The sequence below is a fragment of the Staurois parvus genome, unplaced genomic scaffold, assembly GCF_062004578.1.
Source record: "Staurois parvus isolate SC_StPar_1 unplaced genomic scaffold, SC_StPar_1.0 ptg000757l, whole genome shotgun sequence".
In the NCBI taxonomy this organism is placed as follows: domain Eukaryota; kingdom Metazoa; phylum Chordata; class Amphibia; order Anura; family Ranidae; genus Staurois; species Staurois parvus.
The window spans coordinates 6,233-294,590 of NW_028318553.1; the positions used below are offsets into that span (position 1 = coordinate 6,233).

The 288,358-nt window shown below is 44.7% G+C and overlaps 3 protein-coding genes across 3 annotated transcripts in view; 1 reads left to right on the forward strand and 2 right to left on the reverse strand.

Moving 5' to 3' along the window:
- The first annotated feature begins 1,185 nt into the window (after positions 1–1,185).
- CAMK1 (calcium/calmodulin dependent protein kinase I) lies at positions 1,186–155,655 on the forward strand. Its single transcript, XM_089654332.1, has 11 exons — positions 1,186–1,320; positions 96,055–96,186; positions 110,575–110,649; positions 115,108–115,246; positions 118,569–118,695; positions 120,651–120,726; positions 123,779–123,891; positions 129,026–129,104; positions 130,260–130,347; positions 134,824–134,956; positions 146,953–155,655. The coding sequence occupies exons 1-11, from the start codon at positions 1,235–1,237 to the stop codon at positions 147,054–147,056; spliced, it is 1,152 nt and encodes a 383-aa protein (XP_089510458.1). The 5' UTR covers positions 1,186–1,234; the 3' UTR covers positions 147,057–155,655.
- Positions 155,656–178,570: 22,915 nt separating this feature from the next.
- LOC149444976 (coiled-coil domain-containing protein 3-like) lies at positions 178,571–223,001 on the reverse strand. The gene is made up of 3 exons (XM_089654333.1): positions 221,973–223,001; positions 190,142–190,316; positions 178,571–185,839 (listed from the first exon to the last, which is right to left on the reverse strand). Exons 1-3 carry the CDS (start codon positions 222,323–222,325, stop codon positions 185,552–185,554), a joined length of 816 nt encoding a protein of 271 aa, XP_089510459.1. The 5' UTR covers positions 222,326–223,001; the 3' UTR covers positions 178,571–185,551.
- A 41,634-nt stretch (positions 223,002–264,635) lies between these two features.
- Positions 264,636–288,358, reverse strand: part of OGG1 (8-oxoguanine DNA glycosylase) — a 32,949-nt gene continuing 9,226 nt past the window's right edge. The window contains exons 2-8 of the mRNA XM_089654334.1: positions 287,071–287,194; positions 282,887–283,257; positions 277,501–277,680; positions 274,792–274,970; positions 269,324–269,471; positions 268,177–268,226; positions 264,636–264,798 (exon numbers count right to left, since the gene is read on the reverse strand). Coding sequence (XP_089510460.1) covers positions 264,694–264,798; positions 268,177–268,226; positions 269,324–269,471; positions 274,792–274,970; positions 277,501–277,680; positions 282,887–283,257; positions 287,071–287,180 — 1,143 coding nt within the window. The 5' untranslated portion in view covers positions 287,181–287,194 and the 3' untranslated portion in view covers positions 264,636–264,693. The remainder of the gene's footprint in view (positions 264,799–268,176; positions 268,227–269,323; positions 269,472–274,791; positions 274,971–277,500; positions 277,681–282,886; positions 283,258–287,070; positions 287,195–288,358) is intronic.

Sequence of the window (288,358 nt, forward strand, 5' to 3'; positions counted from 1 at the left end):
TAATGCAGGAAGTACTGTAGTTAAAGCAAACTGAAGCTTTGACTGAAGTTGGATAATGCTCTTGCTATTGGTGTAGGCCTTCTACATACCCTTCGAAGCCTGGCTGAAGAGTTCCCAGAGAAGACCTTTTACCCCCCCCTGCCTGGCCTTGTTGCTAAGGCACTCTTGGCTGTTACTGCTCACCTCCACCACCATAGGACCTCCATTGAAGCATCACTGACTTTAGAGCTACTGCAGTAGTAGGGGGTTTGAATTAGCTGGGAATGTCTTAGCAACTTCCTAGCAACAAGGATTGACGATGCCATCTCTGGGTATTTTTTTTTTTTTTTTTTTGACCAGTTTTCAAGTGGTACATGAATGGCCTGCAACTATAGTGAGTGTGTTATCCAACTTTGTTCAAAGCTGTACAGTTTTTCAACTTCAGACATTGGTCTTTATATTTACCTGCATAGGCAGTTTTTTTGATGATGGTGAGCTAACTCTTTAAAGAAGACTGAGAGAAGATGGAAGGCATGGTGATGGGGCAATGAAGGGTAGCGTGGACATTGCATCCTTGACCTTGTAAGCTAAGTGTACCATAATGTGCAAATATACTATGCAAACCTTTTCATTATGGAAGAAGATCCTAGGAAGCCAAAATGATTGAATTTCTCTTTGATGAACCTTCAACATCAAGTGATATTTTCTGCTGTGGGCAACTCAATTTCTTTTTCAGCCAGCGTACCTAATGAATATTTTGTTGTGTGCTTAAACAATTTGTGGTGGTGTTGTGTGTTTTTTTTTTTTTTTTTTTTTTTTTTTTTTTTTTTTTTTTTTTAATTTGCCATTACTCGCAATTTAAGACAAGACAAAGCATGATGTGTTTTTGGTTATTTTTACCTATCTGAAATGTTGGGGGTGTGACTAGCATTTTTTTAAAATGACAAATGCATTTACTGTGAAGTATTCAAACTGGACTTTTTGCTCTCCGGTATTTTTAGAAACTGCTGTCTAAATTTGGTGAAATACTTTTTTCTTGATTTTCACAGACCGGTATAATCCAAGAGGGTTGTCAAGTTGAGAATATGATATAAATAGGTCACTCAGTTCATTGTAGACCCAAAAGAAAGTTTTGATAACTGTTTTGTAAAGTTTTCTCTTCATTCTGTTAGATGACTGATACGAGCCTCTCTTCTCTTGCAGACTTGGCAGGCACTTGCGTTAGTCACCAAGGGGTTAAGGAATCTATTTCAGGATGCCACTGGAAGAGGACGGGCCGAGCTGGAAGAAAAGGACTGAAGACATTAGGGATATCTATGAATTCCGGGATGTGCTGGGAACGTGAGTATCTACTGGGTTTTATTGATATGGTACCAAGTTACTACAATGGAAAAAAACATTTTTTTTTTCTGGTGTACTAATGTGGTAACTGAATTATTGATACTTGAGATGTTTTTGAGAGAAATACATAAATTATTTGTATGCTGACTTTTGGCAAGGTAAAATCATCATTCCTGAAACTCATAAACTCATTAGTGTCCATAGCTATCCATAGTAATGGCCCATAAAACCACAAGCAATGTTTGGTGCATGGTTGAAGCAATTATTTTTTCTGTGTAATTTACTTTACTTTGTATTTTTGGTGATACTTTGCAGTGAAAAAGCCAAAAGTTGCTTTATCCAGTTAAAAAAAAAAAAAAAAAAAAAAATGTTCACTCTTAATTAAACCAACCAAAATTTGGTATAGAAGATTTCAGAACAGAGATAGTGGATTTGGGACTATTTCAGCACTGATAGGGTAGCTTGTACCACCACTTGAGCCTCCTGTTGGTCAATGAGGCCATATTTTATGTTAAAGGACTTAATAGGCTCAGGACATTGATGAGACCCAACCAACTTACAAAAGTTGATTTGCACGTGACTTGAGCTGCCTATTTTGCTTGGAGCTTCTAATTTTGTTAACAATCCATTTTCCCTGAAGATAACCTCTACTTATGGTTCCCTATCTTTTTAGTCTGAGTTGCTCAGCTTTGTGGCAGGTTTGATGTGGGGTCGATTGATTTAAATCAAATCCACCCTGATTTAATCTAAACTGATTTAAATCACTAGTCAGTAAGGCTTGATTTAAATCCTGCATACAAGGGAGAGGTGCAGCGCTAACTAAATGAATAAATATACTTATATACTTGATAAATATAAATATAAATCAGTAAAAAGTGTTATTAAAGTGCAAAACGGTGACTAAATGATGGATCTAGTCCATATCGTGCTCAGAATCCAAGAGAGTCCTTTAAGAGCTCCAATCCCTGGATTCGTGGATGAGGTGATAAAAGTAAAAATTGCGCACTCACCAAATGCGCAATTCAAATGCGCCTTCAAAGCTGATATTCCAAGGTCCTCATATGGATCTGGTCAGATCTGGTCATGGAAAGCCCTCTGTCACCTGGTAGTGTATTCCACACATAGAAGAAAAGGCCGCTCTGCAGATGTAAAGGACTCCCACTGAGAACACTCAACAGCACGCCCACGTGCTAACGCACCTCCTCAGGTAGATTACTCCGCCTCGGCAGTAACACGGTTCACAGATCACTCCGCGCTCTCGGCCGCGTAGAAGGTAATGTGGCGCATGTGGTGTAGTGGCGGCTATCCGGCGCTGGGGGGCAGTCTGCCCCCCAGCGCCGGATAGCCGCCACTACACCACATGCGCCACATTACCTTCTACGCGGCCGAGAGCGCGGAGTGATCTGTGAACCGTGTTACTGCCGAGGCGGAGTAATCTACCTGAGGAGGTGCGTTAGCACGTGGGCGTGCTGTTGAGTGTTCTCAGTGGGAGTCCTTTACATCTGCAGAGCGGCCTTTTCTTCTATGTGTGGAATACACTACCAGGTGACAGAGGGCTTTCCATGACCAGATCTGACCAGATCCATATGAGGACCTTGGAATATCAGCTTTGAAGGCGCATTTGAATTGCGCATTTGGTGAGTGCGCAATTTTTACTTTTATCACCTCATCCACGAATCCAGGGATTGGAGCTCTTAAAGGACTCTCTTGGATTCTGAGCACGATATGGACTAGATCCATCATTTAGTCACCGTTTTGCACTTTAATAGCACTTTTTACTGATTTATATTTATATTTATCAAGTATATAAGTATATTTATTCATTTAGTTAGCGCTGCACCTCTCCCTTGTATGCATTTTTATTGAGAAGGTTCATATGGTACCTCTTTGGTGTTCAGCTGCTGTTTTCTTCTTCTTTTATTTTAATTTTTGTGATTTTATACTAGTTGTTTTAAGCGCTCACTTATTTTGAAAATTACTGTTGATTTAAATCCTAGTTTTCTACATAAAGACTAATTCTTCCTGGTATAACTTTAATATGCAAGTAGATGAAGATTTTTAGAACAACAACTTTTCATATTAGTTTTTTTTATCCCCAGTTTATTAGGTTAATCATTCATATTTGGACAACTTTTCTGTTGTACTTAGGAAGGAGAAAAATAATCATTACCTTAATAATAACAATTTAAATAGATTTATTCAACTGAAACAATAACATTCCAGCATATGTGATTTGCTTAAACATCCATGTTTGTTAACTAATTTGGCTAAACAAAATCTATATATTTGAAGAAACTTAGACTGTCAGCCCCTTCCTCCTCACACTTAGTTTCACTTTCTTCTGGTGCAGATCTATTCCACTCCAAACAATCAGAAAAATATTGTTTCTATTCTATTCACTGAACTTCTTGAAACTTAGCAGTGAAGGGGTTGATTCTGTATTCATAGGTTTGTAGAAGTTAGGATGAAGGTCTTTTTCTTAACTCTGTTCATGTTATAACATTTTTGCTGTGAAGAAGAGGCATGTGATCTCCGCTGAGTCAAATTCAGTTTTGAGAACTGCAAAAGTAAACCAATCATCTGTGATAATATCTTGTAGGCAGAGAAACTGCCCAATAATCATACAGAAACCTCTGGAAGAGCATGACATTGTGAATGGATTCATGGAATTTATTTACCACCAAAAAAATTAAACATATACAGCCTTATTCTACATAATTAAAAAACTAATCTTTATTTCATGATGGAATAACCTTTGGATGGTAATATATTTTCCTCAAAAAGCATTTTATTTAAAAAAATCCGATTTAAATGAAAAAAATCAGATTTTTTTGATTTTTTTTAAAAAAAATCATTGATTTTTATCCACCCTGGATTAAATCACTAGGTCAACACTAAAAATAAGTAGGAGTTTACCTATTTTTTTTTTTCTTATTTATTGCTCAATATGTAGGAAGGACTCTAAGGTTTTTTTTTTTTTTCTTTTCTCAACCTTCATGATGTTCGCAATTATGGCAATCAATCAGTATAGATATCTGTGTAGTGTGCATTTTAGTTGAAAATTTTCATCAGAATTTTTATGCGGTATTTTGAGTTGTATAAAAGCTAAACGCCAGTCAAGGAGCTAAATACAAAACTAAGATGCAGGTAGGGGGTGTTTATACTTGTCCACAATTTGTAATACTGTTCAGCCAATGCTCATATGTACATAGCCCTACCAGAAAACAGAGCCAAGCTGGTGACCTAATTTTTCTCTTCTTCACTTAAACAATACGGCTCTTCATATCCAACCCTGTCTGTGATTGGACAGTTTAAAGAACATCAGCAGATTGATGAGCCAACATAAAGCTGCCAGTCTCAATACCATTACTACTGGTGCAACCCCCCCTCCCCTTATTCCTATAATACACTACAGTAAAAAAAATAAAATCCGTGCATTGCTAAGATATTTGCCAAAAATGAAAAATCAAAAAAACACTAAATATATACCATCAATGGTGCTAAATGTCAACAGAACTCATTGAAAAGTCTCTTTTAATATCTTTCATTCCATGTGGCTAAGTGGTTAGCACTTCTGTCTAGCGGCACTAGGGTCGTCAGTTCGAATCCCAGCCACGGCACTACCTGTGCAGAGTTTGCGTGTTCTCCCTGTGCCTGCATGGGTTTCTACCAGGTATTATGTTTTCCTCCCACATGCCAAAGACCATGCTGGTAGGACCAATTTAGACAGGAGCCAATTCACCTAATATGTGTCGCATGAATGTGAGTTAGGGACTGATGTGAACTTACAATATATGTAAAGCTCTGCATAAATTGATGGTGCTATGCAAGTACCTGGTAATAAATATGAACTTCCACCAACTTAATTGTGCCACCTACACTCTTATGCAAAGTCATCAGCTGTGCTCTAACCTTGTCAATATGGCGGAAAAGTTTTATATTCGGTTATATATGGCATTTTCCCTTTTTAAAATGTGGTCTCAATAAATGCCTTTTGGTCGTCCTCCTCCCTCCTCCTTCCAATTTATTAAAAATAAATCCAGCCAAAGTACTCACATTTGTGCTCATGAAAGCAAAACATATATACAGGGACATTCACGGTTCATAGGCTCAGTACAGCACCTGTGCGGCATACACAATGACATCGCCTAAAAGCTCCATGACATCGCCTAAAAGCTCCATCCCAACGAGTTTCGTCACTGAATTACGCAACTTCCTCAGGGGGATCCCAGTTTGAAGAGCATTGGCTGACCAATGAGCTGATCCCTTATCTCACTCTGCTGTTCTCTATCAGCAGGTTCCAAGCACACTGCAGCATGCCTGATAAGGGCCCTAGTGCTGGCATGCCCTCTCCCAGTCAATACTGATTTACGGGGGGTTACAGGAGGCTCATTCTAAGTCAAATAAAGTGCTTATACTTTTTTTTTTTATATTTTTGTTAGGTGTTAGGTGGCAAGGCCCTTAAGATGTGTTTTACTTTCCACCCTAGTACTGGCATTATTAGCTTCCACATTACTACCATTCACTCAATCAAACTTTGCATAGACGTGGGGTCTTCCATGCCCCTAAGCAGCCAAGTACATTTTTTTTTTTTTGTCTCTACAGCATGTACTGCACAAACCATCCAAGATAATTATCCTCTCTGACAATTTCATAAATGTGACCCGATTGTCTTTTAAAAAAGATGAAGTCAAGCCTTAGCCAGAGGGTAGATGACCCCAGAGACCGGGTCCTGGATCCAGAATCTCACTAATTCGCACTTCCTCTCTCTGCTGGGATCGCAGCTGTTTGCAGAATGTGGAAACTTGGAATGAAAACACTTTCTTCCAGACCGCTTCCTTCATCTTGATAGACAGCTTTGGTTCCTCTCTATAAACATGAAGGAAAACTCTAGAGGGAGATGGACGTAGCCGCAGGGAGATGCAAACAGTTTACATGCAACACCAGCACTTTTGCTTTTCGATGAGCTGCAGTTTACAGCATGTATTCTGATCTTGTACAAGGAGCCTCTACAGACATGTCGCTGCTTGATACCTTATCCTTGTTCACTTGGAAAACCTGTCCCTGCTATAGCTGTCATTGTCCTTTTAACTCTTGACAGTCTTGGCATGTCTAGGATTACGGCTAGCTTGGGGGCTGTCTTTATGGCCAAAAACAACTTTTGATGACTTGTTTGGAAATTAAGAACATATATTATGCGTTAGGAACCTATACGCATAATATATGTTCCATATTTTCCGGCGTATAAGACGACTTTTTACCCCTTGAAAATCTTCTCAAAAGTCGGGGGTCGTCTTATACGCCGGTAACGGGAACAGAAGGGAAACTAAGTACGGGGTGGGCAGGGGCTGCTGTCTCTTACCTGGCTCCGGTCCCACGACGATCCGGTCCAGGAAGCGCGGCTGCTCGTTCCTTCGGTTCGTCCACTGGATGTTCGCGCGGCTGCTCGGCTCTGCCTCCTCACCGGTGATTGGCCGCCAGAACTGTAGCTCAGGAAAGGCACACAGGCGGCCAATCACCGGCGAGGAGGCGGAGCTGAGCGGCCCCGCGAAAATGGAGTGGAGATGCAGGTAAGTGTGCCGTGCTTAGGTGCTGCTGCAACCACATATGCTGGCTGCAGCAGCACCATACTGGAACAGGGGTCAGCAAGTGTCAGTGGGAGGAATAGTGCCCCATCGTTGGTGTCACTGATACCATTGATGGGGCATTATTCCTCCCACTGACACCAACGATGGGGCATCTTTCCTCCCCCCCACTGACACCAATGATTGGGCACTATTCCCCCCCCCCCCCCACTGACACCAATGATGGGCACTATTCCACCCCCCACTGACACCAATGATGGGCACTATTCCACCCCCCACTGACACCAATGATGGGATACTATTCCCCCCCCCCACTGACACCAATGATGGGATACTATTCCCCCCCCCCCCCACTGACACCAACGATGGGACACTATTCCCCCCCCCCCCCACTGACACCAACGATGGGACACTATTTCCCCCCCCCCCCCCCCCACTGACACCAATGATGGGATACTATTCCTCCCACTGACACCAAAGATGGGGCACTATTCCACTGACACCAATGATGGGGTGCTATTCCCCCCAATGATACTAATGATGGGGCGCTATTCCTCCCACTGATACCAATGATGGAGCGCTATTCCTTCCACTGATACCAATGATGGGACACTATTCCTTCCACTGACACCAATGATGGGGCACTATTCCTCCCACTGATACCAATGATGGGGTGCTATTCCTCCCACTGACACCAATGATGGGGCACTATTCCTCCCACTGACACCAATGATGGGGCACTATTCCTCCCACTGACACCAATGATGGGGCACTATTCCTCCCACTGACACCAATGATGGGGCACTATTCCTCCCACTGACACCAATGATGGGGCACTATTCCTCCCACTGACACCAATGATGGGGCACTATTCCTCCCACTGACACCAATGATGGGGCACTATTCCTCCCACTGACACCAATGATGGGGCACTATTCCTCCCACTGACACCAATGATGGGGCACTATTCCTCCCACTGACACCAATGATGGGGCACTATTCCTCCCACTGACACCAATGATGGGGCACTATTCCTCCCACTGACACCAATGATGGGGCACTATTCCTCCCACTGACACCAATGATGGGGCACTATTCCTCCCACTGACACCAATGATGGGGCACTATTCCTCCCACTGACACCAATGATGGGGCACTATTCCTCCCACTGACACCAATGATGGGGCACTATTCCTCCCACTGACACCAATGATGGGGCACTATTCCTCCCACTGACACCAATGATGGGGCACTATTCCTCCCACTGACACCAATGATGGGGCACTATTCCTCCCACTGATACCAATGATGGGGCACTATTCCTCCCACTGACACCAATGATGGGGCACGATTCTTCCCACTGGTGTGCACTGGAAGAGGGGTAGTCTTATACGGCGAGTATAGCCCAAACACTACATTTTAAACAGGAAAAGTAGGGGGTCGTCTTATACGCCGGAAAATACGGTATATATATATATATAATATATATATTAAAAAAAAAAATAATATATATATATATATATATATATATATATATATATATATATATTTTTTTTTTACGAATCCATAATAATTCTGGACCATTAGAATTAGGACAAACATGTTATCAGCCGCACTCCACAACTTTTTGCGTCTCTTGCCCTATTTATTAGTAATTCTCAAAATGACTGCATACAGCAGGGGTGTCAAACTCCTTTTTCTTCACGGGCTGAAACAGCATTACGGTTGCCCTCAAAGGGCCAGTTGTATCTGTAAAGACTATATAAATGTATCTTCTCTTTTTATAATATTAAATAATTGCGTGTGCATTCAGTTGTTACTGGTTTTAGTGATAACTTAAGACTTACACTGTGAAGGGAAGATACAGACCGGCACAGAGCCGACTCATACTTCTGTAGCGGATAATGCAGGTCTGAAAAGGAGGGTTGCACACCGCTGGCATCATCCACCAAAAACATTATTTGAGACTGTTCAGACAGAACATGATTCTGCCATGTGTTCTGTCTGAGCAGTCTCCAGTAAAGTTTCTTGTGAGGTGGGCGACCTTCCTTTTTAGCTGACATAAAATGCTATTATTCTCATAATAATAAGCCAATGTCAAGAGGGCCCCCCCATCCTCCCTTTTAAAATTGCTGTGCACCCCCTAACCTTGTGCTGCTGCTGGGAAGAAGCTGGGAAGCAGAAAATGCAGGGTCTGGAGGAAGACCAGAGGAGGGCTGGAATGAGCTGCTGGGGTCTGGCGGAAGACCAGAGGAGGGCTGGAATGAGCTGCTGGGGTCTGGAGGAAGACCAGAGGAGGGCTGGAATGAGCTGCTGGGGTCTGGAGGAAGACCAGAGGAGGGCTGGAATGAGCTGCTGGGGTCTGGAGGAAGACCAGAGGAGGGCTGGAATCAGCTGGTGGGGTCTGGCGGAAGACCAGAGGAGGGCTGGAATCAGCTGCTGGGGTCTGGCGGAAGACCAGAGGAGGGCTGGAATGAGCTGGTGGGGTCTGGCGGAAGACCAGAGGAGGGCTGGAATGAGCTGCTGGGGTCTGGCGGAAGACCAGAGGAGGGCTGGAATGAGCTGCTGGGGTCTGGCGGAAGACCAGAGGAGGGCTGGAATGAGCTGCTGGGGTCTGGCGGAAGACCAGAGGAGGGCTGGAATGAGCTGCTAGAGACTGCTGAGACCAGGGGAGGTGGAGAAGAGGGGGTGCTGCGACTGCAGAGAGGTGCGCAGGATCTGTAGGAGGCGTTTTGTCGTCGTCCTCTGTTGTCAAGTACTGAGAAGGGGGGGGGGGGGTGAGACTAGCCTGTCTGCACTTGCTCGGGGAAGTGCAAGATCTGTTGGAGGAGTTCTGTCCTCTCTGCTGCCAACTGTTGCAGTAAGGTGGGGGCAGTGATGAGGGGGGTGCCACAATTGCAAAAGAGGTGTGAGGCCACATGTGGCATACACAAATGTCTCCACCCAGGAAACAACCTTCCTTGACACCTTTCACCACTCCTGGCTTGCTCATAATGATAGGGGAAGGTTGGTTGGGTTGCAGGGGGCACGCCCTGCCCAGCTTAATGCTGGGAGCGGAGTGTAATCTGAGACCTGAGTGAAGGGAAAGGACCAAAAACAAGTCTCATAGGGAAACATGCACAGCTAAAGCTGTCAATCACATTCTGTGTGCTGGAGGAGGAAGGGGGGCTCCTCTTGAGTTTGTGATATCGGCATTACCTGTCAGGCATGACTAATGAAGATAGCAGAGGGTAGAGACAGAAATCACACTAGGAGCTTTTGATTGAGGCAAGTACATACTATAGAGGGATATGATCTGTTCATTTTTCATTTCAAGGTTTATAACCACTTTATATTGCTGCAGTTGCTGACTACTTTGTTGCTCGGCTTTCATGATGATCTAGTGGCTTCTGTCAATGACCTGAACACAAGTATGCATCTGATTTATACAGTCGGAGGTAACTTACATCAGCTACATTTGAAAAAAATTATGCAATTACTTTGGAACAGGGTGGATAAAAATCAATGATTTTTTTTATTTAAATCGTATTTTTTTTATTTAAATCGGAGTTTTTTTTAAATAAAATGCTTTTTGAGGAAAATATATTACCATCCAAAGGTTATTCCGTCACGAAATAAAGATTAGTTTTTTAATTATGTAGAATAAGGCTGTATATGTTTTAATTTTTTTGGTAAATAAATTCCATGAATCCATTCACAATGTCATGCTCTTCCAGAGGTTTTTGTAAGATTATTGGGCAGTTTCTCTGCCTACAAGATATTATCACAGATGTTGGTTTACTTTTGCAGTTCTCAAAACTGAATTTGACTCAGCGGAGATCACATGCCTCTTCTTCACAGCAAAAATGTTATAACATGAACAGAGTTAAGAAAAAGACCTTCATCCTAACTTCTACAAACCTATGAATACAGAATCAACCCCTTCAGTGCTAAGTTTCAAGAAGTTCAGTGAATAGAATAGAAACAATATTTTTCTGATTGTTTGGAGTGGAATAGATCTGCACAAGAAGAAAGTGAAACTGAGTGTGAGGAGGAAGGGGCTGACAGTCTAAGTTTCTTAAAATATATAGATTTTGTTTAGCCAAATTAGTTAACAAACATGGATGTTTAAGCAAATCGCATATGCTGGAATGTTATTGTTTCAGTTGAATAAATCTATTTAAATTGTTATTATTAAGGTAATGATTATTTTTCTCCTTCCTAAGTACAACAGAAAAGTTGTCCAAATATGAATGATTAACCTATTAAACTGGGGATAAAAAAACTAATATGAAAAGTTGTTGTTCTAAAAATCTTCATCTACTTGCATATTAAAGTTATACCAGCAAGAATTAGTCTTTATGTAGAAAACTAGGATTTAAATCAAGCCTTACTGACTAGTGATTTAAATCAGTTTGATTTAAATCAAATCCACCCTGCTTTGGAACCAACTTTTTTTTCTTTTTTTCTTAAATAGCTGATTGTTAACCTACGCAAGAATGTTGTCACGGGGCAAACGCACCGCCTTAGACGGCTGACTTTGGCTACACCCTGGATGCTCTGCATTTCTCTGTCGCCTTGTAGCTGTTTTACAGTTCCAGCGCTGCTGTTATCAGCTCGTGTTTCTTTAAATTCCCCCTGAGAATCTCCAACTCTGACAAGAGCGCCTGACCCCGTGTTCTATTGCTTCTATTCCTGAAATCTGCTTCCTTCCTGCACTCTAACCTTAAAGCTGTGAAATGATCTACATCCAGACCAGCTCTTCTCTGTGATAGAAGCTTGAGGCTTGTGCAGCACGAAAAAACTAAATATTCATATTTCCTACTGAAAAGTCGCTGTATGGGCTGTTCCCATCACCCCTTAATTTCCCAGCTTTTATCTTTAGGGCTTACTCACACTAGTGATTAAGGGATGGTAAAACCCTGTGTTTGAGTCGTGTTTTTTACCGCACCCCCATTAGCTCCACAGGCATGTACACATGCTGCAGATGCAAAATTTTGCTCGTGGCCATGGCAGCTTTCGGTGACCTTTTGCTCCTACCAAGTGAAACCCATTCAAATGAATGAGGCAGTTCTGCAAGTGCCCCTGCAACCTTGTGCAATGCACATGGGTGTGGTGCGCTAGTGCGAGGCTCAGGGGGCTAATGCAGGCACTGAAGAGGTGATATAATGCCTCCTCACTGCCTGTCAATTGCTCCCTAAGGGCCAGTTCACACCAAAGAAATGAAGTCCACATGCTTTCTAGATATGTTTTCTGCATGCATATTTTTGATGGCTTTTGGTGTATTTTTTTCCCCTCTTCATCATTCTAAATAAGGACATGTGCATTGCAGTGCTTTTTTGATGTATTTTACTGCGTTCCAGTACAGTTTAATACAGAAAAAATGCAGCTTGTTCGTCTTTTTTTTTTTTCCTGTAACTGGAGCATCCTGAAACTGATCGCACTGGTGTGAACTGTGCCATTGGAAACCTTATAACCTACTATCCATGTGTTTTTGATGCAGAAAAAAAATACCGTGGACTGCATGTGGTATGAGCTGGCCCTGAAGGTAGATCGCTGTTCAGAGACCACACCAAGTGTGAACATACCAGTAAAGGGTCAATAGTGGACAGTTTTTATCTGGACTATATTGGTGAAAGTTCTGTGCTGACATCTCGGGTCTATGTACTTGGTGTGCCTAGTATGAAGGATTCTCAGCATCCATGTTGGATTTTTTAAATTCATTTATATCATGGAGAATATAACTGTAGAAGCTGAGAGATACAAAGGTGGGTGAGAACACCCAAAACGCTTGGGTGGAAAGGGAATTATGGCAGGGAGATCGTGCTGTTGGGAATATCTAAGACATATGGCAGATTATTTATTTTTTTTTTTTTGTTACCTGAGTTAAAAGTAATAAAATTGCTTATATTCCTTTTATAGCAGGCTGCGTACTATGAGCAATTTTGAAGGTCATAGAGACCGTGTTTTCTGGTAGCCAACCTCCCCTGCAGGCTATACTCTCCCTTCCACACTCCCTCATTAGCTCCATGCTGCAGGAATCCACCCCTGATGAGGTCCGGTGTCTGTGTTTTTACATAGATGGGTGATGAGCATGTGAGTGAATAGAAACTCTTGCAGACTCCAGATGGTTGAACAATGATCACTTTTTTATTTTTTACTGTATAACATAAAACATGGCCAAGACGTTTAGAAGGATTGGGGCCCACCCTTCTTCAGGACTTTGGTGCTTTTAGATCTGTTGGTCGTTGGCACTGCAATTTCTGTCTGAATATGATAACGATGTTCCAGAGGGTCTGCTGTGCCTGCATTGGCAAGACTTTCTTGTCATGCATGGTGCTCCTCACCAACCACCTCAATCTTTACATTCTTAAGGGGACCCACTCTGAGGACTCTCCAATGAATCTAGCTGCCACATACCTACTCTCTACCAGCAAGGTCTAGTTCTACCTCACTTGCACAACCAAGAATGGGTGAATGATGTCATTGCTGCCCCATGAGTCAGTGTTGGGGCCTGGTAAATGACCACTCAGGCCCAACATGGGGAGGTCACATGCTCTCCCATACTCAGTTGTCCCGTTCTGATAGAGCATTGAAGCAAGGACTTTGAAAGAGTTTGGAAGTTGGTGATGGAGATTGGATGGGGGGGGGGGTGAGCATATTTTGCTGAGGGGTGTTCTATCAGCAGACAGTCATTTTCCCCAAATGGGTAAGATAACAGGGCCTCTTTAACAATCAAACCAGGTATGCTGTACTATGCAAATACAGACTTCCGTTGCTGAAGATAAAGCTTTAGGCAGGCCATAGACGGGCTGTTAATCGGCCAATAAACGAAAAATTGGTCGGCCCCGTTGCCAATGCTGCCACCAATGTCCGGCATGACCGATTAAAAATAAATGAGGATCCGCGAAAAACAGCTGATGGGCTGGCCCCAATAACTGCGTGATTATTGGCCGATTTTTCGTGCTGATGAAAATTCGGCCGATAAACGACCCGTCTATGGCCTGCATTAGCCCACTCCCTTCCACCTCGTTGACATGGTGGTGTTGTCTGTTACCTAGCTCACTAGAGACCTCTGCCTACATAATTTTCAGCTTGGCTCCAGCGCATTTCCTTTCTGACCACCTAGGAGCACTGGAGAAAGTAAAGAGCTGGCTGGGCTGAGATCACAATCTCTGCAAGAGTCTTTTGTCAAAGTTCCTGATTCATAGATTGGCTCCTGTCTACGAAGTGTTAGAAATTGTTTACTAATTTGCATGCTGATACAGAAAAATTATTTGAATCATGTGTACTAGTAAGTTTTTTGTCTTTGGATTGTTAATACAGTTTGAAGACAGGAGAAAAATCAGGTTTGCTACACTTTCATGGAATGCCATCAGGGCAGGGGCACAGGGTACTAGTTCTGTGTTGGGAATGGGTACATTGTGCCTTGAACTTTGGCTGAAATCTTGTTTGATGATGTGGAATTTGCTGGCTTTGTTATGCAAGTGTCCTGTACTCTGTCCAGGAGCTTCCCACCACTCGGCAGAGACACTGGAAATATTGCAGTCCTAAATCCAGCATGACTCAGATCTGTGTATTATATGCGCTGGTAGGTAGTGGGTGGACATTAACCCTCTCCTACCCGATCACAGCTGAAAAAAGCTGTGGATAGAGGACCAGTTAGACAATAGGCCACGTTGAATGAATAGCATTTTTCCATTTATTTCCTAACCTGGACTAGAATCTGATAAATGAGGTCTGACCGATGACTGTGTGCAGCATGAATTTCTTTCTTTATTCCACTGTTCATAAATCGGCCCCATGATCTGGCAGCCTTTGGGCTGTAACCATTTTTAGGTCCTCTAGCTGTCAACAGTGTGCGTCACTTATAGGGTGAGTTCGTCTAATATTGCTAATAATGCTAACCAGCATGTGTACGGTCATTTTCATGAAAATTACTTGCATTGAAAAATGTGCTGTGGAGCAGTTTTTTTTTTTTTTTTCTGCAGTCTACATGTGAGCTGGCGCTGTAGTTCAGTGCCTGGTGATGGTGGCCCCAACTGTGTGCCTGGACAGGATACTTCACCCTCCATTCTCCTATGTATCTAGGTGGGCAGGCTGAGAGTGGATGCCCACATAGAGAAAGGAGAGGGCGTGCATTGCATGCCCTTGCGACTTCAAACACATGAGGTCATCAAGTCACAAGTCTGCATGATCTCCTCAATGTGCCATCCGTCCAAGATTCTATCCAGGATACAGCCTGCACACAATGAGTTTTATGGCGTAAAACCATGGGTGGCCTACAGGTATTTTATGTCGAGTACATTTTTTAGCACTGCACAAATATATTCCCTTGAACGCACTGAAACTAATCCTTTAGGTCAGTGGTCTCTAAACTGCGGCTCTTTGCTTTCTTTTATCTGGCCCTCTGGGTACTATTCCTTCCACTTATACAAAGCACTATGCCATTTCTCCCACTCACGCCTCCGAGGGGTCACTACTTCTCCCACTGCCTCCGAGGGGTCACTACTTCTCCCACTGCCTCCGAGGGGTCACTACTTCTCCCACTGACTCAAAAGAGGGGCCACTGCTTCTCCCGCTGGCGCCGACGAGGGGCCACTGCTTCTCCCGCTGGCGCCGACGAGGGGCCACTGCTTCCCCCGCTGGCGCCCAAGCCTCGGGCATTGTTTACTTTGACGTACTCTGGAGCATTTTCTACTCCCTCTGGCCCTCCTAAAGTCTGAAAGAAAATAATCTGGTCCTTTTTTTGTTTGGAAAATTTGGAGACCTCTGCTTTAGTTAAACTAACCCTTTAATTAATCTTACACGAAAACAAAATGTAATATATTGCAACCTACCTATCCTTAGATGTGGTAGCTGCATTCGTTTTCTTTAAATTTTTTTGTTATTTTCACATTACAGGATTTATATAGCGCCAACAGTTTTTGCTCAGCGCTTTACAATATCAAGGGAGAGAATACAGCAACAATAGAGTTCCTAACAAGAGTTAGGAGGGTCCTGCTCCTTGGAGCTTACAATCTAAGAGGGAGGGGCTGGTGGTACAAAAGGTAATTACTGTGGGGGATGGACTGGTAGGAGGAATAGAAGATTCGGTTATTGGCTAAGGGCAGGATAGGCTTCCCTGGAGAGATTTTCACTTTGCAATTCTGCCAGTAAAAATCTGCCTTGCAGCAATGGGGACCCCAGTTCCATTTCTGGGCAGGACCTGATCTGCATGGAGTTTGCATGTTCTCCCTAGCTTTTGTGGGTTTCCTCTGTGTAATCCATTTTCCTACCCCACTCCGAGTAAGCTTAATTGTCTCCTGTCTAAATTGGCCCTAGTATGTGCATGTATGTATCCTTTTGAGACAGGGACCTTAAACTGTGAGCTCCTTGGGGGCAGGGACTAATGTAAATGTACAATATATAAAACGCTGCATAAATTACCAGTTTCATATAATTGTCTGAAATTGATAATAAATAAAAGCATTTCTAGTTCTAGGATGACAGTGCTTCAACAGAAACAAGGTAGGACTACGCAACTCCACCCCTCTCCTATTGTCCATAATGTAGAAGGACATTGTTCTGTAGTCCTCAAAGCTAAGAACAATGTAACTGATCATAGTTAGCATAGACTGGGAGAGCACAAGAAGTTGTAGACTCATAAGATTCTTGCAAGATTAACAGATTTTTTTTGACTGGTCAAACCGAAATTGACAAGAGCCTTTCAACTGTATATTTAAAAGAAGAAAGGCGACCAAACGAGGGGCTCCTTGTTGGGTTTAATTACCCTTAGGGAAACTCCTCCAGGTTTGCCAGATCTCTCAATACAGATTATGTTTATTAAGTAACTCAGAAGGTGGATAGTTTGGGTCTTAGAATGTTTTCTTATAGGTTACCGAATTGAGTTTTCCCTGCAGTCATCCATAAGATTTCCCCACAACTGGTCAGCTGCAAATCCGCATGCACAGGCCACAAGCGTGTGGTAACCCAAACTTCGCTGTTTGGGGGCACAGAGGTTCCATAGATCATGCTAGCCTGGAGGGGTTTTTTTTCCAGCAAAAAAAAAAAGATCCAAAAGGTGCTGGAACTTTGATGTGCGTTTTTAGTGGTGAAAGGGCAAAAACATTGGAAGAACTCCCTGGCTAGGTTAGGCTGCTCACAACAGACAAGCGTACCCTTCAACACGTTACCAGAAATAAATAGCTCATGAAAACGTGTATCCATTTATCGTATACCAACCTTTCACAAGCTTTTCAGCACAGGGGAACCCTTGAAATAAGTTTCTGGTCTCCGGGAAACCCTGCTAAAAATTACTATATCTATAACTCATGATACACTAGCGTGATAGTCAGTGGGAAGAATTCTCCTTACACTTGTGGTCTTTGGGGAAAATTCCCCCCTTACAGATATCTAAAAAGATCAATGGTGTCAGTGGGAACTTATCTGAGAGGCAGAAATTGTTCATTGCTCAAGGAACCCTAGCAACCTCTGGAGGAACCCTGGTTGAGACGGCCTTGTGTATGATTAATGATGCTCTTCTTGACAACTTTTTTTTTTTTTTTTTTTTTTTTTAATTCTTTATTCATTTTTCACAGTAGAAGCAAGCTTATCTTGCATAGTTCACAGAACCTCCCAAAATAATTTTTGATTATTTCATGATAAATCATGGAAAAACATTCCACAAACTATTAACAAATGACAACTGAATATTCCACCTTTTCAATGTACAATTGACTAGTGTAAATCTGAGTCATCCTTATGTACTGTTGTCTTTCGACCTCTACTGTAGAATTTGTATTTTTAGTTTTACAAAAGCAGCCAGTAGCTAGAGAAGAGAAGAAAATAAAAACAAAATAGAAAAAAAGGAGTAAGAGAGGGGGATTCAGGTTGGATGGAAATGGATTTGAAGTAAAGTTCAAGAAGCTTTGGGTTGGATGGTGAAACTCATAATGCATTTTCCAAGAGTTCTCAAAGTGTTTGCGAATATATTAAGTCATGACAATTAAACCATATCTTACGTAATTGTTCCTCTTTGTTATGTAGGAAGGGTAGAAGTTCTTCCATAGTCTTGAGTTAATTTATTTTGGTACACCAAAGTCTCATGGTGGGTGGGTTGGTCTGTTTTCAACATAATGGAATGCAGACTTGTGCTGTGTTTAACAGATGGATAAACAATGTTCTTCTATATCAGTGCTGGGGTATGGGATCTGAGTAAAGGAGAATTGCAGCTGGGTTGTTGCCCAAGTTTACTTTGGTTAATTTGTGAATTTTCATTTGCCCTTTCCAAGAACCTACAAACCACCAAGCACTCTCAAAATATGTGCAGTGTTTCCTCAGCTAAGTTGTATCTCCAGTACCTGGAGGGGAATAATATTTGTAAGGGGCCATGGGAACCCTGTACCACCTGGATACAATTTCAAAATCTGATTTGTGAATCTTGTTTGAAATGGATGCTTATGTGCAAAATATAGGATGTGGTCTTTTTGATCAGGTCTATGTTTAATTTTGAAAGTCCTTTTTTCACATTTTCTCATAAATTGGGGAACGTACATTTCTGAAGGAGTGTTTAAAAACATTTGTTGCATCCAATGGGTGTAAGCAAGGAAATGGCACAATAGTTGGTATCCAATGAATCCGAAGATATATATGATGAATCCCTATGCCCATATTAAAAGAAAGTTGGCTTTAATGTTAGCCAGCCTAAGTTCAATAGCCTTGGATTTTTTTCATACATTTATATTGAAGCTCAACAGGCCACTGAATGTTTTATCTGTGCTAATAGATTGCAGAGGGAGAGTATTGAAGAAAAGCAAATCATTCGCATATGCTGCCACATTGTGTTAGTAGATATCCCCTGTTAAACCCTTTAATGTTGTGTTGGAATGGGTATGCCCTAAAAGACATTCTAGGGTTGACTTGAATTTAAGTTGGGAAAGTGGGCAATTCTGCCTTGTTCCATCATGTAGCAAGAAATAAGGTAACTTCATTTATTTTAACATCAGCTATTGGTTGGGAAAAAATTGTCAGTCCAAGTCCACATACTTATTTCCAGACCTCTGTGTTTAAGGGGGCAGGAAAAACCAATCCACTCATCCCAAGGCGGATGTTGTTAAGGGCTTTTGTGGTGTTTTCCTTGTACTTATGTACTTACAATTAGGGATGAATCTTATGAAGTATGCTTAGTATCCCAAGTATATAAATACAAATAAACCCCCCTAGTGCAAAATAATGACAATCAAATACAGTGTACCCTTCCCTTATTAACAAACTTCCCCAAAACGCATATAGATGGAGACTGATGTGGAGAGGAGTATAATACTGCGGCTGTGAAGATCCCTCTGGAGGAACTTATTATTATATATCAGTACCCTGCCTGAAGGATTACTAAGCTTGCGTTTATAATTTTTTGGTAAGGGTATTTAATTTGCACACTCTAGAAGTGGACACGGTTTTCACAGTTTTTTATCACTAGATTTGTTTCACGGGCACGTGTTTACACCGCTATTCACCTTACCATATAGTGATTACGAGTGTTTTTGTGTGAATCACATGCGTTATGGAATGAATAATTCACGTTGTAAAGGATAATACACTGTGCGTTTTTTCCTTTTCTTTTTTTTGAGTTTTTTTTGGTTTCAGAAATCACTTTGGAGGCTGTCTTCACCTGGAGGTTGATTGTGAGATTTTGAATGACTTTTTTATTATTTTGGGACTTGTGTGGTTTTTGTTTTTGTTCAGAGCACTTATTATATTTGCAGCTATACTTGGGATACTAAGCATACTTCATAAGCTTATCACCCTTTTTGGGGTTTAAATCTATATGCGTTTTGGGGTGGTTTGTTAATAAGGGAATGGTACACTGTATTTGATTGTCATTATTTTGCACTAGGGGGGTTTATTTGTATTTATATACTTGGGATACTAAGCATACCTCATAAGATTATCACACTTTTTGGGGTTTAAAGTGTTTATATGCATTTTGGGGAAGTTTCTGAATAAGGGAAGGGAACACCATATTTAATTGCAATTAGGGATGAATGCCACTTGATCCAGATGAACAAGTTTTGGAATATGGGAAAGAAATATATTTGCCAATATTTTAGAAAATAAAACTTTTTTCATCAGTAGAGATGAGTCCAAAATTTGAGCCTTGTGAGGGGTTTTTTTTCCCCCTTCTTTGGCAACACAGTGATGTGTCCTTTTTTAAAGAGTCTTCCAGAAATTGATGACCCTTCAACAGAGAATTGTACGCCTCCAGCAGTGGATGTTGTGTTGGTAGTACATCTTGGTACTGTCTGTAATTTTTGAAGAAAAAAGGCATCTGGAGCCTTATATACTTTAAATCGAATCGTGTAATTTCAAGCATTGTACTAACATTTGAGTTTTTTTGCCATATTTCTGTGTCACGTACATATTGTCACCAAACCAAAAACAGAGGGGAGCAGTTAATAACTGATCCTTAGGACTCCTTTTGATTAAGAAAAAAAAAAGGCCCCTGGAGACGCTCTTCAGACAGACGTCATCACTCTTACATACTTGCCATGCTCAAAATATTCCTGTATTGAATCTGTAGAGCGTGGTTGGAGATAATCGTTATCCAGCACTGTGTGCTTTTGCTGGTCATGTGATGAGTGTGAGGGATCCTCTTGACCCCTACAAAGGTCTGACTGACCTACTAGATGAGCTAGATTGGATTGTGCTAGTTGTTCAACCATCTCAAGAATTGCCTAAAATCGTATCCTACCCATGTCTGGATCACTGCCTAATTTTGAGCAGCATAATGGTATAGAGTAGTCTCTTTCTTGGTCTACACTGTGCCATCATTTCAGTGAGATACGTTGCTCCCAGCTAGTGGTTGGGGTACTCTCTACATCGCAGTGTTCATTACTCAGTATAGCTGGGCTTTTTCAAATTGTATATGCTGGTTTTCTGTGTGTGGTTTTTTTATACTTTTTTTTTCTCGAATATCATTTGTACATGATCTATATGATATCTTTTGTATTTAGTATTTTGCTAAATATTACTGCTGTTGTTGTCTAGAACCTGTTTATTGGAAACTCGATTTTTAAAAACCGACCTTAATTAAAGCCAAAATGGTTTTTTGTTTTGGACAGAGCAGGAAAAGTTTACAGGTTTTAGGTTTTTACTGCTTTCTGTGTCCTTGTTGGGGGATTTGCCCTAACTTCTTGTTGGGACAGAAAGTGAATGGAAGTCTCCTTTTAGGGCCTATCCACTGTGTTGCTTTCGTAACGGGCATTGCGTTGCTCGTTAAGATACTTTAGGTTGGGGCAACCCATTCATTGGAATGGGCTGCCCAACGCATCACATCAGCTCAAAAATTACAGCATTTTTGGCAGTAAACCACAACCCACTTTAGTCTGTTCTGCACTGTAACACAATCTGTTGGGAAGCCATGAATGATCCCATATCACACCAATGCACTTAACGGGATTGTGTGAATCTGCCCTTAGAAACTACATAAAGATACAACCCTCATGGGTATTTGTCTGTTCTCTATGTCTACTTCACAGCCACAGCCCCCATTTCTTGTACAGTTGTCACCAGGACAGGAAATGAGGGATAATCACCTCAGTGTGGTATGTATGTATACTTGCCAGCCACTTTATTAGGTACAGCTTGCTATTACCAGGTTGAACCCCCTTTTGCCTTCAGAACTGCCTTAATTCTTCATGGCACAGATTCAACAAGGTGTTGGAAACATTCTTCAGAGATTTTGATCCATATTGACATACCATCACGCAGTTGCTGCAGATTTGTTGGCTGCAAATCCATGAAGCGAATCTCCCGTTCTGCCACATCCCAAAGGTGCTCTATTGGTTTGAGATCTGGGGACTGGAGTCCATTGGAGTACAGTGAACTGATTGTCCTGTTCGAGAAACCGGCTTGAGATGATTTGAGCTTTGTGACACGGTGCATTATCCTGCTGGAAGTAGCCATCAGAAGATGGAGATACTGTAGTCATAAAGGGATGGACATGATCAGCAACAATACTCAAGTAGGCAATGGCATATAAACAATGCTCAGTTGGTAAAAATATCCCCCACACCATTACACCACCACCAGTATGAATCATTGATACAAGGCAGGATGGATCCATTCTTTTGTGTTTACGCCAAATTCTGACCCTACCATCTGAATGTTGCAGCAGAAATCGAGACTTATCAGACCGGCATACTTTTTCCAGTCTTCTATTGTCCAATTTTGGTGAGCCTTTGCGGATTCTAGCCTCCGTTTCCAGTTCTTAGCAGACAGGAGTTGCACCCAGTGTGGTCTTCGAGCCTTGAAGCAGATGGGCTACAGCAACAGAAGTGTTGTGTATTCAGTGATTGTATTCTGCATACCTTGATTGTAACGAATGGTTCATTGAGTTACTGTTGCCTCTTCTATCATCTTGAACTAGGCTGCCTAGTCTCCTCTGACATCAACAAGACATTTTCCTCCACACAACTGGCGCTCACTGAATATTTTCTCCATTTCGGACCATTCTCTGTAAACCGTAGAGATGGTTTACTGAAAATCCCAGTAGATCAGCAATTTTTGATATATTCAGACCAGCCCGTATGGCACCAACAACCAAGTCACTTAAATGCCCTTTCTTCCCCATTCTGATTCACGGTTTGGACTTCAGCAAGTCCTCTTTATCACGTCTTGATACCTCAATGCCTTGAGATGCTACCATGTGATTTGCTGATTAGCAGTTTGTGTTACCAAGCAATTGAACAGATGTACCTAATAAAGTGGCTGGTGAGTGTATGTATCCATTAAGATGTATCTGTCTCTGATATTATGGGCCAGCTCTCTGGACACCATGTCTGACACGCTTGAAAGTGATTCCATAGAAGTTTCTTGCCCAATTTTGTAAATTTGGTTGCAAGGTCTTTCCTAAACCCTCCCCAATTCTTAAGCTTGGGACCAGCAAGTAGAATTTTATAACACTTGTGCACAGCCAATTTTGTACTCGCGAACCAGGGCTGGATTGCAACTTTGATGTAACTTTGGATGGGTGTGACTTGGTTGCGACAATGGCTGTTGCATTGATGACATTAAGATGTGACTTTGAAAAGTTTTTACATTGCAGTCTATGGCATTCAAATCGCATCAGTGTAGCGCAGAAACCTTTTTTTTTTTTTTTTTTTTGAGTTGCATAGATTTGAATGGCTTCCATTAAAATACATGGGCTGCGACGTGTCATGTGACTGTGTCCAAAGTTGCATGGCAAGTCAAACAAATGTGAATGGAGATGCAAAAAATGTAGGGGAAATTGGTGAAAATAGTATGTTTTTTAAAAAAAAAAGTCTTCTCAAACTCCATGTCATTCAGTTATGGTTTACATCCACTTTAATTTTAGAAGCTTGTTTTTAAAAACCGAGTTCCACCTTTTCTTGATTAGCATTTTTTTTTTTTGGAGAGTTTCCTACACAGGAAGCGGGGACATGATGGAGATTTCCCTTTAAGTGTTAGATGAATGTTTGCTTTTCCAGAGAATTTCAGTTTTGCATTTATCAGAAGGAGATGAGTTTCAGCAGAAGTGTGACTTTGCAGCTGCACCTTGCCTTCAGGTGTGGAATCACCCACATACAGAGAGAGGGGGGAGGAGGTGTTGAGAATCTCTTTAGCATTTCTTCAACTATTTAGGCCATCTTCCTAGCACAGCTTTGTGGGAATCTGAGAAAGGAATTTAAAAAAAAAAAAAAAAAATTCTAACCGATCACGTATTTCAGTTGATTTGTTAGTGTTACTAAACCATGGACCCTACGTTCACTCTCTCTGGTCTCCCCGGGCCCTGCGTTCACGCTCTCTGGTCTCCCCGGGCCCTGCGTTCACGCTCTCTGGTCTCCCCGGGCCCTGCGTTCACGCTCTCTGGTCTCCCCGGGCCCTGCGTTCACGCTCTCTGGTCTCCCCGGGCCCTGCGTTCACGCTCTCTGGTCTCCCCGGGCCCTGCGTTCACGCTCTCTGGTCTCCCCGGGCCCTGCGTTCACGCTCTCTGGTCTCCCCGGGCCCTGCGTTCACGCTCTCTGGTCTCCCCGGGCCCTGCGTTCACGCTCTCTGGTCTCCCCGGGCCCTGCGTTCACGCTCTCTGGTCTCCCCGGGCCCTGCGTTCACGCTCTCTGGTCTCCTACAGTACACACAACATGGAAATGCAATTATTTAAATATAAACTGCTAAATACCATTTCTCATCAGCATTTAGAGCAGTCTTGTGACTTCTACCAGTATCCAGCAGAGCACTGGTTAAAGCTTGAAGGAGGAGTTTTCATTCTGCTGTAGGAGAATGCCGAACCCCTGACCTCTGTCTGGACAGCGCTGATTGACCCTGTGCTGATCACATGCACTCTCCCAAGAAAAACCTCTCTAGCAGTGCACACCAAACTGAGCATGTACAGAGTGTCTCCACACAATGTCTTATCAGGAGATAAGAGGGGGACACTGGAAGAAGGGGAGGATCAGAGAAGACAGGATCAAACAGCCTTTTTACACACTGCAGAGGATTAACCCCTCAGGTTCCAGAGTGAGTGTAACAAACATGTTTTACCGCATATACAGACTGATTTTACTCTTGTGGGTTTAGTAATACTTTTAAGTGTAACACCAGTCAAAACTTAATTCATTTTTATTTTCTCTTTGGATAGAAATGGAAAGGGTCAGAACATAAATTAAGGCTAATTTCCCTTTTATGTCTTGTCTGTTTGACCACACAGGAAGTGATGGTAAATCTGCCCAATGGGGACACACTACTATACCAACTATTTGAGAAGATCTAACAATTTCCTCTTCTGGAAGATTTAAAGCCCATCTCTGGTTTACAAAAAAAAAAAACCCTTCCCATGCAGTGGGGCTTTGCCTGTACTGTACGGGTTAACTGCTTGGTTTTTCTCTAGGGGTGAGGAGAGCAGAGATATACTTGCCTATTAATCATCTACCCAGCACAGTTTGCCACCCCTGCGGTCTTGAGTTGTGGACGGTTACTGATGTCATCAAGCCCAGAGCAGGAACAGTCCACTATTTGACCATGGGGGAGTGCTGTTTCTGGAGCAACAAAGGATCGGGTGAGTAAAAGTTTCTTCTCACTTCTAGACAAAACTAGCAGCTGACATGTGCAGTGCAGGCACAGCCTTACTGCATGGGAAAATTGTTTCCCTCCCAGAGTTGGGCTTTAACCAAACTTCTGTCTGGGTAACTGTTAAGCTGGATTCCCCCATCTACAAATTCAAGGTGGATGAAGGAACTCTCCCCGCTGTGCTATTGTAGTCTGACAGTGGGGACTTCTTTCCTCCCAGAATACAGTGATCACAAATGTTTCCAGCATTCCAGTTCAAGAGTCCTTGATCACTAGGTAGACTCCTCTCAAACTGGAACAGTCATAGATGGATCAAAGTTCAGGCAGTCCCTGCTGAACCGGACAAATTTCGATCCATCGAAAAAGCTTAGGCTGCTTTCACACAGAGCTGCTTTTTTACGCCAAAGCAGAAGACATATGGAAGAAAAATGCTTGACCGTGTATTCCTATTGAACTTTTCACATTGATCCCTTGAGGATCTGGTGCATTTCTCAAAGTCCTGTTTGCTAGATGCGTTTTTTGTGTTTTTTTTTTTTTTTTGCAGTGAAAAAATAACTCACCAAAAATGCACCTCCCTATTGAAGTCAATGGAAAATATGGCAAAAACGCACGCGTGGTGCGCTTTTGGTGTGGTTTTTGAGTTGCATGTCATGTTAAAAAATGCACTGCAAATGCAGTAAAAATGTATGTGTTTTTGCCACGAATCAGTGTGAAAGTAGCTCTGGGAACAATAAAACCTAAAGCTGGTCATACACTAGTAGATTTGTGAACGAAAATTCATATGAATATTCATATGAAAATGCTCATTAGTACATTTGATGACCTAATAAAGGTTGTTGACGTACTTTAAAAAAAAAGTTGACTTTTAACATTTTTGGAGCGAATGGACTTTTCCGAACGGACTTTTCCAAACAAAAACCACATTGACTGTTAGAAAATTTTTCACTAATAGAAATTTCTATCCTGTTCCTTGGCATTTTCTCATCAGTGCGGTTGAATACACCCATCAATTTGACCCCACTAATAAATTAAAAATTGTGTATGTTCTTAAACTAAAAAAAATTTGACTAGTGTATGGCCAGCTTTACACAGGATCTATGGTTGGCCATCAATTGAACAAAAAAAATAAATTATAATCTTGGTTTCAAGTACTGTTTGATTATTGGGACCTTTCTGTACTGCTAAAGGGTGATGAAAAGCAGGCAATCAGGTGTTCTTATTATTGCTAAAGTATACTTAGAACAATTTTATTTCTAGTTTTATATAGATTGGGGAATGGTTAAAACCCCTGTCAATGTTTTGTGTGTATTCGAGAAATTTCACTTCCTTGCCCTTAGAAAGAACAGGAAGTGAGAGTAAATCTTTTCAATTGTCTTCCCATGTGTTCTCTATTCCTCTTCTGGTGACCACTCACAATTTTGACTTTTCACCTTCACAAGACATTGGTCACCGGGACAAATGGGGTGAATCTCCATAGTGCGGACACAGCAGTGAAAACCTCACAGGGGCTCTAACCCACAAACACTGTATCCGAAACAAAAGTTGTTAATCTGCATACACTTCTTAAAAAGCACTGCCAGCATTGGCCATTAGGATTGCAACAGTTCCTTACCCTGATTTGAGTTATATGAAGTAGGGCTTCTGCCCGGGGGGTCACTGAGACAGGTAGTGAGAGGGAAATTGTTTTTGTTGGCTTCCAATGAACTTTTGGGATGAAAAATGATCAGATTAGTGCAGGCTCATTTATATTGCCATTGCATTGAAGGATTGCACAAAACCTCTTTTTTTTTTTTTTTTTTTTTTTTTTTTTTTTTTTTTTTTTATTCGTTGAACTAGATCCGTCCATCAATCAGATGAATAATGTACCTGCACAGGGCCAGCATAAAACCGCTTCAAAGCAACAGGCCAACCTTCCCTCCCCAAAAATTGATCTATTAATTCACTGAGCTGATCCATGGATCAATATAGCCAATTTATAGATAGCACAATCTTGTTAAAATAAGTGCCACATACCAAAAATTGAATAGAAACGAGTAGCAAGGATCTGGTATTTTTTACGGCAGCCGCAATAAAAATCAAAGGTAAAATTACAAAATTTACTGTTCTACATTTGAAAACACAAAAAAGTGCATATAAAAACATGGTCACAAAGAGCTCCTTGGTGAGATTCACAACCACACAGGGGTGGACTGACAACTCATGGGGCCCCCAGGCAATAGGGGATCACGGGGCCCCCGTGTTCTCGCCCACACCCAAAAAAGCCTATAAAAAGGTACCAGGGGCATCTCATGGGGCCCCCTACTGACCCCGGGCAGTGCCCGAGTGCTCAAATGGTCAGTCCGCCCCTGCAACCACAGTGTAACACATGAACATGAGTAATACATATATAAATCCCAACGCATTTCAGTTCTTGACACAAATCTTCATCAGGGAGAATGTATCACATTGGTTAAATAGGACAATAATATGCCAAATCGTCACATTTCAAAGTGGGGAACCCCCCCTTCCCCCTGCAAGGTCTAAAATATATAGAACACAAAGGTCATCCCCGAGTATCTCACTGATGTACAAAGGAGTCCAACAACAACAACATTATATTGAAGCCACTCAAGGTAGGTGCAAAAATATTTGTTGAGGCAAGTGTTCAGCTACATCAAAGAAAACAAGAAATTGGCTATCAAAAACACAAATGTACAAAAAGGGGAGATTTACTCACCAATAAGCAGAAAATATGGGCAACACAGGTACTTGTGCATACAGATCAATATAGCCATTTTCACCATTTTCTGTTGAGCAGTACTTTGGCGTTCTGATGATTAAACAACCTTACGTAATGTATGCTGATCAGCCATAACATCATGACAACCCACTGTAGCCTGTCAAAGCATGGATTGCACTAGACCTCTGACGGTATGCTCTGGTATCTGGCACCAAGCCTTCAGTAGCAGATCCTTTAAATCCTGTAAGTTGTAAGGTGGGGCCTCCATGGATTGGACTTGTTTTTCCAGTACGTACTACAGATGCAGGATTGGATTGAGATCTGGAGAATTTAGAGGTTAAGTCAACACCTCAAACTTGTTGTGTTCCTCGAATTATTCTTGAATTCACCAGACCAGGCCAGCTACTTCTATTGCTCTGTGGTCCAGTTCTGATGCTCATTGTAGGCATTTTGGGCCATTGACACCGGTCACCACGGGCACCCTGACCGATCTGCGGCTGCTCAGCCCCATACACAACAAATTGCGATGCACTGTGTTTTGACACCATTCTAGCAGTACCAGCCAGGGGCGGACTGACAACTCATGGGGCCCCAGGGCAATAGGGGATCAAGGGGCCCCTGTGTCCTTGCCCACACTCAAAGCACACCCAAAAAAGCCTATAAAAGTTACCAGGGGTATTTTATGGGGCCCCCTACTGACTCCGGGCCCTCGGGCAGTGCCCGAATGCTCGAATGGTCAGTCCGCCCCTGGTCCCAACATTAACTTTTTCAGCTATTTTAGCTACAGTAGCCCTTCTATTGGATCAGACTACACAGACCAACCTTCGCTCCCCATGTGCAACAGTGAGCCTTGGCCACCCATGACCCTGTTCCTGACTTTCCTTCCTTGGACCACATTTGGTCAGTCCTGACCACTGCAGACTGGGAACATCCCATAAGAGCTGCAGTTTTGGAGTTGCTCTAACCTAGTCCTCTAGCCATTAAAATTTGGACCTTGTCATAGTCACTAATATTCAACACTTTCACTTTCTACTTAATATATTCTACCCACTATCAGGTGCCATTATAATGAGATCATTGTATTTACTTTACCTGTTTAGTGGTCATAATGTTATGGTTGATCGGTGTACACTCACCGGCCGCTTTATTAGGTACACCTGTTCAATTGCTTGGTAACACAAATTGCTAGTCAGCCAATCACATGGCAGCAACTCAATGCATTTAGGCATCTAGAAGTGGTGAAGACAACTTGCTGAAATTCAAACCGAGCATCAGAATGGGGAAGAAAAGGGGGTTAAGTGACTTTGAACATGGCATGGTTGTTGGTGCCAGACGGGCTGGTCTGAGTATTTCAGAAACTGCTAATCAACTGCGATTTGTGTGTTTTTTTTTTTTTTCTGTTTTGTTTTTTTTCATGCACAACCCTCTCTAGGGAAATTGAGACTCCTCAGACCAGGCAACAGTTTTCCAATCTTTTACTGTCCAATTCTGGTGAGCCTGTGTATACAGTAGTCTCCACTTTCTGTTCTTCGCTAACAGGAGTGGCACCCGGTGTGGTCTGCTGCTGCTGTAGCCCATCTGCTTCAAGGTTCGATGTTTCATGCGTTCGGAGATTGTATTCTGCATACCTTGGTTGTAACAAGTGGTTATTTGAGTTACTGTTGCCTTTTTATCATCTCAAACCGGTCTTCCTATTCTCCTCTGACCTCTGGCATCAACAAGGCATTTTCCTCCACACAACTGCCGCTCACTGGATATTTTCTCTTTTTCAAACTTCTCTTTAAACCGTAGAGATGGTTGTGTGTGGAAATCCCAGTAGACAAGCAGTTTTTGAAATACTCAGACCAGCCAGTCTGGCACCTACAACCATGCCACGTTCAAAGTCACTTAAATGCCCTTTCTTCCGCAATCTGATGCTCTGTTTGAACTTCAAGTTGTCTTCACCACGTCTAGATGCCTAAATGCATTGAGTTGCCATGTGATTGGCTGATTAGCAATTTGTGTTACCAAGCAATTGAACAGGTGTACCTAATAGAGCCCGGCGAGTGTATATGCCTGTCCTGTATGTAGAAGCATCGTTTCGCTACTGTCTTGTGTGCGTTTCGCAAACATCCCGTTTTCTGTGTAGAGGAAGTGGTTTGTGTTTATTAAACATTCCTTCATGTGAAACTGCGTGCAGTGGAGGAATTGGCCACCGGCCTGGTTAGCACCATGGTCTTCTAGGTATAGCTAATCTTTCCGTGTGTGGGGTTTTTTTTTTTTTTTTCTTCACTGACGAGGAAGGAAGAATGCTGGATTTGTGCTCCTGAGTGCTATTAAAGTGAGACTAGAACAGCATGCAATAAACATTTAAAATGTTAAGTAAATGTTTATGTGCTCTCTTGTGTAACATTCCATTGCATCTGCACAGGCCTGCTGAGGAAGCCATTGAAATTTAATTTAACACGACCCATCACCTGTTCACGCTTCTAGATTACCACTCTGCAATAATACACTGTGCTGCACTGATCAAAGAGTACCTGTTGCTGATCTAGACAGAAAGCGGCTCATCTACATCCGGCCATAGATGGGTTTAATCTCAGCCGGTTCAGCGGGGACCCATCCATGGGCTTGCTAAGGTGGGCTGTTCATTAGGAACTAGTGACATGAGAAAAGTGGACTCCTCTTGCCTCCCTAGTTAGACCACACCGCTGGAGTTTGTAATAAATAAATATGTTCCAGTTGGATTAAAGAAAATTAGATGGTTTAAGAGTTGCTTCGCCAAGCGTGCAGTTTAACGACTTCAGCTCCAGAAGGCTTCACTCCCTTTATGGCAAGGCCATTTTTTGCTATTTGGCACTGCACTACTTTAACTAGTAATTGCGCAATTATGCAATGTTGTACCCAAATGAAACTTGTAGCATTTTTTATTTCTTACAAATAGTTTTCTTTTTTGTTGTATTTGATAACACTGGGGTTTTTATTTCTTAAGATCGAAACAAAAAACTGAACATTTTGAAAAAACAAACTTTTTTTTACTTTCTGCTAAAAAACAAACATTAAACAAATTCATTTATTTATCAATCGTAATTTTTGGCCAAAATGTATTCTGCTACTTTTTTTTTTTTTTTTTTTAAATCAAAGGCATCTCAGTAAGTGTATATTGATCGGCGAAAGTTATAGTACCTACAAACGCTGGTATGTATGTGTGTATATAGATGTATATGTGCATTTATATTTACACACACTAGAAATTTTTTACTACTTGTTGCAGTGATCAGCGACTTGTAACGGGGATTGCGATTAGTACAGCGGGCATTTTGACACTGACGCTGGGGGCGGAACTGTCTGCCACTGAGATCACCAGTGACATTAATACAGTGATACTATTCACTGTATTAATGACACTGGCTGGGAAGGTGTTAACATCTAGGGCAATCAAGGGGTTAAATGTGTGCCTAGCAATGTGTAAAAGTGTGAGAAACTGACAGATCACTCCTCTGTACATTGCTCTGTGTAGTTTACCAGCCCACAGCCGATCAACAGGTCCTAGGCAGGACTTGCGGACAGGCCCCACGGTGTTTAGTCACAGCAGGTGCCGGTCAGGGCACGCGCATGACCGAAATCTGTAGGTAAGCAGCAACGTACAGGTACGTCGTCTTTCCTACAGCATCTGCCTGTCCGCAGTACATTGCAGGCGGGTGTTTTTTTTTTTTTTTTTTTTAATGTGAACTCTAGGATATGCAAATGTTGTCTATGAGAGGCATATGTCATTGAATCTTGGTGTGCTTTGTGGATTTCTTCCAGATCTGTGTAGTACTCCAGTGTGAAGCTTTACGTCTGTGCAGGAGCTTCTGGTAATAAAGACCAGTCACTGTTGTCCTCTCTTCTTGTGCAGGGTAACTGGTCTTGTCTCCGCCCCCTCCTGTTTTTTTTTTATTTTTCAGGTAGCCTGTAGTGGGTGTAGTCTGCTGCGTCTCTCCCACCGCTCTGCTCTCTGGACAGGGTATGTACAGTGCAGCGATGATGGAAACTCTACATTTACAAACGGAATGTCTGGATTTGCAAATACATTTGATGGGCACAGAGTTTGATTTTTTTTTTTCTCTTTTTTGTCAAGAAAAAAAAATTCTAAACCTTCTGGTGTCATTACTATTCCCACCAAACCCCACCTTTTCCAAATGTAGAGGATCACATGACAAGCCCCCTTCCTTTAAAGCAGCACCTGAGACATTAAAGTGTTCCTAAACCAAGGACCCGGCATTCACTATATCTGGTCTCCCCGGACCCCGAATTCACTATATCTGGTCTCCCCGGACCCCGAATTCACTATATCTGGTCTCCCCGGACCCCGAATTCACTATATCTGGTCTCCCCGGACCCGGCATCCACTATATCTGGTCTCCCCGGACCCGGCATCCACTATATCTGGTCTCCCCAGACCCGACATCCACTATATCTGGTCTCCCCGGACCCGGCACCCACTATATCTGGTCTCCCCGGACCCGGCACCCACTATATCTGGTCTCCCCGGACCCGGCACCCACTATATCTGGTCTCCCCGGACCCGGCACCCACTATATCTGGTCTCCCCGGACCCGGCACCCACTATATCTGGTCTCCCCGGACCCGGCACCCACTATATCTGGTCTCCCCGGACCCGGCACCCACTATATCTGGTCTCCCCGGACCCGGCACCCACTATATCTGGTCTCCCCGGACCCGGCACCCACTATATCTGGTCTCCCCGGACCCGGCACCCACTATATCTGGTCTCCCCGGACCCGGCACCCACTATATCTGGTCTCCCCGGACCCGGCACCCACTATATCTGGTCTCCCCGGACCCGGCACCCACTATATCTGGTCTCCCCGGACCCGGCACCCACTATATCTGGTCTCTCCGGACCCGGCATTCACTATATCTGGTCTCCCACAGTACACAGAACATGGAAATGCAATTATTTTAGCAAATATAAACTGCTAAATACCTTTTCTCATCAGCAGTATATAGCAGTCTTGTGACTTCTATCGGTGTCTGGCCGAGCACTGGTTAAAGCTTGTAGGAGGCGTTTTCATTCTCCTCTGACGGTCCTATGAGGCTGCATAACCCATTACCTTCTGTCTGGACAGGGCTGATTGGCCCTGTGCTGATCACATGCACCCACTCAAAGAAAAGAAAACTCTCCTAGCAGTACATGCTACACTGAGCATGTTTAGAGTGACTCCTAGAGCTCTGTACTATCAGCAGATGGATTGGGGACAATAGAAGAAGAGGAGAATCAAAGATTGTATCAAACAGCCTTTTTACACAGTGTGGAAGATTAACCTTTTCGGTTCTCCAGTGAGTATAACGAGCATATTTTACTGCATATACAGACTGATTTTTACTGTTGTGGGTTTAGTAACACTTTAATGGCAGATTGCTGGGCCCTGTCATTTTTCACTGTGGTCTCTTCTGACCAGTTCTAGAGCTGGGGAGATTTTAACAATGATAGGCAGATTTTTCATGACCCAGCCATGGGGAAAAATCAGAAATAGCTGTATAAGCGCTCAAAGCATGAGCCTACATCCTCCTTACAACCTAATCTTTTGCCCTGACCTTTTGTTAGCAGAGCAGATAGCTGGCCATACATTGGCATAGAAGGTCTTGGATGGGTAGCACAAGTAGCATTCTAAAATGTTTCTCCTTTATATCTACTAGCTGTGCTGTATGGCCAAATGTTTTTAGGCTCCTGACCATACTCGCACAAGCTTGTTGGACACCCTGATCCAAAACCATGGGCAATAATATGAAGCTGGCACTCCTTTGTGGCTATACCAGCCCCCATTCTTCTGAGAAGGTTTTCCACAAACATTTGGAGTGATTTGTGAGATTTTCCTCATTTTAGCTAAAAGGGCATTTGTGAAATCAGGTACGTATGTTGGCCAAGAAGACCTGGCTCCAGATTGGCATTCAAATTCATCCTAAATAGAGTTGAGGTCAGGACTCTGTGGAGGCCACTCCAGTTTCTCCAATTCGGACTCGTCAAGCCATGTCTTTATGGAGCTGGCTTTGTTTACAGAGGCACAGTAATCTTGGAACAGAAAAAGCCTTCCCCAACTGATAACACAACGTTGGAATCAGACAGTTAAATTGGTCAACCAGGGTTCCATGGAACATTTTAAGATTCATCTAGTCTCCTGGGGTCTAGTCTTTGGGGTCTCCAAACTTTATGAACAAAGGACCGGTTTATTGTCCTTTACGACTTTAGGAGGGACGAACTGTGGCCATTGAGAGTAGAAAAGGTCCTGATAGTGGGGAAAAAACAATGCTCCAGCATTGGTGTCATTGGAAGGAATTGTGCCCCATCATTGGTGTCAGTGGGAGGAATTGTACCCGGTCATTGGGAGGAATTGTGCCCCTTCATTAGTGTTCGTAGAGGGAATTATGCCATAGTGATGGTACCAGTGGATAAAATAGTTTCCCAAGGGCCAGATAAAAGGGTTGCAGTTTGGAGACCACTGCTCTAGAGCTTGCTAGGGGTTCCTTGAGCTATGGCTAATTGATCTTCCAATTTGCCAAAGCCAGTAAGATGACACCAATTATCTTTTTTTCAGCTGTCTCTAAGGCCACTTTCACACAGGGTGGCTTCCATTTCAATCCGCAAGGGATCTGTGACATTTGCCCCTGCTGGTTGGATCAGAGCGGGCAGATGACACATCCTTGTCTACTCAGCTTCTGCAGAGCACACAGACCGAGCCCGCTCTGCTCTATGGATGGCTGGCAGTAAACCAACTCTGCTGTCTATTTATACATGGCTTCCTCCGATCTGCTCTGCCTAGACATAGAGGATGGAGTCCTCTTCAATTTTATTTATTTTTTAGCAGCCCTGGTCCGACCCGAAGGTAGTCGTGTGTAAACTGGTCCATTTACACCTATTTGTCCATAGGGTTGCATGGACCTTCCAATCAGGTCAACCTGAAAAAAAGACAGACGGACCTGATCAGAATGCCTATCTGAAAAGTGGCTAAGTGTTGGATTGTTCCTACATGCCACCAACGTAAGGTGCACTTTTGCCATTGACCCTGATGAATTTGGTTTTCGTAAGGGTTCCTCGAAACCTGAAAGTTCTTTTCCTCTGGGGTAAAAAGTTTGGGAAAGGCTGGTCTAAAATATCTTCTGTATGCTGTACTATTATCAGTATCCTTCACTGCAAACACCTCCGGCAGCTCAATTGCCATTAGATATTAACAGATGTATAGCCAAAACACTAGTGATGTCACAAAAGCCAGTTTTTCTGCTTTCTGTTGTCCTTCAAACAACATCAGTCAGTGACATCGATGTTTATTTTATTTGGAGTCTTCTAAATCTTTTGTTCTTGCATGAACCAGAATTTTATGTCCAGAAAAGTTATTTTCATTCATCTCCACCCTTAAGATTTAGTGTTGGGTCTTTCTCTTTTGCTGGCTTAATTTCTTCGAACAGTAGGCAGACTGTTTTTCGGGATAATCGTTTAACGCTTTTCACGTCACCTTAATGTCTTGGGCACTTTGTCAGTGAAAGTAATTCTCTCCTCCTTTTAACAGCTCAGTGCCAGAGACACGGTAAGGCTCTTAGGATGGATTATTGTGTTAATTAAAGATCACGGATCAGTCTGTGGTATTTAGCCAAAACCCAAACAGTATCAAATGCTTCCAAGCTGCCTCCTTGTATCATTTGAGGTCTTTTTCTTTTTTTTTCTGCCATTGTGATAAGCCTAGTAGCTCTTGTATCACTATATTCATGTGTTACTATGGAAACCAGACAAAAACAGGAGCAGACAGAACTGTTATCAAGAGTTGACGTTGAAAAAATTCCAAGTTTGTGTTTCTTAGGTGCATGTTGATCCTCAGCCAAACTCTATTTGGAAGTAACAGATCGGAGTATCTTCTGTCACAAGTCATGTTTTCCTGGCTGCGCTGAAGAACAGAACGGGCTTGGAGACTGAGAATAATGCGCCCATCGCTGGAACGTGGAGATCGCCTTATGATACAGAATAGGTCTGGTTCATAAAAATGGGAATAAAACTGGAGCAGTTGCCCAGAGCAACTGGATCTCGCTGTCAACCGTTGCTATGGGCATATAGCCATTGCTAAAGTGACCATATTGTAATGCTGAGGATATTTTCACTCTCCCAAGAGTTGGTGTAGACGGCCACTTAAAGCGACTACATCACTATAATACAGTGGTCTCCAAACTGCAGCACGTGGGCCGGATGCGGCCTATTGCTAGCCTTTATCCGGACCTTGGAAAACTATTCCTCTTAATGACACCAACAGAGGGGCATAAATCCTGCCAATTACAGCAATATTATAATACAGGATTTATATGGCGTCAACAGTTTTCTCAGCGCTTTACAATATAACGGGAGACAATACAGCAACAATACAGTTCAATACAAGAGGGATAGGAGGGCCCTGCTCCTGGGAGCTTACTATCTAAGAGAATATAAACTGCTAAGTCCTTTTTCTCATCAGCAGACTTGTGACTTCTATCAGTGTCCAGCAGAGCACTGGTTAAAGCTTGTAGGAGGAGTTTTCATTTTGCTCTAGGACAGTGGTCTCCAAACTGTGGCCTGAGGGCCAGATACGGCCCTTTATCTGGCTCTTGGGGCACTGTTCCTCCCTCTCATAAGAGTCAAGATTCCAACTGCCAAGACCAGTGATGGGGCACTATTCCTTCCCCTGACACCAATGATGGGGCACTATTCCTTTCCCTGACACCAATGATGGGGCACTATTCCTTCCCCTGACACCAATGATGGGGCATTATTTCTTCTCCTACAATTCCATAGGTGCTATGCAATTTTTTTACTCCCACTGACCACCAACCCTGGGGTATCACTCTCAAAGATGATGGGGCATTTTCGATTTCCACTGGTCACAGTGCAGCCTCCTTAAGCCCTGAAGGACAGTAAACTGGCCCTTTGTTTAGAAAGTTTGGAGACCCCTGCTCTAGGAGGATGCAGAACCCCTGACCTCTGTCTGGACAGTGTTGATTGGCTCTGTGCTGATCACATGCACTCTCCCAAGAAAGAAAAAACCCAAACCTCTGCGCATGCTCCTTGGTGCTTGTAATCTAGGAAATTACAATATTCCTCCAACTGACACCAATGATGGGGTACTATTCCACCCACTGACACCAATGATGGGGTACTATTCCACCCACTGACACCAATGACGGGGCACTATTCCTCCCACTGATACCAATGATGGGGTACTATTCCACCCACTGACACCAATGATGGGGTACTATTCCACCCACTGACACCAATGATGGGGTACTATTCCACCCACTGACACCAATGATGGGGCACTATTCCACCCACTGACACCAATGATGGGGCACTATTCCACCCACTGACACCAATGATGGGGCACTATTCCACCCACTGACACCAATGATGGGGCACTATTCCACCCACTGACACCAATGATGGGGCACTATTCCACCCACTGACACCAATGATGGGGCACTATTCCACCCACTGACACCAATGATGGGGCACTATTCCACCCACTGACACCAATGATGGGGCACTATTCCTTCCACTGACACCAATGATGGGGTACTATTCCTCCTCCTACTGACCACAGGTGCCTTGTATTTTTTTTATTTTACCATTGACCAACAAACCTGAAACATTGTCTATTTCCACAGACACTGGGGCATTTTCTGCTCCCACTGGATAATCCACCCCCCTAAAATCTGAAGCACAGTAAACTGGCCCTTTTTGTTTAGAAAGTTTGGAGACCCCTGCTATGATGAAACAATTCAAAAAGCATCCTGAAAAAGTAAGGTATTAAACCATTTTAAGCAGTTCTGGCATTTAAACAATTGCCTTGAAATCGCATAAAAATAAAATCGATACAAAAATCAATTTTTTTTTTTCATGTGGTTTGTTGTTTTTTTTTGTCCCATGACTTGGATGGTGTATGGACATAAATGAACCCTTTTATTTTCCCTATAGAGGGAAGGGAATGCTTAACATGATGGAAAATATCATCTGCATGTGATAACCTGTGTTTGTCTTTCGCTAGATGATTTTTTCTTGGGAATTCACACATAAACAGCCTCTGGGCTGGTAAATATTGGGTGTCGTTTTGCCCTCTCTATGTTCCCAGTATTGCGAACATCAGCGCTTTGAATCAGGTTGGTTTGGAAGTTTTGTCATGGGATTCATTAAAACTTTTCATTATTCCCCAATGTTTTCCAGCTTCCAGAGAAGCAAGCATTAACTGGAGATAAAATCAGTTGTGCAGCATCAAGCAGTTCTTAGCAACCCTGTGTGCATGTGTGTGTATAATTCATCCAGACCTCTCTAGGCAGAACCAACAGTGCCAGGCAGGGGCGGACTGACAACTCATGGGGCCCCCGGGCAATAGGGGATCATGGGGCCCCTGTGTCCTTGCTCAAACTCAAAAAAGCCTATGAAAAAGGTACCAGGGGCATCTCATGGGGCCCCTTACTGACCCCGGGCCCTCGGGCAGTGCCCAAGTTGCCAAATGGTCAGTCCACCCCTGGTGTCAGGTAAGTGTGAAGGCCTGGCAAGGAATCCTGAATGTAATTTGGCCCAAAAGTGCAACTCCAGCCAGAACCGTTTTTATTTAGCGCCCTTTCACACCATAGGCATTGTGCTGCCTTAACCAATGCATTCCCAACGCATAAACAAGGCGGGTGACCTATTATTATTATTATACAGTATTTATATAGCGCCAAAGGGTATGCTCAGCGCTGTACAGTAGCAAGGGGGACAGAACATGAGACAAAACAGTATCAATACACTACACGAGGGGTTCGAGGACCCTGCTCTTTCGAGCTTACAATCTAGGAGTTCATTTCACGCCACTGTGCTGCGATGGTGTGCTGAAAAAAAGGAGGCATGCTACATTTGTATGCCACGAAGCATGTTTAAATGCTGTACAATGCATTGCAACACGCCACAGTGCATAAAGATGAATAAAATTTAATTTTGTGACATTTCAGAAAAGTTATAAAAAAAAAAGTGTTTGGTATTGTTGGGATGGGACAGACCCGATTTTTATATTTATAAAATCTTTTTATCTTTTTTTTTTTTCTTTTTTTTTTTTCATTTTTTTATTTTACTGGTCTAGTATCTTGAATTACAAAACTAACATATTTCATGATACTTTCACAGTTGCAGATTGATCTAGGCTTTATGATAATGAATAAATAAAAGCAGTAGCTGCTTACTTTGTGACTTGACTGTCTGCACTGAAGCTTCTTGTGGAGCCATTAGTGATCGAAAGTTCAGGTGTGTCTATCCTCTTATACAGATGTGCATTCTGGTTAGAACAGGGGTCTCCAAACCTCTGTGTGAGGGCCAGAAATGTTTCTGGGCTGAAAAAAATCTCCATGACTCCCCCCCCCCCCCCCCCCCCTTACATCAGGGTCCCTATTAGACTCCCTATCCCTATTAATGTCCCTGTTACATCAGATTTCCCATCACAGCAACCCAAACATCATGTCCCCATCAGTCCTCCTTGCATCAAAGCCCCCCTTACATCAGAGTCTCCATTAAAATCCCCCATTACATTGGGAGGAGGACCTTAAAGTTTATGTAAACCCTTCCTATTAGATTTCCCATCCGTATCAAAGTCCCTGTTACATCCGAGTTCCCATCACTGCAACTCTAACATCAGGTCCCTATCAGTCCTCTATACATTAAAGCCCCCCCTTCCCCATTAAAATCCCCAATCTCATTGAGAAGAGGACCTTTAAAGTATATGGGTAAAACAACCCATTCAGTTTTAAAATAGAAATGAAAGGCAGAACATTTTTTTACAAACCCTTTTTTTCACCTTTTTTTATTTTATAAGTGATTACATACCCTCTGTTTTCAGCTGCATAAGAGCTGGGAAGGAGAAACAGCAGTGCTCTGGTCTTCCCAGTGAATGGCTCTGGGGAGAGCGGGAGGTTCAGGACAAGTCTGATCATTGGAGGAGAGCAGGCGGAGTTCCCAACACAGCTACAGAACTAACCATGGTGTGTTCTCCTGCTTAGTGTGGTCAGTTTTTAATAGAAACACCAGGGATTTCACATGAAGGAAGCAATACAAAGAGAACTGGAGACTTTCATACAAATACATGGTACAGCAGGCACATATCAGGAATATGAAATGTTGGGTTTACATATTCTTTAAACCTCAATGTGTGTACATTAGGGAAACTCCACTGATCCTCTGGTACTGGGCCAGATGTGGCTCAGGGGCCATACTTTGGAGACCCCTTGTCTAGAAGATCAGATTACAGCTATTCACAGCATAGTTGTAAAATAGCTAAGCAAAAGTGGTAGATAACTCAGTAGCACCCCTACTGGATAGAAGTGGTCAATATAAAATATTAATGTGTATTGTTTAATGTTTATAAACAAAAGTTATATAATTTTTAATCCTAAATATAAATATCCACATGCCAGTCTGTAGACAGACAGAGCCCTGACAATGGACCGTCAGTAAAAACTAACAGCAGCTAGCCTTGCCATTGATTTAGTTGCTTCCATCGTACAGTGAGGATGCTGCTTGTTTTTCATGCACATGGCCACTAGGAGGAGCAACTGTAGATCTAATATGAAAGATGATGATAAAAATATGGCACAGCAAAATGTATTTTATAGCAGTATGAGTGAGAATTGACAGTATCTCACTGTAAAGGGGGTTTGTTGGATAAGAAGCCCCCTGGTTAATTAGAGGTTGATGTGCAGCATGTGCTTCTATGACAACATGCGAGCGGTCCTGTGCGCTGGAGTTAGTGAGGGGAATGTACACTTGTGTATATATCCGACCCTTGCAGCTGGTTATGGGATGGACACGGCACAGCTGGTGTTCCTGCCGGAGCACGCCCTTTAACAACCGCTGTGCCATCAGCTGCTTCCTGGAGAACTCTGGGCCACACGCAAACCAAATGACAGTTCTATACAGTATGAAACCCCCATGTAGTCTTCTTTATTTACAAGACTGCAGTCTGTGATGCCTCTGTTGGCTTAACAAAGTAGCCATAACACACATTGCAGTTCAATATGACCGTAATATTGCTGCCTCCTAAATGCCTATTTATTTTTTCTGATCCCATGGGGGATTTTACATTGAAATATCGCTACGCAACCTTGTGCCAAGCCCTTGCCACCTGATTGTGGCACAGTTCCAGTGCCTGGAATGGGAGAATTGGACAAGAGGCATCACTTGCCAAAATCAACATGCGGCACAGCAAAGTGAACAGGTCCAAGTGACTACTATGGCACCCAGGCAGCTGCCCATGTGAGCTTTGTGTTTCAGTGCACTTAGAATAGCGCTAAGCGGTATTGGAATTAGCGCACCAGCAGTACAGTGTACCGCAATGCACATAACAAGCGTTGGGGGGCGCTGCGCTACCAAAAATGCTTCAGGTGTGTTGTTTCTTGTGTTGAGGTGCACTGCCAGGCTATTCAAAATTAATGCGTTGCCTAAATACAAAGTACTGCGTGTTGAAGTATATGGAGAGGCAAGACATTTGTTTCAGATATAATGCTAGACCCTCTGTCGGGTTTTTATTGCTTTCATGCGCTCGCTCTCGCTTTCATGCTCGCACTCATGCGCGCTCTCATGCGCTCGCTCTCGCTTTCATGCTCGCACTCATGCGCGCTCTCATGCGCTTGCTCTCGCTTGCTCTCGCTTTCATGCTCGCTTTTATGCTCTCGCTTTCATGCTCGCTTTCATGCTCTCGCTTTCATGCTCGCTTTCATGCTCTCGCTTGCTCTCGCTTTCATGCTCGCTTTCATGCTCTCGCTTGCTCTCGCTTTCATGCTCTCGCTTGCTCTCGCTTTCATGCTCTCGCTTGCTCTCGCTTTCATGCTCGCTCTCATGCTCTCGCTTGCTCTCGCTTTCAAGCTCGCTCTCATGCTCTCGCTTTCATGCTCGCTCTCATGCGCTTGCTCTCGCTTTCATGCTCGCTCTCATGCGCTTGCTCTCGCTTTCATGCTCTCATGCGCTTGCTCTCGCTTTCATGCTCTCATGCGCTTGCTCTCGCTTTCATGCTCGCTCTCATGCTCTTTCTTTCATGCTCGCTCTCATGCTCTCGCTTTCATGCTCGCTCTCATGCGCATGCTCTCGCTTTCATGCTCGCTCTCATGCGCTCGCTCTCGCTTTCATGCTCGCTCTCATGCGCTCGCTCTCGCTTTCATGCTCGCTCTCATGCTCCCACGCTCGCTCTCATGCTCGCTCTCTCTCGCTCTCATGCGCTCGCTCTCGCTTTCATGCTCGCTTTCATGCTCTCGCTTTCATGCTCTCGCTTGCTCTCGCTTTCATGCTCTCGCTTTCATGCTCTCGCTTGCTCTCGCTTTCATGCTCTCGCTTGCTCTCGCTTTCATGCTCTCGCTTGCTCTCGCTTTCATGCTCTCGCTTGCTCTCGCTTTCATGCTCTCGCTTGCTCTCGCTTTCATGCTCTCGCTTGCTCTCGCTTTCATGCTCTCGCTTGCTCTCGCTTGCTCTCGCTCTCATGCTCGCTCGCTTGCTCTCGCTTTCATGCTCGCTCTCATGCTCTCGCTTGCTCTCGCTTTCAAGCTCGCTCTCATGCTCTCGCTTTCATGCTCGCTCTCATGCGCTTGCTCTCGCTTTCATGCTCTCATGCGCTTGCTCTCGCTTTCATGCTCGCTCTCATGCTCTCGCTTTCATGCTCGCTCTCATGCTCTCGCTTTCATGCTCGCTCTCATGCGCATGCTCTCGCTTTCATGCTCGCTTTCATGCTCGCTCTCATGCGCTCGCTCTCGCTTTCATGCTCGCTCTCATGCGCTCGCTCTCGCTTTCATGCTCGCTCTCATGCGCTCGCTCTCGCTTTCATGCTCGCTCTCATGCTCCCACGCTCGCTCTCATGCTCGCTCTCTCTCGCTCTCATGCGCTCGCTCTCGCTTTCATGCTCACTCTGGCTATACAAACAGTTTCCCCCATGGATAAGTGTAAAAAGCTCCTAAAAGTTTTGGGTAACTGGTTTTCCAGGGCTTTTTAAACCCATTTGTGCATTTTTCATGCATTGTTTTTGTGGGTTATTTGTTGTTTCTTTTCAAAAATCACATTTTAAGAAATTGTCAAGGTGTGAAGAGTACCTTCAACTGTAATGGCGTCCATCTGATATGACTTGAAATGTGCTAGAATTGCGCTTTAGTGCACACGGCCTCAAAAAAATTAGAGCCCAGGCAGCATGGACAACACGGACAGCTGGTGTTCAGACCCTTCCAGTATGCTTGAACAGGCTGAAGGCAAGATAGCGTGTATTGATTGACTGCGCTGTCCTCCAGCTACTGGTGCCCTGCGACTGGCTGCGGAAATTGGTTATTGAAATTAGGCCTCTGGAGATCCATTATAAAGACCTGGCGCTTGTTAACTATTTCCGTTCTGGTATATTGACAGCGCTGCTTCCCCTTATAATTTACAGCCGCCTCATGGCAAGTCCAGGCCTGGTCTATGTAAGTGTAGTAACAGGAAAATGCAGCGCACAGCTTTCCCCAATAGTCACAGCTAGGCTAATGCAAAAATCGTCTTCAATCGTGGGAATTGTGTAGCTCGGCTGTGAAAAAATTGTATTCATCACTTTTGTTTGAGCACCACTCTGGAGCCGAAAATCAGAGCTGAGAGTTTGGGAACTTCACTTCATCTCAGATGAAGCGATTCACACTCGGGGGTCCCCTTCCGCTGACAGACCCCTAAGTGTGAATCGCTTCACACGAGTCCACGGATGAGCCTGATGACCCCTAGACCAGACCTGGATGACACCACATATATGATATGCATATAATGCTCTCATTATACAGTGGGGCAAAAAAGTATTTAGTCAGCCACCAATTGTGCAAGTTCTCCCACTTAAAAAGATGAGAGAGGCCTGTAATTGGCATCATAGGTAGACCTCAACTATGAGAGACAAAATGAGAAAACAAATCCAGACAATCACATTGGCTGATTTGGAAAGAATTTATTTGCAAATTATGGTGGAAAATAAGTATTTGGTCACCTACAAACAAGCAAGATTTCTGGTCCTCACAGACCTGTACCTTCTTCTTTAAGAGGCTCCTCTGTCCTGCACTCATTACCTGTATCGATGGTACCTGTTTGAACTTGTTATCAGTATAAGACACCTGTCCACAACCTCAAACAGTCGCACTCCAAACTCCACTATGGTGAAGACCATAGAGCTGTCGAAGGACACCAGAAACAAAATTGTAGACCTGCACCAGGCTGGAAAGACTGAATCTGCAATAGGCAAGCAGCTTGGTGTGAACAAATCAACTGTGGGAGCAATAATTAGAAAATGGAAGACATACAAGACCACTGATAATCTCCCTCGATCTGGGGCTCCACGCAAGATCTCACCCCGAAAATGATCACAAGAACGGTGAGCAAAAATCCCAGGACCACACGGGGGGACCTAGTGAATGACCTGCAGAGAGCTGGGACCAATGTAACAAAGGCTACCATCAGTAACACACTACGCCGCCAAGGACTCAGATCCTGCAGTGCCAGACGTGTCCCCCTGCTTAAGCCAGTACATGTCTGGGCCCGTCTGAAGTTTGCTAGAGAGCATTTGGATGATCCAGAAGAGGATTGGGAGAATGTCATATGGTCAGATGAAACCAAAATAGAACTGTTTGGTAGAAACACAACTCGTCGTGTTTGGAGGAGAGAGAATGCTGAGTTGCATCCAAAGAACACCATACCTACTGTGAAGCATGGGGGTGGTAACATCATGCTTTGGGGCTGTTTCTCCGCAAAGGGACCAAGACGACTGATCCATGTACAGGACAGAATGAATGGGGCCATGTATCGTGAGATTTTGAGTGCAAACCTCCTTCCATCAGCAAGGGCATTGAAGATGAAACGTGGCTGGGTCTTCCAACATAACAATGATCCCAAACATACCGCCCAGGCAACGAAGGAGTGGCTTCGTAAGAAGCATTTCAAGGTCCTGGAGTGGCCTAGCCAGTCTCCAGATCTCAATCCCATAGAAAACCTTTGGAGGGAGTTGAAAGTCCGTGTTGCCCAGCGACAGCCTCAAAACATCACTGCTCTAGAGGAGATCTGCATGGAGGATGGGCCAACATACCAGCAACAGTGTGTGCCAACCTTGTGAAGACTTCCAGGAAACGTTTGACCTCTGTCATTGCCAACAAAGGATATATAACAAAGTATTGAGATGAACTTTTCATATTGACCAAATACTTATTTTCCACCATAATTTGCAAATAAATTCTTTCCAAATCAGCCAATGTGATTGTCGGGATTTTTTTTCCTCATTTTGTCTCTCATAGTTGAGGTCTACCTATGATGCCAATTACAGGCCTCTCTCCTCTTTTTTAAGTGGGAGAACTTGCACAATTGGTGGCTGACTAAATACTTTTTTGCCCCACTGTATGTACTTCTGGTAAGTGCATTATTGTACCGGATTTTCACGTCAGCAATCAAAAGGCACGGAACACAGGAGCACTATTTTTTGATGAATTTTACCACCCTGTGATTGGACTCACCACCATCACTCCATCATTTGGTTTATTATAGACTCCAAACGTCGCCATTAGACGTGATCACCACTGCACTACTCCTGCACTATCATTTAGTGCCCATTTCTCCTTTTCCTTTCCTTTCTATATCAACATTTTGAATTCATTATTTCTTAACGCTGCATATCTATATATCTGTTACTTTTAAGGTGTTGAGGTTTACCTTTCTAAGAGCATTCTGAAAACCTTGCTGAATCTTCCTGCAACTGCCATGAAATTCTTGCTTTGTTCACAACAGGCTTACACTTCTGTCTGGTCTGATCCCCAACCCAATTTTCTACATAAATCGTTTTAATGGCTGAGTGATATACAAATGTATGTAAAAGACCCAATCGCATTTGCAAGTTATATGCAAACTTTTTTTCCTTTTTACCATCACGCTGTTTAATATTTAACGAGTATTTTAAATGGTTGAATTGGCCTTTCCCGGAATAGGTGGCCTTATCAAATACAACCTGGTTCTTCCGAAAGACAATAAAAACGCATTGCTTTGGGGTGTCAAACTGACAGCCCTGCAGCTGTTGTGGAACTACAAGTCCCATGATGCCTCTGCCTATGGGAGTCATGCCATTTTTTTTTTTTTTTTGTTCCAAGTAGCTTATCTATACGCTGATCCTCTAATTTATCAAAGATCACATGGCCTGAGCATCAGTGACTTGAAGGGAGCATGGCTTCATTGTGTTTCTTGGCTTTAATACTTGCCATGGATTGTATAATAGACCAGGGGCAGACTGACAACTCATGGGGCCCCCGGGCAATAGGGGATCATGGGGCCCCTGTGTCCTTGCCCAAACTCAAAAAAGCCTATGAAAAAGGTACCGGGGCAAATCATGGGGCCCCCTACTGACCCCGGGCCCTTGGGCAGTGCCCGAGTTTCCAAATGGTCAGTCCACCCCTGTAACAGACTCTCCGCCAGCCTTCTCGTAAACTGCAAATGGGACTTCTTATGGCTTTCCTCCAACAATGGCTTTTTTCTCGTCACTCTTCCATAAAGACCAGATTTGTGGAGTGCACGACTAATCGTTGTCCTGTGGACAGATTTTCCCACCTGAGCTGTGGATCTCTGTAGCTCCTGCAGAGTTCCCATGGGCCTCTTGGCTGCTTCTGATTATTACTCTCCTTGCCCGACCTGTCAGTTTATATGGACGGCCATGTCTTGGTAGTTTTGCAGTTGTGCCTTACTCTTTCTATTTTCAGATGATGGATTGAACAGTGCTTCATGAGATGTTCAAAGCTTGGGATATTTTTTTTTTGTAACCTAACCCGGCTTTAAACTTCTCCACAACTTTATCCCTGACCTGACTGGTGTGTTTCTTGGCCTTCATGATGCTGTTTGTTCACTAATGTTCTCTAACAAACCTCTGAGGGCTTCACAGAACAGCTGTATTTATACTGAGATTAAATTACACACAGGTGGACTCTATTTACTAATTAGGTGACTTCTGAAGGTAATTGGTTCCACTAGATTTTAGTTATTGGTATCACTTTTCAGATATTTTATTTTGTAAAAAAATTTTGAAAACAATTGATCATTTTTCCTCCACTTCAGTTAGACCAACACAAAGTGGCACCTATTACATAAAATCCCAATAAAATACATTTACGTCTTTGGTTGTAACATGACAAAATGTGGAAAATTTCAAGGGGTATGAATACTTTTTCAAGTCACTGTATAGGCTACTCATAGGCTTAAAGTGATTCTAAAGGTTGTAATTTTTTTGTCATACTTGCCCGCTTGTGCAATGGTTGGCTCAGAGCAGTCCCGATCCTCTTCTTTTTGGGTCCCGCAACAGTGGTCCTGGCTCCTCCCCCCTGCCAAGCGCCCTCATTAGCAAGCCTCTTGCTATGAGTGCACTTGAGCAGGCTCACTCCCAAGCAGCGCTCCTGTGAATGGACAATGGATGCACCAGCACCCGATAGCCAATTGAAGATTCGGCTTGGGTGAGACCACTGGATGCCTAGGCATGTATGTGCCCTAAAATTTAAAGTCAGCAGCTACAGTATTTGTAGCCACTGTGTTTAATTTTTTTTTTTTTTTTTTTTGGTGAATGGAACTTTTCTTCAAAGTGTCACTAAACCCAGGACCCTGCATTCACTATATCCGGTCTCCCCGGACCCTGCATTCACTATAGCCGCTCTCCCCGAACCCTGCATTCACTATATCTGGTCTCCCCGGACCCTGCATTCACTATATCTGGTCTCCCCGGACCCTGCATTCACTATATCTGGTCTCCCCGGACCCTGCAGTCGCTATATCTGGTCTCCCCGGACCCTGCAGTCACTATATCTGGTCTCCCCGGACCCTGCAGTCACTATATCTTGTCTCCCCGGACCCTGCAGTCACTATATCTGGTCTCCCCGGACCCTGCAGTCACTATATCTGGTCTCCCCGGACCCTGCAGTCACTATATCTGGTCTCCCCGGACCCTGCAGTCACTATATCTGGTCTCCCCGGACCCTGCAGTCACTATATCTGGTCTCCCCGGACCCTGCAGTCACTATATCCGGTCTCCCCGGACCCTGCAGTCACTATATCCGGTCTCCCCGGACCCTGCAGTCACTATATCCGGTCTCCCCGGACCCTGCAGTCACTATATCCGGTCTCCCCGGACCCTGCAGTCACTATATCCGGTCTCCCCGGACCCTGCAGTCACTATATCCGGTCTCCCCGGACCCTGCAGTCACTATATCCGGTCTCCCCGGACCCTGCAGTCACTATATCCGGTCTCCCCGGACCCTGCAGTCACTATATCCGGTCTCCCCGGACCCTGCAGTCACTATATCCGGTCTCCCCGGACCCTGCAGTCACTATATCCGGTCTCCCCGGACCCTGCAGTCACTATATCCGGTCTCCCCGGACCCTGCAGTCACTATATCCGGTCTCCCCGGACCCTGCAGTCACTATATCCGGTCTCCCCGGACCCTGCAGTCACTATATCCGGTCTCCCCGGACCCTGCAGTCACTATATCCGGTCTCCCCGGACCCTGCAGTCACTAGATCCGGTCTCCCCGGACCCTGCAGTCACTAGATCCGGTCTCCCCGGACCCTGCAGTCACTAGATCTGGTCTTCCACAGTACACACAACAGGGAAATGCAGTTATTGTAGTAAATCTAAACTGTTAAGACCTTTTTTCTCATCAGCAGTTAGAGCGGTCTTGTGACTTCTATCAATGTCCAGCAGAGCGCTTGTTAAAGCTTTTAGAAGTTTTTTTTTTTTTTTTCTGCTCTAGGAGGATACAGAACCCCTGACCTCTGTCTGGCCAGTGCCGATTTGGCTCTGTGCTGATCACATGCACTCTCTCAGGAAAGAATAAAAACCTCTCTAGCAATACACACCAAACTGAGCATTTGCAGAGTGTCTCCACATATGCCTTATCAGGAGATAAGAGGGGGACACTGGAAGAAGAGGAGGATCAGAGAAGACAGGATCAAACGGCCTTTTTACACAATGCAGAGGATTAACCCCTTAGGTTTCACAGTGAGTATAACCAGCATGCTTTACTGCATCTACAGACTGATTGTACTGTTGTGGGGTTAGTAACACTTAAAGGGAATGTAAACATGATTTCCAATGACTGTCCTGTCAAATCAAGCACATGGGGGATACCAGGTGGAAGGTCATTATGCTGCCTTTTGTAGCTTTCTTGGTTATGTTTTTATTTTCATGTGGAATGTAACTAGGGGCGGACTGACAACTCATGGGGCCCCCGGGCAATAGGGGATCATGGGGCCCCTGTGTCCTCGCCCACACTCAAACCACACCCAAAAAAGCCTATGAAAGGTACCAGGGACATATCATGGGGCCCCCTACTGACCCCGGGCCCTCGGGCAGTGCCCGAGATCCCTCCTGAATGCAACACATTCCTATGTCGGCACAGTGGTTAAATGGTTATCACTTCCGCCTGGCAGTACTGGGGTCGCTGATTTGAATCTCAGCCACGGCACCACCTGCCTGGAGTTTGCATTTTCTCCCTGTGCCTGCGTGGGTTTCCTCCAGGCAGTCTGGTTTCCTCCCACACTCCAAAGACCTGCTGGTAGGTTAATTGGATCCTGTCTAAATTGTCCCTAGTATGTGTATGTATGAATGTGAGTTAGGGACCTTAGATTGTACGCCCCTTGAAGGTTAGGGACCTTAGATTGTACACCCCTTGAGGGTTAGGGACCTTAGATTGTACGCCCCTTGAGGGCTAGGGACCTTAGATTGTACGCCCCTTGAGGGCTAGGGACCTTAGATTGTATGCCCCTTGAGGGCTAGGGACCTTAGATTGTACAACCCTTGAGGGCTAGGGACCTTAGATTGTACGCCCCTTGAGGGCTAGGGACCTTAGATTGTACGCCCCTTGAGGGTTAGGGACTGATGTGAATGTACAATATATATGCAAAGTGCTGCGTAAATTGATGGCGCTATATAGGTACCTGAAATAAATGACTTTGCACCGAGAAATTCCCAGTGGGCCAGTTCATTGTGTGTATGGGGGGGTTGCGGTGACAAATTTGTGCTGGGCTCTCACCTTGGTAGCTGCGCCAATGACACCTTCAGTAGTCTGAGCTTGTGCAGAACTCTGGCTCAGTCTGTCAGCGCAGCGCGGCGGCCTCCAGTCACCACGGGGAGAGTTTCCAGATTCTGTTTAACTTTAAGATGTGCGGAGGATTAATATTTTTATTACCCTCATTAAAGCTTTTTATCTCTGTCTACAGAAGACATAAAAGTCTCCAAGATATAAAACATCTTCCGCAGCAGCTGCTTTATGGCCTGTAGTTTTTTACTACTTGCTTGCTTAAGATATTATCTTGCATTTAATACCTATCTGACGATTATTTCAGGCGCTTAAAATAAAAAGTCTTAAAAAAAAGAACTCCGATCTAATGGAGAACGAATATTGTCTTCATCAAAGGAGCTGATGATACTGCTAAATGCAAGCATTTAAAAGTCAAATCCTGACACACAGCATTTCAATTAAGTATATTTCTCTATAGCCAGAACAGGATATAAATCCACTTTACGAGCAACAAATGTCTTTGCAAACCCAGATTATATGTTGTAAAAGTATCAGAGATATCATCCTTGTGCTGTATATAACCTGTGCAGAGAGCAGATCTGTGGGAGGGGTCAGGCAGGCCCCACCCACTACAGGCTTCCTGCAGAAAATGACAGGAGGGGGTGGAGTCCTGACCAGTCTCCCTGCACATGGAGAGAGAGCAGCAGTGAGCGGTCTTTATTACAGGCAGTGTCTCACTGGATTACTGCACAGATCTGGAAGAAATACACAAAGCACCCCGAGATTCCAGGAAGAATACACATAGATATTGTATTTAGACATTTATTGTGGAGTTCAGCTTTTATTCTTTTGCCATATTTTTCTTGTAGTAGGAGTGTTCAGAATACCCAACATAGTCACTAATTCTCTTGAAAGTTGTGTCAGTGCCTGTCCAAAAAATATCATGGCGATTGACAACTAATCCGAGCAAAGTGTTCAATGGGAAACGTTCACCGTCCAGGACCAAGCTGCATTTTCACTTGGCTACCACCCTTCCCAATAGCATATGTCTTCCCCTCCCCCACTCAGTCTTCAGGAGTGAAGAGAAACACCTGATACGTGCAGGTATGAAGGAGCGCACAACTCGCTCCTCCTTGCCCCAGATGACAAGCCGACTGTAGCATTGTTTCCATGTTGAAGACCCTGTTGATTTTCCCATTCAGTGAGAAGTGATGGGTTTCTCCTGGACGGCCATTTCCTGCCACTTTTTCTATTGCTGCCCCTACAAACTTCCAAGCACTGGAGCTTACACAGGGCCGTGATGTCATCCTCCTTCCATCATGTGACCGTGTTAGGACCTAGCTATTGGCCACTAAACTCGAACATTCAACCCTTTGAGGACCATAAGATTACGGAACGCCAAAAGAATCAATTTTTTGTATTTAAAGTTCGTACACTTCAGTTGCTGTAACTAAGCCATTTCATGAAATAATTGGCAAAAATCTAGATCCATTAGTTAAGAACTAATATTTTGACTCAAACCAAAAAAAAAAAAGTATTTTAAGTTCTTAATCAGATGATACAGGCAATTAAAAACATGGGACAAATACGTCCCTTGGTCCTCAAAGGGTTAATCGCAGGAGAGGCCACGTGCCCCACTACACTTGGAAGCCTCCGGTATCTTTTGTGGGCAGTGATGGAGGATGCTATAATGTGAGCATAGGTGGGTCAGGGGTGGGTTTAAAAGGGATCTGTCACATTACCCTGAGTGCAAGGTGACAGGGTCTCTTAAAGGTGTTACTAAACCCACCACAGTACAATCAGTCTGTATATGCAGTAAAGCATGCTTGTTATACTCACTGTGGAACCTAAGGGGTTTATCCTCCGCACTGTGTAAAAAGCATGTTTGATCCTGACTTCTCTGGTCCTTCCCTTCTACTGTTCCCAATCCATCTGCCGATAGTACAGAGCTTTGCGGGCACTCTGCACATGCTCAGTTTGGTGTGTTGCTATTTTTTTTTTTTTTTATCTTTGGGAAAGGGCAATTGATCAGCACTGTCCAGACAGAGGTCAGGGGTCCTGCATCCTCCTAGAGCAAAATTAAAACTCCTCCTACAAGCTTTAACCAGTTCTCAGTTAGACACTTGATGGAAGGCACAAGACTTCTCTAACTGCTGATGAGAAAAGGTATTTAGCAGTTTATATTAAAATAATTGCATTTCCATGTTCTGTGTACTGTGGGAGACAGGATATAGTGAATGCCGGGTCCTGGGTTTAGTAACACTAATCCCAATCCGCCACCACCTGCCTGGAGTTGCATGTTCTCCCTGTGTCTGCGTGGGTTTCCTCCGGGTACTCTGGTTTCCTCCCATACTCCAAAGACATGCTGGTAGGTTAATTGGCTCCTGTCTAAATTGTCCCTAGTATGTGTATGTATGAATGTGAGTTAGGGACCTTAGATTGTACACCCCTTGAGGGTTAGGGACTGATGTGAATGTACAATATATATGTGAAGCGCTGTGTAAATTGATGGTGCTATACAAGTACCTGAAATAAATACACTTTAAACATGGTGAATGGAAAGTCTGCACATGCTCAGTTTGGTGTGTATTGCTAGATTATTATTTTTTTGGGGGGAGGGGGGGGGACAAGAGTGCATGTGATCAGCACAGGGCCAATCAGCACTGTCCAGACAGAGGTTTAGGGGTTTTGCAGCCTCATAGGACTATCTGGGAAGAATGAAAACTCGGTCACAAAATCACGAGACTGCTTTATACTGTTGAAAATAAGAGAAAAAGGTATTTAGCAGTTAATATTTTACTAAAATAATTGCATTTTCGTGTACTGTGGGAGACCAGATATAGTGAATGCAGGGTCCTGGGTTTAGTAGCTTTAACCACTTCGCCTCCCACCCCTATTCACTCCATAGACCAGGCGATTTTTTTTTTTTTTTAACATTTCTGCTATAAACCTGATTACTCTGCATTATCTTTGTCATTACTTAAGTTAACAATGTAATACATAGATCAGTGGTTCTCAACCTTCCTAATTCCGTGACCCTTTAATACAGTTCCTCATGTTATGGTGACCCCCAACCATAAAATTATTTACCCAGTAATTATAATTCATGAGTGTCGTTTTACCTCCAATACTGCTGCTTTCAACACAGTAGCTGCTTTTAACAGAGTAGCTGCTTTCAACACAGCAGCTGCTTTCTACACAGTAGCTGCTCTTTACACATCGGAAATATGTGTTTTCTGATGGTCTTAGGGGACCCCTGTGAAAGGGTTGTTCGACCCCCAAAGGGGTCGCGACCCACAGGTTGAGAACCACTGACATAGATTGTGTTATGTGTTTTTTTTTTTTTTTTTTTTTTTTTTTTTCCTTCATAATAGTGTTTTGCAACAATGGTTTTATTTTCGACATTCCTTAGACAATGAGATGCAACAAAACTAAACAAAATGCAGGTTTACGAATACAGAGCATCCAGCTTTAATTATTCAAATCCAACAATTGCTCTATACTGGGGGAGGGGGATCACAGCAGCAGGGCAGAGAGACTGGATGTGCTACACCTGTCCTGTGCACCGCCATGATGTTTTTGGGGCGTGTGTAGCACACCCGAAGTCTGGAACTTATTAAGGTCAGTGAGGAATACATAATCTGTTCCATTTTTTTTTTCTCTCTCAAGAACCCTTTAAAGTGACACCAAACCATATCCTTCTCTAGAAATAATCCATACACATGCACTACTTAAAGCAGAGCTCCACCCAAAAGGGAAAGTTCTGCTTTAGGGCCTCCTTCCCCACTCCTGTTTAGGAAATTGAGCTTTTGGGGGGGGGGGGTCTTTTTGACAGGTTCCCACTTCTGCTTCGACCACAGGTGTCAAACTGGTGGCCCTCCAGCTGTTGCCAAACTACAAGTCCCATGAAGCTTTGCAAGATTGGAAGTTACAAGTATGACTCCCAAACCCAGGGGCATGATGGGACTTGTAGTTTTGCAACAGCTGGATGGCCGCCAGTTTCAAGTTGTACTTCTTGCCGTGGATGGAGTCTGCATCTGGGTGGATCTGTTTGCGTTGGTGTTAATATTCCAGACTGCGAAGTAGCGAAAAATAAAATTTTCTTCTATCGTGTATTTCAGCAGAATGAGTAGATCCGGCCATAGACTGATCGAAATTCATCCAGTACAACCAGCCTGCCTTTTTTTTTTTTGTGATGGCGGGGAAACCTTCCTCTGTACCCAGAGGGAAGGATTCCCCATCAACATTGACTGTATTGATGGGGGAATCCATTGATTTTCTTTTGAAGGAAAGAAAATTGCGTATTCGAAGACTAAAGTGGTTGAAAGAGCTGGAAAGTCCCGTGACGGTTCAGTACCGGCGTTCCTAAGAAATATTGGGAGCAGGCATGTGCATCCGCCTGTCTGTATCTACATGGAGCGACCGTTTCGGATATGTGGATTTGACCTTCCCTCTAACACGATTATAGTGTCATCCTCCATCTAAGCACAGTATAAATGGGGATGGGGAACCGGTAATGAGGCGGTTATTTCTCTTCTGTCGCATTACGATTGTATGTTTACTGCCTTGCGTGATCTATAGAAATTGCTCATGTCCTGGATAGAAGATCATCCGCCGTCTTTACAAACATGTCAGGATTAATGGATGCGTGCTGTTCTCCTGTCTCCTGTTTACAGAACCAGCATGCTTTAATGAAGTTGTACTTCTTGCTGTGGATGGAGTCTGCGTCGGGGCGGATCTGTTTGCGTTGGTGTTAATATCCCAGACTTCCTCTTGGAATACTGTAAAGGATAACCGTCCAGATGAGCTTCTGTAATCTATCCATGAAGGCCAACATTTAGTCCCCTTACCTCCCCTTTTTTTTTTCCTGGGCTTTTGAAGCCATTGTCATCACAGGTACTCAGGCCAGGGTAAGTATTTTGTTTACATGCTGCCTGTCTGCAGTCTGCACAGTAAGGGCTCGTTCACACTTGACTGTTTTACCAACGCTTGCCAAACGCCCTTATAGCGTTTGGCAAGCGTTGGTCCGGCGTTTGCGGAGCATTTTTACCGCTCGGCAAACGCCGCATGCGCGGTTTAGCGGCGGTTGCTAGGTGTTTGCCGAACGTTAAAAACGCCCCACACACGCCTATAATGAAGTTTGAATAGTGTTACCACTCTGCAAACGCCCCGCAACCGCACCGCAAACGCCGGCCGGGCATTTGCGGAGCAGCACCATAGACTAGAATAGGAGGCTTCAACGCCTCCTGTCTCGACCAGAGGCATCCATTTTGCTGCGATGCTAACGCTCCCGTTTGAACAGCACCATGTGCTGCAATGTGCAGAATTGTCCGAGGCGTTTGGGAAGCGGTAAAAACGCTTCCCAAATGCCTCTCTGCCACCTGCACACAACGCTAGTGTGAACGTAGCCTAAGGCTGGCCATATATTATACAATTTTCTTGAGATTTTTGGTTTAGATTTACCAAAAACCATATAATAGGATGTCAAACCTAACAACGCTTTTCAGTTGTATCCAATTAGACAGGCCCTTGCACTACATAGTTGAAGGTAAATCTAAAGGAAATTGGACAGAAAATTGTATAGTGGATGGCCAGCCTTTGGCTCCATGCACACGGGGCTTTTTAATAACGTTGGTAATGTTCGTTGTGTAAAGTCACGTTAGAAACTTGAGTGTTTCAGTGTTTAGCAGCGTTTTGCCACGTCTTTTTGCATTTGTGTTTTTTGTTTTTTTTTTTGTTTGTTTTTTTACCCCAAACATTTTTTATATCTTTTTTTCAGTCAAAAAAAGTCCAAAAACACTGGTTTGACACAATTTACCAAGTTTTGCTGCATTTTTCAGCGTTAGAGCATTTGTTTTTTTGTTTTTTTTTCAGCCAAAAAACGTCCCAGCCAAAAAAAATTGATTCCAGTCTGTGTGTATGGACACATAGGATAACATGCTGGGGGAGTTTACTGGCTGTAGAAAAAAACGTCAAAAGCCAAAAACAGCCGCTGTAAAAACGTCCATTGTGCATGAGGACTAACTGCAAACAAGGATTAATCCAACACAACAAACACTTTACTCCTGCGCTAGGAAAGGACTCAGTAGACCCAATAGGAATGTTCTGGAATTTTCTGGAATATGCACTGCTTGCTGCCCTCAGCAGACCGGGGTGGTCCGAATACACTGGATACAAATGGAGAAACAGAAAAAGGACGCACCGACCTAGTGCATTATCGTTTAAAATAATTTATTAAAGAAACAAAAATAGGTATCATACTCACAATGGACATAACACAGGCATGTCAAACTGAACAAGACGTATGATCCAAACAACATCTGAGTCCATACGATGGAACCCTGGATGACCAACTGGCTAACTCGTTTCGAGGACATAACCTCTTCCTCAGAGCCAGGATTAATGCAGGCCATAAACGGGTCGTTTATCGGCCGAATTTTTGTCCGCACGAAAAATCGGCCGATAATCACGCTGCTAGTGGGGCCGTTGGCCGTTTTTCGCGGATCTCATTTATTTTTATCGGTCATGCTGGAAAATCCGTGCAAAACAGCCATTGTTCGTGGACATGGGTGGCAGCATCGGCAACGGGCTGACCAATTTTTAGTTTATCAGCCGAATAATTTGTCTGATAAAGGGCCCATCTTTGGCCTGCCTAAGGCTCCGTTCACACCTCTGCAGTTTGCTTTTTGTCTGTTTTGCAGTGCTTCTCGCAATTCATTTTGCGTTTTTTATACACGTGGTTTTGATGCGGTTTTTGTGTTTTTGGTTTTTTGGTTTTTTTTTTGTTAGTGTCATTTTTTATTTTTTTGTTGCTGGCCAGAATAAAAATGCAAAAAACACACTACCATGCAATTCAGTAGATTCTCTATTGAAATCTATTGTAGCAAAAACACTGCCTTTTACTTTTAAAAAAAGTCCCTGACCCTTTATAAAAATGCAGCAGCTCAAAAAAGCCTCGATGTGCAAATGTTCCATAGGTGACCATGTTAATTCCTCATGCACACGGGACATATTTACAGCAGCTGTGTTTGGCTTTTGACATTTTTTGTTTTTTTGTCTACAGCTAGTTAACCCCCCAGCATGTTATCCTATGTGTCCATGCACACAGACTGTAATCAATGTTTTTTTTTTGGGGGGGGGGGGGGGGGGATTTCTTGTCCAGGGGAAAAAACCCAGAACTAGTGGGTTTCTAGAGGACTTTTTTTAGCTGTAAAAATGCTCTAACGCTGAAAAAACGTGGTAAGATTGACAGGTTGAAGAATCTCTGTACAGAGAGGTGGTGACCGATCGCAAAACTTTCAGCAAGTGTGCGCAGCGTTCACCCAGCACCATGACATGGCGGCTCGATGATACTGCAGATTCCTCATGGCCTGGCACCCTTAGGTAGACATTTGTCTTCTTATGGCCGGCCTAAAGCTAGTGAATGTCGTATTGCCTGTTTTGTAACCACAAACCTGACATTTCCTCTGTCAGCTATGAAAAGCAGAAGTGGAACTTGTTATAATCCGATGTTGCAGTCCCACTTTTGTTGAGAAAAAAAAAACATTCCCCTCTCTATGTACATTGTGAGGATTTTAACACTTTGTTGCAGATTCTCACCTTTTGTGATTTTAAAGAAATAACTGTTCGTTTCTCTGTGTCCATGTGCTGAGTGGGAGTATGTTTATAATTCTCAATCAGCTGCTGCACCTGCAGGGCTCGAAATGAGGAAAGTGGTAGGGTCTGCATCCCTTTTTTAGATGTGAATTTCTTTTGGGAGTATCTCACCAAAAAATGACGTTGCAGGGGATGCCAAAAATCTGACTTGTTTCTTAGTGCAGACTTCTGGGAAAATCAGTGAGCCAATCGCGCAAGCGGGAAATTACATTTTCAAATTTTCAGGGGGCATTCTGTGCACCATCTGTGTACAGAGCACCTCCAGGTTGCCATATCGCATTTTACAGAAAATTACAGTTCTACAGGTTGAAAAGAAAAGTTCATTTTGAATAATATTCAATTACACTATTGCAATTGTATTTTTATATATATATATATATATATATATATATATATATATATATGAGAGAGAGAGAGAGATTTTATATATTTTATATTTTTTTTTCATTTGCGATTTTTTTGTTTGTTTTTATTCCCCCCCCCCCCTTACGAAAGTGGAGTTGCCATTTAGGAACACATTACATGGGGCCTAATCCATCAGACTGTCTGTGTTGCCTGTTACAGGTAGTCACCAGCTGCAGGATTTGGCTAAAGATACTACAAAATGGTAAGGAGCTGCTGAATCTTCCACTCTTTTCATTGACAGTGCAAAGCGGGTATCCCAGCAACTGAGATGTCCATATTGCATTGTTGAAGGCGAAGGGGGCGTGTGTTGCCTTGACTTTATAAAAGTCAGAGTTTGCATAGGACTCTATCATCTATCTTCATTTTCTGGTCCAGGAGACACAACAGGTTGTAAGAAAAGTTCTCTCCAAAGTAAAGCTGGCCCTGCATGCTTAGATTTCCCTTGTTCAGCCTAGATTCTCCCACCTATGCTAAACAGTACCAAAGGACAGATCTTCCCTGCTGGCGCTTGATTCAAGGTCACAGTGTGGGTCCATTTGCTGGCCATACGTGCCTGTCTCACATGGGCTTCAACTTGTATAAGCATAGTGTGAACAGCAAGCTTTGCCAAAGCATCTGCAGAATTTTCAGCAAGCTTTGTTTGAAGCTTTTTACCATTCAGCTCCAGTTTGTAAATCTCAAACAGAAATCCTAATTGGAGTGCTGCTTGCCACTTTACGAAAGCTGCTAGCAGGCTTCGGCACTTCTTGATTGTTGATAGCCTGTTGATAGCCTGCTAGCAGCCTTCTTAAAGTGGCAATCAGCACTCCCGTTAGGACTTGTTTTCAACATTTACAAACTTGCTCTGAATGGTAAAAAGCTTCAACAAAGCTTGCTGAAAGCTCTGCAAGTGTTTTGTCAGAGCTTGCTGTTCCACTGCTTTTTTTACTAGAAGTTCATGTTAAACAGGCCATAAATTTAGATTTGTTTCATTCAGCTTCAACCTCTTTCCATGCAAGACTTTTGTTAATGGATAAATCTCCGCTGTTGGCTTGTTGTATTCTTACAGCCAGCACCAGTGGCTTTCTGAATACCTGAACAGCGGCTGCATATAACTGGATGCAGATGCTGTTCAGCTGACAATTTTTCACTTGGCTTTTTCAACAAAAGTTGATTGAGCAGTTGACTTTTATCAAGTCAAGTGTTGTTGACAAGGCCAGTCATGGCTCCCATTTCTAAATTTAAGCAGTATATGGTAGCCTTAAGAATCCCTGTCAACAAGAGGTGTCTCCGTTAGATTTCTCCTCTGTTCCTGTTATGGTGACAACTGTAAAGTTTTTTTGCTTCCTGTCTCTGTGACAGCAGAATGTTGATAGGCTCAAATTTCAGCCAAATTTACTGCTGAAGCAACCAAAAAATTCAAGCAATGGTGGCCCTGTCAGCGTTACCCAGCCTGAAAAACTTTGAACAATTTAAGAAGCTGGGCTCATTTTAGGCTGGGTGATGCTGACCAGGCCACCCATTGCTTAAATATTTTGGTTGCACACCAATACACACCAAACTGAGCATGTGCAGAGTGTCCGAAAAGCTCTGTACTATCAGCAGATGGATTGGGGACAGTAGAAGGGGAGGATCAGAGAAGACCGGATCAAACGACCCCTTTTTAAACAATGCGGAGGATTAACCCCTTAGGTTCCACAGCGGGTATAACGAGCATGCTTTACTGCATCTACAGACTGATTTTACTGTTTAGTAACACTTTAATGTCCCCTGTTGGTTCTTGGTACAGGTACACTTTAACGTAGTATTTGTTGTAGCCCTTTGGAACAAAACAGGTTAACACGGTCGTTATGGTGTTTACCTGTGTAATTGTGGAAAAATGAAGAAAAAATAAATGTGCCAGCGATAGCCGGATTGTCAGCTCTGTGAATAATGACCGTGTTCCCAACGCAGATTCAATGAAAACAAAAGCCTTCCTGTGAAAGCGTGACCTCCCACGGTAATGATAGCGCGCAGTCTGGGAGGCCGTTGGCATTTACTGTGCTCTGTAAATAAGCCGGGGTTTCCGAGCCGTCATCCATCAATATGCCACAATGACAGTCCCTGCGTTGGATGGTGGGATTACACCGCCACAAACCAGGCATGCTCCATGGTAAGAAAAACGATAAATAAATAAGTGTTTGGCTCACAATTGTGGGGCAGCCCCATTCACTTTCATGACAAGTGGCGCCCCCTGGCAAACTCTGCATATATTGTTAAAATTGCCACCCTAATTGTAGGTGGGCAGTAAAAACGTGGATCAACAGCCCCTGGCCACCCATGTTCGAGAAGAATGCCTGCACAGCAGTTCCAGTGCATACTTGAGGGATCCAGTAAGGGCCCTTTAAATGTTAACTCCATACATACAGCATAATGAAATAATATATAAAGTCAGGGGCGGACTGACAACTCATGGGGCCCCTGGGCATTAGGGGATCATGGGCCCCTGTGTCCTTGCCCAAACTCAAAAAAGCCTATGAAAAAGGTACCAGGGGCATCTCATGGGGCCCCTACTGACCCCGGGACCTCAGGCAGTGCCAGAGTTTCCAAATGGTCAGTCCGCCCCTGTACAGTATAGGGCTGTGCTACCTGTCAGTGGATTTCTATCCATGAGATTTACACATCTGGCAACAGAACTGATCATTAAAGGTCTTCGCCCCACCCCGAAGCCTGTGATTGGACAGTGAAAGGAGAAGCAGCACTCTGATGAGCTCATCTCACTGTCACTTTGCTCTTTCCTCCTAAGGGCATGCTGTGTGTACTGCAGCCAGGGCCGTGGATAAAGGGGTAAAACCAGTCCTTTTTGTACGGGGCCCAGGCCACCAGAGGGGGTGTGGATAAAGGGGTAACACCAGTCTTTTTGTACGGGGCCCAGGCCACCAGAGGGGGCATGGATAAAGGGGTAACACCAGTCCTTTTGTACGGGGCCCAGGCCAGCGGAGGGGGCCCAGGGAGCTGGGTGAATTGGATGTGGGCAGGGAGGGTGATTGGCACGACAGAGGAATCCCCCATATGGCTGCCCCTGCAGCAGCTGAAAGCTGGCTTCTCCTCCTCTCCCTCCTGGCTTCCAGCTGCTGCATAGAGAGCCACACGGGATAGGTTCCACTAATTACACCCCCCAACCCCCCCCCCCCCCCCTGGTGCACCTATCGCCCTCCCTGTGCATCATATGTTTCCCCCTGCTGCCCATGCTCCCCTGTGTGTACCCTCCCCTACAGTACTGCCGGCTTCCCTCCTCTCCTTTCTTTTTTTGTTTCTTTTTTAGGAGGGGGGTTCTGTCAGGTTGGCTATATGGGGCCCCGTGGTTTTTAACAGCAGCCCTGACTGCAGCACACCTAGTGCAGCTTCCCCCTCAAGCTCTGAGTTCTGCTGCACAGCAGACCTGCAGGAAGCTGATCCAAGTCACCGCCAAGTACATACATACACAGCTTGCTTTAAAATGAATGCGTTTAATGATGTAATAATGATTACAGAGCTGAATGTGTCTTTTCTATCTGTCTGGAGCTCACTTTAGCACTTATGGGTAAGCAGTAAAGTGTATTCAGTGTGTTGGTGATTGCTACAAAATTGTTAGTTTAATGTGGCCCTTGGGCAAAGTGAGGGAACATTTCAGCCTTGTTCATATGAGCTTCAGCTTGTATACAGCATTTGCAGAGCTTTCATCAAGCTTTATTGAAGCCTTTAAAGTGCCATTCAGCTCTGGTGTTCCCTGGGTAGAAGCAATGGTCTCTCTGCAGAGGTTCAGCATCAAGAAGTATCAGCTTTTGCTGATAGGAAAGCCCTAGCTCTGACTCAGCACGCTGAAGCGCAGGGGGTTGATTTTTACTAAAACTCGAGCGTGCAAAGTCTAGTGCAGCTCTGCATGGTCACCAATCCGCTTCTAACTTCAGCTTGTTCAATTAAAGTGTTACTAAACCCACAACGGTAAAATCAGTCTGTATATGCAGTAAAGCATACTGGTCATACTTACTGTGGAACCTAAGGGGTTAATCCTCCGCACTGTGTAAAAAGGATGTTTGATCCTGTCTTCTCTGATCCTCCCCTTCTGTCTCCAATCCATCTGCTGACGGAACAGAGCCTTGGGTGCAAGCTGCACATGCTCAGTTTGGTGTGTATTGCTAGAGTTGTGGGGGTTTTTTTTTTTGGGAGAGTGCATGTGATCAGACCAGGCCAATCAGCACTGTCTAGACAGAGGTTCAGGGGTCATGCAGCCTCATAGGACAGTCCTAGGAGAATGAAAACGCCTCCTACAAGATTAACCAGTGCTCGGTCTGACACTAATAGAAGTCACAAGACTGCTATATACTGCTGATGAGGAAAGGTGTTTGGCAGTTTATATTTACTAAAATAATTGCTTTTCCATGTTGTGTACTGTGGGAGACCAGATATAGTGACTGCTGGGTCCAAGGAGAGCGGATATAGTGACTGCTGGGTCCAAGGAGAGCGGATATAGTGACTGCTGGATCCGGGGGGGGGGGCAGATATAGTGAATTCTGGGGACCAGATATAGCAATGGCAGGTCCGGGGGGGGGACCAGATATAGCTGTGACGATTGCGCCTCAGACCCCTGACCTTCTCACCAAACTCGTGACCGAAGGACTACCCAATCTGAAACCGCGATGTCACATGCGTAACAATGCCACGCCCAGCTGCACCCTGCACACTGATTTTTTTTTTTTTTTTCTAGCTAATTGGACCACAATCGACTCACCTACATCCTGAGAGCAATTTGTTACTGGGTCAGGTTACTTACGCAATTAACCCTTCACACTGCCACCACCTCCCCTTTTTTTTTTTTTTTTTTTTAACAGAGAAAGAGGCAACTCAGCAATACACTATGATGATTGGTTAATCGTCGGTATACCGCTATCTCCACAGACAGGTTATACAGATGGTTAAACACTCATAGTAGCGCTCTTCAGTGTCAGGGATCGTAAGTTACATTAAAGAGCTATAGAAACAGTTCAACACTTTCAGAAAGTAAGATTTATCACTAAAAGGTCAAAAGGGTGCTGTAGAAATATTTACAGAAAAAAGATGAGATACCGTATATACTCGAGTATAAGCCGACCCGAATATAAGCCGAGGTACCTAATTTTACCACAAAAAACTGGGAAAAACTATTGACTCGAGTATAAGCCGAGGGTATCAGTGGGAAGAATAGTGCCCCATCATTGGTGTCAGTGGGAGGAATAGTGCCCCATCATTGGTATCAGTGGGAGGAATAGTGCCCCATCATTGGTGTCAGTGGGAGGAATAGTGCCCCATCATTGGTGTCAGTGGGAGGAATAGTGCCCCATCATTGGTGTCAGTGAGAGGAATAGTGCCCCATCATTGGTATCACTGGGAGGAATAGTGCCCCATCGTTGGTGTCAGTGGGAGGAATAATGCCCCATCATTCGTATTAGTGGGAGCAATAGTGCCCCATCGTTGATATCAGTGGGAGGAATAATGCCCCATCATTAGTATCAGTGACACCAATGATGCGGCACTATTCCTCCCACTGACACCAATGACACTTGCTGACCCCTGTTGCAGTATGGTGCTGCTGCAGCCAGCATATGTAGTTGCAGCAGCACCTCTGCACTGCACACTTACCGGCTTTTCCCTCACTCGATTTTCGCGGGTCCGCTCGGCTCCGCCTCCTCGCCCGTGATTGGCCGCCTGTGTACCTTTCCTGAGCTACAGTTCTGGCGGCCAATCACCGGTGAGGAGGCGGAGCCGAGCGGCAGGAGTGAGGGAGTGTCCGGAGTGATGGAAGGAGCAGCGCTTCCTGGATGGATCATCGTGGGAGCCATGTAAGAGACAGCAGCCCTCTGCCCACTCCTGTGCGCGCGCCCCTTGACGGAGCCTCGCGCCCCCCCCCCCCCCCGCTAGACATCTGCAGACGTTGACTCGAGTATAAGCCGAGGGGGCCGTTTTTCAGGACAAAAAATGTGCTGAAAAACTCGGCTTATACTCGAGTATATACGGTATATAACACACAGATAACAGAAGTTTAGGTAAATAAGTACTTGCCAAAACGCCTTGGGTTAAGCAGTTTCAAGTCTGATGAGCTTAAAAGGGATTTCTGGTCTCGCACTCAGTTTCGATGTTACAGCGAGATTCTCCTTTCTCTCTGTCTGCTAGATGTTTAAAACGCAGAAGGTCCTCACTTCTCTATCTACACACAAAGCATAACCGCTTATTTCTACCCAAAGTCAACGGGGTGTCTCTTACAACCGAACCCAATCTTCTTATTTGGTAAAAGGATTGTATAAAGGCAGGGAACTAGCAAGGTACACTGAATGCATTCCTGAGGGAGGGGGGAAATCGGAGGAGGGAGACTGATTTTGAATTTAAGAGAAATACCAACATGCAGAAGTTTGGAGCAAAATGGAGAATTGCGCCTCTCCCTGTGTGCATGATTGTTACAATAGCGAATGCCGGGTCCAGGGGGACCAGATATAGCAAATGCCGGGTTCGGGGGGACCAGATATAGCGAATGCCGGGTCCATGGTTTAGTAACCCTTTTAAGGTTTGACAAACCTGGAAGCTGTTGGTTTCTATGCTGAACTGCACCAGATTTTGCGCTCTCCAGTTTTAGTAAATCAACCCCCATGTGTCTGACCTTTGCAGAGAGACCACTGCTTCCACCAAGACAGCAAAGGTCCTTTTCTGCAGCTTGCTGTCAGGGGACAGGCTTTTCTGCTCTGGCTGTGGCTGCTTTTTAAAGAAGACAAGCTGTAAGTCATTGCACACCTTTTTGTTATGCTGCATCTGGAATGTATAGAAATATGTTAGACTGAAAGTTTTTAGTTGGAACCGCTCAATACATTCATACTTTGTGTTCAGTAAATCAGCAGTGTGCATTCTGGTAGAGGCACCGAGCAAATTACAGAAGCAAAGGGATGAGGAAATCTAACTGAAGATGGTTGCCATGGTTGCAGGAAAGAGACTTCACTTTCTGACAGGTATAGTTATGGCCGGTCGCAGATTCTAATGGAACGTTCAATTTTTTAATGCCTTTTTACATTTTGAAATCCTTGTGAAACAATGATATATGTTCTATAAATATTTCATTAAAAATGGAGTTCTCCTTTAAGTCGTTCTCTGGTTTCTCAGCGGCATTGAGTAGAAAATCGCAGTTCAGTTCTGAGCCCGCAGTGCAGATGCTACTGTGAGACGTGCAGCGGCTGCCTCCTCCGACATACAATGTGCTCCCGGAACGTGTGTTTGGGTGGGAAGCCTTAATGAGGTGTTAAGCGATCTATTTATTCATAGGGTGCACAGTGTGTTCGTGCCACATTTTTGGCAAGCTGAATCCCAGGCAACATATAAATATTTTAAATCACTTTCTCAGTGTATTCTAAAGTATTTCCCGTCGTTGGCACCGAGCATGTGGCACGCCAGGCGAAATCTGCCGGTGAAGCAGGAGGAGAAAGTTTGCCCGTGGCCTTGTGTGACTCCGCTGTACCTCTGACGGGAAGAAATGGTGAAAATGTATTTTATGTTGTCTGTGCGGATTTTAGTTTTCTGTGATTGATTGATGTCCCTTTTGTAGGGACCATTCCGTGAATAGAGCTCCTGTGTGCTGCTCTTCTAAAGCAAGGTGTACCCATGAGAAATGTCCACACCTTAGGCCAGCCATACATTATTATTATACAATATATAGAGCTAAAAGGTTTGCTCAGCGCTGTACATTATAGTGGGGGACAGTACATGAGACAATACAGTAACAAAACAAAACACGAGGGGGTACAGGGCCCTGCTCTTTTGAGCTTACAATCTAGGAAGGAGGGGATAGTGGTACAGGAGGAAGTGGCTGTGGGGGGAGGAGTGGAGGAGATCGGCTGTTAGGTGAGGGCGGGGTAGACTTCCCTGAAGAGATGGGTTTTCAGGGTGCGCCTAAAGGTGAGGCGGGTAGGTGAGTCTGATGGATTGGGGTAGTGAGTTCCAGAGGATGGGGGAAGTCCTGGAGAAGTCCTGCAGTCGGGCGTGGGAGGTGGAGACCAGGGAGATAGAAAGTAGGAGGTCTTATGAGGAGCGAAGATTACGGGTTGGGTGGTATTTGGGTATCAGGTCAGTGAGGTAGTTTGGGGCAGCATTGTGAATGGCTTTCTTTGTCTGTTAGTAGTTTGAATTTAATGTGTTGGGCAATCGGGAGCCAGTGGAGGGAATGACAGAGGGGGGTGGCAGAAGAGGAGCGGTTGGTAAGGTAGATGAGTCTGGCCACTGAGTTCAGGATAGACTGAAGCGGGGATAGCCTGTGTTGAGGTAGGCCGGTGAGAAGGGAGTTGCAGTAGTCCAGACGTGAGATAATAAGGGAGTGAGCGAGTTGTTTAGTAGTGTCTGGGGTTAGGAACGAACGTATTTTGGAGATGTTGCGGAGGTGGAGCCTGCATGAGTTTGCCAACGATTGGACATGGGGTTGGAAGGACAGGTTTGAGTCTAGAGTGACACCTAGGACTTTGGCTTGCGGGGTGGGACTGATGGTGGCGTTGTCGGTCGTGATGGAGAGGGTGGAGGGGGGGGGGGCATGCGGGCTGGGGGGAAAATCAGGAGCTCGGTTTTGGAAAGGTTCAATTTGAGGAAATGGAGCGACATCCAGTCTGTTGTTCAGTAGGTGGGTGATACGGGTGGAGACTGAAGGGGTGAGGTGAAGGGTGGAGAGGTAAATTTGCGTGTCATCGGCGTAGAGGTGATAGTTGAAGCCATGGGAGTGTATCAGTTTGCAGAGGGAGGAGGTGTAGATGGAGAAGAGAAGGGGCCTGAGGACAGAGCCTTGGGGGACCCCAACAGAGAGGGGAAGAGAGGAGGAGGTGGTAGCGGTATAGGTAACGCTGAAGGAGCGTTGGGATAGATAGGAGGAGAGCCAGGAGAGAGCGGAATCTCTAATGCTGAGGGAATGTAGTTTATTAAGGAGGGGGTGATCAACTATGTCGGAGGCATTATGCAATTTTCTTTCCTTCAACTACGCCAAGTGCCAGCGCTGTCACATGGAGTGAGTCCCAAGCTCCTCCACAAGTACCTGGCAGCTAAATGGAGTAGCTGGAAAGGGTAAAAATGCTGAGTATGTGATGAGGGTGTTGGAGGGTGTTGAAGGGTGTAGGAGCAGAGGGATCTTTCTGTAATGATCCGCTTTAATTCGTCTATTAAATTTTTATTGCTTTGTTTGATGCTCTACCACCTGCTTTATTTTATTGTGGATTACAGCGGTGTGCTAGATGAGCTTGTTATAAAAGTATTTAAGGCATGATCATGCTATCTTGGCCATAGTATGGCTCTGGGGATGGTGTCACCTGACCTATGGTGGAATAAGTGAGGGTCATCTGCTATATTTCACAACTTCAGCACAGAGACAATGCTTGACAGCTGGTCCTTTATCTCCTACACACATGACAAGCCCAAGGTGTAGCAGATAAGCGGGTTCACAGGAGCAAAGTCTTACAAGAGAGTGGTGTGTTATTTTTAGATCCATCTTTTCTCATAAAGTCCTGCAATATTATGTGGTGCTTTTAGAAGCACCATACAATTATGGTGGCATTTAAGTAGAAATCTTTGGTTCTTACTTTTGGTTTTGGTACCTACTGTGTTTTGTATGGTTTACTGAAAAATTAATTTTGGTTTGTGTGTTGATTTAAGGTCATGGACATGAAGTGCCTGTCTGATAACCCAACCACCGATAATGCCACTACTTTCTTAGACATAAGGTGGTTTTCAGAAGACCCAACCAGAGATAAGGCCACTACTTCTGTAGACACAAGGTGGCTATCAGAAGATCCAGCCACCAATAAGGCTGCGTTACTTCCATATACATTACATGGCTGTCAGAAGACCCAACTATAGATAAGCCATATTACTTCCATAGAGACATGGTTTTCAGAAGACCCAACCAGAAATAAGGCCACTACTTCTATAGACACAAGGTGGCTATCAGAAGATCTAACCACCAATAAGGCTACGTTCCTTCCATAGACATGAGGTGGCTGTCAGAAGACCAAATCTTCGATAAGCCATGTTACTTCATAAATAGGTATAAGATGGTTGTCAGAGGACCCATACATCCATAAGCCATGTTACATCATACACGCAAGGTCGCTGTCAGGAGACCCAACCATCAGTAAGCCATGTTACTTCATAGACACAAGGTGGCTCTCAGACCCAACCATCAATAAGCCATGTTACTTCATAGATGCATGATGGCTGATGTAACATGGCTTTTTGATGGTTGGGTCTTCTGACAGCCACATTGTGTCTGTGAAATTCCATGACTTATCGATGGTTGATGATTGGGTCTTCTGACAACCACTTTTTGTCTATAAAGTACCATGGCTTATCGATGGTTGGGTCCTCTGACATAGACACAATGTGGCTGTCAGGCGACCCAAATCTAAAAAAGCCATGTTACTTCATAGACATGGTGGATGTCAGAAGACCCAACTACCGATAAAGTATTCCTTCCAAAGATATACATAATTGTTTAGGCCAAACATACATGTTTGCACACTGAGCAGACACCACTGTGCTGATTTTGTTTTGGGGAGAAATCACAATTTTCTCTTCCCAGTCCATGATGAGTTAAGTTACCGCATGTCCATTAGAGGATAATTCTTTTTATCTTGTTGGTATTGGATAGATCAAACTTTGATCATCTCACTTCTGTAAGTACCCAATATGGCTTGCCAGGGGTTGCGTAGGAGAATCTATAGAGCATTGTGAACTGCCATTGTTGGCTAGTCTTTAAAGCTCCAAATCTCAGTCCTTCATCTGATCTGCATTGGACCTGTTCGAGCGGGTTTTGCATTCTACTAAATTAATATTGGGATGCAGATCCTGCTTAAAACAAACAAAAGACCATAAACACTGGCCCTTAAAATGTAAGTGAAAGGGATAAACTTAAAACTCAACTCTTGGCACCATCCTTTTTGAATGTTTAAGAGTGCTTAGTATGTGTTTACCTTGGCCCAGTATTCATTATTGTGGGTGTTATCTTCAAGCAGGGTAAACAGGTTCTTTATATTTTCCCCAGATAGTATGGCACCTGCTGTACTTCCTCCACCTCCTGCAAACATCAGCACTGCAGGTAGGAGGAAAAAAACAGTAATGGGGTCGTCTGTCGTCTCAAGTCTATGCTTGGCTGTTGACCTATTGGTCCGTTTTGGAACAGAACCTGGAGCTTCCAAACACTACATTTAAGCTGTAGGCTACTGGCGTTCCCATGTGGTGGTAACTAAACCCATGACTCTGGTGCTCCATGCTAATTTTGTAACGGCCATGCCGCCCGTATAACATTTTAATTGAGGCTTTGCAGCTTCTTTGAGACTCTCCTCTACAGTGCAGGAGCTAGGCTTATCAATTTCCATCTTGGTAATAAGGCGTGGTGTTTAATGTCTCTGGTGTTCTCTTTAATAGGAACTGACAACTGTACAGGCAGCGGAGTTGGCTACACTCACATTTCCTGTTTTTATAGTTGGCTCAGGTGGCAAAAAGTGTATACGTTTCCCGAAAAAGCAAAATACGGACAACTTTCCAGAACATTTGTAGGACTTTTTTTTGTTTTTTAATGTGAGGCACTTCCTGATTATATTCAACTGCCAGTTAATCTGCAATCCATAGAAAAAAAAAAGTGTATATGGCATTAGTTGAATGTAAGTACTGTCAGCAAAGTACTAAAGCCTAAAGAGAACCTGTCACATGACCATTAATTTCAACAGCAATATTCCCATGAGAATATATGTGCTTTTAATGTATTCTAGAGATGTTTTTTCACTGTCAAAGCCTCCCTTGTGTAGACATCCAGAAGTCCTGAGGGTGCTGCCATCTTGGATGTGATGTCCGCATCCCCAGCAGATTCACAGCTGTCACACTCGGCAATTGCATAAAATATGTAAAAATGTGAGGGGAGGGGCAGAGGTGCTGGACCAGCACAGACCGTAATTAGACATTTCCAGAGCTTTTTTTTAGAATTTTTACCTTTTATTTGTACTTTATGATCCTGGAAGTGACATGCTTTCTGTCCTAGGGTGGCAACGCTTATTCAATGTATCCATAAACGAGCAGCATTCGCATCCTAGTACAGAACTACAGAACTCTTCCCCCTCCTTTTTCTCTTTTAAAGTGGTCGTAAACCCTTACATATACCCGATGAAGTTACTGCCCTAGGGGGTGATACAGAGATGAAATCCTCCTACATAAGTTGTACATGTTTATCTGCTGCCATCTGTCCCCTACACCCATTCAAAGTGCAGAATTTACACAGGATATCTCGGCTCTGAAAACCAGGGGGCGGGGAGCTGAAGTTACATCAGTGAGGAGAGCGTTGATTGGAGGGAAGAGACCCCCCCCCCAATACACAGCACATAGGAACTGTGCTGAAGCTGTCAATGACAGGCTGCGCTCTCCTGTCACCATTTTTCTCTTGGTATCAGGAAAACTCATCAGAAGTGACTCTTCCTTATAGAAGGGAAATGAGGCAGCAGACGGAAGTGACATTTAGTAATCCGGATTGAGACAAGCACACACTTTAGAGGGATATGTGTTAGAAATTCTGTATATAACCCTACAGAACAGACAGTGCACAGTCTACGTGTGTTGATCTTCTGCTTCACTGCAACCAGGAAACGGGAAACTTTATTATAGCGAAAAGACCGTTTAACCATAGATACAGCTACAAACTTGTAAACGCTGCCATCTACTGGTGGAAGAATATATCTCTACTGATCACTGATCATGTATTTTTGTGCGCAACAACTATGTATTCAAACTAATGTTTTGTTCATATTTCATGTCTGAGGTTTACAACCACTTTAACATTTGAGTTCCCTAATCGACCGATGTAACCAAAAGGTTAAAGTGTTACAGTAAAATCAGTCTGTGTATGCAGTAAAGCATGCTTGTAATACTCATTGTGGAATCTAAGGGGTTAATCCACCTGCAATGTGTAAAAGGGATGTTTAATGTGGTCTTCTCTGATCCTCCCCTTCTGCGGTCTTCAATCCATCTGCTGATAGAACAGAGGCACTCTGCACATGCTCATTTTGGTGTGTATTTCATTTTTTTGTTTCTTGAATGAGTGCACAGGACCAATCAGCGCTGTCCAGACAGAAGGTCAGGGGTTATATAGCCCCATAGGACAATCGGGGAAGAATGAAAACTCCTCCTACAAACTTTAACCAGAGCTCTGCTGGACACTGATAGAAGTCACAAGACTGCTGATGAGAAAAGGTATTTAGTAGTTTATATGTACTAAAATATTTGCACTTCCATGTTGTGTACTGTGGGAGACCAGATATAGTGAATGCAGGGTCTGGGGAGACCAGATATAGTGAATGCAGGGTCCGGGGAGACCAGATATAGTGAATGCAGGGTCCGGGAGACCAGATATAGTGAATGCAGGGTCCAGGGAGACCGGATATAGTGAATGCAGGGTCCGGGGAGACCGGATATAGTGAAGGCAGGGTCCGGGGAGACCGGATATAGTGAAGGCAGGGTCCGAGGAGACCGGATATAGTGAAGGCAGGGTCCGGGGAGACCGGATATAGTGAAGGCAGGGTCCGGGGAGACCGGATATAGTGAAGGCAGGGTCCGGGGAGACCGGATATAGTGAAGGCAGGGTCCGGGGAGACCGGATATAGTGAAGGCAGGGTCCGGGGAGACCGGATATAGTGAAGGCAGGGTCCGGGGAGACCGGATATAGTGAAGGCAGGGTCCGGGGAGACCGGATATAGTGAAGGCAGGGTCCGGGGAGACCGGATATAGTGAAGGCAGGGTCCGGGGGAGACCGGATATAGTGAATTCAGGGTCCGGAGTTTAGTAACACTTTAAGTGGAAGGCCCTGCTGGCTCCACTCCATTTGACAAAACTCAATCAGTCTTTCCACTTCTGCTGCAAAAATTTTTGGGCGCACAACGGTTGCATCCAATCACAAGCTGTGCTATTGCAGGTTAAAGGACTTTTGCTCAGGATTGCTTTTTTGGCGCAACCTATTTGAATAGGGTTGTGCGTGTTTAAATGAAACTAGTATTATAAGAAAAATATCCTATTTGGGTCACTTGAAGGCCTAATCACTCTTTTTGATAAGGATTATCTGTGGCCGGTTCATTCGTTGGCGCGTGTGACTTGAAGCAGATTGATTGCGGTTTTGTCACTTGATGTGATGAGGGCAGATAGTGGAGATGTGAAGCTGAATTTGTGTTCTGTGACCGTTGTGGCTCTATGACAATATTGCACGAGTAAGCAGAAGATTAGCTTACTGAAAAATCTCAGAATAAGTCGTTATGGTGTTCTAAGAAAACGTACTCGTCCCCTTTCCTTGTGCTAATAATTGCCACGGGTGCATTAAGGATGGTTTAAAGCAGAACTCCAAACTACTAAATACACAGGAAATACATATGAGAGCTCTTTTACCTGCCAAAAGAATTCTATACGTGTCCATCCAATCCTGAGGTTTACACAGCTCTGCTATACAGCACAACCCTGGCTGACAGGGCAGGACACTTGATTTTTCTCTGCTGCAGTTAGTGTTACTAAACCCCAAACCCTGCATGCACTATATCCGCTCTCTCCCCGTACCCTGCATTCACTATATCCGGTCTCCCCGGACCCTGCATTCACTATATCCGGTCTCCCCGGACCCTGCATTCACTATATCCGGTCTCCCCGGACCCTGCGTTCACTATATCCGCTCTCCCCGGACCCTGCGTTCACTATATCCGCTCTCCCCGGACCCTGCAGTCACTATATCCGGTCTCTCCCCGGACCCTGCAGTCACTATATCCGGTCTCTCCCCGGACCCTGCAGTCACTATATCCGGTCTCTCCCCGGACCCTGCATTCACTATATCCGGTCTCTCCCCGGACCCCGCAGTCACTAGATCCGGTCTCTCCCCGGACCCCGCAGTCACTAGATCCGGTCTCTCCCCGGACCCCGCAGTCACTAGATCCGGTCTCTCCCCGGACCCCGCAGTCACTAGATCCGGTCTCTCCCCGGACCCCGCATTCACTAGATCCGGTCTCTCCCCGGACCCCGCATTCACTAGATCCGGTCTCTCCCCGGACCCCGCATTCACTAGATCCGGTCTCTCCCCGGACCCCGCATTCACTAGATCCGGTCTCTCCCCGGACCCCGCATTCACTAGATCCGGTCTCTCCCCGGACCCCGCATTCACTAGATCCGGTCTCTCCCCGGACCCCGCATTCACTAGATCCGGTCTCTCCCCGGACCCCGCCATTCTCCCACAGTACACAGAACATGGAAATGCAATTATTATATTATTATTATACAGGATTTATATAGCGCCAACAGTTTGCTCAGCGCTGTACAATATAAGGGAGACAATACAGTTCAATACAAGAGGGATAGGAGGGCCCTGATCCTGGGAGCTTACAGTGTAAGAGAATATAAACTGCTAAATCCTTTTTCTCATCTGCAGACTTGTGACTATCAGTGTCCAGCAGAGCACTGATTAAAGCTTGTAGGAGGAGTTTTCATTTTGCTCTAGGACAGTGGTCTTTGAACTGTGGCCCGAGGGCCAGATGCGGCCCTTTATCTGGCTCTTGGGGCACACTTCCTCCCTCTCATAAGAGGCAAGATTCCAACTGTCAAGACCAGTGATGGGGCACTATTCTTTCCCCTGACACCAATGATGGGGCACTATTCCTTCCCCTGACACCAATGATGGGGCACTATTCCTTCCCCTGACACCAATGATGGGGCACTATTCCTTCCCCTGACACCAATGATGGGGCACTATTCCTTTTCCTGACACCAATGATGGGGCACTATTCCTTCCCCCTGACACCAATGATGGGGCACTATTCCTTCCCACTGACACCAATGATGGGGCACTATTCCTTCCCACTGACACCAATGATGGGGCACTATTCCTTCCCACTGACACCAATGATGGGGCACTATTCCTTCCCCTGACACCAATGATGGGGCACTATTCCTCCTACAATTCCATAGGTGCTATGCAATTTTTTTACTCCCACTGACCACCAACCCTGGGGTATCACTTACACTCAAAGATGATGGGGCATTTTCTATTTCCACTGGTCACAGTGCAGCCTCCTTAAGCCCTGAAGGACAGTAAACTAGCCCTTTAGAAAGTTTGGAGACCGCTGCTCTAGGAGGATGCAGAACCCCTGACCTCTGTCTGGACAGTGTTGATTGGCTCTGTGCTGATCACATGCACTCTCCCAAGAAAAAAAAACCAAACCTCTGCACATGCTCAGTTTGGTGTGTATTGTGTATTTTTCCCCTGTTTTTCTTTAAATAGGGACATGTACGTTCCAGTCTGGTTTTTTTTTTTTTTTTTCAATGCGCATTCCAGTACAGTTCTGTGCAGAAAAAAAATGCAGCCTGTTCTACTTCTTTTTTTTTTTTTCTGCATCCAAACACACTGGAACTGCAAGCACTGATGTGAACTATGACATTGACAACCATATAACCTACTTTCTGTGCGTTTTTTGGATGCAGAAATTAAAGCAACTGAAACATATGAAGTGTGAACTAGCCCTCAAATCAAGTCTACATGTGATATTCATTAGAGAGACTTTACAAAAAGTGTTTTTATTTATTTAAAAAAAAAATGTATTCAAAGTTAACCCCCTTATTAAACCTTACTTAACCCTAATTAACTCCTTCCTCACCTTCTTGCCTTAGCTGCTTTTATTCTGCTTTAGTGTTTTATTTATATTTTTTAAAACTATTTATTAATATATTTTTTTCATTCTCATTCATTTTTAGTTTTCATTGCTGCATAACAAAATTTTTTTAAAAGTGCCTTTTTTCACATTTGTTACTAGCTTTGCATGGTTTATCCCAGAAACATAATTTTGGTGTAATTTTAAAAGGGTAGAATTTTAGACTATAAAATGTATACTTTCCGTACAATAAAACCAATTTTTTTAACTCCTCGCCTACCGGGCACTTATACCCCCTTCCTGCCTAGGTCAATTTCCAACTTTCAGCGCCGTTGCACTTTGAATGACAATTGCGCGGTCATGCAACACTGTACCCATATGAAATTTTTATCATTTTTTTGTGACAGCTTTATTTTGGTGGCATTTAATCACCTCTGGGTTTTTTATTTTCTCTTAAACCAAAAACCACTGAAAATTTTGAAAAGTTTTTTTCTTAGTTTTTGTTATAAAATTTTATAAATAAGTGATTTTTCTCCTTCACTGATGTGCGCCTATGAGGCTGCAGTGATGGGTACTGATAGGCTACACTGATAGGTGGCGCTGATGAGGCACTGGTAGAGATGGCACTGATGGGCATTGACAGGGATCACTGATGGGCACTGACTGGCACTGTTAGGTGGCACTGATGGGTGACACTGAAAAGCAGTTCAGATGGGCACTGGTATGTGGCACTGGTATGTGGCACTGGCACGTGGCACTGATGGGCATTGGCACGTGGCACTGATGGGCATTGGCACGTGGCACTGATGGGCACTGACAGGTGGCACTGCTGATCAGTGTACATGTCCCCTCCGAGGAATGCCGATTACCGGCTCTCCTCTCCTCTGTCAGAGTGACAGCTCGAGAGGAGAGAAATGCCGATAACCGGCATTTCCCTGTTTTACATGTGATCAGCTGTGATTGGACACAGGTGATCACATGACCGAGCTGACATCTTCGGCTCTTTCCGTGTATCGGTGATCTGCTGTGTCTGAGGGACAGTGCGCTCCGCCGATTGCCGCACTCTGGGAGCCGCGCATGCGCGGTTAGAATGGGAGGACGTCATATGAAGTCCTCACAGACTGAGAGAACCACCTTGCGTCCGTCATATTTTTATATGGTGGGTGGGAGGTGGTTAAACGAACATTGGTCTAAAAACTTTTTTTTTTTTTTCATAATTTTAATGTCTTTTTTCTATAAATTACATGGAAAGTAAAATAATTTCTGCAAGATAATATTGCCAAAGAAGAGCCTAGACCCCCAAGAAAAGACAATGAATGTATTCCTTTATCCTATGTAATGACAGTTATCCTCGAATATTCAGGCCCATTGTGAAAATGGGGGGAAAAAGGTGCTCTGGTCAATGGTGGTCTGGTATGCGAGAGCTGAAGTGATTAAAGTATATAAAGGAGAAGTTTGGGGCTGCATATAAAACAAACTTACATATTCCCCTCTATGCTGCAGCATTGCTGTGATGCTACAGATGGCCCATGCCAAATCTAAACCTGAAAACTGAGCGATCACATCACTGCTGATTACTCAATTTTCAGCCCTCTGTGGACAGAGAGCAGTAACTGTCAGTTATTGCTCTCCGCTCTGCCCTTCCAGTGCTCACTGGGGCGCCAGGCTGTGGAGAGAGTGGTAGAAACTTGCTCAGTCTCTCAGCAGAGCGCTGAGAGGCTGAACCAGGTACCGATCAGGCATTTGGGTGGATCCCTACAATATTGTCAGGATCCTATCAGAGCCTGACCATCTCAGTGACTGTCACTTGACAGCTGGATTTAGCCCGCTGTTGCCTGAGTCTAGGTCACTGGAGAGCAAAAGTAAGTGTATTCCTGTGACCCACAAGAGATATGTGACCCAAAAAGCTTTGGCCCTACCTCCTTTTTAAAGTCAATTTTTTATTTTTTTTTTGAACACCCATGCGATCTGATTCTAGTGCAGACAAAAAAGGGTCCTGCCCCTTTCTGGTGCAGATGCGGTGTGATTTTGAGCCATACTAAATGTATGGCTCAAATCACACCACACAGAATTCGCATGTGATTTGTGCAAGTATGCGGTCTAGTTCCTGTACAAATCACATGCGATATGCTGCACTACACAGGTGTGAACCCAGGCTCAAACATGCTGTATTGCGAAAAGTATTGGGACACCCCTCTAAATATTTGAATTCAGGTGTTCCAATCCCCTCCATGGACACAGGTGTATACAATCAAGCCCCTAGACATGCAGACTGCTTCTACAAACATTTTTGAAGGAATGGGTCGCTCTCAGGAGCTCAGTGACTCCAAGCGTGGTCCTGTGATTGGTTGTCACCTGTGCAATAAGTCCATCCGTGACATTTCCTGGCTACTAAATATTCCACGGTCAACTGTTAGTGGGATTATAACAAAGTGGAAGCAACTGGGAACAACAGGAACTCAGCCACCAAGTGGTAGGCCACGTATCATGACAGAGCGGGGTCAGCGCATGCTGAAGCGCACAGTGCGCAGAAGTCGCCAACTGACTGCAGAGTCAATAGCTAAAGATCTCCAAACTTCATGTGGCCTTCAGATTAGCACAACAACAGTGCATGAAGAGCTTCATGGAATGGGTTTCCATGGCCGAGCAGCTGCATCCAAGCCTTATATCACCAAGTGCAATATAAAGCATGGGGTGCAGTGGTGTAAAGCACGCCGCCACTGGACTCTAGCGCACTGGAGACGTGTTCTCTGGAGTGACCAATCATGCTTCTCTGCCTGCCAATCCGATGGATGTGTCTGGGTTTGGCGGTTGCCAGGAGAACAGTACTTGCCTGACTGCATTGTGCCAAGTGTAATGTTTGGCGGAGGGGGGGATTATGCTGGGATTGTTTTTCAGAGGTTGGGCTTGGCCCCCTAGTTCCAGTGAAGGGAAAGCGTCAGCATACCAAGACATTTTTGACAATTTCATGCACCCAACTTTGTGGGAAGAGTTTGGGGATGGCCCCTTCCTGTTCCAACATGACTGCACACCAGTGTACAAAGCAAGGTCCATAAAGACATGGAGGAGCCAGTTTGGGGTGGAGGAACTTGACTGGCCTGCACAGAGTCCTGACCTCAACCCCATAGAACACCTTTGGGATGAATTAGAGCGGAGACTGCAAGCCAGGCCTCCTCCCCCGACATCAGTGCCTGACCTCACAAATGTGCTTCTAGAAGAATGGTCCAACCTTCCCATAGACACCCTCCTAAACCTTGTGGACGGCCTTCCCAGAAGAGTTGAAGCTGTTATAGCTGCAAAGGGCGGGGCCAACTCAATATTGAACCCTACGGACTAAGACTGGGGGGCCATTGAAGTTCATGTGCGTGGAAAGGCCGGCCAATACTTTGGCAATATAGTGTAGCTGATAAATCTGGCTTTGTTTTATTTTTAATTTTTTTTCCCCCAACCCCTTGATCCTGCTCCTCTGCAGGTCGCCTATCATCCAATGAGACCACACTGTCTGCACAACGCTGCCGTTTCCTAGCAACCGCTTTTAGCCGCGGCTTATAACAGCCAGGTAGCGGGGAAGAAAATTCCTCAGCACATTGCAATAATTAGATTCTTTTCTCTGCGACTCCCTCTCTCCACACCCTCTCGTTTACCGTATTAACCCTTCGCTTTTACTGAGGATTGCCTGTGACCTGAAACCCCCCCCCCCCCTTTTTTTCGATCAGAATATTTCTTTTAATGATCACTTCCAACCTACGTTACGGCACATCTAAACCCCAACTGGTTCATATTTCAGTTTCCTAAAACGCTGTGTGCCCTAAAAACATTGCAGTTATTTTTTGTCCATTAAAATACTGTTCACTTGTTTTTCATCCTTAATTGTATCTCAGTGCTGCTGATCTCCTGCAGCCTATTTGGAGCCAATTCATGTCTACACTCCAGGGATGACTGAATGGCATTTCTCAGGATGGGGTTCCTGATGGGGACAACATTGGACACATGCAATGGGTGCTAACTAGGCCACGTGTAGTCTCCACCAGGATGAGTGACAGGATAATGCAGTAACACAATTGGGACCCAGTAGAGTGATGTCACCCCATAAAAAGGAAAAGCCTGAACAAGGACATTCATGGCAGGATCACCAGGTAATATTGAAATGCAAGTGAAAGGCTAAAAAATGGTGAACATGACTTTTGATCTATTAACATGTTGAAGGTTATAGTTTACCAGATCTCCTTAAAAATTCTAAATAAATCCATTAAAATTCATGATTTTTAATCAAAACCGCACTTTCAACCCATATTGTCTATAATTGTAGTACGGCTAATATCTACTAACTGAGCCTTTCACGAACGTTTCCACATCTCAGATTGGGGCAGAGCTCGGATTTTGCAGCCTCTGTTGGTAGACCACCAGGTTACCGCAGGTAGTACGGATGGATGAAGTCCTTTCAATCTTGTTAATCCTTGTTCTTCTTTATACAGGAACTAGCATGCACATCTTACACCGATCAGCCATAACATTCTGATAATCCACCTGACGTGGGAGTAGGTCCACCTGACGTGGGAGTAGGTCCACCTGACGTGGGAGTAGGTCCACCTGACGTGGGAGTAGGTCCACCTGACGTGGGAGTAGGTCCACCTGACGTGGGAGTAGGTCCACCTGACGTGGGAGTAGGTCCACCTGACGTGGGAGTAGGTCCACCTGACGTGGGAGTAGGTCCACCTGACGTGGGAGTAGGTCCACCTGACGTGGGAGTAGGTCCACCTGACGTGGGAGTAGGTCCACCTGACGTGGGAGTAGGTCCACCTGACGTGGGAGTAGGTCCACCTGACGTGGGAGTAGGTCCACCTGACGTGGGAGTAGGTCCACCTGACGTGGGAGTAGGTCCACCTGACGTGGGAGTAGGTCCACCTGGCGTGGGAGTAGGTCCACCTGGCGTGGGAGTAGGTCCACCTGGCGTGGGAGTAGGTCCACCTGGCGTGGGAGTAGGTCCACCTGGCGTGGGAGTAGGTCCACCTGGCGTGGGAGTAGGTCCACCTGGCGTGGGAGTAGGTCCACCTGGCGTGGGAGTAGGTCCACCTGGCGTGGGAGTAGGTCCACCTGGCGTGGGAGTAGGTCCACCTGGCGTGGGAGTAGGTCCACCTGGCGTGGGAGTAGGTCCACCTGGCGTGGGAGTAGGTCCACCTGGCGTGGGAGTAGGTCCACCTGGCGTGGGAGTAGGTCCACCTGGCGTGGGAGTAGGTCCACCTGGCGTGGGAGTAGGTCCTCCTGGCGTGGGAGTAGGTCCTCCTGGCGTGGGAGTAGGTCCTCCTGACGTGGGAGTAGGTCCTCCTGACGTGGGAGTAGGTCCTCCTGACGTGGGAGTAGGTCCTCCTGACGTGGGAGTAGGTCCTCCTGACGTGGGAGTAGGTCCTCCTGACGTGGGAGTAGGTCCTCCTGACGTGGGAGTAGGTCCTCCTTTTTTGTCCACCAATAGCTCTGACCTGTCAAGGCATGGACACCACTAGACCTCTGAAGCTGTGGGATCTGGCACCAAGCCATCAGTAGCAGATCTTTTAAGTCCTGTAAGTTGTGAGGTGGGAACTCCATGGATTGGACTTGTCTTTCCAGCACTTCCCACAGTTGCTTGATGGATTGAGATCTGGAGAATTTAAAAACCAAGCCAACACCTAAAATTTGCTGTTCTGTTCCTCAAACCATTCTTAAACCATTTTTTCGGTCTGGCAGGGCGCATTATCCTGCTGAAAGAGGCCACCTCTATCGAGAATACAATTCCCTGAAGGAGTGTACTTGGTGACCAACAATGTTTAAGTAGGTGGTACATATCCAGCAACATCCACATCAATGGCAGGACCCAAGCTTTCCCAGCAGAACATTACCCAAAGCACACTGCCCCAGCTTGTCTTCTTCCCATACTGCATCCTGGTGTCATCTCTTCCCCAGGTAAGTGACAGCCAAGCACCTGGCCATCCACATGACAAGAAAACGTGATTCATCAGACCAGACTACCTTCTTCCTTTGCTCTGTGGTTCAGTTCTGATACTTGTGTGCCCATTGCTGGTGCTTTTGGCTGCGGACATGGGATGGCATGGGCATTCTGACCAATCTGCGACTACGCAGCCCCATATACCGCAAACTGCAATGTCAGTTTTTAGTGCTTGCAACACATCAACTTCAGAGACCACATGTTCACTTGCTGCTTAATATATCCCACTGCCATTGTAACAAGATAATCAATGTTACTCACTTTACCTGTCAGTGACCCTAATGTTTTGGCCAGGGGCGGACTGACAACTCATGGGGCCCCCGGGCAATAGGGGAGCATGGGGCCCCTGTGTCCTTGCCCAAACTCAAAAAAGCCTATGAAAAAGGTACCGGGGCATCTAATGGGGCTCCCTACTGACCCCGGGCCCTCGGGCAGTGCCCGAGTTTCCAAATGGCCAATCCGCCCCTGGTTTTGGCTGATTTGGCGTATAAGTAGATATGCCCTATAGATTTCTAAGATGATGCTGTTGTGCTAAAATGTTTTGAACCAGCAAAGATCTGCAGGAGGCCTGAATTTTCGCTCAGAAAATCCAACAATTGTTGGTTATGTGTTAGAGAAGACACTGGTAGCTTGTGATGAGGCAGAACACTGTTTTACTTGTGTGGCTTAAGTTGCAAACATACAGAACACATTTCAGCAGACTTTAACAGCAGACATCTTGGTTTTGAAGAGATGGAAAAGAGAAGAATAGGAAGAGAGAGAACCAACATGATTTACACATATGCACAACTGGTAACCTTAGTGTACAGTGCCATCTACTGGTCAAGTGATATTAACACACAATACTATATAGTACATGCTGTTGTATCTCCAACAACAATCACAGTAGTTGGTGTATGAGTCTGAGAGTAGTCCCTGTTTAGAGGGAAGAGGGAGTTCTATCAATTCTGATATCTCCAGCATCCATGAGTTCTTTTCCATTAGTATAGATGTTACAAGAAAAATTAGGATTTAAGGTATCAAGGTAATTATCAATAAAAACAAACATAATTCCCATTTAAGTCTTAAAATCTCATAACACAACAAAATGTATTTTTGTTTAGTTGTTTAGTACAGCAGTCATAGCAAGATCCCAAATTTCGACCTCCGTATATTACCTTCCACTATTCAGCTAACTATTGCACTGATACAGAATTATGGTTTTCACTTGTACCCTTCCATTATGGCACAATTTAATTCCATTAAAGTGGTTGTAAACCCTTCCATATACCCAGTGAGGTGACTGGCCTCAGGTGATACACAGGGATGAAACAAACCCTCCTACATAAGGTGTACCTGTTTAGCTGAAGTTTTTTCTTCTCTACAGGCATTCAAAGTGCTGAATGTTAAAGTTACTTAACCCAGGACCCTACATTCCCCAAATCTGGTCTCCCACAGTACACAGAACATGGAAATGCATTTGTTTTAGTAAATATAAACTGCTAAATCTTTCTAATTAGCAGTATATAGTAGTCTTGTGACTTCTATCAGTGTTTGACTGAGCTCTGGTTAAAGCTTGTAGGAGGAGTTTTCATTCTCTGACTGTCCTATGAGGCTCTGTGACCCCTGAACCTCTGTCTGCACAGTAAGGATTGGTCCTGTGCTTATCACATGCACCCTCTCAAAGAAAAAAATAACTGTAGCAATACACACCAAACTGAGCATGTGCAGATTGACTCCTAGAGCTCTGTACTATCGGCAGATCGATTGGGGACAGGGGAAGGGGAGGATCGGAGAAGACAGGATCAAACGGCCTCTTTACACAATGTTGACAATTAACCCCTTAGGTTCCACAGAGTATAACAAGCATGCTTTACTGCATCTACAAGATGATTTTACTGTTGTGGGTTTAGTAACACTTTAAAGATTGTCAGAGTTCAGAAAGAAGGGACAGAGAGTTCAGGTTTCACTCTGCAGAGCTCAGTGAGGAGATCTCTGAGAGCTGATTGGAGGGAAGGAAAACACCCCCTCCACACAGGACTAGAACTGAGGCTGTCAATCTGCTGGAGGTCCCTCCCATCACTAGTTTTCTCTTGGTGTCAGGAAAGCTTGTCAGAAGTGATTCATGCTGATAGCAGAAGAACAAGGCAGCAGACAGAAATTCCACTTAGTGCTCTTGATTGAGACACACCGCGTACACACTATAGAGGGATATGCTTTGTTCATATTTCATGTCTGAGGTTCACAACCACTTTAATTTAGCGCTGATTCTTGGAGTGGTGTGGTGGGATGAGGGGCGCTTCAATGCATTTCGCAGACTCAAACAATCTGATTCATTGGCAGATAAAGTATACATCATGAGAAATATGTGAAGGACCAGTCATGCCATACATCTAGAACAGACCTCCCACAGGTGACTGCAGGGGTCGTATGAGGGGTTCCGGGTCACCAAGGTTTCTAGGGGTAAATAATTAGGGCAGTTGTGATCTATCAGATTCCAGATTAATATGTGCATTAAGGCAGCTATTCCAATTCCCAGAGGGCAGAGCTCACCAATGTGTCCCAATGGAGAATCCCCATAGACGTATGGGAGGATATCACCCCAAGGGGCACACTGTTTCCATTGGTGCTATACTCTATAGCTGGTATGGCAGCCTGCACACGTCAGTGGAGATGCAGGGGAAGCCTGATTTCATAGGACTTGGTACTGGAAACTTTGCTGTGATTTGAGAAAATGCATTGTTCTGTGGCACCCTTGCTTAGTGGGCAACCTCCTGTGTTCAGTAAGCAGTAGGGCAGCCACTTGGCAAGGGACCTGGAAGCCATCTGCAATCAAAGTAGTAGTGGTGCCATCTACAGTGACTTCCAACTTCACAGGGAGCCCACATTTATGTTCCATACATACATACATACATACATACATACATACATACATACATACATACATACATACATTGCTCCAAGCTACATAAATTTTATTTCAGGTACTTATATAGAGCCGTCAATTTACGCAGCACTTTACATATATATTGTACATTCACATCAGTCCCTAACCCTCAAGGGGCGTACAATCTAAGGTCCCTAACTCACATTCATACATACACATACTAGGGCCAATTTAGACAGGAGCCAGTTAACCTACCAGCATGTCTTTGGAGTGTGGGAGGAAACCCACGCAGGCACAGCGAGAACATGCAAACTCCAGGCAGGTGATGCTGTGGTTGGGAATCGAACCAGCAACCCTAGTACTGCCAGGCGGAAGTGCGAACCATTTAGCCACTGTGCTGCCCACAAAATTAAATTAATGCACAAAATGTAAGTACCAGCATTTGACTTGGTATCCGACTCTTGCAGTGCCTGTACAGCAGAGCTCAGACTGGGAGATGGATAAGCAGCACAATGAACCAGTCAGTTCAGTTCATGGACAAGGAGCTTGCTGATAGGAGAAGAAAGCAGAGAGATAAGCTTGTCACTGTGTGCTTCTTCTTCACTGTTAGGTCACAAGCTGGGGGCATGGGACCCCGGAGCTAGTGGCAATCACTGTAGTAGTGGTCAATGCCTATTACAAGGAATTCCAGCTTCAAAGGGATCCCACAGGTATGGCATATACATACTTACATTGCCCATTCTATATAAATGCATGGCATGTACATACCGGCATTTGACTTGCTATCACCCTCTCGCAGTCCCTGTACAGCAGAGCTTAGACTTGGGAGTTGGAGCAGCAGCACAATGAACCAGTCAGTTTAGTTCATGGACAAGAAACTTGCTGATAGGAGGAGAAAGCAAAGAGATGAGCTCTTTGCTTCAGTTCATGGACAAGGAACTTGCTGATAGTAAAGAAGAAGCACACAGTGACGAGCTCATCTCTTTGCTTTCTCCTCCTATCAGCAAGTTTCTTGTCCATGAACTGAAGCAAAGAGCTCATCTCTTTGCTTTCTCCTCCTGTTAGGTCACAAGCTGGGGGCATGGGACCCCGGAACTAGTGGCAATCACAGTAGTAGTGGTCAATGCCTATTACAAGGAATTCCAGCTTCAAAGGGATCCCACAGGTATGGCGTATACATACTTACATTGCCCAATCTATATAAATGCATGGCATGTAAATACCGGCATTTGAATTGGTATCACCCTCTCACAGTCCCTGTACAGCAGAGCTCAGACTTGGGAGTTGGAGCAGCAGCACAATGAATCGGTCAGTTCAGTTCATGGACAAGGAGCTTGCTGATAGGAGGAGAAAGCAGAGAGATGAGCTTGTCACTGTGCTTCAAGAGACTGCCCCAAATTGAAGGAGTACATACTGCAACACAACAAAATCCTTTTATTTCTGGTTTTTTCTTGTACTAGGCTATTCATATTTTTTTTATACCGGAGTTCTGCTTTGAACCACTTTATTTGTTGTTCTGCTGTAATAGACGTAACATCTAAGCCTTCGTTATGTAATTTTTTCCTTGGCTTCGTAACGAACACCTCGACGCCTTTGGCATTTCCCATGGAATGTGTCTCTTCGCCTCGCGGCGCTGGCATGGTTAAGACACTCATTAGAGCAGCCCGTCAGATTGTGTGACGCATGTGTAACTAGGGCCTTCCAGGCCATCGCTGCTACGCCGTGCCTTCAGATGCATTGGAATCACTGCAATGCTTTTTCCTAAAAATAAATGAGAATCCTACTCTTGTTTCCATGGAGGCAGATGGCTTTGTCAGCCCTCCAATCCAGCAGATCTCGGAGGAGAGAGAGGGAGCAGAAATAACAGAGTAAACAGCAGCTACGGGAGAGGGACAACAAGGCGCAGAGAACGCCGGGCGTTTAACCCCACCAAGCCAAGAGGTGGAGAAAGTCTCCTCTGACAGATGGCCATGCTGCCTCCATGGGCTGTATTTACTTACATAAGTGGGATGGCTGTGTGGACCGCATGTAGAGTTCAGGCATGAATCTGGAAGCGGAGGTGAATTTGATCATTAGGATCAATTAAGGCGTTATGAACCACAAACACAAAATTGAAAAAATTCAGTTCACAATTTGTTAGTTTTTGCACATAGTTCTGCTCAGGGCTGGGACAAGGGGTGAGCAGGAGGGACAGCTGCCCTGGGCGCAACGGTTTACTGTAGGGATGGAGGCGCCTTCTTCCTGTTACACGGCTGACAGGAGTAGTGACGGCGGCAGTGATTTTGACAAGCGATTGACTGCTGGGCATAGGATCCCTTTAAAGTGTTACTAAACCCACAACAGTACAATCAGTCTGTATATGCAGTAAAGCATGCTTGTTATACTCACTGTGGAACCTAAGGGGTTAACCCTCTGCATTGTGTAAAAAGGCTGCTTGATCCTGTCTTCTCCACAGTTCCCAATCCATCTGCTGATAGTGCAAAGCCATAGGAGGCATTCTGCACATGCTCAACAAAAAAAAAAAACCGCTCTAGCAATACACACCAAAGTGTGTTTTGATAGAGCGTTATTTTTGTTTTTTTTTTGGGGGGGGGGGGGTGCATGTGATCAGCAGTCTGTTGCATGAGGCTGCTTAACCCCTGACCCTCTGTCCAATCAGAAGAATGAAAACTCATCCTACAAGATTAACCAGTGCTTGAGTGGTTATAGTGAATTGAGTGTCCGGGGGAGAGCGGATATAGTAAATGCCGGGTCCGGGGGAGACAGGATATAGTGAATGCAGGGTCCGGGGAGACCAGATATAGTGAATGCAGGGTCCATGGAGACCAGATATAGTGACTGCAGGGTCCGGGGAGACCAGATATAGTGACTGCAGGGTCCGGGGAGACCAGATATAGTGACTGCAGGGTCCGGGGAGACCAGATATAGTGACTGCAGGGTCCGGGGAGACCAGATATAGTGACTGCAGGGTCCGGGGAGACCAGATATAGTGACTGCAGGGTCCGGGGAGACCAGATATAGTGACTGCAGGGTCCGGGGAGACCAGATATAGTGACTGCAGGGTCCGGGGAGACCAGATATAGTGACTGCAGGGTCCGGGGAGACCAGATATAGTGACTGCAGGGTCCGGGGAGACCAGATATAGTGACTGCAGGGTCCGGGGAGACCAGATATAGTGACTGCAGGGTCCGGGGAGACCAGATATAGTGACTGCAGGGTCCGGGGAGACCGGATATAGTGAATGCAGGGTCCGGGGAGAGCAGATAAAATCATCACCTAGGCATGCAGACTGTTCTACAAACATTTGTGAAAGAATGAGTCGCTCTCAGGAGCTCAGTGACTCAAAGCGTGGTCCCGTGATAGGTTGTCACCTGTGCAATAAGTCCATCTGTGACATTTTCTTGTTACTAAATATTCCACAGTCAACTGTTAGTGGTATTATAACAAAGTGAAAGCAACTGGGAACAACAGCAACTCAGCCACCAAGTGGTAGGCCGTGTAAAATGACAGAGTGGGGTCAAAGCATGCTGATGCGCACAGTGCGCAGAAGTCGCTGTCTGCAGAGTCCATAGCTAAAGACCTCCAAACTTGGTGTGGCCTTCAGATTAGCACAACAGTGCGTAGAGCGCTTCATGGAATGGGTTTCCATGGCCGAGCAGCTGCATCCAAGCCTTATATCACCAAGGGCAATGCAACTTGTCGGATGCAGTGGTGTAAAGCACGCTGCCACTGGATTCTAGAGCAGTGGAGACGTGTTCTCTGGAGTGACGAATCACGCTTCTGTCTGGCAGTCCGATGGACATGTCTACATTTGGCACAGTCAGGCAAGCGCCAAACCCAAAGTTTGGTGGAGGGGGATTATGGTGTGGGGTTGTTTTTCAGGGGTTGGGCTTGGCCCCCTAGTTCCAGTGAAGAGAACTCTTAAGGCGTCAGCATACCAAGACATTTTGGACAATTTCATGCTCCCAACTTTGTGGGAAGAGTTTGGGGATGGCCCCTTCCTGTTCCAACATGACTGCGCACCAGTGCACAAAGCAAGGTCCATAAAGACATGGAGGAGCCAGTTTGGGGTGGAGGAACTTGACTGACCTGCAGAGTCTCCTGACCTCAACCCCATAGATCACCTTTGGGATGAATTAGAGTGGAGACTGTGAGCCAGGCCTCCTCCCCCGACATCAGTGCCTGACCTGACAAATGTGCTTCTGGAAGAATGGTCCAACCTTCCCATAGACACCCTCCTAAACCTTGTGGACGGCCTTCCCAGAAGAGTTGAAGCTGTTATAGCTGCAAAGGGCGGGACCAACTCAATATTGAACCCTACGGACTAAGACTGGGGGGCCATTAAAGTTCATGTGCGTGGAAAGGCAGGAAGCCCCATACTTTTGGCAATATAGTGTATGTCAGCTCCTCACTGCCTTTTCGAACTCTTTGATTGTCTCACTACCTCGCGCAACCTCATGCAGTCGCTGGGCAGTTGCGGCATGGCCCTATTCACTTCGATCACTACCGCCAACCAAATGCGTCATGAGTTATATTACCTGCTTTGCTCCTGTGTACAGCTCCTGCCTTTTTGGAGGGATAGCGGGAGTGGTTTGGGGGGACGGTGTAAAAGCTGTGAAGATAAACAAGCCCTAGGTTCAGCTTTCAGGTAGTTCCTGTTATAGGGTGACAACGCTCTCTCCCAGTTGTTCTCCTGTGTTGTCTCCCTGTCACATGTATTCACAATGGAGAGCACAAGTGGCCATGCCAACATATATCACGTTGTTTTCCATGTGCCCTTGCTTGAGCCTGCGTTCACCTACACAGTGTGAATGAGCCCTCATAGGGAACAATTGCTGCTACTAACAAAGTTTGCAATGCTATGTAAAGGTCAGCATGGCGTTGCAAGTCCCTGTGCAGTAGAGGCAGTGCCAATCCAAGATTCTTAGATCTCTGAGCTTACGCATGTTGAACCCTCGTGTTGTGGAAAAAGATATTTGTGGATGTCAGGCAATGAATATTTGTTGTTTTGTTAAGTACAGTAACAAGGCCTGTACCGTCGGGATGTTGTATCGTGGCGATGGGTTTATGTGTTGTGGCTTCGTTTATATTGAGCTCGCACCCTGGGGTATTGCGCTATATATTTCAGCTCGCTTGTTTTTACGCGATAGCACAAAGCAACAGTCCCAGTCTGCTGTGTGGAAGTGCCTGAAATGAGAACTGTCTGTTTCCTATAACAGCCAGATCTCTTCTGTAAACCTGAATGGGGGCATATGATTGGCTGTGCTGGGCAATGTGCACAGTCCCCTTACAGCCATGAATATTTAGGCCTCATGCACGTTGGTCATTATAGAGTTAGCTGTAGAATGCCACATTAATAACGCCAGTTTTGTGGTCTTTTTTTGGGGGGGGGGGTTTGTCTTTTTTTTTTTTTTTTTTTTTTTTTTTGTCTTTTTTGTTTTTTGTCTTTTTTTTTGTTTTTTGTCTTTTTTTGTTTGTCTTTTTTGTGTTTTTGTCTTTTTTGTGTTTGTCTTTTTTTGTGTTTTTTGTCTTTTTTTGTTTTTGTGTGGTTTTTGGGTTGTGTGGTCGTGTGTGTGTGTATGTGTTTTTTTGTTTTTGTTTTTTTTTTTTGTTTTTTTTTGTTTGTTTTTTTGGGTGTTTTTGTTTGTTTTTGTTGTTTGCCTCCTTGATGTGCCAGTGAAATCACCTTTCTGCCTTTCCTCTACTGACTGGGGTACTCGAAATCCCCCAAGAATTTGCACCTGCACTGTGTTAGCCTGGTTGCCTCCTGTAGCATTATTAATAATATTCTAATACAGGATTTATGTATCGCCAGCAGATACCTATAGCTGAAATATTACAGGTAGACCGACCCTTTAGCGCATACTTTTCAGCTGACGCCATGGCAAAGACATTAACAGAGTATATATTTTTTTATTTGCTCAGTCTCTCCAGAGCAGAAGACGCATTTAGAGCAGAGACTGCATATCAATTTCCTTCTCCTGTGTAATCTGGCACATTTTTTTAATGTATCTACAAGGCTAACTTCTATACCGTCGGCCATTTTTTGTGTTCTGAACACAATGGCAGGTGGACCTCCTTTTTACATTTTAATAGTTTCCATTATACATAATGGATATTTTCAAAGGCCTGTCAAGACACAGCGGAACAAAACCTTTAACAAATGCTAATTCTATATTATATTTCTTAGCTTGGTCCTGTTGACTTCCACCATCAATAAAAACCGAAACAAAAAGAGTGCAAAGCTGCCCGAGTGTAACAGTTTTATTGTAAATTTTTTTTCAATAAACTTCATCCAATGCAATCACATGGAATAAATGGGCAAATCAAGTTATTCCCAGCTGCCCTTCTTGGATTGCCACAGTCAACCATCCAAGATGATGATCCCTGAGGCGTTGGAAGACGGCCTCAGTAACCCTGTCTGTGGAGCCGCCTCCACTCCACACAGTTTGCGAAACCTACTGCATATGCTCCCGGTCCAGCTTGGAGGAGGCTGGAGACACCGGCAAGGGGGAAGAGGGGAAAGAACCTGCTAACGGGTTGCTATGATGATGCGTTTTGAAGGTGCGGCCTTCTTTTAAGTCTCCTGGTGGGGCCTCCGAAACGCGTCGTCATAGCATCCTGCCGGCTTTGTGCTCTTTTGCGGTTTTAATATGATGGGATCCTGCCACCTGGTAGATTCTTAGGGATCTGTAGAGACCAGTGTTCCATCCAACGGTTAGGCAATATTGAATATCATATACCAGTCAGTATTAAGCTATGAAGACCAGTGCGCCTGCTAGTATCTTTTTTGTGTGGTATTCTTGACTTCCATCATGAACCTCTGTCTCAAGTACCACCAGTAAAAATTTGGCTCTTAAAACTTCTGGCTCTGGTGCCACCTTTGTGGGCAGTCAGAATGCAAAGCTTAAATGGAGTGTTGCAGTAAGCTCCAGGGGTAGCAGTCTCTCTAGTTCCCCAAGTATTGTGACCATCACATGCAGGTGATGTTGACCATTAAAAAAATGTCCCACCTCTAGATTGGCCAGGTTGGAGTTATAAACTTCGTAGAAGCCTAATTTTCAGTCTTAACCTTAGAGTTGTTGAAACCCATACATATACCTACTGAAGCGATTAGCCTCAGTAATACACAAACATGAAACAAATCCTCCTACGTAAGTTGTTTTGGTTTATCTTCAGTTTCTCTTCTCTACAGCCATTCCAACTCCAGAATTTAAACCGTATTTCTCAGCTCCAGAAACGAGGGGAGATCTGATGTCACAAACTGCAAAACATTAAGGCAGGGAACTGAGTGTAATCTGATACCTGAGTGCAGGGAATGGACATGCCCCCTCTACACAGCTTCGTAGGGAACCATTAACAGCCGAGGCTGTCGATTTATTTGCTGTGCGCTGAACGCGGGTTGGGGGCCATCTCCCAGGATTGTCTGGTGTCGGCATAGACCAGGTGTGTCAAACTCCATTTCATCATGAGCCTCAACATCATTATGGTTGCCTTCAAAGGGCTGGTTGTATCTGTAAAACTAGATGTCCAGAGCACCCCACCCGCTTTATATCAGATGTCAAGTGTCTCTCATCCTTCCTTACATCACAGTGCACCCCCATACCTTGTGCTTCTACTTGGAAGAAGTTGGGGGTGGAGCTGGGATGCTGAAGGTGCAGGGTCTGGAGGAGGACCAGAGGAGGGCTAAAGTCTGCTGAATGCTGAGACCAGGTAGAGCTGTGGCTGCAAACAGAGGTGCAGGATCTGTAGGAGAAGTTATATTCTCCTTTCTGCTGCTGACTGCTGAGATGGTGGTGGTGGGGTGGCAGAGATGAGGGGTGCCATAACTGCAGGAGAGGTGTGAGGGTCACATGAAATGGCCTGGAAGGCCAGTTTCAGCCCACAGGCTGTTTTGTGACACGTGGCATAGACTGTCAGAAGTGACTCCTGCAGATAGCGGAAAGAGAAAACGGGATTCATACCGGAAGTGCTTTGGAGAGTGGCAGGTACACACTGTAGAAGAATATTATATGTTCCTTTTTTCACTTTGGAGGTTTTCAACCACTTTAAAGCCCAACTCATGGCCATTTTAATTTTCTTTAATTGGTGCCCCAGCAGTTGTGAAGATGTTAATAAAAAAAAAAAAGCTCACCTCTGCTCTGGCGCTGTCCTCCCAGTAATTCTGTTTGACACTAAACCTCCTTAGTCTTGAAAGAAGCTGGGCATCCTTCAACCAGCAAGACTGAGGACATCGATGTATGCAGGGCATCATAGATCAGCTCCTTGAAAGGATATCGGCAACGTGCCTTCAGTGTAATGATGCAGAGACTGGCGATTGCCGAGGAACTCTCCGTGCCAGGGAAGCGCCGAAGGGAACCCCCTTCTTAACATGACTGGCCTAAAGACACCTGCAAAGTAATAAAAATATATATATTTCATACAATAAATGTGTGGGGAGGGGGTATTTCATCAACCTGGAGTTGGGCATTCAAGCATGTGACTTTCACATTTTTACAACCTTCCTCTTCCTTTTTTTAATCATTTAATTAAATTTGTAGATTGTAGGCTAGCAACAAGAAGCCAGGTAAATTAATAAAGTAACGGCATAACAGCTGTTAAGATATCAGCCACTCAGGGAGTGCATTGTTTTCAGTGAGTCAGCCAATTCATAGACTTGTGTTGTAAATCTGGCCATAGATATATTGATTGAATCATGGCCAGTTCAACAGCGACCGTCTGGGATTCAGTCTATCTCTGTGTAGGCTGGTTGTATTGAAGTCGATCAATAGATCAGATTTTTTGCATGCGATTACTGTTGGCGGCTATAGCCTCCAGCAGTTTGTATTGTTCTGCTGGCTAGGAAGGCTTCCCCACTGGCAGAACACAACGCTGTGGGAGGGATTCCTCCATCAATGCTGAATGTATTGATGGGGAAATCAAGCGATTTTTAATTTTTTTTCCCCTTTCCTGCAGCCAAAACCTTTTGTCTGTAGCTTACTTGAGAAGAAGTAAAGCGCAACCATTGTGCATTTCTGGAAGGCATAACCTGCTTGCGTGATAAACAAACATGGCTGCCCCCATGCATATTGGCAATTGCTAATTATTCATAGGAACAAGGTGGTTTTTTTTTTTTTATTTAAACAAATTATCACACACTAATAAGGTTATTTACATCAAGGGTCGCTACTACATGTACATGTGAACATTTTTTAGAAATGACCATATGTTGACTTTGACCAGCAAAAAAAAATATGGCACCATCTACTTTTATCGGTCTTTCATCTTATGCTTATGTTCTGTGGATCTCTCCGTATTGTATACCTTTTGCTTTTCCTTAGCACAGGGTTCCTCTTGGCTGTCTATAAATAATAGCTGCATGTTATTATTGCTGAGCATATGGATCAGTAGTCAGAGCTGCCTACTCCTGTTATAGAGATGTCTGCTGCTCAGCCAGGGAGATGGGAAAGCCCAGGAGAGCACCGCAGTAGAGACATCAAGGGAGAGATGAGGCTTACACGCACACATCAGGAATGCGCTGCCCCCGCTGGCTGGTTATCGAGCCGATGCCTCCTCTGGGGCCCTCTCGGCAGAAATGGTCCAGGGGATTCAGAACTTGGTTTCAGCCAATCTGCTCAAGAGTCTCCCGGGGCTCAATGACCAGAGCCATGCTCAGCGGAAAGATAGGTTAGCAAAGAACAACCTGTGGAGGAAATTTATGAATAACAGCGTTGTGGAGCTATGTTTGGATTTGTGTCAGTGATAGCAGTTTGAGATGCTTCTGAGGTCATTTAGAATTCATTGACCGTAGCATATGACCTGCCGTTGACCTCCTTCTGAAGCCATGCTTTTAATGGGTTTTGCATTCTTGTACGGGAATGCAAAATCCACATGAAGCCCATTGATACAGGCCTCTAAACCCCCAGACAAACGTTTTGGATAGCATAGGGAAGATTTAGAACCTTTTGAGTTTTACTGTTGTCCATGTCCTTTTTTTTTTTTTTTTTTTTTTTTTTTTTTTTTTTTTTTTTTTTTTTTTTTTTTTTTATAGGGAGATTTCCCTCACTTGTCTTAGTCAACAAGGGGTCCAAGAAACCAAAACAGGTGGGAATGTCTCTCCAGATGGGGAAAAGAGACAACCTGGAATTCTTCCTTGGGGACTGATTAGAATAGGGGTGTCCAACCTTTTTGACCTTCTTGGGCCACGTTGGAAGAAGAGGAATTGTCTTGGGCCGCACATAAAATACACGAACAATAAGGATAGCTGATGAGCAGAAAAGGTTGGCCAGATCACAAGTTAACAATCCCTGATATAGATAATTGTCAGTGATAGCAGTTTGAGATGCTTCTGAGGTCATTAAGAATTCATTGACCGTAGCATATGACTTTTTTTTTATTCTAAAAGTGGGCAACACAAAACTAGTCTGATATTTGACCCTATTTTTGATAAACATATCTGGTTGGTTGGATGGATGTAGCAATTCTCAATGAATTTTCAAGGTGCTCATCAGATATTTTGGTTCTAGTTATGCCCTTTTGTGTGCTTCATCCTTGATAATAGTTGCTCACAAATATAAGTGCTGCCGAAAACTGATGACCTGAAAAAGGCGTGATTATGAAGAGTTTATCTTTGGGAAGATAAGCCTTATAAAAGTCCAGTAATGAGACATTGTCAATGTTTTCCTCAACTGCATGTGTTCAAGTGTAAATGCACCTTTACAAAAACTTCCCCAAAAAATCTATGATTTTTTTTGTTCGTCCACATTCATAGCCATCTTTGGTGGGCCTTGGACACCCCTGGGTTAGAGCCTTTTAATAGGCTTGTATAGCTTTTTGTTCCTATGTGATCTAATAAGCCTCTTTCCCTTAAAGTTGTTTCTTGTTCTTGCGACCCAGGAATAAGAACTGAGGTTAAATTTCCCCAAAAGGAAAGACCGACAGTAATAACTCAATGGAGGTCCTAACCCTTTTCCACACTATCCAAAACCAGGAAAAAGTTCTGGCGGAGCCTGGCCTTCAAACAGGGAATAAACCCTTTGTGTTTCGTAATTGTGATGGAAATAACATGTAAATACATCCCCTCTTGAGAAGACATATCTCTGGCTCCAATGTGATTGCACATCCGAATCACTCATATGAACAAGCCCTTGGGGACAACCCTGACAAGCCCTTCTCTTGGATCATTAACCCTATTTACAGTATGTCACAGGTCGCCGTAGCTGGAAAGGTTTTCATTCAACCATGCTAAGATTGTCCTACAGTCACTGCCAGCCTGAGGACGTCATAATTCACCAATGCTTCAAAGACAGTACGCTGTATAGTCAAGGGCAGGCTATAGCGGACCAAACTTTCAGGAAGGGCTACTTTTAATGGAAACCTGTCAGACATCAATCTGCTAAAGAAAGGTAAAGCTCTATACCAAGGACGAATATGTACTTTTGTAGCCTATGTTTTACAGTGTCCAGGTTCACTAGATCGTCCTTAAAAAAACAAAAACAAAAAAAAAACGGTACTTCTGGGTATAGAGATCATGTGTACACTTCTTCCTGCCTTCCTCAATGTAGTAATTGTGGTCGGTCCCCAGGTGTGAGCTTCGTCATATGGAGGGGCATGCTTTAGTCATCTGAAAATACCAACTTTTAGAAAGTTTGCATAGGATTTCAGGAGGCTGCAAATGCAGATCAGGATAGTAGGTGATGCTGAAAAATTGGAAGCAGACGTCTGGTATACAGCATGACTCTTACTTTGGCTGTTTGATCTCTAGTATTGACTTGCTTAAGGTAGAACGCAAGTTAAAATAAAAAATTTAAAAATATAAGCCTAATAAAAGCAGAAATAATAAAACGGACAGCTTTTGTTCCAATACTTATCTCCATTCTAGAAATTTAATTTTGATCTAAGACACATGGCAAAGTCAAGATGAAGCCCCACCCCATAATTTCATTGTAAAGGTTTGTAGCCTCTGCTGCCCACTGACATTCTGGCATTTAACAGCTGAACGGCAGTAGTCTGGGCCTAACGCCAGGAAGGGGGAAGTGTGTACTTTTAGTTTAGCCCCAATAGAGCTAGTTTTTGGCCTAAATGAATGCAGAAATTAAACTTTTTTTAGGGGGTTAACTAAAAAAAAATTTAAAACCCATTGAGAATCAAATGCCACCAAAAGAAATCTCTATTTGTACCTAAATTAAATTTATATAATTTTCTTTTCACACAAACACACACAGGGCTCTGTACACATATCGGCGATCTATAAAATAAGTATGCAGCGCTTATATATGTATAATCAAGTGATGGAAAAAATGAATAATTAAATAATGCACAATAACATATGTTAAATATGTTAGATAACTCAGTCCTTATAATAAAGTGATTAAGTGCAGGTGTTCCAACAGTCCATGATCAAGAAAACCGTGACTCTTGTGTTGTTGTGAATGTACAAACAATGCACTAACCAGATAGCACATAAATTGCGCATGGTGTACCTCCCAGTGCGGGGCTGTTGGCACCAGATTGCCTGCCACACTATCGCAGTCCCACTATAGGTTGTGTGAAAAGAAATCTATATAAATTTCATTTAGGTATAGCGTTGCATGACCACACAATTGCGAGTTTAAAGTATTGCAGTGCTGAGTAGCAAAAAATGCTTTGGACATGAAGGGGGTAAACCTTCCAGAGTTCCAGTGGTTCAGACCATAATTAAATGGTAGCTTTGGCACTCTTGTATTACTACTGTAGATGCCCGTGTGGTATAAGTGGATGTCTTGCTTTAATTTTTATCTATAGTCATGTGTTTTCATCTTCTCTTTTATTTACAGAGGGGCTTTTTCTGAAGTGGTCCTTGCGGAGGAGAAGAAAACTCAGAAGCTGGTAGCCATAAAATGTATCCCAAAGAAAGCTCTAGAAGGGAAGGAAACCAGCATCGAGAACGAGATTGCGGTGTTGAGGAAGTAAGTGCGCGCTCCTTTTCTTTTCTCTTGTCTCGGCTTTGAACTTTAGCTGTTATTTCACTGCAAGATAAACCGGCTCCTGTCAGAACATCTGGGGTCACTATGGGTGAGCAGGCTATTAGATCTTAGCATGCCAAGATCCGTAGTCTGAATCCTACATATAGCTCACAGGTCCCTGCAAGGCTTCTGATGTCTCCTAATCATACCCTGCAGTGCTTCTGGTGGATGGACAAGACAGCTGCTCTTTGTTCCTTCTTTAAAGGGAAACTATAGTCTCTGTGCTTTTAATACACACACTGGGGGGGTTATTTACTAAAACTGCATGGTACACGGCGTTCTGCATCGAAACCAATCGGCTTCCAGGTCTTATTGTCAAAGCTTAATTTGGAAGCTGATTGGCTACCATGTATAGCTGCACCAGATTCTTGAGTGCCCCAGTTTTAGTAAATATCCCCCAATAAGTTCAGCTTATTGTAAATAATCTTATCAATTTAAAGGATAAGTTCATTTTTTGGACAAAAATAATAAATGTACATTTATTATTTTGGTCCAAAGGAACCTGGAAAGCATTACACCCGCGATCAGTAAATTGCTGATGCCATGCAGGTCTCCTGCAGACCTGTCAGAATATCTGCTTGCCATGCGGGATGTACAGCCAAGTAGATATTCTAACAAGAAGCTTCAATGAACTACCGGTGCCCCGCAGTGCCGTGGTAGTTCATTGAAAACTACTAGCTGACAGCCGCTAAGACTGCTGTGATTTGTAGGCTCTCATTCACAGAACTCTGTGAATGAGTTACGCAGCCGTGTGGGTGGAGCCCCTCACAGCCACGCTGTTTTCAAATCTGAGAGTATGGGGAGAGGTTTCCCCATACTATCTGTCAAAGGGAGGGGGGGCGGCTGCTGCTGCTAATATGGGAAAATGTTACACCATAAAAGCGGGTGGAACATGTTCCCAAAGGTCAACTTATCCTTTTTAATGTGGTTGTAGACTTGTTTCTGTGTAATTATATACACTCCCCGACCACTTTATTAGGTACACCTGTTCAATTGCTTGGTAACACAAATTGCTAATCAACCAATCACATTGCAATAACTCAATGCATTTAGGCATCTAGATGTGGTGAAGACGACATGCTGAAGTTCAAACCAAGCATCAGAATGGGGAAGAAAGGGGATTTAGGTGACTGAACATGGCATGGTTGTTTGTTCCAGACAAGCTGGTCTGAGTATCTAAAAAAAAACAAAAAAAAAACTGCTGATCTGGGATTTTCACACACAACCATCTATAGGGTTTACAGAGAATGGTCTGAAAAAGAGAAAATATCCAGTGAGTGGCAGTTGTGTGGATGAAAATTCCTGGTTGATGTCAGAGGTCACAGGAGAATGGGCAGACTGGTTGCTGCGACATTCAGATGGTAGGGTCAGAATTTGGTGTAAATAACATGAAAGCATGGATCCATCCTGCCTTGTATCAATGGTTCAGGCTGGTGGTGGTGATGGAGGAATGGCGTGGGGATATTTTCTTGGCACTAGCAAGGTGTACCTAATAAAAGTGGCCAGTGAGTGTATGTACATGGGACAGCCATATTTGCTCATTACATAAACCGAGATATGGAATAATCATTCTTTCTGCTCCCTCTGAGCATGTGTCGGCAGACTTAAGCCAGCCATCGTGGATCGAAATAAGGCCGGTTCAGCAGGGAACAGCCAAATTTTGATCCTTGTATGGGCAGGCTAGTTGTATACTTGTAGCTCAACTTGTGTACAACCAGCCTGTCATTTTTTCCCGATTGACCCCTAACTATAGTTTACAACACCAACCATTGTATTGTGACTCTGGGGATTTGTAGAGCATCATTGGTTGTTATGGTGCTGGCGACCAGCCTGCCTGCACCATGGCAACTTATGACACTGATCCAGGGCAAACTTAATCCTGTGTTCGAGGCACCCCAGGAGAACTCAGATGGTACCTTGGTTGAGAAATACTGTTAACGTCTTCCCTGTGAGTACACATGTATGCGACCTCTTGGCGGGTGGGCCTTGGCGCTAGAAGGCTGCATATATATGTACCAAAATGTAATCAAACCTGTGCCCGGCACAGTTACCGGCGCCTAGCGGAAAACACATGAACGCTACTTCCAATCGGGAGCTTTTTGATCATGTGAATGGATCTTAAACCCCTCCCCTCCTTCCAGTATCAGAAACCCCTTAAAAGTCTGGGAGGCACTGGCATTAAGGGATTAAGTATCAACAGTTAAAACAAAGGTCCCCACTGACATGTGTTTTTTTTTTTTTTAATGCATGCTGGACTTTCAAATGAGCAAGCCCAGCACTACTTTTCTAATTGTTATCATGTAAGCCGAATCTGACAGAGCTTGAATGGCCAAAAATGTCTCTCCCTAGATGTGCAAAGCTGGTAGAGACATCCCCAAAAAGACTTGCAGCTGTAATTGCAGTGATAGGTGGTCCTACAAAGTATTGACTTCGGGGGGCTGAATACAAATGCATGCTGCACTTTTCACAGATTTTTTTGTAAAAAAAGTGTTAAAAACCATTTGTTTTCCTTCCACTTCACAATTATGTGCCACTTTGTGTTGGTCTATCACATCAAATCCCAATAATATACAATTGTTTTTGGCTGTAACATGACAAAATGTGGAAAATTTCAAGGGGTATGAATACTTTATGGTGTGTGTGTGTGTGTGTGTGTGTGTATATATATATATATATATATATATATATATATATATATATATATATATATATATATATATATATATATATATATATATATATATATATATATATATAATATATAGATGCCACAAAACAACTTATCCACGCCTTGGTTATATCCCGCCTTGATTACTGCAACTCCCTCCTCACTGGTCTACCGTTACACAGGCTATCCCCTCTTCAGTCTATTATGAATGCTGCTGCTAGACTCATACACCTTACCAACTGATCAGCGACTGCTGCCCCTCTCTGCCAATCCCTCCACTGGCCTCCACTCAGTATCCTCCACCCCTCTCTGCCAATCCCTCCACTGGCCTCCACTCAGTGTCCTCCACCCCTCTCGGCCAATCCCTTCATTGGCTTCCATTAACCCAACGTATAAAATTCAAAATACTAACCACAGCTTACAAAGCCACCCACAACACTGCCCCTAGCTACATCGCCAACCTCATCCACAGATACCACCCAAATCACCCACTCCGCTCCTCCCATGATATCTTCCTCTCTAGCTCCCTCATCACCTCCTCCCACGCTCGCCTCCAGGACTTCCCCAGAGCCTCTCCCATCCTCTAGAACTCCCTACCACAGCAAGTCCGGTCAGCCCCCACCCTGTCTGCCTTTAGGCGATCTTTGGAAGCTCACTTCTTCAGGGAAGCCTACCCCACCTCCACCTAAGAACAGTACTTGAATCGCCTCCGCCAGATCATCCCCCGCAGTTATCACCTTTTATACAGAGTGCAGCGCTAAACATTTAACGAAAATCATAAATAATACAAAAAGTCCTCCTGCAAAAAGATGTAAGAGAATGGGTGCTCAGGTGATCAGGTGACTTGATCCTGATATTCGTGCACGTATGTGATAAAGCAATGCGCACTCACCAGGCCCGCATAAAACATGCGCCTTAGTATACAGTTGCAAGAAAAAGTATGTGAACCCCTTGGGATTACGTGGAGTTTTGCATGAATTGGGCATAAAATGTGCTCTGAACGTCATCGAAGTCACAACAATAGAAGAACACAGTCTGCTGAACATAATACTACACAAACATTAGATGTTGCCATGGTTTAAATGCACATAACATGTAAACATTCACAGTGCAGGGAGGAAAAAGTATGTGAGGCCGTAGCTTAATGACTTCTCCCAGAGCTAATTGGAGCCAGGAGTGAGCCAACCTTGACTCCAATCAGTGTGATGATATTGGATGTGTTGCTGACAGCTGTCCTACCCTTAGAAAACACACACCTGTTTTGGGTTTACTGGTTTCAAGAAGCACTGTGATGTGAACCATGCCTTGCAGAAAAGAGCTCTCAGAAGACCTACGATCAAGAATTGTTGATTTGCATGAAGTTGGAAAGGGTTACAAAAGTATCTCCAAAAGCCTTGATGTTCATGTGTCCACGGTAAGACAGACTGTCTACAAATGGAGAAAGTTTAGCACTGTTCCTACTCTCCCTATGCGTTGTCATCCTGTAAAAATGACTGCAAGAGCACAGCGAAGAATGCTGCATGAGGTAAAGAAGAATCCCAGAGTGTCAGCTAAAGACCTACAGAAATCTCTGGCACATGCTAACATTTTTGTTGACACATCTACAATAAGGAAAACATTAAACAAGAATGGAGTACATGGGAGGACACCACGGAGGAAGCCATTGGTGTCCAAAAAGAATATTGCAGCACGTTTGAAGTTTGCAAAAGAGCACCTGGATGTTCCACAGCACTACTGGCAAAATATACTGTGGACAGATGAAACCAAGATTGAGTTGTTTGGGAAGAACACACAACACTATGTGTGGAGAAAAAACGGCACAGCACACCAACATCAAAACCTCATCCCCACTGTGAAACATGGTGGAGGGAGCATCATGGTTTGGGGCTGCTTTGCTGCCTCAGGGCCTGGACGGATTGTTGTCATTGATGGGAAAATGAATTCCAGAGTTTATCAAGACATTTTGCAGGAAAACGTACGACCATCTGTCCGCCAACTGAAGCTCCGCAGAGGATGGGTGATGCAACAGGATAATGACCCAAAGCATACAAGTAATTCAACAAAACAATGGCTGCAACAGCACAGAATACGCCTTCTGGAGTGGCCCAGTCAGAGTCCTGACCTCAACCCGATTGAAATGCTGTGGCATGACCTTAAAAGAGCGATTTACACCAGACATCCCAAGAATATTGCTACACTGAAACAGTTTTGTGAAGAGGAGTGGTCCAAAATTACTCCAGATCGTTGTGCAGGTCTGATCTGCAACTACAGGAAACGTTTGGTTGAGGTTATTGCTGCCAAAGGAGGGTCAACCAGTTATTAAGTCCAAAGGTTCACATACTTTTTCCTCCCTGCACTGTGAATATTTACATGTTATGTGCAATTAAACCATGGCAACATCTAATGTTTGTGTAGTATTATGTTCAGCAGACTGTGTTCTTCTATTGTTGTGACTTAGATGACGTTCAGAGCACATTTTATGCCCAATTCATGCAAAACTCCACGTAATCCCAAGGGGTTCACATACTTTTTCTTGCAACTGTATATATGGTCCAGATGTCATCCGGTAATGGGTGATCCTCCCTCAGCTGAATGTAAGGCTGGTGGTCCACTCCCCCTTAGGGATCCCCCTAGTGTGAGGTATGGTCCGGATCCAGGTCCCTCCGGTATATCCAGGAGTAGGTCTGCAAATTAAAGTGCTCCCCCAGGGGGTAACAAAGATACTCCCATAGTGTAGTAGTTGGTAATAAAGCAAGGTTTATTGAAGACAAGGCATAAAATCGTTGCAGACAGTTATTGATCAACAACTAACCGTCTGAGTAGTTAAGATGGCCGCCAGAGCTCCGCGTTGCTCTGACGGCGTGACTTCACGGCGTGTTATGGCTCCTCCTTACGCGTGTCGTGCTCCAGCACGTCTTCAGAGGGGGGTTGCCAAACACGCCATGCCGTTCGTCACTTGTACTTATGCGGAAGTACGCACATGCGCAATAAGGTGTAGCCTGACTGGGGACGTGCAGAACAAACTGCGCAGGCGCGGATAGACGTGCGCCATTTTCCCTTGGTCTCCCCGGGTGAATAAACAATACAGACATAATGTCTGTGTATTTACTGCTAGAATGTACTAAAAATGTACAAAGCAAGGGATATAACAACAGTATTACGGAGCAAAAGAAGGATAAGGACATTACCGCTATGATAATAAGCATAGCATGCTCCGTAATACTGTTGTTATATCCCTTGCTTTGTACATTTTTAGTACATTCTAGCAGTAAATACACAGACATTATGTCTGTATTGTTTATTCACCCGGGGAGACCAAGGGAAAATGGCGCACGTCTATCCGCGCCTGCGCAGTTCGTTCTGCACGTCCCCAGTCAGGCTACACCTTATTGCGCATGTGCGTACTTCCGCATAAGTACAAGTGACGAACGGCATGGCGTGTTTGGCAACCCCCCTCTGAAGACGTGCTGGAGCACGACACGCGTAAGGAGGAGCCATAACACGCCGTGAAGTCACGCCGTCAGAGCAACGCGGAGCTCTGGCGGCCATCTTAACTACTCAGACGGTTAGTTGTTGATCAATAACTGTCTGCAACGTTTTTATGCCTTGTCTTCAATAAACCTTGATTTATTACCAACTACTACACTATGGGAGTATCTTTGTTACCCCCTGGGGGAGCACTTTAATTTGCAGACCTACTCCTGGATATACCGGAGGGACCTGGATCCGGACCATACCTCACACTAGGGGGATCCCTAAGGGGGAGTGGACCACCAGCCTTACATTCAGCTGAGGGAGGATCACCCATTATCGGATGACATCTGGACCATATATATACTAAGGCGCATGTTTTATGCGGGTCTGGTGAGTGCGCATTGCTTTATCACATACGTGCACGAATACCAGGATCAAGTCACCTGATCACCTGAGCACCCATTCTCTTACATCTTTTTGCAGGAGGACTTTTTGTATTATTTATGATTTTCGTTAAATGTTTAGCGCTGCACTCTATATATTTTTATCATGGACTTTTAGGGGTTATTGGTACCTCATTTGTGCGTAGCAGCTTTACAGTTTAAAGTACTAAGGCGCTTCTCCCCACCACTTGCACAGTTATCTCCTTTTGTATCACCTTCCCCTTCCTTTAGATTGTAAGCTCCATGAGCCGGGCCCTCCTTTTCCTTCTGTACTGAAATGTATTGTAATTGTACTGTCTCCCTTATATTGTACAGCGCTGAGCAAACTGTTGGCGCTATATAAATCCTGTATAATAATAATAATTAATGCCGTTCTCTTTGCCAGCAGTCCAAATAGCAGGCAAAGGTGGGGGAGCAGCACAGTGTCTGCAGTATTGCACACTCTTTCACATGTAGCACAGCAAGGGTGTTTGTATACAATGGCACATCTTTCTGCAGGCACAACAGTCTGTGTATTTGTCTCGATTGTGTATATAGCTATTGGGTGGCAGATGCTCGCTTGGTCTGTACTTTATGGACAATGCATAAAAGCGCGGGGTAAAATAATGAAACAAATCCTTCTTCTACACAGTCAGGTTTCCATAGCAATCCTGTGAACCTTGTATGATCTGCACTGCCATTGGGTATAACAGGTCACTTCGGGTTGTACAGCTCCATTCCTTCATTGCAGGCCAGTAAACAAACAGCCTTCCCCCCTCCCAAGTGCCCCAATAGATTGCGTCCAATCGTGATCGGATCTTTCTGTTATTTGTGTGCTTGATAGAAAAATGACAGCTATAATGGGCATTGGGGGCAACACTGGCAAGGCATGATGGGGGTTTTTTCAGCAGCTGGACAGTTGCCTGTTTGCCTTTGGCTGCAGCTTGTTGAAGTCTATCTGGATGAATTGTAAATGTAAACCCTTACTGGGTGACATTCTAAACAATTGCATTTTGTTTTTCTCATAAAATTTGTTTTCACCTTCTCACAACTTCCTGACTCGATTAATTTGCTCCAGCCAGCAGCGGCACATCATAGCTTCTGATCGTGACAATGGTGGACCATGCAATGGGTGTCAGCACAACCACTTGCAGGATGCATACGACCGGGTCACAACACAGGAGCAAGAATGAGAGACCGTTGTCACTCAAAAACAGGATGTGCCAAAGGACCATCATGGCAGGATCGCCAGATGCTTTTTTTTTTTTTTTTTCTGCAGACCTAAAAAAAATTGAAATGACATGAAGTTGTTTAATTCTTTTTAAGAGATTTAGAAACATAGAAAAGTCACAGCAGAAAAAATACCAAGTTGTCCCAAGTCTTCCCCATTTTGTATTTTAATTTATAAGTTTTGGGATTTTTTTCCTTTCCTGTCTGAGTATAGATCTAGGTTTGTCCCAAGCATGTTTGATTCCATCCACTGTTGACTGACTCACTACCTCTGCTGGAAGTCTAGTCCAAGCATCAGCTACCCTTTCAGTAAAATACTCTCCAAGATTCGTTTTGAGTTTTCACCTGCCAGTTTGAGGTCATTTCCCCCGTGTTCTTGACCTTGGCTTCCTATTGAAAACCCTGCCCCCCTGAACCTTATTCACCCCCTTCATGTATTTAAACATTTCAATTATGTCTCCCCTTTCCCTTCTTTTTGTGGTTGGGTTTACTACTACCTTTAAATGCTACCTCTATATGAACTTGCTGGACATCCCTTTCCCAAGCAAGCTGTGGTCATTAATATTGAGTTGGCATTGCAACTATAACAGCCCCCCCCCCTTTCATATGAGAAGACTTTCCACAAGATTTTGGAGGGTCTGTTGGAATTTGTGCACTTTCAGCCAAAAGCTCATTTGTGAAGTCTGTTACTGATATTAGATGAGGTTACCACGTGGCTCACGGATGGCGTTCAAATTTATCCCAAAGGGGTTCAGTAGCATTAAAGCAAACCTTCTCCCTCCAGAGCCACTTTAGCTCCCTAAATTCCCTCTCCCCATCTGCAGTGTTTTTTTTTTTATTTTTTTTTAATGCTCATTTTACTGCACCCCCAACACCGTTCTTACCTGGGCAAGAATGACCTGTCCCTACTTCTGCAGTCTCCTGGAATTATTACCCCATCACACATCCCAGGAAGTTGCAGGAACCAATGATATACAGTGCCTAGTGATGTGTGGAGCCACCACACATCATGAGGGACTGGCTGCTTGAACCCAAAGGAGGCAACTGGCTTCTAATGACTGAGAAGGACTATGGGTTCATTCAGATGGGTGCTGAGACCCATCCTCCAAGCTGAGCTGCTGTCTTTTCCTTGTGAATTCACCTAGGAGCTGCATGCAGGCAGCTCATGGAAGTGGAAGTAGGCGTAACGGATGCACAGACATATTCGTGTGTAAAAAATTTGACATGCATGCTGAAGCGGGTGCACAGATCTGAACGTACAGTGTTCATGTTTGCTACCCTCTCAGGACTTGTGCACTACAAAAACACAAGAAAGAGGGCGAATTGTCCTAACGCATTATCCCAGTAAATTATTTATTGAAGTGAGTTTCACCATCCAAGTTGCTTGATCCACTATGTGTGCTGCTAGGCTTGGAAGGACACCACCTCTTCTTCACCCTCTTTTTCAGAGCCAAACCGGTTTCAAGGGTGGTACCCTCTTCCTCGGTGCCAAATGCATTTCTAACGTGGTTCCCTCTTCCTCGGTGCCAAACGCGTTTCTAGGGTGGTTCCCTCTTCCTCGGTGCCAAACGCGTTTCTAGGGTGGTACCCTCTTCCTCGGTGCCAAACGCATTTCTAGGGTGGTACCCTCTTCCTCGGTGCCAAACGCGTTTCTAGGGTGGTACCCTCTTCCTTGGTGCCAAACGCGTTTCTATGGTGGTACCCTCTTCCTCGGTGCCAAATGCGTTTCTAGGGTGGTACCCTCTTCCTCAGAGCCAGTTTGGTACTACCCTCAAAGTTCCTCTTTAAGCTCAGGGTTCCACTTCCTGCACACTAAATCCACCAAGCCATGTCTTTATGGAGCTGCAAGGGAGGAAGTGTACAATTGTCTAAAATGTGTGAAATTTGGAGGGCTACACATATACTTTTGGCCATATAGTACAGGTGTGATGTTTGGATGTCCACAAACTTTCAACCATATAGTGTTATATTATTTTATGTATATATTATATCATATGAAGCTGCACACTGTTATGTTAAATTTAGATTATTATGCAGAAGTGCCCCCTGGGGAACATGTATCACTGGTTGAGATCCTAAGACGTAAGATGTAGGATATATATATAATTTTCAGGTCACCAGGCAGTCATCGTATTATCCAGGGCCAACGCAAAAAAATACCCAGAGAAACCCAGAATTGTCAGATCCACTATGCTAAGAATAGCAGCGACATCTGTGCAACATCTTTTCGTAAGGCAGCCTGTAATCTCCTCTCCCCTCCGCTCCCCTCCCTTGCCAGACCCCATCCATCCCGTTATCCGCTCCGGAATCTCTACATTTCTCTTGTCTAAACCTGAGCAGAGCGTGATTAAGAAATCCCTCATTTGCCAAAGCAGCGGTAATGGCCCAAACGAGTCTCTGATTCCCTCTAATGCACTGATCTACGTAGTCTTTGGGGATTTAGAGGGATTGGCCTTTCCCTACCTCTTAGCTGGTCGTCTGCCATTGTCATCTCATGTGTGCTGTCCTAGTGCCCAAGATGAAATGCATTTTTATTTATTTTTATTTTTTTGCACAGCTGAAACACATTTTTTACTTACATCTATACAGCTTTCTTTGGAGATGAAAAAAAAAAATCAGCTTCAGTAGAGCACTCCTTACTGTAAATGCCAAAATAAAGACAGATGTGACAAATATGATTTTGTGAGTTTTTTACTGCTCCTCCTCCGGATTTCATAGTTGAGGACTGAACCTGGAAAAAGTCCTCGGGATGCATTAGGAGCAGTTACATGGTTTGCTGATTATACGCTGTGCCATCAATTAGTATCATAGACAGGGGTCTTCAAACGTTCTGTACAAAGGGCCAGCTTACTGGCCTTCAGATTTTGAGGGGTCCAGACTGTGGACAGTTGAAGTAGATAATGCCCCAATGTCAGTTGGTATTAGTGGGAAGAATAGTGCCCCATCATTGGTATTAGTGGGAAGAATAGTGCCCTGTCATTGGTATTAATGGGAAGAATCGTGCCCCATCATTGGTATTAATGGGGAGAATAGTGCCCTAACATTGATCTTAGTGGGAAGAATAGTGCCCCATCATTGGTTTTAGCGGGAAGAATAGTGCCCCACCATTGGTGTCAGTGGGGAGGAATAGTGCCCCACCATTGGTGTCAGTGGGGAGGAATAATGTGCCAAGGGCCAGTTAAAGGCAAGCAAAGGGCCACTTCTGGCCTGTGGGCCACAGTTTTTAGACCACTGATATAGGAAAATGTGTTTCTAATCTATACACCAGAATGCCAAACATATGTGGACACTTGCCAAAATTGCAGAGTTCAGGTGCACCCTTCACCCTTGTGGTAACAGTTTGGTGAGGACCCTTTTCTGTTACAGCATGACTGTGCCCCTGTGGACAATGACAACTCCATAAAGACATGGTTGGCTGAATTTGGTGTGAAAGAACTTAAGTGGTCTGTACAGCACCAGATGAGCCAGGTCTTCTCCTCCATCCATACTGGATCTAAAAAAATTCTCATTTACCAGAATGTGCACAAATCCCACTGACGTCCTCCAAAACCTTGTGGAAAGCCCTACCAAAAGGATGGAGGTCACTGAAGCCACAAAGGGTGGCTATCTCTTATTAATGGGTTTGGAATGGGATGTCAAACAAACCCATATTGGTGTGATGGTCCAGCCAGTTTAAAAAAAAAAAATTGCTGGTGGTGGTCTGTACATGTGATTACAGAGAGGGATATTCTTATCCGGTTGTCGCCAAGAGCACTCATATATGCAGCCTCTCGGTGTGTGGGCCTTGACACTGAAAGGCTGCATAATTGAGTACCCAAATGTAAAGTGAGTGCGTGCCCTGCTTGCTCCCAACACAGTTACCAGTGTCTAATGGAAGGCTCCTGATTGCTTCTTGCAATTGGGAGCTTTCCAATCATGTGACAGCCAGTCATGGTGGTCACATGATCAGAAACCCCGCCTCCTGGCATCAGAAACCACTTAAAGGGCCAGGCGACATGGCATTAAGGGTTTTTTTATCCATTTTGGGATAGAGTAAGGGAGGGTTATAACCCCTGTTCTATTTTTTGTCATCTGTGTCACATTGGATATGAGACAGCAAGTGAAGGGAAATCTCCCCAAACAGGAAGTGAGGAAATCTCTACAAATTAAGGGAATTCCTTGGGGCCCCCCAGGTCACCAGAACTAGTGTCCCCATTGGAAGATTTCCCCTCTTACTGTTCTCTAAAGGAATATGTTTGCTCAGTACGTATACAGGCTCGGCCAGGGGCGGACTGACCATTTGGAAACTCGGGCACTGTCCGAGGGCCCGGGGTCAGTAGGGGGCCCCATGAGATGGCCCTGGTACCTTTTTCATAGGCTTTTTTGAGTTTGGTCAAGGACACAGGGGCCCCATGATCTTCTATTGCCCGGGGGCCCCATGAGTTGTCAGTCCGCCCCTAGGCTCGGCATCTTTGTTGTACTTTGCTAACTTCCTCTAATCTCAATGCTAGGAAGGGTCTGTTCTAGTATACTCCATGGATATGAAACAACCACAATGCTCATCACAGCCAGACACAGGATGGACCAGCACAGTAAAGCATGCTTTACTGCATATACAGACTGATTTTAATATTGTGGGTTTACTAACACTTTAAGGTTAAAAAAAAAAATCTGAGGCGCTGTCCTCCATAGTAATTAATTTTCACCACTAGATGTCGTCCAAGTTCAAAGCCAGCCAGCGTTACTTACTCCACCTCCTCTGAGCCCAGGGTGTCATGGACCCGCCCCCTAGGGATGTGTCGTCCTGGCAGCCTGTGCACACTGTATTACTGCAGTGAACAGTGAAGCATAGAAAAGTGTCGGCAGAAAAAAAAGAGTGGTTCATCAAGTCCGCCCATTTTTTTTAAACTTCTTTTGTGTTTTTTTTTTTTTTCTTTTTTTTCTAGGGGATTATTTGAGTTCGCTTTTTTTGAGTATAGACGTATGCTTGTCCCAAGCATGTTTTATGCTGTTTACTGCCTCTCCTTGAAGCCGTTGTGTCTTTGAGCCAAACGTCTGCTGAAATAAGGGCCAGTTCACACGACGTACATTTCAGTTGCTTTTTTTTTTCTGCATCCAAAACGCACAGAAAGTAGGTGATATGGTTGTCAATGTCATAGTTCACATCAGTGCTTGCAGTTCCAGTGTGTTCCGGTTGAAAAAAAAAAGTAGAACAGGCAGCATTTTTCCTGCATGGAACTGTACTGGAATGCGCCAAAAACGCTCTGGAACACGCCAAAAACGCACTGGAACGCACCTGTCCCTAATTTAAATTGAAAAAAGAAAAACTGAAAAAGGGGGGAAATTAACTGGACCGCGTCAAAAACGCTCATGCAGAACGCATCAGGACTGCGCTTCTATAGTGTGAACCGGCCCTAAAGGTATGAATGCTTTTATTTATTTTAATTCGCTGCAGTGGGGGAAGACGGGCAGGTTTTTTCTATATAAACATAGAGTTCTGTAAATCTTTAAGAACATAAAATAGATGTTCATCGTACTTTCCTCTTTAAACAATAAACCAATACCATCATCCCAGCACAGTCTTTACCTTTCCTAACCCCCTCCCTCGCAGTTGCTAACCTCCAGGTACACTTTTTGTATGTTCACAGTGGAGCTATTGTCGTGGGAGGGAGGGAATACACAACCCATTGTATAGGTAGAAGAATGGGGCAGAATTCCATAGTTGTGTTAAAAAAAAAAAAAAATTCAGTACGCCCCCACAGCTGGGAACTTGCTGCAGCTGCCTGTACTGTCCTCCCCCTAGCCGGGACCCTGCTGCCTATGTAGCTGTAACCCTGACTATTTAGTCTTTGCAGCTCACCCACTGATAGTTTTATTTTTTTTTTGTTGTGTTTTTTTTTTTTTTTGTCTTTATCTGTTTTTTCTTGAAGCCTTACAGAAGCTCCAAAAAAAAAATAATATATATATATATAATTTATTTATTCCCCCCCCCCCCAACTTTCACGTGCGTGGGCTGCAGAGAGAAAGAAGAGAAAAGCTCTGGTGTAGCTGCATGACTCAGACATGCAGGGGCTTTTGTTAGGAAAACTGCGGCATTGCACAAGAGTGCCTTTCTTTGTTGAGACATTTGCGGAGAACAGTCACTTATCTGTTGATCATGGCTCTTCTCCCAGAATCCTCGGCTTCTTTCACAGTCCTCTTCAAGCAGCAAGTCTTTTGCACCTGGCTTACCTGTTGATGACCATCTACCACAAAAAGTGCTCTGTATGGCCACCATCGCCCTCGGCTGCACAAAGCCCACCTGGATATTTAGTTTAAAGTGTTCCTAAACCCACAACAGTATAATCAGTCTGTATATGCAGGAAAGCGTTCTTGCTATCCTCACTGTGGAACCTAAGGGGTTAATCTTTTGCATTGTGTAATGCATTGTGTGATCCTGACTTCTCTGATCCTCCCCTTCAATTGTTCCCCTCTAATCTCTTCTGGTAAGTTTGTTGCTGTAAACATGTGTGACCTGTTGAATTACTGAATAACAATTTTTTTTTTTTTCTCTTAAAGGATCAAACATGCAAATATTGTGTCGCTGGAGGACATCTATGAAAGCCGCAGTCACCTTTACCTCATAATGCAACTGTAAGTATGCAGGAGCAGTGACAAAAACCATTGTGCTGTAACTCAGGACAGCCAATCAGGATGGGAAACCCGCATGCTAGGGGTTACTTCACTTTTCTGAGCTGGTGCTCTTTGCACTACACCAGTGGTCTCCAAACTGTGGGACAGATGCGGCCCTTTGCTTGCTTTTATCCGGCCCTTTGGCCATTATTCCCCCCCACCATCAGCAACAGTGGGGCATAGTTCTCACCGCTGACACCAATGATGGGGCATTATTCCTCCCACTGACACCAATGATGGGGCATTGTTCCTCCCACTGACACCAATGATGGAGCACTATTCCTCCCACTGACCCTAATGATGGGGCACTATTCCTCCCACTGACACCAATGATGGGGCACTATTCCTCCCACTGACACCAATGATGGGGCACTGTTCCTCCCACTGACACCAATGATGGGGCATTGTTCCTCCCACTGACACCAATGATGGGGCATTGTTCCTCCCACTGACACCAATGATGGGGCATTGTTCCTCCCACTGACACCAATGATGGGGCATTGTTCCTCCCACTGACACCAATGATGGGGCATTGTTCCTCCCACTGACACCAATGATGGGGCATTGTTCCTCCCACTGACACCAATGATGGAGCACTATTCCTCCCACTGACACCAATAATGGGGCATTATTCCTCCCACTGACACCAATAATGGGGCATTATTCCTCCCACTGACACCAATGATGGGGCATTGTTCCTCCCACTGACCCTAATGATGGGGCACTATTCCTCCCACTGACCCTAATGATGGGGCACTATTCCTTCCACTGACACCAATGATGGGGCATTATTCCTCCCACTGAAACCAGTGACGGGCACTATTCCTCCTACTGACACCAATGATGGGGCACTATTCCTCCTACTGACACCAATGATGGGGCACTATTCCTCCTACTGACACCAATGATGGGGCACTATTTCTCCTACTGACACCAATGATGGGGCACTATTCCTCCTACTGACACCAATGATGGGACACTATTCCTCCTACTGACACCAATGATGGGACACTATTCCTCCTACTGACACCAATGATGGGACACTATTCCTCCTACTGACACCAATGATGGGACACTATTCCTCCTACTGACACCAATGATGGGACACTATTCCTCCTACTGACACCAATGATGGGACACTATTCCTCCTACTGACACCAATGATGGGACACTATTCCTCCTACTGACACCAATGATGGGACACTATTCCTCCTACTGACACCAATGACGGGCACTATTCCTCCTACTGACACCAATGATGGGACACTATTCCTCCCATTGATACCAGTGATGGGGAACTATATTGTGCGTTAATACAAATGATGATACATTGTTTACTCCCACTGATGCCGGGACATTTTCTTCTCCCACTGGCCACAGTCTGGCCCCCCTAAAATCTGAAGGACAATAAACTGGCCCTTTGTTTATAAAGTTTGGAGATCCCTGCACTATACTATAAAAATTTGTTTTTATGTGTATTTGTAGTGCACCAGTGCCCCCTGTTGGCAGTCAGTGGTTATCATCAAAAAAAGCATTTCAATTTAATTTAAAGCATAAATGTTAGTGTGTATATATATATATATATATATATATATATAAAAGCCTCCGCCCCCATTAAACATGATTATGTACTCAAAATATAAAAGCTGAACTCCAGACAGGTATAAATGACAGAAATGAATACAGTTCTATTTCCATTATTACATGTATTTTATTATGCTAGGAGTGTAAGTACCTGAATCTGGCTTGGTGTCAGTCTTTTGCAAATCCCTGTACAGCAAAGCTCAGAATGGTGGAGGAAGAAGCAACACAAGGAGTGACTTAGATGTGCTGTAGTGTTAATGTGCTAACCAGGGACATGCTGACAGGAGAGCAGAGAGATGAGCTCAGTAGTCTGCTGCAGTTCACTATCACTTTTAGGTCTTGTCCCTCCTCCTCCCTGTGACTGGACAGTGAAAGGAGAAGCAGCAGAGAAAAATAAAGTCTAACCTGCTAGACACAGCTGTACCCTGTGGCAAAGCTGTGTAAATCTCTGGACTGCATGCATAGATCCTTTTGGCAGTTAAAAAATCTCACGTATATTTCATCTGTGTATTTAGCTATTTGCCTGGAGTTCAGCTTTTTCCCTTTAATGTCTGACCAACCTAGATTGTAGTGCTACAGCCTGATGCTTTGATTGGATAGTCCATGCAGTCAAACTGGTTGTTCTTCTGTATTTAGTGAATGTCAATATCATTGTATGTGGACTAGATAGAGATACAGTGTGCGTATATGTACAGTTGGGTCCATATATATATTTGGACACGGGCACAATTTTAGATTGTTTTCAGGTATTTACCAAAACATAGTCAAGCTATAGTTTTATATAATGGATATGGGCTGAATGTGCACACTCTCAGGTTTAATTTGAGGGTATGTACATCCATATTGGAGAAAGGCTTTAGAAATTACAGCTCTTAATAGCCATCCCCCCTTTTTCAAGGGACCAAAAGTGTTTGGACAATTGAATCAAAAGCTGTTTCATGGCCAGGAGAGCTACTCCTTCATTATTTCTTCATCAATTAGGCAGGTAAAAGGTCTGGAGTTGATTCTAAGTGTGGTATTTGCATTTGGAATCTCTTGCTGTAAACCTACATCATGCATTCAAAGGAGCTGTCCATGCAAGTGAAACCGGCCATTGTAGGGCTTCAAAAATGAAACAAATCCATCAGAGCGATAGCAGCAACATTAGGAGAGGCCAAATCAACAGTTTGGTACATTCTGAGGAAAGAAGAACACACTGGTGAGCTCAGCAACATAAAAAGGCATGGATGTCCACGGAAGACAACAGTGGTGGATGATCGCAGGATCCTCTCTATGGTAAAGAAAAACCCATTCACAACATCCAGACAAGTGGAGGACACTCTCCAGGAGGTGGGCGTATCACTGTCAAAGTTTACAATCAAGAGAAGGCTTCACAAGAGCAAATACAGAGGGTTCACCACAAGGTACAAACCATTCATAAGCCTGAAGAATAGAAAAGCCAGATTAGACTTTGCGTAAAAAGCATCTAAAAAAGCCAGAGCAGTTCTAGAAAAGCATTCTTTGGACGGATGAAACGAAGATTAATCTGTACCAGAATGACGGGAAGAAAAAAGTGTGGAGACGGCTTGGAGCAGCTCATGATCCAAACCACACAACGTCCTCTGTAAAACATGGTGGAGGCAGTGTGATGGCATGGGCATGCATGGCTTCCAGTGGGACTGGGTCATTGGTGTTTATTGATAAGACAGAAGCAGCCAGATTAATCCTGCAGTGTTTAGTGATATACGGTCAGCCCAGATTCAGCCAAATGCAGCAAAGTTGATTGGATGGTGCTTCCCAGTACAGATGGACCATGATGCAAAACACACTGCAAAAGCAACCCAGGAGATTTTGAAGGAAAAGTGGAAGATTCTGCAATGGCCAAGTCACTCAACTGATCTCAACCCAATTGAGTATGCATTTCACTTGCTGAAGGCAGGAAGACCCACAAAGAACTGGAGACCGCTTCAGTTAGAGCCTGGCAAAGCATCAGAAAGGAGGAAACCCAGTCTTTGGTAATGTCCATGGGTTCCAGACATCAGGCAACTGAAGACATAGTGGACAGAGATCTAGGTCTTCGGTTGTTCTATCACTGGGTCAAGGGGCACCTACTGGGTTAGCCAACCATCAAGAACAGGCCAATAACCAATGGTGACTCATGGTTGGCTTTTCTACCCAGGGTTTGGCACCTTCTTTGTACTGTAAAAGTGACCAGGGGGCTGTACAGCCATTGAAATCACTTTTACGTGACAGCCGACCTTCAGCTAAAACAGAAAAAAAAAATACCAAACTTGTGGCTGCTGCAGTCATTTTTGACCCCTTGAATACCAAGATATTTATAAACGTACCATGGCAGACAAGGGGCTAAATGGCCATTCTTGAGCACCAGTGACTTTTCCTAGGCTGAGAATTGTCATCCCTTTGCTGCAGACAGGAGGAAGCATTTCCTCAGTCTTCTCTCTCCAAGTGATTAGTCTTTAACATTGTACGTTTTTAGCAAGTCGCAAGGTGAGAGACTGCAGCAGGGGCTAATTTTTGTCAGACATTTAAGACCACAGCTAAGAACTGCACAAGCACTCCTTTTTAAGCCATCATCTCGGCCCAGGAAGTAGATGATAACCTTTGATGATGCCTGAATAAAAATGGCTCTGTCCTTCTGGACAGAAAAAAATCAGCTGAAGGCACTGTCAGGGGGGAGTATTGCGAGAGGTTATTATTAATACCGGAAAGTGTTATTCATGCATTACTTAGCATGCATGAACCTATCTATTATGAGAAATATATCTGATAGGTCCACTTATAGCATATATCACTGTTCTAGAATGCTATAAATGACCTGGTATTACCTTGTTGCAGGGTGTCTGGTGGGGAACTGTTTGACAGGATTGTAGAAAAAGGCTTCTACACGGAAAAAGACGCCAGTCAGCTTATTAAACAGATCCTGGATGCTGTGAAGTATCTGCACGACATGGGGATTGTACACCGGGATCTGAAGGTGAGATGAGTCTTTTTTTTTTTTTTTTTATTAAAGTTGTACTCCAGGCAAGCAGCTCACTACAGAATTGAAATGCATGAAACTGATCTGTCCTGCCTGTGTAAAGAGTTGTAATTCTGTGCAGCTAGTCTCGTGATCCAGACAGCACAGCCAGGTATATGATGCCTGTGACGGAAGGTAGGCAGGACAGAACACACAGAGTAGATGGCAAACGCACAAAGCTTTATTGAGAAAAAAACAGATGACAGTCACTGAATAGGGGAGTTCACAGGGAGAGGGAATACGCCAGTACAGGGTGACAAGGAGGGACCAACACAGTTAAAGTCCAACACCAAGATCCAAGGAAGAGTCTCTGTAGCAATTGTAATCCAACAGGGGGGTTGGTGTGAGGTCAGCACAGGAACAGTTCAAGTGAAGCAGGGAGAGAGCATGTAGTCATGGATCCCCGGTGTCTAGCAGACAGTCTTCCCCAGCTCTGGGGGGGGGGGGGGGGGGGTCCTAGGCAGCCTTGGGTCTCTGCTGAGCCTGGCCACGAAAGGTCCCAGCCGCAGCTCGGGCTTCTTCCGTCAGCTGCACCTCCGGAGCCCTGGCATCAGCTTCTTAAAACTGATGTCGGACCCCCTAGTCACCTAGGCAATCGGGGGGGGCAGAGCTGGCATGGCTCCAGCTTGTCTTAGGAATGCCTTTCATCTTTGCAGGAGGGGAGAGGGGCCCATTCAAAAAGCCGGGAGAGCAGGGACAGAGCAAGGGGGCTGAGAGGGGAAAGCAGCTGCAACAATGCCCCTATTTCCTGGGTCCTCTTTGGAGCTTCTGCAGTCATCTTTCTCTGTCCAGCCAGCATTATAAGCTCTAGCCAATGACTTTGAGAATGATTTTCTTATTAATCTACACTCAGTACCCCATAATGACAAAGTGAACACAGAATTTTAGAAATGTCTGTGAATTCATTACACATAAAAACTGAAATATCACATTGGCATAAGGATTCAGACCCTTTGCAACAACACTTGAAATTCAGCTCAGGTTCCCTTCCATTTCTCTTGATCATTGCTGAGATGTTTCTACACCTTGATTGGAGTCCACCTGTGGTAAATTACATTGATTGGATGTGATTTGGAAAGGCACACACCTGGCTCGGTTGACACTGTGCGTTTTGGTTGCGGGAATCACATCGGATTCCACAACCACCCGCAGCGCATTTGCTGGTGCAGGAACCTCAGGGAAATCGTATGGTCAAAAGGACCATGCAATCTCCCTCCCTGCATTTTTGAAAGTGTATGTGTGTGTATATAATGTATGTGTGTGTGTATATAATGTATGTGTGTGTGTATATAGTATGTGTGTGTGTATGTATATAATGTGTGTATATGTATGTGTATATATATATAGTGTGTGTGTGTATATGTGTGTGTATGTGTGTGTGTATGTATATATATATATATATATATGTATATGTGTATATATATATATATATATATATATATATATATATATATATATATATATATATATGATGTGTGTATGTATGTGTGTGTGTATATGTATAGATAGATATAGATTTTTCAGCAGAAGAGTAAATGAAACAGAGATGTCACTCAGTCATTCAATCTCTTGGATCCTAGAGGCATTAATATAGACAGCTCGGCTGTGACAGACTAGTTAATCTCATGAGCTTTGTCTGTGACAGGAGATCCCAGCTCCCAGCACTGTTCCAATTAATGCGTGCCAGAGCAAAATTTAGTATCCATGCCTTGTATCGCTGCAGAGGAAAAGCTGCCAAGGACTCCTCCAGATCCAACACCGCAGGGAAGACTTGTGTTGTAAACTACATGTGTAAGGACACCAGAAAGCAAAATTAGATGAACTAAAAGCCCTTTCTACCTTCTGATGACTCAAATCCGTTGGATAATCATGTTCTCTCAGATTTTACAAAATACACTTCCTTTCATTTGTAGTGTTTTTTATTTTGTTTTTTTTGTGGTTCGTTGGTTTCCTTTGCCCTTGTGCTGCCTGTATAAAATGTTATTGGATATACACCATATGGCCAAAGTATTGGGACATCCCCCAAATTATTAAAGTTATAGAAAAGGTTCATTTTTGGGTTTTTCTTTTTTTTCCCCCTTGTTGACAAGTTTAGTTATTTGTGTCTATAAACACCCAATGCAACTCAACTCCATTTCCTATAGTGAAAAATGAGCATGTCCTCTGTTTAATGATGTGCAAGCTTGACCCACCTCATACACGTGAATTGTACGTTTATGTGAATACGCTGTATCCCCTGTATGGGTGTTTTTTTTGTGTGTTTAAAGCCTTAAAATTCAATAAAAGATGTTGAAACAGAAAAAAAGGAAAGCATGTACAAAGCAAGTGATACATAAAACTCTACTTTGCCTCAGTACTTCTAAAATGAAGGGACACTTACAAATCCCACACCTTCCACCAATGCAGTGCTTATGCAGGCCATATATGGGTCAAATTCTGAACGAATTTTCTTTAGAAAATCAGGTTTTGTGCGCTTTTTAATGCAATGTTGCCACCATTGATTTCAAAATTTGATCAAGCCTTCAATTTCACATAGAAATTTCTAAAGAAAAGAATTTTCATGGCTGGGAATCTTCTTTTCTTTCCAGGTGACAGCTCCATTCTTTTTTGATTATATTTATCGCACGATTCTCACATCATTGGTTAGAAATTACTTTTTTTCAAAAAATTTCCAACATGCACGATCACTCAAATTTGATGGCTGCACAAAAATTGGCCGATGCTGTGACCCACTAATGGTGCAAAATTCAAACGAAAATTCTTAGTTACGATTTTCGAAAACAAATTACATCAGAATTCAACCCATGTATGGCCTGCATTAGTGTCTGAATAGCTATACCTGGGGGACAGAGGATTTAGGGCATACACCTCCCACCCTGTCTAAATTTTGACTGGCTCTAGAGGTACACAGGTGCATCCAACAGTCTGGTACTAGATCAGGAAGAACAGAGTGGAAACAATTAGTCTATGTTTATGGTTCCATCTTTAAAGTTGACCAGTTACTTGTCTGGTATTTTCAAGGTACAAGTTCACTTTAAAAGGACGCTATTGTGTGACATTTATCTGAAAGTTATATTGTAACCATTTTTGGTGTAATTTTACCTATTTACATTTCCATATTTTGATCCTTTGTATCTCATTTGCAAATGTTCCCACACTGTATCTGGGAATATGATTTACATTAGCAGTTCAATGATTTACTCATTGGATTGCTCATAATACTGTGTAAGCTGAATTGATTAATGGTTTGTCCCACTCTATTGTCCTTTCCGCCCTACAGCCAGAGAATTTGTTGTACTACAGTCTGGATGAAGATTCCAAAATCATGATCAGCGATTTTGGCCTCTCCAAGATAGAGGGATCTGGAAGTGTCATGTCCACGGCCTGTGGGACACCTGGATATGTAGGTCAGTGTGCTCAGTATGGTGGTCCTAGAGTGGTGTGCTAGGTGTACCACCATTGGCTTCTCTTCTCAGGTAGTTGATACAGATAGATGTTCTCCGGTAGTGGTTTTCCCAGCTGGTTGGCCTTGGCCAGAAAACACGTGACCTCACAGCTGCAGTCTTTACACCCGAAGTCAATGTCATTTCACTGTGACTGACAACATTCCACCATTTACTTTTGAATGAACAGAAGGAATGCAACAGCCAGCCTTTCCTGATGTCCAATAAAGCTCTCGTGGTGACCGTAATAAGGACAATCTGGGGCTTCAACCCTAAAACCAATTTACCGTAATACCTTTCTGTAGATATGCAGCAGATAGATGATTAGAATCTATGGAAATAAAAAAAAAAATAGGTAATTGTTTGACTTTGTATCCATTTTAACTGCAAAGAGTCAGAGACCTTAAGGCAGTATTATAGGTTCATGTTTTTTTTTTTTCTTAAAATGACAAACCTGTGAGTCTTACCTGCTCTGTGCAATGCTTTGCACCGAGCAGCCCAGATCCTCTTCTCTAGAGTCCCCCGCTGGTGCTCTGGGCTCCTCCCCCACCTTTGAGTACCCCATCCCCCAGCAAACCGTTTTCTGGGGGGGATACTCATGCGGGCTTGCTCCCAAGCCACACTGTGTGCGCCTATTGACTCATAGTGTGGGAGGGCCCTGCCCCCCCTCGTTTCCTCATCACTGGATTTGATTGACAGCAGTAGGAGCCTCCTACAAGATTAACCAGTGCTCGGATGGACACTGATAGCAGCAGTATATAGTAGTTTTGTGACTGCTAAGAAAGTATTTAGCAGTTTATATTTACTAAAATAATTGCATTTCCATGTTGTGTGTACTGTGGGAGACCAGATATAGTGAATGCGGGGTCCGGGGAGACCGGATATAGTGAATGCGGGGTCCAGGGAGACCAGATATAGTGACTGCAGGGTCCGGGGAGACCGGATATAGTGAATGCGGGGTCCGGGGGAGACCGGATATAGTGAATGCGGGGTCCGGGGGAGACCGGATATAGTGAATGCGGGGTCCGGGGGAGACCGGATATAGTGAATGCGGGGTCCGGGGGAGACCGGATATAGTGAATGCGGGGTCCGGGGGAGACCGGATATAGTGAATGCGGGGTCCGGGGGAGACCGGATATAGTGAATGCGGGGTCCGGGGGAGACCGGATATAGTGAATGCGGGGTCCGGGGTTTAGTAACACTTTAAGGGCAAATTCACACTGCAGAGCGGTCGGAGCGATCCACCACCTACCTCAATAAAATTCAGTTCAAAAATGGACTTCGCTGGGTGGAAAATTATCGGCCAGTGACAGAATCCTATCAGATACTGGCACTATTCTGATATTCACAAGTGCCAATTGCCTTAATGCCACACATACAATGCAATGAGAGCACCAAAAAACATTAAGGAGTTGAATGTGATTTTAATACTAAAACTGATTTATAGCAAAATACAGCCAACGTGTTCCTGGGGCCAAATACACTCCCCCCCATCATTAGGGCCAGAAATGGAATCCACGTCATCAAGCATCAACTGATGCCGATGAAGGGGGAGAGGTGTGATTGTCCCTTTTCTGCATTAGTCAAGTTGGACTAATTGGACTCTTGGACATTGTTTGGAACTCTCATTGGATTGTATGTGTGTCCATTCTCAACTTTGGGTCCCTTCCACAGGCTGGCTCCAGTTTTCTGCAGTATTGCCAAACCAGAGTCCGTGTGCCCAGTGACCTTTTCGGTGACCCTTCAAAAATCCAAATACGGTGCTCTGTTTTTTTTTTTCTTGTGTTTAAATGCAAATGTCGGCAGTGGAGATTTCTCTATCCATGCTATCAGTGTAGATTGGGCTTAACCAGAGAAAATCAAGGCATGTATGGCCAACTTTATAAATCTGTTTTAAACACGTGCAATTTTTCTTTCAGCTCCCGAGGTTTTAGCTCAGAAGCCGTACAGTAAAGCGGTGGATTGCTGGTCGATTGGCGTCATAGCATACATCCTGTAAGTAATACGTTTATTTAACCCAAATCATTTGCTTATGTCCGGAAAAGCCATACAACCCAGAGATATGACACACTATTCTCAAGATTGTTTGAGGGCCAGTCTACTCCCCATATAGCTGATCCCAGCCACAGTTTTTGGCTGCATGGCACATCCCAGGATTTTGTCAGGTCAGGCCAGAGCTATTACATACTATTCTCAAGATTGTTTGAAGGCCGGTCTACTTCCCATATAGTTGATCCCAGCCACAGTTTTTGGCTGCATGGCAAATCCCAGGATTTTGCCAGGTCAGGCCAGAGATATGATATACTATTCTCAAGATTGTTTGTGGCTGGGATCAGCTATATGGGAAGTAGACCAGCCTTCAGTTTTTGGCTGCATGGCACATCCTAGGATATTGTCAGGTCAGAGCTATGCCCGACTATTTTCAAGATTGTTTGAGGGCCGGTCTACTTCCCACATAGCTGATCCCAGGCACAGTTTTTGGTTTCATGGCACCTCCCAGGCCTTTGTCAGGTCAGAGAGTCACATGTGTTAAAGCCAATTGTGCTTTAACATGGAGCTTTTGAATCCAGATACACCATTAGAATTAAGCATGGCTGAACATTACTTTTTACGAACTGAAATTAGTTTGCTACCCTATCAAGAAAAATTATTAATGTAGAATAACAAGCTAAGAAAGAGCCTGCTTGTGTTTTTTTTCTGACATCTCCTGGCTGAAACATTAAGCTGGCCACACACTGATTGAAATTTGGCCAGTAAAGCATAGACCAGCCAAATTGCAAGCAATCTGTGACATCACCGCTTTACAGAAGTCAATTATTTGGTCAACTTCTGCTGAAGAGACAAGTTAGAAAATGTTTCTTGATCAGCCACTGCAGCCAATCTGCTGTGGCCGATGGTCATCGTATTCTGACAGTGGTGGGGTCCTGCTGTCAGAGTACAATGTCCCAAGGGGGGATTCCTCTATCCACCTTGTTTTATGCAACCTTTTGTTTTTATTTTGTTTTATTTTTTTTATTGTGTTTTGGGTAGAGCAAGTTAACCTTTTGAAAAAAAAACAAAAAAACCTAATGCACATTTTTGCAGATAAAAAAAAAAAAATTGTCCATTTATTTATTTTTTTTCTAAGGAGCCTGCAGAGCGCTCAACCCTGCAATCTCCAGCTCTCACCATAGCTAACAGTGAGCTATGTGCTGTTCTGCCTACAGTCTTTTCCACACAGGTCCTTGAATTTTCAGATTGAAGTATGTCAGGTATGAGGCTGCTGACAGGGTAACCCACAGGTTGTATTTCGCCCGATTAATCAGGCTAGCCGTCCCATAACTGCTCATTCACACCAGCCCATAGTATTTTACTGAGTCGGCTGGTGTCTGTGTACCAGCAGGGGGCAGTATGATGCACTGTTGAAACATCACGCTGTTTACATTTTTTTTTTTTTATACTTTTATCGATGTGTCAAGATATGTCATTAAAACTTTGGTGACACAGCCAATAATACACATTTCACAGGGATTGTACACCTTCTCAACACCATTTAAAACTAGAGGAGTTACACTAAGAGCATTTTGTTATCTTTTTGAGTTGTTTTTGTAGTCTAGGTTGGCCATAGATGGATTGAAATTTAGCTGGTTCAGCAGGAACTGGACTAATTTCGATCCCTCTTTGGGCAGACTGATTGTACTGAATTCGATCCATCGATCTGTTTTTGTTTTTTTTTGTTTTTTTTTTCTTTTGATCACTGCCAGTGGCTATAGCCGCCAGCAGCGATCATTGTTTTCTGACAGCGGGGAAACCACCTGCTGTCAGAATACAGTGGCACAGCGGGAGTGTCCTGAACTCCTATCTGTTTTTTGTTTTTTTTTTGTTTTGTTTTTTTTCGTTTGATCACTGCAAACGACTATAGCCGCTGGCAGTGATCATTCTATTGTGACAGCGGGGAAACCTTCCACTGTCAGAATACAACTGTGGTTGAAGGAAAGAAAAATTGCATAACGTATGGCCAGCCTAACACTGCTAATTGGGGGATGGTAAAAACAGGCGATTGAGCTGTGTTTTACTGCCCCCTTTAAATGGCAGCAGGGCAGAGATGTTTATTTGTTGTGGCCGTGATTTTTTTTTTTTTTTTTTTTGCAGCGCAGTGAGAATTATACCCTGTTTGTGTGTTTTCTGTTTAGGTGAATTGGGGCCATGTCACAGCTGCCCTGCAACCGCAGTTGCGGCACAGTGGTGTTGGCTTTTTAGAGGTTAAAACAGGAGTTGAGGGGGCAGAATCGCCTCCTCACCGCCTGTCAAACCGTTCCAGAAATCAATCCACTATGGAATTTTAGAGGTTCAGAAATACATGACCTTTTACGGACTTGGTCATTTTGGTCAATTTTTAATGACATTCTTTTGGTATGAAGTCAGCTAAGGTAACTTTATACACTCACCGGCCACTTTATTAGGTACACCTGTTCAATTGCTTGTTAACAGAAATTGCTAATCCGCCAATCACATGGCAGCAACTCAATGCATTTAGGCATCTAGACGTGGTGAAGACAACTTGCTGATGTTCAAACGAGCATCAGAAAGGGAAAGAAAGGGGATTTAAGTGACTTTGGACATGGCATGGTTGCTGATGCCAGACGGGTGGTCTGAGTATTTCAAAAACTGCTGTTCTACTGGGATTTTCATGCACAACCATCTCTAGGGTTTACATAGAATGGTCCGAAAAAGAGAATATCCAGTGAGCGGCAGTTGTGTGGAGGAAAATGCCTTGTTGATGTCAGAGGAGAATGGGCAGACTGGTTCGATATCATGGAAAAACAGTAACTCATGTCATTATGGACCAAAATCTGAGGAATGTTTCCAACATCTTGTTGAATCTATGCCATGAAGAATTAAGGCAGTTCTGAAGGCAAAAGGAGGTTCAACCCGGTAATGGCAAGCTGTACCTAATAAAGTGGCCATAGAGTATGTATTTTATTGGTGTGCTCTGGGGTATCTTGTGATAGATCAAAAAATGCCGGCATCCCTATTATAGCATCTGACATTCTTTTTCTCTCGGCAGACTATGCGGTTACCCCCCTTTCTATGATGAAAATGATGCCAAACTCTTTGAACAGATTTTGAAAGCAGAATACGAGTTTGATTCTCCATACTGGGATGACATTTCTGACTCGGGTAAGGAACCATAATAAAGCAATATACCCTTTTAGATTGTAAGCTCTTAAGAGCAGGACCCTCTTGTATTTTATTGTATCGGAACTGTACTGTCTCCCTTTATATCATAAGTCGCTGTGCAAACTATTGGCACCATGTAAATCTTATATAATATTAATAATATACTTTAGTTGCAATGTTTTTCATTCACAATTGGGAGCGGTTTTTAATAACTGCTACTAAAGTCTTATTTTAATTAAAAGAACAAAAAAAAAGCAAATATGTTATACTCACCTGCTCTGTGCAATGGTATTGCACAGAGGAGCCCCCGATTTTCCTCTTCTCAGGTCCCCCACAAGTACTCGTGGCTCTTTTCCCCTTTGAGTACCCTCCCAGCAAACCACTTGCTAGGGGGGATACTTGTGTGGACTCAATACCAAGCCACACTGTGTGTGTTTATGGACACCCATAGTGTCACTGGGCCCTGCCCCCCACTCCCTTGTCACTGGATTTGATTTATTTTTGAGTCCAGTAAGGAGGGAGAGAGCATCTCAGCTGCTCCTGTGCACAATGCTGGACCTGAGATCGGCTCAGGTAAGTACTTAGGTGGGGGTTTACCTTTTATGTACAGAATGAAATAATGCAATAAGGAAAAAAAATGTAGCTTTTAAAACCACTTTAAACCCAAAAGGAAACATTTGTTATATTGCAACTTACCAATTCTTTGCCACTTGCTATGGAGGCACACGGTGTCTGCTCACTCTTATGCTGTATGTCTATGGAGCTGCGCTCCATAGACGCACACAGCGGGACTTAGCCCCGTCCCCACTTCCTCTTCCAATGCATTCGATTAACAGCAGCAAGTGTTTGAGTCCTCGTGTGAAGAGAAAGAGAGGAGAAGAGATGCAGCCCAGCACAGCACTGGATCTCTTCTTCCCTCTCTTCCCCTTCACACAGGGAAGGGGGGAGGCTCAGAAATAGAAAATGTATTCCTTGCATTAAGGTAAAAAACGTGGGGGGGGGGGGGGGTGGAGATCTGCTTCCGATCGCCTAGGCCAGTGATGAAGAACTTTGTAGAGGCCGAGTACCCAATCTGCAATCCAAAACCCACTTATTTATCACTAAGTGCCAACACTGCAATTCTGAATACTGAGGTTTTAGGTCAGAAAAAACAACTTACATTAATAATAACAGAGCTTCCACTGACCACCAGCACAAGGGGGGGGGGGGGCAAAGTTCCACTGACCACCAGCACAAGGGGGGGCAAAGTTCCACTGACCACTAGCACAAGGGGGGGCAAAGTTCCACTGACCACCAGCACAAGGGGGGGCAAAGTTCCACTGACCACCAGCACAAGGGGGTGCAAGGTTCCACTGACCACTAGCACAAGGGGGGGCAAAGTTCCACTGACCACTAGCACAAGGGGGGGCAAGGTTCCACTGACCACCAGCACAAGGGGGGACAAGGTTCCACTGACCACCAGCACAAGGGGGGGCAAGGTTCCACTGACCACCAGCACAAGGGGGGGCAATGTTCCACTGACCACCAGCACAAGGGGGGGGGCAAAGTTCCACTGACCACCAGCACAAGGGGGGGGGGCAAAGTTCCACTGACCACCAGCACAAGGGGGGGGCAAAGTTCCACTGACCACCAGCACAAGGAGGGGCAAAGTTCCACTGACCACCAGCACAAGGAGGGGCAAAGTTCCACTGACCACCAGCACAAGCTAAAATCTTGTGTTTAATAAAAATGTATTAAAACTTACAGCCAGTCCAATGTCTATCTATCTCCTTGGCAGCGCACTGGCCAAGCGAAAGCTCAGTTGAGTTGCGGCTCATGATATCCTCACCTTCCGCCGCTACTGCTTTCCAAGCATGCGCATGGCCCCTATGTGTGAACCTTCACCTTGTAAAACAACCCATTCAGTTTAAAATAGAAATGAAATGCAAAACATTTATGAATACATATAAAAAGGGGGAAAAAGGTATTTATAATGGTTTTTTATAAGTGATCACATAATCTCTGTGCTCAGCTGTTTTACCACGGTTACATGATAGTTTTAGGTTTTTGGGGATTTATTTGAGATGTGCACACACTTCTATGTATAACATTTCATTAAAGTGCTACTAAACCCAGGACCCTGCATTCACTATATCCGGTCTCCCTGAACCCTGCATTCGCTATATCCGGTCCCCCCGGACCCTGCATTCGCTATATCTGGTCCCCCCGGACCCTGCATTCGCTATATCTGGTCCCCCCGGACCCTGCATTCGCTATATCTGGTCTCCCCGAACCCTGCATTCGCTATATCTGGTCCCCCCGGACCCTGCATTCGCTATATCCGGTCTCCCCGGACCCTGCATTCGCTATATCCGGTCTCCCCGGACCCTGCATTCGCTATATCCGGTCTCCCCGGACCCTGCATTCGCTATATCCGGTCTCCCCGGACCCTGCATTTGCTATATCCGGTCTCCCCGGACCCTGCATTTGCTATATCCGGTCTCCCCGGACCCTGCATTTGCTATATCCGGTCTCCCCGGACCCTGCATTTGCTATATCCGGTCTCCCCGGACCCTGCATTTGCTATATCCGGTCTCCCCGGACCCTGCATTCGCTATATCCGGTCTCCCCGGACCCTGCATTCGCTATATCCGGTCTCCCCGGACCCTGCATTCGCTATATCCGGTCTCCCCGGACCCTGCATTCGCTATATCCGGTCTCCCCGGACCCTGCATTCGCTATATCCGGTCTCCCCGGACCCTGCATTCGCTATATCCGGTCTCCCCGGACCCTGCATTCGCTATATCCGGTCTCCCCGGACCCTGCATTCGCTATATCCGGTCTCCCCGGACCCTGCATTCGCTATATCCGGTCTCCCCGGACCCTGCATTCGCTATATCCGGTCTCCCCGGACCCTGCATTCGCTATATCCGGTCTCCCCGGACCCTGCATTCGCTATATCCGGTCTCCCCGGACCCTGCATTCGCTATATCCGGTCTCCCCGGACCCTGCATTCGCTATATCCGGTCTCCCCGGACCCTGCATTCGCTATATCCGGTCTCCCCGGACCCTGCATTCGCTATATCCGGTCTCCCCGGACCCTGCATTCGCTATATCCGGTCTCCCCGGACCCTGCATTCGCTATATCCGGTCTCCCCGGACCCTGCATTCGCTATATCCGGTCTCCCCGGACCCTGCATTCGCTATATCCGGTCTCCCCGGACCCTGCATTCGCTATATCCGGTCTCCCCGGACCCTGCATTCGCTATATCCGGTCTCCCCGGACCCTGCATTCACTGTATCCGGTCTCCCCGGACCCTGCATTCACTGTATCCGGTCTCCCCGGACCCTGCATTCACTGTATCCTGTCCCCCCCCGGACCCTGCATTCACTGTATCCTGTCCCCCCCCGGACCCTGCATTCACTGTATCCTGTCCCCCCCCGGACCCTGCATTCACTGTATCTGGTCTCCCACAGTACACCGAACATGGAAATGCAATTATTTTAATATAAACTGCTAAATACCTTTTCTCATCAGCAGTTAGAGCAGTCTATGACTTCTATCAGTGTCCAGCAGAGCACTGGTTAATCTTGGAGGAGATTTCATTCTCCTCTCATTGTCCTATGAGGCTGCAGGGTCACCGACCCTCTGTCTGGTTAGTACTGATTGATTGGCCCTGTGCTGATCACCCCTCCCAAGAAAAATGAAAAAAACTCTCTAGCAATACACATCAAACTGAGTGTGCAGCTTGCCCCCAAGGCTCTGTTCCATCAGCAGATGGATTGGGGGCAGCAGAAGGGGAGCAGCAGAGAAGACAGGATCAAACAGCCTTTTTACACAAAGTGGAGGATTAACCCCTTAGGTTCCGCAGTGAGTATAACCAGCTTTACTGCATATATGACTGATTGTACGGTTGTGGGTTTAGTAACACTTTAATGGCAGATAAACATAACAAATGTCATAATATTAGAGAATGTAACAATAATACTTGGCTATAGATTTTTTTTTTTTTTTTGGCCAGAGAGTCCCCAGTCTCGAGACTCGCTATTCCAAGACTTGGCTGTGGTATATACAGAATTAGTTAGTAATATCTGACCAACCCCCCTTGAAAGCAACATTACTTTTTTAAGGATTTGGCCAGTTTATAATGACATTCCTTTTGGTATGAAGCCAGCTAAGGTAACCATCCTTATATATGTCCTTGTATGACCCCTTAACCAGGCATGGCTATACATTAGTGATCCACATTCAAGGAAATATTAATTTCTCCATCACCAGCTGCATAAGGAGCTCAGAGAGCTGGGGGAGGAGAAAGAGCAGCACACTAGTCTTCTCTGTGAATGGCTGTACAGGGAGGGGTGTGGAATGGCTGTACAGGGAGGGGTGTGGCAGCACAAGTGTGATCATTGGAGAAGAGCAGGACTGACCATGCTGTGCTCTCATGCCTAGTGTGGTCAGTTTGATATAGGAAAGCAGAGGGACTGGCAGGAACATCAGGAATTTTAAACAAAGGAAGCAAGACAAAGAGCAGGATGCTTTTTTGTACAAGAGCATGGTACAGCAGGCACATAGCATATGTGAACTCAACATTTCATATTCCTGATAAGTGTCTTTTGAACCCGGTGTAATTTGTCCCCTGATCACTGTTTCCATGGCCTAGTTCCTGCCAAGGGAAAAGTTTGGTAGCTGCCATTATTCTGCTCCTGAAAATGCTAGGTACCTGGCTGTCTTTGCCTTCAATTGTTTTGTCTCACAGACCTGGAACAAGCATCGCATGTTAAAGTGTCAGAATACCTTAACTTTATACATGTTCCTAGTCAGTGAATCCGTAACCATTGGAACCAAAGATTCAGCATGACAGAGGCTGCTGACCTTTCCTTTTGAGAATGCCAATTCCCTGGCTATTATTCTCTTATGGGAGACACTGTGCTAAGAGAAGAGAGTCTGCCGGGGTCACCTTGGAGCAGAGGGCAGTTCACATTTGTTTGAGGACCCCTTATTCCTGCGGAGTAGAGACCCTTTAAACATTTGGTAATGAAATGAGGTCATTGGAGGTGTGTGTGTCACCCATGTGCTAAAAATTCGGAGACAAGAGCATGTAGAAATCGCCAAAGTTAGTGTGCAACCTTTAATAATGATTCTCTGTTCCCTTAGCCAAAGACTTTATCCAGCATTTAATGGAGAAGGATCCGAACAAGCGCTACACATGTGACCAAGCCCTGCAACATCCATGGTAAGATGCCCTGGACAGGGGACAGCTGATTTCCGTGATCAGGTTAGGGCTACATTTGTAGACATGCAGCAGCCCTTGCCCTCCCCTCTGAAATGCGGTCCACGCTGGATCGCTTTTCAGAGCTGTTTGATGGGCTCTTATGCAGGCCATAGACTGGTCGAACATCGGCCGATTTTTCAAACGATAAACGAAAAATCGGTCGTTCGTTAAGCCGAGGTTACCACCAACTATTAAAAAAAATCGGCTCACTAAATCATAAAGTTCACCCCATATAACAGCCAAACTTCTGTCTCTGGCAGGTCACGGCTCATGTGCAGATTTTTTATCGTTAAAACGATCGGCCGATTTGGCCATCATTGCTGCGAAAATCATCCGTTTTCCGCAAATTTTCCAACATGCCCGATAATCTAAAATTAAAAAAAACCTGAAAACCGGCCGACCAATTAACCCACTAACAGTGCGAAAATCGGTCGATTTTTCTTTCGGCCAAAAAATTGGCCGATTTACGAACCGTCTATGGCCGGCATTAGTGCCTGTTTTAACCCTGTAAATGCTGCGCTGCAACCTGTGGTCGCGGGGTTGTTTTGGTGCAGTCCCTTTCACTTGAATTGTACTTGCGAGTATGGGGGAGTGACCGGGGGTATCCTCTTTGCCGCAGCATGTGTACAACCCTGTCTGGCTGCTGTTGTAGCTTAAACGGAGGAATCGGGGAGCTTAAAAATGCTTGGCAATGTTGGATGTCTGATCCACCAAGCACCAATGCCATCAAGAGTGAGGTAGGGGAGCGAACTGCATGCTCTACCGTACTTGCAAGTATGTATGTCACTTCGCTTCAGCCAGTGAAACAAGAGGATGGCACAGCAAGTGTGTGCTGCCAGTGGGGCTACCAATAAAGTGCCCTTGTTACCAGGGGCAGACTGACCATTCCAGCACTCGTGCACTGCCCGAGGGCCCGGGGTCAGTAGGGGGCCCCATGAAATGCCCCTATTACCTTTTTTATAGGCTTTTTTGGGTGTGCTTTGAGTGTGGGCAAGGACACAGGGGCCCCATGAGTTGTCAGTCCGCCCCTGCTTGTTGCAATGCTTTGCGTGGACAAACTATAGGTTTATTATCAATATTCTCAATCACTTGTCTTATATTTTCTCTTTTCCGCAGGATTGCTGGGGATACGGCTCTGGATAAGAATATTCATGAATCTGTCAGCGAACAGATCAGAAAGAATTTTGCCAAAAGTCGGTGGAAGGTGAGACTTTGAAAATTAGATTTTAAATAGTGATTGTAAAATATATATATATATATATTGAAAAAAATACACATTTTGTAGAGTTGCACATTTCACAATGGTGTTTCATTTGTACTTACAATGTGGCTGAGCCTTCCATATCAGTAAGGCTAGGTTCATACCTATGTAGTTAGTGTTTGATCTGTTTCTGCAGTGCGTTTTGCGTTTTTGCACATGCCTTTTTGGTGCGTGTTTGCGTTTTTTGGTTTTTTTTTTTTACTTGTTGCTGGACAGATTAAAACACAAGAAGCTCCTCAAAAACGTATAAACGCACTATATGCTTTTCTGCAGCATCTCCGTTTAAGTCTATGAAACCAAAAATGCACCGTTTTTAAAGTCCCTGACCCTTTCCAAGAAACACACCGGGTGAAAACACAGTGATGTGAACCTGTCCCATAGGAAATCACGTTAAATGGACTGCTGTGCGTTTCCACAAAATACATCTGCTGTGCGTTTCCACAAAATACATCTGCTGTGCGTTTCCACAAAATGCATAGGTGTGAACCTAGACTAAGGTGCTGTATGTGTAGCTAAAAATATGAACAGCAGGGGGCAGTGTGAGTCCACAGATATTTCTCTTGCTTCAAGAAACCCTGCTATGCTATACTACTGAAACTTACACAAATTCCTCAATTGTTTTACAATGTCCATAAAATATATATTATATATATTTTTTTTTTTGTGCTCAGCATTGAGTACACCCATCAGATTTGTCAGAAATCCTTTTACTTTCCTTTCAGAATAAAAATCTTCTATGGGACACTATAGAACAAAATATTTCCACAAATGCAGGCCATTGACTGCAAAAATGTATTTCTTAATTTGCACACACAAAAAAGTATTTTTTCCTTACAAATTCATTCAAGACCATGTTGCAAAAATGAATACACCCCAATGAAAGTCTTAGGAGCAGAGCAAAATTTTAGACAAAATCCTAATTAACAAGAATTCAACTACAGGTGAGTCCAATTATTCATTAAACCGGTATCCAGCAGACAGCTGATTATAAAATGGGCATTACTTAACAAAGAAAATCCCTCCCATTTCATGCTGTCAGCAATGGCACCACATGGAAGAGAAATGTCACAAGGCCTGAGAAAGAGAAAATAACTTCTTTATACAAGAAAGGTGAAGGCTACAGGAAGATCAGCAAAGCTTTACTTATCAGTCAGAATACTGTAGCAAAGGTGATACAAAAATTTAACAAAGATGGAATTGCAACCATGTCACAGAGACATCCAGGCCATCCACAGAAGTTAACTCATCGACAAAAGCATCTTCTGATGAGAAAGGTTGAAGAAAATCGCCATGCCGTATTGTGAAACAATACGGCATACACTACAGAAGAATGGCATTCATGGATGTCGTCCACGAAGGAAGCCTCTCCTAAAGCCCATGCACAAAAAAGCCCACCTAGAATTTTGCCAGGGCCCATCCTGAAGAAGAAAACTACTGGGACTCTGTATTGTGAGTGATGAGACCAAGATTAATGTTTTTGGAACTGTTGGCTTTAAAACTGTATGGCATCGCAAAGGTGAGGGGTGCAAAGAAAAATGCATGGTGCCTACAGTGAAACATGGTGGTGGCAGTGTCCTTCTGTAGGGCTGCATGAGTATTGCTGGTGTCGGAGAACTGCATTTCATTGATGGTATCATGAATTCACAGATGTCCTGCTCTATATTGAAAGAGTAGGTGCTACCATCACTCCGTGCCCTTGGCCGTGATGTACTTTTCCAACATGACAATGATCCAAATCACACATCTAAGGCCACTGTTGCATTTCTGAAGAACAGGGTGAAAATGATTCAATGGCCAAGTATGTCTCCTGATCTGAACCCAATCGAACACCTATGGGGAATTCTGAAGAGACAAGTTGAGCATCACTCTTCATCCAGCATCCAGGCTCTAACAGAGGTCTTAAAGAATGGAAAAAGATTGATGTTGCCATATGTCCCCAACTTGTTCATTTCATGCCTAGAAGACTTCCACACCCTTACAAATCACGGAGGTGATACAGAATACTAGATGGAGTAGTTTTTGTTGTGGGGTGGATTCATTTTTGCATCAACTAATTTTGAGTAAAACTGAAGATTTTGTAGTCTTAAGTTATAATATTAACCTCCCTTTAATGTACTGAGCCAAATGTTCTATAAAACTCAAGTTTTGTCAAAATTTTGGAGATTGTTCATGTATTCATTGAGATGTATTGGGCCAGCCCGCCAAATAATTCTATTCAGGTGTTCCACTCACCTCCATGGCCACAGGTGTATACAATCAAGCACCTAGGCATGCAGACTGCTTCTACAAACATTGGTGAAAGAATGGGTCGCTCTCAGGAGCTCAGTGACTCCAAGCGTGGTCCCGTGATAGGTAGCCACCTGTGCAATAAGTCCATCTGTGACATTTCCTGGCTACTAAATATTCCACGCTCAACTGTTAGTGGGATTATAACAAAGTGGAAGCAACTGGGAACAACAGCAACTCAGCCACCAAGTAGTAGGCTACGTCACATGACAGAGCGGGGTCATCGCATGCTGAAGCGCACAGTGTGCAGAAGTCGCTAACTGTCTGCAGAGTCAATAGCTAAATACCTCCAAACTTCATGTGGCCTTCAGATTAGCACAACAGTGCCTAGAGAGCTTCATGGAATGGGTTTCCATGGCCGAGCAGCTGCATCCAAGCCTTACATCACCAAGTGCAATGCAAAGCGCCGGATGCCGTGGTGTAAATCACGCCACCACTGGACTCTAGAGCCGTGGAGACATGTTCTCTGGAGAGACAAATCACACTTCTGTCTGACAATCTGATGGACATGTCTGGGTTTGGCGGTTGCCAGGAGAACGGTACTTGCCTGACTGCATTGTAGAACGGTACTTGCCTGACTGCATTGTGCCAAGTGTAAAGTTTGGTGGAGGGGGGATGATGGTGTGGGGTTGTTCAGGGGTGGGCTTGGCCCCCTAGTTCCAGTGAAGGGAACTCTTAAGGTGTCAGCATACCAAGACATTTTGGACAATTTCATGCTCCCAACTTTGTGGGAAGAGTTTGGTGGTGGCCCCTTCCTGTTCCAACATGACTGCACACCAGTGCACAAAGCAAGGTCCATAAAGACATGGAGGAGCCAGTTTGGGGTTTAGGAACTTGACTGGCCTGCACAGAGTCCTGACCTCAACCCCATAGAACACCTTTGGGATGAATTAGAGCGGAGACTGCGAGCCAGGCCTCCTCCCCCGACATCAGTGCCTGACCTGACAAATGTGCTTCTGGAAGAATGGTCCAACCTTCCCATAGACACCCTCCTAAACCTTGTGGACGGCCTTCCCAGAAGAGTTGAAGCTGTTATAGCTGCAAAGGGCGGGGCCAACTCAATATTGAACCCTACGGACTAAGACTGGGATGCTAGTAAGTTAATCTGTGTGTAAAGGCAGGCGGCCCAATACTTTTGGCAATTTAGTATGTATGTATGTGTGTGTATGTGTGTGTGTATATATGTATATATATGTATGTGTGTGTACACACTCTCTCTCTCGCGCGCTAAAGGGTCTCCCGTTGATTCCTTCTCTTCTTGGTGCACCACTATAGGAAGCCACTTCCTATGGTAGTGCACCTGTGGAGTCGATTCCAAGGCATGCTGCATGCATCCAGAGACAGACAGCGCTGCTTAGCCCCGCCACATGATTTGACTGACCGCAGCAGGAGCCATTGGCTGCTGCTGCTTTAGCAATGCCTGTGAAAGCAGGAAAAGCTGCTACAGATGGGAATTGTGCTGGAATGAGTGAGGGCTCAGGTAAGCATAAGTGTTACAGCTTTTTCCTCTACAACTAGACTTAAAGGCTAAGTTCACCTTTTTAAAAACAAGAAAATATAAATGGTCATCTTTTAGCAGGAAAAAAAAGTGCATTTATTTCTTTTACATTGCCGCCTGTAAAGCATTGAACAATGAAGCATCATAATCCACATATCATGGGTGCAATGTCAGGATCCTGTAGATTCTCGGTAAGCTGTCTGCCCGTGTATGTATCAGCAGGCAGGTACTGAATGGCAGGAAGAATCAATGAACTACAAGGATGCTCACCAGCGCCCTCCCAGTTCATTGTGAACTACAAGCCGTCGATTGCAATGGCTGATGGTCCTTGTAGTCTATTCATTCACAGGAAACTGTGACAAATATAGAAGAAAAGTACAGTCCTAGCTTTATTTTTAATTTATACCTATATATGTTAACCTATTACATAACAATTTATAGTATATCCAGAACCATTTATTATCGTAAAGACCAGGATAATGTCCCTACCGTTATACTGATGCACACTAATGTTAATTTGGCAAGAAATGAGATTGTCTGTCTTTTACGAACTGAACCCAAGACATCTGTTCTATAAAGACAAGAAATACGACTTAACCACTGTGCTGACTCTCTTGTTTCTGTTTTCCATGCAGCAAGCATTTAATGCCACCGCCGTAGTTCGTCACATGCGCAAACTGCAACTGGGTACCAGCCAGGAGGGGCCAGGGCAGACCACACCCACCAGCCCATGTCACGGTAATCTACTGGTGCCTGGAGACAACCACGGTGAGCATTAGCAGAAGCAGTTTGTACAATAAAAAACATGCTGTTAAAGGAGTACGCCATGCAAAATATAGAAATCTGTAGTGAAAATAACTTTGAAGGCAGGAGGAAGCATTTCCTCAGTCTCCTCTTCCCCAGTGATCAGACTGCAACATTGTAACTTTGTAAAAAAAAAAAAAAAAAGTGAGAGGATTCAACTGGGGCTGATCTGTGTCAGGCATTTGTGAACACATCTAAGAATTATATACCCTCTACCCATTCTGCCAATCAAATCCTTGTTGAAACGCACCTTCTGCTAGTCTGATTTCATCTGGTGTATTGAGACCCAATATAAAGACCGAATTGTACTGATTTTATGACTCCCAAAGAACTAAAGAACTAAACTAAAGGATCATTTTAATATATTTGGCCGGAGTTCTTCTTTAACCAAACAATTCCATGGCTTAAATATTTTGTGTTGTGTCAGCAATGGAATGAAAAGACAGCAGTAACACCTATGCAGAGTTCACTCTAGCAGCAGAGAGTATACTGAATGCAATGTTACAATATAGGATATAGTAGAGGATATGTATATATCCCCTTTTGGCCTAGTCTATCTGTAGTGTTTCCTGGCACATGTTTGGTACGTGTCCCATTGTCATGTCTTTGCTGCAGCTGTCGTTGGAGCCGATGTCATATACTTGGACTTTAAGAGAGACTTGGTTCAACAACCGAGCATGTTGGCTCGAATCAAGAGCTTTGGACGTGGAGGTAACATAGAGTAGGTAGATAGCAAGCTTTGAGCAGAAGGAATCCCTCATAGAGAATGCAGAGGACATGGTGAACATTGAGAGCACGTGTTTGAGATTGTCAAGGAGCTGTTCTGAGGCGTTATTGGTGGTTCTGGACCAAAATGGAGGAGAGGACGTCTAGGTGTGATTCTCCTCTGCATTCTGGTATTCCACTTATAGCTTGGCTGTGTAGATATGTCCTCTCTTCTGTTATAGTCCACTTTTGAAGGCTGACCTCAGAATTTCAAGCCACAAAAATGCTAATCACTACATTGTTCATGTGTCAGAAGTATACTAGCAGCAACAAAACTGGCCTACCAACTAGCAAGAATCGTCATTTACATACCTGGAAGGCAGAAATTCTATTTGGAAGTAGCTTTGTTTTTTACATGCAACATGTTTTTGCATATCAACCCCAAGTGAGTAAAGGGGACAACATACAGGCCATATCAGCCATGAGAGGTTACATTAAACCCTTCCCATACTTATAGTGTGGGCTGCTGCAAGCTTGGGGTCAACAGATTGTCATTATTACAGGTCCTTGTATACATACACTATACACATCAGTCCATGCCTTTAAGAAGCTTACAATCTAAGGTCCCTAACTCACATTCATACATACACATACTAGGGCCAATTTAGACAGGAGCCAATTCACCTACCAGCAGGTTTTTGGAGTGTGGGGGGAGACCAGAGTACTCAGAGGAAACCCACACAAGCACAGGGAGAACATGCAAACCCCAGGCAGGTAGTGCTGTGGTTGGGATTCGAACCAACGACGTTAGTGCTGCAAGGTGGAAGTGCTAACCACTTAGCCACTATGCTGCCCGATGTCTGGTCATTGAACTTTTGGGTTATAAAGTGAGGGCCACATCTATAAGGGCATGTGTCAGTAGGCTTTGTTCACATTAGAAGTCTCCCCATACAAGTCAATGAGACTGCAAAGGCGGCTTAGGAGGTCAAGTGCAGGGGCATATACATCTGCCAACAAAGGCCTCAAAATGTGTGTGGTTTGTAAGGCTTACCATTTCCTCCTACATGTCGGCCATATGTCTATATGCTGTGGACAGACAAGTCTCTGTTGACCAATCTGCCCGCAACCAAGAAGTAGAAAGGTCAAACCTCACAATCCGCACACATAGGGTCAGTTTAGATCTACAAGTACACCAGTCACTGACTGGATCCCTAATTTGGCTGTACAGTCTTGGTTGCTTTGTTGGCTCTTTCCAACCAATGGCCCAAAAGACAAAGCTATGGAAAGTTACATTTCTATCGCTCCATGCCTAATACCTGCTTGATCTAAACTTTTACGGTCTAACCACAATGGTTGCTTGGCTTGGCCATCCAAATGACAAAGTCAGCTGGACATCATTACATGGGTTTGTAGGCCTGATATAGAATATGATGACTTCACTGCCGACCTCCAGATGTCTCTGGAAAATAATAATCTGTAAAGTGAAGATAAGATCTTTACAAGCAGCATACCATTGCTCCCAGGGGTGTTATTATGGTTTGCTGAATGAAGCGTTTTAGGATGGTCACAGGTCATTGAGTGGAAAACACAGTATAAATCAGGAAGCCCATCTTTCAGACTCCCAGATCGAGTTAAAAGCCGTAGTTGACATGCCTTTGCCGACTTGTCTGGAGTTGACAACAAACTTGAAACTGATTTAAAATGAACCTGTCAGTCCTCTAAATCTGAAAACTGCAACAAAGCCTTTCACATGAGAGCTGCTTTACTTGCTCCTGAGATGGTCTCATTACACTGGATCTCTAAAACTTTAAAGCAGGGGTCTCCAAACTTTCTAAACAAAGGTCCAGTTTAGGGTTTTCAGACGGGGAGGGGGGGGGCGTACAGTGGCAAGTGAGAGTAGAAAATGCAACAGCAATCGGAGTAGCCAATGGGGTTGATTTACTAAAGGCAAATAGACTGTGCAATTTGCAAAGTGCAGTTGCTCCAGAGCTTGGTAAAAGATCACATGCTCTCCTGACTACCATCATCCAATCATGTGCAAGCAAAATTGTGTTTTGTTTTTTTTGTTTTTTGTTTTTTTTTCTCTTTTTTGTTTTTTTTTTTTTTTTAGATTTTCCTTGCGTGTGATTGGGTATCCTTTGAAAATTGAAGCCTTACCTCATTGCTATGTTCTGGAACAACTGCAGCTACAAAGTGCACAGTCTGTTTACCTTTAGCAAATCAACCTCAATGTCTCAGGCTTGGTGGTCAGTGGGAGTAAATAAATTGCATAGTGCATGTGGTCAGTAGAATGACGAGTAGTGCCCCATCAGTGGAAGGAATAATGACCATCATTGGTGTCAGTGGAAGAAATGGTGCCCCCTCATTGGTATCAGTGGAAGGAATAATGACCCAATATTGTTTTCATTGGGGGGAATAGTGCCCCGTCATTTGTATCAGTGGGCGGAATAGTGCTCCACCATTGGTGTCAGTGGAAGTCACAAAGCCCCATCATTGGTGTCAGTGGAAGGAATAGTGCTACATCATTGGTGTCCGTGGGGGGGAACAATGCCCCCTTATCAGTGGGAGGAACAGTGCCCCCATCATTGGCGTCAGTGGGAGGAACAGTGCCCCCATCATTGGTGTCAGTGGGAGAAATAATGACCATCATTGGTATCTGTGGGGGGGAATAGTGTCTGCCTCATGTTTGGTGTCAGTGGGAGGAATAGTGCCTGTCACGATCGTGGCGTCAGACCCCAGACCTTCTCACCAAACTCGTGACCGAGGGACTAGCCAATCTAAAACCACGATGTCACGTGCGTAACAATACCACGCCCAGCTGCACCCTGCACACCGATTTTCCAGCTAATTGGACCACAATCGATGTACCGGCAGCCTGAGCGATTTTTAATGGGTCAGGTTGATTACGCAATTAACCCTTCACACTGCCACCACCTCTTTTTTGTACAGAGAGAGGAAACTCGGCGATATCCGCAATAACACTATAATGGTTGAAGTAATCACCTGTATAACACGGTTATACAGAGGGTTAAACGAACACAGTAGCGTTCTCTTTAGAGGCAGGAATTTGTAAATTGCAATACAGAGCGATAGAAACAGTTCAACACTTTCAGAAGGAAAGATTTATTACTAAAAGGTCAAACGGGTGCAATACAAATATTTACAGAAAAAGATGTAACGAAGGTGTATATATATAAATATACAGAGACTAACAGCACAGCAAAGAGATATCAGAAAGAGGTGAAAGGGTTAAGGTACTTGTCAAAGTCCTGGGTTAGCAGATCCAAGTTTCAGAGCGAAAGGGCACAGGTCTCCCCAGGTGGTACTGATGTTAAAATGGGAGACGTCTTCAACTTCCCTTTCTTAGGCCTGACAGCCCAATTTGTAATTCCCCAGCAGGGGGTGTCTCTGAAGTCAAGGACCAATACCCTGTTTAGGGCGTGGAGGTCTGGGCGTAGCCCTAAACTAGAACCAAAATCTTGTATAGTTCATATTTTGGCTCATAACTTTTCTTATGCACAAGTGACACTCCACCCGCGGGTAGATTATGATGCAGACACGTTTTATGATTGATTATATATGAATTATGAAATTATATACTGGTTCCCGAGATCTGCTTTCCTATGTATTCGAGAAAGGAGAGTGATTCATCAAATTGTTCATCTCCTCTTAGCCAATCTGACGATATGTCTGTTTTTTATGTAAGTCTCTCATATTCCAAGATATGAGACATAGGGGAAAAATGGATTTTGAAAAGTGTTTATCTGATTCGTACTTCGTTGGTATGCCTTGAACTCCTGGGCAAGCTTGTCTTATCTTATACGAGGTGTTGTATGGTGCACCTAGCTCAGAAATGTTTTCTAGCTCTGGGGTTCCCTGCCATGCCTTAGCCTGCCTGTGACCCTTCCAACACACATATGTCCCTGTGGAATAACCAAGATGAAAGGGGGAAAAATGAGGGACAACATGGAGATTCATAACAAAATGGAGGACTGCGTCAGTCTCTGGGTATACGCTTGTTACAGTGCCTCCTTATCAGTGGGAGGAACAGTGTCCCAAGGGTCGGAATAAAGGCAAACAAAGGGCCGCTGTTCGGAGACCACTGCTGTAGACTATGGATGAGCCAACATAGAGTACATAGCTGTCCATAGCAATGAAGAGGGACCTCAGTGTGTGGCAGTAACATGAACCATGATAGGAAGATCCCCCTGGAAGCCGGAAATCACTGTAGCAGGCACTTCTACTACAGCACTTGCCGCTGGCTTCTGGGTCCTGTACCAAACAGCTGCCCTGCTGCACAGTGACATCCCCGCCCTGCTGCACAGTGACATCCCCGCCCTGCTGCACAGTGACATCCCCGCCCTGCTGCACAGTGACATCCCCGCCCTGCTGCACAGTGACATCCCCGCCCTGCCTCTCCACCTCATCCAAGAACAGAATATCTGAATACAGTGAGAAAATGCAAAGTGTTCTCTGAATGGCTCCCATGCTGAATAAGACCCCTTCTTTGTCCACTGAACAGGACGGCTGCTGGGCACAGGACTCGGAAGCCAGCAGGAATGACTGTAATAGCTGTGGCTTCTACAAGAAGCTTCTAGGGGTTATCTCCGGTATGGAATATGCATAATTACAGTGGTCCAAGCTGGTTCAATTTAATGATGCAAAAATGGCCATACCTGGAAATGGGCTTTAATCTGGCAGCTCCCTATATATATATATATATATATATATATATATATATATATATATATATATATATATATATATATATATATATATATATATATATATATATATATATATATATAAACATTCACATCAGTCCCTAACCCTCAAGGGGCGTACAATCTAAGGCCCCCAACAGTTTGCTCAGCACTTTACAATATAAGGGGAGACAATACAGCAACAATACAGTTCAATACAAGAGGGATAGGAGGGCCCTGATCCTGGGAGCTTACAATCTTGGAGGGAGGGGCTAGTGGTACAAAAGATAGTAACTGGGGGATGTACTGGTTGGAAGAGTAGAAGATTGCAGTATTAGCAGGATAGGCTTCCCTGAAGAGATAGGCTTATAGTATATACCTTGAGCCAATGTAACTATGTAAAAATCTCCATGCCTGGAATTTTTTTTTTTTTGGGGGGGGAGGGGTTGCTTTAAGCCAAATAATATCTCCTAGATTGTAAGCTCCGAGGATCAGGCCCTCCTATCCCTCTTTTATTTAACTGTACTGTTGCTGTATTGTCTCCCGCAATTGTCTTGGCGCAATATAAGTCCCGTATTATAATAAGAAGAATGCACCAGTTATAAATATTAAGCTGACAATGCAAAAAACATTTTGATTGTACAAGCTCTCTGATTTGCCAACATACTGCAATGGTCCTCCTGAATGGATACAAAATTAATGGATTGCCTAGCTTTGTTCTACCAAGTAGTTTTGCTAAATCTATAGGACATTGCATAATCAAAGGGTAGAATGTATGGGCAGCTTTACACTGACTTGTAACAAAACCAGGGTAGCCCTTTAAGAACTAGTTGGCATTGTTGGCTGTTGTACTTCGTTGACCCAGTAGGTGCATAGCACACGTGTTATCTGTGCCATACTGATTATATTGTGAGAAGTGCCTGATAACTGGCATGAAAGGCGCTCATTGTGCTGGCTTGGCTTGTTGGAACCATCTCCCTGCAGCCATGCACACCTAAAATAACAAATAGCATTGTGGATGAAAAATCCTTAATGCAGCAATGAAGCGCAAAAAGCGTGTCCCAGAGGTATTTTCCCATAAATATGGATGGGAACACAGACTTGGGCCAGAGGTTGTCACCAACGGGAATATCAGCTTTGTATGATTCCAAGAGTCTGAGGCCAGGAATTTACCCCTAGACTCATGTTGGATGTACAGTAAATATATACAGAACACAGTAATGATTATGCTGGCTCAGCTCCTGTCCTGATCTAACCTTCTCCATCTCTCCTCCATGTGTGGCTAGGAGCAGATTCCCCCCCGAGGTTGACAAGGCAAACTCTAGTTTAAAAAGGAATTCTGGATTGTAGCACATTAGTGTCATTAGTCGTTTATTACTGTATAGTAAACACATCGTTGGGAGCCCAGGCTTGAATTATTTCTAGATGACCTGATTCTGGGTTAGGGTTTCTAGTGTAGCACAGAACCTACGTCACTGCAGTCTATGAAAAGTCATTGCATGAGCTTTAGTGGTTAGATTTACCCTACTAATGATGTGTTGTCCCAATAGTAATTCTGCTCAATATGAATGAAACCGCAGGTTCAGACATTTGGTTTAAGTGTTTGGATGGCGAGTCAAGGGGTGAAGCTGACATCTATAGGATTATGACTGATTATCTCTAAGTCAGAGTCCTCCCTACAGGTGATAATATTGCAGTGCCATGGAGCCCAGGTTGGCCTGGTTTAAATGGGCCCCCCCACCCTGCCTAGAGGTCAGTGCCTGTAAATTTGTGCCACGCCCGTACAACACCGTTGAGTATGGCACATGATACTTTTTTATTTGCACTAACAGTGATGCTATTTAGGAAGCACTTTAAGAGTTTAGACCAGGGGTGTTAAACTGGCGACCCTCCAGCTGTTGCGAAACTACAAGTCCCATCATGCCCCTGCCTTTGGGAGTCATGCTTGTAACTGTCAATCTTGCAGTGCCTCGTAGGACTTGCAGTTTGACAACAGCTGGAGGGCCACCAGTTTGACACCCGTGGTTTAGATCTTTCTTCATGCTCATACTAATTAGTTTGTCCATCATATGCTCAATTTGTGATGGGTTACACCAGTGGCCAAACTACCAGGGTCGCACTTCGTTATTTATTATAGGTACTTATATAGCGCAGTCAATTTACACAACGCTTTACAAATATATATATTGTTCATTCACATCAGTCCCTAACCCTCAAGGGGTGTACAATCTAAAGTCCCTAACTTACATTCATACACATACTAGGGGCAGTTTAGACAGGATCCAATTGACCTACCATGATGTCTTTGGAGTGTGGGAGGAAACTGGAGTACCCGGAGGAAACCCACGCAGGCACAGGGAGAACATGCAAACTCCAGGCAGGTGGTGCCGTGGCTGGGATTCGAACCAATGACCCTAGTGCTGCCAGGTGGAAGTGCTAACCATTTAGCCACTGTGCTGCCCTTGCAACCAAGCCCTGGAGTTCTATCACTGTAGGACACAGGTGTCAAACTGGCGGCACTTCCAGATGTTGCCAAACTAATACAGAGCATCCAGCTTTAATTAATCAAATCCAACAATTGCTCTATACTGGGGGAGGGGGATCACAGCAGCAGGGCAGAGAGACTGGATGTGCTACACCTGTCCTGTGCACAATGATGATGTTTTTTGGGGCGTGGGTAGCACACCCGAAGTCTGGAACTAATTAAGGTCAGTGAGGAATACATAATCTATTCCATTTTTTTTTCTCTCTCAAGAACCCTTTAAAGTAACACCAAACAATATCCTTCTCTAGAAATAATCCATACACATGCACTACTTAAAGCAGAGCTCCACCCAAAAGGGAACGTTCTGCTTTAGGGCCTCCTTCCCCACTCCTGTTTATAAAATGGAGCTTTTGGGGAGGAAGGGGGGGGGGTCATTTTGAGAGGTTCCCACTTCTGCTCTGACCACATGTGTCAAACTAGTGTCCCTCCAGCTGTTGCCAAACTACAAGTCCCGTGAGGCTTTGCAAGATTGACAGTTACAAGTATGACTGCTAAAGGCAGTGGCATGATGGGACTTGTAGTTTCGCAACAGCTGGAGGGCCACTAGTTTCGCAACAGCTGGAGGGCCACTAGTTTGACACCCCTGCTGTAGGAGGATCCCCACCAATCGCCTCCTGACACTGGGATCTGAATGGGCAGAGAGGGAGACTGAAAGAGAAAGTCAGCTGACCTGGACCAGTAGAGTGAAGGGGGAGGAGCTCTCTGCCATGTAAGTAGACCTCATGTCGTGATAGGAGTTACTGTAGACAGTTACTGTAGACACGTGAAGGAAGGAAGCTGGAGATGCACTGAGACTTAACAAGGAGGGGGAACTGAGTGATCTGCACTGATCCCATCCCTCTTATCAGCACTACCACTGATCCCATCCCCCTCCCCACTACCACTGCTACCGCTGTCTCTGGTCAGATATAAAGGGGAACTCTGCAGATTCAGATGTAAGGGGGCCTCTGCGGATGCCGATGTAAAGGGGAAACTGTGGACTCTGATGTAAAGGGGAAATTAAAAAAATTGCTGTGTACCACTACAGTGTTCAGATTTGGCTTGAAGAAAATGTGGCAACCCTACTCCAGATGGCAGGAATGGGCCTGCTGCAAAACATGTGAAAGGGTCCCACTGTGGGACCATAATAAAGGGCTCTATAACTGGAGTAAAGGGACCAGAGGTCAGGGGGACCCTTCATAGTTTCTTGCCCTGAGGCCCTGAAGATTCTAGTTATGCCTCTGGGTTACACTTTCGTCTCTACTGAAGGCATATGTGGTGGCAGGGAACATGCAGACAGGAGAATGCATAGAAGAGATATGGCTTTATTGGTGCTCTGCTGCTTATTCATTGTCCAGTCTACACATTGGGGAAGGGGGGGGGGGTATTCTTGACCAAACTGTGTTGCCTTCAGTTGCAGTCAAGAGTCTGCCTCTGCTGTCTGTCGGACGTGCTTGGACCCACAGAGCCGGTTCAGCGAAATTGGAAATACTTTGACAAACACAAGTTCCCATGTACATGTTTCTACTGTGCAGATAGATACTTGTTTAGAGTTGGGCTTTAAAACTGTAGTATGCTGGGTATTCTCTAGAGTGTTTGTGCATTGCCTGGTTATTGTATCTTGAGTCAAATGATGAAAGGGTTTATTTTTCTCTTCTTGGCTTGACCAAATGTGTGGTTCCCACATCTGGCCTTAATTCATTTGTTTGTGAGATGTTTTGGTACGTGTTCATGTTGCTAATGTAATTCATGCAGGATCCGGCACCTTTCATGCTCTGTGAATTGAACACAATTCAGAATTTTGATATGTTTAAAGGAGAACTCTGGTCATGACTGTTCATCTCTGGATAGATCGAACAGCATAACCTGAAAGGAAATTAGCAAAAAAAAATCTTATGGGGTCCTCGTGACCCTAGTGGTCATCCATATGCAAAAGATTAAAAAAAAAAAAAAGCTGTGTTTGGTCATTCCTCTTCTGCATGTCCTAGCTGAGTGGATCTCTATTGATCTTTGCTGTGATTCATGTGTCATGATGATGTAATCAGCAGCGACAGACACCCCCTTGAATTTGCTGTTCTCCCCAACTGCCAGTCATTACAAAACCATGTGGCTGTGTCAATCTCATCCACTGGTTTACAAATTACAGAATAACAAAAGAATCCAACAGAGAGGGTAACACAATGGATTTGTGAGCATCTACTGTGGTCACTGGGGATAGTTCATACTTGTTCTTGTCATACAGATGTATGCAACAGAGGAGTTTGCAGCTTTGTCTACTGAATGCTCTTCTAACAGTTTCTAAGAAGAACAGGCATAGCGCAAAGAAATGAGGAAAGGAGAAGTGCCTAGTATCCAAAAGAATTTCCAATTTGAAGAAGGCTGGCCCAGTGATAGCTGTGGTTACAGGAAGCAGCAAACCCGAAACATGTTGGCATGATGTACCTGTTGCTACTCTCAAAAATTCTTGAATCAACTTCCAAACTTGCAATTCTTTTGGATACTGGGCACTCTTCCTTTCCTCTCAGTCTTGCATGCGTCCACAATCTTAAGGCCGTACCAAAAAGGCAGCAACTCAAGAGGGTTTACGACCACTCTCCACCAGAAGGAATCCTTCAAGCCGACCATATAACCACCCACCCAGGACCAGTACCTGATTCAGTCAGTCCAGCATGGTCTCCAACACATACGTAGACAAAGCTGCATCAGTTAATTACTAAAAATTACTTGCCGGCCCTATATTCACAGCTGTAAAGCATAAGCGCAATTGTTGAAAATACCTTGGTTTCTTTTGACTCGATTGCTTTTGCAAAAAATGGTCTATTTTGATAATTGTATGAGGTTAATCATTGTACATTTCTCCACATTTTGCACGCAGATCAAGCTATCTAGTGACAGTAACAGTGATTGGGATAAACTAAAACACAGCCAGAGGTCATACATGAGTTAACCATTTATCAGTATACAACATTATGAAAGTAGAGGTCTGTGAAGTTTACAGGTCTCAGAAAACCCCCATAAAAATATCTACATATTGTATGAACATTCATTTGATAAGCAGGTTGTAGAGTGTTTAACTACACCTCCTTTCTTTATTCCTTTTTTAAAAGTCCCCCCTTGCTCTATATCAGGGGTCTCCAATCCAAACTTTCTAAATAAAGAGCCAGCTTACAGTCCTTCAGACTGTAGGGGGGACCGGACTGTGGCCATTAGGAGTAGAAAAGATCCTGTCAGTGGGAAAAACATTGCCCCATCTTTGGTGTCAGTGGAAGGAGTTTGGTCCTATCGTTGGCATCATTGAGTGGAAATATGCCCCTTCATTTGTGTTCGGGGGTAATTTTGCTCCATTGTTGGTGGGTGAATGAAAGGGTGCCCGAAGAGCTGGGTAAAAGCAAGCAAAGGGCCATAGTTTGGAGACCACTGCTCTATCTGAAATCATTATCAATAGTAATCCATGGAATTAAAAATAACCAGAAAAAAAACTGTGCAAATTGCAGTGACCTTTTCAATGTGTGGACTAGAGAATAATCACTGCTCCATCCCCTCGTGGTACTTCTTAGTAACCTTTGGAGGAACCCTAGAGTACTGAGGAATCCGGGATGAGCAAGGCTGTTCTAGAATGTCACCAGATATGAAGAGAAGGTTTCTCGAGGAGCCTGAATGATCTATCGCCTACATTTTAAGAGCCTTCTGGCAACCCCTGAATTTAGGGAGCGCTACTGTACAGGTCAAGACTGGCTCCTGTATCTAAGTGAGGGACACCCATTTAAAATTATTGACCCACAAGGTTTGAAATGGGGAAATGAGCAGCTCACTGAAATGTAAACACCAGATAACCGTAATGTCAGGCCTCCTATGAATATCTGCAAAGCATGTGAACATTGATGCAAAGTTGCAGGCACCTTTTGGATGCCATCTTTTTCATGTCTGGTGATAGTTTAGAATTAAAGGTTCAGTAATAAGCTTTGCAGTATTGCTGCACAGTGGTCTCTGTCTAATATGTTTGTGTCACTCTTTTTTTTAAATTACAGGGTCCCATTCAGACAACTGTCAAGACTGCTGTTCCCAAAAATCTCCCGAGAACAACTCTCTGACATACACCACCCATCACTGCCCCCAATCCAACCGGGTCTAGGAGTGATCAAGGTGCATCTTGGATACAGTGCCACGGGAAGTAAAGGAAGGCGGCCTAGCTGAGTTTTGACCAGGGCTCGCCAACTACCGAGGGCAGACCTTCAAGCAAGGAAAGGCCTTACTTATCAAACCACGGGGGGTGGGATTGGGCAGAGCGGGCACTGGAAAGAGGCAGAATCAGGCCCATCTGTGCGTGTGCGTGATCGTTCGTAAGCGTGTATGTTTGATGATGAGAGCAATTGCGGGCCTGATGGGAAGATGGAAATGTTTACAGATAATCAAAGGGCGTCCTTGTTGTTCTTTTGTAAAATGTTGCCTGCACATGTACGTGGGTGTGGGAGTGTTTCATTTTCTTTCTGTATCAAGGTATAGACTCTTGCTGCTGTATAATTTGGCTTCCAGTGAAGACACTTTTTGATTATGCTAGGAAGAGGACAAAGTCAGGAAGGTCCAAAATGGCTCCTAGCTGGTTCAAGGACACCACAAACTTTTTGTAGCGGTGAAACACTAGGCGGGGTATCATCCATTTTGTACTTGGTGGACTACGAAAGTGGTCTGGGAACAAGGGGCTTCTGCTTAATGTAACTTGGGAGGCTTTGACGTCGATGAAGGTTTTACTTGTTCTTCCAGGCCATGGGTGTGTTTTCAGGCTTTATTTTTGTTTTCTAATTTGGTGCAGTTGTCAATGTGCATTCTCTGCACTGCAAAGTGAAGTTTTGACAATGGCCAATAATTCACAAGGAAATGCGCTCTTGTACTTGTTGCAAGGCCTTCTGAGTATTTCTACCATTTGATGACTTTTTTGTTTCGTGTCTAGTGGTGATGAAATGCAAAATGTTCTATGTATCTCTTGGGAAGTTTGACACATTTTATAATGACAAATCTGCTGGGCCAACCAGTATTACCAAGTCAGCCTAGTACGGGTCAATGTGCTGGATAAGGATTGAAATCTGTGAATGTATTTAGCTGAAGATCATCATAAGAAACTTAGATTATCCAAAGGGACATCTTAAAGCATACCAATTTGCAGGTCTTTTTTGCTTGGTTCCCAAAACTAGATAAAAATTCATACTTGACCGCCATTTTTATCTAAAGGGGAATTCAACTCGCTTCAGAGCATGAAGACTCCCAGGGGTGGCAACGAGACTAGGAGCTGGCAACCAGGCTCTTCTCATGGAAGAAGGGGATGGAGTGATTCCTTATTTTACCTAAGGATGGGATATACATTTTTAAGTGGCTTGTTTGGCATATCTCCCTTTTGGAAATCTCTTCCATGCCATTTGCACACGTCTGATGTGGACATTTTATACAGTCTGATGCTAAAGTTAAGCCAAATCGGCATTGTCCTCACCTAGCTTGCACCAGTGGTGCTCATCAAATATAGTAAACTAAAATGCACTATTTCTCTGCCACCCCAAGTGTCAATTTTGCCATTGTTTTGAGTCCCTGAAAAGATATTAATACCTGATCTAAGACTTTTCTTTACATGGCTAACCTACAGTAAGAAAATCTGATTGCATAGACAGACGGTTGCCAGAAGTGCTTATTATCACATAGAGTTTTCCAAGTGAGGTCTGACAGATGTCTCAATGTCCCGAGGCCACCCACACTTCAACATAGTCGTCCAAGAAGCTGACTATTTCAATATGATCTGTCTATAAAAAAATCAAGCAGGCATTGTTGACTGGCAGTAAGGCTTTTTGGCAGTGAAATTGGAAAGAAAGCAGTTTTGGAAAGATTTCCCTCGCTCTCAATAAGAATGCAGCATGCAGGATGTAATTAAATATTTGTAACAAATTAAAAGAAAAATTGATTAAATACATTTTATTGGAAATCAAGGCTGTGTGTGTACTCGGGTCTCATAGAAAAACAGTTACCGGGTCCCTTCTCTCTTTTATTAATCTTCATCTCAAAGGAATTTCCTTTATGGATTCAGAATTTTAGAGGTTTCAAACTATACTGTACATTCCTTTTAGCTAAATGTAAATGCCAAATACCTTTGCTACCTGTATAAATCACGAGGCCCTACTGTGTCTCTGGGACCCACGTGCTGTGCTGTGCTGCGGCTTTAGCTACAATGATGCAAATCAACTGTAATTTCAAATGTAATACAAGAAAAAAAAAAAAAAACACTTAAAACATTCCCAATTTTATAATGGATAATTTTAGTGAAATCTAAAATTGGTGCTTATGTGGTCAGTCAAGAACTTTTCGCTCAGCCGTCTTTTAAATGGACTTTTTTTTTTTTTTCTTTTTTCAAGCTGGGAAATGCTGGCAGGGCAGTCTATGGCCAGCTTTAGACCCCTGATCGGGTTCAGGGAGTGGGATTGATGTTCGCAGTAGCTACAAATCACTTTACTATACATCAGGAAACTGTAGCAAGGCTTTTAGAACTCCTAATTCCCATAGAAGTAAGATTTTATTATTTTTTTTTTAATATTAAATCTATATAAAATATGCTAATCCATACAGAGACTACTTTCTTGGTAACTGCATGCCTCTTAATTTTGAAATATTAAAACTTTTTGAGTGCACAAAACAAATCCATCTGTTTGCAAATGCCAGACGAGCAGTGGGACTCCCTGAAAGGGTTCCACTTGTACGGGTACCATGGCTAAGTGTTTGGAATCGACTGTCACACTCTATTTTTTATGTTTATTCCAGAAGGCAGCGCAAAGATGATGCGTACAGCGCAGTGATCTCTTTTAGCCAATCAGATGTCAGATTGTTGTGTTCAGATAAGTGCTGTATTGCCTTCTTAAAGGGAGCCTGTAAGGTTGCATTTTGTTCAACTTTTCTGTGTTTTTGAATTTCCCCCTTTCTAGCACTGCAGCCTTTGTAAGCCTTTTGGTATTCTACACTTCCAGGAGAGTCAGATGACTGTGGTCCCATCCTCAGACTCCTATGTCAATGCTGACCAGGGGGTGTCTCTTCCAGAGAGCCCCTTACCTAGTACTCAGTGGCCGGCTTTGGCTGACCATAAGGAGAGGGGTCCGCCAGTCCTTTTAGCTAGGCAGACCACAAGTAGGCCTTGCCCCTGTCGGGAGCCTTGCGGGGGGAGTTAGCGTAAGGTCCTACCCTCTTTGAGAGGTGGACTACAGACACACCCTTAGACTAGGTTAACACTTGTGAGGCTCTGCAAGCCACATTTCCTGCAGGCACAGCAACCCATTCATTTAATTGGGCTGCTGTGCCTCCTGAAAAAGCAGAGAAAAGGTCCCTGCAACCTTTCCGAAAATGTGGTCCGGTAGGAATTCACAAATGCAATGTGGTTCCCAGCGCGGGAAACTGCACTGTGCTTTCCAGTATGTTGGGTGCCATTCGCATTAATGGCACTTCCAACAACCACCCGCAGGAAAAAACATGCTGCAGTTTAGGAGATGCATGGAACAGGTGCAGTCCCGCAGCGGCAACCACCTGCACCAATGTGCACTTCTTATTTTGTGTGTTTTTCACGTGCAGATTTTTTCACTTACATGTTCTGTAGTAATGTAGGGGTTGGAGGATGAAACCATATCACTGCTTCAGGGATTTTAAGATCTTTTCTATTGCAAGGATCATTTATTTGCAAATCCTTTTAATCCGGCAGGTTCACTTTACACCAGAAGCCAGTACAGATCCAAAAAAAAAAAAAAAAAGGATGTAGACCTTGGATTAGCAGAAGTAACGGCAAATCCTCTCCAGTGGCCAGCTGTGACTCCATATCTGCTGGCTTATACAAGAATACAGACACAGGTTTATTTTACAGAGCTGATTATTCCAGATGTTTTAATCAGAACTGACTTGGGTACCCCAACTGGTGCGCCCACCCAAAGGATTTGCTGAGCCCTTTCAGCAGTACTTGCTGAGTTTTGTTCAATCACCGGGATGCTCACTGGGCACGTGCACAGGTATGCTAACCTCTGTACCGGCCCTGCATACAAGCCAAGCTCCGTTCAACTACCTCTGTCAGTAAAGCAGAGCTAAGAGCTGCGATGGGGTGACAAGTACATTCGTCCACTATAATACTGTCAATGTTGCATTCGATGGCCCTTGACTTTTAAATAAACCGCGTTCTAGGACAGCGATGCTTTGATTTTTACCAGTGATCCCCTAGGGCGACCCACTGCGCTCAGCCCCATTGTGTCATCTACACTGCCCATTAAGATTTTGGACTACATAGGATTTTTCCCCTGTTCCTGGCGCTGCAAAATATTATACCTGTGAATAGTAAGGGTGAATGCAGTTGCATCTAGGCACATGTGCCTGTATTCAGCCTTTGCTGTAAATATGGACCATGGAGTTTGGCTCTCACAAACACAGAAGTGATGTACAATGTCCTTTCCACTGCTGGCCAGATCCAGCCAAAACCTTTTTTGTAATGATAATGTGCTAGGGGTAAGAACCTCCTAGTAAGGTGGTAGAACCTCTGTGTTTTTATTACTGTCTGTACACATAAATTAGATTTCCCCTTACTACTTATCCAACTGATGTTTGTCAAACCAAACAGGAAAAGAATTATAGCCCATTCACACTATTGCGGCAATGTGTTGGTGCGATTCCATTCATGCTCAATGGCACCCCAGTGCATCTTGCTGCCAGTTGTGGATTGTGGCACAGTGGGGCACTCACAGATGTTGCATCGGGCTGCCAGATAAAGTACCTGCACAATTTTCGGTGTGTTGGCAGCCCATTCAGTTGAATGAACAGCCTTAACACAACCCGCATTAAGTAGTAATAAACTCTCAGCGGTTTATAGCTCAACACATTAAAATATTAACATTAAAATTATTACCGCAGCACTTGCAGTCACCTTTCAAAGCTGATCATTCTTGTTCTTTCAGTGCTGCTTCCCTGAGTTTCTGGTCTTCAAAAGAAAGCGTTCATCATGGACAGCGCAGTCTCTAGTCAGTCTGTTTAGATAAGGGAGGAGCAAGGAATGCCCTTTTTTCCCTAGGCTATGGGGCTGTGTGTTTCTATTGATGCACACAGTGGAGGGAGACACAATTTTAATCTTTGCATGCAAGGGTGGCTCAATAGGACACTTAGAGAAAAGAGCCACCTGGAAACAGGAAATGTGGGGCAGCGGTCATGGCACCAGCTTAAACTGGAACATAGGCAAGGATTAAAAAAAAAATAAAGAAGTTGCATACTTGGCACATTTACAATAAAGTGATATTAAGCTCAGTTTATAAGCACATTTAGAAACTGACTGAATCACTAACGCCCAATAGTGGGGAAAGGGTTAGACCCTCCTCAAGTTTTTGTTACTGTCTGTGTGTCCATGGGGGAGATTCACCTTCCCCTTATATTTGTCCTGCTGACTATTGTCACTGAGACCGAAAGTGAACTGAATCTAAAATTTTAGAGTGGTAATGAGAGCAAGAGGTGAGGGGTCCTCTTCCAATGAGGACAACTGGTCAAGCTGCTTTCACATGGATGCGGTGCGGTTTGGCTGCACCGAAGGAGCAGCACAGTGTACTCGTGGGTTTGGTTCTGGTTAGCTGCCCTTTACCATAAAGTTCTATTATGTCCTGCGGTTTCAGTGCACTTTCTAAAAGCTCACCAAACTCCTGTACCCTTTCAGAAAGTGCACCCAAACCGCAGGACATAATAGAACTTTATGGGAAAGTGCAGCTAACCTGCACCAGACGTGTGGGTCCACTGTGGTACTCCTGTCGTGCAGTCCAACTGTACCACAGCAGTGTGAAAGCAGTCTTAAGAAGGGAATTCCTCCATCCCCCCCTCCATCCATCCAGGAGTTCTAGTATACTTTTAGAACGTACACTAAAACTGCACACTAATAGAATGCTATGAAAAAGTACCAAATTCGGGGGTACACTGTGCTACTGCTGCAGTGCGGTCAAACTGCACCGTATCACTGTGAAAGCAGCCGTAAAGAATAATTTCACACTCCCCCATTATTATTACCTGATGTTTGGCTGTGTCTATTTAACTGCTTGGCCTCTGCCCTATAGCACATTTACTGCTACAGGGTGGATGTTCTGTGCAAAATCATGTATGTAAATGTGATTTTGTATCTATTGCAGCGGGTATGCATCTGCCACCTGAGCATTGTCTGCTATCATTGGACACAGCAGAAGCTGACCAATAGGGGCCTGCCAATGGATGAGTGCTGGCGCACATTGATTACCGCGGAGACTGACAGAATGCAGCTCTGCCTATGTTAAAAAAAAAAAAAAAAAAAGGCAGAGCGGTGTTCAGTCAGTGGCGATCTGCTAGATTTTCTTTCCCTGCAAAGCAACCTACCCCCACCCACACCTCCAGTATAAATGAGTATACTCCAACAGCTGTGTCAGAAAACCTTTCATTTTCCTTTCAGAATCTATATTTTCTATGGGACACTATACTACAAAATACTCCCACAAATGCAGGCCATTGACTGCAAACAAGACTTGTTAATGTGCACACACAAAAGTGTGTTTCCTAACAAATTTATCCAAGACCATGTTGCAAGAATAAATACACCCCGATAAAATTCTTAGGAGCAAAGCTAAATTTTAGATGACAAAATTCTAATTAATGAATAATTAGACTCACCTGTAGTTGAAGTCTTGTTAAACAAGTGTCCAGAAAACAGCTGATTATAAAAGGTGTTACCAAAGAAAATCCCTCCCATTTCATGCTGTCAGTAATGCCTCCATATGGAAGAGAAATGTCACAAGGCCTGAGAAAGAAAATAACTTCTTTACACAAGAAAGGTGAAGGTTGCAAGAAAATCAGCAAAGCTTTACTTATCAGTCAGAATACTGTAGCAAAAGTGATACAAAAATTTAACAAAGATGGAATTGCAACCATGTCACAGAGACCTCCAGGCCATCCACAGAAGTTAACTCATCGACAGAAGCATCTTCTGATGAGAAGGGTTGAAGAAAATCACCATGCAAGTTCACTGCAGTTAGCTAAAGAAGTAGAAAGCCAAACTGGGGTGATTGTTTCCCTTGACACAATATGATCTACACTGCAGAGGAATGGCATGCATGGGTGTTGTCCATGGAGGAAGTCAACTAAAGCACAAAAGAGCCCACCTAGAATTTGCCAGGGCCCATGATGAAAAAGAACTACTGGGACTCTGTACTCTGGAGTGATAAGACCAAGATAAATGTTTTTGAAACTGATGGCTTCAAAACTGTATGATGTTGCAAAGGTGAGGAGTGAAAAGAAAAATGCATGGTGCCTACTGTGAAACATGGTGGTGGTAGTGTCCTTCTGTGATGCTGCGTAAGTGCTGCTGGTGTTGGGGAGATGCCTATCATTGATTGTATCGTGAATTCACAGATACGCTGCTTTATATTGAAAGAGAAGACGCTGCCATCACTCTGTGCCCTTGGCTGTCATGCACTTTTCCAACATGAGAATGATGCAAAATACACATCTAAGGCCACTGTTGCATTTCTGAAGAAGAACAGGGTGAAAGTGATTCATTGGCCAAAATGTCTCCTGCCCTGAACCCAATCCAACACCTATGGGGAATTCTGAAGAGACAAGTTGAGCATCACTCTCCATCCAGCATCCAGGCTCTAAAAGAGGTAGTTCTTGAAGAATGGAAAAATATCGATGTTGCAATATGTCACCTACTTGTTTGTTCCATGCCTAGAAGACTTGGTGCCGTCCTTACCAATCATGGAGGTCATACAAAATACTAGATGGAGTAGCTTTTTTTTGTGGGGTGTATTCATTTTTGCATCAACTAATTTGAGTAAACCGGAAGATTTTGTCATCTAAGTTATATTATTAACCTCCCTTTCATGTAATGAGCTAAACAAATGTTCTATAAAACTCAGAATGGAAAGGAGGCAAGTTCATTTAAAGGGTGAAGACCTACTTTAAGGTGGGAATTCCCCTCACTTTGCAGAAATTTCCTCTTATTTTCTTTTGCACCTCCAGGACCGTAAATGAAGGGGAACCTTCCCAACAGGACACAGACAGCAACAGTTAGCCTGATAGAAGTTCTAGTCCTTCCCTACTCTATCCAAAATTTAAAAAAAAAGTTTTGGCTGTACATACACTTTAATCTCAGACAGCATTTAAAACTTGACAGAGTTTCTAACCCTTTCCTACGCCATCGAAATAACTTTTGGCTGGAGTTTGGCTTTAATAACCAACTAACTATACTGGCTCAAGTGTGAACTTTCTGCACGGAGGAACGTTCTGGCACGGCTTTCCATAACTTGGCAGGAAAACCCGACAGACAATCAGAATCAGACGAAGAGTTGATGAGTCACTGCCGATTCTTCGGCACCAGTCGGAGCCGTTCGCGCGGCCTCGCTGACTAAACCCATACGCGTCTGTGACAGGCGTTTCAATGCTAACCTGGCAAGCTTCTCTGGATCATTCTGCCTGTCATGAACCATGCCATTTCATGATAAAAGCATGTTTAATGAGGATTTTTCTATAATAAAAAAAAATTAAAGTATATTTTATTGTTTTTATACTGAACCTATTGCTGCGACGAAGCTCTGTTAGGCTTTTGCGGTGGTGTGGGTCACTGGTGGCAGCAAAAGGGTTATAATGGGAGTTTTCCTCCGTGATACTTATGTTTAGAACTTGCGTTCCTTGTATATGTACATACATGTATAAATGATGTTTTTTTTTCTGGAGCTCGTGTCCTGTGATTTTTTTTTTTCTTGCAAGTGTAAAGAATTTTTCTGTGTTTATCATAAAAGTAATCAGTCAGGATAGAACTATAGGAACTGCCACTGCAAATGGCAGAAAAGAACTGTGAAAACTGCCACTGCAAAGGCCAGGATGGAACCATGAAAACTGCCATTACAAAGGCCAGGATGCAACCTTGAAAACTGCCATTACAAAGGCCAGGATGGAACCTTGAAAACTGCCACGGCAGAAGCCAGGATGGAATTGTGGGAGCTGCCACGGCAGAGGCCAGGATGGGAACTGTGGGAGCTGCCACGGCAAAGGCCAGGCTAGAACTAGGGAACTGCTACGGCAAAAGCCATGGATAGAACTAAGGGAACTGCCACTGCAAAGGCCATGGATAGAACTAAGGGAACTGCCACTGCAAAGGCCATGGATAGAACTAAGGGAACTGCCACTGCAAAGGCCATGGATAGAATTAAGGGAACTGCCACTGCAAAGGCCAGGAAAGAACTAAGAGAACTGCCATGGCAAAGGCCATGGATAGAATTAAGGGAACTGCCACAGCAAAGGCCATGAATAAAACTAAGGGAACTGCCACGGCAAAGGCCAAGGATAGAACTAAGGGAACTGCCACGGCAAAGGCAGTGAATAAAACTAAGGGAACTGCCACGGCAAAGGCCAGGGAAGAACTAAGGGAACTCCCATGGCAAAGGCCAGGAAAGAACTAAGGGAACTGCCACGGCAAAGGCCATGGATAAAACTAAGTTTTATTCATGGCCTTTGACGTGGCAGTTCCCTTAGTTTTATCCATGGCCTTTGCCGTGGCAGTTCCCTTAGTTTTATTCATTGCCTTTGCCGTGGCAGTTCCCTTAGTTCTATCCTTGGCCTTTGCCGTGGCAGTTCCCTTAGTTTTATTCATGGCCTTTGCCGTGGCAGTTCCCTTAATTCTATCCATGGCCTTTGCCATGGCAGTTCCCTTAGTTCTATCCATGGCCTTTGCAGTGGCAGTTCCCTTAGTTCTATCCATGGCCTTTGCAGTGGCAGTTCCCTTAGTTCTATCCATGGCTTTTTTTTTTTCCCCTTAGGGAACTGCTATGGCAAAGGCCAATAATAGAATTAAGGGAACTGCCACTGCAAAGGCCAGGAAAGACCTATAATGAACTGTCACGGCAAAGGCCAAGGATAGAACTAAGGGAACTGCCACTGCAAAGGCAATCTGAATGTCAGAGGTCATCTGTAGTCTGACAATTGCAGCCCTGGAAACTGCCTGACATTGTACACTGTTTCCCAACCCCTGAGTTTTCCTAACAGTATCAAATTACAGAGCTCTTTAGTTAAAGTATACAGTATGTGAACCCTCACCTTGTAAAACAACCTGTTCAGTTTAAAGCAGAAGTGAAAGGCAAACATTGTGTTATACAGTATATAAAAACATGTTCTAAATGCCCTTTTTTAAGTGACCACATAATCTCTGCTCTCAGCTGCATAAAGGGTTTAGAGAGCCTGGGTTGATGAAACAGCAGCACACTGATCTTCCCAGTCCACGGCTGTGCAGGGGAGGGAGCACAGAAGCCTGGCCATTGGAGGACAGGCAGGCAATGCTCCCAGCAGACCAGAAAACTTCATACTTTGAAATAAAAATTTTATAAGATGGCTATATTCTATTTTTTTTTCTATTCCATTCTTTTATTTTCTATTCTATTCTGTTTTTACGCTATTCTTTTTTACTTTTTTTATAGTAACCAACAGCTTCAGGGGCTGATTTCCTGGACATCCTGAGTAAGGATAGAGTCCAAACATGGTGCTATGCATTTATCATGATACATGTATGCATTGCAGCACATAGCAATCACACTGTTATTATTATTATACAGGATTTATATGGCTCCAACAGTTTGCTCAGCGCTTTACAATATAAAGGGAGACAATACAGCATGAATGCAGTTCAATACAAGAGGGATAGGAGGGCCTGATCCTGGGAGCTTACAATCTAAGAGGGAGGAGCTAGTGGTGTGTTAATGCGATCTGCTGCGGTTGTCAATTGAAGGTTAATGACACCCCAAAAGCAGGACGCAGAATGCAATGCGTTTGCCTAAATCAGATCTCATAGCTATGAACACCCCTGTGATCCGATTCCAGTGTGGCATAAAAAAGGTGCCTGCAGTACGATCTGAGCCATACAAAATGTATGGCTCACACTGCACCGCACAGAACTACATGTGCTTTGCACAGGAATGCGGTGTGGTTGCTGTTCGAATCACATGCGATGTGACAGTGTGAACCAGGGCCAAAGGCTAAGCTCAACTTGGGGTGCAACATGAAAACCTAATCCCATTCCGTTGCCCCCCCCCCCCCCCCACCCACTTACATGAATCTGGTTCTGCTGCAGCTGCGTGTGGCTCTGGCTGCACAGGTGTATCATCCATTCATGGAGATCGACTACAAGCAGGGGAGGACTGACCATTTGGAAACTCGGGCACTGCCTGAGGGCCCAGGGTCAGTAGGGGGCCCCATGAGATGCCCCTGGTACCTTTTTCATAGGCTTTTTTTGAGTTTGGGCAAGGACACAGGGGCCCCATGATCCCCTATTGCCCGGGGCCCCATGAGCTGTCAGTCCGCCCCTGACTACAAGGACCCATTTGCACGTAAAAACGTGAATGTAAAAACACAAAGCACAATGCCTCCTAGATTGTAAGCTCTAACAAGCCGGGCCCTCTGTTTCCTCTTGTACCAAGTTGTATTGTAACTGTAATGTCTACCTTCATTTTGTAAAGCGCTGCGCAAACTGTTGGCGCTATATAAATCCTGTATAATAATAATAATAATAAAAAAAACATAAAAAGCATAGGTGTGCACCAAGCCTAAAGTAAAGGTAAATACGGTGTGAAATTCCACAGTTCCATGGTTTCAAACATCAGACCTTGGATCACCAGCACAGGCTGCCTGCGTGTTGTGTCTGTGCATGCCAGTGCAGGTCTATGCAGCAGCAGAGGTGATCAAGGGTCTGCTGACAGCCGGCGACCCCAAAGGCCATTCACATTGCTGTATATTAAAAACACAGACATTTTTATGAGCACATTAAGCTGCATCCTTGGGCATTTCATTTATAAAGTGTGTTTTAAAGGAAAAAAAAAGTGAAAATACACACATTTTTATGTTGTAGAAGCATGGGCAGGCCCTAAGAAGAAGAAAAAAGAAAAGAAAAAAAAGGAAAACAAAATAGGAAAAAAAAAAAAAAGAGCTATGATGTCCCTTTAACAGCTTCTTTATGTAAGCCAAAAATGCTTTGGTTATAAAAAAAAAAAAACCCTTTCCATTGGTCAGAGAGAAAGTCATGGCTAATGTGGTCCTCAAATATCTCCAATTAAAATGAATGATTAATACAGGCCGTTTCCTCTGGAATGGTACATCATCCCTGAACAATGAATGACAGAACAGAGAGCACAGTCCAGGGAAGAGTCTGAAAATCTTGCTGTGTCTGCACCGGAGTCGCTTGCAGCTCACCCCATCCCCCCCCAAGGAGTGAGCGGTGTGCCGCTTTCTGCAGCGGAATCATCTTACAGAATTTCAGCGAGCGGAGGATTCTCAGAAATGTCCCATCATGATGGCCAGCTTGGATCTCTGAATCCCGCTTTGTGGGACCACCCCAAGGGTTTGTGTTCTCCAAGTACAGACTGTGCCAGTAAACCAGAAACGGTGCAAAACTTAAATTAAAGTGGTTGTAAAGGCTGAAGGTTTCTTTCACCGTCATGCATGGATATTTATTATTTATTTCTGGTACTTATATAGCACCATCAATTTACGCAGCGCATTACCTATATATTGTACATTCATATCAGTCCCTAACCCTGAAGGGGTGTACAATCTAAGGTCCCTAACTTACATTCATACATACACATACTAGGGACAATTTAGACAGGATCCAATTCACCTACCAGCATGTCTTTGGAGTGTGGGAGGAAAGCGGAGTACCTGGAGGAAACCCACACAGGCACAGGGAGAACATGCAAACTCCAGGCAGGTGGTGCCATGGCTGGGATTCAAATCAACAACCCTAGTACTGCCAGGTGGAAGTGCTAACATTTTAGCCACTGTGCTGCCCATATATATAAAAACCTTCAGTGTGCAGCTCCCCCCCAGAGACCCCTTATACTCGCCTAAGCCCCATCTCGATCTGCCAACGTGAACGGGGGGGGGGGGGAACTCAGCTGTCCCGAGTCTCTCTCCCCTCAGTGGCCGAGACAGAAGTGAAAGCCTTTGTTAATCACAGCCAGTGAGCCAGTGAGGAGAGAGTGAGAGGCAGGGTCAAACCGCAGCTCTGTATTTTATGGACACACAGAGCGGGGCTTGGGAGCGAGCATGCACCAGTGCCCCCATAGCAAGCGGCTTGCTATTGAGGGCATTGATCGTGGGGGAGGAGCCAGGAGCACCGGCTGGGGACCCAAGAAAAGGAGGATCAGGGCTAGTCTGTGCAAAAACATTACACAGAGCAGGTAAAAAACATGTTTTTATAAATGAACTTTTAGTGTTACTAAACCCAGGACCCTGCATTCACTATATCTGGTCTCTTTTTTTGGGGGGAGGGGCAGTGGGTACCTGGTTTTGACAGGTACCCACTTCCACTCAGATGCGCCGCAGCATTCTGAGCCAGAGGTTCAGCCCTCCTTCCCCTGCAGCCTTCTGGGACACTTCACGGATCCCAGAAGACTGCAGGACCATTCTCAAAGAGCATGTGCAGTAGGAGACTAGCTGTGAAGGTGCAAGTGCCGGCATCTTCAGTAAGGGAAGCCGGAAGTGAAGTGAATTGGCTGCTGGTGCAAGTGACGGCATCTTCAGTAAGGGAACCTGGAAGTGAAGTGAATTGGCTTCGGGTGCAAGTGCCGGCATCTTCAGTAAGTGAAACTGGAAGTGAAGTGAATTGGCTTCAGGTCCAGGTGCCGGCATCTTCAGCAAGGGAAACCGGAAGTAAAGTGAATTGGCTTCGGGTGCAAGTGACAGCATGTTCAGTAAGGGAAACCGGAAGTGAAGTGAATTGGCTTCGGGTCCAGGTGCCAGCATCTTCAGTAAGGGAAACCGGAAGTGAAGTGAATTGGCTTCGGGTGCAAATGCCGGCATCTTCAGTAAGGGAAACCGGAAGTGAAGCCGCAAGGCTACCTGCACCCAAAGTTGACTGAAGAATCGGCTCGGGTGAGGACATCGCTGGATCCCTGGACAGGTAAGTGTCCTTATATTAAAAGTCTGCAGCTACAGTATTTGTAGCTGCTGACTTTTAATCCTTTGGGGGGAGCCTGAAGCTTTGCTTTAAATTTAGTTTTCAATATTTCTGGATCTACTGATCATTTAGGTTGCTTTGGCTTTTTTAAATGCCAATTATTTATAGAAACTTTGCAACACGCTTAGATGCATTAGGAATAATGATGACACCTACACAACCTACAAACCCGTACAACTTGAGCCGACTGTACGTCAGACGTGACCCCCGCACCATCTACAATGAACCGCGCTCCATGTAATTCTATACTGCAGCTCTGGAACCGGTTAAGAAAAACAATGCAGTTCTTGCCTGAGTGCCAGGGAGGGTCCAGACCTTTCTCCAAATACACAATGGATTCAGGTATCTGAAAACATAATAATCCATCACAAATTTCTTCCTCCACACATTGGACCCATTAAGAGGGCTCAACGACACGTTTAACCCTTGAAATCCCGAGTCAGCAGGCATCAGCCTATATCTTGTTCTCTGAAACTGAATAAATAAACCTGCCTTGCAGAACACATCTGGAACATATATATCCCTTACTGAATAAGGTGCCACCATACAGGACAGGGAATACGCCTTTGCAAGCCTTAGAGTATGTCTTATTGAATGCCATTTTATCAATAGTTACATTTTTTTTTTTTTTTTTGGTCTCAGCGAAGGGTTGAGTCTATTTGGATAGACATGCTGGCAGTCTCTGGTCAGTGTTGAGGCCTGGTGGCTGGTCCTTTTGTGATTACCTAGCAAGTGGAAAGCATGGTATATTCAGCTGTATGGTGGAAGCTGGGTTTGGCCGTTTGAGCTTGGAGCTGTTGATGAGCCATATTTTTTTTTTCCAGACTTCCAAAGACATTAGGAGTACACATTATTATCTTTCTAATCATCATTAGGAACATCCCAAGGAGGGCTTATGACCCTCGCATTATACAACTAAGCACTGCTTACTAAAGTCCAACCCAGGGGTCTCCAAACTTTCTAAACAAAGGGCCAGTTTGCTGCCCCTCAAACATAAGAAGGGCTGGACTATTGAGAGTAGAAAAGGTCATGACTTACATGGAATAAACAATGTCCCATCTTTGGTGTCAGTGGGAGGAATAGAGCTCCATCATTGGGCCCTATTGTTGGTGTCTGAAAAGAATTGTGTCTCATTGGGAGGAATTGTAACCTGTCATTGGGAGCTATTCTGCCCCTTCATTGGTGTCAGAAGCAGGAATCATGCCCCATTGTTGCTATCACTGGAGAAAAATAGTGCCCCAAGGGCCAGATAAAAGCAAAGGGCCGTGTCTTGTCCCGGGCCACAGTTTGGAGACCACAGGTCCAACCCTTTGATATACTTGCAGTCGATACTTGCGGTTCATCTAAAGCATGGATCCTGAGGAAGCAAATGCAGCGAAACGCGTTGATCCTATACACTTATTGTGCATCTTACTGCTAGTTGAATGTAAGCACATGCTGATATCATCTTCTAAGATCATTTGGTTTTAAAATGTGAAATGTGACTTGATGATAGGCCAGAGTACTTGGTTGCATTCTGGACTCCAACCTATCCTTCCAGCCCCAAGTCCAATCTTTAACAAACTCATGCAGACTCCACCTCCGCAACATCGCCAAAATCCGCACGTTCCTAACCCCAGAAACCACTAAACAGCTCATCCACTCCCTCATCATATCACGACTCGACTACTGCAACTCCCTCCTCACTGGCCTGCCTCGCCGCTGGCTATCTCCGCTTCAGTCGATCCTGAATACGGCTGCCAGACTCATTCACCTTTACAACCGCTCCATCTCCGCCACCCCCCTCTGCCAATCCCTCCACTGGCTTCCAATTGCGCAATGGATCAAATTCAAAATCCTAACTCTGACGTACAAAGCCGTCCACCACACTGCCCCGAACTACATCACTGACCTAATATCCAAGTACCGCCCAACACGCACACTCCGCTCCTCACAAGACCTCCTCTCTAGTTCCCTGGTCTCCTCCTCCCATGCCTGCCTCCAGGACTTCTCCAGGGTGTCACCCATCCTCTGGAACTCCCTGCCCTAACCCATCAGATTATCACCTACTCTCCTCTCCTTTAGCTGCACCCTGAAAACCCATCTCTTCAGGGAAGCCTACCCCACCCCCTGCTAACTTGCCGACCTCCTCCACTCTTCCTACCACTCCATCTCCCACAGCTATCTCCTCCTGTGCCACCATCCCCTCCCTCCTAGATTGTAAGCTCGAAAGAGCAGGGCCCTCGATCCCCTCATGTTTTGCATTGTATTGGTATTGTTCTGTCACATGTTCTGTCCCCCTTTGTAATGTACAGCGCTGAGCCAACTATTGGCGCTTTATAAATACTGTATAATAATAATAATAATGATGAACCAATAAAAGTATATATATATTTTAATTACTGCTGTTCCATGTGATATTACAGATTCATCCTCCTGGTGGGTAGCACATACAAAGTCCCATTTTCACTGGAGACAGTACAGGACCACCCGAGTTCACCAGATGCAACTGTACACTCCGGTTTTCTGTTGTAGACGCATGGTGGGATGGTGTCAGGCTGGGGGTACATACCGGTATATTAAATTCCAGACCCATCTTCCGTCTTACAGATGCAATAATTGCTATTTGCGTATTAAGACCAGGTTCACACCTGTGTGGTTTATTTATGCATTTTGCAGGAACACAGTGCATGCAATTTATCATGATTTCCTATGGATCACGTTCACATCTATGCGTTTTTTGCAAGTGCATTTTTTTGGAAAGGGTCAGGGACTTCTTTTCCCACAGCAGTTCGCATTTTTAGTCCAATAGACTTCAATGGAACTGCATATTACGCCCTAGTCACATCAAGCCCAACTTTGAAATTGTGCGCGTTACAGTGAAGTCGCACAATTTCAAAGTCGGGTGAGATGCCGATTTCAGGTGCAATTTGCAAGACATCTGACACAGATGTCCTTGCAGGTGTTCCATATTCTCTTAGGTCTCGGCTCCCCTGGGATCCAGACCTTATCCCCTTTTACGCCTGTTTCACACTAGCCCACACGCTGCAATTTCCTCAGCCGAATACTGCTGCTCTTGCTATAGCTTTTTGACCAAATTCCTATATACATTTTTTACTTTGTGAATCGAATTTCTGTCTTTTCACATTTCAGATTATATTATTAGCTTACATAATTATTTTTTTAATGAACAATTTATTTTTCCAATAACTTTTTTTGACTGACGCTTGACACACAGCGTAATACAGAAGGTTTATATAATCTGTTCTCACAGAGGTTTTTCTATGCCAACAAGTTTCAGCTTTCAGGACCCCTATAGCTATGAAAATGTCTGCACTCCACATATGAAATTCCTTTAGATTATTACAGTATAAGAACATAAAGCCCCAGAATGCTTCTGCCACCGCACATACTAAAACTGAGGCTTTGGCAGACCATACCACATATAACACGGCTGCACTTAATTTTGTTGCTTTGAGAATCCTCCAAGTGGCTAAATTCAAACCATTGGAACAAGAATAAACTCAAATCTTTCTTTCCTAGAATGTAAAAATTGAGGTTGGCAACATCCATGCATCTTCCCGAAATGGACAATAATTTACGTTTGCTTTATAATTGCCTGAAATCAGTTGTAGTTATTGGTTGACAACAGTGGAGACCTTTACCCTCCTTTGGTCTATCCAGCCAAACCCATTTGCCTTAGAGACTGGTATTCTAAAGTGTGACCCCAATAATTATTTTTACTTGTTTCAACACATTCCTCTTGCTACTTCCTTTTAGAGAAAAGTGCTGTTCACACTGGATAATCATTCTCTACATCAGCCATTCTCAACCTTTTCAACATGGAGTAAGCCTTGAAATAATTTTCCGATCTCAGGGAACCCCTGTCTATATTAACTATATCTACAGCTAATGGTACATTAGTGTGATGACCAGTGAAAAAAATGCTCCTTACACTGGTGGTCTGTGAAAAAAGAATGTTTCTTACATTGGTGGTCGGTGGGAAGATTGCTCTGTACGTTGGCAGTCAGTGCAAAAGAATGTTCTGTACATTGGTGGTCAGTGGGAAGAATGCCCCTTACATTGGTGATCAGTGGGAAGAATGCTCCTTACATTGGTGATCAGTGGGAAGAATGCTCCTTACATTGGTGGTCAGTGGAAAGAATGCTCCTTACATTGGTGGTCAGTGGGAAGAATGCTCCTTACATTGGTGATCAGTGGAAAGAATGCTCCTTACATTGGTGTCCAGTGGAAAGAATGCCCCTTATATTGGTGATCAGTGGAAAGAATGCCCCTTTACAGATAGCTAAAAAAGATTATTGGTGTCATTGGTTACTTATCTGAATGGCAGACATTTTGTCATTACTCAAGGAACCCCTAGCAACCTCTAGAGGAACCCTAGGGTTCCACAGAATCCTGGTTGAGAAAGGGTGCTCTACACTACTACTATTCTTTCTGTAGCTCTTGTATAGTGTATCCTGATGCCCTTTTCTATTATTGGATGAATTATTATGAATTTTGTTTCCTGGTGGTTTGTGTTTGGCAGAGTATGTGACCTCCTTTTACCTGATGGCACTCGAGTCTAACAAACAATCTCTAGGACCAAGCACTGTCAAATGACTGGACAAGAAATGTCATCACTCCCCTTAGTGCCCAGCACCAGCCGACACTTGGTATCTTAGTGGCCAACATCAACCAACACTGGGGATCTTAGTGCACAACACCGACAGGCCCTGGGGATCTTAGTACCCAACACCAGACAACACTGAAGATCTTAGTGGCCAACATCAACTGACATTGGGAATCTTAGTGCCAAACACAAACTGACACTGGGGGATCTCATTGCCCAACACCAGCAGACACTTGGAATCATATTCTCCAACACAAATTGACACTGGGGAGCTTAGTCAACTCCAGCAGACACTGGGGATCTTAATACCCTACACAAACTGACACTGGGGGATCTTATTGCCCAACGCCAGCAGACACTTGAAATCATATTCCCTAACACAAACTGACACTGGGGATCTTAGTGCCCAACACCAGAAGACGCTGTGGATCTTATTACCCAACACCAGCCGACACTGGGGAGCTTAGTGTCTAACACCGCCAAACACTGGGGATCTTTTTGCCCAACACCAGCTACTGGGGATCTTAGCATTGACTGTGATGGGGTCAGGTAAGTATCATGGGTTCTTGGCTGGCCCTGATGAAGGAGGCATATGTGGACCCTTGCATCTTGTTGGGTCCCTTGATCTATTGATTATTCATAAAAAACACAAACGAAAATGTGCGCCTAGGTAGAATTCTCTTGGAAGTAGACCAACGGTGCTCCACAGCTCACAGTGTCTTCCTGGCACTTTGAACAGCATAGGAGTATAAGGTGAAGAGCCGGCAACTCATTCTCCCAATAAAAGTACTTTATTCACAAAGGGTTCAGTGTGCAAGTTACAGCAGCTTACGTGTTTCAGTAAAAAAAAAACCTTATTAATAGCCATAAAACAGCTCAGATCAAACATATTTAAATACTAGACACAAAGGCAACCTGTGTAAAACCTCCTCCCACTGCACGTGGCTCCATCAATTAGATTCATTTGTCCATTATCCATCAGGTGTCTTGGATGTCCCTTGCAGCTGGGAGGAAAACAGCAAAATACATCTATAAGATTACAAAATATGAAAATAAGTAAAAAATAAAACAATATACAAAAATATAGCTGTGCATTCCGGGTAGAAAGATTACGAACAGGGTACTTATATATGATGTATAATAAAGAGAATAATTACCATACACCATAAATATGTGTATATGAGAAAAGGGAAAAAGCTCAAACTTTAGTAAAAGAAAGGAGATTGTTAAAAAATGAAAACAAACATTTATAACAGATTAATTTATTAAAACTGTGTCAATAATGATATACTACACTGCTCAAAAAAATTAAAGGAACATTTTGAAAACACATCAGATCTCAATGGGGGAAAATCTCCTGCTGGATATCTATACTGATATGGACTGGGTAATGTGTTAGGAACGTAAGGATGCCCCATTGTTTGATGGAAATGAAATTAATCAACCTACAGAGAACTGAATTCAAAGACACCCCAAAGTGAAAAAATTATGCAGCAGGCTAGTCTCTTTTGCTGAAATTTCATTGCAGCAACTCAGAATGGTACTCCCATACATGACATCCCAGAGGTGTTCTATTGGATTTAGGTCAGGCGAGCATGGAGGCCAGTCAATGGAATCAATTCCTTCATCCTCCAGGAACTGCCTGCATACTCTCGTCACATGAGGCCGGGCATTGTCATGCACCAAGAGGAATCCAGGACCAGCGTAGGGTCTGACAATGGGTCCAAGGATTTCATCCCGATACCTAATGGCAGTCAGGGTGCCGTTGTCTAGCCTGTAGAGGTCTGTGTGTCCCTCCATGGATATGCCTCCCCAGACCATCGCTGATTCCCCACCAAAACAGTCATGCTGATTGATGTTACAGGCAGCAGAACGTTCTCCACGGCTTCTCCAGACCCCTTCACGTCTGTCACATGTGCTCAGGGTGAACCTGCTCTCATCTGTGAAAAGCACAGGGCGCCAGTGGTGGACCGAACAATTATGGTATTCAATGGCAAATGCCAGTCAAGCTCTGTGGTGCTGGGCAGTGAGCATGGGGCCCACTAGAGGACGTCGAGTCCTCAGGTCACTCTCATGAAGTCTGTTTCTGATTGTTTGATCAGAGACATTCACACCAGTGGCCTGCTGGAGGTCATTTTGTAGTGTTCTGGCAGTGCTCATCCTGTTCCCCCTGCCACAAAGGAGCAGATACTGGCCCTGCTGATGGATTAAGGACCTTCTACGACCCTGTCCAGCTCTCCTAGAGTAACTACCTGTCTCCTGGAATCTCCTCCATGGTCTTGAGACTGTGCTGGGAGACACAGCAAACCTTCTGGCAATGGCACGTAATGATGTGCCATCCTGGAGGAGTGGGACTGCCTGTGCAACCTCTGTAGGGTCCAGGTATGGCCTCATGCTACCAGTAGTGACACTGACCCTAGCCAAATGCAAAACTAGTGAAAAACAGTCAGAAAAAATTAGTAGAGAACAAAATGTCAGTGGCCTCCACCTGTAAAACCATTCCTGTTTTGGGGATTGTCTCATTGTTGCCCATCTAGTGCACCTGTTGTTAATTTCATTAACACCAAAGCAGATGAAACTTTTTAACAACCCCCTCTGCTACTTAACTGACCAGATCAATATCCCAGAAGTTTCACTGACTTGATGATATACTCTGATTAAAAAGTTTTCCTTTAATTTTTTTTCAGCAGTGTATTACGGAAAGGCATTCACAGACTGCAGAACACAGTTCACAAAAACAACCTATTGCTTATAGATTGAATAATAAGCAATGATAATGAAAAGATAACCAAATAGCTATTTGAGAAAAAGATCAATATCCCATCTATGATTTAATCCCAAGGGATTTCTAGTCTGTAAAGTGAAAATCCATCTAGTTTCTTTCTCTAATAAGATCCGATGTATATCTCCTTCATGTGCTGGTCTTTTAACCCTCTCTATGCCATGAAATCTAAATGAACTCATGTTGGCAGAGTGAACATCTCTGAAGCTGCATTTACACTTGAGCGTTTTGTAGCTTGAAGCTCCGAAAAAACTCAAACTTAAAAGACCAATTGTTGTCTATGGTGCCTGTTTCACACCTGATCACGTGAACAGGCACCATAGAGAACAATTGAATTTTTAAGCTTGAGCGTTTTTGGAGCTTCGAGCTACAAAACGCTCATGAGTGAATGCATTCTAAAATGCTTGGAAACAGTAGAAAGGTTCCTCGCATTAGCATTGGCAGCATCATTGTAATGTTCAGATATTCTGACACGTAGAGGTCTGATAGTGCAACCAATATACTGTAAAGTGCAAACTACATTCCACCACATACACCACAAAGGTGGAACTGCAATCAATAAAATCACGCATAAAAACCATCCCAGTAGTGTAGGATGTCACAGCATCACATTTATGATGTTTGCCACAATAGCAGCAAATTGTCAGATCACAGCAATAGAAACCACTAACTGAAAGCCAAGTTCTGTTAGGTTGTTTTGATGAAAACAGGCTGGGGGATGAGATATTCCCTAAAGTGCAAGAGCGTCTACTGGAAAACCTACAACCCCCTTGAAGAATGGATGCCAAGTCCTTATCTGCATACAGTATGGGCAAACATTTCCTCACAATACTAGTGGTCTGCCTGTATTCCTTAGAAGAGGTGATAACAAACTGCAAAGCACTCTGGACTCCATCACCATTGATGTGGCACCATGTCTGTGTTCTACACACGGTAATCCTTTTCAGACTTCATCTTACATTTAGGATATCTTATTTTATCACCCAAGCAATTCAGCTTAATAAATATAAATATACAGGCATTCCACTATTTACGAACGCCTCGGTTAATGTAATTTTCGGTTTACGAATGAAAATCCATTGAAATAATGCCTTGGTTTACAAATTGTTTTCGCAATACGAACGGATTAATTGGTTTTCAATGCATTTACTAATTTTTTTTATCATGTCCCTGTACAGTATTTATGCCTTTAAAGTGCACTTTATAAAGAGTTTTGAACAGATAAGACTTTTTTTTACTTTTTTCTGACCTCCAAAACGGATTAATTGGTTTTCAATGCATTTACGATTTTTTTTAAAAACTCTGTCTCTGTACAGTATTTATGCCTTTAAAGTGCACTTTAGAAAGAGTTTCCAACACATAGACTTTTTTTGATTTTTTTCTGACCTCCGAAACTGATTAATTGGTTTTCAATGCATTTACGAATTAATTTTTAATCATGTCCCTGTACAACATTTATGCCTTTAACCACCTCCCGCCTGCCAATGACGGGTGCAAGGTGGTTCTCTTGTTCTGGGAGGACGTGATATGACGTCCTCCTATTCTCACTGCACAAGTGCGGCTCAGGGAGCGCGCAGCGCAGTGATCGGCGATGCGCTGTGTCCCTTGGACACAGCGGATCACCGATCACGGAAGGAGCTGAAGACGTCGACTCGGTCATGTGATCAGCTGTGTCCAATCACAGCTGATCACATGTAAACAGGGAAATGCCTGTTATCGGCATTTCTCTCATCTCGAGCTGTCACGCTGAAAGAGGAGAGGAGAGCCGATAATCAGCTTTCTGCAGAGGGGACATGTACACTGGTCATCAGGGCACTGATGATCAGTGTAGCCCCAGCAGTGCCACCTGTCAGTGTCCATCAGTGCCTTGTGTCAGTGCTCATCAGTGCCTCGTGCCAGTGCCTATCAGTGCCACATCAATGCCACATATCAGTGCCTACCAGTGCACATGTCAGTGCCCTTATGAGCTGCCTTTCAGTGTCACCCATCAGTGCCAGTCAGTGTCACTTATCAATGCCAATCAGTGCCACCTATCAGTGCGCATCAGTGCCGCCTATCAGTGCCGTGTCAGTGCCGCCTATCAGTGCTAGCCAGTGCCGCCTATCAGTGCCAGTCAGTGCCATATATCAGTGCCATGTATCAGTGATGCCTTTCAATGCCCATCAGTGTCACCTACCAGTGCCTCCTCATCAGTGCCCATCAGTGCCACCTATCAGTGTCCATCAGTGCAGCCTATCAGTGCCCACCATTGCAGCCTCATTAGCGCATATCAGTGAAGGAGAAAAATCACTTATTTACAAAATTTTGTAACAAAAACTAAGAAAAAACGTTTGTTTTCCAAAATTTTCAGTGGTTTTTGGTTTAAGAAAAAATGAAAAACCCAGAGGTGATTAAATACCACCAAAATAAAGCTCTATCTGTCACAAAAAAAATGATAAAAATTTCATATGGGTACAGTGTTGTATGACCGCGCAATTGTCATTCAAAGTGTGACAGCACTGAAAGCTGGAAAGTGGCCTGGGCAAGAAGGGGGTATATGTGCCCTGTAGGCTAGCGGTTAAAGTGCACTTCATAAAGAGTTTTGAACAGATAGACTTTGACTTTTTTCTGACTTCCGGAATGGATTATTTGGTCTTCAATGCATTCCTATGGGAAACCGCATTTCGGTTTACAAATGTTTTGCAATACGAAAAGTCCCTCAGTCCCTGTAATTAATTCTAACTTGAAAACCGGAGCTCTTGCTTGTGTTATGCATGTATTCAGAAAGAAAATGTCACTTTGACAAATGGGCTAAATGGGCAAGATGCCAGTTTCTCTTCAAATGGAAACGTGTACCTAAGAAACATGAGAACTGCATTACTAACCTCTCTTTCTGGAAATACTAGCTGTCTGGCTGCCATGCTGATCCAGCGCCTTTAGTCCCTTCTGTGCTGAGGACCTTCAACAAGTATGCAGATCAGGAGTTCTGACTTTGATATATATTTTTTCCCGGTCAGTAAATGAAAAGTACTGAAACCAGAGACAGACAGCAATCATTTTCAAAAGGTCAGCAACGACAGTACAGGGTCCCTTTAATGGACTCTAGATGTGGTAATGACCTAGATTTTTTTGTTTTTCTGTTATTGGTTTCTTTGGTTCCTGAACAAGATCTGGATTTTCCATTAAAAGTAAAACGGAAAAGCAAGTAAAAATGGATATAAAAGTCAAAAAGAATGCAGCCATCGGTTTCAGTCAAGTATTTGTGCGGAGTACGCCCAGAGCTCAGCAATGTGATGGCCATTGTAGGACGGTGTTTTTAATACAGCTGGATGAAAATATGATATGCCCAAACTGCACAGCTAACTGGGACAAGAAAGCCTCGCTTCCATAGCTCTCATTTCTCTCTTTGTAGGTAGGAAATGACTTATTTTCTAGACCACAAAACGTCCACGTGTTACCATCTGCTGAAGTTCTCCTAACCTGTAATTTTAGGTTTGTGCTATTTTTGAAGCCCAAGTCTAGGAAAAAAGTCCAGTTTTATCAATACATAATAAATGACTTTGACCTCTTTCCTGGGTGGGGTCCTCAAACACCTTGCCTTTGATGAAATGGTGTCTTCAAAACTCACCTCTTTGCTCTGGAAATCGTTTCCTCAGACACGGATTGGATAATTTCATCCCCTCATTTTTCCCTTGGGGACCCCCAAGTTCTGCTGCTTTTTGAAGACTCTGTGATAGGACAAACCACACAAAAGGATATACAATACCCAAGATTGACTGCTCCATCTGAGCCATATTAGTCATGTGAGGAAGGATGTTACAGCCGAAACGCGTTAGGTTATTACCAGTGTGTTGTACCTGTAGCCAATAAAGTAACTGCATTTTATGAATTACACCAAGTTCCAACTCAACTGTATTTTGGATTTTCTGTAATAGGACCTTGGCCCTCCACCAATAGGAAGTCCCCAAATTTCACTTACAGGCAGCGTGTGATGTACGGGACCGTAGTAGCGATCACCTAGAGGAGGGAGGGTGTTCTTGATCCAGGCTGGTCACATACAGTAGTTACATAGTTAGTCTGGCTGAAAAAAAAGACAAAAGTCCATCCAGTTCAACCATAGAAAGAAAATAAAAGTTATAATCCTATACCCACAGTTGATAAAGAGGAAGGCAAAAAAATAAAACCCAGCAAAGCATGATCCAATTTGCTCCTGCAGGGGAAAAAATTCCTTCCTGATCCCCCGAGAGGCAATCGGATATTCCCTGGATCAACTTTACCTATAAATGTTAGTATCCAGTTATATTCTGTGTATCTAAGAAAGAATCCAGGCGTCAGAGGGAGGCTGTTCTTGATCCAGGCCGGTCACATGACCCTCTGTATCAGTGAATGGCGGCTGGAGGGTAGGGAGCTCCCAACAGCGGAAGGGAATTCAAGGAGTGGTGACATTACCCATAGGTTCCATTGTCTCAACAGTTGATGGTACTCCCTCCTCTCCCCTGCAGCAGCTGTCTACTGAAAGCTGCTGATCAAATGCATCATCTTGCAAAGCCTCATGGGCCTCATGTATCAGTGAATGGCGGCTGGAGGGAAGAGTAGGGAGCTCCCAACAGCGGCAGGGAATTCAAGGAGTGATGACATTACCCATAGGTTCTATTGTCTCAATGGTTGATGGTACTCCCTCCTCTCCCCTGCAGCAGCTGTCCACTGAAAGCTGCTGATCAAATGCATCATCTTGCAAAGCCTCATGAGACTTGTAGTTTGGAAACATCTGGAAGTGCCGCCAGTTTGACACCCGTGTCTTACAGTGATAGAACTCCAGGGCTTGGTCGCAAGGGCAGCACAGTGGCTAAATGGTTAGCACTTCCGCCTGGCAGCTCTTGGGTCATTGGTTTGAATCCCAACCACGGCACCACCTGCCTGGAGTTTGCATGTTCTCCCTGTGCCTGCATGGGTTTCCTCCAGGTACTCCGGTTTCCTCCCACACTCCAAAGACATGCTGGTAGGTGATTGGATCCTGTCTAAATTGTCCCTATTATGTGTATGTATGAATGTAAGTTAGGGACCTTAGATTGTACACCCCTTGAGGGTTAGGGACTGATGTGAATGTACAATATATATGTAAAGCGCTGCGTAAATTGACGGCGCTATATAAGTACCTGTAATAGATAAATCATGTGAGCGGACTGCAAATAGGTAAATATACAATTATAGAGGGGAAAGAACATTTTTAAACACAGTCAGTGCTAGGCAGGAATTCTACTTTAGCATTACAGTGGAACTTTGAAAAAATCAAAAATGACATGTAGGTTGCAGTTAGTCACTAGCATCAACAAAGCGGTTTATATAACAATGTTACAGGGGGACTCCGAAAACAAAAAACTGCTGTGTTATTGCTAGTCTTCAAAGAATAAATCAACAAGGTGCAGAAACTTCATTCATTCCGAAACATAAAAACAACAATAAATGTTCAATAAGCTGACTCTGTTGCTCACGCACAATAAAGCTCCCCTTCAGAGGGTGCACAGAAAAGTGGTTCAAAGAATGTATCTGCATATAACACAAATACCAAATAAAATGGTGAAAAAGTCCACAAAGCCTTAATTGTCCATGAAAAATAATATACAACACAAACACATTCCCCCTTCATCACGGCTCAAACATTCTGAGCAGTTACCCAACAGATTTCTACATATTCTTAACCACTTCCAGTCCGGACACTTTTACCCCCTTCCTGTCCAGGCCAATATTCAGCTTTCAGCGCTATCACACTTTGAATGACAATTGCGCGGTCATGCAACACTGTACCCATATGAATTTTTTACCATTTTTTTGAGACAGATAAAGCTTTATTATGGTGGTATTTATTCACCGTTGGAATTTTTATTTTTTTTGCTATGTAAATGAAAAAGTCAAAAAATTTTGAAAAAAGTGTTTTTCTTATAAAATTTTGCAAATAAATAATATTTCATCATAAATCTTGACCAAAATGTATTCCGTTATCTTTTTAGTAAAAAAAAAAAAAAGCCAAATTAGCTTATAACCAAAAATTATAATTTGTAAACTTTTTTTTACATTTTTATTTTTTTTTTTATATTATTATGTTTTGTTTTGTTTTTACATACGGTCACCCTAGCAGTACAGTGTCACCATGGTGACACTGTACTACTTGTGGGGGGTGATGAAGATTTTTTTTTTTTTTTACAGTGATTGCTTTTACACCCATATAGGATGTAAAAGCAATCATTTCTCTTTCTCTCTGTCTGCATTCTTGCAGCTATTGAGAACTACTGAGTGAGCTGTGATTGGTCACAGCTTGTCACATGGTACAAGCCTGTTGTGAATAGCCTTGTACCATGTGACCTCTGTGATCATTCACAGATTTCACACGTAGTAAGCAATGATGTCAGAAGTGACATCTTGCTAACTACTTTGCATGTGATCACTGATTGGCCAATCAGTGATCACATGATCAGGACCTCGGGCCATCTGACAATTGGTGTTTCACTGTGTCCGGAGGACACAGCGGGCAACGGATCGCGGTGCTGCGCACTCCCAGGGAGCACGCACAGCTAGAAATAGCGGGTGCCGTTTATGAACGGCAACCCGCCCCTAGATTGCCACCGTGCTGCCGTTTATAAACAGCAGGCGGACGGCAAGTGGTTAAAGAGTAACTCCACTTTTGTTGAGAAAAAACATTCCCCTCCGGGTGATCTACATTGTACATTGCAGGCATTTTAACAAACTTTGTTGTAAGTTTCTACCTTTTGTTATTCTAAAGAAATAGCTGTTTGTTTCTCTGTGTCCATGTGTGGAGTGAATCTGTATGGAAGTGGCTGTATAGTTATCAGCCAGATTCTGTGCCTGCAAGGTCATAATGAGGAAAGTGGCAGGGCCTGCATCCCTTTTAGTCAGGATTTCCTCTTGGTAGTATCTCACCAAAAAGGACATTTTTGTGGCAGGGGATGCCAAAAATTGGACTCGTATCTTAGTGCAGACTTCTGGGAAAATCGGTAAGCCAATCATGCAAGCAGGAAATTTAATTTTCAGGGGGAGTTCTGTACACCATCTGTCTACAGAACTCCTCTAGGTAGCCATATTGCATTTTACAGGAAATGACAGCACTGCAGATTGAAAAGGAAATATCGTTTTTATTAACATTCAGGTACAATACATAATTGTGCAACTGGTGCTATTCTGATCACGTGTGTTATCAGGTCTGTTATTTCATCATGGACAGTAAGTTAGAACAAACGTCAAAGTCTGCGTGAATAGCATCAGTTGCACAGCTCCCAATGTACACAGGACGATGTCTTTGGCACAATGACTTATAAAGGTCGGTGCTCCCTGTGACTGTGTGTGCAGCCTTGTGCTGCCCTCTGTTGGCATGTTACAAAACTAGTCTTGAAACTTTTTGATACCACATCGAATATGCCATCATGAAATATGGAGCAGCAAACTGGAAAACATGAATCTCATAGTTTAGTAGATCTATATGTACTGAGAATGCTCCATAACATCTATTCAGTAATGATATGACACATTACAAGTACATCTTAACCCCCCTGGCAGTATTCCCGAGTGTAGCTCGGGGTAAAGTTTCAGCACCACAAGCGGTAACCCCGAGCTACACTCAGGAATACACTGCAGTGTTGCTCCGGGATCCCTCCAGCACTTACCTTGTGCTGCGCTCCCGCGATGTCCCCCCTGCAGCATCCCCGGCCATCTCTTCCGGCCGATGCCGGCATCTGTCTTCCGGGTTCCGTTCCCTGCAAGCGTTGGGACATACGGGGGACAGAACCGGCGGGAATTTAAAAAATGTAAAAATTTGATTTTCACTCAATACACTAAATCACATAATATTACATTCCTGTATCAAACCATTTCACATACATTTTGTCCCGAGTGCTTTGTCCGGCGCCCTGCCTGAATTTTTACTGTTCTTTCTGCCTGGAAACTGAGAAAAGTCCATGGCGTCCAAAAAGTGTCCCTTTAGGTCAAAAGCGGTTTTAGACCGGCTAGAGAACAGCGATAGTAAATTAGAACCACTTGCAGAATTGAGTGATAATGATTCGTGGGGGAAATTCGTCATCAGACACTGAAAACGATTTTGCGACTTTGCTCAGTGATGTGCGAACTTGGCGCAATATTTCAAATTTCAATATTTTTGGTTTGATTATATTATTGAATTAAATTTATTCTTATTTATGATTATTTATTAAATTATAATTTATGATTTCGTGTTTCAAATTTTATCCTACCCGGGATGTTTACTAGACTCTTGTTTGGACAGATTTCACTGAGTTATTCCTAAAAATTACAGCCTACAATAGAAAAATGACATATTTCCATTGAAAACAATGTACCGCTTTGAGCACAGAAATACTGACATAATCAGACCGCTGGGGAGGCTACAGAATACAGAGAGAAAAGAAAGATAGAGAGAGCGAGAGAGGGAAGAGAGAAAATGAAGGAGAGACATTGGAAAAGGAAAAGAGAGGTGATCAGAAGGGGGAGACAGAGAGGAGAAACTGGAAAAGGGAGAGAGAATGAGAGAGACAGACAGACAAAAGATTAGAAAGGGAGAAGAAAAAGGACAGAGAGTAGGAAAGGAACAGAGAGGCGAGAGAGCGGAGAGGAAGGAGAAGGAGTAGAGGGGAGACATTGTTAAATGGAAAGGGAAAAGATTAGTAAGTGGAGACAGAGAGGAGAGAATGGAAACTGGAAAGTGACAAAGGAAAGATTAGAAAGGGAGAAGTAAGAGGACAGAGAGTGGGAAAGGGAGCGGAGAGGAGAGAGAGAGCGGAGAGGAGAGAGAGAGCGCAGAGGAAGGAGAAAGCAGGGCCATGGATAAGGGGGTATCACCAGTCCTCCTGTTTAGAGCCCAGGCCAGCAGGGGGGCCCAGGCAGCAAGGTGAATCAGATGTGGGCAGGCAGGGTTATCAGCACAAGGGCGATTACTGGAACCAATCCCCTGCAGCAGCTGAAAGCCGGCTTCTTAAAGAGAAAAGAATAAAAAGGGAGACAAGAAAAGACAGAAAGAGGGGATAGGGTAAGGAGAGGAGAGAGTAGAAAGGAAGGAGAAAGGGGAGCCACTGAAGTGAGAAAAGGTTTTAAAAGGGAGAGAAGAGAGACTTGAGGAGATAGATCTAGATAGAAGTGTAGCACTACCGCCTTAGGGGCCGCTTGATCTGAATGGGTTCCCCCATGCTCTGCATGGCCAGGCAACATGAATTTCCCACATTTTGCACACAGGAGTCAGTAAGGTTCTCGAGCTTCTTCTCGTGATTTTATCAAGGGGTTAAGAACTGGGATGGGGTCTGGGGGTACATGGGATGCTCAAGGATCTGCAGAACCTGAGGACAAACTCCCTATATACAAAAATATGGGTAGCAACAGTCTCTTTCCTTGAAGAGCTCCAAAGACTCTTCCTAGTGTACCTCCTCAGACCCCGCATGATTACTCCTCCTCACCCAGCTGGACTGAGGGCATTCCCTGGGCAAGGGGACCCAAGAGCTGCCAGCCTAGAAACAGTCCCAGACGAGAAACTAGCTGGGTCCCTCACCTGACCACCCCTTCCCCCTAGTTGGCCCAGAAGGTGCAAGAGCACTCACACTGTTCACTCCTGTCAGCATGGTGGGCTGGTGGAAGCCTCCAGGCCCCACGCTGGACCGGCTCCTTCCCTGCTACACAGGCTGTCCTCTCTGGGAGACACTGAGGTAGTGGAGATCCTCTTTTACTATGACCTGCCTGCAGGTGGGCTCCCCTCCCTGGGGCCTCAATCCATCTTACACCTGACTGTGTGCACCTCCCCTTAGGCTCTGCCACATTTGAGGGTTCCCTTGGTCACCATGCCCAGCCTCCTGCCAGGGGATTGGCCAGAGTTCCACAAGCATGCAGATCTGGGCCTCCTCCCCTCCTCCAGAAATCTCTCAGGTTTCTGGAGAGCTGGGAAGGGCTCCAGAAGCCCTGACCTGATTGAGCCTCCTAGCCTGTCCTGAGGTGAACTCCTGCCTCACTCACAGGCTAACTCACCCCGGGCTGCTACTCAGCATCTGCCTAAAACAAAAAAAAAGAAAAAAAAACAGCCTATCTAGCTAACCTGGAGGGCGTTAGAAAAGGTTATGGTATAGAGGAGAGAGAAAAATGGTGAGAAGAAATGAGAGAAGAAATCAAAGAGATAGGCGAGAGGAGACATTGGAAAGGTGAAAGAGAAAGAGGGAGAGAAGACAGTGTGAGAAACCAATATACAATACAATAATAATATATGAATACATCTCCCCTTTAAGTTTACTTTATTTTTGTCATCTACAATAACATAGATATTTCATGGCACAGGTATAAAAACAAATGATGTGACACAAACAATGGAGGTATAGCTGTAACATGTGTCACATTAAAATACTATAGTTCTACAACAGACAATATAAAGTCCACAGCTGCACCCAAGACACCCAGCAATGTGCACTTACACTATATTGCCAAAAGTATTGGGCCCCTCCAAATCATTGGATTCAGGGGTACCAATCCCCTCCATGGACACAGGTGTATACAATCAAGCCCCTAGGCATGCAGACTGCTTCTACAAACATTGGTGAATGAATGGGTCGCTCTCAGGAGCTCAGTGACTCCAAGCGTGGTCCCGTGATAGGTTGTCACCTGTGCAATAAGTCCATCCGTGACATTTCCTGGCTACTAAATATTCCACGCTCAACTGTTAGTGGGATTATAACAAAGTGGAAGCAACTGGAAACAGTGGTAGGCCACGTAAAATGACAGAGCGGGGTCATCGCATGGTGAAGCGCACAGTGCGCAGAAGTCGCCAACTGTCTGCCGAGTCAATAGCTAAAGACTTACAAACTTCATGTGGCCTTCAGATTAGCACAACTGTGTGTAGAGAGCTTCATGGAATGGGTTTCCATGGCTGAGCAGCTGCATCCAAGCCTTACATCACCAAGTGCAATGCAAAGATTTGGATGCCGTGGTGTAAAGCACACCACCACTGGACCCTAGAGCAGGGGAGACGTGTTCTCTGGAGTGACCAATCACGCTTCTCTATCTGGAAATCTGATGGACGTGTCTGAATTTGGTGGTTGCCAGGAGAACAGTTCCTGCCTGACTGCATCGTGCCAAGTGTAAAGTTTGGTGGAGGGGGATTATGATGTGGCGTTGTTCTTCAGGGGTTGGGCTTGGCCCCCTAGTTCCAGTGAAGGAAACTCTTAAGGCGTCAGAATACCAAGACATTTTGGACAATTTCATGCTCCCAACTTTGTGGGAACAGTTTGGGGATGGCCCCTTCCTGTTCCAACATGACTGCGCACCAGTGCACAAAGCAAGGTCCATAAAGACATGGATGAGCCAGTTTTGGGTGGAGGAACTTGACTGGCCTGCACAGAGTCCTGACCTCAACCCCATAGAACACCTTTGGGATGAATTAGAGCAGAGACTGTGAGCCAGGCCTTCTCATCAGACATCAGTGCCTGACCTCACAAATGTGCTTCTGGAAGAATGGTCCAACCTTCCCATAGACACCCTCCTAAACCTTGTGGACGGCCTTCCCAGAAGAGTTGAAGCTGTTATAGCTGCAAAGGGCGGGGCCAACTCAATGGTGAACTCTACAGACTAAGACTGGGAGGCCATTAAAGTTGATGTGCGTGTAAAGGCCGGCCGACCAATACTTTTGGCAATATAGTGCATATTGTGGGTGAGAGTCCCTGCTACAGGTGCTCAGTACCCACCAACCAAAAAAAAGAACGTACCCTGGAGGGCCCTTCTCCACATAGTATGGATCATCGCTCTCCCGTGACCACCTTGGTGGGAGGAACAGGAAATGCATGTCATGTTCCCCATGCCCTGCCCCCAGTAGACCTTCGGGGGAAGGGTTCTCATATGGTAGTGAATTATTCTTCTCATTCACAAAATATGGTGTGTCCCCCGATTCCCTTTAATTCCACCGAGACTTTTTAGATCCCATATAGGGACAAGTGGAACCGATGTTGGGGAATCCCAGCAGATTATGGAACCCTGAACCAAACGGGAATATAATATCATTAACCTCTCTCCACATGCTCTTTCCAATGATGAAATACAGCTCTTAGCAAGTTATATATACAGTTTATTTACTATGTTGTATGTAGGTTCTTAACATGTACTGTATGTTATATGTTAAATGATGATGTCTTTTCACGTTTGTAATAAATTATTTAATTATTATCTATTGTCTGTTTTGGGTTGCCCTTAAAGTCCTAGTTCAAACTCTTGGGGAACATACCTTTGGGTATACAACTTTTGAGATGTTGGCAACCATGGAATGAACTCAGTGCTGGGTCTATTTACTGCTAAGTACCCACCAAGGGTCTATTTTTTGAGCCTTTTGCATCTGGACCTTAAAGGACTAGAAATCACATAGGGGTCAAATGCAACCACTGACTTTCCAGTCCACAACAAAAAATAATTATACGCACTTTTTGTGCATTTTCTTTAGATATACACCATACAAGTACACCTACATCTAATGTTGGTAGGGTTTAATATAACACTTTCTGGTTGCACTGCTACTTCCCAGAGGTGGCTGAATGCTGCATTGTGCATGACTGACAGATACAGTAAGGAGCTTCCTGTAATAAGGACCACTCACTGCTGCTCTCTCTGTTTGGGCAAAGTGACCGGTCTTGCTCCGCCCCTCCCTGTAGTTTTCTGTAGGCAGCTTTAGTGTGTGGGGTCTGCTAGGCCCCTCCCACAGCTCTGCTCTCTGCACAGGCTATGTACAGCATAGTAATGATGACACTGCTACTTTTACAAGGCAATAGGAATTTGGCGAACACAAAGTGGGTTTATATCCTTTGTGGTCATTGAGGGATATACTTAAAGCGGAACCTTACCCATAACAACTTGATAAAAAAATAATGCTCTTTAGCAAAGAACATACATTCCACATTAATAATTATGCTACTAAAACTAGTGTATGCTGTAAATTGTCTCCAGCATTGTTTCTGCTTCTTCTTGCTGGAAGCTGCCATTTTGTTGAAGCCCAAAGCCCCTGAAGAGCAGTAAATCATAAAGCGGAACTAAACCCATCGATTAAAACAGTTTAAAAAACTGTTACATTCTTAGAATGCCGGGATTGCGAACTATCAATGAAACTATCAAGCCACCAAATGGCTGGTGTCATAACTGATCACATGTGCAGCACCATGGCAGTTGCAGATCAAACAGAAGCAGCTTCCTTGGCTAGGAGGGTTTAATTCCGAGTTAAGGCTTAGCAGCAGACCCGGATATACAAAATTCGTCTAAAATGCCTAAAAATGGAGAGCAACTGAGCATGTGCAGAGCAGGGTGAGACAGTGTATTACTGGATTTCAAACAGTATACTTGTTAATGTTTTACATAGCTGTACCTGCAAAAGGGCCCAACCTGAAGTGATCTAGCAGGACTTCATTTTCTTACTAAAGTTGCACATTATGTTCTAAAGGCTCAAGTTTTTTTTACCTTCATGCATTCTATGTATGATGGTAAAAAACCTTCTCTGTACAGCATCCCCCCAGCCCCCCCTAACAATCACCTAAGCCCCCTCTCGAACCAGCGATGTGCACTGGAGTCTCGGCTATCCCAGGACTCCCTCTTCTCATTGACTGAAACAGATGAGGAAGCCATTGGCTCCCAATGCTGTCAATCACAGCCAGTGAGCCAATGAGAAGGGGGGGGCCGAGCCGCGGCTCCGTGTGTGAATGGACACATGGAGCAGCAGGTGCTCCCATAGCAAGCTGTTTGCTGTGGGGGCACACAACAGGAGGGAGGGGCCAGGAGCGCTGGTGGGAAGAGGAGGATCCAAGCTGCTCTGCAAAAGTGTAGACATGTTTGTTATTTTTTTCTATTAAAAAAAACCTATAGAATTACTTTAAATAAATAGAAGTTTTTGTGCCCTGAATTCAGCTTTAAAAGTTGCAATGGTGGGAGAGCGAAAAAGTAAAGGACTGAAAAAAAAGAGGGTTTATTTGGTATAAGGATTTATTTTTTCAAAGCTTTTATTATTAGCTGACGCAAATTATACTACACATTATTATACTACATACCATATGTAAGGAAGACTTTACGTGTTGTTAATGCCAAATAAAAGACAGGCGAATTCAAGACAAAATCAAAGTCATCCTAAATCTTGAAGCAGGATTAAACCCAAAACCAAAAACGTAATATATTGCAGCTTACCAATCATTAAATATGGTGGCTGCATTGGTTTTCTTTTTTGGGGGGCTTTTTCCCCTCTGTTCTTAACTGGTGATCTGGCCAGTAACACCTATAACCTCCTGTATTAGTGAGACACAACTCTGGAGGAATGACCACAGGAGGCACAGCAAACAGCAGCATTGACTGTCTGGGGAGAGGGTCGTGTTAAATGTATTACCAGATTTAGATACACTAACAAATTAAAGCCAAACTCTAGCTCACATTTTATAATCAGTTACAGATAAACAGTTTTGTTTTTTTGGGGGGATAAAGGATTCACATTAATAAATAAAGGCTGATCGTTTTCCTCTGCCAGCCTTAAAGCGGATTTCCAGCCCTTTTTTTTTTTCACTAAAAAACATCCCCGCAATGGTCTCAACTAATCTAATACATTCCGGCATTTGTATAAATGTAGTTTTTCTTATTGCATTGTTCTTTAAAAAACTTGCTGTGCTCTCTTTAGCAAGCTCGCTCCCATCTTTAGTGTGGGCATCTGAAGCCCACTCGTTGCTCCTTCCGGGATATGGTGCTGCTGGCTACCCAGCATGCACCTCCCGATCCTGCGCATGCACAGTGCGTACAAAGTGTGGCATACTCATCTTCATTTATCTCTGCCTGGCATTGCATCTTTTCTGTTTTAGAAATACAACGATGCTAGAAGTGGAGGCTTTTTTCCTGATTTGTCCATCAGAACGGTCCTCTTCTGCTGTACCTCGCAATATAATATCCGGCCTGTGAGAAAGCTGCTTTACAGCTCAGGGGATTTGAAATCTCTGTGGCTCTCTCTCCTCTCCTTCCAGCGATGACAGTATGGGCTAGACAGTATCTGATTGGTTAGCACTGTCCTTGTAACGGGGCTGACCAATCAAAAGCCTTCTAGCCCGAACTGTCATCCCTGCAAGGAGAGGAAAGCCTCTGAGGATATGGAACATCTGCCTCCATAGTATATATTCCCCACTCTCTGCTCAGCATGGGATCTCTACTGGACAGTTTCCCACACCACTCCTCTGTGAACTCATGCTATGACAAGCCTGGGTTCACACAGAAGTAGTAAGGAAGCCGCATGCGATTTGGACAGGAATCGCATTCCTGTTCAAAATCGCATGCTAATCTGTGCAGTGCAATTTGTATTGACGCAAATCGCACCACAAAGTATCGATTTCCGGTATCGGGAGATTTTCACAAGTATGAGTACTCAGAAAATACTCAGTATCAGCACTGATACTGATACCAGTATCAGTGTATCCCTACACCAGAGAGCTAGAGAGCTATTTGAAGGGGAGACTTTTTATCCATGGACTTGTACATAGTTGCTAAGGCGTTTATCCAGTTCCCTTGGGCATGCCATACACCCCTCAATCCCATCTAAGGTTAAAACCCTTTAATAAAATCACAAAACCAAGCTTGAGGACTGTGTACTGTCTCCAGTGTGCAGGTGTGGGGGAAAAATGCGTGTTGCCTGGCTGTGCAGAGTTGTACAGGGACCCAAAACTTAGCGACTCTTAAGGGGGTTTGTGCTACAAATATAAATGAATAACAGCGCACACAGCTGTCCATAAGAAGTAAGATTGCACTGTTATAATAACAACTGACCAACTATTTCTCTTTAAAATTCACAGATACTTCTCTATGGGATAGATGGACAGGAGACCAGCTGCATTTTTTTCCTTATAGGTCATCTTTACTGGGTGCTCCACCTCAATGATTTCCTGTCTCCAGTGGCTGCCAATTGCTTGGCATCCTGGCAAAAGTTGCTCTTCTGTCTGCTCATTCCTCCAATTTTGGTAAAGAATGTAGCATGACTGTGAGTCACTTTGGGTGGGGGGCCCATGGAACCCAGCTCACTTTGGAGAGGTGGGGAGACCCCTGTCTCAGCTCCCCATATCCCTATTATGTGTAAGTCACCCTGTGCCTGTTAGGGGTACAGGGAGAATTGTCCTAATATTGTTTAGACATGTATAGGTGGGGTGGGGGCTGTGGATTGTTTGGTGTTATGGGGTTGCATCCCATTGTTCTATTGTGTGTCTGGCTTGGGAGCAAACTATTGTGGGATGTATGTGTTTATGGGTATTGGCTTGGTGGGGGGGGGGTGTCTCCAGCAGCCCTCCCTCCTGATAGGACTGTCTGTTGGTGTGTCTCTTGTTACTAAATGTAGATTGCCCCGCCCTGTGTCATTATGCAGGGAGGGGGGATTGTTCCCTTGAGTGTATTTATCTTGTATCTGTGTTAAAATAAAGTAGTCTACCTTCTGGATTACTTCAAGACTGGTGTCGTCTAGTCTTGTATAGTCAGCTGTGGTGTCTGTGGTCGGTGTTCGGACAGGGAAGCGGTAGTCTAAAAGAAGTACCCAAGCGCAGTCTGGGGTCTATTCCATTACAATGACCATTTTTTTTTTTTTTTATTGGTGATTGAGCTCAGAATGAAATATCCCAATGTCATTCCCATAGCCAACCAATGTCAGTATTTCTAGGATATTTTGACAGCCATAATTAAGGTGGTCATGCTCTATATTTTGCTACTGTTTCCTCCCACGTGCCTGAGAAAAATTCTGTGAAAAAAAAACTGTCTGCCAGAAGATATTTTTCAGCACTATAACACCACCTTTTAACATATATTTAGTTTCGATAAGTTTCTAAGACCATTACACATTTATTCACACAAAAAAAGTAAAAAAAAAAAAAAAGAAATAAGTTTTACATGGGTTAACTTGCAATTTTATGTCTAGTAGTTGACTTTTTTGCCACGGAAAGCCAAGTGTTTGGTGTTACAGGGCATTTTTTCTTGGATGAAAATACTGAAAATGGTTATGGAAGAACATAAGGAAGATGAGGAATGGAATATAAAACTACTATTGTGGTAGTTTTCTATTTCAGAAAGAGAATGTAACATATATTAATACTGATAACTGTCTTTATATAATGATCCTGCAGCTCCAGATGTATGAAGGGGTTTTTTTTTATTTTCCTGTCCACTTAGCCCTCAATATCTGGTACCATTTAGTGCGTTATTGCTCCAGAAGATATTACATGGCCTAGACTAATCCAGGTTGTTGCCCGTTGCTTTCTTGGTTGACTTAGCTATGACCTTCTTGTGGCTATCAGGATTTGGTTCCTCTTCACTGATGGCTTTCTCTTTGTCCATGAGGTGTTTGGAGAGGACTTCCTTTTTACTGTCCACAGTGGCCTGACGTAGGGCTCTCTTTAGGTTCTTTACTTTCTCTCGCAGGTGGGCATTGGCTTTCTCTAAGAAACGAACCTTCTGGGATAAGGTCTTTGAACGTTCCTCTTCTTCCAACAAAGCCCTTTGAACTGAATCACACAGCAACTGCAAAAGAAGAACATAAGTAAAATTGGAGTCGCTAAGAAGGATCAAACATTGGGTAAATATTGGCCAAATTTAAAGGAAGAACTGTTTTTGTTGGATAAAGCAGACTCTCTGTTTCAACAAATACAGTCGAATGTGAGTCTAATGTTCTCAAAGTGGAAGATGTTGGGAAAGAAAAAGGAGTTGCAATGTTCATAAAATAGAAGCTATTAAACAACACCAGTCAAGCATTTTTTTTAGATTTAAGTCCAAATGAGAAGAGGTATAACCTTTTTTCTTTTCTTTTTGCTCTCATTGGTGGATTTACTTTTATTTTTCACTTTTTTCACTGGAATAAGAAGCGGAGACAAATTTCCAGTGGAGATACAAATAGCACCAAATACACTTTTTTTTCTCCAAGCTGCATGAATTTGTTCTCACTTCTGTCCCAATGTATCAGAATGTCATCAAAACAGGGAATGAAAGGAAACACCCTCATTGACAAGTTTCACACAGTGAGGGATCAGTTGAGGCTCATAGGTAATAATTCACCACTGGCTCCCACCCAGGGGTGGACTGACAACTCATGGGGCCCCCGGGCAATAGGGGATCATGGGGCCCCTGTGTCCTTGCCCAAACTCAAAAAAACCTATGAAAAAGATACCAGGGGCATCTCATGGGGCCCCTTACTGACCCCGGGCCCTCGGGCAGTGCCCGAGTTTCCAAATGGTCAGTCCGCCCCTGCTCCCACCATGACACTTATTCCCCTTTTGGCCAACATAAATATACAACTTTTGCACAAAAAAGGTAATCTGATTTACTGTGGAAAGGAGAAAACAATCTCTAAGCAGGGACTGGCCAAATTTCAACCCATGTATGGACACTGTGGTCACACAGAAGTTGATCTACTGATTGGCCACCCGATCAGCGCTGTAAATTATTTTAACAATGGTGGGGAAGTCTCTTCGCTGTCAGAATTCAAAGACACACTGAGGAGAATTCCCCCATCCACCTTGAATGTGTGGATGGGGGAATCAAATTTTTTTTCGCTGGTCGAACAAAAAATGGCCAGCTTTAGTAATCACAGAGGGCTCCCAGCATGCTGGAAATTCTGTGTGTGTAATAATAAACTATTTTGATACTTTAAAGTGGTTGTAAAGGCTCAAGGTATTTTTACCTTCAAGGTAAGAAACCTTCTGTGTGCAGCAGTGCCCCTAGCCCCTCTTAATACTTACCTGAGTCCCATCTCGATCCAGCAATGTGCACGAGAACAGTAGCTCCCCAGGGTCTCCTTATCCTCACTGGCTGAGACAGCAACGTGAGCCAATGGCTGTCGATCACAGACAGTGAGCCAATGAGGAGAGAGCAGGGGGCGAAGCCGATCAGTGCTCTTTGTGTGAATGGACACACAGAGCAGCAGCTCAGAAGCGAGCGGGTACCCCCATAGCAAGCTGCTTGCTATAGGTGAACTCAACAGGAGGAAGGGGACAGCAGCACCGGTGGGTGACCGCAGAAGAGGAAGTTTGAGACTGTTCTGTGCAAAAACACTACACAGAGCATGTAAGTATGTCATGTTTGTTACTGTTTTTTTTTTAGCTGCCTTTATTATCACTTTAAGGTAGTCTTTCTCAATCTTTTCAACACAGAGGAACCCTTGAAATAACTTTCTGGTCTCAGGGACCCCCTGCAAAATATAACTATAACTCATGATACCTTTGTGTGATAGTCCATGGAAGAATGCTCCTTACACCCAGGGCCGGTGCTAGACTATTTTGTGCCCTAGGCAAGACCAGCTACTTGCGCCCCCCCCCCCCAAAAAAAAAAAAAAAACATTTTTTTTAACAACAGTAGAAAATATTAAATCAACAAAACATGAAACTGCTAAATTTCTTTTTATTTGCAAAAATAAGTGGCTTAAGATAGCTCTGACAGATCCCAGGCTGGCATTCCCCAGGCAATAGGAGGAGTTAAAAGGCTGTGACCAGGGGCGGACTGACAACTCATGGGGCCCCCGGGCAATAGGGGATCATGGGGCCCCTGTGTCCTTGCTCAAACTCAAAAAAGCCTATGGAAAAGGAACCAGGGGCATCTCATGGGGCCCCCTACTGACCCCGGGCCCCCGGGCAGTGCTCAAGTTTCCAAATGGTGAGTCCACCCCTGGCTGTGACAGCAGGCAGCCCCACACACAGAGAACACCTGAACTGAGCGATCCCAGACAGTGACAGATCCGACACAACACACCACCACCAACAAGGACACAGATCAGCAGGCCCAACAGTCATTAAAAGAGCAGGCTGTAGGACCGTGATGATGTCATCACTCACTGACACATTGCACATGTGATTGATGGCCAGCTGGCCGGGTCACACTCAGACACAGGACATCAGGGTCAGACATTAACATTACCTTCCTCTGCAGGCACAGCTCAGCCTCCGCTGATGAATGGGAAGAGAAGGGCTTGAACTCCACAGTGATCAGCAGCCATCAGCCGGCTTGCAGTAAGGCACTGAGTCTCAGAGGAACACTGGAAGGAGCGGCAGCTCAGCTGCTACACTGGCCCCAGGCACCCATCATCTTCCTCTGTCCTTTCTTCCTCCCCCTCTTCCGCCCCGCCCCTCAGCTGAAGGATCATTCATGACATGGTGGCGTCCCACAAAGAGAGAGTACCAGCCTGTGCTGCGCCCAGGAGCTCCTAGGTGGCAGTGCACCCTAGACGGATGCCTAGTTTGCCTGGCGGAAGCAGTGGCCCTACTTACGCTTGAGTTCATTGGTAAGCATTAGCCCCTTACAGATCGCTAAAAAGATCAATGGTGTCAGTGGGAATTTATCTGAAGGCAGAAATTGCTCATTGCTCATAGAATCCCTAGCAACCATGGAAGAACTCTAGGGTTCCATGGAACGCTGGTTGAGAAACTCTGCTTTAAAGTCTCATTATTGTTCCAAAGTTACCCTCTCACACACCTCCATGGCCCATTTGCTGTACTGCATCAGCTATAAAGAATACATAGCCATGTGAATGTCAGGAATCAGCAGCAGGGATGGCTAGATATGTGTGCCTGCACTTGGGAAACTGAGACCAGAGTATGTATGCTTTAAGCAATATTTATTTACAGCAAAACCAAAATTCACCTAAACACTAGCAAACAGAAAACACAGCATACAGCAAAGTCACTGTAACAACTAACCGAGTGACAAAATACCTAACAACCTAACTATAATACAATATATACAAAATGAAGAACACAGATCACAGGTAATACCAGAGATGCAAGGAAGGGGGGATCAGAAACAAGGGGAGCAGATATAAGGTAACAGGGTACAGGGTGCAAGGCAACAGCAAGGAGCAGGATAAATGGCGCACACAGTATCTGCCTAACAAAGCAAGGCACTGACGCAAGAGGCACTAGTACAGGAGGAACTAAATACATTCCCAGTAGCCAGCATCACCTACTTAGACCAAATAGGATATCTCAGCTAATTTTTTTTAAACAGGGATTAGTAATAGTATTTACATGTTCAATCTCAACCTTAGAAAAAGTCATAACAAAATGGTGACTTGGGAGGGGAATGAGGTGCAAAGACTTGTAGACCCTAAAAACACAATATTAAAAATATTTTCCAAAACATACTTTTGCCTTCTTAGGTCTTCACCTAACTTATCGATGATCTCCTAGTCTTAGATCTGAATTGTCATTTATCACCTAGTTTAAGTTTTATCTTCTTTATTTATGGATTATTTCCTAGTTGTGTACACAAAAGTATCAATTATCTCCATGCTTTAGGTCTACATTACCAAATATCTGCTAGTCTAAAGCCAGCCATAGCATTAAATCTAGGCAGGTTCAGCAGGGACATGGCAAAATTTGAACCATGTATGGGCAGGCTGAATGTACCAAAGTTGATCAATCGATTACCTTTGGGCATAACCAGCCTGTTGGTAGCAGCTATGGCGGGGGGGAGAACACAATAGCTCCATGGGAGGGATTCCCTCATCAACACTGACTGTGTTGATGAGGGAGTCGAGCGATTTTCTTTCCTGCAACCCGTGGAAAATCGCTCCATCTATAGCTGGATTTAGGTTAATACCTAACACCATTTTTTATTATTTTTTAACATTTGAATAAAGATCAAAAGAAGATTCAAAAACAGGAAAAGGTTGACGAAGACCAAGGCTACAAAACAGACATGTGAGCCAGGAAATATCAATGAGGAAATGATGGAATAACCTGAAATCCTCAAAGGAAAAATTAACAAAGAGCCAGCGTGGGGGACACAGATAAGACTGGGATAACGTGAAGCAGCAGATGTTTGTCCTCTGCTCACCCTACTGTCCTCTTGAGCTTCCCAGTCTGGAGAGAAGACCTGAGGATCCGTTCCGGTCACACAGTTGGAGAACTGAAAGATACTGGCGAAGATGCGATTGTTTTCCTGTGTGTTGGGGAAAATGGGGTCTTGAAAGTTGACTCCGTGAGGAAGGAGATTGTAATTTTCATCCATCCTAAAACAATTTAAAAAAATTAGAATGCAAAATTAAAAAAACACTAGGAAAGTTTTAAGAGGCAGTTAAGGAAACAAAAATGTCAACTACAGAACTTTTAATCTGAAATGTTAGAACTGTGCTTACATCAGAATATCCATTTAATTTACCTTTAAAATACAGGTGTACCTCGGTTTACGAATTTAATTCGTTCTGCGGGACTTTCCGTATTGTGAAAAATTTGTAAACTGAAACGCGGTTTCCCAAAGGAATGCATTGAAAACCAATTATTCTGTTCCAGAGGTCAGAAAAAAGTTAAAAAAAGTCTTTTATTTGTTCAAAGCTCTTTATAAAGTACACTTTAAAGGCATAAAGGGACATGATTAAAAACAAATTCGTAAATGCATTGAAAACCAATTAATCCATTCCAGAGGTCAGAAAAAAGTAAGAAAAAAGTCTTTTATCTGTTCAAACTTGTTACGGAGGTCAGAAAAAAGTCAAAAAACGTTTTATCTGTTCAAAACTCTTTATAAAGGTATAAAGGGACATGATTAAAAAAAAATTTTGTAAATGCAATGAATACCCATTAATTTGTTCCGGAGGTCAGAAAAAAGTTTTAAAAAATAATTTATCTGTTCAAAACTCTTTATAAAGTGCACTTTAAAGGCATAAATACTGTACAGGGACATGATTATTATATTATCATTATTATACAGGATTTATATGGCTCCAACAGTTTGCTCAGCGCTTTACAATATAACGGGAGACAATACAGCAACAATACAGTTCAATACAAGAGGGATAGGAGGGCCCTGATCCTTGGAGCTTAAAAATTAATTAAAAAAGTCTTATCTGTTCAAAACTCTTTAAAAAGTGTACTTTAAAGGCATAAATACTGTACAGGGACATGATTAAAAAGTAATTCGTAAATGCAATGAAAACCAATTAATCCGTTCTGGAGGTCAGAAGAAAAGTCAAAAAATGTTTTATCGGTTCAAAACTCTTTATAAAGTGCACTTTAAAGGCATAAAGGGACATGATTAAAAAAAAAAATTGTAAATGCATTGAAAACCAATTAATCCATTCCAGAGGTCAGAAAAAAGTAAAAAAAAGTCTTATCTGTTCAAAACTCTTTATAAAGTGCACTTTAAAGGCATAGTACTGTACAGGGACATGATTAAAAAAAAATTTGTAAATGCATTGAAAAACAATTAATCCGTTCGTATTGCAAAATAAATTCATAAACCGAGCCATTATTTTCAATGGATTTTCATTCTTAAACCGAAAATGACATTAACTGAGGTGTTCGTAAACCGAGGTACACCTGTATATATTTTTTTATACTAGAATGCAGCCAGAGACTGGGCTGTATGGTATGTAATTATCCTACAAGAGGGTCAGTACATGACATCCACTATGCATACCCCCCACCCTAAGCTATCCTATTGCATTGCCCTACCTACTTTACAGTTCAAAGCACCTCACCGAATACAAATAATCAGATTCTTTGTATGAAAAGGATTTTTTTAAAGTAAAATTGCTTACAGTTCATGGTTTAAAAAATTGCTTTTTTCATTGACTTTGAAAAGCTGCGGGCATTGGGCTGTATACACCACCTGTGATTCCCAGGTGCCGAAATACACCCATCTTTTTTGTTGTACAAACCGTGTTCATGGGCATGAGCCCTTATTGAGGGTGAAAAACTGACTTTGACGTCTACTAGCGAATTGCTGAAATCTTCGTGATCCTAGTAAATTGCAGTAAATTGTATTATGTAGCAGTTTCATGCATGAGCTATTGGAAGAGGTAAATATTATGAGAACAGTGACAACATAAACTATTCGATGTTTACAATGACGTCGTGTTGCTCCTGGGAGGTAAATTCAATGCAGAAACAACCACAATCCCCCTGTGTCCCCATACACACTCAGCCATCTAAATCAAAGGTATTCAGAACTACATCTCTGAGAATAAACACCAGAAAGGTACATAATTCTAGGCATGAACCCATCCTGGTACTTTAAGACCTATAAATGCAACCCAATCATATTATTAAAGGGTCAGTCAACCAAAAAAACAAGATTTTAATTTTAGTAGATATTAAAGCTCAACCCACTGACAGTTTCTTCCATTTTTGGTACTCTATTGGTGGTAAGATCTCTGTGCTAAGCTCCTGCGTCTGCCCACCGGCTATTATGGCACAGCAGATAGAGAGTGAAAATTCCACCTTTGACAGTAGTCACTAGGGTAAGTGTCCTCAGAAGAAGGTTTGCCCCTTATTTCTGTTCTGGTCACGTTTTTGGGTTTTTCTATCATTTTCTGTCTTCGCAACAATGGCCACCAGGACAGATATAGAAGATTAACTTCCACAGTGGGAAAAAGATAGCAAGAAATATGTGATGGCAATTCTAAAGATACTCTAAAGCTGGATATACAAAAAGTTATGGCTACAGTTCCACTTTGGTGGAGCCAAGTAACCAGTAATTTCAAAAGAGGTCATCAAAAGAAGTCTTCATTTATCTTACAGACGTCCTTCAATTCATAACTGCCCTATTTTTTATCTCCAGTCAAAAAGCTCCAGTCCAGGGACTTTGCCTAGCCTGAGATGATGTCACCAGGAGGCCTTTCCTCAATCTTCTCACCCCCAATGATCAGGCTGCAACAAAAGCTCTCATGAGCAGGCCCCATGTCAGCAGGTCATTCCAGATGCCAAGAGGGCACCAGTTTTGTGAGTGCATTATATTTTTTATGTTTTTGGGGATTTTAAAATAAATCTTGCTATACCTATAATGGCTTCCATGGTTTGTCTCTGAGAATACTATATGGGCATATGATTCCCACGATACTACTAAGGAGTACCAGATTGGCAAAGAAGATAGTGAAGCAACTCTGAGTGCAGTTTGACTTTCGTTATTCTCATATGAGGGGTCAATGCCTACCACAATTGAGACCCCCCCCCCCAGGGGGCGGACAGACAACTCATGGGGCCCCCAGGCAATAGGGGATCATGGGGTCCCTGTGTCTTTGCCCAAACTCAAAAAAGCCTATGAAAAAGGTACCAGGGGCATCTCATGGGGCCCCCTACTTACCCCACGCCCTCGGGCAGTGCCCGAGTTTCCAAATGGTCAGTCCACCTCTGTATGTATGTATGTATGTATGTGTTGCACTCCTTCCTCCTTGACATACTGTACAATGTAGGATTAATGGGGGAAGGTAGTAGTAGCAGCCTGAAGATTGCTTGCTGGAGATAAACACTAAGCACCAGTCACCATGATGGACTGTTTCTGCGTTGGCACTTTTTGAGCACTTTTAGTCTAAATGCACTATAAAATGAATGAATTTATTTGTAATACTTATGAGTTTTGTTGATATACATATTCAGTATGACTTGTTGAGTTTCAGAATACTTTTTATTGCATGGCAACACTTTACAGAACACAGTAGCACCTTATATAAAAGTAGACTTCTCACATATTGGGCAATCGCAGCTTCATTCTTTACATATGATGACTGCAAATGGTTTGCGTGCTTTTTGTGTGTTGCAGGAATGCACGCAATATTGACTTCCCACAACATACAAATGTAAACCTAGACTAAATCTAGTAATATAATGATTTAACGCTCTCTAGGTTTATCTAGATAGGCTTTTTGTTTTTAGATAGAGGCTGGGTAGCAGTCTAGGATGAGTCAGCCTGGGAGTGAGGTAGTGAGTTCCCCTCATGACAGGCTGGAAGATTCTACGGGTCAGGGCTCCTGGAGCCCTCCCACCTTTCCATAAACTTAGAGAACTTTCTGGAACAGGGGTGGAGGAGGGGAGGAGGCTCAGATCTGCATGTTTGAGGGACCTTGGCCAATTGCCTGGCAGGGGGCTGGTTGTGGTGACCAAGGACAACCCTTAAATGTGGTAGAGCCTAAGCAGCAGGAGAGAGTGTTGGGTGGAAGATGGAGTGAGAGGACATCTGGAGTGTGGAGTCTGGGAGAGGGCCCCCAGGAGGGGAGCCTTCCTACAGGCAAGTTGCTAGAAGGGAGGATCTCCACTGTCCCCTTAGGAGGACGACCTGTGCAGCACGGAAGAAGCCAGCCCAGTGTAAGGCCTGAAGGCAGTCACCAACCCAACAAGCTAACAGAACAGGATGGTGTGAGTACTTCTTCACCCCCTGGGCCAGATAAGGGGAAAGGGCAGTCAGGTGCAAGACTCAACCAGTTCTTATCAGGACTACTTCATTGTTAGCTGTTGGGATCCCTTGCCCAGGGATACCCTCAGTGCAACTAGGTAATGGAGAGGATTCATCTGGGGTCTGAGGAGTTACATCAAGAGGACTTCAATACTCCTCAAAGAGACTGTGTTCCATTTCTGCTAAGCTACATTGTGTACAGTGTAGAGGTTGCTAAGAAGTTTATCCTCAAGTTTACAGTTCCTTGGGCATCCCATATACCCCTAAAGTTGTTAACCCCTTAATAAAAACAACTAAAAACCTGCTCAAGGACTGTTTACTGACTCTGAATGTGCATGTGTGGAAAATGTGTGTTGTCTGGCTGTGCAGAGCTTAGGGCACCCCAAACAAATCCAGCAGCCTTCAAGAGGGTAGTGCTACAATAATAATAGAAGCTTTGTACAAGTTACAAAGTGAAAGGCTGAGCAGGGGCTGATCTGTGTCAGACATTTTCAAAAACAGCCAGGAATCGGAATTGACATGACTATGTCAACTCTGGGCCAACATTACAGTCCAGGAAGTAGATGGTGATCCTGAATGATACCTGAACAAGATGGCTCTGCCCTTCTGGAAGAAAAGCAGAGGAAGGCTTGTTGGGGGGAGCACTGTGATCTTTGCAAGAAATAATAAATACCTGGAAGTATTACTCTTAGCATGTATGGAATTAATATGAATATATGCAGTATACGATGATAGTTACTCTTTAACCCAGATGCATCTGCTGCAGAAAGGGATGCACCTAGTTGGAGCGAATGTATGAGCATCAAAGAGTGGTCCTAACTATCGGTCTGCCCAGGTGCCCTCTCTCTGCAATCCATGTCTGCTGCTCCACTGATTACAGCGAGTTCTTTTTTCATATTCGGAACTGCAGCTGATTCATTTTGGATATTCCTTCTCTGTTGTAGATTTTCGGTTACTGTAACGTCTATATTTTGCCTGGCACAGAAACGAAGCAGGGAGAAGAGAAGATCTTTCACACGTGCACACAAACAGGCATGTACACAATGGCTTTTATGCCTAACTCAAAGCAGAAAATGTGTTTTGTCTCAACCGGTAATTCATAAAGTCTCCCGGAGGGAGCACAGCATGGCGTCATGCCCAGTCATTGAGCTTATACAGCAATCCTACACTGATGGGAAACGTACGGCAAGCACGGGGGAGACACAAACTTCCACTTGTCTCTGCTGCACTGCAAACCTTGTTAGACATGCCAAGTTGGACATGCACACACATTACAATCCCATTGTTCAATCTCAATTAGCTCTGCCAACAAATGTGCAGTAAAGGAAAAAAACAGAGAAAGTCCCCTGTGCTCAAGAGTTGTGGGACGATGTGAATAGTGCAAGTCTATAGGCATCCATCTCCCACACAGGCCTTGCTGCCCTCTAAGGGTCAGGGGGAACCCAAATCTAAACTGCAAAAACAATGGTGTCATTGTGGTCACAGTAAAGGCTTTCGTTAGCTGCCCATTCAGGTAGTATCCAATCAGGCAGGCACCTGCACTGCACGGTTGCTGCAAAAACAATGGAAGAAAGGGCACACCAGCCTAGTGCATTACCTGAGTATAAAACGTTAATAGAAAACACCAAATATACTCACAATTATGTATCAAAAGCATCATAATCTCAAAGCGACCAGGTCACCAGGTCACAAGTGTACAATCCAAACGCACACATTCCTGCATTAAAAATGGCGGTGTTTATCAGCGGGTGCTGCAGTGACTGTCGGCTGGAACCAAACAGAATCAGCAGGGGAGAATGTCACCAGTACACCGAGGATCACCAATATGGGGCCAAAAGTTTTAATAAATGATAACATAGTGACAGCAAGGCAACGTTTCGGAGTCTTGCAGGACCTCTTCATCAGGAATGTGACGCCTAATGAAGGGGTTCTGCAAGACTCCAAAACGTTGCCTTGCTGTAACTATGTGATCGTTTGTTAAAACTTTTGGACCCATATTGGTGATCCTCGGTGTGCTGGTGTCAGGTCACCAGGTCACTCCAAAACCTCGAGAAGACCCTCAGATGGCTGACGTGTTTCCCTCGAAATGTGTCAGTCATCTGAGGATCTTCTCGAGGTTTTGGAGTTGGCCTGGTGACCTGGTCGCTTTGAGATTATGATGCTTTTGATACATAATTGTGAGTATATTTGGTGTTTCTATTAAAGTTTTATACTCAGGTAATGCGCTAGGCTGGTGCGCCCTTTCTGCCATTGTTTTTGCAACAACCATGTAGTGCAGGTGCCTGCCTGATTGGATACTACCTGAATGGGCAGCTAACGAAAACCTTTACTGTGACCACAATGAGATACAACAAACCTCCCAACCTGCATGCCTCCCAACTTTCTGAGATGGGAATGCGAGACACCCATCAGCAAAAGCATTTATTCATAGAACACACCTCCTGCCCCGCCCCTTACAAGGAAAATGAATATGCAAAAAATGATTGGTTAAACCCACAAATACTTTAGCACTACAGTTCCTTTATGTTGCTTTTGAAATGTACATATACAACAATTTAGAAAGTGAATGAAAGGTTTAACACTGCAAAACACTTTTTGATGGATGCATTTGATAAACAACTATATAGATTATAGACCGAGGGACAGCAACCAGTAGATTGGGATCTGCCAGTAGATCTCAGCCGGGTGACTGGTAGATCACGATCCGGACTTGCTGACCCGCCATCCCAGATCATCAGACAGAGTGCAATGCAGAGGGACTACTTGTAAAGTTGGAGCTGTAGTAGGGAGCAAGAGCCACATAAGGTTTTTTATTATATGTGTTTCATAAGTACAAAAAAATACTCGTCGATCTTTATAGAAATTGCATCAACTGCTTTCTGCCTGTGCTGGCTGTTATCAATTAGCCCTGGTTCACACTGGATCCAACTTTGAAATAGTGCCAGTTCACTCAGGGGCATCCCTAGGGTTGGTGTCACCCGGTGCGATAACACTTGGTGACACCCCCTCCGACAATCCCCGCAGAATGGATCGGATCTGCAGATTGAGCATAATGGATCGGACTCTGGTCCATTATGCTCAATTCTCAGATCCGATCCATCCTGCGGGGATCGTCAGCTTGCTTTACAACTTACCTTTTCGTGGAGCGGGTCTAGTGTCACCCTGTATAGGTTGCATGCCGACGATCCCCGCAGGATGGTTCGGATCTGCGGATTGAGCATAATGGATCAGAGTCCGATCCATTATGCTCCCCAATCTACAGATTTGATCCATCCTGCGGGGATCGTCGGCTTGCTTTACAACTTACCTTTTCGTGGAGCGGGTCCGGTGTCACCCCGTATAGGTTGCATGCCGACGATCCCCGCAGGATGAATCGGATCTGCGGATTGGGGAGTATAATGGATTGGACTCCGATCCATTATGCTCAATCCGCAGATCCGAACCATCCTGCGGGGATTGTCAGCTTGCTTTACAACTTACCTTTTTGTGGAGCGGGTCCGGTGTCACCCAGTGCAGCGCGCACCTGCCTAGGGACGCCCCTGAGTTCACTTGAAGTTCAAAGACGCATTCCAGTGCAAATAGTGCAGGAACTACTTTCAAAATCAGTGTGACTCCGACTCTGATTTGAACAGTTCCATTGCCAACAATGGGGTGTGACTTTTCATGCAATTTGAAACTGTCAAATCGCATGACAAATCACTGGTGTGACTTTACATTGTTTTGAGGACCACAGCACCACCTGCAATAAAAGAGGTTAGGGTTCCACAGTCCTATCTTGTTTCTGTGGTCCTGGTACAGTACAGAGAGTGAGCGTTGTCACCCTAGGATAGGAAGTATATTAGTGGCAGAATCACCAGTTAAAAAAAAAATGGAAAACAAGCCGGAAAGAAAAAAGAAAACAAAAGCAGCCACCTCATCCAAAGACTGGTAAAGTGCAACATTACATTTTGTTTTTGAGTTTAGATACGCTTTAACAGTCTAATGGTAAGCCAGGCCAATGTCATGACAAGGGTAGAATATACGCCTTCCAACCTAACCAAGCCTGCTAGGCCATACCCTCCACCATCCCAGCTATACAAAATACGCAAAGAAGTTTCTGGAGACAAAATGGCCATAGCAGCCTTTTATTAACCAATAAATAATTTTAGCATAGATAACATAACATTCCAAATTATAAACAGAGGAAAACGTGGTGGTCATTTGATGGCCATAAACCCAACTTCACTTTTGCGGAAAACATTCCTTCAACTTAGGCTCCCAGCCGCAACCCACAGTCTCGGGGACAATCCTACTTATCCCCAGCCACAACCCAACAGCTTCGGGGACAATCCTACTTATCCCCAGCCGCAACCCAACAGCTCGGGGACAATCCTACTTATCCCCAGCTGCAACCCAACAGCTTCGGGGACAATCCTACTTATCCCCAGCCGCAACCCAACAGCTCGGGGACAATCCTACTTATCCCCAGCTGCAACCCATCGACTTGGGGACAGTCCTACTTATCCCCAGCCGCAACCCACCAGCTCAGGGACAATCCTACTTATCCCCAGCTGCAACCCATCGACTTGGGGACAGTCCTACTTATCACCAGCCGCAACCCACCAGCTCAGGGACAATCCTACTTATCCCCAGCTGCAACACACTGGCTCGGAGATAACCCTACTTATTCGCAGTGACCACCATTTTACCTATTCCGAGTTAACCCCTTGTTACCTGGAATGTACCAAGGTCCCCATACCACTGATGTGTCTCGAATCTGTCTCCATCCAGAATTCTTTCCTCCTCCAAACACCAACCACCGCTAAGGCCACCGTGAAAAGCCAAACCAAAGCACGAAGGGGAGGGAGGATGGGAAGCTTCTTCTTCTTCCAAACTTCCCTCACTGGACCTCCTGAGGACAGACCCTCCTTTTCCTCCCTGGGAGACCTTCCTCAACATCCCCCATCCAACAAGGTAAGTCTTAATCCCCAAAACTTCCTTCCCATAATTTAACCCTCTGTTGTCCCTCTATTCCCCCTAGTCATGTCGATCCTGAGCTTATTTTAAATTTTTTTGCTCCGGGCCTACCTCTGTGTTATACAAGTACATCTTATGAGACAAGAAGTCTTGTAGCTGTCTCATCAGCTCGATGATATCCTCAATGTACAGACATATTAAATACTCAAATATACTCAATTTGTTTGTCTCTGACATCGAATAAAAGTCCCCACTCCAGACCTCAGCAGGATAGAAGGAATGGATGAACCCAAGTGGTATAGTACCTACCCCCCCCCCCCCCAGCCTGAGGTCCTAAATGCCAGCTGTTTTCGTGACATCGCTACCTTAGCCACAGCCATGGGGCACCCACTGCACCGACCCTCCAACGCTGCCCCATGGATTATGTTGCATTCCTAAAGGATTTAAGGAACGCTGGCTTTGCAGAGTTGTTTTAACTTTGATCTTATGTATTGATGGAAAAATAAAGGCAGGCGCTGTCAGATAACGTTAGTGTCCGATCTTCAAAACGTGCTCAACCTGCACCGCCTGTTTCTGATCTCTCCTGGAACTCAATCTTGGCCAAGGATGGCACTGCGTGAGTGACTAAAGAGAAAGTGAGGATGCCCATTATGGAATGTGCCAATTAGTTTACGCAAAACTTGCGATGGAAGAGACCTGTAAAACATTATTTTGCATGAAAGGGTCCCTGATAACATTCATGGCTGTGAAAGTAAAAAATAATCACTCATGTGTAGAGAAAACAGGATATTTGATGCTTAGGTCGTCTGTAAGTTTATATAGAGAAACAGGGTGTACAGCTGTTCAAAGCAGATCTTTACCCTCTACGTGAAGTTCCCTTCTCTCGATCCCTCCTCCCCTTCCACTAAATGAATAGGGCAGTGTTTATTTTCTCTTTTTTTTCAAAATGTACCTTTTTTCTTGCGTGCCCCTCCATGCACGTCATTGCTTACCCCTCCATACAGCTCATTGCGTGCCCCTCCATGCACGTCATTGCTTACCCCTCCATGCACGTCATTGCTTACCCCTCCATGCACGTCATTGCGTGCCCCTCCATGCACGTCATTGCGTGCCCCTCCATGCACGTCATTGCGTGCCCCTCCATGCACGTCATTGCGTGCCCCTCCATGCACGTCACTGCGTGCCCCTCCATGCACGTCACTGCGTGCCCCTCCATGCACGTCACTGCGTGCCCCTCCATGCACGTCACTGCGTGCCCCTCCATGCACGTCACTGCGTGCCCCTCCATGCACGTCACTGCGTGCCCCTCCATGCACGTCACTGCGTGCCCCTCCATGCACTTCACTGCGTGCCCCTCCAAGCATGTCATTACTTACCCCTCCATCCACGTCATTGCGTGCCCCTCCATGCACATCACTGCTTGCTCCTCCATGCACGTCACTGCGTGCCCCTCCATGCACTTCACTGCGTGCCCCTCCATGCACGTCACTGCGTGCCCCTCCATGCACGTCACTGCGTGCCCCTCCATGCACGTCACTGCGTGCCCCTCCATGCACGTCATTGCTTCCCCTCCATGCACGCCACTGCGTGCCCCTCCATGCACGTCACTGCGTGCCCCTCCATGCACGTCATTGCTTCCCCCTCCATGCACGCCATTGCGTGCCCCTCCATGCACGTCATTGCTTCCCCCTCCATGCACGCCACTGCGTGCCCCTCCATGCACGCCACTGCGTGCCCCTCCATGCAAGTCACTGCGTGCCCCTCCATGCAAGTCACTGCGTGCCCCTCCATGCAAGTCACTGCGTGCCCCTCCATGCAAGTCACTGCGTGCCCCTCCATGCACGTCATTCGCCTAGGCTTGCGGGCCTCCTGGGATATGCAAGCCACAACTTTCATTCAGTAAGTAGGAGAGGGGCAGGCCTAGCAGCACGTCATTGTGAGGCCCCCGCCAGCTGAACCTGGAATCACAAGTCAGATGTCGGTGCGGGACTGAGCGGTGTCTGTTGACAGAAACTTGTCAGCAGGACAATGCTGGATCTGGTGGCTGGGTGAGTATCTGTACTGTGTCTACAACACCATCCAGTAAGCGGGGGTAGAGAAAAAAAAAAAACGGGGGCAGTCTGAAAGTCAATGTGAAATAAAAAGCAAATTAATGCAACTCAAAAATATTTCAGATCAACATAGAAGATTAAAGCAATGCAAAAGCAACAAGTCAAAACAACTCAACGCATCTGAAATCATACTGCATTTGTATGGCTTCTGGCTTTGGCATTCAGAGTCCTTAAAGTCTAAACCAAATCATTAAAATTTCATAGCTTCAACATGTGATTGTAATTTCAAAAGTTTCCTTTTTTTTTTAGGATCTGTGGCTTTCATTTAATAAAAAATCTTGGTGATTCTGCCATGAAAGGTCATTGAGCAAACATTTCTTGTTATTGGGCAACAACGGTCTGTCACTTGTCTCCCAATTGCTCTCCTGTGTTGTCTCCCTGTCACTGATAGTCTCCACCAGAGAGACCATTGCCCCATTGCACAGCCATAGTCCATTGTTTTCAGAAAGCAGGTCCAGAGCTTTAAAGCTGATTCACACATGTGCGGTGCGGATTGAAGCTCAGGTTTCACAGTCAATTGACACAGTAGTTGTTCAGCGGTTCAGGTCAGCTTTACATCAGGTTCATGATAGGTTTAGATCAGGTTCAGGTCAGGATTTTTTTTCCTGTTCACATCTGATGACATGTGCGGTTTAGGAAAATTTCCCATAGAAGTCAATAGCCTGTAACGTAAACCAGACTGCACTGCTCAGAAATTGGACAGGACTCCTTTTCAATCCGCACTGCCAGTGCATCGGACATACACTATATTGCCAAAAGTATTGGTCCAGCCCTCCAAATCATTGGATTCGGGTGTTCCAATCACCTCAATGGCCACAGGTGTATAAAATCAAGCCCCTAGGCATGCAGACTGCTTCTACAAACATTTGTGAAAGAATGGGTCGCTCTCAGGAGCTCAGTGAATCCAAGCGTGGTCCCGTGATAGGTTGTCACCTGTGCAATAAGTCCATCCGTGACATTTCCTGGTTACTAAATATTCCACGGTCACCTGTTAGTGGGACTATAAGAAAGTGGAAGCAACTGGGAACAACAGCAACTCAGCCACCAAGTGGTAGGCCACGTAAAATGACAAAGCGAGATCAGCGCATGCTGAAGTGCACATATGCAGAAGTCGCCAACTGTCTGAAGAGTCAATAGCTAAAGACTTCCAAACTTCATGTGGCCTTCAGGTTAGCACAACAACAGTGCGTAGAGAGCTTCATGGAATGGGTTTCCATGGCCGAGCAGCTGCATCCAAGCCTTACATCACCAAGTGCAATGCAAAGTGCCGGATGCAGTGGTGTAAAGTGCAGTGGAGACGTGTTCTCTGGAGTGACCAATCACGCTTCTCTGTCTGGCAATCCGATGGACATGTCTGGGTTTGGCAGTTGCCCGGAGAATGGTACTTGCCTAACTGACATTGTGCCAAGTGTAAAGTTTGGTGGAAGGAGGATTATGGTGTGGGGTTGTTTTTCAGGGGTTGGGCTTGGCCCCCTAGTTCCAGTGAAGGGAACTCTTAAGGCGTCAGCATACCAAGACATTTTGGACAATTTTATGCTCCCAACTTTGTGGGAAGAGTTTGGGGATGGCCCCTTCCTGTTCCAACATGACTGCACACCAGTGCACAAAGCAAGGTCCATAAAGACATGGAGGAGCCAGTTTGGGGTGGAGGAACTTGACTGACCTGCACAGAGTCCTGACCTCAACCCCATAGAACACCTTTGGGATGAATTAGAGCGGAGACTGTGAGCCAGGCCTCCTCCCCCGACATCAGTGCCGGACCTCACAAATGTGCTTCTGGAAGAATGGTCAATCCTTCCCATAGACACCCTCCTAAACCTTGTGGACGGCCTTCCCAGAAGAGTTGAAGCTGTTATAGCTGCAAAGGGCGGGGCCAACTCAATATTGAGCCCTCCGGACTAAGACTGGGGTGCCATTAAAGGTCATGAGTGTGTAAAAGCAGGCCGACCAATACTTTTGCCAAAATATAGTGTGTGAACAGGCACCATAGGAAGTAATGTTATTTCACATGTCATGCAGATTGGATGTGGTTCAAACCACATCCAAACCGCATATATGTGAACCCAAACTCACAAATTATTGATGACAGAGTCTCTTTAACTGACATCAATGGCAATTACCACCAAAGTTGTACTAGATCCCTTCTCTGCTCCTACTCCTCTATGGGAAAGTATGCAGCACATGTGTAGTGTTTTCATATGTCCGGAAATCATTCCAAGGAGACGGAAGGGGGAGATAACAGGCTCCAGTCTGCCTTGACCCTCATAGTCGTCTTTTTTTTTTTTGCAAGCGGAAGGCAGTGGATGTACATTAAACCTTCCCAATGCTCTCTAATTACAGACGGCTTCCTCTATTCCTGCAGCTGTTTATGGTATATGGGGACCCCCCTCCACTTTTTTAACCGTTTTCAGAGAAGCCCCATGGGACAGGACCACTAAGCAATGCTCACTATGGGAGGCCCTGGTCTATTTTAACAAAAACAAATTATACGTGTAAATAAGCATTTCGTACTGCAAATATACAAATCAGAGCTATATGGGAAATGAATGGGCCACCTTCAAGCTGCAAGTCACATCACCATGGTGGTTATCCTCCTGTTATGTTCTATATATGCCATCTATATTTATAAATTGCTAAATGGAACTAAAGTATTTACATTTTGGAAGTGATGTAGTCATGTGGTGCTCCTGATTTTTCTACTCATTTATTTTTATAGAAACTTATATAGTGCTGTCAATTTACACAGTGCTTTACATATATATTGTACATTCACATCAGTCCCTAACCCTCAAGGGGTGTACAATCTAAGGTCCCTAACTTACATTCATACATACACATACTAGACAGGATCCAATTAACCTACCAGCATGTCTTTGGAGTGTAGGAGGAAACTGGAGTACCCGGAGGAAACCCACTCAGGCACAGGGAGAACATGCAAATTCCAGGCAGGTGGTGCCATGGCTGGGATTTGAACCAAGGACGCTAGTACTGCCAGGCGGAAGTGCTAACCATTTAGCCACTGTGCTGCCATTTAGAAATATGTAAAGGGGTAGCACTTCAGGAATACACCCTGGCTGATATATTTAGAGGAACAAATTCAGTTTCAGAACTCGTTTTGTTTCATTCGGAATAGCGCGGGTTGTTAAGGAGCGAGCAAGCAGGCCCCCGCTCCCCCCCCCCCGCCTTGTCTTTACCAACAACCATGACTCATCTGCTGTCAGTGGGATTCCCCGTTGTCCCATAGGATGCAAACAAAACAAATGCCAGCTTAAGGCCCCATGTACACGGGACACTTCTGAACAATGGAAACTGACTACTGGAAAACAGGTAAAAAAAAAGTCTGTTTATGTGCGTTTGCGTTTAGAAGCATTTTTTTAAAGATAAGCACAAGAGAACCTCCCAAATGCCCAGAATGCACTGAAAAGTGGTAAATTATTAACTATTTCAGACTGTTTCAGAGAAATACAGAGAGTAGAAGCAGAGACAGCAGGATGTGTTGAGATTAGTTTAGGTGTGAGTTGCTCATTAACATTTCTTTTGTTTCCAAGGGTGGGAAAGGTGTCTGGTGGAGGGAGTCATTAAGGTCACCTGGCAGGGGGTCTTCATGAGGAATTTGTGGTGTGAATGGTCATTAATATATCTTTTGTTTCCAAGGGTGGGAGAGGTCTGAGGTGTGACTGGTCATTAACATATCTTTTGTTTCCAAGGGTGGGAGAGGTCTGAGGTGTGAATGGTCATTAACACATCTTTTGTTTTCAAGGGTGGGAGAGGTCTGAGGTGTGAATTGGTCATTACAATGTGTGACAAGCTTGGTAGGAACATCCTGTGTTCAGTGTTTTGTCCATCTGAGTACCTTGAGGACGCTTTGCATGCATTTTTCATGATGAAAAAAGGTTCTGGACAGCATCGGGAACTGGAAGAGTTAAATAAAAATTTTTAAATGCAAACGCTTATAAACGCAACTTGCCGCGTTTAGCGTTTGAAACGCTGATAAAATCGACTGCTGAACGCAAACCAATCGGCTTTATTGCTACAGCTTAATTGAACAAACTGAAATTAGTAGCGGATTGGCTATCATGTACAGCTGCACCAGATTCTGAGTGTTTCAGGTTTAGTAAATCCCCCCCATAGGGAGGAAGGGAGCCATCACGGTGGTACTGTGCTGGCCTATAGAGTTGGCCAGTCTATTGCTTCTGTCAATGCCACCCGAGAGACCATTACAGAGCAAAAGTACATCTCAACAAAGAGGACACTCTCTCTGGGACTATTGGAAATGCTAATACTAGTCATCTGGGACTACTGGAAATACTAATGCTAGTCCTCTGGGACTACTGGAAATACTAATGCTAGTCCTCTAGGACTATTGGAAATACTAATGCTAGTCATCTGGGACTTTTGGAAATACTAATACTAGTCCTCTGGGAATTATTGGAAATACTAACACTAGTCCTCTGGGACTACTGGAAATACCAACGCTAGTCCTCTGGGACTATTGGAAATACTAACGCTAGTCCTCTGGAATTATTGGAAATACTAATACTAGTCCTCTGGGACTATTGGAAATACTAATACTAGTCCTCTGGGACTACTGGAAATACAAACGCTAGTCCTCTGGGACTATTGGAAATACTAATACTAGTCCTCTGGGACTACTGGAAATACAAACGCTAGTCCTCTGGGACTATTGGAAATACAAACGCTAGTCCTCTGGGACTATTGGAAATACTAATACTAGTCATCTGGGACTTTTGGAAATACTAATGCTAGTCCTCTGGGACCAATGGTAAATACTAATACTAATCATCTGGGACTACTGGAAATACTAATACTAGTCCTCTGGAATTATTGGAAATACTAACACTAGTCCTCTGGGACTATTGGAAATACTAATGCTAGTCCTCTGGGACTATTGGAAATACTAACACTAGTCCTCTGGGACTACTGGAAATACTAACACTAGTCCTCTGGGACTACTGGAAATACTAACACTAGTCCTCTGGGACTACTGAAAATACTAACACTAGTCCTCTGGGACTACTGGAAATACTAACACTAGTCCTCTGGGACTACTGGAAATACTAACACTAGTCCTCTAGGACTATTGGAAATACTAATACTAGTTCTCTGGAATTATTGGAAATACTAACACTAGTCCTCTAGGACTATTGGAAATACTAATACTAGTCCTCTAGGATTATTGGAAATACTAACACTAGTTCTCTGGAATTATTGGAAATACCAATACTAGCCCTCTGGGACTATTAGAAATACTAATACTAGTCCTCTGGGACTATTGGAAATACTAATACTAGTCCTCTGGGACTACTGGAAATACTAATGCTAGTCCTCTGGAATTATTGGAAATACTAATACTAGTCCTCTGGGACTATTGGAAATACTAATACTAGTCCTCTGGGACTATTGGAATAACCTGACGGTTTGGTTGCGATTAGGTGCTTCATTTCTGGTTTAAAGGCAAATACATATTTCTAGGAAAGAGGAGCCAGCAATAGAAACAAATATATATACAGGTAGCAGCAAATCTTAGAGAAGGATGGGGACCTACAAATATTCTTTTTGTGTCCAGACAGTCCCCATTGGAGTATGTGTGGAAGAAATGTGAATAATATTTCAGATTACAGAAGCAAGAAAAAACAGATTCTGCCTGAAAGAGATATAACAATGCCAAGTGATGGAATGGAGAAGAACCAACATGGCTGGAAGAAATGAATTAGAGCCACGACAAGCATGTCTACAAAGCAGAGCTCCACATAAAAGCACATCTCTGTTGTGAATTGAGCACGTCTGATAGAACACACACTGATCTCCAGGCACATATAAGAGATCAAAAAATGAATGCAGCTCTGTATTCATACGTATGTAGTGCCACCCCCCAGAGGAGCCGCTGGATAGAATGTCTCTGTCATTGGAGATGACACACTTGGCTCACCCAGCACTTACTGACACACCTTGGGTATTTTAACTATTTATTTGAACAGCAACAATCTGAGAAAAGACAATTAGGCTCCATGTACACGGGGCGTTTTAATAACGCTGGCAGCGTTAGTGCTGTAAAGTTGCATTAAAAACGCACGTTTTCAGCATTTTTGATTAGCATTTAGCTGCGTTTTTCTGCATTTGAGTTTTTAACGTTTTTTCAAACACAAACAAAAATGTGCTAAAAAAACATCCAAAAATGCCGGTTTGCCACGTTTTACTAAGTCTTTCAGCATTAAAGAGTGTTTTTACAGCTAAAAAAAGTCCTCTAGAGCAGCCTTTCTCAACCAGGGTGCCCAGGCAGGGGTGCCTTGAGGTTTCTTCAGGGATGCCTTTGCAAAATGTCTTAAAATTACCCAAAACTTGTATAAAAGCCAGCGGGTGGAACAAGCCTGTCTATTAGTTACACAAAGCCAAAGGTTCTCATTGTGCACCAATATGACCTTCTAGCCATCGGCGTCCTGACAACCAATGACATCATCAGGATAAGGAGGATGTCAGCTGCCTGCACAGCATCCTAGTTTGATCCTCCCCCGTTCCTCTCCATCAGTGTTGGGGTCACATTAGCTCAGTGATGGAGAAAAAAACTGAGGGAGAAGAGAAACATTGGAATACTAGTCAGTACCAGTGTGCCAAAGTGTATTTGCATTGGAAGAATGAATCCCCTCTAATGTTGGGTGTCCTACATGTATGGATGTTGCTGCATTATATAAAACTATTAGAATAGTTTTTCACATTTTAGAATGGGGTGCCTCCAGACTGTCCATGATTTTAAAGGGTGCCTCCAGACTGTCCATAATTGTAAAGGGTGCCTCGGGACTGTTCATAATTGTAAAGGGTGCCTCGGGACTGTCCATAATTGTAAAGGGTGCCCCGGGACTGTCCGTAATTGTAAAGGGTGCCCTGGGACTGTCCGTAATTGTAAAGGGTGCCCCGGGACTGTCCGTAATTGTAAAGGGTGCCCCGGGACTGTCCGTAATTGTAAAGGGTGCCCCGGTACTGTCCGTAATTGTAAAGGGTGCCCCGGGACTGTCCGTAATTGTAAAGGGTGCCCCGGGACTGTCCGTAATTGTAAAGGGTGCCCCGGGACTGTCCGTAATTGTAAAGGGTGCCCCGGGACTGTCCGTAATTGTAAAGGGTGCCCCGGGACTGTCCGTAATTGTAAAGGGTGCCCCGGGACTGTCCGTAATTGTAAAGGGTGCCCCGGGACTGTCCGTAATTGTAAAGGGTGCCTCGGGACTGTCCATAATTGTAAAGGGTGCCCCGGGACTGTCCGTAATTGTAAAGGGTGCCCCGGGACTGTCCGTAATTGTAAAGGGGGCCCCGGGACTGTTCATAATTGTAAAGGGTGCCTCGGGACTGTCCATAATTGTAAAGGGTGCCTCGGGACTGTCCATAATTGTAAAGGGTGTCTTGGGACTGTCCATAATTGTAAAGGGTGTCTTGGGACTGTCCATAATTGTAAAGGGTGTCTTGGGACTGTCCATAATTGTAAAGGGTGTCTTGGGACTGTCCGTAATTGTAAAGGGTGCCCCGGGACTGTCCGTAATTGTAAAGGGTGCCCCGGGACTGTCCGTAATTGTAAAGGGTGCCCCGGGACTGTCCGTAATTGTAAAGGGTGCCTCGGGACTGTCCATAATTGTAAAGGGTGCCCCGGGACTGTCCGTAATTGTAAAGGGTGCCCCGGGACTGTCCGTAATTGTAAAGGGGGCCCCGGGACTGTCCGTAATTGTAAAGGGTGCCATGGGACTGTCCATAATTGTAAAGGGTGTCTTGGGACTGTCCATAATTGTAAAGGGTGCCTCGGGACTGTCCATAATTGTAAAGGGTGTCTTGGGACTGTCCATAATTGTAAAGGGTGTCTTGGGACTGTCCATATTTGTAAAGGGTGCCCCGGGACTGTTCATAATTGTAAAGGGTGCCTCGGGACTGTCCATAATTGTAAAGGGTGCCCCGGGACTGTCCATAATTGTAAAGGGTGCCCCGGGACTGTTCATAATTGTAAAGGGTGCCTCGGGACTGTCCGTAATTGTAAAGGGTGTCTTGGGACTGTCCATAATTGTAAAGGGTTCCCCCGGGACTGTCCATAATTGTAAAGGGTACACAAAGATAAAAGAAGAGCTGCGCTAATGAATATATGTCTCAGATGATCTAAAACACAATATGATGTATAAGCAGAGATCAATGCATCAGATAAATAATAATGTCCAAATAAATAAACGCAGGATCTTGCATGGAAGTAAGATGGCCGCCGGGCCTCCTCGTGGCTCCAGACGGCTAAATGTCACGCTCTGCTGGCTCCTCCTAATCACCTGTTCCTGGATGGCTATCTACCGTCGCCGCATGATGAGGGATTTCCAGTGGTCATACTACATATGCGCTTTCTTATAGCGCGTCCGGTGAGTGCGCAATTTTACCGTTGGATCCTGGTTCTTTTATCTTCCATGCAAGATCCTGCGTTTATTTATTTGGACATTATTATTTATCTGATGCATTGATCTCTGCTTATACATCATTTTGTGTTTTAGATCATCTGAGACATATATTCATTAGCGCCGCACTTCTTTTATCTTTGTGTATTTTGAGGGTTTTGCTGTGATTACCTTGAGTGCATTGGCTGCTGCTGAGAGAGCGCTCGCTTTTTTATTTTTATTTTTTGGGCATTAATTGTAAAGGGTGCTCCAAGACTGTCCATAATTGTAAAGGGTGCCTCGGGACTGTCCATAATTGTAAAGGGTGCCTCGGGACTGTCCATAATTGTAAAGGGTGCCCCGGGACTGTCCATAATTGTAAAGGGTGCCTTGACTGAAAAAAGGTTGAGAAACACTGTTCTAGAAGCCCACTAGTTCTGGGGTGTTTTTTTCAGCCAAAAAATACTGATTAAAGCCTTTGTATGCATGGACACATAGGAAACATGCTGGGGAGTTTAATGGCTGTAGGAAAAAAATGCCAAAAGCCAAAAACAGCCGCTGTAAAAACGTCCAGTGTGCATGAGGACTCAGTATGTCAAAGAGCACACAAGCAACAAAACAATCTATGTTTTATGGAGGGAACGATAGCTAAGCAATGGCAATGCTCTTTTCTAGCAATCTGCAACAGTGTGGGCAGCCTATACTTAGTACCAAGAGGAAAAAAGGAATACATTATAGTGGCTAAACAGTCCTTTCCTCACTGGTCAGTGGTAGATGAGATCATACCTCCCAACAGTCCTGGACTGGGCGGGACTTTCCTGCATTTTCACCTTTGTCCCGTGGCGGTCCCTCTGTACAGGTTTTTTGTTCAGCTTGCTGAAGTTTCAGCTCTTATCAGTCCCACTCTCACTCCCAAAGTCTCTCTCCGTTCTCCAAGATCCAGTTCAGTATAACTTTGGCCATCAGGATAGGGAGGGGAGGCTCTATCAAGCAGTCCAATTACACAGAGTGATCACCAAATGCCTCACATTCCCCCAAGGAGTAGACACGCGAGTTCCATGTCAAAGCTCCAAACAGAGGCTTGTCCTTTGGTTTCCTGAAGTGTCTTTGGACAACAACCACTCGCAACACGGTCCTGGGCAACCCTGGTTACTGTCTCCAACAACGGAATTCAAAATGCACTTCTGGGGGGGATCTCCATAGTGGTGGGGTGCCTTGCAGATAGGCAGCTCAGTCCCACACACACTCCTTTACCTGCTCTCCAGGTGTGTCCTCTCCCCTATCCAGCTCCTCCTTCTCTCTCCTTAGATACCACCAGACACCATCAAAATAGCTACCCCCTGGTGGTCCCCTTAAAGATGGCTGCCATATTTCTGTATTATTGAATGGTCTTCTTTGTACAAAATTTTTCAACTGAACTCTGTCCTTCCACTGAAGAATAATACAACAATAGGAGGAAAAGCAAAAGTTCACAGCTATAGTCCTGGCTACAAATAGATCATTACATTTATTTTTGACTTTGTATCTTGCAAACCGCTGTACAGCAGAGATCAGATTGGGGGAGGGAGAAGCAGCACAAAGAACCAATTAGTTATTCTGCAGCAGATAGGATGAAAGAGCAGAGCAACAGAGATGAGCTTGTTTGTAAACAATTAGCATGCTGATAGAAGGAGAGAACAGAGTGATCGGCAGGTGAGCTTATCAATCTGTCATTTCCCCTTCACTGTCCAATCACAGACTGGGTGTGCGAAAAGACCAGTAAGCGTTACTTCAATGCATCAGAAACAGGGCTGTTCTGTGTGCCAGAAATGTGTGAACCAAAAAAGTCCATGTGAGATACACACAGAAAAGTGCACTGGGTGTGCCTCTGGTCCCCTCCCGAAGAGGAAGGACTTCCCTGATCCACGGGCGCACAAGACTCCTGACGGGAATGAGGCACTTTGGTACAACTAGCCAAAAGGCGGACCCCTCTCCTTTTGTCTAAACTAAAGCCAACCACCAGATTAGGGACTCTCCGAAAAAGAGATGCCCAAATAACAGAGGAAGGAACCTGAGGGCCACACATCCACCTCCTACACTTCAGGTCAGGCCTGAAGACCCACATCCTATCAATCAATGAGTGAAAAAAAAACACATGAAAAAAGTGCATTGACAAATATGTAAAGAAAAAAAAAAGCCAATGTGCTGCACATTGGATAGACCTTGCTTTTGGCCATCATGCATTGCATGGAAACTATGGCTGCTATGGAGTAGAGCTTGGAACCCCACAGCATAACCATACAAGATACGGTGAGATGGGACAAAAGCGATGAAAAACCCTCCAATGGAATCAGTGAGTAGTAAAGTAAAGCCTTCTGAGAACAGAAAGTATTCACATTCATTCTATCACTTATCCCAAAATTAAGAGGATAAGATTTCATGACATTGGGTGGAGCCATCCAAATCATAGCTTTATGCCCCAACATCCAGATGCACATCCAGAACCAATGGTGCATAGTGCAAATATAGTCTAACCAACAAACAGTACATTTTTGAACAGACAGGAGGGATTGTCTGAGATGTTGCATATCCTATATGGCAGGAGAAGGCAACCTCAAAGAGGTGGAGATCTACCTGAACAACATGAGAGAAGTCAAAGATCACCGGGCACAGATTTAAACCTCTGATTGCCGTACTACTGTGTCGAAAACTGCAAGACATCCTTGTGAAAGCAGCCCTATACTATTATACCCAGTGTATTGCTTCACACTGACCTGAAGATCTCTTCTTTCCTGCTGATGGCACCACTCTGGAGACCACTAGCTGGGATAAAAGGTGGAGTGCAGTTGGTATCACTCTGCATGGGATAGGAGCCGGTTCTACAGAGGAGGCATCGGCTTATGCGGCTCTTGCTCCCTACTACAGCTCCAACTTTACAAGTAGTCCCTCTGCATTGTACTCTGTTTGATGCTCTGGGATGGTGGGTCTGCAAGTCCGGATCGTGATCTACCAGTCACCCGGCCAAGATCTACTGGTTGCTTACCCCGCTATATGGGAATAATCAGTCAGTCAATGAATTCTCCAGCGTGTTCTGCTGATTGATGGCTGTGTCTCTGTGCAGCAGCCTGCGAGGGTCACACCTCATTAAATGCTCACTCTCCAATTTTATTAGATTATCACCACCTAGCAGGTTAAACTGTCTGCATTCATCTCTCAAACGGCCATCACTTTCCAGTCTGGAAGCCAAATGTTCTCAGCGGATGAAGGTCTTCAGAGAATTGCTAGATGTCTATTTGTACACCGCCACCACACTTGGGCGCATGTTATGTTTATAGGGTCGTCTTGTAGTCCCATATCACCAGGCGAAGCAAGCGTTCCCCTTGGTTCTGGAACAGACTGACTGCTTAGACTCAGTAATGACTAACATTTTGTACAAATCACTTACCAAATGCCTATAGAGTTTTCCTGGCTTTGGTAAATGGTTAGTAAATGTTTGGAACGAGAACCCAAGCTAAGGGCCAGTTAACACACTCATTTTAATGCATTAAGGCAAATTAGGTGATTCTATTTGAAAGTATCTACTCAGAACTGGAAAATATTTTGGTTGTAGACGGACCCTTTAAATAATTATAGGGAATTTCAATGAATACTATAAATAATTTCTGTTCATTTGACCGATCTATAAGATATAACAAATTGGTTGTCACACTATAGCACAGTTCAGCAATCTACCAGAATAGGCAAACCCACCTCACATAATTTACCTACCAGTAGATCTGGTATTGCCAGCATTCACCAGGAGGAACGTTGATGGCCTCTCACTGGTCGCAGTTTTGTAGGCATTTCCCAACCTTTTTTACCCAGAGGAACCCTTGAAATAATTTTCAGGTCTCATCTAAAAATAAATAATTGGATCTGAAGGAAAAATGTTCTGTATATTGGTGGCCAGTGGGAAGAACACTCCCTTTACAATGGTGATCAGATCAGAATATCCCCCTATAGACGGCTAAAAAGATCACTAGTGTCATGCTGGCCAAGTGGCTTTGGACCCAGAATTATGCAAGCACCACCAGGTGAGTGGTCAATCAACCACAGCTCAAGGAACCCCTTGCAACCTTCAGAAGAACTCTGGCTGAAAATGACAGGTTTAGTGTGATAGCTCTTACCATGGTATCTTATACACAGAGATTAATTCTATGACTACTGGCCCAACCCTCACCTGCAAGCCCCACTCACATATATTTTAAACCTATATCTTATACATATTTTAACTTGAGTAATTTCATGGCCAGCCATGATAAATCCTCCAGTCCTCTACATGTAAAGAAAAAAAGAGCCAATGTACATTCTACATGCAGTGGCAGTGAGCAATATTAATTCATTTGCAAAGAATGTGTGGGTGCATCATGCCAACTACGCCAAGTTGTGTGCGAGGCCTACTTCGGCCTGAACAAGGGGACACCTTTTGTGCGTAGAGCGCTCATCAATGCCTGGGACCAGGCAGAGACTGCGGTCATGTGAAGAACCTAACATTAAGGCACTTCCCTGACTTAGAGATGAGCTTCCACTGTGTGCAGTAATAAAATACAGAGTTCCTCTGAAGTGTACTGTCCAGTGTCACTACACACTATAACTTGCATGTTTGCATTAGGAGGGGAGTGCTGAGCCGGTGCCCAGTCCAGCGTAGCTCTGTTACCTCAATCCCAGTAACGGGGACCCATCAAGCACCTAGCGCGGACTTTTTGCATTCACTTAATAACTCCTTCACTTACCATACCGGAAGTGAACTAGGCCATAGATATCCACAATGTGGGTTCAGATCTGGTTGCTATTGGATGAACGCTAGGGAAGGAGCCAGATAACGACCCCCTCGCTACCAGAGAACCTGGCACCTTACCAGGTACCATGCCTAAAGACTGGTTGCTTGTAGCTTGTTCCTTCACTTGGGTTCCCATAGCAACTACACTCCTCTTCTCCTTGTCTTGCTGAGTTAACCCTTCTGTAATGATGTTACTTCATACCCAATTGTGCTTTACAGACCCAGGCTCTTTAGATACGCCAAACCCAACATGCACCCCTTTGAGTAATTTCAGACCAGGCTTAGAACAGTTAATATAACTTTACTGAACAAATGCAGCATAACAGTTCGTAAGGAACAACATCCTTCCTCTAACCCTAACTATAGTAGTGTGGCTGCCAGGGCATACCCCAGTGAGGTGAGAGTCCATTATGCAAATAAACTCTATATTTTTAGGTCCATGTTACATAGTTAGTCCAGCTGAAAAAAGACAAAAGTCCATCCAGTTCAACCATTAAAAAAAAAAAAAAAAAAGTTATACTCCTATATCCACAGTTGATCAAGAGGAAGAAAAAAAAAACCCAGCAAAGCACGATCCAATTTGCTCCTGCGGGGAAAAAAAAATCCTTCCTGATCCCCCGAGAGGCAATCAGATATTCCCTGGATCAACTTTACCTATAAATGTTATATCCAGTTATATTCTGTGCATCTAAGAAAGAATCCAGGACTTTTTTTAAAGCAATCCACTGAGCTGGCCAGAAACAACTCTTGATGGAGACTATTTTACATTTTCACAGCTCTCACTGTAAAGAAACCATTCCGTGTTTGGAGATTAAATTTCTTTTCCTCCAGACGTAAAGAGTGCCCCCTTGTCCTCTGTGATGACCTCAGGGTGAATATCTCTACACCAAGTTCACTATATGAACCACTGATGTATTTATACATGGAGATCATATCCCCCCTTATGTATTATTGTATTATATACGGAGATCATATCCCCCCCTTATGAATTATACATGGTGATCATATCCCCCCTTATGTATTATACATGGAGATCATATCCCCCTTATGTATTATACATGGAGATCATATCCCCCCTTATGTATTATACATGGAGATCATATCCCCCCTTTATGTATTATACATGGAGATCATATCCCCCCTTATGTATTATACATGGAGATCATATCCCCCCTTATGTATTATACATGGAGATCATATCCCCCCTTATGTATAATACATGGAGATCATATCCCCCCTTATGCATTATACATGGAGATCATATCCCCCCTTATGTATTATACATGGAGATCATATCCCCCCTTATGTATTATACATGGAGATCATATCCCCCTTATGTATTATACATGGTGATCATATCCCCCCTTATGTATTATACATGGAGATCATATCCCCCCTTATGTATTATACATGGAGATCATATCCCCCCCTTATGTATTATACATGGAGATCATATCCCCCCCTTATGTATTATACATGGAGATCATATCCCCCCTTATGTATTATACATGGTGATCATATCCCCCCTTATGTATTATACATGGAAATCATATCCCCCCTTATGTATTATACATGAAGATCATATCCCCCCTTTATGTATTATACATGGAGATCATATCCCCCCTTATGTATTATACATGGAGATCATATCCCCCCTTATGTATTATACATGGAGATCATATCCCCCCTTATGTATAATACATGGAGATCATATCCCCCCTTATGCATTATACATGGAGATCATATCCCCCCTTATGTATTATACATGGAGATCATATCCCCCCTTATGTATTATACATGGAGATCATATCCCCCTTATGTATTATACATGGTGATCATATCCCCCCTTATGTATTATACATGGAGATCATATCCCCCCTTATGTATTATACATGGAGATCATATCCCCCCCTTATGTATTATACATGGAGATCATATCCCCCCCTTATGTATTATACATGGAGATCATATCCCCCCTTATGTATTATACATGGAGATCATATCCCCCCTTATGTATTATACATGGAGATCATATCCCCCCTTATGTATTATACATGGAGATCATATCCCCCCTTAATCTCCTCTTCTCAAACCAAAATTTAAATAATTATATTATGCCATAAAGCACATAAAGTGTCTATGTGTTTGGTTTAATGCACATGGACCTGAATATATAGGCCGATAGTGCCGTATAGAGTTTATTTGCATATACATCAAGTGCTTACATTGCATTTCGCATACAGCTGCTTTGGTGATTTTGTTTGTAAGTCCAAGCACTGGTGCATGGTAGAAAAGAGTCCATTTTGGCATTGTCCATGGCTTGGAGGCCTCCAAAAGTTCCAGTGTCTTCAGCGGACTGCAAGGTGCAGAAGTCCCGGTACCACAAGCAGAACCAACCAATTCGCTGATTCCCCTGGAGCTCAGCCTTCCCCCCTTTTTATAGCACAGGTGGGCTGGCTTGGACCAAAAGCCCAGGAACTGAGTTTACAGCAGTTACTCCTTTCCCCCGGTCTGGGCCAGCTACTAACTTACCAGTACCAATGCATTTCAACCTGCCTACAAGTGGCATTTACATTTTGAATTCAGAACTGATCTCTGCAGTGCTGTAGCCCATGGGGTGTGCCTAGTACAGCTTGGACTCATAGAAAGTTGTTGCATTATGTTGGCCATCATTCAACCAAGAGAACTGGCAGAGTTTCTCCAGGAGGACATCACTAGGGACTAGGTGCGCAGTGCAGCAATAATGTATTCTAGTTTTCATTGGAGGTGCACTTTAAATTTCAGTGCTGCAGAAAAAAATAGCTTAGAGCACAATCCTATTTTAAACTACCAGTGTCATATGGATAGCACACATTTGGCATATGTTAACAAAAAACAGGAGGATCAAATGTAGACAAGAAAGGTATAAAATTACATTGTAAAGCTTTTCTCTACAGCACAGCTGTCAGCAGGATTTAACATTTTTCTGATTCAATGAATGATACATGTTGGCCGACATTTGAAATCAATTTCTAGACTAACAGTTTGCGATTGTGTGCGGAACTCGAACAGATGGTGACCATTGCACCTTTCCTGCAGGCAAACCATTTTAACTCATCATTCAAGCCTCATATATCCAAAAACATGACACGTTACGCTACGTCATAGGACCATAATACAATGTTGTTACACTGTATAAAGACACAATGACATATCTCCAAACCTGACCAGACCATTGCTCTACTACCCTCCAAAACAGGCTTAGAACACTAAAACTCTTAATGTAACCGGAGACCTACACAAAATCATAATCCAATTCTAGAACTCTGCACAGACGTAGTATAACACATCAGCCAATATGAATTAACCACTGGCAGGGGCGGACTGACAACTCATGGGGCCCCCGGGCAATAGGGGATCATGGGGCCCCTGTGTCCTTGCCCAAACTCAAAAAAAGCCTATGAAAAAGGTACCAGGGGCACCTCATGGGGCCCCCTACTGACCCCGGGCCCTCGGGCAGTGCCCGAGTTTCCAAATGGTCAGTCCGCCCCTGACCACTGGACATCATGAAATAAATCTACTAAACTCTACACAGACGTAGAAAACAAAAACTAGGAGGCTTTGTTCACATCCGAATATTCCACGTGCATTTCCCGCACTGTTTTTGAAATGCAATGGATGTGCGATTTACTGCGGGTATTAATATAATCCTAAGGGCACCCCAACGGTTGTCTGCATTGGATTTCATATTACCACAGTACCATGCGATTCGGTGCAGTGCCTTTTTGAAAAGTAGTGCATGCACTACTTTTGTTGCAATCCAATGTGATTTCAGCAAGTTGTGGATACAAAAATAAAGGATTAAAGAATTTGGCAACCACATAACACATATATACATAAACAAGAATGGTGGGCTTTAATTCCCAGTCACCATATATACAGTATGCACTCATGGTGGCAGGAAATTGTATGTTGAGAGCGCACTCATAGCGTGTTCCTAGCACACTGACTGGGTTGTCACCGACAGGTCTTCTGATTGGGAGCCCGCCCCAATCATATCACTCACATGATACAGAAGCCACTCCACCTCCTGGGCAATAAAGCCCACTTAAAGAGGCATTGGAGTTAGGGTATTTGAACCCAGGCTTGCTCTATATGACAAAAAATAATAATAAAATAACATAACAAAAAATAATGGCCAGACAAAAACCCAGATCATAAAAATTGTAGTGTTACCATAAAGTCTCCGTTTACATTAGTGTTCAGTGTATAATTTTTCCAGATAGACTGGAAATCATGGGCACCACATCCCATATAGATATGAGAAACACCAATTTGAATAAATGAATAGGGATTGCCAAGGTGCCAAAAAAATTTATCATTTATAAAATAATTTGGATTTTTATTACAAAATTACACGTTAAAAAACAACAGATTAGAAATGCCTGTAGCAAAAAAGAAAGAAGAAATGGCGCAGGGCATACATGACTAGGCCCAGAGTGGGGAAGGAGGAACAGAAAGGGTTAAGGCAGATCCAAGGGGTTTGTTTTGATAGTGGGGGTATTTGGTTGGTGGAAGGTTGAGAGTAGGTGGGGTTTCCTGCACCTTAGGGTGGGGGGTTTCAGTGAGGGGGCGTCAGTTTGAGCTGGGCGTCAGGAGTGAGAGCTTCCCTCCCGCCCTCCCTGGTTTTGGTGAGTATTGGGTCCCTCCAGGTAGAGGGGGGGTTATGTTGGTTCCTGGGCGGTTGTTGGTCTTTGGAGGCGGTTCTTATCTTGGAAGGTAAAAACAATGGTGTGGGACCCATCGGTGGTATGTGATGCCCGGGGACATTCCCAGTTAACCAAGGTTTAACTGGAAGGTGGTGGTGCTGCACTGCGGACGGTATGGTTATCTCCGAGCTGGTTGGTTGCGGCTGGAGGCCTAGTGTATATGGTTGTCCGCAGGTGCATTTCGGATTGCTTGGGGGTGCTTTCGAAGACCAACAACAATTCTTTGGGTTTCTGTTATAAGGAATGGTTGGTGTATTTAAATTTGTGTTGTTAATAAAAGGCCATGTTGGCCATTTACTCCAAAATTGGTGTCATGTGTTTTGTAAGTATAATTGGTTAAGGGGAAAGGGGGGTTGGTACGGAACAGTCATGGTGGTAATGGGGAGTGGACAAGCCTATCTCTGGTGCAATAGTCATGTACAATTAAAACCACCAAGGAAATCCATGTGGCTCAAGGACACCAATGCAACAATTCCAGCTCGACGTGTTTCGCCAGTTCTTTGGCTTCCTCAGGAGGTTTACAGATTAATGTAGACAATTACCACAGGTATGTTTCAAGTCAGCATAAGCAGAAACAGAATGAAATCCAGGCACCCAATATGACTACCTCCAAGGAGTTTAGGCAAACCCTATGAGGGGCAAAATCTGCAGCCCAGCCTTCCTTAAAGACTTCCAATTTTGCACAAGTGAAGTAATCAAACACACAATTTCTTTCACAGTTGGCAGATGAAAATGTCCACCCACAGCTGTTGGGGTTAGGGTATTTGGCACCCAGGCTTGCTCTATATGACTGAATTTGCCGACCTCCTCCACTCTTCCTACCACTCCATCCCCCACAGCTATCTCCTCCTGTACCTCTATCCCCTCCCTCCTAGATTGTAAGCTCAAAAGAGCAGGGCCCTCGAACCCCTCGTGTTTAGCATTGTATTGTTACTGTACTGTCGCATGTTCTGTCCCCCTTTGTAATGTACAGCGCTGAGCGAACTGTTGGCGCTTTATAAATACTGTATAATAATAATTTATAATAATGAAATAAATAATAATGTCTAGAAGAAAAGCCCAAACCATAAAAATTGTAGTGTTACCTTACATTGGTGGGCAGTGGAGTACGGCACCCTTAGATTGGTGGATGATGGGGAAGAGCCCACTTGCGCTAGTGGTCAGTGGGAAGAATGCTCTTATATTGGTGGGCAGTGAGAAAAATTCTCCTTACATTAGCGCTCAGTGTTAAAAATGTTCCTTATGTTAGCGATCAAGTGGAAGAATGTCCCGTACATTGATGCTCAATGGGAAGAATGCTTTACATAAGTGATCAGTGGGAAGAATACTCCATACATTGGTGGTCAGTGAGAAGCATGCTTCCCCTTATAGATAACTAAAAAAAGATCAGTGGTAACGTATCTGAGAGGCAGTGTTTGCCCACTGCAAACCCCCAGCAACCTCTGAAGGAAGCCTGGTTCAGAAAAGCTGTGCCAATGTAACCAAAATAAGTGGAACGAACATAATGCATTTCTATTACACTCCGCAAACACACAGGATCAGGGGCGGACTGACAACTCATGGGGCCCCCGGGCAATAGGGGATCATGGGGCCCCTCTGTCCTTGCCCAAACTCAAAAAAGCCTATGAAATAGGTACCAGGGGCATTCATGGCCCTTTCTATGAATTTTCTTCTCAAGAAGAGCTATGCACTTGATTCGATCAATATTCAATTTTTGCATAGCCTACACATCCATATTAAATAGGCATTGCATTCCAATGGTATTACTACTAAATCTCTCCCTTCTCATAGACAGGTCTATTACATGCTAGATAAGTAAGCATGTAATGAATGTATTATGAATGCATTATCCCTGAGCCTTTCCAGTGTCACCTAAGAGTCAACAAATACATTTAAGGGATCGTGTCATTTCTATATCAATAACAGAAAATGCATTGAAAATTATTTTTCCAGGGAATCCTTCTTTAAGGAACTTGGATATAGGACTTCTGTCAGGAAAGATGCCTTGGAAATAGAGAATTATACTTAATGGAATTCTTGTTCTTGGCATCCACCAGGAACACTCACAAGAATTACCTGGGCATTGAACATATGATTAAGGACTGGTTCACACCACAATTTCTGTGTTCCGGTGAGTTGCTGATATGTTTTCCCCTCTTTTTTCTCTTCCTCTCAGTTGAGGACAATTGAGTATACGTGCATTCCCATGCATTTTTTATGTGTTTTTCCACATTCAAGATTTGTTCCATGAATAAAATTTGACATGTTCTACTTTTGTTGATTGCACTGGAATGCACTGCACTGGAGTGAACTAGGGTCATTGGAATCCATGTTCAGTACTGCCCATGCATTTTTTTATGCATAAAAAACCCCCACATTGGGCTGCAATTGGTGGAAACCAACCCTAAAATCGCTTAACATTTTAAACCTACTATTTCAGCAGCCCAAGACACAAACTGGCATGGTTTAGAGATCACTCACCTTAGAAAGAAGTAGTAGGAGTTATTCTCCATTACAGTATATGAGTGACAGTTGAAATATCCCAGTCCTGTGACATTAAGGCGGGACCCTGCCGGAACCTCCAGCATGCTTCCCCAGCCCTGATCACACAACAGCTCAATCTCGGCAGAGTAAAACAGGTCAGAGTTGTACTGCCAAGGCAGGTAATTGTAGACGCTGTAGCTATCCTTATGAAGAGCCAGCACCTTGGCAAACACCACCGTTTCCACCAGCTCTGCTCTGCATGCTTCGGTTTGTGGTCTCCAATCATGTGGCATCTGACATCCCCTCAGAACTCCAAACATGCCAACCAGGATAAAACTGAAGACCAGCATTGTATCCAGTCTACCGACCCAAGCCAAGTGCAATGATGTCCTGAAACTCCTCGGGATTGAGGCTGGCAGGCTTTTGACTCTGGTTCTAACTGATCCAAAGATGTTTTAAAGAAGACAAGGACTTGCCAAGCCTCTGAATTTTAAGGAATGACTTCAGATGTCAAAATGCATGCCAATGATCACAAAACACAAACAAAAGGAACTTCACCAATCTCTCAACTCCTTCTGCTGATGGTCTTGGAAGACAGTAAAACGTAGACAGCTCCTTTGTTTCAGGAAAAAAACTTCAGGCTTTGTCAAAGTTCCAAACATGAACTCATAAGAGTTAAAAAAAAACTACTTTATTAATAATCTTCAATCCGCCTCTGGTTGAAAAAATAAGGATGCCAAGTTCTCTTTCTTTGCTCCAGGTCACTCGCTTTGGCTTCTTTCCCTGGCTTGCTTCTCCATCCCTCTGAAGACAAAGCCCAAGGAACATGCAAACTGCAATAGATGAGACACTTGTGGTTAACTCTCCAACTCTTTGTATGGTCTGCTCGCTCTACGGGCAAAGCCTGTCGCTCATTACTGAGCGCTGAATTGACTTGAAATTCCTGACAAAACACTGCAGATCAACTTTCAGACTCTGTACAGCTTCACAGCATATGTTTGCAAAGAAAAATCCTACTTTTCTTTTTTTTTTTCAAATCTCCCTAGAAGGAAAAACAAAGATCAACCAATCAACTAATAAGTAATTCAAGATTTGTTTAAGATCCTGTAAAAAAATACATTCCTTGAAAATCTAAATTTTATAAACTCTACTTTATTTGTTTGCTTAAAAAGTACCTGTCATGCATATAATCTATTTAGAATCGAAGTGAAACAAAAGCCAGGATTTAGCCCTCCCCCCCACCCATTCATCTATAAAACTTGCATATTTTTCTGATTAAAAGGTAACATAAAACTGGTTTAGTAGGGTCTCGAGAAGCCGTTTCAGGACTTTTGACTGTAAGCAGTTTAACAATGTGAGAAGCAAATGTACTTGGGGCTCCTTAATGTAAAACATATCTTTGCAAGGGAATAGCTGTAGGAAATCTCTTTTTCCTTGGCACAGCAAGGTTCGGAATATGGGCAAACTGCATATTTCCCCCCCTCCTCCTTTTGCGTTCTTTAAATTCGAGCAGTTCAAAATACAATATGCTGAGCTTGCTTCTAGCAGCATACGGTTTGGCCAGGCAATACAACATTGTAATCAAATTTACATTAATAAAACCTGCCAAGCATATCCTAGTCTGTTGCAAAATAAGAGAATAATTCCAGTTTTTACCTGGTATTTATTGGTTGGGTGGGGGTGCAAAGGGGTGTGTGTGTGTATGTGGGGGGGGGGGTTAAATGCACATTTCTATTTATGTATCCCTAATATGTTTTATACAGTATTTAGGGGGCTATTGTACAGGATGGTCAATCTTTGGAATTCTTGGCCAAGTAAGGTAGAGATGTTAAAGATTAGGTTCATTTAAAGTGTATGTAAAGCCAACTTTTTTTGATAAAGTAAGACATTGTTAGAACCCCATTTTTTGTGCTGCCTGTGTTCCTTTGCCCCCTGTTTCAGAGACACAACAGAAAATGAAAGAACACCATCCAAAGTAAAGGGAGATCTCCTCTTAGGCAGCGGCAATTGAAGAGATGTCCCCAAGGGAAGATTTCCTCTAAATTCTTTTTTTAGTGACAACTGGCTAAAATTATCTAAAGTGACTGATTTCTATAAATGTTTGGCCAAAAGTCGTCGGGGATGCCCTACCTCTCCAAACACCACCAAGAGAAAAGACCTCTTACCCATTCATCTGAAGTGCACAACTCAGCAAAGAACAGTCAACAAAGCCAGCAACACTATCTGCTAGTAAAAATCTTTTTTTGCATTAAAAAAAAAAAAAAAAAAAAAAGGAGTCCCCTGCTAACGTGTTTCTTTCAGACTGACCATGGTCTTAGCCAAAGGTGTGTGGTCCACCTACTCCAATATATACCCTCCAAAATGAGTAGAAGAGTATTATTAAAGGTGGACCTGAACACTGATGCCTGGGAACCAGAATCATACTGTATCAATATTGAATATATATAGAGAAATTTAAAACCATACTTCACAATATGTATATACTGAAAAGAGTCTATGGGGTTGATTTACTGGCCTCCTCCTCCCATGCACGACTGCAAGACTTCTCCAGGTCCTCCCCCATCCTCTGGAACTCACTGCCCCAATCCATCAGACTGTCGTCTTCCCTCCTCACATTCAGGCGCTCCCTCAAAACCCACCTCTTCAGGGAAGCCTACCCCACCCTCACCTAACGGCCAATCTCCCTCATTCCTCCCACCACTTCATTCCCCTCAGCCACTTCCTACTGTACCACTACCCCCTCCCTCCTAGATTGTAAGCTCGAAAGAGTAGGGCCTTCTTACCCCTCGTATGTTGTTTGTTATTGTTGTACAGAAATGCCCGTAGCGAAAGAAAGAAGAAATAGCGCAGGGCATACATGACTAGGCCCAGAGTGGGGGAAGGAAGAGCAGAAAGGGTTAAGGTAGCTCCAGGAGGATTTTGTTATTGTTAGTGGGGGGTAGCTGATTGGTAGAGGTTGGTGTAGGTGGGGTTTTGCTGCACCTTAGGATGGGAGGTTCTGTGAGGGGGAGTCAGTTAGCTGGACGGCAAGAGTGTGAGCTTGGTGTCTGTTTAGCACACCTTGCTTCAGGCCACCTTTAGCCCTGCCATGGACAGCCTTTTGGCTCAGCTGCAGGAGGCAGCAGAGGACAGGGGGATGGACTGGCTGCAGAGCCGTGTCTCGGATCTCTTGCAGGATCCGGGCTCATCTCCTGCAGCAGGGGGGCGGGAGGGCCCACGTGCTCGGAGGTCTAGGCCTCCGGAACGCTTTAGCCCGGGCTCCCCCCCCCCCCCCTTCCCAGAGCTCAGCACCACCATGGGAGCCCCGCTCGGGCCCCTCCGGCTCCGCTTGCAGGGCGCTCCCTTGCCTCTGCTAGCGGGGAAGCCGGGAGGAATCCCCGCCATCGGCGGAGCTCAGTGGGCGGGACCTCGTGCGGGGAAGCCCCTCCCCCCCCCGCCCACACGGCATGGAGGCAGAAGCAGATTCTGCAGCTCCTCCACTGACAAGATGCCGGTCAGGGAGGGAGCCCTGCGTGGGAGGCGCACAGCTGCGGCTGCCGGGCTGTCTCCTGTTGCGGCCGGCGGGCCCCCTGAGAAGTCTGGGGCTCCGGCTCCAGTGAGGCAGCAGCGTGGGATCGGCACTGGACGGAGTGCAGCAGGGAGTTCTGCGGCTGCTGGGCTGTCTACTGCTGCGGCCGGCGGGCCCCCTGGACGGTCTGGTGCTCTTGCTCCACAGCAGCATCAGCGGAAGACTGGAGCTGGGCGGAGGGCCGCTGGCAGTGCTGCAGGTCGGAGCCCAGGGGCGGCGGTGAGCGTGTCTGGTGCCGGGAGGCGGAGTCGTGAGCGGCACAGACCAGCAGGACCCGTGGCTCCTGGGACCGGGAGGCCATCTGAACAGCGTGCGGAGGACGAGAGGTCGGAGGGCGAGCTGTCGGAACCCGATGCGGGGGCGACGGCTGGCCGCTCTACAACGGTGGATCGTGAGCACGCGGCTGAAGGGGCATCTCCTGGGCAGCCTGGTGAGTTACCTGTTCTGGGGTCTATCTCTTTTTCTTCTGCGTTACGGGACCTGCTGGGGGGTGGTAGGGCCGCTACGGTGGGCGCGGCCTCTGCGGCGTGCACTGTCGGCGTTCCCCCGTCGGGTATGGGTGGGGGTCTCGGTGATGTGATTTCCGGTTTGCGGGACCTGTTGCGGCGTCTTGAGTGGGGCGCCTGGGCCTGCTTCTGCGTGGCTCCCGCCGGATGGTGGGGAAGGTTTCGGGGTTCTTGTACAGGACAGCGGGGACGTGCGGCATCCGGGGGTCTCTTCTCCTCCGGGGTCTGGGCTAGGGGTTGTTCCGGCCACGACAGGTGATCGGGGTTCTGCGGCCCCCTCCGCGGTGTTGGGTGCAGATTCGAGGGTGTCCGGGCCTGTCGGCTTGGCGGACTCGGCCAGGGGCGAAGTGTACGTGTGTTTTGAGGGCCCTTTGGGTGCGCATTTACAGTCGGAGGTACGGGAGTAGCTTTGGAGTGGGGAGTACGTTGATATATTCTCACTCTTGCCTTTGGAGCGTTTTCCTTTTGAAGGGTCCCGGGTTGACGAGAGTAGGCAGGTGGAAGCGGAGCAGCGGCGTTTTCGTTTTATCCCGCGTACCTTTGCAAATTGGTTGCAGGCGTTCGCGATCATGGCTAGTGATTAGGGAGGAGGCTCCTGAACATTGCTCGGCACTGTTCTGTTACCTTGATGCCATTGGTGAGGCTCACGGGGTTTCTGGGGGTACTGCGTGGCTTCGGTACGTTGAGCAGTTTAGGCAGCGGAGGGCGGTTCGCCAGTCGTTTACGTTGGCCTCTGGATGCGACTCATGACACCGGCGAGGGCCCCTGGTTTGTTTTTTCAGAGCGGGGCCGGCGGTTCGTTCTTCCCGGGACAATCGGCCTCCAGGCGTCAGGGGTTCTTCTGGCAGTTCCAAGAGGGGACGTGTTGATTTGGTGGGTCTTGCCGTTTTAGGCACAAATGTTCCGGGTGCGGGGGCTCCCATCCCTTGTCGCGCTGTTTCCAGCGGGGTCGAGGCCTTTCCGGAGAGCATGCTGGTAAGAGGGACGACTCCGGTGCGAGTGGAAAGGATGGGGCTTTTCTTAAAGAGGTATCCTGATTGCGCAGCTGCAGTTTTGCTGACGGCGGGTTTTTCGGAGGGTTTTCGCATCCCGTGTACTTTGACTTTGATTTCTCCCTTAGCTCGGAATTTGCGGTCGGCCTTGCGGCATGAGGAGGGGGTTTCGGCTAAGTTGCGTAAGGAAGTGGGGTTGGGACGCATGGGGGGGTCCGTTTGCTTGCGCTCCGTTTTCGGATTTGGTTGTTTCTCCCTTGGGGGTTGTGCCCAAGAAGGAGCCGAATGCGTTTAGGTTAATTCACCACCTGTCCTTCCCTAAGGGGGGGTCGGTGAATGATGCTATTGATTCGGAGTCATGTTCGGTGTCTTACACGTCTTTTGATGTGGCTGTTTTCTGGGTCCGTCGGTATGGGCGCGGTGCGCTCATGGCGAAATCGGACGTTGAGTCGGCTTTTCGGCTGTTGCCAGTCCATCCGGACAGTTTTCGTTTTTTGGGTTGTCATTGGCAGGGCTATTTTTACGTTGATAAGTGCCTTCCTATGGGGTGTTCTATATCTTGCGCTTTGTTCGAGAGGTTCAGTTCATTCGTGGAGTGGGTGGTGCGGGATGTTTCAGGGGTGAATTCGGTCATCCAATATTTGGATGATTTTCTTTGCGTGGGTCCGCCAGATTCCGGAGTATGTGCAGTTTTGCTGGCCACTTTGCAACACTTTGCTGAACGTTTCGGGGTTCCTCTGGCGGTGGATAAGACTGTGGGCCCGGCTATGGAGATGACTTTCTTGGGCATTGTTTTGGATTCCGGCACGATGGAGTGCCGCTTGCCTGAGGTTAAGCTGGTGGCTCTACCAGGGGAACTACGTGGGGTGCTGGGGCAAGCGAAAAATTCAGCTGCGGGCCTTACAGTCGTTGTTGGGCAAAACTTCACTTCGCTTGTCGGATTCTGCCCATGGGTCGGGTGTTCTGCTGCCGGTTGGCGGCGGCGACGGCAGGGATTACCTCCCCTTTACATTTTATTCGGTTGACTCGGGATCTTCGGGAGGACTTGCATTTGTGGCACACCTTTTTGGATTCGTTTAATGGGCGGGCTCTCTGGATGTCTGGCCCTGTTAGCAATTTTGACTTGGAATGGTTCAGGGACGCGGTGGCGTCGGCGGGCTATGGGGCTTTTTCCAGGGTTGATGGAGTACGGCCTCGTGGCCAGCTTCCTGGCGGGAGGCGGGTTTTCTTCGCAACTTGGTGTTGTTGGAACTTTTTCCGGTGTTGGCGGTTGAGGTTTGGGGAGAGGATTTTCGAAATCTAAACGTGCGTTGTCACTGTGACAATTTGGGGGTGGTTCAGGTCATCAATCGGGTCTCAGCTTCTTCACGACCGGTGGTGGCCTTGCTTCGCCATTTAGTGTTGCGTTGTCTGCGTCTGAATGTTTTTCTCCATGCGGTGCGTCTCCCTGGGGTTGATAACACCGTGGCTGACGCTTTGTCTCGCTTTCAGTGGGACAAATTCCGAGAGGTGGCGCCGGCGGCGGAGCAACACGGGGTTCCTTGTCCCGACGGGCTGTGGGAGATTGCCTTGGAGTCCTTGCGGGCTGGATCCGGCGTTCGGTGAGTGAGGCGACTTGGTCTGCATACTCTAGGGTCTGGTGGGAGTGGCTGGATCTGCTACAGCGGGTTGAGATTGATCCCTGGGGGCCGGAGGTGTTTTTGGCGGTATTGTACTTTGTGGCGCGGAATTTTGAGCGGGGGGTGTCGGCTGCTGCGGTGGATCGCCGACTGGCGGGTTTGGCATTCTTCTTTAAGTTGCAAGGGTGTCAGGATTTCACTGAAGATTTTTTGGGTTCGGCAGGCTCTCCGGGGTTACCGGAGCGCTCATCGATGTAAGGATTCTCGTCGTCCGGTGTCTTTTGAGTTGTTGGGGTCTTTGTTTGTGCATTGGTGGTCTGTGTGTTCTTCGGACTTTGAGGTGTGCTTATTTCGGGCGGCTTTTGCGGTAGCCTTTTTTGGGGCGTTGCGTATTGGGGAGCTCGTTAGCCCCTCCAAATCGGTTCTTGGGGGGTTATTGGTGGATGAAGTCAGGTGCTTCGGTGAATGGGTGGAGGTGCTGGTACGTCGGTCTAAGACGGACCAATTGGGACGTGGTGGTCGGGTGCGTTTTTTCGTTCTTCCGGCTTCGCTGGTGTGCCCAGTGCGGGCGGTTCGGGAATTTTTGTCCCGTCGTCCAGTGGGGCATGGGTGTTTTTTTTCAGGCACGCTGAGCGGGAGCTGGTGTGAGATGTCAAGCTGGACTTTCTTCAGTTGCGGCGGGCTTATCCGGGGATGGTGGTGGTGTGGTCCGACATTGTCGCCCGTGCCTCTTGGCGTTGGGCGCGGTCGGTAGAGAGGCTCAACAAGGCTCGGATTAAGGCTAACAGAGAGGTGGGGCGTTTCTTTAGTCACCATGGGGGGTTGGTGGTCTGGCGCTTGGAGTTGGAGGTGGATACTTGGCGGTATCTCAGGTGCGATGGGGTACATTTGAATGCGGTTGGGACGGATTTATGGTCCCTGGATCTGCAGGATGGCATGCAGCGGGCTGTTCGTTTGTGGCGTGGCACGCATGGGTAAGGGCTTACCCAGCGTGCTGTGGCGGTTGTTGGTCTTTGGAGGCGGTTCTTATTTGGAAGGTAAACAACAATGGTGTGGGACCCATCCGTGGTATGGGATGCCCGGGGACATTCCCAGTTAACCAAGGTTTAACTGGAAGGTGGTGGTGCTGCACTGCGGACGGTATGGTTGTCTCTGAGCTGGTTGGTTGCGGCTGGAGGCCTAGTGTATATGGTTGTCCGCAGGTGCATTTCGGATCGTTTTGGGGTTCCTTCGAAGACCAACAACAATTATGTGGGTTTCTGTTATAAGGAATGGTTGGTGTATTGTAACTTGAGTTGTTAATAAAAGGCCATGTTGGCCATTTACTCCAAAATTGGTGTTATGTCTTTTGTTAGTATAATTGGTTAAGGGGAAGGGGGTTGGTGCGGAACGGTAATGGTGGTAATGGGGAAGTGGACGAGCCTATCTCTGGTGCAATAGTCAAGAAATGCCCGTAGCGAAAGAAAGAAGAAATAGCGCAGGGCATACATGACTAGGCCCAGAGTGGGGGAAGGAAGAGCAGAAAGGGTTAAGGTAGCTCCAGGAGGATTTTGTTATTGTTAGTGGGGGGTAGCTGATTGGTAGAGGTTGGTGTAGGTGGGGTTTTGCTGCACCTTAGGATGGGAGGTTCTGTGAGGGGGAGTCAGTTAGCTGGACGGCAAGAGTGTGAGCTTCCCTCCCGCCCTCCCTGTTTGGGTGAGTTTTGGGTCCCTCCAGGTAGAGGGGGGGATTATGTTGGTTCATGGGCGGTTGTTGGTCTTTGGAGGCGGTTCTTATTTGGAAGGTAAACAACAATGGTGTGGGACCCATCCGTGGTATGGGATGCCCGGGAACATTCCCAGTTAACCAAGGTTTAACTGGAAGGTGGTGGTGCTGCACTGCGTACGGTATGGTTGTCTCTGAGCTGGTTGGTTGCGGCTGGAGGCCTAGTGTATATGGTTGTCCGCAGGTGCATTTCGGATCGTTTTGGGGTGCCTTCGAAGACCAACAACAATTCTGTGGGTTTCTGTTATAAGGAATGGTTGGTGGCGGTTGTTGGTCTTTGGAGGCGGTTCTTATTTGGAAGGTAAACAACAATGGTGTGGGACCCATCCGTGGTATGGGATGCCCGGGGACATTCCCAGTTAACCAAGGTTTAACTGGAAGGTGGTGGTGCTGCACTGCGGACGGTATGGTTGTCTCCGAGCTGGTTGGTTGCGGCTGGAGGCCTAGTGTATATGGTTGTCCGCAGGTGCATTTCGGATCGTTTTGGGGTGCCTTCGAAGACCAACAACAATTATGTGGGTTTCTGTTATAAGGAATGGTTGGTGTATTGTAACTTGAGTTGTTAATAAAAGGCCATGTTGGCCATTTACTCCAAAATTGGTGTTATGTCTTTTGTTAGTATAATTGGTTAAGGGGAAGGGGGTTGGTGCGGAACGGTAATGGTGGTAATGGGGAAGTGGACGAGCCTATCTCTGGTGCAATAGTCATGTGCCATGTATTGTCCCCCTATATTGTACAGCACTGAGCAAACCCTTTGGCGCTATATAAACTCAATGTAATAATAATAATAATTTACGAAAACCGGAAAGTGAAAAATCTGGTGCAACTGTGTGTGGTAGCCAATCAGCTTCTAACTTCAGCTTGTTCAATTAAGCCTGGAAGCTGATTGGTTTCTATGCATTGCTGCACCAGTTTTGGCACTCTCCAGTTTTATTAAATCAAACCTATGTATAAAGATGGTATAGGGCAGTGTTTCTCAACTTCATCACTCAAGTACACCTATCGAGCCATGGTCTGGGAATTTCCCTTAGACAAAATAGCTGTTATAAATACCAAGCCATTGACATAAATTTAAGGCACCTGTGCAAGATGGAGGAAATCCTGAAAACATGACCTGTTGTGGGTAGTTGAGGACTGAGGTTGGGAACAGGGGCGGACTGACCATTTGGAAACTCGGGCACTGCCCGAGGGCCCGGGGTCAGTAGGAGGCCCCATGAGATGCCCCTGGTACCTTTTTCATAGGCTTTTTTGAGTTTGGGCAAGGACGCAGGGGCCCCATGATCCCCTATTGCCCGGGGGCCCCATGAGTTGTCAGTCCGCCCTTGGTTGGGAACCATTGGTATGGGCGATTAATATGTCTACTAAGAGCTTTAAGCAAAATATAAGAGTCCTGAAAGAATATACAGTATACATACACACAAGGACACTATAGAAACATAGTCAATACTGAATAGGAGACCCATTAAATCGGCAAATCCTAATCCCAATAGTGATTAAGACCTTTTGATACCCTGGTTGAAATTTTGAAGATCTAGTATACCTCTATGCAAACCTCTTTTCAAAAGGCAGATGTCTACCACTTACATAATATTCTCAGTTTAATGTATGTAATCCCTGGCAGTTCTTTGGTTTTCTCCATCTCACAGTGGACCTTCTCTTCCATTGCTGGACACTCCGGGAGGAGAACAGCTCTATAAACCTCTGCACTTGCTGCCAACGTACCCCTTAATGCTTGACTGTCATAGAGAATCAATGAATGAGCCAGCCTCTGGCATCCTGGGAGATTTCCCTAATTACATAATTTCTCCATCAAGCAAAAACTATTGAGTTATGTCCATGATACTTTTTTTTTTTATTTGCTTTAACATCCAAATTTTCAGGACAAGCTTTCAGGGTGTATCCTCTTCTTCAAGGTCCAGGCAAGCACACTAATATGGCTACAATCACCTCAAGCATGATGGAAGATACTGCATATAGCCACATGGAGAAGAAGTTAATTCGTTGCAAGTGCACTAGACACATTTGAAACGTGGACAAAATTTGCGTGATTCAGATGTATCCGAATTTCCGAATCACAGTAACGAATTTCAACTAATCCAAAATAAATTATAATGAAAAGAACAAATTAATTCATATTTATTCATTTCATTGGGATGACATGATGGTATAGTTTGGGTCTTTTGTTAATGTTTGAAGCATCCAAAATAATGTACCGACATAACGAATAATCAGAATTGATTCAGATCCGTTCATTTCTATTCTAGTGAGTGCAGCGTGAATATTCTAATAAGATTTTTTTGTATTAGAAAGGAACTTGAGAGACCATTCGTTTAAGTTGCATGTGCACAGCCCAACAAAGTCAGGTGGGATTGGGATAATAAATTCAATTTAACAGCATAACAAATGAATAAGAATTAATTCGGATTCATTTGTTTTATTTGGATGAGAACTGAGCGGCAATCTTTGACACTTGGACAGGGGTGGACTGACAACTCATGGGGCCCCCGGGAAATAGGGGATTATGGGGCCCCTGTGTCCTCGCCCACACACAAACCACACCCAAAAAAAGCCTATGAAAGGTATCAGGGGCATCTCATGGGGCCTCCTACTGACCCCGGGCCCTCGGTCAGTGCCCGAGTTCCCAAATGGTCAGTCCACCCCTGCACTTGGATAAATCAGCTGAATCTTTTTGCATTAACATTTTTCATTATTATAAAAATGCATTACATTTGACATGGAAACAGATTGCCATAAATACAGTAAGGTGTAAAAGCAAAATAAGATGATTCCTACCTTTTGTGTTGGGTGGATCTTCAAGAATCTCCGAATCATAACATAACGAATGAATCCGAAATGCATTTCATTCCATTTGTTACTATCGGATGCGCGTGACTCCAGTTGATATCGTCCAATCAGCTCATTCCATTCTTCTTTGTGGGTTTGATTAGCAGGGATATAGCCAATCTTCCGAAAGAACAAAAGAACAACAGAACTTCAGAAAAAAGGCACTGATTCAGAAAGAATAAATAAAAAGAATCCAAATGTACGAAACAAGGTCGGAAAACGAATCATTCTAATACAACGATTATGACGAAACAAAATGATTTACTTAACAAATGAAACTGACACAAAGCAAAGCTGATTTTTCCATCATGCACTAATACAGTTATAATCACCTTTATCAATTAATATTATGTTTTCGCCTGGATTATAATACAATAAAATTTACTATCACTTACATTACTCTGCCATAACACACCGTGCTAGCCACTTGACTCCTTTCAATGACAAAAAAAACCCCTTAAATCTGAACTTGAAACTTTCCCTGCAGAAATCTGATCTGTAACCTTCACTGCCGGAGCCCATAACCAAAGGAACAGCATTTGTATAACCAAAGTTCTCCCTTTAAATATGTAACACAAGGCGCATTCAGCAGTACAGCCAATGAACTGAAAAACAGGTAATGCTTACCGGTAAGTAAGGATCATTTTATAAAAGGATCTTATAATGAAACCTTCCTGGAACTTAAAAAAAAAAAAAAAAAAAAAAATTTTTTCTTCCGAAAAAAACAAAAAAAACTACCTAGAAATGTCTTTCCAAAACAAAGTCCATACTGAAAGGTGTGATTGATTGATCAATTGATTGATTGTTTGATAAGACCCTGAGACCCCCTGAAAGACCATCCGAACATCATCTACCATAAAGCCTTATTTCAGTCCTTCCTAACAGAACAGACGTAGATGATCCGGCGCCCATTGTTGATTTCTTGACTGCTCTGAAATACGCAGAAAGTGATCTCATCTTGTAAAGGCAACATTTAAATTCACTCACCTGAGGGCAACTAGAGGGAATGCAGCGCCAGGAATTCTATCAATGTGAAGTGTGGCTCGTCATTTTACAATTTTTCCACTAGACGGTGAAATTTATATGAGCTTTCCTAGCTTTGTTCACAAGGTGGGGGTGGTGGTTGGGGGTATTCCCTGTATAATTGCAGAGGAGCTGACAACTTTCTGATGGGTGGACAAATTAGTTCTAATGACCTACAGATAAAATCACTTGTGTCCCTCGTACAATTGTACATTTGCCTTATTACATTTTCAACCACCTATCTAGGCTATGGTATACACAAAGGCTAGGTTCACATCTGTGCGGGGGGTGCCGCTGCAGATCTACACAAAAATCCATGCAGCCGCACCACCCCCAAAAGAGGACTACGGACCCGCGGGCGGGTGCCAATAGTTCTAATGGCACGCCGCCCACACAGGAAAATGCAACTGTACTGGGAACCGAGGTTCCCATGCGGGCTGCGTTTTCGGAAGAAGTGCAGGGACTTCTTCGCTGCGTGTCAAGGGGCACGGGAGTCCATTCAAATGAATGGGCTCTCATGTCTGCGCAAAACACGGCCCGCACGGCCACATAGATGTGAATCGGGGGCTAAGGGCTCATTGCAGCTCCTTAACTGATGTTCAGGAGCTGTTCAGCATTTTTTTTCAGCAGCCCCTGAACCCACCCTAATGTTTTCCTATGTGTCCATGTACACATCGTCGTTTACAGGCAGTTGAGTTTACAGTCGTTTTTTTTTAATGCACCAAACTTGCGTTCAGGAGTAGTAGAATTAAAATATTTTAAGTAGAGCTGATGATAAGACGATTAAAGGGTCATTGAACCCAGACTATGAAAAACTCTAATTACATGTTATATAACAAAGTGTTCATACTTACAATGTTTCTAAAGCATTCATTATGTTTAGAGTGAAATATACCTGGTTTATCCTGCCTTCAGCTTCCCCTCACATCTTCTCTGTGTCCCCACTGCAGCTTGAGACTGTTTAGACCAGCTGTTGTCATCTACTGAGCATGCTCCAGTTACAGTTCCCTTCTAAGCTCTTCATTTCCTCCCTTTCTTTATCTGTGCAGCCCATGTGGCTATAGAGTCACACATGTGGGTGTATACCCAGTGAGAAATGACACTCCCCTCCCTCCCCCTCCATGTCCTGCTATTGCAAAACACCATGGAGGCAGGCTATAGTATGCTGATTAATTACATTCACTAAGAAACTCACATGAAAAGCTTAGTTTTCATATAAATCAGTATTAAATACGTCAACTGTAATTTCTAATACCTGTAAAGTAAAAAAAAGTCTTGGATGCAGATGCCATCAGAACAAAATGAAAGCTTTTGTCAATTATCTTTGATTCTGCCTACTACATATAAGTGCTCAAGAAAAACACATTTGATTTTCAATAAAGATTTATTGGGATCTGTAAAACAGCTTTTTGATATTTATAATTTCATTTGGGTTGCTCTTTTGAAACTGATTTTTTTTTTAGTCATGTGACTGGCAGAGCCCCAGTCAGGGCTGTGCAGAGATAGACTCATGCTGTAAAGAGCATACAGAAGCATATACACTCACCAGCCACTTTAATAGGGACACCTGATAACACTGATAAATTGCTAATCAGCCAATAACATGGCAGCAACTCAATGCATTTAGACATCTAAACGTGGTGAAGACGACTTGCTGAAGTTTAAACCGAGCATCAGAATGCGGAAAAAAGGGGATTTAAGTGACTTGGATTGTGGCAGGGTTGTTGGTGCCATAAGCTGCTGATGTGCTGGAATTCATGGGCTGCCACATTCAAAGTCACTTAAATCCCCTTTATTCCCCATTTTGATGCTTGAATTGAACTTCAGCAAGTCATCTTCACCATGTCTAGAATCCTAAATGCATGTAATTGGCTAATTAGCAACTTGAATTACCAAGCCATTGAACAAGTGTACCTATTAAAGTGGCCAGAGATTCTGTGTCATTGAATCACTAATTGAATCACTAATTTAAAGGGGCATGTTCAAAATAATAGCAGTGTGGAGTTCTATTAGTGAGGTCATTCATTCTTTGAAAAACAGGTGGCAATTATTGCCCTTATTTAAGGAAGGAAGGCAGCAAATGTTGTACATGCTGGTTACAGTGCATTTCTCTCTGAAATTCTGAGGAAAATGGGTCGTTCCAGACATTGTTCAGAAGAACAGCGTACCTTGATTAAAAAGTTAATTGGAGAGGGGAAAACATGTAAAGAAGTGCAGAAAATGATAGGCTGCTCAGCTAAAATGATCGCAAATGCTTTAAAATGGCAACCAAAACCTGAAAGACGTGGAAGAAAGCGAAAAACTACCATTCGAATGGATAGAAGAATAGCCAAAATGGCACGGACTCAGCCAACAATCAGCTCCAGGAAGATGAAAGAAGGTGTGACGTTCCCTGTGAGGACTGTTACAATTAGAAGACGGCTATGTGAAGCCAATCTATCTGCAAGAAGTCCCCGCAAAGTCCCACTGTTGGAAAAAAGATGTGCTGAAGAGGTTACAATTTGCCAAAGAGCACATTGACTGGCCTAAGGAGAAATGGCGCAACATTTTGTGGACTGATGAAAGTAAGATTGTTCTTTTTGGGTCTAGTGGGCGGAGACAGTTTGTCAGACGACCCCCAAACACTGAATTCAAGCCACAGTACACTGTGAAGACAGTGAAGCATGGTGGTGCAAGCATCATGATATGGGGATGTTTCTCATACTACGGTGTTGGGCCTATTTATCGCATACCAGGGATCATGGATCAGTTTGAATACATCAGAATACTTGAAGAGGTCATGCTGCCTTATGCTGAAGAGGAAATGCCCTTGAAATGGGTGTCCCAACAAGACAACGACCCCAAACACACCAGTAAACGTGCAACATCTTGGTTCCAGACCAACAAGATTGACGTTATGGAGTGGCCAGCCCAATCCCCGGATCTTAATCCAATAGAAAACTTGTGGAGTGACATCAAAAATGCAGTTTCTGAGGAATAACCAAGAAATAGAGAAGACCTGTGGAATGTAATCCAATCATCCTGGGCTGGAATACCTGATCACAGGGGCCAGAAGTTGGGTGACTCCATGCAACACAGATGTACAGCGGTTCTCAGAAACAGTGCGACTACAACCAAATATTAATTAAGTGATTCAAAGGAAAGCAAAATCTTCAAACATTTTTCAGTTTATATAATGAATGTTTGAGTTTGTAAAGAACAATACAAAACACTGCTATTTTTTTAACAATCTAATATTCACTTTTCTTCAATTTTTTTAGAGGAACAACACAAATTTGATCTATTTTTCTTCATGTTTGATTTGGAATAGAATGTGTCGTGTTCCCAATGCATTTGTGTGGATGGAAATAAAAGCTATTAGAAGGATTTTGAGCTTTATTCACTTTTTTCAACACACTGCTATTATTTTGAACACAACTGTGTATATATATATATATATATATATATATATATATATATATATACATACACACACACACACACATATATATATATGTCAGGGCAATATTTCTGCACAGTACCTTTTCTGATAGGTATATGCAGAGGGCAGGAGGGTGTGGTCAACTTGAATTTGTCCACTGGTTTCTTATTCATTACATTACTTGTAAGGTCTCGGCACCTGAGTTCCCAGCTCCGCCCCCTCTGCTCTGCCTATTTTAAGTGCTATGCCCCTCCTCCCTGAATTATTTATCATATAAAATAAATTAATAAATGGGATCCATGAATGTGACACCTTGTAACATCTGTTTTCAGGGCTTAATATTAACATCTAACCTGATAATCATGGACTTTTTAGGCACATAAACTCGGTATATAAAAGAGAACATCAAGGGTTACTTTATTAACATGTTGTTTATAGGGCTATGCTGTCCTCCACTACTAATCCTTGCTAGCTGGATTATTATGATGATGATGCCAATTGTTGCCCTGTATGTCTGATTTTGTTGCTGAATGCCTGTGATCCCTGTGGGGTTCTCTGCCTGCTTATTGCTGAACTGATGCGCCCCCACACCCAGTGTTGGGGTTCCTGTTTCTGGTTGGCCAGGGGGACCTTGGTTGCTGCATTGAAGAGTCCTTTATTTTACAACACACACTGACAGGTGGTATCTATGTTGTATTTGTACTTCAATTTTACAATGATTACTGTTTAAGTCTGTTCATCTTTTAGATGCGTTGCTAGCCCCCGAGGAAGCGACTCCAGTCACGAAACATGTTGGGCGTTTTCCACACATCTTGAACATTCCCCACCTTCTGAAGGAAGTAAATTGTATGTACCATCTCTACTTAACTTCCATTGCAACAGCCTGTATTGTGGTTGATGGGGGAAACGTGCTGCTGTGTTTCAATTGTGCAATGTCATTTTAAATGCACATTTGATACGTTTTAGATGTGACATGTTAATAAAGTAACCCTTGATTTTATCTTTTATATATCGAGTTTATGTGCCTAAAAAGTCCATGAGCTATTTTTTTTTTTACACATTTGTCCATATTTGGGACGTGGCTCTATGACAATTTCTGGGTGTGACCTCTTACCACCCGATGGTAGCCCAACTTTTTTTGGTAATCTTAACCTGATAAACTGACAACGTCCTTTAATGATTTTTATCTGCTAAATCTAATACAATTGCAATTAATATTTAGCTCTATTTATTATGAATGATACATTGTGAGTCTGTTGAGACGAGCCGGTTTCCTGTACTCCTTGGAAAGTATTGTTGTAAGGGTTGGATGGATTAGTGATTCGGAGAACACAGCCAATCATAACATGAGGACATCACCTTATGCATACCCAGTTGCTTGTGGTCTGATAGTTGAGTTAAATGGCTGCCAGGTCGACAAGTACATTTTAGAGATGGCAGCAACCCAGGAAACCAAGATACGGTTCAGGATCATCTACAAAGCTCAAAAAATGATCTGTAAGTAGTGTCATTTTTTATTAATTAAATTTCTGGTAAAAATCGAAAGAGCACTTTTAGGAGAAAATAGTGGTGCTTTAAAAGCAACCTCCCTCTGCCTGGTTGGATATTTCTTGGAACATGGAGGACACAAACTGCAAAATCGAGGACTTTCCCGAAATCAGGAAAATTAACAATTATGGTTTTTGTTACTCACCAGTGGATTAAACGCTTGTCAAAAATTAACAAAAAAGAGACCTCAGCGCCCAGGACCTCCTTCCCCACACACTTAACCAGGTGAGATGCTGCTGTACATAGGTATAAAACCAAAAAATTTTTTTTTCCAACTAAAAACAGCGCAAAATTTGTTTTTTTGTCAAAAATTGCCAACAACATTCCTGTTTTACAGAAATATCTGCTAAACATTTTGCTGCAAGCTAAAAAAAAGTCTTGAAAAATGCACCATACAAGAATTATAAAGAATTAGACACATGCATGTTTACTCTACCCCCAAGAAATCGTGACTATTTCATCAAAGATGTCTGAACGATAAACCAGAACCCAACCAATCAGCAGCTCCCTTTCATTTTTTACAAGCACTGGCAACACAAAGGGAACAGCTGCTTGATTGCTAATTTTTTAAAAGATCTTAAACACAATACCCAATGTGCATTCAAGGGTCCAGTTACCCATATAAACCAAGGGAATTTAGCTTTCTGCAGCTTAGCATGAGCCAATAATTAGGAGGCATTCTCTGGTTGGTCACGTGGACCAACTGTTTAACATTTTAGAAGGCAAAAATTAAAAAAAAGGAAGGATGTTGCTGAGTTGCCCATAGCATCTAAAAACCTCCCCCATAGTAGCTCCATTCCCTTATTTAAGATCTAAGAAGGCTGGCCCTTGTACTACAGAACTGATACTATAGAGTTGATGGTAAATATTACGATTGCACAGTCAATCAAACTGTAATATGTGTAGCTAGCTCTACCAAGAACTGAAATCACAGAGATGCACAAATTACATCAACAAAAACAATTTGTCTAAAATATACAAAATGTTTTATAAAAATAGGCTTTATCCAGGATAAATCACATATTCAGATTCAGTCTCCAGAATGGGTGTTTAGGCTAAAGACTAAAGTAGTGACATTTTAGGGGTACTCTATTGCATTGTTAAAGAACAACATATGGAATGCCCATATAAGTACGACTTTTGTAGTAAAAAAAGATCTGTATGTATTGGGGCAGCACAATAAAAGGTCCTATGGGGCATTTAGGTGAGTCCCAGAGCTGTCCATAATGATCAAATTTTGGATTCTCAATGTCAAATGTTAAAGTCTACATTGACACAACACAAGTTTGTTTTAGATCTCATACTTTCTGTAGCTGTTATCTGTGCATTGTATCATTGTCCTGATGTTAGGATGTTGGAGGGCGATTCTTCATGTCATCAAGCACATGTAGAAATTCTTGGCTGTAATTGTACATGTCAGTATTGCTGAGTCTTCGAAGCATTGGAGGGAGTGATCCATCTTCGTCAAGGTAGACCAGTGTACCATTGGCTGAAATCGGTGGTAAGTAGAGTTCTCTCTCCCACGGGAGAGCCCAAAGAATCGACATGTCTAATTGGTCACTCTGAGGAGCCGGTGCCTTGTATTCAATGGACACCGAAAGTCTTTTCTTTAAGATAGATTTGGGAAGTCTGTTTATAGACTCCTCTGGGACAGACAGACGTCTCCGTTGCATCGATTGTTGGCTGGATGGTAGAAATGACACCTTTGCCTTTTTTGGAGTGTAAGAACTCTTGGTTGGTATTACTGGAAAATGGGTCTTGCTTTTGGAACTATCTTCCCCAAACAAAGAGGTCCTTCTGTGATCCTTGGTTACTGTGGTTGGTGATTTGGTGGACATTTTTGCTCTAGGCTGATTTGTTGCACCGCCGGCCTGCTTCAGTTGGCTTGATATACTTTTGTGCTCCAGTTAGTCAACAAGGCTGTGTGGTTCTTTGGGAGCAAAGCCAGTTACTTTTCTTCCAGTCGTGAAAAACAAGGAACTCTCAGTCCGTTTCTCATTCACTATATCCACAAGTTGTAACTTGGTTTAGGTCAGAAGGCTAGCCTCTTCAACAACACAGGACTGCTCACATCTCTGAAAGCTCTGCCACTCCGACCGGTTATATATACCTAATGCAGCCTTGAGTTTTGTGATCTGTGGGTTGGTATTTGAAACAAGTTCAAAGGTAATAATCAGTGGCTGTCAAAGTGAATAATCTGTCCTTCTAAAAATAGCTCACTTTCATGAGCAAAAACAATAAGCTGTTCAGTGTCCCATTTACTTACTACAAATTATCAACTTGGCCCAAGGGTATAGAATTTCTAGCCCAGAACACAAACAGGTCCCTTCAGCATTAGTGCTTCATTGCCAAATAGTGATGATTAAATAATTTACCCCTTGTTTGCTGGAAGTACTGTGATAGATATTACTGTATTTATCCAAGCAGCTTGTTTCCTGTACATTGCATTGTGCATATTTGAATGTTATCTGGTTACCTTTTGAACCAAAGATCACAAAAATCAGCAAACATAACAGCATGGTTAATCACCTTGATTAGCACATTAGCAAATATGTCAGAAAATGATCAATGCTGGATGTATTGAAGAGAGAGCTGACATTGCCATCATGTAGGAAGATTTTTTTTTCCTGTGAACATTAAGCTTCCAGTCATTAGCATTTCCCAAAGAAATGTGGCAAAATTTCATATGCTTGAGTGAAAGTTATCTACAGTATGTATAGCACCCTCCTAGGCAGGTGCTGGGTTAGGTAAATTCAGTTTTGGGCTTACTGTAATCAGTGTGGCTGCATGTTATTTTTTAGGTCAGTTCTGTATTTAAGAGTCTGCAGGTTTGACTGCTTCTCCTGCAATCCAGAACCTTTTGCGTGGTTCTGGAACACAGGTGTGGAGCAAGGCAAATGGGCAGCATACATATTTATACTGTCTGCACAGATGGCTGCTAGGAATGTGTATACATAGTCTGAGACCTGGAACAGAAGTGTCTTGTCCCTGAGAAGATCACAGCCTAGGGGCGCTGATTGCCCCCTGGGGAAATCTGCCATGTGTCTGCTACTCCTTGAGATCCCAACTGGGCTAGCTATGGAGGCTTACTTTGCTGAAGTTGACTGAAGGGCCCATCTTCTGAAGATCTAGTCTGGTATCACTGGGAGAAATTGTAAGATATTGAAAGGAGGCAAACGATTATGCAAGGACATTAGTGAGTACAGACTGGTGTGAGAGATTCTAGAGACTGTGTGCCATTGCTATCCCTCTATAGAATCAGCTGTGTTCAAAGGGGACATTGTGTCTGGTGTCCTGAAGAGCTTACTCTATATAAATCTTTGTGAAAGGACTCTGCTCAGATTTCTCAAGTTGGTACTACAAGGCTCAGTCTACCATTTACTTGTGCAAGGACTCAAAGTTCGACAGAAGAGTGTCCTCCTTTTTGTACATAGTTTAGGAGTATCCTATACAGTTTCCTATCCCTATCCAAGTTACCCAAAAATAAAAACACCAAAAAAGAGAATACCCCTGGACAGTCATCGCTCTCTGTGCTGCTCCTATAGCACTGGTCCACAGGGAGTGGACACAAATGGCTCCGGCTCTCAGCCTTGCACCACAAGGTGTGCAGAATCCTTTAAATTGTACACTGTGAAATGCAGCCTGATCACCGGTGTCACTCCAACCTGCCCACCTTCATAAAATGACCTCTACAAGCAAAAGAGGTTTAACACGATTGTATACCCACAGGGATGAAATTTTGCTCAGTTATCCAGATCAAGAGTCGGCTCTAAGCCGACTCTGGGTCACAGGAGAGCAAAAGTGCACGTGACCCACAAGAGAAGTTCAGTGTCTGCTACTGTTGCATGCAATTTTCCAAAGTCAACCATTCCACTCTAGACTATCTGTTGATGGTGTCTTTTATATTTATCGTAAATTTAGCTCATTCCTTGTTATTAAAGATATATTCAGTCATATATTCAGTCATGGGTATTGGGAGACCTGTGCTCATCCATTAGCATCTGAAAAGACAGAGTAGCTTCCTCAGGCTGGAAGTGACACTTGGGTGCCAATAAGACATACAAGTCATATATTCAGTCATGGGAATTTTGAGACCTGTGCTCATTCATTAGCATCTGAAAAGACAGAGCAGCTACCTCAGGTTGGAAGTGACACCTAGATGCCAATAAGATTTGTCACCTTCTGGGAACCCTGGAAGGAAAAGGCTGGAGACAGGTTGGCTTCATGACACAGCTGGAGACCAGAGCTTTTAAGTATCAAAGGAATATGTTTCATCTCTCATAAAAGCTAAACATTAGTTGCAGAGAGATGAAAATACTTCCTTCTGATTGGGCACTCTGTAGGCTACAACTGCATGTAAAAACTGTATATCTGTGGCCTATGTAGAATCCCAGAAAAATGCAGGAAATGGTTATGTGGCGCCGGATCGTGACAGCTGAACAGTGATTGGTACTGTTGTGATCAGACTGATGCGCTGGTGTCGGAAATTCAATCCCTGACTTGGTGATTCAAACCGTTCCAGGTCCAATAGACTTTGGGCATTTCAGTACCTAGAACATCCTGTGGGCTGGTACAGGAACACCTCCAAGAGTCAATTGGCCAAGAACTCATGTCCAGCCCATGTCCATATTCCCATAAATTGAGGACCCTGAGGTATGGATGTTGTGATTCGTATGGAGCCCATTATTATTGACTGATGGATCGCGGACTTTCTCTGACTTGCTCCAGTCGCAGGATAAATCTTGGTAAATGTTTTATTTCTGTTTTTTATTCCCTTTTATTTTATAGTCAATAGCCAATTGTGTGTCTTCTTTTATTTGTTGTATTTTCTGTAACTTTTTATACTTTGTACATATTTTATGCACTACCCACTTCGGGATATTAAATCATAAAATTAATAAGTGACTTCTGGGTATTTAAGCTCGGGCTCATATCTTCGGAGAGATTAGATTTTATTGTATTTTACTGCCTTTATATGCTCGGTCAAAGTCATTGCCAATGTGTATGCAATTGCACTGCATGTTGGCAGATTGCGTGCAGATTGTAAGGGTGACAGGTCTGCCAGACGGAGATCTGTGTGTGTGGTGTCCCAGCAGACCGTTCTGTGGATAAACTGTTGGGTGGTGGCAAGCTACCGTTTCTGGTGTGTCTGGTGTGGGGGTGTGTGGACAGTGGAAGAGTGATTAACACCGGGGTTCTAGCTTGTAGGATAGCTGGAGGAATCCTAGAAGGGTGTGTGATTGCTGGGCTGCTCCTCAACCCTAATTAGTGCACCAGATTGTATGTAAGATTTGTATTTTGTAAGGTTGGCCGGCTGGATTGGAGTCTCCCTCCAATGGTGGCCAAGAGGTAGTGCGGGCTTTGAAAGTATATCACAGCTGGTCTTATATACTTATATATATTAGAAATTAAGTCCCCCTTATTCCCTCTTACCCCAAGTCACGGGCCGCACGTGCGCTCCTCGGTTAGCTAGTCGCTGTGGGCGTGGCGTGCGGGGGAACCGTGACACCTTGCACAACGACCAAGGGCACGGAGTAATGGTAGCATCTTCTCTTTCAATATAGAGCAGTACATATGTGAATTCATAATACCATCAATTAAATGAAGCTCTCCAACACCATCAGCACTCATGCACCCCTACAGAAGGACACTGCCACCACCATGTTTCACTGTGGGCACCATGCATTTTTCTTTCTACCCCTCACCTTTGCGACACCATACAGTTTTAAAGACAACAGTTCCAAAAACATTGATCTTGGTCTAATCACTCAGAGTACAGAGTCCCAGTAGTTTTCTTTTTCAGCATGGGCACTGGCAAATTCTAGTCAGACTTTTTTGTGCATGGGCTTTAGGAGAGGATTCCTTCGTGGATGACACCCATGAATGCCATTCCTCTGTAGTGTATGCCGTATTGTGTAATGGGAAACAATCACCCCAGTTTTGCTTTCTACTTCTTTAGCTAACTGCCGTGAACTTGCATGCTGATTTCCTTCAACTCTTCTCATCAGAAGACGATACTGTCAAGGTGTAACTTCCGTGGATGGCCTAGACGTCTCTGTGAGATGGTCGCCGTTCCATCTTTGTTAAATTTTTGTATCACATTTACTACAGTATTCTGACACGGGACGGACTGACAACTCATGGGGCCCCCGGGCAATAGGAAATCATGGGGCCCCTGTGTCCTTGCCCACACTCAAAAAAAGGTACCAGGGGTATTTCATGGGGCTCCCTACTGACCCCAGGCCCTCGGGCAGTGCCTGAGTGCTCGAATGGTCAGTCCACCCCTGATTCTGACTGATAAGTAATGCTTTGGTGGTGTTCTTGTAGCCTTCACCTTTCTTGTATAAAGAAGTTATTTTCTTTCTCAGGCCTTGTGACATTTCTCTTCCATGTGGTGCCATTGCTGACAGCATGAAATGGGAGGGATTTTCTATGTTAAGTAATGGCCTTTTATAATCAGCTGTCTGCTGGACACCTGTTTAAAGAATAATTAGACTCACCTGTAGTTGAATTCTTGTTCATCAGGATTTTATCTAAAATTTAGCTTTGCTCCTAAGACTTTCATTGGGGTGTATTCATTTTTACAACTTGGTCTTGAATGAATTTGTTAGGAAAAATACTTTTTTATGTGTGCAAAGTAACTGTTAGGATCCGCCTGGCGGTGTCTCTAGCAGCCCACAGCACGGAGTTCCTCAGGGAGCAGGGTCTAAGTCCCAATCTGCTATTCACCAGGGCCCCTGATGGTGGGGATGGACTTGGTGCAGACTGAGACCAGGTCGCGACCCCTGAGTGCATCCGACAATAGTAGAGAGCACCGTCAGAGGTGTACGAGAAACGGAGTCTGATGTGAAGAGGCTGGCAGACTTACTGACAGGAAGTGATCCGTGCGGGATGGATGGATCGTCCGGGTAGCGTGAAGCGTAGTCGGGCAGACCGCGTCGGTATTGTGCGGGCAGCGAGGTACCAGAGGAGTAAGAAGAGAATGGTCGGAGTCACAAGCCAGGTTCAGCAATTAGCGGGCAGCGCGGTACCAAGGCAGAAGGATGGTCAGGCAAGCCAGGGGTTAATCAGGAGAAGTCAGCAGGGTCAGGTACAAAGCAGAGGTCGGCAACGGAATAATCACAGGAACAAGAATCAGGAACAGAGCAGGTAAGACCAAATGGCAATTTGACTTACCTCTGTTCTTGTTTAAATAGCCCGCCCTGCGCTGTCAATGGTGCGCGGCGCATGTCCACGATCGCGAGTGCGCATGCGTGGCCACCGCCGCAGCCGTACTCGTTCAGGTCCCGTCGCCCGCTGGCTAGAGCGTGTTGGTGTTCTGCGCATGCGCCGCCCGGCACAATGCTGCAGAACACCCGCGTCCTGACAGTAACACATCTTGTTTGCAATCAATGGCCCGCATTTGTGGGAGTATTTTGTAGTATAGTGTACCATAGAAAATGTTGATTCTGAAAGGAAAGTGAAGGTTTTCTGACAAATCTGTTGGGGTGTACTCATTTATGCTGAGCACTGTGTATGCCTTGAAAAGAACCTTTGGCCTAATAGCAGTCTGGGAGAGTAGACTTGGCGGATCAGACAGTTACCATCTCCTAGGGAACGTCTCCATCATATCAACACTCCTCAGTCTCATACAGTAACAGTCTGCAGGTAACAAGATAAACTTGTTGACTTCGGCTGAAACATAACAAAAGCCTCCATAATTACAAGTAACCAATTCATAACTGGAGTGTCACACGGGCCGATACACTAGGTAAACATGATGATTACCCCTTGACATGGAAATAAGTGGGTTCATTATACCTAGAGCTGAAGCAAGAGCCGCCATCTGTCACTGCGTTGCATGATGGCTATTTTCAAACAAATTTGCTAGTAAATTTTTTTGATATGTTAAAAAATACCTGGCATTATTCTCAGCCAAAACATGCAATCGATAGTGATCTAATATTTCCCTGATACAAGTGACATTTTAAACCTTAGTCCATGTACAGGTCCAGTATGGTTCCTATGAACGCTGTACTTAAAAAAGCCCACACAACAAAAAAAATGAAGAAAAATGCTGTAAGTAAGCATTTTCTGTAAAATACCTGATGTTTTGCGATTTTACCTACATTATTCAGTTGGGGGGTCCAGTGGATGGCTTGAACAGCTGGAGTCTGGAAAGAAAGAGCCTCTGGATATTAGGGGAAGACAGCTGCCTCTGGGAGCAGGGAACAAAGCCATGGGAAAGGCAGGAGGAGCGGGGAACAAAGCCATGGGAAAAGCAGGAGGAGCGGGGAACAAAGCCATGGGAAAGGCAGGAGGAGCGGGGAACAAAGCCATGGGAAAGGCAGGAGGAGCGGGGAACAAAGCCATGGGAAAGGCAGGAGGAGCGGGGAACAAAGCCATGGGAAAGGCAGGAGGAGCCCAAATTGTAGCCATTGATGCTCTCAGTCGGATCAGGAGCCGGAGCGTCACTGGGGGGAACCCGTCATCCAGGGTGGTTTCCCGCAATGCTCCTTTATGAACTCAGGCTCAAAGTCACTAGGACAAGCTTGGGTTCACACAGGAGTGGTACAGAAAACCGCATGCAATTCAGGCAGGAATTGCACCGCATTCCTGTTCAAATCGCATACAATTCATTTTGTATGGGCTCAAATCACTCTACAAAAAGGTATCAGTTTCAGGTATCGGGAGCCTTTGCATGCGTACGAGAACTCATGCAAGTACTTGGTATTGGCACTGATACCGATACTAGTATTGGTACAACCAGGGGCGGACTGACCATTTGGAAACTCGGACACTGCCCGAGGGCCCGGGGTCAGTAGGGGGCCCCATGAGATGCCCCTGGTACCTTTTTCATAGGCTTTTTTGAGTTTGGGCAAGGACACAGGGGCCCCATGATCCCCTATTGCCCGGGGGCCCCATGAGTTGTCAGTCCGCCCCTGGGTACAACTCTAACTTTTTTTTAGTTGTGGACAGAGTGGAGATGGATTAGAACCCCTGTCAGGTTTTGTATTGCTGTCTGTGTCCCCATTAGGGATATTCACCATTCCTTTTTGTCCATTACCATTGAAAATGAAAGTGAAGAAAATCCCACATTTTGGTTGTCCTCAGGAAAGTAATAGAGGGGAAATCTTCCAATGGAGAGACTAGTTCTGGTGACCTGGGGGCCCCAAAGGATTCCTTTAATTTGTAAGGATTTCCTCTCACTTCCTGTTTGGCAATTTTAATTTGGGTTTTGATATAAACTCAAAGGATACACTTTTTAGAGCATTCCCAGCAGATGCGGAGGAAAGTGCCACATTGGCTGCAGTCTCTCCAACAAAGGTCTGACGGATGGATCAATACGCCCTAATTTCATTGGAACCCGATACCATTGAGTCAGTCAAAACTGTTTTTATTTATTCTTATGTTTTTTTCTGGGGTTGGAAGTTGTTACATAAAATTGACCAGCTAGGGAAATCCCTGTCCTCAGGAGCTTACAATCTAATGCTTTTCTATGTAAATATTTGTGATATGCCCCTTTACAGGTGCATCATGTTTCTTTTTATGTGTATGTTAATGATGGCAAACAAAGAAATATTTATTTTTCCTTTGTACAAACTTCCATCCTTGTGTATACAGTACCAGGGGCGGACTGACAACTCATGGGGCCCCCGGGCAATAGGGGATCATGGGGCCCCTGTGTCCTTGCCCAAACTCAAAAAAGCCTATGAAAAAGGTACCAGGGGCATCTCATGGGGCCCCCTACTGACCCCGGGCCCTTGGGCAGTGCCTGAGTTTCCAAATGGTCAGTCCGCCCCTGTACAGTACATTCAGTGGGGTACAGACTGTACTGAATGACATCTCATTTTATTGGACCCAACCCTGTCTATAATGCAGAGATCCTAATCAGCAGCTTTAGAGCATGCAGGGAAGAGCCGTCTGCCCATCTGGACCAGTCAAAGGTTCCATAGTCAGCTGGCCTGCACAACAATCCTTGCCTGTAATTGGGTTTTGTTTTTTTGCAAAGTGAAATTTCACCACAATCACTAAGCTCTGGGCAAAAATCCCTTTTGTAGTGCTACCCCTACAGAAGCCGCCTGGTAGATTGGGTTTTCTGTTCTTCTGCCTTGACTCTGAGAACAAACTAAGCCCCACTGACACACCAGGTTAAGCAAATAAATACCGCACTGCTACTGAAAGCACAAAAATGTAATCTGCACACAACTAAGGTTCAGTATCAAAAAGCAAGAAAGTAAGAAAGTAAAGGTCACTAGACAATATGTTCACTAGGCTATAGCAGCATAAAATGGAGTTCTATGAAGCAAAATTAGAGTAAACCTGATACTCCACAAAATCAGCAATGAGTAATGGTATTAGAAAACAATAATAGCAATAATACTCAATACTACAATATCGTCTCTGTAGGTTATAATCACTTAAAAGTGCACTCTATATTTGAAGATGAAATTCAGGACTCCATAAAGAGGTACCACTTACTATGAGCAAAGTTCTTGCGAAACATCCATTTAAATGAGTAGTCTTTAGCCCTAGTGCTTCAGCCGGCTAGTGTTGGGGCACAATATTTACTGTGGCGCACAGGAGTATAGTCTGCATGCAGTAAATAATGCTGCTAGTTAGATGGTCAGTCCCTATGTGATCAGGCTCTGCTCTCTTCTGGACCTGCCTGGAACGACTCCGGTCCCCAGCACATGGCCGCAGGCCTGTAGCAAGTGGATGTGCACACAGCAGCATGTTGTGCACACCTTGAACTGCTCACAGCAAGGAGGAAATCTCTCGGTATTCAGACTGTGAAAATACAGCTCTTTCTCAAAGCTCACATTGGGAATTGTTGTCCAATAGTCCATTAACTGCCATAATAAAGTTTATTTCCTGAACTTTATCTCCCATGATTCAGTGCTGCCAACCATCAAGTCTCTTGAGCTTCTTTTGCTTGTTAGCTCCCCCTGGTGGATGGAGGTCTCTGTCTCTCTAGCCAAACACCCGGCTACACTTGCAAAGTAAGCAGCCTATTTGCCTTTAGTAAATATCATATGCACAGGGTGTGCATTGGTTTCAGTAAGTTGGTCAAACCATAGACATAAGCAGCCATATACAGCTCAAATTTTGTCTGATTCCTGTGACCTGGCTGAAATTTGAGCCACGGGTGGTGTTCCCGACACCCCTCATTTGACAATCATCCATTGGGAAATCATGGAAGATGGGAGGTAAAAGTCAGGGTGAACAATGACTGCAGCCAATCCCCTACAGTTACTGTTCAGGTATTCTGACAGTCAAGGGTGATGGCTGTTAGAAACCAATATCTCTCAGCAAGACATTCCTCCATCCACACTGTGTAGCATGGATGGGAGAATCTGTGGATTGCTCTTGTTCACTCCAGTAGGCTAGCTTTACATTATGAAAAGGGACAGTAAGGCACTACCACCCAACAAAGACATTGGCGAGAATTTACCAAAACTGGAGCAGCTGGGCATAGTAACCAATTAGCTTCTTGCCTCAGCTTGTTCAGTTAAGCTTTGAAAATGAAAGACAGAACCTGATTGGCTGTCATGCACAGCTGATCCAGTCTTTTGCCTGGTACACAAGATGATAAACTCGAATGAAAAATACTGCTTTGGAGCGATCATCTAATAATCTGATTATTAATACACAGCTTTTGAGAGCTGATCATGAACGTTCATGCAAAAATATCAGAAGGGACGAGCACGAAAATGTTCTCCAGAACGAACGATTTTTTGTTTAATACAGTACAGTATTCGTCCATAAAAAAAATTGAGTGACCAAGACCATGCATGCTCAGAAACTAAATAATACAATACATAAAATCACTTCTGAAGTTTTGTTCTGTCTTATGAGAATTTTCCTAACATTAGTAACCTATTCATTATAAATATGAGACTTAAAAAAGTGGACGATCATTCACCCAATATTCTCATAGTGTACAAGGCTTTAGTACATTTAACTTCATTGAGTTTGCACTGTGTATCACAGAAAATTGTCATGTGTTCTTCTTTTAGAAAATACTGCTTTTTGGTCCATATACTCCCGCCGCTCCATAGAGGAGAATAAAGGTTCCGATTGGGTCTAGGAGAAAGCAAAAAAGGGGAGCACTCTCCTCGTGCATTAACGTGAAAAAAAAGGAATTTATTAAAAATGACAAAAGTATATACTCACAAACCAAGAGTCATAAAACAAGCTAGGAACCAATGTGACAGTCCAAGCAAATGGTAGTTTAGCGACAGAATAAGTTAACGCGTTTCGGGAGACGTACTCCCTTCTTTTTATCACGGTAATACACGAGGAGAATGCACTCCTTTTTCGCTTTCTTCTAGTAATATCAAGATTCCCCGAACCTTGGAGGGCTGCACCTCAGTGACTGTTACTGTGGACCTGGGATGCTTACAGACTTGAGCGCTTGTTTTACTTCTTTCTCTTGACATTCCGATTGGGTCACCTGAAAAACAGACAGGTGGACACATTGGAAAGTCTGTGTGAAAGGGGCCACATAATAGCAGCTGCATTTTGATAGTAGTCTGGTGGCGCAGATTTTGATTAGTATTTTCAAATATGACTCTTTTTGTTCCAGTTACTTATGTCTATTGATAGATTATTCCAATGAAAAAAAATAATCACAAAAGGGGATAGCCCTATCCCCAGGAGCTTACACTCTAATGTTTTTGTAAGTAAATATCTGTGATTCTGCTCCTTTACAAGTGCACCATGTTTCTTTTTTAGGTGTAGGTTAATGATGACAAAGAAATATTTCCTTGTGCTTTGTGCAAACTTCCATCTTTGTGTGTACAGTATGTACAGTACAGGACAGACCTTTTAGCACAGACTGTACTGTCAATGACATCTCATTTGAGTGGCCCCAACCCTGTCCACAATGTACAGATCCTATCGGTCCTTTAGAGCAGCGTTTTTCAACCACTGTGCCGCGGCACACTAGTGTGCCGTGAGATATTGTCTGGTGTGCCGTGGGAAAAATTCCAATTTCATCTGTAACATGTGGCTTCGGCTCACAAATAGACCAATCATTAGAATCTAATGATTCAGTGGTCGGCAAGCCGCGGCTCGCGAGCCACATGCGGCTCTTTACCCAGTCTAATGCGGCTCTTCTGTGTGCCGGGCGCCTGCTCCCCTCCCTCCTCTCGGTCGGCCGCTCCCCTGCCTCCTCTCGGTTGGCAGCCCCAAAAGTCCGCGCGGACCTTTTAATCCGGCTTGCGGATGTGGCTGTCAGGATGTGTGTAGGCGGGGCAGCGTGCCGAACGTGAGGGGAGGGGAGCTAGGCTCCTCTCACAGTCCGCCCTGAAGACCCGAACGGCGCGGGAAGACAGCGAGAGGAACGCAAAAGGTAAGTGAATTGACACGGGGGACTTGGCTTACTAGAAGGGGGGGGGGGGAATAGTACTGTGGGGGATGAAATACTATATGAGGGATGAATTACTTTATGAGGGATGAAATACTATATGGGGGGATGAAATACTATATGGGGGATGAATTACTATATCAGGGATGAATTACTATATGAGGGATGAAATACTATATGGGGGGATGAAATACTATATGGGGGGATGAAATACTATATGGGGGGATGAATTACTATATGAGGGATGAAATACTATATGGGGGGATGAAATACTATATGAGGGATGAAATACTATATGGGGGATGAATTACTATATGAGGGATGAATTACTGTATGAGGGATGAAATACTATATGGGGGGATGAAATACTATATGAGGGATGAAATACTATATGAGGGGATGAAATACTATATGGGGGGATGAAATACTATATGGGGGATGAAATACTATATGAGGGATGAAATACTATATGAGGGATGAAATACTATATGAGGGATGAATTACTATATGAGGGATGAAATACTATATGGGGGGATGAAATACTATATGGGGGGATGAAATACTATATGGGGGGATGAAATACTATATGAGGGATGAATTACTATATGAGGGATGAAATACTATATGGGGGGATGAAATACTATATGGGGGGATGAAATACTATATGAGGGATGAATTACTATATGGGGGGATGAAATACTATATGAGGGATGAATTACTATATGAGGGATGAAATACTATATGAGGGATGAAATACTATATGGGGGGATGAAATACTATATGAGGGATGAAATACTATATGGGGGGATGAAATACTATATGAGGGATGAAATACTATATGAGGGATGAATTACTATATGGGGGATGAAATACTATATGAGGGATGAAATACTATATGGGGGATGAAATACTATATGGGGGATGAAATACTATACGGGGGATGAAATACTATACGGGGGATGAAATACTATACGAGGGATGAAATACTATACGGGGGATGAATTGCTATGGGGGATTAATTACTATGCTTACTATGGGGGAATATTACTATACTTACTATGGATGACACATACACATCATTCATCTACTCTTGGTCCGGCCCCCGGGTCCAATTATAAAATACTTTATTATTTCATAATAAAGTAATTATAAAATAATTTCTTTGTGTTTGATTCCTATTCAAGAGAATTACTTTATATATAGTCAATATAGGCACAGAGGTAAATTTTTTTAACATTTTCTAATGGTGGTGTGCCTCGTGATTTTTTTCATGAAAAAAGTGTGCCTTTGCACAAAAAAGGTTGAAAAACACTGCTTTAGAGCACACAGGGAAGGGCCGTCTGCTCATCTGGAACAGTCATAGGCTCCGTAACCAGTTACATAGATAGTCTGGCTGTAAAAAGACAAAAGTCCATCCAGTTCAACCATAGAAAAAAAAAAAAGTTAATTTGCTCCTGCTGGGAAAAAAATCCTTCCTGATCCCCCGAGAGGCAATCGGATATTCCCTGGATCAACTTTAGATGTGTTGCCCCACACAACATCAGAGAAATAATTTATAAAGCAGACCCTAATACAAGGGTGCTAAACCTTTTGAAGAACGAGGGCCACTTCAGTGATTTGGTCATGAGTCACGGGCCACAATGAAATTAAATGGTTGGGAATTTCGAATGTTTTATATTGAGTAGCATAATGAAAATTTTCCTGCTGAATGTGGGCGGGAGGGAGAGGAGGAGAAGCCAGTGGTAGTAGGAAGAAAATGGAGAAGATTGGTTCCCTGTATATGTTGCCCCTGCCATCCCTCTCATTTTAGTTCCCAAAACAGACAGGGAGGCCACATGGGCTCCCAGAGCATGGGGTGGGATCTTCATTGCGAACCCTGTTGCTACACCAGTGCTTGGATTTTTGGTCTAATTTTGCACCATTAGTGGGTCACAGAAATGGACGATTTTCATGTGACCATCGAATTTGAGTGATCGGGCATGTTGGAAATTTTTTGAAAACCAAATGAATTTTGAATCAATGATGGGAGAATCGTGCGGGAAATATAAACGAACAAGAAATTAACATGAGCTGTGACATGGAAAGAAAAGAAAATTCTTGGCCACGAAAATTCTTTTCTGTAGCAACAGAGGTGAAATCGAAGGCTTGGTTGGTTGAATTTCAAAATCAATGGTGGCATCATCGGATTACAAAATGTACAAAACTTCCGATTTTCTAAAGAACATTTGTTCGGAATTTGACCCGTGTATGGCCTAACAGATGGTGGCAGCTGCGGAACATGCCTGTGCAGCGTGCATCAGCATGGCCCCCTGCTGCTGTAGTAGTCTACTGGTAGCTTATGCGGCAGGGCGATGATACAGAATGGCAATATGGAGACATGGACAGAGTGTTGTCACCCTATAACTGGAAGAGCCCGTACCTACCTTCATGGCAGGATCACAAGGCATTATTTTATGAAAACTTTTAGATTTAAAAATATTGAAAAGGCATACTTTGGCATGTTAAGGTAATTTCAAAAGTTATCGGATTTTAGTGACTGGGCCTACATTTACATAATCCCCACCCACTTGTAATGTTCAATAGGCGCAAAAACCTATTTGGAAGTGTAAAAAAGCAAGTATACAATAAAAACAAAAGCTTACACAAAAGGGTAATATTCTGGAGCAAAATGGCTGACCCTAAAATAGAAGCACACCGGGTGGAGCAGGTAAGTTCAGATTGAACTACAACCCCTGGGGCTATGCTTTCAGGTCTTGTGTTTGACATATTTTCCGTATCTACTAGTACAGGGTGTTTTGCCTTGTCATGGCACATTGCTGACCAAGACAACAAGGTACCTCCGACACAGTTCCTAAAATGTTCAAAACTTTAAACCAAAATGTTTGCCTGCGGGAGAAAATCATGTAGGGACACAGTTTTTTTTACAGCAACGGTGGCAGGTATACAAAAGTTCAAGAATACAAGTCCCTAAAATAGAGAAGCATTTATACCACCTTTTACCCCAGAGGAACCCCTAAAACAGTTTTCAGGTCTGAGGGAATCAATGGCAAAAATGTACCTCACATTGGTGGTCAACAGGAAGTATGCCAACCTTACAGACACCTAAAATGATAACTAGTGCCATACTGCTGGCTTTGTCAAGATGCATTGGACTCCGAATCATGCAGGCATCATCAAATGGGAGGTCAATCAGCCACAAGTAATAGAACCCCTAGCAGCCTCTGGAGGAACCCTAGTTAAGAATGGCTGATTAAGCACTTGCCAACCGCATCACTTAGATGTGCTGCGGAAAGGCGACTCTCCTGCACTGTATCACCTACCTAGTACATGATCCAGCTCTTCTGGGTAGGGGGCATGTGCACCCGCCGCCCCAGCTGTGCTGTGATTAGACACAACACAAGCCAATCAGTGGGTCCAATCCAATGAGTGATGGCCAGGACCAGCGATTGGTGAAGAGGCTGACAGAACAGAGCTCGTGTATGTAATCAATACAGGAGCTCTGCCCTGCCAGCGGGGATGTGCCAGTTTTTGTTTCCCTGCAAAGCAGGTAACAAAAAATAGCTCATCCCCTAGTAAAAGCACCACACTGTACACACACAAAGCACTGTTAGGTATACACTTAACCCTTTGATTGCCTCTAGATGTTAACCCCCTGCAAACTAGTGTCAGTGTATATTATTAGCACTGATCACTGTAATAGTGTCACTGGTTCCTACAAAGTGTCAGTTAGTGTCAGACTGACCGCCGTACTATTACAGTTCCGCTTTGAGTCGCTGATTGCCACCATTACCAGCATACAAAAAAAAATTCCAATATATATCAAACCATACACATTTATTGGGATTTTGTTTACCAAAATATGTAGCAGAATACATTTTGGCCTAAATGTACAAAGAAATTCGATTTTTAAAATTTTTTTTATTGTATATTTTTTTTTCTTTTAAATTGTCCTTTTTTGTCGTTTATAGCACAAAAAAAAATGATATATGTTTCATGTGGGTACAGTGTTGCATGACAGTGCAATTGTCAGTTAAAGTAACACAGTGCAGTATAGCAAAAATTGGCCTGCTCAGTAAAATCTTCTGGAGGGCAAGTGGTTATACAAGGAAATCTTGCTCTTTTGAATTTTCTCATCACTGTGGTCGAAAAAAGAACATCATTTTGACCCGATTACCAAATTCTACCAAAATTCTACTAGTGTATGGCCAATGCCAAGTCCTGTAGTGACGCTGTAGGGATCCAAGTACAGAACTACAGCAAATGACGGGGGGCTGGGGTGCACAGGTAGGCAACACTACCAGAAGTGTCAAATGCTGAAGAGTTTTACAGAGGGGAGGTAGGAGACACTGTATGATACCTTTTCTATTGCAGTGGCTTGTATTCTTGATCTTAATTAAAGTTTACAGGGTCACTTTAATGCCACGATTGCTATACATTCTCTGTAACCATGCAGATATTTATACAAGTGCATGACCATGATCAGCACCCATAATAAACACCCGATATAGGAGCCATATTGAAGTGCCGTTCAGGTTTCCCCAGGAAGCCACATGCACTGGACTCAGTTTGCCTTGGATTACCATCATGAGTTACAATGGTATGGGCAGGCTGGGCATTAGCACCATAACAGCCAATGGCTCACTAGGGCCAGGGCACACAGCGTCATTGGTTATGGTGATGGCAGCTAGCTTGCCCACACCATGGAAATCCATGACTGCTACAGGACAGGTGGAATTCAGGAGATGACAGAGCTCTGTGATGAGGGGACTGTGCGATTGGGGGGCTTTGTGTTGGGAGGACTGTGTGATTAGGGGGCTCTGTGCCAAGTAAACTGTATGAGTGACTGGGGGGGCTCTGTGTGATTGGGTGGCTCTGATTGGGACTGTGTGATTGGTGGGCTCTGTGAGGGTGAGGCTGTGTGACTGGGGGGCTCTGTGAGGGTGGGGGTTCTGTGATTGGAAGACTGTATGACTGGGGGGCTCTGTGATAGAGGGATTGTGGGGGCCTGTGATGGGGAGTCTGTGTGATTAGGGAGCTCTGTGATGGGGAGTCTGTGTGATTGGGTGGCTCTGATGGGGGTTTTTTTGATTGGGGGGCTCCGTGATGGGGGAACTGTATGATTTGGGGGGTTCTGTGTTTGAGGAAGTTCTGTGATGGGGGGGGACTGTATGACTGGGGGGCTCTGTGATAGGGGGACTGTGGGATTGTGGGGGCCTGTGATGGGTAGACTGTGTGATTAGGGAGCTCTGTGATGGGGAGTCTGTGTGATTGGGTGGCTCTGATGGGGGAACTGTGTGATTGGGGGGCTCTAAAGTGAAGGGGACCCATGTGATTGTGGGGCTCTAAAGTGAAGGGGACCCATGTGATTGTGGGGCTCTAAAGTGAAGGGGACCCATGTGATTGGGGGGCTGTGTGTTGGAAGGACTGTCTGATTGGAGAGCTGTGTTGGGAGGATTGCATGCTTGGGGGGCTCTGTGATGGGGGAACTGTGTGATTGGGGGTTATGTAACGGGGGGACTGTGTGATTGAGCAGCTCTAATGTAAAGAGGCAACTGTGTGATTGGACTGGGGGTTGATGAGTGGACTGCATGATTGGTGGGCTCTGTGATGAGGGGGCTTAGTGGTGATGGGGGGACCTCATGCATATGGGGGCTCTTGATCAGGGGTGGACTGACAACTCATGGGGCCCCCGAGCAATAGGGGATCATGGGGCCCCTGTGTCCTTGCCCAAACTCAGAAAAGCCTATAAAAAAAATACATGGGGCATCTCATGGGGCCCCCTACTGACCGCTGGCCCTCGGGCAGTTCCCAAGTTTCCAAATGGTCAGTCCGCCCCTGCTCCTGATATGATAGGGGGACCTCTGACATGATGCAGGACTTCTGATATAATGGGGGGGGGCCTCTGATGTCAAGGGAGGCCACTGATGTGATGGTGGAACTTTCATGTGAAGTTAATTTCATCGAGGCCGTTGTGTACATTATCAGGTTTCCCCAAGTTTAAGCTTTTAGTGTGCCTCGAGCTTTGGCATATTGTACTTTTAAAAGGTGCTGCAACTGAAAAAAGGTTGGTACTGATAGTGTTTGAAAACAGAGTGACCATGTAATGCTATGTACATGATGGATACAGAAATGTCTAGGTAAAAACAAATATGCCTCAGACACGGTCCCCATGTGTATGTAGAGAATGGGGACAATACAAATGAGAGAATCTGTAGTCTGAACTGCAAACAGTACAGGAGAAAGCTGACATCTTCATGTATTCTGTCTTATACATCTCTTCTAGAGAGTTCTCTGCAGATGCCAGGAATGCATACCAAACACCCACCCAGTGATGGACTGACCATTCGGGCACTCGGGCATTACCCGGGGTCAGTAGGGGGCCCCATGAGATGTCCCTGGTACCTTTCATAGGCTTTTGTGGGAGTGGTTTGAGTGTGGGCAAGGACACAGGGGCTCCATGATCCCCTATTGCCTGGGGGCACCATGAGTTGTCAGTCTGCCCCTGCGCCCACCCAAGAACCTCCTCCACTGAACCCAGTGATGCATCCATTTTCAAAAATCCATAAAATCGGATTCAACCTTGAACAAAAATACCAGTAGCATATATATATAAAAAATAATCTGCTTGCTATACTCACCACTTCTTGAGCACTGTCCCTTCCAGACTCACCCACTTGGAATTCCAGGACCCAGCAGCATTCAGCACTCTTACTCTGGGTCCAGGGAGTCATGCCTCCCTCCTCCTCTGTGCTGGAAGAACATGGCACTGCCGGAGGAAGAAGAGGGTAAAGAAGACCTGTGACATCACCAAAACTGAAGACACCTGTAAAAAAGTTATTGCAACCATAATCTCTACTGCTAACTAGTATATCCAGGCAGCTGCAGCATCCATGGCTGCTTGAATACCCATACAATGGGTACATGTGATAGGACCAAACATCTCCAACCCAGGGGCTGACTGACAACTCATGGGGCCCCCGGGCAATAGGGGGATCATGGGGCCCATGTGTCCTTGCCCAAACTCAAAAAAGCCTATGAAAAAGGTACCAGGGGCATCTCCTGGGGCCCCCTACTGACCCCGGGCCCTTGGGCAGTGCCCGAGTTTCTAAATGGCCAGTCTGCCCCTGCTCCAACCAGAACAGTCAATTGTTAAATCAACTAAAATTTCAGGTGGAGAGGTCAGCAATGGTCGTATTTCTTATAACAGGTTTCCTTTAGGCTTTGTTCACACTAATGCGGTGCGGTACAGGAACCACACCGCATTCCTATGCAAATCCCATGCGATATGTGTGCGGTGCGATTGGAGCCATACATTATATATGGCTCAAATTGTACTGCACCCACACCAAAAAAATGCAGGGTCCTTTTTTGGTCCGCACTAGAATCGGATCGCATGGCTATTCACACCTATGTGATCCGATTCTGCACATCGCACTGCATTTTGCGGACCGATTTCGGGGTGTTGTTAACTTAACATACACACCCGCATTGGTTCGCATGAACGGGGTGCGATTCTGATGCGGCGCGGAATTCGCACAGAAAACGGTGCAAATTCCACGCCGCATCAGTGTGAACCCGGGCTGAAAGGCTAAACTTGGAGAACGGAGATGCTACAAGTTAATCTTTAAACTAGGTCAGGATGTATTAATTGATGGCGACGTGCCCTAATAATGAGACACACCGACACCACTTCCAGCACAAGTCTGGGCTTGACCAGCGAGATTATCATCTCCTGAATCTGACATTGTTCTCCTAAGACTCAGCAGTCAACAGAGCAGAATTTATCATCAATTCCACCATCACTTCCAGGCTTACAACCAGGGCCAGCGCTGACTCACTGAGCCTTCCACAGAAATGCTGCTGATCGAGGTGTAATAGACACATTGGGGTTGATTTACGAAAAGGCAAATTGCAAGGGAATATTCCTTATCAAAATTCCCATGAAAAGTGCAACTTCCCATACAAAGTGAACAGCCGTGCTAAATCAACCCCAGGGGCGGACTGACCATACGAGCACTCGGGCACTGCCCGAGGGCCCGGGGTCAGTAGGGGGCCCCATGAAATGCCTGTTACCTTTTTATAGGTTTTTTTGGGTGTGCTTTGAGTGTGGGCAGGGACACAGGGGCCCCATGATCCCCTATTGCCCAGGGGCCCCATGAGTTGTCAGTCCGCCCCTGATCAACCCCATTGGGCTCTGGACCAAAATGTGCTAAATGCATTGATGCAAGTGAAGTCAGATCAGGGGCGTCCCTAGGGTTGGTGTCCCCTGGTGCGGTAACACTTGCTGTCACCCCTCCAACGATCCCCGTAGGATCAATCGGATCTGCCGATTGAGCATAATGGATTGGAGTCCGATCCATTATGCTCCCCGGTCCGCAGATCCGATCCAACCTGCGGGGATCGTCGGCTTGCAACCTATACGGGGTTAACTGATCTCTCCACGAGCTCCACGAAAAGGAAAGTTTTAAAGCAAGCCGACGATCCCTGCAGGATGGATTGGATAAAACTCCTTTTCGTAGAGCTCTTGGAGAGGATCCGGTGTCACCCCATGCAATAGGTGCACCCCCTGCACCTGCCTAGGGATGCCCCGGAGTCAGACTCCAGGTCTGCATAGTACTGCCGGTCAATGATCCCCAGGGGTTGATTTATTAAAAGCAAATGGACTGTGCACTTTACAAGTGCAGTGGCTCCAGAGCTTAGTAAATGAGGGGAAGCTCTGATGACTTCCATCATCCAACAGTGTGCAAGAAAAAGTGCATTTTTTTTCTATTTTTCTTGCATAGAACTAGGTATTCATTGTAAAGTGGAGTTTTACCTCATTTGCCAAGCTCTGGACCAACTGCACTTGCAAAGTGCACAGTCTATTTGCCTTTATTAAATCAACCCCTTATGTATCAAAACTTAGGGATTAACATGACAGTCTTAAATAATAAGAGCTCTTCAAACTGATAAAAAGGTTTAATCTATCCTGAAATGAAATTCTTCTAAGTACTTTAACCGCTTCCTGTATGCCCTATAGCAGAAGAACTTGGAGTATATATACACGCAAGTTCGCATTTCCGTGTAGGGGGCGCGCGCACGTATGCCCTACCCGCACCGCCATTCGTGGCCGCGGCTGTCAATCACTGGGTCCTGGCCAGTGATTACTCACCGGCGCCCAGTGATTGACAGCATTTCTGACCGGGGGGGGGGGGGGGCTTGGGGAGAGCGGTTTGTTAACAATACAGTTCCTGCGTCAGCTCCTGCGCACTGCTTTGCATGGCTGTGCATAGCACAGCCATGCAAACCGGTGTGCTTGCAGTGAAAAACAGCCCCACAGTAAAACACACAAAGCACATAGTTAACCCTTTGATCGCCCCACATGTTAACCCCTTCCTGTTCAGTGCCATTAGTAGTGTCAGTGCTTTTTATTAGCACTGATCACTGTATTGGTGTCACTGAGAATGTCAGCGACACCAAGTCAGTTCCCCCCCAGTGTCTACTAAACCCACAACAGTAAAATCGGGCTGTATATGCAGTAAAGCATGCTTGTTATACTCACTGTGGAAGGCGTTAATCCTCTGCATTCAGTAAAAAGGCTGTTTGATCCTGACTTCTCTGCTCCTTCCCTATTTCTATTGTCCCCAATCCATCTGCTGATAGAACAAAGTCTTGGGGGCAAGCCGCACATGCTCCTGTGGTGTGTATTGCTAGAGTTTTTTTTTTTCTTGGGAGGGTGCATGTGATCAGCACAGGGCCAATCAGCACTGTCCAGACAGAGGGTTAGGTGTCCTGCAGCCTCTCAGGAGAGAATGAAAACTCCTCTTACAAGCTTTAACCAGTGCTCTGCTGGACACTGATAGAAGTCACAAGACTGCTCTATACTGCTGATGACAAAAGGTATTTAGCAGTTTATATTTAGTAAAATAATTGCATTTTCATGTTCTGTGTACAGTGGGAGATCAGATATAAAGAATGCAGGGTCCTGGGAGACCAGATATAGTGAATGCTGGGTCCGGGGAGACCAGATATAGTGAATGCGGGGTCCGGGGAGACCAGATATAGTGAATGCGGGGTCCGGGGAGACCAGATATAGTGAATGCGGGGTCCGGGGAGACCAGATATAGTGAATGCGGGGTCCGGGGAGACCAGATATAGTGAATGCGGGGTCCGGGGAGACCAGATATAGTGAATGCGGGGTCCGGGGAGACCAGATATAGTGAATGCGGGGTCCGGGGAGACCAGATATAGTGAATGCAGGGTCCGGGGAGACCAGATATAGTGAATGCGGGGTCCGGGGAGACCAGATATAGTGAATGCGGGGTCCGGGGAGACCAGATATTGTGAATGCGGGGTCCGGGGAGACCAGATATAGTGAATGCGGGGTCCGGGGAGACCAGATATAGTGAATGCGGGGTCCGGGGAGACCAGATATAGTGAATGCAGGGTCCGGGGAGACCAGATATAGTGAATGCAGGGTCCGGGGAGACCAGATATAGTGAATGCAGGGTCCGGGGAGACCGGATATAGTGAATGCAGGGTCCAGGGAGACCGGATATAGTGAATGCAGGGTCCGGGGAGACCGGATATAGTGAATGCCGGGTCCAGGGAGACCGGATATAGTGAATGCAGGGTCCGGGGAGCCCGGATATAGTGAATGCAGGTTCCTGGGGAGACCGGATATAGTAAATGCAGGGTCCGGGGAGACCGGATATAGTGAATGCAGGGTCCGGGGAGACCGGATATAGTGAATGCAGGGTCCGGGGAGACCGGATATAGTGAATGCAGGGTCCGGGGAGACCGGATATAGTGAATGCAGGGTCCGGGGAGACCAGATATAGTGAATGCAGGGTCCAGGGAGACCAGATATAGTGAATGCTGGGTCCGGGGAGACCAGATATAGTGAATGCCGGGTCCGGGGAGACCAGATCTAGTGAATGCCGGGTCCGGGGAGACCAGATATAGTGAATGCAGGGTTCGGGGAGACAAGATATAGTGAATGCAGGGTTCGGGGAGACCGGATATAGTGAATGCAGGGTTCGGGGAGACAAGATATAGTGAATGCAGGGTCCGGGGAGACCAGATATAGTGAATGCAGGGTCCTGGGTTTAGTAACACTTTAAGAGCTCACAGGATTTCTGGTCTTTTTCTGTGCAGAATTTTTAACCTGTTGCTGCCTGCGTAACACATTTGTGGTCGGGCCTTAACCCCCACATGTCCCTGGGCGTCCAATGTTTCTGAGCTGAAAGCACACTCCCAGCAGAGACTGAGCTGTCAGACAGCTCTTAATCTCCACAAATGACTGATAACCAACAGGACTGGCTCATAGTCATGTGACCACTTTGACAGCCAATTACAGTGGTCAGATGATCTCCAATCCTTTCCGCCTTCCTAGGCATACAGAACCTTTAAAAAAGGGATGTGAGGACAGGCAGGAATGGGTTAAACATAGGGGAGCATATGTATGTATTGCAGAGATGATTTTTTTAAAAAGATAAGTTCACCTTTTGTAACACGTTACACCCATATTTATGTAACATGTTACGAACAGACTGGCCCCCAACACCCGCCCCCTCCTGATTGCCCATTGTGACAGTTAGCAGAAAGAGACGAACCCCCCGCTGTCACAATTTAAAAAAACACTGCGCCCGCCAGGCCACTTCACTTATTCACAGTATTCTGCGAATGAGAAAACTACAAGTTCTGACAGCCTTTGCAACTGTCGGCTTGTTGTTCTCAATGAACTACCATGGATCTGTAGAGCGCCATGGTAGTTCATGGATTCTTCCTGTCAGTGTGTATCTGCCTGCCTGTATGATGTATGAGCACAAAGATATACCGACAGGTCTGCAGGAGACCTGTATGGTACCAGCGATCTGCTGATGACTAGTGCAATGCTTTAGAGGCTCCAGAAACAAAAAAACAATAAATGCACTTTTTTTTAACCAGCAAAAAAATGTGCATGTATTATTTTTTGTTAAAAGCTGAACTTATCCTTTGAGTTTTTCTTGACGTTAACTTAAAAACCAAAATTCCACACAAGCATATAAAGGAAATGTTTAATTCTTCATGAATCTGCTACAAAAAAAAAAATATACATTTTTCAAGTCATTGCGTTTTCTTCCTTTAATTTTGTTTTTGTCTTTGTCCTGGCTTTCGGGGGTTTGTCGGGGCTCTGGAATTTCTTGAGGTCAGAACAGAATAAGACCTGGACATGGAAACAATTAGAGGAAAGAAAAAAGTTATTCTAATTTTCTGTGACCTTGTATCTCCGCTAACAATGTAAGCGAACGAAATGTGGTAAAACATGGAGACTCAAAAATGAGCTACGCTCAATGCTATTCGCTAAATCAGTCTCAGAACATAACTCAGCTCTGGTGTGATGCAAATAAACGGCAAACCTTCCTATGAAAAAATGGTCATGATCCATTCACCTTTCTGTATTTGAAAGTGCATATTTTTTTTTCATTTTCTAAAAGGGTATTTTAACCCCTTCACGCTGGGACGAAGAAGAGGAGTTCCTGCGTCGGGAGGTGGGCGGGAAGGTGGGCGGGATGGGGCGTGGCTTAGTGTCATGTGGCCACCGTCACGTCACGGCCGGTCACATGATTGGGAAAGGTCCTGATCGAAAGAGCCGGGCAGGGTGCGCTCTCTCAGCACATGTTTTTTGTTACATGAAGGCAAATGTGCAGCCGCTTGGCGTCTAGGCTCATATGCCAGGAGGCCACACATTTGCGTGCGGGGGGGGGTTTAATTTATTTTGTTTTTTATGTGTTTAGGTGTGGGCCTTTTTTGCTCATGTGAAATTATATGTATATATTGCACTGTATGTATATGTAAGTAGGGCAGTCTTTGCTTTGTGGCTTTGCCTACGCTGAGATGATGTTATCAGTCTGCTGCAGGCAGGAGGAAGCATTTCCTTAGTCTCTCTCCCCCCTCCCCCCAGTGATTAGACTGCAACATTGTAACTTTGTAGCAAAGTGGGAAGCTTCAGCAGAGGCTGATCTGTATCCAACATTTGTGAACACAGCCAAAAACTGCACAGGCATCATGTTTTGCATATTTGTTTAGTCTCTGAGCCAGCATGTCCTTGCAGGAAGTAGATACTGAACCTGGATGACGCCTGAACAAAGCTGGAACTCTACTTCTTGGAAGAAAACTAGATGAAGGCATTGTCAGGAGGAGTACGGTGATCTCTGTGATGTGAGGTAATACATACCAAGAAGTGTCACTCACACATTATCTAGTTTGGAGCAAACATGAAAAGCATATATGAGGATTGGTCCACATTATCCCCTTTGCGCTGGCACCTCACGGCCCTTCAAGAGTTTCAGAAGCCGGGAGGTGGGCGGGGTTTTAGGGTCATGTGACCTCCGTGATTCGCCGTCACATGATCGGGACCTTTCCGTGAGTCACGGACATGTGCTGGGAGCTCTCGGCACATACAGTTGCAAGAAAAAGTATGTGAACCCCTTGGGATTACGTGGAGTTTTGCATGAATTGGGCATAAAATGTGCTCTGAACGTCATCTAAGTCACATCAATAGAAGAACACAGTCTTCTATTGTTGTGACTTAGATGACGTTCAGAGCACATTTTATGCCCAATTCATGCAAAACTCCACGTAATCCCAAGGGGTTCACATACTTTTTCTTGCAACTGTATGTATTTTCTAATGGGACGCAAATATGCAGCTGTAAGGCCGCATATTTGCGTGCGTTGGCGTCTAGGGGTTAAGACATACAAAATGCCCCTGGAAACAACTCCTCATACCAAACCTAAAACCCACCAACACCAAACTGCTTCCTTTACCAACAGATGTGGCCCCTGTGAGTGCTGTATAAACTGTATGTAGCATCAGCCACATATGAGGTGTGACCATTTAATTCCTGGAATGGACTGTAAAAAATATGTACACTCATGGATGTTGTCACCTTCAACGAAGGTAAGGTCTCCACACCTCTGGGCAGTATCATTTAGCGGCGCACTGGATGTCCGGAATGTCATCAAATTGGTGTCCTTTTAAGATATTACTTCATTTTGGAAACAGCCAAATGTCCTAGGGTGCCAAGTCGGAGGAATGAGGTGGTTGGTCAAGTTTCGGAATGGATTTATGGACCAAGAACTCGCTAACATGCATCAACAGCAGTTGGCAGCAGAGAGGACGACAGAACTCCTCCTACAGATCCCGCGCTTTTCTGTGCAGCTGCAGCACCCCCTTGTCTTCTCCTCCCTGGTCTCAGCAGACTCCAGCCCTCCTCTGGTGCTCCTCCAAACCCTGCACCTTCTGCTTCCCAGCTCCTTCTCAGAAGCAGCACAAGGAAAGGGGGTTGCACGGTGATGTAAGGGGGGGCTCTTGACATCGGATGAGAGGGAGAGGGAGAGGGAGAGAGAGGGAGGGAGAGAGAGGGAGGGAGAGAGAGGGAGGGAGAGAGAGGGGGAGGGGGAGGGAGAGAGGGAGGGAGAGAGAGAGGGGGGGAGAGAGAGAGAGGGAGAGGGAGGGGGAGGGAGAGGGAGGGAGAGGGAGGGGGAGGGGGAGGGAGAGAGGGAGGGAGAGGGAGAGGGGGAGGGGGAGGGAGAGAGGGAGGGGGAGGGAGAGAGGGAGGGGGAGGGAGAGAGGGAGGGGGAGGGAGGGAGAGAGGGAGGGGGAGGGAGAGAGGGAGGGGGAGGGAGAGAGGGAGGGGGAGGGAGAGAGGGAGGGGGAGGGAGAGAGGGAGGGGGAGGGAGAGAGGGAGGGGGAGGGAGAGGGAGGGAGAGGGAGGGAGAGGGAGGGAGAGGGAGGGAGAGGGAGAGGGAGGGAGAGGGAGAGGGAGAGGGAGGGAGAGGGAGAGGGAGAGGGAGGGAGAGGGAGAGGGAGGGAGAGGGAGAGGGAGGGAGAGGGAGAGGGAGGGAGAGGGAGAGGGAGAGGGAGAGGGAGGGAGAGGGAGAGGGAGAGGGAGAGGGAGGGAGAGGGAGGGAGAGGGAGGGAGAGGGAGAGGGAGAGGGAGGGAGAGGGAGGGAGGGGGATGGAGAGGGAGGGGGATGGAGAGGGAGGGGGATGGAGAGGGAGGGGGATGGAGAGGGAGAGGGAGGGAGGGGGATGGAGAGGGAGAGGGAGTGTGTGTGTGTTGGGGGGGGGGGGGGGTTGCTCTGAACATTTATAGTCTTACAGATACAACTGACCCTTTTGAGGACCATACTGCTGATGTGTCCCGCAATGAAATGGAGTTTGACACCCCTAGCTTTCATGGTTGGGCCCTTTCAGAAAAACTCCTCATTGCCTGGCTGTGGCTGACCTCAACAATCTTGACTCATCAAACCAGATCAAGCATGCAGCGAGAGAAAATCTATAAAATCCTTATTTATATACTATTATTATTATACAGGATTTATATAGCATGAACAGTTTGCTCAGCGCTTTACAATATAATGGGTGACAATACAGCAACAATACAGTTCAATACAAGAGGGAATGGAGGGCCCTGATCATTAGTTCCAGGTCATAGGGTACTAGAACAAGAAGCTCCATTCCCAAGAAACAGCTGAAGGGACAGAAAAAAAAATCTAGGATGTAACAATGCACAGCAGCTGATGAAACGTCTGCTTACCCCCTGTGCCCATCCGGCATATGGACCCCACAAGTTCCGAAAGTAATCTCCTGTAAGAAGAAGAGCATATTAGGAAAGGTAAGAATGATCATATACAGCTAGAACTGGCAACCACAAATAAATGAATAGCCCAACACTTGATCAGAAGTAGCCAGAAATACTCATATTAGGCCCAGCAGTGTGGCATTAAAATTTTTACTAGTGTGACAAAAAAAACGGTGACCTGCAACGCATGTTCTGTTGAATGCAGAACAGAAAAATCAATATTTGCCACATTTCACAGAAACATGACAATTTGCAGGACATACAATTGAAAAGATTGCATATAGATTGGGTGCACAGAATGAGCGCATTAATGGTTCAAGCAGTAGGTGGCGCAGGACTCCTTACAAATGATGGTCATCATGACAAAATGGATCATTTTTCACAATTTGAAATTTGGTGACAATTTCGCACATAATTTCCCTGTTGCAATTTCTCACTCCAGTAGTTTATAATGATCCTCTACCCCAAGAGGATAATACTCTTTATTTGGAAAGACCACAAATAAAATCAGATATGTAACGTTAGTAAGAAAACAAGCTCTCAAAAATTAAAGTGGACCTTCGCCTCAAAACACAAATGGTTTGCACCTGGCTCTAGCCTCCTTCTACAAATGGATATTTTTTTTCCCATTTAGGCCCCTTCCACACGTGGGGTGGATTCTGAAAGGAATCCACTTGATCAGCAGGGGTATCTGTCCGATGAACCCCACTAGGGGGGGGGGGGGGCCTGAATCCTTCCACTTGATTTTCCTCTCTGAATTGACATCAGATCCCCATCCCCTGCTTCAGGAAGCTCAGAAATGCTGTGTAAATTCTGCACTTAAAATGGCTGCAGAAGAGAGATGGCTGCAGATAACAAGGTACAACCTATGCAGAGCAATACGTTTCAGCTCTGTATATCACCTGAGGCTAGTCATTTCATTGCATATGTAAGGTTTTACAACCACTTAAAGGAAGAGCAATAGGCAGTGATACAGTAATACACAACAACCGCGTTCAAAATCCGTCAGAACAGTAAGGAAAATGTTATTGGTGGTGGGCGGAGATGGGTGGAGAATGCAGAGATCAGCATGGATGAATCAATGTACGTGAAATATTCTTACCGATCTCTCGGTAAACTCGATCGGTGATGCTTTTGTTCCCCTGGCCGAGCTGAGGCATATAGTCTCTCTTAGCGATTTGCCAAACGTGGGTGTCCACAGGTACGGCTTCAGGTTTGTCAAGTGCCATCAGGCAAACACAGTCAGCAACCTAAAATCACATGTAGAATATGGAAAGACATACTGTGTAAATGAGACAACTCCACCCCTCATCCCCCCTAATACTGTGATCAAAACATGGCCAAAAACTGGTTCAAATACAGCTAAAGACAGCATGGCTTTTGAAAAGGAACCCAATAATACAGCGGTTCTCAACCTGGGGGTCGCGACCCCTTCGGGGGTCAAACGACGCTTCCACAGGGGTCGCCTAAGACCATCGGAAAACACATATTTCCGATGGTCTTAGGAACCGAGACACCGCTCCTCGCCGCCGCCTCCAGGTGTGGGCGAGATGACATGCCGCCCCTGTCATCTGGACACACCTCGAGATCAATCCTCGCCTGTGATTGGCCGCCGGCACTGTAGCTCAGGAGAGGCACACAGGCGGCCAATCACCGGCAAGGAGGTGGAGCTTGGAGAGGAGGAGCCGAGCGGCACCGCGAAGATCGAGCGAGTGAAGAGGAGGAGAGCGGCCGGAGAAGGAAGACATCTGACAGGTAAGTGTCTGTACCATGGGAGAGGGAGGGAGCGAGCGAGCCCAGGCTGGAGCAGGGGTCTGCAAGGTAAGTATCATTGGTGTCAGTGGGAATAGTGCCCCATCATTGGTGTCACTAATACCAATGATGGGGCACTATTCCTCCCACTGACACCAACGACGGGGCACTATTCCTCCCCCACTGACACCAAGGATGGGGCACGATTCCTCCCCCCACTGACACCAAGGATGGGGCACGATTCCTCCCCCCACTGACACCAAGGATGGGGCACTATTCCTCCCCCCACTGACACCAAGGATGGGGCACTATTCCTCCCCCCACTGACACCAAGGATGGGGCACTATTCCTCCCCCCACTGACACCAAGGATGGGGCACTATTCCTCCCCCCACTGACAACAAGGATGGGGCACTATTCCTCCCCCCACTGACACCAAGGATGGGGCACTATTCCTCCCCCCACTGACACCAAGGATGGGGCACTATTCCTCCCCCCACTGACACCAAGGATGGGGCACTATTCCTCCCCCCACTGACACCAAGGATGGGGCACTATTCCTCCCCCCACTGACACCAAGGATGGGGCACTATTCCTCCCCCCACTGACACCAAGGATGGGGCACTATTCCTCCCCCCACTGACACCAAGGATGGGGCACTATTCCTCCCCCCACTGACACCAAGGATGGGGCACTATTCCTCTCCCCACTGACACCAAGGATGGGGCACTATTCCTCCCCCCACTGACACCAAGGATGGGGCACTATTCCTCCCCCCACTGACACCAAGGATGGGGCACTATTCCTCCCCCCACTGACACCAAGGATGGGGCACTATTCCTCCCCCCACTGACACCAAGGATGGGGCACTATTCCTATCCCCACTGACACCTATGATGGGGCACTATTCCCCCCACTGACACCTATGATGGGGCACTATTCCCCCCACTGACACCTATGATGGGGCACTATTCCCCCCACTGACACCTATGATGGGGCACTATTCCCCCCACTGACACCAATGATGGGGCACTATTCCCCCCACTGACACCTATGATGGGGCACTATTCCTCCCCCCACTGACACCAAGGATGGGGCACTATTCCTCCCCCCACTGACACCAAGGATGGGGCACTATTCCTCCCCCCACTGACACCAAGGATGGGGCACTATTCCTCCCCCCACTGACACCAAGGATGGGGCACTATTCCTCCCCCCACTGACACCAAGGATGGGGCACTATTCCTATCCCCACTGACATCAAGGATGGGGCACTATTCCTCCCCCCACTGACACCTATGATGGGGCACTATTCCCCCCACTGACACCTATGATGGGGCACTATTCCCCCCACTGACACCTATGATGGGGCACTATTCCCCCCACTGACACCTATGATGGGGCACTATTCCCCCCACTGACACCAATGATGGGGCACTATTCCCCCCACTGACACCTATGATGGGGCACTATTCCTCCCCCCACTGACACCAATGATGGGGCACTATTCCTCCTCCCACTGACAGCAATGATGGGGCACTATTCCTCCCACTGATACCGATGATGAGGCGCTATTCCTCCCACTGACACCAATGATGGGGCGCTATTCCTCCCACTGATACCGATGATGGGGCACTATTCCTCCCACTGACACCGATGATGGGGCACTATTCCTCCCACTGACACCGATGATGGGGCACTATTCCTCCTACTGACACCGATGATGGGGCACTATTCCTCCCACTGATACCAATGACGGGGCACTATTCCTCCCACTAACACCAATGACGGGGCACTATTCCTCCCACTGACACCAATGACGAGGCACTATTCCTCCCACTGACACCAATGACGGGGCACTATTCCTACCACTGATACCAATGACGGGGCACTATTCCTCCCACTGATACCAATGACGGGACACTATTCCTCCCACTGACACCAATGACGGGGCACTATTCCTCCCACTGACACCAATGACGGGGCACTATTCCTCCCACTGACACCAATGACAGGGCACTATTCCTCCCACTGACACCAATGACGGGGCACTATTCCTCCCACTGACACCAATGACGGGGCACTATTCCTCCCACTGACACCAATGAAGGGGGCACTATTCCTCCCACTGACACCAATGACGGGGCACTATTCCTCCCACTGACACCAATGAAGGGGGCACTATTCCTCCCACTGACACCAATGACGGGGCACTATTCCTCCCACTGACACCAATGACGGGGCACTATTCCTACCACTGATACCAATGACGGGGCACTATTCCTCCCACTGATACCAATGACGGGACACTATTCCTCCCACTGACACCAATGACGGGGCACTATTCCTCCCACTGACACCAATGACAGGGCACTATTCCTCCCACTGACACCAATGACGGGGCACTATTCCTCCCACTGACACCAATGACGGGGCACTATTCCTCCCACTGACACCAATGACGGGGCACTATTCCTCCCACTGACACCAATGACGGGGCACTATTCCTCCCACTGACACCAATGAAGGGGGCACTATTCCTCCCACTGACACCAATGACGGGGCACTATTCCTCCCACTGATACCAAAGATGGGGCACTATTCCTCCCAATGACACCAATGACGTGGCACTATTCCTCCTACTGCAAAATTACAGTTATGAAGTAGCAACGAAAATAATTTTATGGTTGGGGGTCACCACAATATGAGGAACTGTATTAAGGGGTCGCGGCGCTAGAAAGGTTGAGAACCACTGCAATAATAGATATAATTTTGAAAGTCCTAAATAAAATCATTATACTGTATATTTATTCATACTACTAAAAGCATATTAGGAAAAAGAAATGTTCAGGTCTGCGACTCACTAGGTATGAAGGCAGGAGTCAAGGTGACAGCCCTGGAGCTGGCCTCTTAAAAAAAAGACCGCAATGGGATTCAACATTTTTTTAGGCTTAAAAATTTACCATGAACCTGTCATGCCTCCGCACCCATCAGTAACTCAGCAGCTCAGCTCACCCTGCACCTTCACCCGTCAGCAACTCAGTAGCTCAGCTCACCCTGCACCTTCACCCATCAGTAACTCAGCAGCTCAGCTCACCCTGCACCTTCACCCGTCAGAGAGGGGAGCAGAGTAAGCGAAGCTGCTGAATTACTGACAGGTGAAGGTGCAGGGTGAGCTGAGCTGCTGAGTTACTGACGGGTGAAGGTGCAGGGTGAGCTGAGCTACTGAGTTACTGATGGGTGAATGTGCAGGGTAAGCTGAGCTATTGAGTTACTGACGGGTGAAGGTGCAGGGTGAGCTGAGCTGCTGAGTTACTGATGGGTGAGAGTGCAGGGTGCCCTGAGCTGCTGAGTCATTGCTTAGAGAGGGGAGCAGCGTAAGCGAAACTGCTCAATTACCAAGCAGTGACTCAGCAGCTCAGGGCACCCTGCACCCTCACCCATCAGTAACTCAGCAGCGCAGCTCACCCTGCTCCTTTCTCCAAGCAGTAATTCAGCAGCTTCACTTACTCTGCTCCCCTCTCCAAGCAGTGACTCAGAAGCTCATCTCACCCAGCTTCCCTCTCCAAGCAGTAACTCCGCATCTCAGCTCAGCTCACCCATCAGTAACTCAGCAGCTCAGCTCACCCTGCACCTTCACCTGTCAGTAACTCAGCAGCTTCACTTACTCTGCTCCCCTCTCCAAGCAGTGAATCAGCTGCTCAGCCCACCCTGCACCTTCACCCATCAGTAACTCAGCTCACGCTGCACCTTCACCCATCAGTAACTCAGCAGCTCAGCTCACCCTGCACCTTCACCCGTCAGTAACTCAACAGCTTCCCTTACTCTGCTCCCCTCTCCAAGCAGTGACTCAGAAGCTCATCATACCCCGCTTCCCTCTCCAAGCAGTAACACAGCATCTCAGCTCAGCCATCAGTAACTCAGCAGCTCAGCTCACCCCGCTTCCCTCTCCAAGCATAGACTCAGCAGCTCAGCTCAGCTCACCCATCAGTAATTCAGTTCACCCTGCTCCCCTCTGCCAACATTAAGGCTGCTTTCATACGGATCCATTTTTCTTCCTCTTTTGCGTTAAAAGTTTCTATGGGACTCTTCACACTGATCTACTGTGGGTCCAGGGCATCAAAGTGCTGCTTGCTGCATTTTTGGTGCAGGTTTGGTGCAGAAAAAAAAAAAAAAAAAAACTACCAAAAAGTGCACTTCCCCATTGAAATCAATGGAAAAGTTAACAAGAATGCATTAAAAACACACCTGCATGTCATTCGTGCAATTTATAAGTCACATGTCCAGTATAAATGCAACAAAAATGTGGCAAAAACACTGAAGCGATTGTGAAGGTAGCCTTAAGCCTGGGTCACACTTATGCAATTTGCTTTTGATTTGCAGTGCTCTTTTGCTGTACTTTATTGCACACACAATTTTTCACGTGTTTTTTGATCCATTTTGTGTTATTTTTTTTTTTGTTGTTATGCAGGTTAAAAATGCAAAATGCATAAAAAAATGCACTAAATGCATTTCTGACGCATATCCACTGAAGTCTACTGAACCAAAAATGCACTTAAAAAAAGTCTGTGACCCATTTCAAAACCGCAGCAGCTGAAAAATGCATAGATGTGAATGTGCCCCGTAGGAAACCATGTTAAATGGACTGTAGTGCGTTTCTGCAAAATGCACTAAAAAAATGCATTGGTGTGAACCAGACCATACTCAGCAGCCTTCCAATATCAATGGTTCAACCCTGAGCAGGAGTTATGGGAGGGGAACAGGTTGAGCTGAGCTTTTTAGAGACTGACTTGAATGACTTCAGAGCTTCAAAACGCACTTTGCTTCCAACTCCAGGCAAAGCGCACAGCGCAGTCTTCGCCTCTTTATAGGGAACATGACGAAGGCTCTCCAACCAGTCCAGGCCGTGCTTATGTAAGATGGTCCTCGCACTCTCGCTGACGAACTTTGCTCTGTACCCAAAGCCCAGGTTACGTAACTTGGTCTCGGTGTCATCAGCTGTTGTGCAAAACAAGGGGACAGAATAGGTCAACTATTGGGCAACACGTCACATAAAGCCGCACATGTCAACAAGATGGATTAAACGTCTAGCAATCAGTATCTTATATTGAATGACATATGTATGACAACATAGGTATGTGTAGTATGTTCCAGAACACGGCTTGCTGTGCTGAGAGATGCAGAATGAAGGATGAATCTTCTAGAAGTAAAAATTGTTCGATAATATTGCCAGAGACCTCTAGCTCCACCTAAAGGCTGCGATGCAAAACAGCACTTCATCATTGTCATACCACAGAAGTGTGTTGTCTACTCTACACCAGCCTTTCTCAACCTTTTTAACAAAGAGGAACCCTTGAAATAACTTTCCGGGCTCAGAGAACACCGGCAAAAATTACTGTATGCACAACACATCATGCATTATGGTGATAGTCAGTGGGAAGAATGATCCGTATACTAGTGGTCATCGGGAAGAATGATCCTTATACTAGTGGTCATCGGGAAGAATGATCCGTATACTAGTGGTCATCGGGAAGAAGGCTCCTTACACTTGTGGTCATCGGGAAGAAGGCTCCTTACACTTGTGGTCATCGGGAAGAAGGCTCCTTACACTTGTGGTCATCGGGAAGAAGGCTCCTTACACTTGTGGTCATCGGGAAGAAGGCTCCTTACACTTGTGGTCATCGGGAAGAAGGCTCTTTACACTTGTGGTCATCGGGAAGAAGGCTCCTTACACTTGTGGTCATTGGGAAGAAGGCTCCTTACACTTGTGGTCATTGGGAAGAAGGCTCCTTACACTTGTGGTCATTGGGAAGAAGGCTCCTTACACTTGTGGTCATTGGGAAGAAGGCTCCTTACACTTGTGGTCATTGGGAAGAAGGCTCCGTACACTTCTGGTCATCGGGAAGAATGATCCTTACACTTGTGGTCATCGGAGAGAATGATCCTTACACTTGTGGTCATCGGAGAGAATGATCCTTACACTTGTGGTCATTGGGAAGAATGATCCTTTTTGCGCATGCGCAGTGGGGCACTTGGCTGTGAAGCCGCAAGCTGTCACAGCCAGGTGCCCACACTGAAGATGCCGGCGCCGGGGAGAGAAGACGGCCAGTGAAACCAGCCATGGTGAGAACACTGCTGGACCAAGGGACAGGTAAGTGTCTGTATTTTAAAAGTCAGCAGCTACAGTCTTTGTAGCTGCTGACTTTTGTTCTTTTTTTCAGCTGGAACTCCGCTTTAAGTGATTTATACGACACAGGACAAGCCCCTGACAGCATTTAGTGCCTAGGGTCTACAGTAGAGCGACCTGATCTAGGGTTTGGGGGAAGCACACTCTGCATTTTGATTTTGGACACTCCAGCCAGTTAGAGAGCAATTTTCAATACACACTCAATGGTCCCTTTATTAGGTCCACCTTACTAGTGCCAAGAAAATCTCCACCACATCATCACACCACCAGCCTGAACCGTTGATACAAGGCAGGATGGATCAATGCTTTCATGTTGTTTACGCCAAATTCTGACCCTTCCATCTGATTGTCACAGCAACCAGTCTGCCCATTCTCCTCTGACCACAGACATCAACAAGGCTATTTCGTCCACACAACTGCCGTTCACTGGATAGTTTCTCTTTTTCAGACCCTTCTTTGTAAACCGTAGAGATGGTGGTACCTGAGAATCCCAGTAGATCAGCAGTTTTGGAAATACTCAGACCAACCCGTCTGGCACCAACAACCATGACATGTTTAAAGTCACCTAAATCCTCTTTCTTCCCCATTCTGATGTTTGGTTTGAACTTCAGCAAGTCATCTTCACCACATCTAGATGCCTAAATGCATTGAGCTGCTGCCATGTGATTGGCTGATTAGCAATTTGTGTTACCAAGCATTTGAACAGGTGTACCTAATAAAGTGGCCGGTGAGTGTATGTCATGTGGGGTTCATGGGGTTTTGGTAGATGTTCATTTTTACTTGAGCACGGTGTAATGGTGGATGAACCTGAGATGGAGGAGTGTGCACAGCAATAGGGGACTCACACCATTATAGCAAAGGACTCTTTTGGTGAAATTTCTTTGCACTGGATGAATTTAAAGGCACATGCATGTTAGCCTATGTGGACTTCTATAAGGGGGTTTACACGACTAATATCCAATCTTTCTTGGAATATTGGGACTTTTGTTTTGAATCAACTCATTTATGAATTTAAAAGGCACATGCACTTTATTTTAAACCTGTAATTTCATTATTTATTCACGGATATGCCTATACAGGGGCGGACTGACAACTCATGGGGCCCCCGGGCAATAGGGCATCATGGGGCCCTGTGTCCTTGCCCAAACTCAAAAAAGCCAATGAAAAAGGTACCAGGGGCATCTAATGGGGCCCCCCCGGGCCCTCGAGCAGTGCCTTAGTAGAGAATAAAGAGTACAAGCACAACTAGATGGAATCTAGAATCCTAGGTCAAAACTAAAAGTGGTTTGCTTTTGAACATGGCTCTCCTGCAGCCAGTTGATGTTCAGAGAGACGGCTTACCCGCCAACGCCTGGAGACTGGGGAAGGAGTAATAGTCCACAGAATCGAGTCGGCACAGGCGTCTTCCTAGAGTGCTGCAAACTCGCTCGATCATTCCTGTGATACGGGAGATGTGGTTGTTGGAGGTACAGATGAATGAGAAGAGACATTCTAAGGGATCCTGGCGCAGCATGCGAATTCCTGGAGGGAGAGAGGCGGCAACACATTACTTCACAGATTATAGCACAACGCAGCAGCACAAGGAGAATGGGATTGCACAATGAGGCTGATTTACAAAAGGAGTTGAGTATCTTTACTCAGTAAGGGCTCATGTACACTGCAGCTGATAAACAGACGTTCAGGAGCTGTTGAGCATTTTTTTCAGCAGCCCCTGAACTCTCCCTAATGTTTTCCTATGTGTCCATGTACACATCGTCGTTTACAGGCAAATGCTTTTAAACACGTGTATATGCGGTTAACTGCGTTTATAAGCGTTTGCGTCTAGAAGCGTTTAACTGTTCCATATCCAGATGCTGTCCAGAGCCTTTTTTCATCATCAGAAATGCATGCACAGCGTTTTCCATGTACTCAAATGGACCCGGTACACCAGCGCTGTCAGTTTCAGGTTTTGCAAGAAGTAAAAAATTGTAGAACGTGCCGCATTTTGCTCATGATGGGATCCATAGTGAATACAACCAGAAAAGACAGGTCATCTCAACACATGCTCCTCTCTCTGCTTCTGCGCTCTCTATTCCTCTCAAAATGTCTGAAATAGTTAATTTGTTTACTATTTTTCAGTGCATTCTGGGCATTTCGGAAGGTCTCCTGAGGTTAGCCATTAAAAACGCTTCTAAAACGCAAACGTGCATAAACGCGTTATGCAAACGCAGCTAAACTGACATTTTTTTAACCTATGTTTTCCAGCAGTCAGTTTCCATAGTTCAGAAGAATTTTCCAAACGCCCCGTGTACATGAGCCCTAAGGCTGCATTCACACCTGAGCTTTTTATAGCCTGAAGCTTGAAGATGCTCAAGAAGCAGAATCCTATTCATTTCAATGGCTTCTGTTCACACTCATTTTTTGCTTGTTGAGCATCTTCGAGCTTCAAAACACTCAGGTTTGAATGCAGCGTAAGCCCTGGTTCACACTAATGCGGTGCCAGAAACACAAATTCTGTGCGTTTTTCACACCGCATTACAATCGCATGGCCTTCATGCGACCTGGTACGGGTGTCAATGGTAAATTAACGACACCCCAAAACAGATCGCAAAATGCAGTGCAATTACTAGAATTCTTATCACATGGGTTTGAACACCCATATGATGAGAATCAGGTGCGGGAAAAAAAGGGTCCTGCACCTTTTTGGTGTGGATGCGATGTGACTGGAGCCATATGAAATGTATGACTCAAATCGCACTGCACAGACATTATTATTATTATTATACAGTATTTATATAGCGCCAATAGTTTGCTCAGCGCTATACATTATAATGGGAGACAATACACGAGACAGTACAGTAACAATACGATTCAATACATGAGGGGATCGAGGGCCCTGCTCCTTGGAGCTCACAATCTAGGAGGGAGGGGATAGGGGTACAGGAGAAGATAGCTGTGGGGGATGGAGTGGTAGGAAGAGCAGAGGAGTTCAGTAATTAGGTGAGGGCGGGGTAGGCTTCCCTGAAGAGATGGGTTTTCAGGGTGCGCCTAAAGGTGAGGAGAGTAGGTGACAGTCTGATGGATTGGGGTAGGGAGTTCCAGAGGATGAGGGAAGCCCTGGAGAAGTCCTGGAGACGGGCATGGGAGGAGGAGACCAGGGGACTAGAGAGTAGGAGGTTTTGTGAGGAGCGGAGAGTGCGTTTTGGGTGGTATTTGGATACCAGATCGGTGATGTAGTTTGGGGCAGTATTATGAACAGCTTTATACGTCAATGTTAGTATTTTGAATTTTATCCGTCGGGCAATCGGAAGCCAGTGGAGGGATTGGCAGAGGGAGGTGACGGATACGGATGTGATTTGCACAGGAATGCGGTGCAGTTCCTGCATGAATAACATGCGATGTGCTGCACTGCATCAGCTTGATTGAAGTGAAGATTCTCAGCTCCTTTATTAATAAACCTCATAAAAACAAGACGGTATCACTGGGGACCTTGGTATGGTTACCACTAGGACACTAGCAATATAAAGATCGAATGTTCTCCCATGTTTGTACAGTTTTAAAGATGGATCAACACTTATGTGTTTTGAAACCAATGGAAATGCAATAAAAACGCATATCAGCACACGTTGATGCACCTGTTGAGATGCATCAAGCAAAAATCCAAAAGTGTGAATCCAGCCTTAGGAGCACAGTTCACCTTTTGCAAAAGTGAAATAAATGCATCAACACTGATATACTAAAAATGTGCCCTTATTATATGATTGCTTTGGTGCCAGCAGAGCATTGCAACACTGATAAGTGCATTGCAGGAGCCCTCCACAAGTTTTTGTACAACTTTCCCTCAGCCACAGCTAGGACCAGATTTAGACCTTGGGAGGCCCAGGGCACTTCAGGTTTGGGAAGGTGGGGGGGGGGCTTTATACACAGAGTTGGTTTACATTCTCAATGACAGTCGCACATGACAACGTTATTCTGAGGTCATGCGTGCACACATACATGCAGTTACAGCACTTTATGTGTGGTTTGCTTGAGCTGCCAAAATTTGTTTTTAAAAGTGATACGATATACCAGTCCAGAGCAGGGGCAGACTGACAACTCATGGGGCCCCCGGTAAATAGGGGATCATGGGGCCCCTGTGTCCTTGCCCAAACTCAAAAAAGCCTATGAAAAAAGGTACCAGGGGCATCTCATGGGGCCCCCTACTGACCCCGGGTCCTCGGGCAGTGCCCGAGTTTCCAAATGGTCAGTCCGCCCTTGGTCCTTTACAGATGATGGTTGGCAAAATATTACTTCCCAAAGATTCATGTAATAAAAGAAAGCAATTTTTTATTATATTATTTTTTATTATATACATTTTTTTATATATTTTTTTTTTTTTTTAATAGTTTTTGTACAGAGGGGGGCTCCTATCAGGGGGCTCAGGGCAGTTGCCCCTTCTATCCCCTTATAAATCTGACAGTGGCCTCAGGTCTGTATGGAGGTATGAACCTGGTTGGAGGAAGTTCCAGTGAACGACACTGGTGAGGAAAGAGGGATCCCTGCTCTTTACAGGACTCATAGTAAAGGAATGCAAATATTAAACCCAGATGACACAACTGTGTAGACAGAGCTATGCACAGCCAAGCTAAATTAACAAAAATTAAAAAAAAAACAAAAAAACAGGATTTCTCTGAGGGCTGCATCCCACAATTCAGGTAAGGGGAAGAGGGTGGTGTATGCCACCATGTTTTTGGCCTAAATATGTTTGAAAAAATATTATTATACAGGATTTAAATATGGCAACAGTCTCTGCAGCACTTTACAAAAATTAGGGCAGGCAGTACAGTTACAATACCATATAATACAAGAGGAATCAGTGGGCCCTGCTCATTAGAGTTTAAAAAGTGTTTACTAAACCCACAACAGTACAATCAGTCTGTATATACAGTAAAGCATACTTGTTATACTCACTGTGGAACCTAAGGGGTTAAATCTCCGCATTGTGTAAAAAGGATGTTTGATCCTGACTTCTCTGAGCCTCCCCTTCTTCTACTGCCCCCAATCTATCTGCTGATAGTACAGAGTTCTAGGAGTGACTCTGCACATGCTCCGTTTGGTGTGTCATGCTGGAGTGTTTTTTTTTTTCTTTGGGAGGGTGCATGTGATGAGCACAAGGCCAGTCAGCGCTGTCCAGAAAGAGGGTCAGGGGTCCTGCATCCTCATACGACAGTCAGAGCCAAATGAAAACTCCTCCTACAAGATTACCCAGTGCTCAATCAGGCACTTATCAAAGTCACAAGACTGCTACAGTATCTCCCAGAAGTGAGTACAACCCTCACATTTTTGTAAATATTTGATTCTATCTTTTCATGTGACAACACTGAAGAAATGACACTTTGCTACAATGTGACGTAGTCAGTGTACAGCTTGTATAACATGTAAATTTTCTGTCCCCTCAAAATAACTTAACACAGCCATTAATGTCTAAACCACTGGCAAAAAAAGTGAGTACACCCCTAAGTGACAAGGTCCAAATTGGGCCCAATGAGCTATTTTCCCTGCCCGGTGTCCATGTGACTCGTTAGTGCCTCAGGTATGAATGGGGAGCAGGTGGGTTACATTTGGGGTTATCGTTCTCACTCTCTTATACTGGTCACTGGAAGTTCAACATGGCACCTCATGGCAAAGAACTTTCTGAGGATCTGAAAAAAAGAATTGTTGCTCTACATAAAGATGGCCTAGGCTATAAGAAGATTGCGAAGACCCTGAATCTGAGCTGCAGCACGGTGGCCAAGACCATATAGCGGTTTAACAGGACAGGTTCTACTCAGAACACGCCTCGTCATGGTTGACCATAGCGGTTGAGCGCACGTGCTCAGCATCATATCCAGAGGTTGTCTTTGGGAAACAGATGTATGAGTGCTGTCAGTGATCAGACCATACGCTGGTTGTTGGAGTTGGTACTCATCAGCATCCCTAACAACCAGCCAATGACCGGTGAGTGCTGGCTCCGCCATTTACCAGTTAAGTGCCCTGGCATGTGCCGGCTACTTAACAACCAGTGAATATCAGAACCTGAACCAAACAGCATCCTTAAAGTGGTTCTAAAGGCTCAAGGTTTTTTTACCTTCATGTATTCGACGCATGAAGGTAAAAACCTTCTCTGTGAAGCATTCCCCCAGCTTTCCCCCCCAAAAAAAAATTCTCAATCCAGCGATGTGCACTGGAGTCTCAGCTATCCTGGGACTCCCTCTTCTCATTGGCTGAGACAGAAGGCTCAGCCATTGGCTCCCACTGCTGTCAATCACAGCCAGTGAGCCAATGAGAAGAGAGAGGGGTGGGGCTGAGTCACAGCTAGGTGTGTGAATGGGAACATGGAACAGCGGGTGCCCCCATAGCAAGCTGCTTGCTGTGGGGATACCTGACAGGAGGGAGGGGCCAGGAGCGCTGGTGGAGGACCCGAGAAGAAGAGGATCCGGGCTGCTCTGTGCAAAGCCACTGCACAGCAGGTAAGTATAGACATGTTTGGTATCGTTAAAAAAATAAGCCTTTAGAATCACTTTAGCAACCATCTATTCATACATATGCATTGCATTACATTTTAACACATAGCGCAGTTTAAAGCACAGCAGTGTGAAACCAGCCTTAGATTCATGTTGACAGCCTTTGTATGTTCCCTGAAAAAGTGCTGAATAGTTATAAATATGACATTCTATTAAAAAATCTAATTACAAAAAATACACAGATGTACAGTAAATTAGATACTTACCTGAAAACTCTCTGGCTACTTTCTGAAAGTTGGTGTCTGATTCTCCCCACTGCTTATAGAGATCCTGGAGACTGAGGTGGAGCTGGAAATAATCCTCCAGTGTTTCCCCGTCTTTCTTGCAGTCTTTGGAGTCGATATGAATGGTTACATTTGTCCAGTCATTGTCTTGTTCTTGTTTAATGTCTTCAGTGTTGATGGCCCCGAAGGTTGTCTTCTGCAGCTTTCTCTTTGTGGCCTTCTTCTCTGGTTCCCCCTCATCTTCCTCTGTGTTGGGGTACACAGCGTACCAGAGGTGGTCATCCTTCTGTGTCAGGGTCCACACACGCCCATGTACCACGCCAGTCCAGAAACCTGGACTGCTCTCCCTCCACCTGAGCGAAAATGACAAGTTTTTCATTAATTACACTGGAAGAAACTATTCCATGTGTGTCTGCAGCTTCCCTAAAGCACCAAGCACAATGGCAACGCCTTTATGAGGACGTTATATCGAAGTTGAAGATCTGGCTGCCTTGTGTTTTAATGCAATGTGATAGGAGAGGTAAAGCAGTACCTTAAAGCTGAACTTTCCTTGGACCAATAGAATATATATATATATATACCATACCTCTAGGATCCCTCTAAAAACAGGGGTTTCCAAACTTCACAAACAAAGGGCCAGTTTACTGTCCTTCAGGGGAGCCGGATTGTGGCCAGTGGGGTAGAAAATGTCCCAGGCCCAGCATCAGTGAGAATAAACATCACCACAGGGTTGGTAGTCAGTTATATAGCACCTGTGGTCAGTAGGAGGAATAGTGGCCCATCATTGGTATTACTGGGTGGAACAGTACCCCACCATTGGTATCAGTGGGGGGAATGGTGCCCCACCATTGGTATCAGTGGGGGGAATGGTGCCCCACCATTGGTGTCAGTGGAGGGAATGGTGCCCCACCATTGGTGTCAGTGGAGGGAATGGTGCCCCACCATTGGTGTCAGTGGAGGGAATGGTGCCCCACCATTGGTGTCAGTGGGATGAATTTTGCCCCACCATTGGTGTCAGTGGGATGAATTTTGCCCCACCATTGATATCAGTGGGATGAATGGTGCCCCACCATTGATATCAGTGGGATGAATGGTGCCCCATCATTGATATCAGTGGGATGAATGGTGCCCCATCATTGATATCAGTGGGATGAATGGTGCCCCATCATTGATATCAGTGGGATGAATGGTGCCCCATCATTGATATCAGTGGGATGCATGGTGCCCCATCATTGATATCAGTGGGATGCATGGTGCCCCATCATTGATATCAGTGGGATGAATGGTGCCCCATCATTGATATCAGTGGGAGGAATGGCGCTCCATTATTGATATCAGTGTGAGGAATGGCGCTCCATTATTGGATATCAGTGTGAGGAATGGCGCTCCATTATTGATATCAGTGTGAGGAATGGCGCTCCATTATTGATATCAGTGTGAGGAATGGCGCTCCATTATTGGATATCAGTGTGAGGAATGGCGCTCCATTATTGGATATCAGTGTGAGGAATGGCGCTCCATTATTGATATCAGTGTGAGGAATGGCGCTCCATTATTGGATATCAGTGTGAGGAATGGTGTCCCACTATTAGTGTCAGTGGCAGGAATTATGCCCCACTATTGGTGTCGGTGGAAGGAATAGTGCCTCATATCAGTGGGAGGACTAGCAAAGGGTCGCAGTTTGGAGACCACTACTCTAAGAGCTGGAAATCACTTGTACTCCAGTGATCTCCACTAGCTTACAGATCCCATGCTGAGCGACTGCCCTGCTGCACTGTGAACACAGGAGGTCGGCTGCTGGGCACGGGCACCAGTCACAGAATGCTTTGCATTATCTCAATGAATGCAAAGTGCTCTCTTATTTGATAAGGTGGAGAGTATGACATCACTGCCCCACTTCTCCATCTCGTCCAATCAACGAATGCTTTGCATCTCTGTTATGCAAAATGCAAAAGCATTCTCTGAATGGCGCACATGCTGGGCAACCGACGTCCTGTATTCAGAATGCAGTAGGGCAGACGCTTCACGCAGGACCCGGGAGCTAGCAGAGGTCACTGAACAGTTCCTACTACAGGGATTTCCAGCTTCCAGGGGGATCCTGCTGGTTTGGTATGTGTATAGCTACATTGTTCCAAGCTGAACCAATGTAACTATGTAATAAGTGTCATACATGGAATTCTTTGTTCATTTTTAAGCTACATTTTTTAACAAATTTGTGTAAAAGTTGAGTAACCTCACAGAAGCCAATCATAACTAAAAAAAAAAGGAAAAAGAAAAAAAAAAAAAAAGACCAGCCCTAATCCCACTTACACTATTTCCTTAACCTCTTGCTGCCCATTTAATGCATATGTGCAGCAGCAAAGAGGACGGGCATTAATGCCTGCAGGCAGCACAAGTGTGTATATGGATGGGTGAGGTTTCTGTGCCCAAAGCACTCACTGCGTGCTCCCAACAAAGTGACCAGGCTGTCATAGAGAGCTGCTGTCTCTAGCAATGATTGGGAGCTGGTAGGCCTAGCTCCCCATCATGTGACCCGTGGCTGCCAATCACGGCGGTCACGTGAATGGGCTGCTCTTCCTGTCCCCCGGGTATAAAGACCCAGTTAAAGAGATGCCAGGGCTGGGTGGAAAGAGGTTAAGGACCTTGTCAAGGGTTTTTTTTTTCCACAAAAAAGCATGCAAAAAGAGATTGGCTTCATGTAAATACTTAACAACAGGGCTTTTTTCAGCGGGAACGAGGGGGAACTGAATGTATTTAATGGCAAGGGGTGCTGGAGTGTGCTGCAGGGTCTATTGATGCTGGCTGCAAGGGGATCTATTGTTGCTGGAGGGGATCTATTTCTGTGGGGAGGGGGGTCTATTGCTGCTGGGGAAGTCTATTGTTGCTGGGGTGGATCTTTTTTTTTTGCTGGAAGGTCAATGGTTCCTGGGAGAGATCTACTGTTAAGGGAGGGGTCTATTGTTGCTCGCCGGTGAAGGGTTCATTCATGCTGGCTGTGTATTCTATTGTTTCTGGGGTGGATCTTATCTTGTTGGGCGGTCAATTGTTCCTGGGAGAGATCTACTGTTAAGGGAGGGGTCTATTGTTGCTCGCCGGTGAAGGGTTCATTCATGCTGGCTGTGTATTCTATTGTTTCTGGGGTGGATCTTATCTTGTTGGGCGGTCAATTGTTCCTGGGAGAGATCTACTGTTGAGGGAGGGGTCTATAGTTGCTCGCTGCTGAAGGGTCCATTGATGCTGGCTGTGGGGAGATCTGTTGTTGCTGTTGGGGGGGGGAAGGGGGTCTGTTGTTGCTGGGGAGTATTTTGTTGTGGGTAGTCCATTGTTGCTGGGGGGAATCTATTTGACTGCTTTTCTTGTTATCATTTACAAAATTCCATACAATTGGCTTTGTAATCTTTCAAAGGGACAGTACTGGGAGGTGGGTAGGGGGTGGAGCCAAGGAATGGTGCTCAGGGGTGGGTAGAGGCACAGTCAAAGGGTGACTCGGAAATGGGGAGTTCCTGCACCTGTTCTCTGAAAAAAAAGCCCCGCTTTTCAATCTGCATTTTACAAACCCTGTTTCTATAAAGATTGTATACATACATATGGGCAGCCATATTTCCTCATTACATACACAGGCTCTGCTTCATGCTTTGCAGTGCTTCACAATAGTTGTGCTATACAGGTTAATGTCTCTGTATTGGATGACTCGTGGAAAACAGTGCACTCCCTGTGCGGCCATCTACCCCTAGGGGATAATATAGGGAGCTGAGAGCTGAAATTACACACTGAAGAGCTCAGTGAGGAGAGCTGTGAGAGCCGATTGGAGAGAAGAGACACAACACCCACCTCCACACAGCTCACAGGTACAGAGCTGAGCCTGTCAATCTGCTGAAGGTCCCTCCCTGTCACCATTTTTCTCTTGGTGTCAGGAAAACTTGTCAGAAGTGATTCATGCTGATAGAGGAACAAAACAGCAGACAGAAATGATACTTTGTGCTCTTAATTGAGACAAGTACACACTGTAGAGGGAAATGCTTTTTTCATATTTCATGTCTGAGGTTTACAACCACTTTAAGCAAACAGTGCAATACTTACTTGACAATATAACTGGCTTTTGCAGTTATTAACATAGGAATTTGGAAATTCTATTTTTATATACAGTTTTATATAAAGCAATTTACCGAAAAGATTGGCCACCTGGAAGCACAAAATCCAGCCTGAGTTCAGAGGTCGGGCAAGGCAAAGAACGCCAAAGTGCAGGACACGCTGACAGGGACGTGAGATGACGCATTTTCTTATAGTGACCTAAACAGAAATGAATTATTGTTATAAAGACAATATAAAAAAGGAAAGATTAGAAAAATAGAATACAATCTTACAATAAAAACTGGTCTTTACTGGCTTATTTAAAGAGGGACCTAAACTGTGCCCAAAAAAACGGCAGGCAGATGGCAATGGACTAGTCACCAGTACTATCTGTGGTCTCCCTGCAGCTGGTCCTTTCCCCATTACTGACCTAGCATGCCTTGTTCTTTGCTGCACAAACAATCCAATAAAAGTGCCAGGAGAGAAAGAAAGCACCGAGTCACAGAACATATGAACCAGAAGCAGGGAGATCCTTGCACTGCAGGTCGTCAGGTACAGCTTCCTCTCCAGCCAGGAGAACAGTGAGCTGCACAGTAGTGACATCACCAAATCTTCCTCCAGATCTCTGGGCACTAGCAAACAGAGGCAGCAGTGCTTTAGATGATTTCACACTGTAGATATAAAGCTACTGTACGAGCTTACAGAACAGGAAGTACACTTCTAATTCTTAAGAAGGATTCAAGACAATAGGTAATTTTTTTTTTCCGGGTACTGCTTAGGCACAATTGACATTCTCAACAACATACCAACTCTTCACTTAATTTCAGTTACAGTTTAAAAAAAAACACCACTAATTCCAGAAATACAGTGACTGATATAGTAAGGCAAAGAAAACAAATCCTCTAAATTTCTACTTCGTATCAATAAAAAAATCTTGTTCAAAGATATTACCGGGACATTTGTGCTAATCCTCCATGAAACAGAATTTTTATTGGACTGTCATAAAACATTACAAAAAACCTTGTGATAATAAGGCTTCCTTATAGTCTACAAAAAAAAACAAGCAGAGCCATTAGAATTTTGAGATATATATATATATATATATATATATATATATATATATATATATATATATATATATATTCGATTCTCAAAATTCTAACGGCTCTGCTTGTTTTTACATATCACACACACAAAATTCTGACCACTGACAGGTAACATTGACTATCTCATTACAATGGCACCTGAACGTTGGTGGAATATACACTATATTGCCAAAAGTATTGGTCCAGCCCTCAAATCATTGTATTCAGGTGTTCCAATCCCCTCCATGGCCACAGGTGTATAAAATCATCACCTTGGCATGCAGACTGCTTCTACAAA

Bases quoted from the DNA above. Each gene is read 5' to 3' on its own strand.
- CAMK1 (XM_089654332.1), top strand. From the start codon at position 1,235: ATGCCACTGGAAGAGGACGGGCCGAGCTGGAAGAAAAGGACTGAAGAC. The intron at 118,696-120,650 runs GTCAGTGTGCTC...TTTTTCTTTCAG, and splicing joins TGGGACACCTGGATATGTAG to CTCCCGAGGTTTTAGCTCAG. The intron at 129,105-130,259 runs GTAAGATGCCCT...TCTTTTCCGCAG, and splicing joins CAAGCCCTGCAACATCCATG to GATTGCTGGGGATACGGCTC.
- LOC149444976 (XM_089654333.1), bottom strand. From the start codon at position 222,325: ATGCTGGTCTTCAGTTTTATCCTGGTTGGCATGTTTGGAGTTCTGAGG. The intron at 190,317-221,972 runs GTGAGTGATCTC...AAATTGTTTTAG, and splicing joins TCCTACTACTTCTTTCTAAG to GATGGATGAAAATTACAATC. The intron at 185,840-190,141 runs GTGAGCAGAGGA...CTTCTTTTGCAG, and splicing joins AAGCTCAAGAGGACAGTAGG to TTGCTGTGTGATTCAGTTCA.